This window comes from Balaenoptera acutorostrata, chromosome 9 (genome assembly GCF_949987535.1).
Source record: "Balaenoptera acutorostrata chromosome 9, mBalAcu1.1, whole genome shotgun sequence".
In the NCBI taxonomy this organism is placed as follows: domain Eukaryota; kingdom Metazoa; phylum Chordata; class Mammalia; order Artiodactyla; family Balaenopteridae; genus Balaenoptera; species Balaenoptera acutorostrata.
The window spans coordinates 99,133,276-99,416,451 of record NC_080072.1 but is presented as its reverse complement, the minus strand read 5'-3'; the positions used below and the strand labels follow the sequence as shown (position 1 = coordinate 99,416,451).

General features: G+C 47.3%; 12 protein-coding genes, 1 long non-coding RNA gene and 1 pseudogene across 33 annotated transcripts in view; 7 read left to right on the top strand and 7 right to left on the bottom strand.

Moving 5' to 3' along the window:
• The first annotated feature begins 12,825 nt into the window (after positions 1–12,825).
• LOC103000077 (60S ribosomal protein L26-like) lies at positions 12,826–13,262 on the top strand (annotated as a pseudogene).
• A 7,754-nt stretch (positions 13,263–21,016) lies between these two features.
• On the top strand, positions 21,017–25,957 carry THY1 (Thy-1 cell surface antigen). The gene is made up of 4 exons (XM_007196678.3): positions 21,017–21,156; positions 23,224–23,284; positions 23,781–24,116; positions 24,660–25,957. The coding sequence occupies exons 2-4, from the start codon at positions 23,248–23,250 to the stop codon at positions 24,770–24,772; spliced, it is 486 nt and encodes a 161-aa protein (XP_007196740.1). The 5' UTR covers positions 21,017–21,156; positions 23,224–23,247; the 3' UTR covers positions 24,773–25,957.
• A 289-nt stretch (positions 25,958–26,246) lies between these two features.
• Positions 26,247–46,497, bottom strand: LOC102999625 (uncharacterized). The gene is made up of 3 exons (XR_452372.2): positions 46,420–46,497; positions 27,595–27,720; positions 26,247–26,306 (listed from the first exon to the last, which is right to left on the bottom strand). It is a non-coding gene; the product is annotated as an uncharacterized LOC102999625 (long non-coding RNA).
• Positions 46,498–46,699: 202 nt separating this feature from the next.
• USP2 (ubiquitin specific peptidase 2) lies at positions 46,700–72,539 on the top strand. Of its 6 annotated transcripts, XM_007196673.2 has the most exons (14): positions 48,886–48,974; positions 53,517–53,741; positions 54,995–55,803; positions 67,814–67,864; positions 68,381–68,504; positions 68,713–68,824; positions 68,923–69,033; positions 69,192–69,256; positions 69,442–69,545; positions 69,634–69,714; positions 69,849–69,927; positions 70,153–70,260; positions 70,444–70,564; positions 70,784–72,539. In XM_007196673.2, exons 3-14 carry the CDS (start codon positions 55,036–55,038, stop codon positions 70,869–70,871), a joined length of 1,812 nt encoding a protein of 603 aa, XP_007196735.2. In that variant the 5' UTR covers positions 48,886–48,974; positions 53,517–53,741; positions 54,995–55,035; the 3' UTR covers positions 70,872–72,539. The 6 variants fall into 6 exon arrangements, with proteins under 6 accessions (XP_007196736.2, XP_007196735.2, XP_007196734.2 ...); XM_007196674.3 differs by lacking the exons at positions 48,886–48,974; positions 53,517–53,741 and adding an exon at positions 46,700–46,850; XM_007196672.2 differs by lacking the exon at positions 53,517–53,741.
• Positions 72,540–79,645: 7,106 nt separating this feature from the next.
• MFRP (membrane frizzled-related protein) lies at positions 79,646–84,453 on the top strand. Its single transcript, XM_007196671.2, has 13 exons — positions 79,646–79,802; positions 79,927–80,029; positions 80,144–80,257; positions 80,346–80,513; positions 80,647–80,860; positions 81,279–81,409; positions 81,537–81,662; positions 81,891–81,967; positions 82,341–82,489; positions 83,009–83,139; positions 83,285–83,416; positions 84,011–84,138; positions 84,229–84,453. The coding sequence occupies exons 1-13, from the start codon at positions 79,749–79,751 to the stop codon at positions 84,451–84,453; spliced, it is 1,752 nt and encodes a 583-aa protein (XP_007196733.2). The 5' UTR covers positions 79,646–79,748.
• Positions 84,454–85,093: 640 nt separating this feature from the next.
• C1QTNF5 (C1q and TNF related 5) lies at positions 85,094–87,181 on the top strand. 2 transcript variants are annotated; one of them, XM_028162459.2, is made up of 3 exons: positions 85,094–85,364; positions 85,652–85,942; positions 86,244–87,181. In XM_028162459.2, the coding sequence occupies exons 2-3, from the start codon at positions 85,702–85,704 to the stop codon at positions 86,759–86,761; spliced, it is 759 nt and encodes a 252-aa protein (XP_028018260.2). In that variant the 5' UTR covers positions 85,094–85,364; positions 85,652–85,701; the 3' UTR covers positions 86,762–87,181. The 2 variants fall into 2 exon arrangements, with proteins under 2 accessions (XP_028018260.2, XP_057409567.1); XM_057553584.1 differs by having other exon boundaries at positions 85,105–85,364; positions 85,652–85,915.
• A 1,630-nt stretch (positions 87,182–88,811) lies between these two features.
• RNF26 (ring finger protein 26) lies at positions 88,812–91,587 on the bottom strand. The gene has a single exon (XM_007196670.2). It carries the CDS (start codon positions 91,018–91,020, stop codon positions 89,719–89,721), a length of 1,302 nt encoding a protein of 433 aa, XP_007196732.1. The 5' UTR covers positions 91,021–91,587; the 3' UTR covers positions 88,812–89,718.
• A 19,397-nt stretch (positions 91,588–110,984) lies between these two features.
• On the top strand, positions 110,985–118,931 carry MCAM (melanoma cell adhesion molecule). Of its 2 annotated transcripts, XM_007196667.3 has the most exons (16): positions 110,985–111,110; positions 112,925–113,049; positions 113,147–113,354; positions 113,440–113,510; positions 113,606–113,693; positions 114,759–114,938; positions 115,027–115,148; positions 115,233–115,395; positions 115,491–115,609; positions 115,696–115,837; positions 116,004–116,125; positions 116,234–116,375; positions 116,472–116,543; positions 116,735–116,882; positions 117,207–117,324; positions 117,808–118,931. In XM_007196667.3, exons 1-16 carry the CDS (start codon positions 111,044–111,046, stop codon positions 117,835–117,837), a joined length of 1,917 nt encoding a protein of 638 aa, XP_007196729.1. In that variant the 5' UTR covers positions 110,985–111,043; the 3' UTR covers positions 117,838–118,931. The 2 variants fall into 2 exon arrangements, with proteins under 2 accessions (XP_007196729.1, XP_007196730.1); XM_007196668.3 differs by lacking the exon at positions 117,207–117,324.
• Positions 118,932–119,309: 378 nt separating this feature from the next.
• Positions 119,310–210,976, bottom strand: CBL (Cbl proto-oncogene). 2 transcript variants are annotated; one of them, XM_057552376.1, is made up of 16 exons: positions 210,559–210,976; positions 189,402–189,649; positions 155,407–155,553; positions 153,431–153,587; positions 152,477–152,598; positions 152,002–152,139; positions 150,597–150,684; positions 149,645–149,776; positions 149,229–149,432; positions 143,312–143,443; positions 142,845–143,225; positions 140,997–141,091; positions 130,081–130,221; positions 129,602–129,702; positions 128,701–128,883; positions 119,310–127,717 (listed from the first exon to the last, which is right to left on the bottom strand). In XM_057552376.1, the coding sequence occupies exons 1-16, from the start codon at positions 210,751–210,753 to the stop codon at positions 127,449–127,451; spliced, it is 2,733 nt and encodes a 910-aa protein (XP_057408359.1). In that variant the 5' UTR covers positions 210,754–210,976; the 3' UTR covers positions 119,310–127,448. The 2 variants fall into 2 exon arrangements, with proteins under 2 accessions (XP_057408359.1, XP_057408360.1); XM_057552377.1 differs by lacking the exons at positions 119,310–127,717; positions 128,701–128,883 and adding an exon at positions 128,938–129,394.
• Positions 210,929–219,237, top strand: CCDC153 (coiled-coil domain containing 153; the record flags this gene model as incomplete). Its single annotated transcript, XM_057553311.1, has 5 exons — positions 210,929–211,102; positions 216,032–216,113; positions 216,531–216,596; positions 217,133–217,252; positions 217,752–219,237. Coding segments are annotated over 5 exons (666 nt in total), but the record flags the coding sequence as incomplete, so codon positions are not given.
• Positions 219,238–220,625: 1,388 nt separating this feature from the next.
• NHERF4 (NHERF family PDZ scaffold protein 4) lies at positions 220,626–225,311 on the bottom strand. 3 transcript variants are annotated; one of them, XM_007196665.3, is made up of 11 exons: positions 225,112–225,311; positions 224,714–224,741; positions 224,491–224,564; positions 223,946–224,157; positions 223,487–223,676; positions 223,260–223,396; positions 222,795–222,999; positions 222,375–222,571; positions 222,056–222,274; positions 221,714–221,914; positions 220,626–221,459 (listed from the first exon to the last, which is right to left on the bottom strand). In XM_007196665.3, exons 1-11 carry the CDS (start codon positions 225,125–225,127, stop codon positions 221,430–221,432), a joined length of 1,509 nt encoding a protein of 502 aa, XP_007196727.2. In that variant the 5' UTR covers positions 225,128–225,311; the 3' UTR covers positions 220,626–221,429. The 3 variants fall into 3 exon arrangements, with proteins under 3 accessions (XP_007196727.2, XP_057408361.1, XP_007196728.2); XM_057552378.1 differs by lacking the exon at positions 225,112–225,311 and having other exon boundaries at positions 224,714–224,951; XM_007196666.3 differs by lacking the exons at positions 220,626–221,459; positions 225,112–225,311 and having other exon boundaries at positions 221,828–221,914; positions 222,375–222,660; positions 224,714–224,956.
• A 321-nt stretch (positions 225,312–225,632) lies between these two features.
• Positions 225,633–239,558, bottom strand: NLRX1 (NLR family member X1). 3 transcript variants are annotated; one of them, XM_007196662.3, is made up of 10 exons: positions 239,223–239,558; positions 237,533–237,660; positions 236,898–236,967; positions 236,339–236,427; positions 235,172–235,791; positions 233,594–234,409; positions 228,174–228,769; positions 227,845–227,931; positions 226,801–227,052; positions 225,633–226,488 (listed from the first exon to the last, which is right to left on the bottom strand). In XM_007196662.3, the coding sequence occupies exons 2-10, from the start codon at positions 237,600–237,602 to the stop codon at positions 226,167–226,169; spliced, it is 2,922 nt and encodes a 973-aa protein (XP_007196724.1). In that variant the 5' UTR covers positions 237,603–237,660; positions 239,223–239,558; the 3' UTR covers positions 225,633–226,166. The 3 variants fall into 3 exon arrangements, with proteins under 3 accessions (XP_007196724.1, XP_057409206.1, XP_007196726.1); XM_057553223.1 differs by lacking the exon at positions 237,533–237,660 and having other exon boundaries at positions 239,313–239,557; XM_007196664.3 differs by lacking the exons at positions 236,339–236,427; positions 236,898–236,967.
• Positions 239,559–243,362: 3,804 nt separating this feature from the next.
• On the bottom strand, positions 243,363–256,685 carry ABCG4 (ATP binding cassette subfamily G member 4). Of its 6 annotated transcripts, none has more exons than XM_057553950.1 (15): positions 256,617–256,685; positions 255,483–255,735; positions 251,187–251,304; positions 250,939–251,071; positions 250,755–250,805; positions 250,403–250,548; positions 249,121–249,244; positions 248,873–248,987; positions 248,536–248,678; positions 247,423–247,521; positions 247,029–247,197; positions 246,833–246,933; positions 245,581–245,739; positions 245,291–245,409; positions 243,363–245,140 (listed from the first exon to the last, which is right to left on the bottom strand). In XM_057553950.1, exons 2-15 carry the CDS (start codon positions 255,718–255,720, stop codon positions 244,915–244,917), a joined length of 1,941 nt encoding a protein of 646 aa, XP_057409933.1. In that variant the 5' UTR covers positions 255,721–255,735; positions 256,617–256,685; the 3' UTR covers positions 243,363–244,914. The 6 variants fall into 6 exon arrangements, with proteins under 6 accessions (XP_057409933.1, XP_057409930.1, XP_057409931.1 ...); XM_057553947.1 differs by having other exon boundaries at positions 256,357–256,682; XM_057553948.1 differs by having other exon boundaries at positions 256,439–256,682.
• A 16,792-nt stretch (positions 256,686–273,477) lies between these two features.
• HINFP (histone H4 transcription factor) overlaps positions 273,478–283,176 on the bottom strand; it is a 10,005-nt gene continuing 306 nt past the window's right edge. Inside the window, exons 1-10 of one of the 4 annotated variants that reach the window (XM_057553819.1) lie at positions 282,895–283,176; positions 278,474–278,667; positions 276,928–277,157; positions 276,560–276,671; positions 276,228–276,380; positions 275,624–275,701; positions 275,416–275,536; positions 275,191–275,329; positions 274,970–275,094; positions 273,478–274,447 (exon numbers count right to left, since the gene is read on the bottom strand). The exon at positions 282,895–283,176 is cut by the window's right edge and continues 306 nt beyond it. In XM_057553819.1, the coding sequence (XP_057409802.1) occupies positions 274,024–274,447; positions 274,970–275,094; positions 275,191–275,329; positions 275,416–275,536; positions 275,624–275,701; positions 276,228–276,380; positions 276,560–276,671; positions 276,928–277,157; positions 278,474–278,657 (1,566 nt within the window). In that variant the 5' untranslated portion in view covers positions 278,658–278,667; positions 282,895–283,176 and the 3' untranslated portion in view covers positions 273,478–274,023. The remainder of the gene's footprint in view (positions 274,448–274,969; positions 275,095–275,190; positions 275,330–275,415; positions 275,537–275,623; positions 275,702–276,227; positions 276,381–276,559; positions 276,672–276,927; positions 277,158–278,473; positions 278,668–282,894) is intronic. The other 3 variants (XM_007196654.2, XM_007196653.2, XM_007196655.2) reach the window with 3 other exon arrangements.

Here is a 283,176-nt window from a genome sequence, read left to right as displayed (position 1 = left end):
GGGCTTTTGGAGTTTTGGGAACTTCACTTTTGCCTTGCGCCATGCCACATAGGCCTTCCCATCCTAATCCATGGTTCCCACCCCATTTTGGTCAGCTCAGGCTGCTATAACAAACTATTACAGATTGGGGCGGGGGGTGCTTCAAAAATAGACACATTTCTCACAGTTCTAGAGGCTAGAAGTCCAAGATCAAGGCACCGGTAGATCCCATGTCTGGTGAGAGCCTCTCCCTGGTTCACAGACAGCTGTCTTCTCATTGTATCATCACATGGCAGAGAGAGCAAAGAGAGGAAGCAAGCTCTCACGTCTCTTCTTAAAAAGCACTATGAAAAGAAGGCTCCACCACACACCTATGGTCAATTAATCTTCAACAAAGGAGGCAAGAATATACAATGGAAAAATGACAGTCTCTTCAGCAAGTGGTGTTGGGAAAGCTGGACAGTCACATGTAAATCAATGAAGTTAGAACCCTCCTCACACCATATACAAAAATAAACTCAAAATGGCTTAAAGACTTAAATACAAGACATGACACCATATAACTCCTAGAAGAGAACATAGGTAAAACATTCTCTGACATAAATCATACCAATGTTTTCTTAGGTCAGTCTCCCAAGGCAATAGAAACAAAAGCAAAAAATGAGCAAATGGGACCTAATCAAACTTACAAGCTTTTGTACCGCAAAGGAAACAATAAACAAAACAAAAAGAAAACCTACAGACTGGGAGAAAATGCAAATGATGCAACCAACAAGGGTTTAATTCCCAAAATATACAAACAGCTCATACAATTCAAAAACAAAAAAACAAACAACTCAATCCAAAAATGGGCAGAAGACCTAAATAGACATTTCTCCAAAGAAGACATACAGATGGCCAATAGGCACCTGAAAAGATGCTCAACATCGCTAATTATTAGAGAAGTGCAAATCAAAACTACAATGAGGTACCACCTCACACCAGTCAGAATAGCCATCATTAAAAAGTCTACAAATAACAAATGCTGGAGAGGGTGTGGAGCAAAGGGAACCCTCCGACATTGTTGGTGGGAATGTAAATTGGTGCAGCCACTGTGGAAAACAGTATAGATGTTCCTCAAAAAACTATGATCCAACAATCCCACTCCTGGGCACATAACCAGACAAAACTATAATTCAAAAAGATACATGCACCCCTATGTTCATAGCAGCACTATTCACATTAGCCAAGACATGGAAATAACCTAAATGTCCATCGACAGATGAATGGATAAGATGTGGTACATATATACAACGGAATAATACTCAGCCATAAAAAAAAGAATGAAATAATGCCACTTGCAGCAACATGGATGGACCCAGAGATTATCATACTAAGTGAAGTAAGTCAGAAGGAGAGAGACAGGGATTTCCCTGGTGGCGCAGTGGTTAAGAATCTGCCTGGCAATACAGGGGACACGGGTTCGATCCCTGGTCTGGAAAGATCCCACATGCCTGGGAGCAACTAAGCCTGTGTGCCACAACTACTGAGCCTGCGCTCTAGAGCCCGCGAGCCACAACTACTGAGTCAGTGCACCACAACCACTGAGCCTGCGCACCACAACTACTGAGCCCACGTGCCACAACTACTGAAGACCATGTGCCTAGGGCCCGTGCTCCGCAACAAGAGAAGCCACCGCACCGCGCACTGCAACGAAGAGTAGCTCCCGCTCACCACAACTAGAGAAAGCCCGCACGCAGCAATGAAGACCCAAAGCAGCCAAAATAAATAAATAAATTTATTTAAAATATATATATATATATATATGTATACCAAGAGGACTAGGAGAATCACTACAAGACAAAAAAAAACAAAGTAAGAGACAAATATATGATATCACTTATATGTGGAACCTAAAATATGACACACATGAACTTATCTACGAAACAGAAACAGACTCACAGACATAGAGAACAGACCTGTGGTTGCCAAGGGGGTGTGGTGGAATGGATTGGGAGTTTGGGATTATCAGCTGCAAACTATTACATATAGAATGGATAAACAACAAGGTTCTACTGTGTGGCACAGGGAACTATATTCAATATCCTATGGTAAACCATAATGGAAAAGAATATGAAAAAGAATATAAATGTATGTATAACTGAATCACTTTGCTGTACAGCAGAAATTAACACAACATTGTAAATCAACTATACTTCAGTAAAATAAATAAAACATAAAAAATAAAAATTTTAAAAAGAAAAATTGATAATTTTGCAGTGGAGACACGCAGCAGACTCTACCCTAACCAAGTGATCAAAATTCACTTCACCAATAATGGCACAACCTGACATGAAGTGCCTCCTGAAGTGAGGGGCTGAGAGGGACACATCAATTCTGTAGTATTACTGCCTGAAGTGCATAAACCAAACCTAATTACGAGGAAACACCAGAAAACCCCAAATTGAATGACAGTCTACAAACTAATAGCCCTGTACTCTTAAAAAAAATGAATTGAATAATAGCAGTAGGGATGAAGAGAAAGTAAGCTAATTCATGAAATAATTAGAAAATAAATCTAATGAAGTGTTCTCCTGTATGTAGCATTTGCTACGAACTCTGTGGGGTGGGGGAGAAAGGTACACAATTAGAGACCTGTTTATGCCTAAAATTTCTCTCCATAAATGCTCGAGAAACTGGTAACATTGGTTATCTATGGAGAAGGGAGGTGGAGAATTGGATTTGGAGACAGCACTGCTTTTCACTATAACCTTTTCATCCTACTTGAATTTTTAAAATCTTTTAAGTATATTATTTGTTTAAAGTCTTATATTTTTAAGTTAATCTTAAAAGATAGCTCCCAAACATAATATTAAATGAAGGAAACAAACACAAAAGAGTACATATTATATGATTCCATCTATACAGATTATAAAACTAGGCAAAATTAATCCATGTAATAAAAGTCAGGCTAGGAGACTCACATTTCCCAATTTCAAATCGTACACAAAGCAACAGTAATCAAAACAGAGTGGTAGGGCTTCCCTGGTGGCACAGTGGTTGAGAGTCTGTCTGCCAATGCAGGGGACACGGGTTCGAGCCCTGGTCTGGGAAGATCCCACATGCCGCGGAGCAACTAGGCCCGTGAGCCACAGCTACTGAGCCTGAGCGTCTGGAGCCTGTGCTCCACCACAGAAGAGGCCGCGACAGTGAGAGGCCTGCGCACCACGATGAAGAGTGGCCCCCGCTCACCGCAACTAGAGGAAGCCCTCGCATAGAAAACGAAGACCCAACACAGCCAAAAATAAATAAACAAATAAATTAAAAAAAAAAAACAGAGTGGTACTGGCATAAGGACAGACATATAGACCAACAGAATAGAATTGAGAGTCCAGAAATAAACCCATATATCTATGGTTAATTGGGTTTTTTAAAATTTTTATTGGAGTATAGTTCATTTACAATATTGTGTTAGTTTCAGGTGTACAGCAAAGTGAATCAGTTATATATATTTAAATGTATCCACTATTTTTTAGATTCTTTTCCCATAGAAGCCATTACAGAGTATTGAGTAGAGTTGCCTGTGCTTGGCCAGTTGGTTTTTAACAAGGGTGCCCAGACTATTCAAAAGGGAAAAAATATTCTCTTCAATATATGGTGGGACAACTAGATATACATGCAGAAGAATGAAGTTGAACCCACATTCACGCCATATTCAAAAATTAACTCAAAATGAATCAACAACATATATGTAAGGGTTAAAACTATAAAACTTTTAGAAGAAAAGGTAAATCTTCATGAACCTTGGATTTAGCAATGGATTCTTAGGTATGATACCAAAAGTACATGCAACCAAAGGAAAATTAGGTAAATTAGAATTCATCAAAATTTAAAACTTTTGTGCATCAAATGACATCATCCAGAAAGCAAAAAGACAACCTAAAGAATGGGAGAAAACATTTGCAAATCATATATCTTTAAAATGTCTAGTATCCAGAATATATAGAGAACTCTTAGAATTCAACAACAGAAAGACAATCCAATTTTAAAATGAGCAAAGGAGGGCTTCCCTGGTGGCGCAGTGGTTGAGAATCTGCCTGCTAATGCAGGGGACACGGGTTCGAGCCCTGGTCTGGGAAGATCCCACATGCCACGGAGCAGCTGGGCCCGTGAGCCACAATTGCTGAGCCTGCGCGTCTGGAGCCTGTGCCCCGCGACGGGAGGGGCCGCGATAGAGAAAGGCCCGCGCACCGCGATGAAGAGCGGTCCCCGCACCGCGATGAAGAGTGGCCCCCGCTTGCCACAACTGGAGAAAGCCCTCGCACGAACCGAAGACCCAACACAGCCAAAAATAAAATAAATAAATAAATAAAAATCAAGTAAAACTTTAAAAAAAAAAAAAAAAAAAAAAAAATGAGCAAAGGATTTGAATAGACAGTTCTCAAAAGAAAATATACAATCAGTAAACACATAAAAGATATTCAACATCATTAGTTATTAGTGAAATGCAAATCAAAACCATGATAATATACCACTTCACACCCACTGTGATGGCTGTAATTTTTTTTTAAAGGTAAATGGTAGCGAAGACATGGAGAAACTGGACCTCTTGTGCATCATGGGTAGGAATGTAAAATGATGCAGCCACTGAGGAAAACAGTGTGATGTTCCTTCAAAAAGTGAAACATATAATCATCATATGACCCAGCAATTCTACTTCTAGGTATATATCCAAAAGAATTGAAAACAAGTATTCAAACAAATATTTATTAAAACAAATAGTGTGCACAGAAATGTTCACACTATTCGAAGCACTATTCACAGCAGCCAAAAGGTGGGAACAACTCGGATGTCTATCAATGGATGAGTGAATAAGTGAAATGTGGTCTATCCATACAATGGAATATTATTCACCCACAAAGTGAAATGAAGAAGAGATACCTGCTAAACAGGGATAAACCTTGAAAACATTACATTAAGTGAAAGAAGCCAGAAACAAAAGGTCATATATTATATGAGTTCTTTTATACAAAGTATCCAGAATAGGTAAATCCCTAAAGATAGAAAGCAAATTGGTGGTTGCCGGGGAGAGTGGGGAGGGGGAATCAGAAATGACTGCCTAACGAAGACAGAGCTTTCCTTTGGGGAGATGAAAATGTTTTAGAACTTGATAGAGGTGGTGGTCTCACAGCACTGTGAGTATATAAAATGCCACTGAATTATACACTTTAAAATGGTTAATTGTATGTTGTGTGAATTTCAACTCAAATTTCTTTTGAGGGGGGAAAAATGTCAGGCTAGGGGTTAACCTCATCCTGAGCTACTGTCTGGAAGGGGCACAAGGGTGGCTTCTGGGGGGCTAGTTGGTTTGCTTTCTTGGGCTGGGTTCTGGCTGCACTTGTGTGTGAATTTGTGAAAATTTTCAGCAAGCTCTATACAGGTGATGTGTGCTGTGTCTTCTATGTATTTTATACTCCAACAAAGGAAGTTTGTTTTGTACTTTTTTATTGTTTTTTGTTTGTTTGTTTGGCCGCACCTTGTGGCTTGCGGGATCTTAGTTCCCTGACAAGGGATTGAACCTGGGTCCCGGCAGTGAAAGCACAGAGCCCTAACCTGGAACTCTGGAACACTGGAACACCAGAGAATTCTCTGTTTTGTACTTTTTTAAAAAGGAAATTCTTCTTGCTACATTTAAGGTGCTGACAACAGCCCTTCTCTTGTGACAGGGCCAGGATAAGGGCGATGCAAGCAATGTGAATCGTGCAAGTGTTGACTCAGATCCAGTCTTTGTTTCAAAGGCTGCTATTTTGTTCATCATGGCTTTTTTTGCATTTGTTTTGGTTTTTGAAATATTGCCAATAAAATATTGTTTATCTCTGTCACTGAGGTTTTGGGCATCCTCTGAAATGTTGCACCCCAGACAGTGTCTTACTCACCTCACCCTAGTCCCCTCCCTAAATTTCAACCCAGCACCATTGGGAACTGAAGGAAATGCAGTCTGAAGAGTAGGGGGGAGCTCGCCCCAATCTACCTCTTCCTGTGAGAATAAGGGGCTTCCTGAAGTGCATCCCTCAGCCTCAGGTGGCACAAACAAGACCCCCGCCCTTCTTCCTGACATTCCCCCAAGCCTCCTGACCCCCACAGGTTCTAGGCCCCCAGAGTGAGGCCACATTGCTCAGGAGGCAGGGGCGTGAGGCCCCACGCTACCCAGTAAGGAGCTGGATAAAAGGTAGCTGCCAGAGTTTGTACTGGGGAAACCTCAGGGGGATCCTAATAAATGGGCATGCCCCATTCCCGTAATCCTTAGCAACATTCATTTCTGGAAATGTTGCTTTCCCTTCTGTTTTCTGAGTGGGCAAAAGTAAGTGCAGGCATCTTGAGTGTGTATTTAAGGAGATGAGTTGGAGGGCGTGGCCTGGCTTGTCCAGTTTGCTCTCTTTCTTACACTCCTGGGGGATTTGCTTATGAAATCAGATCCTCCCATCATGAAGAAAAAGTTTAACTGTGTCACTTTCCCTTGAATGAAATAGGAACTTTTTAAATAGATGTCTACAAAGCAGTATGTATTTTTTAAATGCAGCAAAGTAGAGATTTCTCAAAAAAATGTGGTGATCTTTAAATATTTAACAATTTAGAATATCCTCTCTAGTTAATAAAGGTACATTCTATAAAGAGAAAAAATATATTTTAAATACATATTATAAAAGACAACCTATACCACTTATAGATCTACATCTATATGAACATATATGTGATATATATACTTTATTTTTAAATGGGATCAAATTCTAGAACAATGCAGCCCAACAGACATTTCTGCAATGATGGCAATGTTTTATATTTGCACTGTCCAACATGGTAGCCACTAGCCACAGTTGCTACTGAGCACTTGAAATGGAGCTGGTGTGACTGAGGGTCAGAATTTCTAATTTTATTTTATTTTAGATAGTTTAAATGTAAATGTATTTAAATAGCCACATGTGTTACTGTACTGTATTAAGCAGCACAGAGCTGTATAGCATTTCGCAAACATTTAATTCACTTGACATTGATTGGCAAGGTCTTTCCAATTCAATAAATATGCTTCTCAAACATCAGTACCTATGTACATGATAACACTAATAGGTTAAAAAGTGTAATGTAAAACTAGATCCCAATCATAGCAGCACCAAAAATATATATATTAGGATAATTTTTTTTTAAGACCATACATGGCCCAAATAAAGAAACCTAGAAAATCTCATTAAGGTATTTTTTAAAAGGAAGAGGAAGAAGATTAGAAACAGTGGAAGACGAGGTGGGACAGGACTGAAATATCCAGGGACCAAAAGACAGTCAAGGGTGATGTTGGTGAAGAAGATGATGCTAGGTAAGGCAAAGAGAAATGCAGAGCCTACACATGCAGTCCCGTATAGGAATTTGAGTTTTGTTCTGAAAGAAAAGAGAAAATATTGAGTCATTGAAGAGTTTTATTTATTTATTTATTTTTAGCAAATGTGGGTTTTTTTCTAATATTTATTTTTTAACATCTTTATTGGAGTACAGTTGCTTTACAATGGTGTGTTAGTTTCTGCTTTATAACAAAGTGAATCAGCTATACATATACATATATCCCCATCTCTTCCCTTTAATATTTATTTGTTTGTTTTTTTGTTTATTTGTTTATTTACTTATTTGGTTGCACCAGGTCTTAGTTGCGGCAGGCGAGCTCCTTAGTTTCAGCTCGCAGCCCCCTTAGTTGTGGCATGTGAATGCCTAGTTGCAGCATGCATGTGGGATCTAGTTCCCTGACCAGGTGTTGAGCCCAGGCCCCCTGCATTGGGAGCACAGAGTCCTATCCACTGCGCCGCCAGGGAAGCCCCACTGAAGAGTTTTAAAGAGGAGCAGGACATGATCTGCTCCATGTCTAAAAAGAGCACTGATTTGGAAAATGGCCTGTAAGGGGCACAAGGAGGATTATTTAGGAAATTTAAGGAACAGTTGAAAATAGTATTCAAGAGCTCAGCCTCTTACCTGTTGATGAACTTCTCTGTACCTCAGTTCCTCATTTGTAAAATGGGGTTAAAAATGGTATACCTACCTTGAGGGTTACTTTGAGATTAAAAAGAACTAGTGTTTGTAATACACTTAGACAGTGCCCGGCACATAGCAAGTGCTTTATAAGCCATTTACTCTTATTATGACTGCATTAGTCCAGAGGAAAGATGATGTAAGCTTTGAGTGGTAGCGGTGAAATTATTTTGGCGGAAGACTGCAGCTGTAGGAGGCTGTGGAGTTAAAAGGTTTACTGAAGATGCAAAAGCTTGGAGAGAAGTGGGGAAAAGAGCGCTAAATGGGAGGTAGATGGGAGACATGAGTGGGCGGTATGGGAAATGAAGTAATCATAGATGACTTCAGAGTTTTTGGCTTAAGCAATTGTGCTGATGGGGGTCCCATTTATGCAAAGGAAAAGACTGGAGGTCAATTTAGGACATATCAGATTTGAGATCTCCACCTGGCTATACTAAGTAATAGTTGATCAATGGGTCAGAGCTCAGGGAAGAGTTTGGACTGAAGTTATAAACATGTTCTTCATTTTTGCGAGAGGGCAAATATTTAATAATATAATTTGAATTGGACATTTCGTAATAATATTTAAAGGCACTCAAATCCTAAGAAATTTGATAGATCAAACACATGTAAAATTATATTTGTATAAATCATTCATTGAAGCATTGTTTGTAATAGTACAGTTTGTAAATCACCTAAATAGCCACTGATAGGGGACTGGTTAAATAGCCTGTAATATGATCATAAATGGAATATTATACCACTGATAAGAGAATTAGTCAAATTCATATGTCCTGATATATCAGTTAAATGATGCTCAAGAGACATTGTTCAGTGAAAAACTAAGATGCACAGCAAAATGTATAAAAGACTACATTTGTGTGTGCTCCATACCTCTCCTCTAAAAAACAGATTTGCAATGTTATATTCATGGATTATTTCAGGAAGGATACCCAATTGCTAACAACTGTAGCAATGGCTAGAGGACAGGAGTTGATCAAGATTTACTTTTTACTCCATGTTCTTTGGTATCATTGAATTTAGAACCACATACATGCATTACAAACATTTTAAGTATGTAAAAAAAATTTTAAACATGGTTTCGGGGAAAAAAAATCACTCTGGTAGCAATGTGGAGCAATGTGCAACAAACTGGCATCAGGAGACCAATTAGCAGGCTACTGCAATACTCCAAGCGAGAGAAGATGAGTACTAGGGCTAGGGCTGTGTCAATGAGGGTGGAAAGAAGAGTTTGCTCCAAGAAGCATTTTACAGGTAGAATTCAAACTCAGATGAAAGGCTGGTTATGGGGGTGAAAGCAAGAGAGGATGACTCCCAGGATTTGGGCTAAGAAAGATTTTGTACTCGGAGTCACTCCCCCCAGGTCTACCCATTCCTCCAATAGCTCCTGGAAGGCTGGATGGACAGAGATCTTCCTGGGAAAGCTGAAGAGAGGGGGTGGGGGGAGCGTCTAGGTGAACAGAGAGCTCCAGCCACCACCACTGCCCCCCACCGCCCCCCTACACACAGCATCACACTGACTCCTGGACTGCACCTCATGCTCTCACCAGAGAATCTGAAACACATGCTTTCCTAATCAGTGCATTTGGAAAAAAGAATACCCATTGACATTCTCCTCCTTTCCTTCCTGCCAATGAGCAGCAGAAATGCCTCCAACATAAAGAAAAGATTTCTAATTTTTTTCATTTTGCCCGTCTAAGAGTTGAATTTCCCCTCTTAGAGGAAATTCCTCCTACTTTGGATTAGCCTGACCCAGAGTAGCTGCAGGATGCTGCATTTGCATGCCGCAATTCTATTGGCTGAAGCCAGCTGGCAAGGGGTGTGGAGTAATTGTCAGCCTCTTCAGAAGGAGTTAACATGTTATGAGCTTGCAAGTCAGGAGGTAACAGCTTGCTTACAAGGCAGCTTTGCCCAAGATGTGTCCTGGCTCTGGAAGGTTAAGGTGGAGGTGGCTTCAGACAGCTGTGGGACCTCTGCCCATATTTTTTTGTTTTCCCCAAAAGCCAGTAAAAAAAAAAAAAAAAGCTAACTCTGCTGACATTCCACAAGGATGAGTCTTGTTTATCCCTAGGCACAGCGGTACCCGCCAAAAAACTGCTAATCCGTTTTCCCTTTACTGGAGAGACTGAGTCAGGACTCAGGGGGGCTATTCTCACCTCTCAGACAGCCCTTTCTGGCCCTCCTCTGACTTTGTGCAGACTGAGAAGAGCTGAGCTCAGCCAAGCCAAAACCCTGAGGTTGAGCCTGAAAAAGCCCAGGCAGCCCCACAGGCCATGCTCTCGAGCATCTTTGCCAGGCGCTGCTGCCCAGGAGATGGGCAGGAGCAAGATCTCACCAGCGGGCAGGTCCTGACCTTCATGGGAGACTCCAGTCCTTTGCTTTGGACACCAGCAACCCCCCTCACCACCTCTAGCCACCCTCGAGAGAAGAGGAAACCACCAGCAGCCCCTCACATACAAGGTTCACATCCTCAGTCTTTTCCGACTCACTGCCCAACCCATGACTATATTAACCAGGTAGTTTATTTTCTGTACTCTGATGCTTTGACATCTGGGGTGACCGCCCCTCCCAGGGGCGGCCAATTCCTGGAAGTAGTAAACCACTCACCCACCAGTGCACCTTTCAAATGCAAACCAACCAATTCAATCAACCAAACTAATTAACCAATCTAATTCCATTAACCAATCGGATTTGAGGGTGCCCACACCCTCAACCATCTCCTTTATCAGGCGCTCACATTCCGGATCACTAGCCACCTGCCCTAATCATCCCACGGCCAGGTACCAGCCAACTGGAGACACCCTTGTGCCCCAGAGACCACTGAGATTATTCAAACTAGCCAATCCTAAACCTGTTTAACCTGCCTCATCTGTCCCTTCCCACAGAAACCACAATAATGGCTCTTGCCCACAATCTCCCCTTTGCCTCCGCCTCCAACACTAGTGCTTCCCAGTGCGGCCCACCCCCCCGCCACCCCCCATACAGTGGTGTGCATCCCTCTTGAGATCTATGAATATAACCAACTACCTTTTCAGTGGTAGTCATCTCCTCATCCGCTGGCCCTGCCATACCTAAATAATAATAAAACCTACATTTTTAAACAGTGACCTCAGACCTCAGCTCCCACCAGCTTCTGAAACTGTCCTCACCCGGTGACCACCTTGCTGCTAAATCTAATGAATGAGTTTTAGTCTTTACTTGACACCACTGACCACTTGCCCATTTCTGGGGTGTGGCTCTCTCCTGGCTCTCCTATCCCTCTGGCACTCTTTCTCACACTCCTTTGTGGCTTAAACACCAGTGCTCCTTCAGGTCCTGTCCTGGGTTTCGCTTTCTTCTAGGACTACAATGCCCTCTGGGCGCTCATTACCACCTATTTGCCGACACCTACTAGATATCTGCCCTCCACTCAGACCTTGCTCCTCAGCCCCAACCTGGACCTCTGCACTGCGTGTCCCACAGGACCTCAGACTCAACATGGCTGACATTGAACTCATGATCTTTTGCCCCAAAGCTGCCTCATCTCTTCTCTTCTTTCAGAGCAACCACACCAAAAACCTGGGAATTCCTGCAAGACCTCACCAAACACACCTATGAAGTGCCCGTGTGCTGTGAATTCTCCCATGTGGGTCTCCCTCATCTGTCCCACCTCCTCCATCTCCACTGCTCCTGCCCCATTTCAGGCCCTCACCCAGCCACATCTCAGGCACCATCCCTCCCCTCCCCCTGCCCACTCCATGTGTGAACCACACAGAACTTCAGAATGTGCTGTTCCCCAGACACAGTTCACGCTTCCATGCCTTTGTTTCTGAGACTCCCTCTGTTGGAAATGCCTTTCTTCTTCTTTCCAGAAAAACAATCACTACTTTCTCCCAAACTCTCCTTAGAATTTTCTCCCTTTTTTGCCTGACAAACAGCACCGACGATACTTGATTGCTCTTATTTCTTTATACGTTCATTCAAAAATATTTATTAAGAATCTACTTTGAGCTAGGACCTGGAGGCCCTAGAGATACAACAGTAAATAAGGCAGACACAGACCCTGACCTCAAGGAAGTGTCTATCACACCGCCCTGTTCCCCCAGAAGCTGCCTTCTGCCTCTCTACCTCTGCTCTGAACCCACTACAAGACGAAAGGACCAGCTGAGCAGGAGACGCTCCATGTGGCCCTCTGTTAATCCCCTACACTGCCCCAGAGTAATCTTTTGAAGGAATGCATCTCTCTGGCCATTCCGCACCCTTCCGATAAAACTTTGATGACCTCACGTTACCCACGTTCCTCAACTGGGTCTTCCCCGTTTCGCCAGTGACCCCTCTCAACATTCATTGCCACAGGCAACCCCAAACCACCTGTATTTTCCCACATCCGCTTTGCTTTGCTTTGTCTCTATGCCTTTGTTCATGCCCTCTCCTTCACCTTAAATGCCCTTCCTTCTCTTCACCTGGTTTATTTGTTATCTACTGCTGTGTAACAAACCACTTGGGCTAGTAACTAAAGGCAACAACCATTCTGTGAGTTAGCAGTTTGGCCAGGGGTCAGCTGGGACGGCTCATCAGTACTCCATATGGACTTACAGGGCTCACCCATGCATTTGTGGTCAGTTGACAGGTGGACAGGGGCTGGACGATCCTAGAACGTCTCACTCAATACCTGGCAATTCGGTGGGGCTGTTAACTGGAGCATTTCAGTTCAGGTCTCTCCATGCGGCTAGCTTGGGCTTCCTCAAGTGGCAGCTGGGTTCTAAGAAGCAAGCCCTCTTCCCTTTTATGGCCATCGCTGAAGTGCCAGCGGCCAAAATGAAGTTCAGTCCCTTTGTGACTTCTGACTGATGGAAAACTGGAAAAGGAATTTCAGTGCACCTTCCCACATTCACAAGAAGATTATGTCTTCCCCTCTTTCTAAAGAGCTGAGACAGAAGTACAATGTTCGATCCATGCCCATCCGAAAGGACGATGAAGTTCAGGTTGTACGAGGGCACTACAAAGGGCAGCAAATTGGCAGAGTAGTCCAGGTTTACAGGAAGAAATATGTCATCTGCAATGAACAAGTGCAGTGGGAGAAGGCTAATGGCACGACTGTCCGTGTGGGCATTCACTCCAGCAAGGTGGCTATCACCAGACTAAAACTGGACAAAGACCGCAAAAAGATCCTCAAATGTAAAGCCAAATCTTGCCAAGCAGGAAAGGAAAAGGGCAAATATAAGGAAGAAACAATTGAGAAGATGCAGGAATAAAGTAATCTTGTATACAACTTTCATTAAAAACTGTTAAAATGAAAACAAAAAAAAGCAGCAGCAGCAAGCCGTAATGCACAAGCATTTATGAAGTTTCTGCCTGATCACATTTGCTCAAATCCCATTGGCCAAAGTATGTCATATAGCTGAGCCCAGAATCAATATGGAAGAGGCGTGACTCCCTGGGGAGCCATTAAGGTAGCAATCTACCATAGTCTGCCCTCTACCCCTAATGATGCACAGCCTTCCCACATGTGAAATATACACCCCCTACCAAAACACCCAAAGTAGTATCCAATCATGACACCAGGCTCAAAGTCCTTGATCTCATAACATGCAGCAGGTCTGGATGTGGCTGAATCTCCTGGGGTACAACTCCTCGGGTGTGGCTCCTTTTGATCCAGAAGCCTGTGAGCTAACAAGACAAGAAATCTCCCCACGTGCCCAGCATACAATGGTATCACGTACAGGATAACCTCAATAGATGCTCCCCTTAAAAGGGAGAGAGGGGCTTCCCTGGTGGCGCAGTGGTTAAGAATCCGCCTGCCAATGCAGAAGACACGGGTTCGAGCCCTGGTCTGGGAAGATCCCACATGCCGCGGAGCAACTAGGCCCGTGAGCCACAATTACTGAGCCTGCGCGTCTGGAGCCTGTGCTCCACAACAAGAGAGGCCGCGATAGTGAGAGGCCCGCGCACCGCGATGAAGAGTGGCCCCCGCTTGCCGCAACTAGAGAAAAGCCGTCGCACAGAAACAAAGACCCAACACAGCCAAAAATAATTAATTAATTAAAAAATAAATAAATAAAATCAAGCAGAATAAATAAAATTGGTTACTTAAACCAGAAATAAACAAAAGCACAATTTAAAAAAAAAAAAAAAAAGGGAGAGAAACAGGAGGCACGTAGCAATCATGGAATTCAAAGCCATTCTGGAATCCAGCCAGGCACTATTATCAGGACCTCTACTCCAGAAGCAGGGAATGTTACTTGAATAGAGCTCAGTTCCCCTTGGCTTCTAGTTATATCCTCTGGGCTCTTGGTTCTGCCCTCCGAGAGGATTTTCTTTTCCATAAAAAAAGGCCTGTGTGAATATTGGCCAGCTTACTGCCCATAGACAGTTGGGGGGCCCAAGGCGTCTTTTCATTTTTAACTATGTCATTCCCTTTGAGTCCAAACTGATAGAGTTTTTGTTTGTTTGTTTGTTTTTTAAATTTTAATCAAGTCCAATTTATTTATTTATTTTTATTTTTATTTTTTTTTTGATAAAGTTTTTGCCAATACAATACTCTTTAAAACTTTATGGGTTTTCTGTGAGTATTATTGGGTTCACTTTGTGCACCAAAAGTCACATGCATAATTAGTTTCAAGGAGACTCTATTTCTGCTATGGGACAGCATCCTTAATTTTCTCAGAAACACTTTTGTTTAACTGAGAAGGTCTACTAAGCACCATCTTAAATCTTCCTGGGGTCTGAACAAAGTTTCTACAATCATATGCTTGATTTAATCTTTACCCTTAGGCTAGTTCTCACTTTGAGAATCTATTGCCTGCTGGAGAGACTGGAAATGAGACCAGTTTTCTTTTCCATCTCAGCAAACTGGACAGATCCTCATTTAGCTCATCTCTCTTATAATACCTTATCATGCCAGCTAGAAGCACCCAAATGACACTTTCAGCATTCTGTCTCTAGATCCCTTTAGCTAAATCCACAAATTCAGTAGGTGCATTTTCTGTTACCAAAAGCAACGTTTTTGCCAATTGTTTCTCCACCGTATAACATGAGTCACCCGTGGTCCAGCCTCCAAGCAGTTTCCTTACTGCTTTCCCAGCCTCTCCCACCAGTTCATTCACAGCCCCTCCAGCCTGCACCACAGCCTCCTTGCTGCTTATCATGCAAACCTTTGCCCACCACCCAGTTCCAAAGCCACTGCCCCATGTTTAGGTTTTTTTTTTTTTTTTAATAATCATTCTAGGAGCACAGGAGGTACTGAGCACTTCTTTTTTTTTTTTAATTTATTTTTGGCTGTGTTGGGTCTTCGTTTCTGTGCGAGGGCTTTCTCTAGTTGTGGCAAGCGGGGGCCACTCTTCATCGCGGTGCGCGGGCGTCTCACTATCACAGCCTCTCTTGTTGCGGAGCACAGGCTCCAGACGCACAGGCTCAGTAGTTGTGGCTCACGGGTCTAGTTGCTCCGCGGCATGTGGGATCTTCCCAGACCAGGGCGCGAACCCGTGTCCCCTGCATTAGCAGGCAGATTCTCAACCACTGCGCCACCAGGGAAGCCCCCATGTTTAGGTTTTTAAAGCATGTTTAGGTACCACACTTCTAGGTACCAATTTATGTATCAGGTACCTATCGCTACATAACAAATCATGTAAAACAACAGCTTCAAACAACCACCGTTTTATTAAGTTCATGGATTCTGTGGATCAGGAATTCAGACTTGTCTCTGTCCCGCAATATCTGGGGCCTCAGCTTGAAAACTCGAACAGTTAGGCGGACAACTCAAACAGCTTGGGGCTGGATTGTCTGCAAGCTTCTTTATCTGCATGACTGGAGCCTGGGCTGAAAAGACTCTGAAAGCTAGGTTCACCTGGGTCTAGAGTGTTTACATGATGCCTCTCCACAGGACGGGGGCTTCAACAGCATAGCCTCAGGGTCGTCAGACATCGCATATGGCGGTTCCAAGAGCAAGTGTCCCAGAAAACAAAGTAAAAGCTATATGGCCTTTCTAAGACCTCAATTCAAAAGTCTTTTAGCATCACTTCTGCCATATTCTATCAGTAGGAGCAGTCACAAATCCATTAAGACTCAGGTGGGACACAGACTTCACTTCTTGAGAAAGGAAGATCAAAGAATTTCTATCCAGGTTTTAAAACCACCTTAGTAGGCTTATTGGGGATGGTTCATTTCTGTTCTTGGTGGCATCAGTTAGGATTACACATGTGTTTGTGATCACGTGGCAGGTTAACTGGGGGCTAGCTGATCCCAAATGGTGGTTGATACAAACTGAGGCACCTCAGTTCTCTACGTGGTTGCTCAAACTTTCTCACGTGGCAACTGAATTCCAAGAAGGCAAGTCCCAACATACAAACACTTATCAAGCTTCTGCTTGCATCTCATTTGCTGACAGCCCATTGGCCAAAGCAAGGCACATGGCCAAGTCCAGAGTCAATGAAGATGGAGATCACATGAGGGCATGGATATCAGGATACATGATTCATTGGAGGTCAGTACTATAACAATCTACTACACCTGGGTAACTCCCATTTTTCTTTAAAGACTCAATTCATGCCTCCCCTCTTCCAACAAGGCCCCTCTTGACAGACTGGGTCATTAGTTGTCCCTTCTTTGAGCTGCCACAATACTTTACACACATCTCTACCTCTGCACTTACCCTATTGTTTTCTAACTATCTATTTACCATTTTCATCTCCCCCACTGGACAAGCCTTTGAAGGCAGACTGTGCTCTATTGATCTTTGTATTCCCAGGGTCTAGCCCTGTGTCTAGAACATTGTGCCTAACAATAATGTCTTTCAGGACTTCCCTGATGGCACAGTGGTTAAGAATCCGCCTGCCACTGCAAGGGACATGGGTTCGAGCCCTGGTCCGGGAAGATCCCACATGCTGTGGAGCAACTAAGCCCGTGTGCCACAACTACTGAGCCTGCGTGCCACAACTACTGAAGCTCACGCACCTAGAGCCTATGCTCCACAACGAGAGAAGCCACTGCAATGAGAAGCCCACGCACTACAACGAAGAGTAGCCCCTGCTCACCACAACTAGAGAAAGCCCACACGCAGCAACGAAGACCCAAAGCAGCCAAAAATAAATAAATAAATAGTTTTAAAAGTAAAAAATGTCTTTTAATTATTTGATTAGTTAAACATTCATGAATAAACCTTCTTAAATAAATGTTGGAAGTGTTATCTCCATTGGTGCTTTGACCTCTCACCCTCTGCCCTGCATTCTAAGAGAAACTTCTCTTTTTTGTCATACTCTCCAACCAAACATGCAGTTCTTCGGGGAGAGACCTCACTCAAGGAGTTGACCTCAACTAGAGATTAAGAGAGGCAGCAGAGGGTCAAGCAGTGGTTCCAAGATTTTTCAATTTCATAGACTACTCATATTTCCAAAGAAGTTTGAGGAGCAACAGAAAGTTACCACTTTTCTTTTTGTGCCTAGAAGGGACATTAAAAACACACCATCTACGACCATCAGTTCAAAAAAGTGGAAAGGTATAACCTTAGAATGAAAAAATAGACCATTGCAAGGAAGGGCCGGTATGTGGCCTCAATTCGCCCAAAATTAGGGCTCAACAGCTGTCTTAACATGTGATCCAATTGGGAGGGTCTCAAGTGGCCTAACCGCAAATTCTCCTTCCCAATTATCAGTTTCTGCTGATAAGTTCTTCTGGTCAATTAACCCTCCTTTTCACAGGGACCAGGCATAATCCCTGCTTATCCCTGAGAATCAGGCTTCCGTTCCCTGCCAGCCCACAGAATTATTCAGACAAGCCAATCATATCCTCCTGTGGGAAATGAGCATTCCACCCTTTGGATACAACAAAGCCTGCCTCTCACAGCTCCTGCTTTTTCACTGTTTCTGAGTGCAGCTCCTGAGTGGCAGTGCCTGGAATGTGGTGTCTTCCTCCGGGCTGTAAGTACAGGTGACTAATAAACTGCTGTCAATCACATCTGTCCAGTGTCAGGTGTCATGTGTTCAACCATCTCCAAAACCCTAGGGTGGGAATCTGGGAATCCTCCCTTATCAACAGAGTGAATAGGAGGTGATCAAAAGAAAGCAGCAACCTGACAGCTATGTTCAGAGTACCCCACGTTGTCCTTGTTTTTCTCATTTCACCATGCACCAGTGAAGTCAGTCTAGCAGAAGTCTGCAGACCCACCCTGGGAGCAGTGGAGAGCACTGTACATGGAGTCAGGAGATCTGGGATCTAGCTAGTCTTGCCTGTGCTCCAAAATATTTGTCTGACCTTTGACAAATCATTATCCTTTGTGGGCCTCATTTTCCAGCTATAAAATGATGAGATGGCTTCTGCCACCTCTGTGATTAAAAAGACAATCTGATGAAATAGGGAAATAAAAAGAGTGAATGGCTGGTAGTCCCTTGGTTATCCTAAAGGAATGTGCATTTTTATTACTTTTTGGTTTGCTTTTTATATTTATTTATTTATTTGGTTGTGCCGGGTCTTAGTTGTGGCAGGTGGGCTCCTTAGTTGTGGCACACGAACTCTTAGTTGCAGCATGCATGTGGGATCTAGTTCCCTGACCAGGGATCGGACCCGGGCCCCCTGCACTGGGAGCACAGAGTCTTAACCACTGCGCCACCAGGGAAGTCCCAGAATGTGCATTTTTAGAGGAGTATTTACTCCATGTGTCTCTAGATGGGGCAACTGGAGATGACGGGAGAGGAAAGATCTAAGGGACCAACAGGGCAGCCACAGCCTGCCAGTAAATCTTGCCTTGGGTGGATTCCTCTAAACCCTTCCTGCTTTCAGCACTCCTATCCTGTGCCATTAGCAAATGGGAGTTTTAAATCTCCTCCCCATCACCACCCTGTGTTCCATCCCAGCCCCTAAATGTTTCATTTGAGCCATTAACTCCATCCAGCCGGAGACCTTGTTCTAGCTGACACACAATTGCCACACCCTCTAGAGTCCACACTCCCCACCCCTTCCTGAAGTAAAGTGCTTGGGGACCCAGAAAATAGGCCAGGTCCTCATAAACTTATCAAAATAGCACAGCTAGGCCTTCCAACCAGCAACACTCAGAGACTGGGCCATAGAGTGGAAAACAGAGCATCCAGGGTCTTGTCCAGACAGAGCCCAGATATCTCCGGTAGTTAAGGGGCCTCTGGGTATCCTCATGTCTTGCCAAAAAAAGTAACCATCTCCAGCCCCATCTGTGTGTGTGTGTGTGTTCCGGTGTGGGGTGGGGGGAGCGGTTAGGCTGAAGCTAAAGCAACTAAAGCAACTAAAGCAACTGTGCTCTGATAGGAAAGATCCCTGGACTGAGAACCAGAAAGCTGTTAAGCAGGAAAGAAGACACTGCTTGGAGTGCCAAGGAGGAGGCTAGCACGTCTGGAATGCAGCAGGAAGATGAAAGGGAAAGATGAGGTGGTGGTGGAGGTCGGCCGCCAGGGGCCAGGACATCCAGGGCCTTAAGAATTACCCTCCAGACAATGAGAAGCCAGGTCACCTGATCTTTGAAGAGGGATGGTCCCAGGCCTGGGAGCTTGTGAAAAGTGCAGACTCAGGCAGCTCTACTAGACTAGGGAGATCCCAGGGGGGCAGGGGCAGCTGCATTTCTCATAAAGTGCCCCAGGAGCTTCTGTTTTTTTACCAGAGCCAAGGGCCCCTGGACTGGACCATCTGCAAGGCTTGTTCCAGTTAGAAAATTCCATCACTCTAAGCGTCGGGAGGCCACCTAACCTCCAAGGGAGGGAGAGGGAAGTAAATCTCCCACTTGCAAGCCCAGGGATGGCTTCCAACAGTGCCATTACACTAATGGAAACTGCAGTGAAGGAGCCAGGACCAATGTCTATGAAAAAATAGGAGAATGGGTAGTCAGGGGGGCAGGGCCAGCCCACAGGATGTCCCCACCAGAATTCACAAAGATGCCACAAGGATGCAAATTAATCAAATAAACCTTTGTTCAAAAAAAATTCACCTCACCCGTGGCTGGGAGAGACAAGTCATCAGCACTGGCTGTTAAAAAAAAAAAAAAATCCAAGGGCTTCTGATGACTTCAAATTAATGGGGCAAGGACAGGTGCCCCAGGGGATTAAAAGCGTGGTATTCCTTTCTAGTTGGTCCCGTCTCCTCCCCTTTCCCACAGTTCCGCAATTTCCCCTCCCACTGGTCTGGGATGCAGCCATGGAGTGGCTCAGCTCCGAGGACTTGGGGCTCCACACCCCAAGTCGACCGGCCAGCTCTCCCACATACTAATCATGAAGTGGGATGGAGAGTGGGCTGAGATGAACCCAGCAGATTGTGGCCATGGATGTAATGTGCCCAGCAGAACGCTTGATAGAGGGCGGCACCCTTTCCCTTGTCTGAAGACCAAGCAGACTGTACTCAAGGACTTGGGTGGGAGTGGGGGCAGGAGGAGTACATGAAGTTGAGAAGAACCTTCTAGCTGTCTGCACCAGGAGCTGAGGGAGACTTAGTGCCCAAGAGCAGAAAGCCTCTGAAGGGCTGGGTGCTCTAGGTTGGGTGAGGGGGTGGAGCAGGGCTGGGGACCAGGAAAGACCAGGTGCTGCCTTGCTTCTGAAGGGCTGCTCCAATGTGGAAAAACATCCTACCATCTTCCTTTGGAGAAAACCTGGAATATTCCAACACCAAAAACCTCTCACTGGCAGCTCCTGTGGAGATGGGCTCCAGCTGAAAAGGAAACGAGGAGGCATGGGCGCTGCCTAAGGGGGCCCGGTTGCTGGCCTCCATCATCCATCCCTTACCCCTTGGTTTCCCCACAGGCTTGTGAAGCCTAGGTCAGAAGAAAGGATTAAAGCCTTAAAAGGGAAGCGAAAAAAAAAGGGAAGCGATCTTGGCGGGGCTCTGGGAGGCGGCGAGCGGCCCCACCCTGATCTCCAGGGTTCTGAATCCCTCCATCCCTGGTCAGGTCCGCCAGCCACAGTATGAGGGCCCCCTTTTGCTGCGGACGGCCACTCTCCCACACCAATATCGGACCGCCTCCTCCTCCCTCTGCCACCCTTTTTCCGCTACCCACTCAGCCTCTGATTGGCCGAGCCCCCGGGCCCTCCCCGCTCCTCCTCTCCCACCCCTGGTGAAAACTGCGGGCGCCGAGCAGGGTGTAGCAACTGGAGGCGGCAGCGCATCTAGAGGAGGCTGCTGCGGCCGAGAACCGGAGCCCAGGTAGGAGCCAGAGGCAGGGCGGGACCCGGGGCGCAGGGATAGCAGGCCTCCTGGCGCTCAGGCAAGCCCTCCCGATCCGAGGCTTCGGAAAACGGTCGGAGGGCGCCCTGTGAAGGAGCCGCTCAGTGCTTGAGGGGCCTGCTTGCCAGGCAGGGGCAGGAGCCGGACGCAACTGCTGCAGGCCGGGGGCCGCGGCGAAACTTTCGCCAGCTGGGGAACGTTCGCCTGGGGCTGGGGTGCTGGAGGAGAACCGGGAGGAAGGGCGCCAAGGAAAGCCTTGTGTTCTGCTCCCCAGCCAGACGTCCCCAAAGCCAGCCTGCGAAGGCGGGACCGGGGGTGGGGGACGGTGAAACTGGGGGAACGGAGGACCGCAAACTGAAGGGTATCTCTGCCCTGCGACCTCGCTGCGGGCTGGGTGCGGGGCATCCAAAGAACGGGAAACCGCAGTGCCGCGGGCGGGGGCTGGGGCGGGGACTGGGAGGAAGGCAGGCAGACGGGGGAGGCGAGAACTGGAAAAGGATGAGAGAGGGGGAAGGAGGACCTCAACTGGGAAAGGAGAGGATTGGAATAGGGACACGGAATAAGGGTGGGGTTAGTCGAACGCAGGCTGGAGAGGAGGGAGCGCAAAGCTTCTCCGGGTTCTGAGCTGCGGGGACGCAAGGCCGAGGACAGGCAAACAGACTGCACCTCCCCTCCAGCTGTCTACCCCTCCCTTTGGCTCTACATCCCCTTGAGTCCCAGCCCCATTTCTTCCTTTCTAGTTCTAGCTGCTGCTTCCCCCGCTTCCTCTCCTAGATCCCAAGCTCGCCACCCCCTCTGTAACTCAGCGTCTGCTAATCTAAACCAGATGTCGGCCCCCCTTTCTTCCCCAACGGCACCTCCGGGTCCCTCTCAGCAGGGGTCTGAGAGGGAATCGACTGCAGCCGCAGGCACCCGGGAGCCCCAGTCTCGCCCCTTTCCCCCTCCCTCCCCCCACTGGGCTGCGCGCCGGGGACCCAGGACGCGGCTAGCGGCGCGCGCCCTGCGCACCAGGGCGCACACACCAGGGCACGGCCCCGCGCACTCGCAGGCACACGCCCCTGCTCTGGCCTCTCCCTGGCGAGCACTGCTGCGGACGGGCTAGGCTACTCGCTCTGTGTCGCCTCGCCAGGATATAGATTCAGCCTAGGCTGCAAAAAAAGGACAGGGCAGAGAGCCTAGGCAGGGAGGCTACCGAAGCTGGACTGGAAAGCTGCAGGCCCAGGAATCCTGCCCAGAGAGCTGGACAATTGGAAACATGTTGGTTCTGATGCAGAGAACCTATGCAATAGGATGGCACTGTCGCCTTCCCCACACACAGTCGGGAACACCCTTAGCGGTGTGCCAAGTATGGTCCTACCTGGGGCCCCCGCACATACCTGACCACGCTCGTCTAAGAGGCCGGAGACTAACGCCGTGGATCACTTACTCTCCAGCAGTGCCAGATGTTTGTCATTTTTCTTAATCCCCATCACAATCCTGTGGGTATCTAAAGCCCAGGTTCATTCAGTATCTTTCGGGCATCTGTTGTATGCCAGGAACTGTTTGGGCATTGGGGATTTTCTTCTGAACGAGAAATAGGTAGGCCCTGAATGAGGAGTGTTTGTTTCATGGTTAGAGAGTTCTGATTTTGCAAGATGAAAAGGGTTCTGGAGATTGGAGACTGTACACTTAAAAATGGTTAAGATAATAAATTATGTGTTCTGCAAATTTTACGATTAAAAAATTAGGAAGTCCCTGACTTCCTGAAGGAAGAGGAAACGGTCAAGTTAAAGACACTTACTCAAAGCCACCCAGCTAGTAAGTGTTCAGCACACATACACACCACCGAAGGGTGTGTCCTCCAACCCCCCTGCTTTCCCAGATGGGGAAGAGCTGAGTGGCAGTGTCACTTTCACTGAGAGGTGGGAGGGGAGAGGGCTGTAGAGAGGGGCTTGGATGCTCACCGTGGCCATTATGGCATGTCTCCCAGGGGCCCCCAGCCCTGGCAGTAAGTGCGGGCACACCTGCCCCACCTCTTGGCTGATTCCCATCCTGTTGCACCCCCAGATCCAGGACTGAGCTCTCGGCACCATGAACCCTACCATTGGCATCACTCTCTTGCTGACAGGTACCGGGCAAGGGGCAGGGCTGGGATTCCAAGCACCCTGGCTGCCTTCCTTTCAGAGAAGCTAGCTTCTTCCTCATGACCTCAGAAAGTAGAGGTGACTAAGGGAGAGAGAGGGCTCCTTTTATCCCTAAGTCAGCTGAGCAACCTAGTTGATCTTCTGACTACCTGGGATGGTTTTTGGAAACACAATTCACTGAGCCTGCCCCATACTGAGTTGGAATCTCCAAGTGTGAACCAGGATGTTGCATCAACTCCCCCAAGGTCTCCTGCCCCTGGAACATACTGGTGGGACCCACGACTACAGTAGAGGGAGGTAGGCTGGGGCCTGCAGTAGGGAAGGTAGACTGGCCCTCAGGGACCTCTGGGCGGGGAGAGGTGCTCAAAGAGCAGACCCTGTGCCCTTCCCTGGCCAGGCCTTTCTCTACTGTTAATGTGGATGGGAGGCCCCCTGCTCTACAGGTCCTCACCAACTTGGAGGGGGCACTGCTGGTGCCAGTCTTACAGGTGGCCCGTGGGCAGAAGGTGACCAGTCTGACAGCCTGCCTGGTGGACCAGAGCCTTCGTCTAGACTGCCGCCATGAGAATACCACCAACCTGCCCATTCAGTACGAGTTCAGCCTGACCCGTGAGACAAAGAAGCACGTGCTCTTTGGCACCATTGGGGTCCCTGAGCATGCATACCGCTCCCGAACCAACTTCTTCAGCAAGTACAATCTCAAGGTCCTCTACCTGTCCGACTTCACCACCAAGGATGAGGGAACCTACACATGCGCACTCCACCTCTCTGGCCAGACTCCCATCGTCTCCAACAGGAATGTCTCTGTGCTCAGAGGTGAGGCAAACCCCCAACAAGACCAAGGAAGCTGGGAGAGGCAGGCTGGGGAGGAACGGGCTGGCTGGGCCAGCTGGCAGTCCCCTTGGCTGGGCCACAATAGGGAGTGGCCCCAAAATTTCTCTCCCCTTCCCCCCACTGCTGCCTGTGCCCGGGGTGGGGGGCGGGAATCGCTACCTTCAGCATGAATGGGGGAAGGGCTAAGGGGACAGTCAGACAGGCAGAGTGGTGTGGCAGACGCTTCCCCCATGACTGCGGGCAAATCACTCGGCCTCCCCAAACCTCCTTCTCCCCACCTGGAAAACAGGATGGGCACTAGCCTCCTCACCCACAGTTTTCTTGTGATGATATTTGTCCAAGGGCTCAGGAACCGGCAAATGGGAAAGACGGTTGGTTCTGTCAGACCAGGTTGGCCCTGGTTCCAGCCAAGACAAGGCGCTAGCCTCCCCAAGGGAACGCGGCCTGGCTCTGGGCCTGGGCCTGCCCGAGTCCTGGTCGCTCTCCATTCCCGCCCTGCCTCTCTACCCCGTCCTCTCTCCACAGATAAACTGGTCAAGTGTGGCGGCACAAGCCTGCTGACCCAGAACACCTCGTGGCTGCTGCCGCTCCTGTTCTCCCTGCCGCTCCTGCAGGCCATGGATTTCATCTCCCTGTGACCGGCTGGGCCCACGGAGAACACGGGAAGCCACAGGGCCCAGTCCAGAGACCCTACTTCTCTGAGTCAGTTGACCCCCCCTCCCCGCAACCTCTCACACACCTTGGGGAGAAGTGGGGACCCCACCGCCCCTAAGGAATCCCAGTGCTGCATGCCATCATCTCCCACCCCCCACGGCCACCCCCTACCCTGTCCGCACGCCACTGCCTATTTGTATTCTTTGTTCCAGAGCTGCTTCTGTCTGGTTTATTTAGGGCTTATCCTACCTTTTCTTTGGCAGTTTGCGAAAAGGGAAGCCAGGGTTGGGGACCTGATGGAGAGCGAGGGGAAAGGAGGGGTAGAAGGAGGGGAGGGGTATCAGTCCCTGGGGCCGGTCAGCCTTGCCCACCGGGACTAGAGGCCTGGGAGAGACCTGGGCGAGGAGGGGGAGGGGTGTGTTTGGCCCTAGCACATCCCTCAGCAGTAGGGATGGCGCCTGAAGACCCCGGATGTGAGGGCACTGCCAAGCGTTTGTGGCCCATCCTGTGAGGAGAGAACCGAGCATCTCCACGAGCACTTTCTGTCACAGAAAAAAGCCGCCTTCTTACCCTGCAGAAGTCCCCAAGGGGCCTTGGGCCCGGGGTCTGGTCCAGTGAAAATGCAGATTCTGCCCGGGAAGCAGTGCTGATGGGTTGGCGAGGCAGGTGGAAGGCAGGGTCCATCATCCCTCCCCCAACCGAGGAAGCTAAAAATGGGAGCCTAGTGTCTCTCACTGGCTCGGCCGGCAGTTGGGAGGTGGCAGAGGAGGACAAGCCCCCTCCCAGGCTATCCCAAGCTCCTAGGAGCTTCCAGAACTCAGACCTGGAGGCAGTAAATCAGGCCTGGTGGAGCCCCTGGTTGAGCCACACAGAGTTCGGCCCACACGTTCCCCCAGGAGGCTCTTCTGTCTTCCCCCAGCAGCGCCCGAGCCTTCAGATAGACCCCCGTCCCAGAGGCCTGCCTTCTCAGGGACCTCTCGGGGGCCTGGGACTGGCCGTGGGGTGATACCCATAAGTGGACATGCCTCGAGGGGTGGCTTTTCCCAGCACCCAGCTCTCCGCCCGGCGGCTCTTCCCCGTCCTGTGACCATGTGTAGTGCCACCACAGCTTATGGCATCTCACTGAGGAAAAAGAATACTGTACAATAAAACCAAGCCTCTGGAATCTGTTCTCCTGTCTGTCTCTGCTTTGCTCCTCTCTCCCCAGGCCCGCCCCCCTCCCTTAGCCTTGAGGGCCAACCCACCACCTCCTCCTCTCCACCATCCCTGCCTTCTGCAGCCCTTCTTCTCCCCCCTGCCCCCCAGGGGTGGACCACCGCATGCCCAGCTTTTCAGAACCACTCTAACACGGCACGTTTGCCCAAATAAACAAATGTTCCCTCTCTGTGGACTCACCTGCCCCATGTGTGGGCCAAGCCACATGGCGCTGGTTCCAGAACATGCTAACAGGCACTAAGGCACGGAGTCTGCCTTCTCAGATCTGGATGTTCTCAGAAATGCCCCGTCAGCTTACATCAGCTATAGAGAGGGGCACAGAGAGGAGGCTCGGGAAGTGAGGCGGTCCGTGGGAGCTGCCTTCATCATCAAGGTGTAAGGACAAGCATCTCTTCTTAACTCCAACATGGCCACATAAAGCGCTGGGGGTGGGGAGAGAACACTGAGGCCTGTCCCCGGCTCCCTCCCCTAAAAGTCACTGAGTAGAAAGCGCCCCCTGGTAGTAGGGACTAGAACAGCATCACAGGGTGGTTCTGGGTCTCGGTTGCTGCCAGAGTGAGGCAGACCCCAGACGACCTTCCCTGCTTTGCCAGGGAATCTGGGGGAGGAGAGTGGTGACTCCCCAGAAGCTGACTCATTTGGTATTTAGCGCTGGTGTGGATGGTTTTTCTGAGCATTTACTTAAAGGCCCAGGATCTAAACTCACGCCACTGACTCCCACTCTTGCAACACCTCCCATTGATACCTGAGCTTTGCCAGTGACCCCCGTAGTGGCCAGGCCAGAAGAGGGCAAGGGAAGCCCTCAAGGAAGAGAGGGAGCTGCCCGTGTCACCGACCATGGGGACCCATCCATCCCCACGTGGGCTGTTGGCCACTCAGGACTGCAGCCAGCCTGGACACGGGGCCCTTTTGCTCCGCCCTGCTTGCAGCCAAAAAATGAAGAGTCTTTGTAGGGGAAGGGAGTTCAAATGCCACCCTCAGGGTTGTAAGAGCTAAAGCTGGAAGGTCTTTCTGGAAGGAACTGGGAAGCCAGGCGTGCAGCCTCAACTGTGAGAAGCTATGAGACCCCGGCACCTGTGTGAGCCTCCTGTGTGGTCTTTGTCACCCTCGCACTGTTTCCTTGAAGAGTTTAGCGGCCCCTCAACAAGGGCCCTTTGCAGCCGTGCCTGTGGGAGGAGAGCCCAAGGCCACCGCGAGTGGGCTCAGCTTCAGAAGACACAGAGGCCTCTGAGGCCCAGGGGCTATAGGAAGGCAGGGACGGAGAAAAAAGGAACAGGCCTGGGGCTGGGAAGGGGCTCGAGGACTTAAAGGCAGGGCCGTCGGGCCTCACAGCACAAGCCAACCCAGAAAGACTGCGGGCCGGGGCTGCGGTGGGCTCCCGGGGCCAGTCCACGACGGCAGCCAGTTCCTGCCCAGTCACGTCAGGAGAGCTGAAAGGGACTGCGGCACGTCTGCAGGGACTTGGCTAGCTACAAAGAGGGCTGGGGCCGGCCCTGGTTCCTGCACACATGCCCAGAGCCCACCCCACCCAGCCCCTTCCCATTCCTCCTCACCCCTCTCCCACATCCCCCTCGGCCATCTTGGTCCTTACCTTAGGGCGTGGAATCCTTGCTCCGTAGAAAGAGAAAGAAGCCCCTCTCCACACATCCGTCCACTGAGACAGAGGAACATCTGCACACGGCGCAGGGCGAGGGTCTTCCCAACACCTAGGGGCTCCCTCGGGAAGGACAAGGGGGGTCACCGTGGGGAGACGCAGGGACTTTCTCTGGCCAACCAATAAATGTACCCAGCGTCCAGGCGACCCGTGACACACATCCTCCAGCCCCTGTCCCCCCCAGCATGATGTCCCTGTCCTCACTGTGTCTGCAGCTCCCGTGTTGTGATGGGCAGGTTTGTCTTTACATGCGAAAGAAGCAAGTCCCAGGTTAGGAGTAAACCACTTCCTCATCTACCGCTGAGGAATCAGTGGGCCTGGAGTCCTTCAGAGTTCTGGCAAAGCGTGAGGGTCATCAGCTGCCTCCTGCTAACCCTGAAGCAGGGCTTCAGGACAAAGGTGGGATTGCCTCCTGCCCAGGGCTCTCAGGCCCCGAATGTCTCCCACCCCTCGGGAATATCATGTCATGTGAAGACTCCCGGGAGGCGTCTTTGCTGGGCAAAGGGAAGACCTGGGGGTAGGGAAGCTATGGAAGTGGGCACATGCTGTAGAGGGCAGCGTAGGACCAACGGGAGAGTTCTGCAGAGGCCAAGTGTGGCTCTACAGCGGAAGGGGCCTTTGATGGCTGGAGCTGCCCAGCTGCACAGGCAGGAGTATCTGGCAGTGGGCTTGGTCAGTGGAGGCCACCTGCCCAGCCTGCAGGAAAGCAACTTCCTGAATTCAGTGGGAACCTGGGCTAGATGACCCTAGTCACTTCACCCTTCAGTGCCTCATTTTTCTGATTTCTAAAATAAGATGGGGGAGAGGGGGCGCATCTGGTGCTGCAGTGGTTAAGAACCCGCCTGCCAATGCAGGGGACACGTATTCGATCCCTGGTCTGGGAAGATCCCACATGCTGCAGAGCAACTAAGCCCGTGCGCCACAACTACTGAGCCTGCGCTCTAGATCCCGTGAGCCACAACTACTGAGCCTGCACTCTAGAGCTTGTGCTCCGCAACAATAGACGGCACCGCAACGAGAAGCCCGCGCACCGCAACGAAGAGTAGCCCCCGCTCGCCACAACTAAAGAAAGCCCACATGCAACAACAAAGACCCAACGCAGCCAAAAATAAGATAAATAAATAAAAATAAGATGGGGGAATTCCCTGGCGGTCCAGTGGTTAGGACTCCACACCCCCACTGCAAGGAACTAAGATCCCGAAAGCCGTGCGGTGCAGACAAAAATAAAAATAAAAAATAAAATAAGATAGTAGCGCTGGAATGATTTATTTGTACAACAAACGTTAAGTACCTGGCTGTGCTAAGAGGTAAAAGATATAGTCCCTGGCTGAAGGAATCTACAGCCCAGTAAGAAATGAGGAATTGATTTCAGTGCAGTGATTGGTGCTAGGAGGCAGAGAAGCTGTGGCAGACACTGCTTGAGGGTTTTCCAACATGTATTCTCTCTTTCTTTCTCAGCAATAGGACCCACAAATTAGAACTAGATTATATGGTCCAGAATAAAGACTACATTTCCCAGCTCCCTTGCAGCAAGATGTGCACATGTGGCTAAATTCTGTCCAATGGAACAGTAGCACAAAATAATGTGTACAATTTTTATGAAGTGCTCTTAAAGGGAGAATGTGTGCTTTTCAACCCCTTTCACCTTCATGCTGGCTGGAATGTGGAGTCAATGGCTGGAACTGGAGCAGCCATCTTGGACTATGAGATAGAAGTTGTATGTTACACATCACAAAGTACAACAGCCTGGATTCCTAGTGATGTTAGAACTGTCAGAGCAGCCATGGAAAACCATGTTAGAGCTACTCTTATTTGGAGTTTCTGCACTCACAGTTGAATGTAAATGTACCTTAAAAAGAAGCTGTTATTTAACACAACTAAACCGTACACTTAAAAATGGTTAAGACAGTAAATGTATTTTTTACCACACACACACACACACACACACACAAAGCCAAAAGTCAAATTTAGAGCGACAGAAAGTAGAATGGTGGTTGCCAGGGGCTATGAGGAGGGGACATGGGGAGTTATTATTTAGTGGGTACAGAGTTTCAGTTTTGCAAGATGAAAAGAGTTCTGGAGATGGCTGGTGGTGGTAGTGGCACAACAATGTAAGTGTATTTAATGCCACCAAATGGTTATATGTATTTTACCACAATTTTTTTTTTTTAAAAAGGAAACAGCCAAGGCACAAGGGAACTTTTTGGTGTGCTTACGCGAACACTTACATTTGTCAAAACTCATCAAACTGTACACTTAAAATGGGTGAATTTCCTCAAATGTAAATTTTACCTCAGTAAAGTGCTATGAAAATACCTATGTAGGGCCCCTAGCCAGGCTAGAGGGCTTCCCAGAGGAGGGGTCATGGTAGGAGTTAGCACAAAAATCAGGCTCTACTATTTCATAAGCTGATTACAAAGAAAGAAATGTTATTTTATTTCTTCTATATCCTGAAAGACTTGGGGAGGGGGAGTAGAAGCCATTGTGGGTTTAGTCCGAGGACAGGCCTCAGCCCCTCTCTCAGGCAACACAACTGCTGGCTGAAACAACAGCCCTCAGAGCACGTGGGCCCTTCATCAGGGTCCCTGCCCCAGTCATATCCATTCAAACATTTACTAAGTGTGCACCCCGTGCCAGGGAGTGTAAGTATCTGTGCAGGGTAATGAGAACAGACCTGTGAATGGTACAGACAAGTTCCTTCCCCACAAAACTTTTTTTTTTTTTTTTTTTTTTTTTTTTTACAATTTTTATTTATTTATTTATTATTTATGGCTGTGTTGGGTCTTCGTTTCTGTGCGAGGGCTTTCTCTAGTTGCGGCAAGTGGGGGCCACTCTTCATCGCGGTGCGCGGGCCTTTCATTATTGCGGCCTCTCTTGTTGCGGAGCACAGGCTCCAGACGCGCAGGCTCAGTAATTGTGGCTCACGGGCCCAGCTGCTCCGTGGCATGTGGGATCTTCCCAGACCAGGGCTCGAACCCGTGTGCCCTGCATTGGCAGGCAGACTCTCAACCACTGCGCCACCAGGGAAGCCCCCCACAAAACTTATATTGTGGTACAGGAGATGGACCTGAAGCAAGTAAACCAATAAGTAAGTCATTGTATAGACTGGGATTGTTTACACATGGGAGGCAATAAGAGAATGACGGGCTCACTTTAATTGGGATGATCAGGGAGAGCCTAAGGAGGGGGCGTTGAGCTAAGACAGGAAGGGTGAGAAAAGGCCAGACATTTGAAGGGCTGCAGAAGCACAACCAGACAGAGGGAACACGAAGGGTTCAAGGTGTCCAGGCGAGGAGGGGTACAAGATGTCACTGAAGGGGAATTCTCTGGAGATCCAGTGGTTAGGACTTGGCGCTCTCACTGCGGGAGCCCTGGGTTCGATGGTCAGGGAACTAAGTTCCCACAAGCCACGCAGAGCAGCCAAAAAAAAAAAAGTCACTGAAGAGGTAGGCACAAGCCAGGTCCCACAGGGCCTTGGAGGTCATGGTGAAGAGTTCGAATTTTATTCTAAGAGCAATAGGGACCCAGACCAGGGCTCGAACCCATGTCCCCTGAATTGGCAGGTGGATTCTTAACCACTGCACCACCAGGGAAGCCCATCAATAATTTTTTTTTTACACTTAAAAACAAATCTTATTGAAGTATAGTTGATTTACAATGTTGTGTTAGTTTCAGGTGTACAGCAAAGTGATTCAGTTATACATATACATACATCCACTCTTTTTTAGATTCTTTTCCCATATAGGTCATTAGAGAGTATTGAGTAGAGTTCCCTGTGCTAGACAGTAGGTCCTCATTAGTTATCGATTTTCTACATAGTAGTGTGTATATGTCAATCAAGTTAATAAATTGTTTAAAGCCGCTAAATGTTGGAGCGGTTTGTGATGCAGCAATAGTCACTTTAACAAGAGCAGTTCAGTGGAGCAGGGGTAACAGAGGCCAGTTTGGAGGGGGTGAGCGAGTGAATGGGAGGGTGTAGACTTCTCTTCCAGGAAGCTGAGCTGTGACTGGTGTGGGAAGCAGAGTCAAGGGGAGTTGTTTATCTTTAAGACGGGAGAGACTAGAGCACGGTGTACATTGATGGCGATTACTTATGAAGACAGGGAAAGATTGATGAACAAAGGGGAGAAGAAAATGAGGAAGCAGAGTCCTTGGGGAGGTGAGAAAGGAGGAATCTAGATGAGAAATAAAGGCAAAGGAGATGGATGTGAAAGAGGGGAGGTTTGTGAACTTGAGGGTAGAAGTTCAGGGGTTTCCACACGAGTAGCAAGGCCATCAGCTAAATAAGAGGGTGAGGAGATGAAGGGAAGATGCAACAGGTTTGAAAAAAGTAGATAACAGAAAATAGGCATATCAAAAAGTAGGAGTGGTTCGATATTTTGTAATAACCTATAATGGAAAAGAATCTGAAAAAGAATAGATACAGACATAGATACGTGTGTAACTGAATCACTTTGCTGTACATCTGAAACTAACACAACATTGTGAATCAACTATACGTCAATAAAAATGTTTTTAATTTAAAAAACCCATATGAAAAGATGTAGACATAGAGAATGGACTTGAGGACACAGGGTGGGAGGGGGAAGCTGGGGCGAAGTGAGAGTGGCATCGACATATATACACTACCGAATGTAAAATAGTTGGCTAGTGGGAAGCAGCAGCATAGCACAGGGAGATCAGCTCAGTACTTTGCGATGACCTAGAAGGGTGGGATAGGGAGGATGGGAGGGAGGCTCAAGAGGGAGGGGATATGGGGACACATGTATGCAAATGGTTGATTCGCTTTGTTGTACAACAGAAACTAACATGGTATTGTGAAGCAATTATACTCTAATAAAGATCTATTAAAAAAAAAAGACTAGGGCTTCCCTGGTGGCGCAGTGGTTGAGAATCTGCCTGCCAATGCAGGGGACACGGGTTTGAGCCCTGGTCTGGGAGGTTTCCACATGCCACGGAGCAACTGGGCCCGTGAGCCACAACTACTGAGCCTGCGCGTCTGGAGCCTGTGCCCCGCAACAAGAGAGGCAGCGACAGTGAAAGGCCCGCGCACCGCGATGAAGAGTGGCCCCCGCTTGCCGCAACTAGAGAAAGCCCTCGCACAGAAACGAAGACCCAATACAGCTAAAAATAAATAAATAAATTTTTAAAAAGACTATAAGGGACCTGCAAAGACCAAAATATTTACTATCCATCTCTTTATAGAAAGAATTCGCCAACCCCATTTTTAGTGGATTCTTTTTCTTTCTTTTTATTTTTTATTTCTTTATTTTATTTATTATCATTTAGTTTTGGCTTCATTGGGTCTTCGTTGCTGTGCACAGGTTTTCTCTAGTTGCAGCGAGCGGGGGCTACTCTTTGTTGTGGTGCACAGGCTTCTCATTGCGGTGGCTTCTCTTGTTGTGGAGCACGGGCTCTAGGCACGTGGTTTCAGTAGTCGTGGCACACGGGCTCAGCAGTTGTAGCTCGTGGGATCTAGAGTGCAGGCTCAGTAGTTGTGGCACACGGGCTTAGTTGCTCCGCGGCATGTGGGATCTTCCCGGACCAGGGCTCAAACCCGTGTCTCCTGCATTGGCAGGCGGATTCTTAATCACCGTGCCACCAGGGAAGCCCCAGTGGATTCTTTTTAAAATGCAATATGCACATTTAACCTATCAAATTCTTAAATTAATCAAAACCTTTATCCTCTTTATGGATAAATCAAGGCCCTTAGGATATTATAACTCTACTCACCTCTTCCCACATACATGTTACTGTAGTCAGAAATTTTAATTTTATTTTTTTTAAAACTTTATTTTGAAAGCTACCATATGATCCAGCAATCCCACTCCCAGGCATATATCCAGAGAAAAACATGGTTTGAAAGGATACATGCACCCCAGTGTTCATTGCAGCGCTCTTTACAATAGCCAAGACATGGAAGCAACCTAAATGTCCAACAACAAAGGAATGGATAAAGACGTGGGGTACATATATACAATGGAATATTACTCAGCCATTAAAAAGAATGAAATAATGCCATTTACAGCAACATGGATGGACCTGGAGATTATCATACTAAGTGAAGTAAGTCAGACAGAGAAAGACAAATATCATACGATATCACTTCTATGTGGAATCTAAAAAAAAAAACTGATACAAATGAACTTATTTACAAAACAGAAACAGACTCACAGACTTAGAGAATGAACTTGTGGTTACCGGGCGGGGAAGGGTTGGGGGGAGGGATAGATGGGGAGTTTGGGATTGACATGTACACACTGCTATATTTAAAATAGATAACCAACAAGGAAAAAAAAATAATGTATTATGAATAACTTTATGACAATAAATTTGACCTTAAAAGAAAAAAAAAAAAAAACCCATATGAGATTCAGACTGAAAAAAAAAAAAGGTGGGAGTATAAGCAGAATTCTAAAAATAGTCTCCCAAGATTCTATACCCCTAATCCCTGGAATCTGTGACTGAGATGAGACGTCACCCCCATGACGGTGTTATGTTAAATGGCACAGTTGATCTTAAAAGAGGAATATTGTCCAGGTAGGCCTATGAAATCACGTGAGTCCTTAAAAGCAGAGAACTTTCTCTGGCTAGTGGCAGAAGAGGAAGACAGAGATTTGAAGCACAAGGGTGACTCATCGCGCCACCACTGGCCACGTGAGAAGGACTGTGGGCAGCCTCTAGGAGCAGAAAGCAGAGCCCAACCAGCAGCCAGCAAGGAAACAGGGACCTCACACCCGTAGCCATAAGGAACTGGACTCTGGCAACAACCAAATGAGCTTGGAAGTGGAATCTTGCCCCGAGCGTCCGCATAACAGCCAGCCTAGCCAGCACTTTGAGTTTGGCCTTGTAAGACCCTGACCAGAGAACCAGCTGAGCCCACCGGAACTTCTGGCCTACAGACTGTGAGATAATACATGGGTGTCTAAAGCCATTAGGTTTCTGGTAATGCGTTACACAGCAGTAGAAAACTAATATGGTGGGAAAATAAACATACCATGGAAACATAATAGAAGTGCTGAGCAGTGCTGAGTGTGACCCATCTGAGGTGTGTGGCCATGAATATAAAGGGGACTTAATTGGGTGAACTTCTGCAGGATCATTCACCTGCATGGGTGCAGGCATACCAAGGAAGGGCAGATGGCCTCAGGGAGGGTCCAGGTTTTTCCAGGCACGAGCAGCAGAGGGAAGGAGGGGCAAAGGAATAGAGGAAGTTAGCAAAGGAGTGATTAAAATGATCCATTTTACGGACTTCCCTGGTGGTCCAGTGGTTAAGACTCCGTGCTTCTAATGCAGGGGGCGTGGGTTCAATCCCTGGTCACAGAAGTAAGATCCCACAAGCCGCATGGGGCAGCCAAAAAATAAAAAAGAGTCTTAACTGGGTCAGGATGTGAAGAGGTCAGAGGGTGGGCAGATCACACATAGAGAGAGGGGGTAAAGGGGCCAAAAGCTGACAGGCCAGAGGGCTGCAAGGAGCATCCACATGGCTGTTGAAATCATGGAGGATGATGAAGGAGAAGGGGTAGAAAGGAAGACAGTGAGCCAGGAGACAAGTGACCTGCAGCCAGCACGTGACAGCAGTGAAGAAGGGTGGCAGTAGGGTAGCCAGATGCCTGGAGATCCAGCAGGGGTGCTTGAAGGAGAGAGCAAGGGAGGAAGGACACTTACCCGACCTGTTGTGGGTTGAATTGTAGCCCACCCCCCAAAACAAAGATACGTTCAAGTCCCAATCCCCGGTACCTAAGAATGTGACCTTATCTGGAAATAGGGTCTCTGCAGATGTAATCAAGCTAAAATGGAGTCATAGGACTAGAGTGGACCCTAAACAAAAGACTGGCATCCTCATAAGACAAGGGAAATTTGAACACAGAGACACAGGAGACACAGAGAGAAGACAGCCATGTCTTGGAGTGATGCTGTCACCAGCCAAGGATCACCTGGGGCCACCAGAAGCTGGAAGAAGCCAGGAAGGATCCTCCCCTAGAGGCTTCAGAGGGAGCCTGGCCCCAGCAACACCTTGATTTTGGACTTCTGGCCGAAAGTGTACGTGTAAGAAAACAAATTTCCGTTGCTTGAAGCCACCCAGTCATGGCAGCCCTAGGAAACCCAAACCCCACTTCCTGACCCTGAGGTGTGTGAGGGTCAGAGTAAAGGCAGACTCCACTGAAGGAGGCTTCAGGGGAAATGGTGTCCTCAGGGAACAGTGAGTTTCATTTAAGGCCGGAGCTCAAGAGAACCTCTGAAGAAGAGGCTGAGGATGAAGCAGAGCTTGCCCAACCCCGAGCAGTGTCTGGGCACAAGGGGGTTTATGGGGTGGGGCGGGACCTGGCCCAGGCGAGGAGATGCTACAGGAGAGGTGTGCTGATAATGGATGCGCTGGACTCTCTGGACCTCTGGGGACTGAGCCAGACAGGTAGGACTGGCCTGACACAGTCACTGGGGGACGGTAGGCAAACAGCTTAACTATGGCCTGATGCCCGGTCCCACCGTCCTGGGCTCCCGGTGTGTCAGCAGCAGGAGGGGCCCACTCTCGGGCAGCCTGAGCCCCGGCACATTCAGTACACTGCCCCCTCCTGCTGCGGGGCCTTCTGGGGCAGCTCCACCCCTCACACAGGGTGACACAGCCTCTTGGAGCCTCCGTGTCCTCTGACGACAACAGCCAGCGTCACAGCTCTGGGCTCAGGCTTCAGGCTTTACAGCTTCACGGTTTCCTGCCATCTAGACCCAAGCTGTCCAATATGGTAGCCACTAGCCACATGTGAGTATTTAGACTTAAACAAATTGCATTGAAGTAAACTAAAATTTCAGTTCCTCAGCCACGCCAGCCACATTTCAAGTGCTCAGTAGCACATGTGGCTGGTGGCGCTCCGTCCCCACAGAAAGTTCTACAGGACAGAGCTGGACCAGACCATGGGCGGGAACCATGGCTGTTCGAACCGCTGAGCTATCCCACCTCAGGCAAACTCATGAAGGGGAGGCAGGGCAAGGACAGGAGGGTCCTGAAAGGAACACTTCTCAGCCTCACTCCCTGAGGCAAGGGTCAGCTCCAGGAACGCTCTGAGCACCCCAACACCTCAGAGCCCAGAACACAGCGTCGGGAGGCCTGGAGAGGGGAAAGCCTCTCGCCGCGAGTCTAAGGCCCACCACCCCCCGTTCTTTACTTCCTGTCTCAGCACAACTGACAGTGGAAAGTCCACTTCCTTCAGAGGCACAGGCTGGGGTGCGCCTCTAACCCTAACAGCCACTCACCCAGACTCACAGCACACGCCAACTCATTTCATTCCCAAATGTCCATGTTAGCCAGCCGTGTGAGCCGTGAGTAGGCCTGTAGGACGTCCGCCATCCACCCCGCTCCCTCTCACCTTCCATCACCTCCAGCCCTCCGTGCCCCTGTCTCACACCTCGGCCCCTGTACACACCCGCTGGCCCCAGACCCAGCAAGAGCACTTGAAACTCAAAGCCAAGAAACGCTTTCTCCCCACTGCCTTCTAAAAAGCAAGAAGGGCAGAAGACAATTCCCATCCATCAGATCTAACATTCCTCTCAGCTCAGTGCTGGATACTTGCTCTACATCTAGGAAACTAGAAGCCCTTTGTGGTGATTTTCCCAAAGTAAAGAGTCAGCCACAAGGTGAAGTCTCTCCATCTCTAGAAACTGAAAACTTGCAACTTTTAAAGGATGGTTTTGGGCTTCCCTGGTGGCGCAGTGGTTAAGAATCCGCCTGCCAATGCAGGCGACACGGGTTCAAGCCCTGGTCCGGGAAGATCCCACATGCCGCAGAGCAACTAAGCCCGTGTGCCACAACTACTGAGCCCGTGCACGACAACTACTGAGCCTGCACCCTAGAGCCTGCGAGCCACAACTACTGAGCCCGTGCGCCTACAGCCTGTGCTCTGCAACAAGAGAAGCCACTGCAATGAGAAACCCACGTAACGCAACGAAGAGTAGCCCTCGCTCGCCGCAACAGAGAAAGCCTGTGCGCAGCAACGAAGAAAGCCTGTGCAGTACAGCCAAAAATAAATAAATTAAATAAATTAATTAAAAAGAAAAAATTACTATAGGATGGTTTTTCCTGCTCTCCTTATCAAGCTGTCAAAAATCATATGATCCAATCTCAGATAGGCACCCTTTATAGAGGGTTCCCCCAATTGGCTCGAAGACCATGATGGGACCAGTGGGGGCCATAGCATCTGGAAATCCCAAAGCTCAGAAGGCATCACTTGCCTGCAGAAGGTACCTGGCGTGAGAAGAACTAACTACACATCACCTGCATCAAAACAAACTAGATTTACCACTCTCTTGTTGAAACTGCAGGGAAATCCTAAAAAGATGAAATCATCCAGGGATGATAAGTAGAAATTACAATATACATATTACTGCTAACTTCAGATCTGTAAAATGTTACTGATATTTCCTTTACTACGCGTGCTAAATATTTACTGGGCATTAAATAGGTCACTCAGTCTTCCTAATCTTATTTTTTATCAGAGGTCTTCAACCGTAAAAACCTCCTACTGTTCCAGCAACTTGACCCTCGGGGTTGGGGAGAAAATTTTGCCAAACCAGGAGATTTATAAGAATGAAACTCTGAACTAAGACAGAAGCAATGGAGAGAGGAGAACCTTAGGGGAACAAAAGAAAGAAAATCAGAAAGCTATGATCCCCGGGGACTTCCCTGGTGGTCCAGTGGTAAAGAATCCGCCTTCCAATGCAGGGTAGGCAGGTTCCCACATGCCACGGGGCAACTAAGCCCACGCGCCACAACAACTGAGCTCGCACGCCTCAACTAGAGAAGCTGTGTGTTGCAACGAGGAGTCCACGCGCCGTGAAGCTGCGTGCCACAACTAGAGAGAGGCCCACACACCACAACGAAGAGCCCGAAGATCCCATGTGTGGCAACCAATACCCGACGCAGCCAAGATAAATAAATAAATAAATATTTTTTTTAATACAAGATATGATCCCCATGAGATGCAGTGAATACGGTGATACTTTTAAATATTATTTTTGTTGGCTTCCCTTTACGCCCATAGCCCCACTTTAACCAGCCAAGCTTTTGTGTTTATGCTTCAGTGGAAGGATGTGACAGCAAAAACCAGGGGAAAAAATGGGAAGCCACTTCTGGCTTTTACATCTCATTTGCCTAGACCCTTAATAAGACAGAAAGGAGACACAGCCTGGACAGAAGATGTGGAGAAAATATCTTGGGTAGAGCCAGGCCTCCCATTGGCATGCCTACCAGCAGACACAAGCCAGAGGGAAAGCACACAGACAGCAAAAAACCCAGAGAGGGTTTTGAGATCTGACCACTGTGGGTCCCCACCGCCCCATCCTGGGTAGGTCCTCAGATAGGGGACAGGTCCCCAGAAAGAGGAAATGACTGCAGAGTGCAGCCTATTTTGGACACAGCTGGAACCCTGGACAGCATCACATTTTCTCATGCTACTCTGGGGCCTGGAAGCCGCAGAATAATTCTCAAGTGTCCAAGAATGACCCAGAGGTAGCAGAGACACATCAACCCTAAAGAGGCCACACAAGCAGCTACCAGGAAGCAGACATCCCAGTGGACACTTGGATGGCCACTTAATAACAAGGGCCACTTCCTCCAGGGCTTTAGCAAATACGTATGGGACACCCCCTGGAGTTCAGGCAATCCCTGGAGAAAGGAGGGGCAATTCCATCAAGTGACTGAAACTCTGTGTCCACCACTGCAGTAGAATAGGGGCTGGCTCCAAACAGAAATGTAGTTATATTACAGAAAAACAATGTTATGTTTCCTGAGTTGGTAGACTAAGAGATTACCTCTGTTTGAGAATTATGGGAGGAGAGAAGTTGGAAACTAGCAAGTTTCTGGTAGCAAACTGGATAGATGATGCCGCCATTCATAGATGTGGGGATTAAAGGAAGAGGAACAAACGGTTGGAAAATGATAAGTTTAAGGTTTGGACGTGCTGAAATTGAGATACTGATGTGATGTCCAAGGGTATGTCAGGAGGCATTTGGATAATTATGACTGGTACTCAGGAGTGAGGTCCACCTGAAAGTACAGATTTGGGCATCGTCAGCCCATACAAGTAGTAGTTGATGGATGAGTAGCAGATCAGAGTGGTCTTAGGCACTCACTACATGCCAGGCACTACTGAGAGCTTTTCATGTATATGAACTCATTTTTTTTTTGGCCGCTCCACACAGCTTACAGGATCTTAATTCCTCGACCAGGGATTGAACCCGCACCCTCGCAGTGAAAGCACAGAGTCCTAACCAATGTGGACCGCCAGGGAATTAGCGAGATTTTCATGCTTTTAAGGGGAAGAATTGGGAGACTTATATGTCAAAGGGAAAGCTGGCAGAAAATGAAAGTTTTAAAGACAGGACTCTACCCAGGGACAGTGGCTGAATGTGAAGGGAAAGAATACTGAATGGAGACACTTCCAATCCACGATTTCTAACCTCGGATGGGCCCTTGATGCTGCCTGACAATCCCACTGCATGTCCACAATTCATTCACTCACTCTCCCACTCACTGGCACACGCGAGCTAGCTCTCAAAGGGCCGACCCCAGGCCAGCAGCCTCAGCATCACCCAGAAACGTGTTAGAAATGCACATTCTCAGGCCCACCTCAGACCTCCAGAATCAGAAACTCTGGACGGGGCTTTAACAGACTCTCTAGGTGATTCCGATACACACTCAAAGTTAAGTGCCCCGAGATGACTAGTTTATTAACTAGCCCCGCGCACACCTCTCTAAATTTCCAGCCCTTCCTCCATCCTCACTCTCAGCTGACCTTGCTTCCTAATTCACTAAGTGAAAAGAGGCCATCTAAGAGAATGTCCACTAGCTCCCACCACATCCATCCACCTCCCTACATCGGTGCCCAAATACTGTGCCTTCTCTCTTTTTATTCTGGATGCACGCTTTGTGCCCTGGCCAAAGCCAAGCCCTCACTTCTGTACTAGATCCCATCCACTCTCACCTCATCAAGGACGTTGCTCCACTGATCTCTCTCCCGCATCGTCTATTCTGACTCTACTGGCTTTTTCTCATCAACATACAAACATATAATCTCATCAACTTAAAAAATTTTCTTTGTAGCTGAGCAGGACCCTATGGGGCCCTCCCGGGACAGACCTTCCCATGTCCTCTGCCTGCCTCTTGTTTGTAGAAAAACTGTAGCCTCCTAGGGCTTCCCTGAGTTCCAAAGAACAAATTTAATCAGAGAAGTGAGAAAATGCAGAAACAAAGGAAAACAGTCAAACAAGACAAAATAATAAGAGTTTAGCCATTAAACCAAGTCAAGTACCTTTAGTTCCTCCTCAAGGGCTATAGATAATATTCTGAGCCATGTCCTTTGAGCTGTTTTGCAGATACTGAAACCCCCACCAGGTGGAAGAAGTTAACTGCATGCTGACCACAAACACTTAGACTCCAGACAGTTGGAACCAGAAGGTTGATGATAGTAACTCCTGATTATCTCACCACCAACCAATCAGAAGAATGTTTACCAGCTGATCACACACCCCCGCAACCCTCTCCCTCACCCCATCTTTAAATCCTTTTCCTTAAAGTCATCAGGGAGTTCGAGTTTTTTTAAGCATTAGCTGCCTATGCCCCTTGTTTGGTGTCTGCAATAAACATTGCACTTTCCTTCACTACAGCCCAGTGTCAGTAGATTGGCTTTGCTGTGCGCAGGAGAGGAGACCCCAGGTTGTTCGGGTAACATCTTACCCTCACTTCTCCTTTTAGCTCCCACCCAATCTCTCTCCTTCCTTTACCACAAAATTCCTCCAAAGAGTTGTCTAGGGGACTTCCCTGGTGGTCCAGTGGTTAAGACTCTGCGCTCCCAGTGCAGGGGGCCCAGGTTCGATCCCTGGTCAGGGAACTAGATCCTGCATGCTGCAACGAAGATCCCACACGTGGCAATGAAGATCCCATGTGCAGCAACTAAGACCCAGTGCAGCCAAATAAATAAATAAATATTTTTTAAAAAGAGTTGTCTATACCTTGTCCCTCTCTCTCCTCCCATTCTTTCTTGAACCACCCACAATCCAACTTTCACTCCACCACTACCAAAACCATTCTTGTCAAGGTCACCAACAACCTCATCTCACTTAACCCACATGCAGCATTTGACACAACTGATCTTTCCTCCTTGATAGGTTTTCTTCTCTTGGCTTTCAGCATACCATCACCTCCTGCGGTTTTTTCCCCTACTTCACTGGCCATTCCTTTCATGTCCTTTGATGGTTCCTACTCACTTCTAAAACCATTTAATGTTGGAGAGCTCCAGGATTCAGTCCTTGCACATCTTTTCTTTTCTATTTATATTTGCTCCCTTGGTGATCTCTTCTAATCTCATGACTTTAAATAACATCCATATGCTGATGACTCTCAGTTTTATATCTCCAACACAGACTTTGCCAAACGTGTATATCCAGCCTCTTTCTTGGCATCTTGACATGCCTAATAGACATCTCAAACTTAATATGTGTTAAATCAAGTTCCTGACCTCCCCGCCATTCCCAAATCTGCTCCTTCCACAGCCTATACATCCTCAGTTAATGTTCAGACCAAAAAATCCTTTTTTCTCACACCACCTAATCCATCAGGAAACTCTGTTGGCTCTACATTCAAAATACATCCAGAATCCAACCACTTCTCACTTCCTCTCCTGCTACCACATTAACCTGAGCCACCATCACCTCTTACCAGATGATTGCAGTGACCTCCTAAACAGTCTCCTCCTTCTACTCTGGCTCTCTTCAGGTCTGTCCTCCGTACAGTAGCTAAAGGGACTCTGTTAAAGCAAAAATGACATCCATGTCCCTCTTCTGCTCAAAATCCTCCAATGGCTCCTATCTCAGAGTAAAAGTTAAAGTCATTGAAATGGCCTAGGGCCCTGCAAGGCGAGGTCCCTCCCTTATCTCTTTGACTTCATCTTCCACTCTCTGCATTCCAGCCACACTGACCTTCTTGCTCTTCCTCGAAGGTGGCAAGCACATGCCTATCTCAGCACATTTGCGTTTACTGTTCCCTCTACTTAGAACATTCTTTGCCCAGATTTCTAGATGGCTCACTCCTTCACCTCTTTCAGGTCATTCAAATGTCACCTTCTCATTGAGACCTCTGATGACACGTTATACACTCTGTATCATCCCCCCTGCTTTATTTGCCTCCATAGCTCTTACTGCCATCCAATACTATATATTTTACTTATTTCCTTATTTGGTTACTGTCTTCTACTTCTACTAGAATGTAAGTCCCTTAACTTACTTTGCCTGTTTTATTCACTGTTATATCCTCAGTTCCTAGAAGACTACCTGGCGTGTCCAGTAGCTGTCCGTAAAATGCAATGGAATGAGGGTCTGAAGGTAAGCAGATGGGGTAGAAGGTCCCTGGAGAAAGAGAACTAGGCATGGCTTTCTTGATGGAAGAGAAGTCATTTTTGGCCTAAGCTATTTTGTGATCTAAGCCTGGCCACGATGCCAGCCTTTGAACAAGTCCCAGTAATTAATGAGATTAAGGGAAGGGAAGGAATGCAGAAACAAAGGAAAAGCAGTCAAGAAACAATAGTTCAAACAACGAAAAATCAAAAAGAGAAATTAAGGAAACACTCCCATTTACCATTGCAACAAAAAGAATAAAATACCTAGAAATAAACCTACCTAAGGAGGCAAAAGACCTATATGCAGAAAACTATAAGACACTGATGAAAGAAATCAAAGATGACACAAACAGATGGAGAGATATACCATGTTCTTGGATTGGAAGACTCAACATTGTGAAAATGACTATACTACACAAAGCAATCTACAGATTCAATGCAATCCCTATCAAATTACCAATGGCATTTTTCACAGAACTAGAACAAGAAATTTTACAATTTGTATGGAAACACAAAAGACCCCGAATAGCTAAAGCAACCTTGAGAGAGAAAAACGGAGCTGGAGGAATCAGGCTCCCTGACTTCAGACTATACTACAAAGCTACAGCAATCAAGACAGTATGGTACTGGCACAAAAACAGAAATATAGATCAATGGAACAAGACAGAAAGCCCAGAGATAAACCCACACACATGGTCACCTTATCTTTGACAAAGGAGGCAAGAATATACAATGGAGAAAAGACAGCCTCTTCAATAAGTGGTGCTGGGAAAACTGGACAGCTACATGTAAATGAATGAAATTAGAACACTCCCTAACACCATACACAAAAATAAACTTAAAATGGATTAAAGACCTAAATGTAAGGCCAGACACTATAAAACTCTTAGAGGAAAACATAGGCAGAACACTCTGTGACATAAATCACAGCAAGATCCTTTTTGACCCACCTCCTAGAGAAATGGAAATAAAAACACAAATAAACAAATGGGACCTAATGAAACTTCGAAGCTTTTGCACAGCAAAGGAAACCATAAACAAGACGAAAAGACAACGCTCAGAATGGGAGAAAATATTTGCAAATGAAGCAACTGACAAAGGATTAATCTTCAAAATATACGAGCAGCTCATGTAGCTCAATATCAAAAAAACAAACAACCCAATCCAAAAATGGGCGGAAGACCTAAAAGACATTTCTCCAAAGAAGACATACAGATTGCCAAGAACACATGAAAAGATGCTTAACATCACTAACCATTAGAGAAATGCAAATCAAAACCACAATGAGGTATCACCTCACACTGGTCAGAATGGCCATCATCAAAAAAATCTACAAACAATAAATGCTGGAGAGGGTGTGGAGAAAAGGGAACCCTCCTGCACTGTTGGTGGGAATGTAAATTGATACAGCCACTATGGAGAACAGTATGGAGGTTCCTTAAAAAACTAAAAATAGAACTACCATATGACTCAGCAATCCCCCTACTGGGCATATACCCTGAGAAAACCATAATTCAAAAAGATACATGTACCGCAATGTTCATTGCAGCACTATTTACAGTAGCCAGGACATGGAAGCAACCTAAATGACCATCGACAGATGAATGGATAAAGACGTGGCACATATATACAATGGAATATTGCTCAGCCATAAAAAGGAACGAAACTGAGTTATTTGTTGTGAGGTGGATGGACCTAGTCTGTCATACAGAGTGAAGTAAGTCAGAAAGAGAAAAACAAATACCGTATGTTAACGCATATATATGGAATCTAAAAAAAAATGGTACTGATGAACCTAGTGGCAGGACAGGAATAAAGACGCAGACATAGAGAATGACTTGAGGACATGGGGGAAAAAAAGAAACAATAGTCCAGTAAGCAATAGTGAACAATAGTTTAATAAAACAGAGTCCTAGTTCCTCCTCAAGGGATATACATAACAATCTGATGCAAGTCTTTGAGTTGCGCTGGAACTAAGGCCCCCAACCAGGTGGAAGATGGTAACTATCTGCTGAGACCCTAGACTGGTATGAACCTAAGGAATGATGTTGACCTTTTCTGACACTCTAAGTTCAATCAACTAAAGCTCTCTGTTAAACTTTGACCCAATTATTTTTTAATTTTTTTTTTAATTTTATTTATTTATTTTTGGCTGCGTTGGGTCTTTGTTGCTGCTTGCAGGCTTTCTCTAGTTGCAGCGAGCGGGGGCTACTCTTTGTTGCGGTGCGCAGCCTTCTCATTGTGGTGGCTTCTCTTGTTGTGGAGCATGGGCTCTAGGCACGCGGGTTTCAGTAGTTGCGGCACGTGGGCTCAGCAGTTGTGGCTCGCGGGCTCTAGAGCTCAGGTTCAGTAGTTGTGGCGCACGGGCTTAGTTGCTCCGCAGCATGTGGGATCTTCCCGGACCAGGGCTCGAACCCGTGTCCCCTGCATTGGCAGGCAGATTCTCAACCACTGCGCCACCAGGGAAGCCCAACTTTGACCCAATTCTATGCTGAATTCCGCTCAAGCTCCGTCACGAATACACAAGCACTCTTAGCTTAAAACTTCCCCAGTTTTGCTGTTCAGGGAGACACTGCTTTAGGAAAGATCCCTTGCATTCTCCGTACTTGCTGCAAGTAAAACATTCTTCCTTCACCTGATCTTTGGCCTGGTTGTGTCTTTTGGCTCAACACCTACCAAGAGGCGAACCCAGTTTTTGGGTAACATTAAGGAAACAAAAGAGTTGAGATCCAGAAGGGATTTGTCTTGGACAAGAAAGTGGGACACCTCTTTCACTGCCTCTGGAGCAGAGGTAAGAATGGATTCAGCTATGTTTGTACACAGAACTTTAAGTGTTTCCCTCCTGATTGCCTCTAGTTTCTCTAGGAAATAGAAGACTTGAGGGACTTGAGGAGGGTGGTGATGGACAGAAATAGCAGCCAAAGAGAAGAGAAGGAGCTAAGGACACTTGGAAGGACTGATGGTCCAGGTGAAATTGAAAACCTGGACTTGCCTTGGCACCAATCTACCTGGCTGTGTGGTTTTCTTCACCACTGTGGAGGATGGGGTAAAGGTTATACACAAAGAATGGGAACCGCAAAAATTTAAGTTTCCTTTCAGCTTTTTCTTGAAAGACAAAAGAGAATCTCTTCCACTGACTCAGTGCCACCGTTTACCCACTCAAGGAGGCACCATCAGTCACTGGTCTCGTGCGAGTAAAACGAGCAGAGAGTAGAGAAAGAGAAGCGAAAAAGAGAAGAGGCAGAAGAACTGGCCCTCTCCCAGCCCAGTGGGAAGGAGCGGGAACATTTAGCCTTCCCTAAAAGCTGAAAGCTGATACATACGCCCTGGGATTCAACTTCTGAGCCTTCTCCCCATGACCCTTCCTCTTTCCCAATACCTTGCAGCTGTCCCGTCGTGTCATATTCAGGTCCACTTCAGGTGCTCCACCCCCTCCAAACTCGCGTGCCTTTCCTCCACGTGGTTCTCTGCATATATCGGTCGCCTGAGAGATCCTGGCCGGGCGGGGCTCTAATGACGCCACAATAGGAACAGGCCAATAGCAGTGACGCGTCTCAGTGACGCGAGACGCGGGCTGTCGCTTTGCCCGCCCCGGCGCAATGAGGCGGCTGCCCGCTGGGTGGCGCCGATTTCCCAGGGAGGTCCTCCCTGGGCCCCCTGCGGAGGTGCGGGAGAGGCGGGCAGGAGCCGAGGCCAGGGAGCCCCCTGCGTCAGCTGCCGCTCACTGCGCTGCTCCGGTACCAGCCGGGACTCACCCGCAGCTCCATGCTTGTGCCCGGCTCGACTCGTCCGTCTTCGGAGAAGAGGCAGGTACGTGCCACCTGTCTGAGACTGAGGAGGGGGGATGCGGAGGGCAGTGCCCTTCGAGGCTCAGAAAGTGAGGTGTCAACGACAGCCTGGGCAGAATGGGCACTAGAAATGTAGGGCGAGCGCCAGCTGCGCTGAGGATCTCCAGCAGTGGGTACCAGTTGTATGGGGGCGGGGCCTGCCAGCTGACAGCCTAGGGTGCCGGGAAGAGCCATCTGTGTGCTGATCCGTGTGTTCTAAGGAAACGGTGCTTGGGCAGGACCGGGTCTCTGAGCCCTGTGTGGGATGTGGCTGAGAGTGACGCCTGGACCCTGACAACCCCCCCCGCCACGTGTGGGTGGCAGCTCATTTACTCCCTCCTCTCAAAGCTCCTGGGGGCTGTCTCTGGTCAGTTTGCCAAAGAGGGTGGGGTAGGGTAGCAGTCAAGTGGAAGAGGAGATTTTCCACCAATCCCAAACCAGAAAGAGGCATCTTTGAAATTCTCACCAATCCCAAACCAGCAGCAGGCACGCGCTGCTCCAAGGCAAGTAACTTATACTTAACAGTCTAAGGAAGCTCTGGCCAACCCACTCTAGCTAAGGTGTGAACATCTACCTCCTGATCTGGCTGCGCTTCGAATGGGCCTGAGCTGGATCCTGCTGATGCTCACCTCCCCAGGCACAGGCATGAGAAGCTCCCCAAGTCGGGGACGCATAAAGTGGAGGAAAGGAGAGCTGGTTGGGCTGGGGTTGGAGCAGCCACCACTCCTCTGATGCTGTAAATGACGCCAAACTGGAGTCGGAATGAGGACTAGAATGAGGGCCGGGTACGAGGGCGTCCTCTGAAGTGCATCATCATGACCTGAGCTGAGTCAGTAGCCTCTGCTGAGACAGGGTGGAGGCACCATCCCGGGTACTCCCAGTCCTCAGGGAGAGCCATCGAGAAACAGACTGGGAGCAGACAAGAGCACCAAGGCCCAAGAGGTTAAGAATCCAGCACCTTCCTCCTGTGACCCTGCCCAGCCAGCCCCGCTCCGTAGGCTCGGGATCCTGAGCACTCCTACAGGTAGAGTGGACACACCAGAGCAGCCAGCCTTGCTCCTGGTAGCCTGGGGGAATCTGCACTTGCTATATTTTTCTGGGTGGAGGAGGAAGGAGCCCAAGTGGGCCTGGCCCTTCTCTGATGGGTCGACTGGACGTCTGGGAATAGGGCAAGCCTCGTTTGCCTTGCCAGTTATGGGACATGGACCAGCTCAGAAAACCATGGCACTGTTCTCTGGCATTAGAACAGAGCACTCCCACAGGGTGGCCTGGAGGCCCTTTTCTCCCTAGCAAGCTTCACCCAGGAGGTACTACTACAAATACTACCACTAATTATAATAGTAAGTGGAAGTATTCAATATAGTAATAATTATCATTTATTGAACCCTTACTATGTGCCAGGAAATTTACAAATATTATTTAACCCTCACACCTGTGAGGTATAGCATTATTATTGCTCTTGCTTTATAGACTAAATAAGGTCCAGACAGCTTAAGTGACTTGCCCACTGTCTCAGAGCCAATAAAAGGGAAAGACCCAGAATACGAGCCCAGGCCTAGAAGTCCATTATAAAAGAGTTTGGACTGGAAACTGAGAGGGGTCCCTCCTGCCTCTCCCTACCTGTGTGCCCTTGAGCGAGCTGCTGTCTGCCTCTAGGTCTCCTCCATTTCAAAACTAAAGGAGGTGGACTGAGGCTTCCTCCTCTTCTCCAGTTCAGTGACTGACACCTCCTTCTCCATATTTTTGCCTAATCCCACCCCCCTCCCTCTACCCTCTTTCCAGTTGTTTCCCCTTGAATCCTCCTTCTGTTCCATTTCAAAATGCCTCCTTTCAAACAGTCTCGTAGGATCTCCTTGCCTGGCACCGGGCCACGTCGAGGGGAGGGCCTGCCACTGCCCCTTTAATTCTCCCCGGGCTTGGAATGCCAGCGAGTGGAGCTAGCCATCTCCGTGAGGTCAGATAAGATACTATATATATCGGAGTCGGTAACCTGAGCTCCGGATTACCCGGCCCAAGTCAGAGTCCTGCCTCTGGGCTGGCCACTGCACTCCCTGCCCTGCTGGGGAAGGAGAAGCCCCCAGATCCTCTCCAGTGTCCCCAGACACAGGTCAGTAACTGCCCCTTTGGTGTCCGAACTTCACAGGGCCGTTGTCCAGAGGGCCCCGGACTGTCTGTTTGGGGGAGCCCTGTCTGTCTGGGGGAGCATGTGAGACACCGCCCCACCGGGCCTGGTAGGTGCTACGGACAAGACCAAGGGCTCAGAGGCCAGGAGGAGGAACGATGAAGCCCTAGAGGAGAGGGAGGGAGCCTGGGGCTCTCCCCTGGGGTGGGTACCAGGAGAGTGCCTGGAAGGGAGGTGGTTGGAAAAGAGAATCTAAGGGTTCCAATACTGCCCGGGGGGCCCATATCTTTGCCTTTTCTTGGAAGTGTAGAGATGCCCACCCCCTCCCAACCCCAAATCAAGAAGCGTCAGATAGAGACACTGCCCTAAGCCCACCCACCTCTTCTCCTCCAGGCAGGATTCTGGCTCTAATCTCCAGTCTCTTTATCTTACCTCTTCACCCCCTCCCAGCCCTTGGGTAACTACTGGGATCTAGAGAGACTGAGGGGGACCCACTGCCCCTTGGATGACCCCCTGCCAAGGCATATTAGGCACTAAACTGGTGGGTCAGTGGGGTGGGTGCCGGCCCCTGGGAGGCAGAGCCGCTAGTGGCAGGCTGGAGGGAAGTGGGCCTGAGAGGAGTAAACAGAACTCCTGGACTATGAGAGCACAAATATCCCTCACCCTGACCTTCCACTGCACCTGCATCCTCTACTTCGGCCGGGACATTCCTCGCCCTAGGAACTGACGCTTGTGTGTAGGCAGTGCCCCAGCAGCTGGGCGTGCGGCTTGGAAAGCGTAGATGACAGGGCCCCTCTCTCAGCCCACTTTACCCTTCAAGGTCAGCTGTCTCACTGCCTCATTCCGATGTTGTTAGCAAGCGGCTTTGGGAAGCTCTGAGGTCACCACTGTGGAGGTTTCCAAGCACCTAGTGGAACTGGCTGGGATTCCCCACTCACCTGTCCCGGACACCTGAGTAGGAGGGAAGGGACTGAATCCGGCTGAGGCGCACCTCTGAAGCCCAGCTAGGGGCTCTCTATCCAGGCAGTGGCGAGGCCACAGAAGCTGGCACGCCTTCACCCCAGAAAGGAGAGCAGATCTGGGCAGAGAGGGGCCGTGAAGGCTGCTGGGATGTTGGGCATCACCCATCCCCCGAGTGCCTGGGATTCCTGGGGAGCAAGTCCCTCCGCGGGCTGGGCAGGTTAGGGAGCCCTTCACGTGAGCAACAGGAAATGACAGTGGCTGACGTAAAGGGCTGGTGGCCCCAAGAAGATAGGGTTCATTTAACCCCTAACTCACCTAGTCTGGGTACCTCGGGGGGTGGGCTGAGCTGCAGCAAGGGTAGGAGGCTGCGGGGCATGTCCATAACCCGGCCTTGGGCCAAGGGCCCTGGCTGGGGCCATATGCTGGTGCCAGGGGACATGCAGGAGCTTGGCATCATGGGTGAAATGGAGGCCTCCTGGACCATGTCTCGGCCGATCAGCATTGTACTGGGGCTCAGGTTGCACCTGGCTTCGCTTTCATTCGCCTGCAGTGGAAACTCGAAGGGCAGCTCCTGCGGGAGTCTGAACCTGCCATGCTGTTGCCTAGACAGTGGATGCCTGGATCCCCCTCAACCCCATGCTGCAGGCCCCCCCACCCTGTGCCAGCTCAGGGAGAGGCCAGGGAAGTGAGAAGGGAGGTGGGGGGTTGGCTTCAGGGTCGCTGTCAGCGGACAGAGCCCAGGTAGGTCCCAGTCCCGCTCCGCCACTGCTCCCAGTGTGACCTTGGGGAAATCCACATCACTTCCCCGAACCCTAGTTTCCTCATCTGCAAATAGGCATAATAATAGCACCTGTCGCTTAGGGCAGTCGTGAGGATTGAGTTAAGACGCAGAAGTCTTAGTGCAGTTTTAAGCTTTAATAACTTCAGAAATATGAATGCTAAATGCTTCATTTGAATGTTTCATTATTTAAACTTCTTGTCTGTTTTTTAAAAATTTTGAATGAAAATATTTTGAATTTCAATTTAACGTAAAAAAATTAAACCTTCAAATGATGTTGGTAAGCCAGGGGCGCAGGGAAGGCTGTATGAGTGTTGGACTTCGGGCTGCTGAGAAATGAGAGGCTGCCCGAGAAGCACTCAGGGTGATGCCTGGTCCAGGGGTGCTCAGTACCTGCTGGCGGGGCAGTGGCCAGCTAGCTCACTCATCCTTTCAGGAAAAGGGATGCCACCACACCTCCCAAGAGAGGGAAACTGAGCAAAGCGAGAGGGAAGCCTGGCAGAGCAGGGAAAAGCCGAGGGCCCCGGTGGGATGGCACGGAGGAGGAGGCTGGCAGCGGGGCTGCCCCTGCTGTCTGAGGTGGCGGGCACCTGGGGAGGCGCTGCCTGGAACCACATGCCTGTACTTGCCAGCTCTGGGTAAACAGTGAAAGGAGTCGGGCAGCAGGGGCCCCATGCTGGGCAGGGAGGGGGACGGGGGATCACAGCCAATCGGCTGGCCTCCCACTGCCCCATGAAAGGGCCATTCAGTTCAGGCCGTTCCTTTGGCAACAAGGAGACTCGTGGCCATGTGAGTGCCCGTCCTGTCCCTGTCTTGCGCAGCAAGGCTATAGCCAGGGCCCCAGCCCACTCTCTCACCCGGGGTGCGTTCTGCAGCCTCCAGGGACAGCCGTGCCAGGTAACGCAAGGGGCGCCAACCCAAGCTGTCTGCTCACCTGAAAGATGCTGGCACTGTTCTCAAGAGTGAAACTGGGGGTTGGGGGAGGGGATAGGCATGCTCAAGGCCTCAGCCCCTATAGGGACCCTCTCCCCAGACAGGGGAACTGTAAAGCAGCTGCCAGTGCTGAGAGGCACCTTCCAGGGGGCTGTTAGTGATGGCATGACCACCTGAGACTGCAGGGAGGGAGAGGCCTGTCAGTTGCCTGCTTCATTCAAGTAGACAGGAGAGAGGGACTTAGGAGCCCTCCTGCGATTCTGGGGACCGGAAGGTATGGCTCCACCTCCAGACCCCAGCCCTTCCCAGTGTTACTTGTGGGCCATCCCAGGGCCATCTGTCCCCGTCTGCTGCACCTTGTTTGGCCCCAGCACTTCTGCGTCAGCAGGGCCAGGAGAGGTCGCAAGTTTGGGGCACTGCCTGCAGAATACCAATTCCCTGGGAACCTCAGTGTGGGGAGGCGTAGAGAGGCCCGAGGGGAGGAGGTACGAGCTCCTGCCCTGGTGGGGGTGGGGTGGGGTGGGGTCATATCTGATTGGCTGCCAGGTGTCCCAGAGCCCAGCTCCTGAAACCTGGAGTCTCTTTGACTTTGAATTATTGATGGCGCTCTCCAAAGTGAAATCGAGCAGGACTGGTCCCACGCCCCCGCCACCCGTGCCTCTTTCTGTCTCTCCCCCTGGCCTCTCTCGGCCTTCATTCTCTTCCTTCTCTGGACCCCAGAAAGCTAAGCAGATGGGAGGGAAGCTTGTGGTTTCCCCTAGCCCTCCTCCAGTTCTCTTTTCCTAGAAAGGGGTGAAAGTCGTGCTGGAGGTGGGAACACAGTGGGGAGGGAGAATACATGAAGGGTAGGGGGCCTGCGGGCCAGGCGGGAAAAGGCTGGATGATAACTTATAAGCCAGGCCTTTCTGATGCCGGCCTAGACTGAAAATGGCTGGAGGTCTCCGGCAGGGCCTAGAAGTTCTGTTCTGGGGCCTACATGGAAGGTGCCACCTGCTCACCTCCCAGCCCTGCACCTGTCTCACGCCTTACATGGACTGAGTTTCTAGAGCTCTCTGCCTGGCCCTCAGCACTTGAGGCTTGGCACCAGCTCCTCTCTGCCCTAACAGGCTGGGCTGCGGCCTAGGGCAGGCTGTGGGCTGCCGCCGAACAGCTAGATTCTGCCCACTGCCCGCTCATCTCCCTGGGGGCTGCTGGGAGAAGCCTGGTGCCCAGGGCTGCGGTCAGAGGCCCGCCGGGCAGGAGACAGCCAGCCCTGACATTATTACAGGCCTACAAAGGGAGGAGCCGGGCTGCCTGGCGGGGGCTGGGGGAGGAGATAATAACCACTGTCATTGTTGAGAGCTTTCATGTTATTATCTCATTTATTCCTCGCAACAACCCTGTGAGGTAGGAATCATAATGATGATTATTATACTGATTTTGCAGGTGAGGAAGCTGGGGCTTGGGAGGTTAAATGACTAGGGCAAAATCACCCAGCTAGTCAGCCACGGGGCGCGTCAAAACCGGCCCCTAAGCGCGCTCCTCTGAGAGTCCTGGGTGACTCTGCACCCTCACCGCCCCAGGAGCCCCCCCAAGAGCCCCTGCCGACCCTCAAGGAAAGAGGCCCGATCCTACCTGCTCCTCCCTCCAAGCACCTTTGCCCTCCGGCTCCATTATAGATAAAGCCTGCATGTTCATGGTGATGGAGGGACTCTGGGGGCCCCCACATGAGCCTAAATGTGATGGGGGTGCCAAGTCGAGGTGAAGTGGGAAGAGCACAGGGCTGGAAATCTGAGAGACATGGACGCCAGCCCTGGGTCTGCTAGTGCGTGACCTTGGGCAAGTCAGCGGCGCTTTTCCCATTTGTACAACAGAGAACTTAAGATGGATGACCCCTTCATCGAGTGGACACTCTCAGATGCCCAGGAAGGGGTTGATGGTCCTAACCAGTCTTAACTGGCTGGAGCATGCACTGGACACAGCTGACTCCAAGCTCCTGAAAAACAACTTGGGCAAACATCGTACGGTTTAGTCTGAGTAAGATCTGGAGGATGTGCAAGTCTTTTGTAGCAACAACTAAAGCGACCTTAACAGTGAGGGTAGGTAATAGGTGCAATGCAACTAACTGATAATCACCCTTGTTTCAGTAGTGGGGAAATCTGGGATGGATTCCCAAATCTGATGTCTCTGCGGTGAGACTTGGTTCAGGCTGTTTCGCCTCTGTCTGCTTCAGTGTCCTCTATGTAAAGTGTGGTCATGGCTGCCCACTCCCTGGGACCTTGGGAAGATTCAATTGTATGATGGATGTGGAAATGTCTTCTTTTACTTGTGGTAAAATATATATGACATGAGACTTTAAAAAAAAGATGGATGACCCTTTAGGGATCTGAAAACTCCTCAATTCAGAGGTTCTGTGCTCCTTCAGCGGACCCACCCCAGCTGCAAGGACTGGGGGTAGGGACAGGAGTGCTGCCTGCAGTGCAGGATTTTAGCCTCTAGGGGGCCCCCTTTGCACAAGTCATTATCACCATGAGCAGTCTGTGATGGGTGCTGGTAGGGGAGAACCCCTGGGAGGCCACAGGGCCCTGACTCCACTTGAAACAGAAGTCTTAGATCAGTGAAGACGGTGGGCTGTACCACACGAGGATCCCCCACCGCAGCAGGTGACCATGTCCAGGGAAGAACTCTGGGGTTGGGTCGGGAGACCAAGGTCAGGCTCCTGCTCAGCCACTCGTCGCCGCCTCCCCAAAACCGCATGGGCCTCCTTTTCCTCATCAAGGATCTGGCCAAGTGATCCTCTCAGGTCATGCCAGCTCAGACAGTGTAAGATTCGCAGAAGACTCCCGCTCGTCCCATAGGTTAGAAAGCAGGGGAGCAGTCTTAACTCTTGGAACGTCCAGCGTTTCCAATCCAGGGGGTGAGGGCGGTGGCATCCCCCCATCTTGGGAGTATCTGCAGAAGCTGAGGAGAGGAAGCAGATGGGACCTGGGCTGGAATACTATTTGTTGCTTGAAGGGCTGCAGAGGTAGGGCAGTCCCTGCCTCACCCTGGGGTCTTTGAGGGGAGCAGTTGGAGTGGCCAGGACGTGCTGAGACTGATTGCCCCGTGTGGTTTATGAAAGCCAGCTCAGCTCTCATGCTTTCCCTGAGGTGTGAATGCATGGTGCGTGGAGACCTGCATGCCTGTGGGCGCACGCACATGCAGAGGTGTGTCTCAGCGGTGGGCCAGCCTCTCGTGGAATTAGACTGTGTGGTCCCTGGTTGAGGTCTGGCCAGCTGGGGATGGAGAGCAGGTACAGTGGGAGCCTGACCCCCCGCAGGGCCCTCTGACAACTGCTTTCCTTGTCTTTCAGCCCATGAGGCTCCCAGTTCCCACTGAGTGCCGCCCTGAAGGATGTCCCAGCTCTCCTCCACCCTGAAGCGCTACACAGAATCGGCCCGCTACACAGATGCCCCTTATGCCAAATCAGGCTATGGCATCTACACTCCCTCCTCCTACGGGGCCAACCTGGCTGCCTCCTTCCTGGAGAAGGAGAAGCTTGGTTTCAAGCCCGGCCCCCCCACCAGCTTCCTCACCCGTCCCCATACGTACGGCCCCCCCTCCATCCTGGACTATGATGGAGGCCGCCCCCTGCTGAGACCCGATGTCGTCGGGGGTGCTAAGCGTGCGGAGAGCCAGACTTGGGGCACCGAGCGGCCTTCAGGGAGTGGACTCAGCGGGGGCAGTGGATTCCCTTATGGAGTGACCACCAGCTCCCTCAGCTACCTGCCCATCAATGCCCGCGACCAGGGGGTAACCCTGACCCAGAAGAAGTTGAACAGTCAATCAGACCTGGCCCGGGATTTCTCCAGCCTCCGGACCTCAGATAGCTACCGGCTAGACCTGGGCCGCAGCCCCATGCTGGCCCGCACGCGCAAGGAGCTGTGTGCCCTGCAGGGGCTCTACCAAGCAGCCAGCCGCTCCGAGTACCTGGCCGACTACCTGGAGAACTACAGTCGCAAGGGCAGCGCACCGCAGGTGCCCACCCAGGCCCCTCACTCACGAGTCCCTGAAGTCCTCAGCCCCACCTACCGACCGAGTGGCCGTTACACTCTGTGGGAGAAGGGCAAGGGCCAGGCCCCTGTGTCTGGCTGCTCCAGCTCCCCAGGGCGAAACACCATGGTGAGTTTGCCCGAGGGACCCGGTGATGGGCTGGGGAGGCAGCCACTGATGAGGAAAGGACTCCCAACTTGACCCATGATCGAAGGCAGAGGTTTTCTTTCCCAGGCCTCACAGTGGCTTCTCCTGCAGCCCAGGTGGGGAGGAGCCAGGGAAGTTACCTCAGCACATCCGGTGCCCTCATGGTTTGATGCCTTGCCCAGGGACTTGCCCACTCTCCCCTGGAAACCCACTTCATGACCTGTGCACTCACGATGGCCCAGCAGTGATCTTGGAAATGCTCAGCTACCCTCACGTACACTGGGATTCTTATCCTCTACTTTCCCACCCAACATGCCAGGGTCCCCTGCATGCCCTGCCCCATCCTGGACTGACTGCTGAGGCCCCCAGACCACCAGTGTGCCCCGTGGTAAGAGAGGCCCCCTGGCCCTGATTGCATCTCTCCTCCTGCTCAGGCTTTTACCTCCCAGTCCAGAGACGTGGCTTAACATTGGGACATAAGACATCAGGAGAAGAGGGTCTCTCCTCTGATGGACCCTGCCTGGCTCAGGACAGGGTGTCTGGACAGGAGTTGTTCTCACGTGTCTTTGGAGAAAATGGTGCAGAACATTTTGTCTAGGGCTTTAGACGATCCAATCCCTCTCTACTCCAATAGTGCCTGGGCTTGAATAAGGGAAGAGGCTCTGCTGGAGACGGGAGTAAGGGCTGGCATGGCCCCACCCACATCTAATCCCTGAACACACCTCTCTTGGGGCACTGACTACAATTCTGCCTTTTCTGTAGTCATTAGTTTACCCATTAGATGGTGAGCTCTCATAGGATGAGAAAGAAATCAGATCTCTAGATCCCTCACCATGTGCCTAGCTCAGTGTAGAACTCAGCTGACGTGCTTATCATGTGGATGGAGGAATGGATGGATGGATTGGTGAGTGGGTGGGTGGATGGACGGCTGGGTGGATGGATGGATGGTTGGGTGGATGAGTAGGTGCATAGAAGGACAGGCAAGCATATGGGCAGAGAACTGGGTGTTGTGTTGCCTTCATTGCTCTATGTACCCTCCTCCTCCTCTTAGGACACGTGTCTTTTGGAAACAGTAGCTATGCCATAGCAAGAAATGCTGCATAGGGGGCTTGTCCAGAAAAATGGAGCAGGGGTGCAAGATAGGGGTGGAGCTTTGGGGCACGGATCTTGAAGCTTGTCGTAACTAAAGGTCTTGAGAGGACAACTCTGATACCGTTACTTAGAGAGTCTTGGCCTTGCTGGGCCGTCTGTGAGGTGCCATGGGAGATGCAAAGGCTGGTGCCTCCCAGAGCGTTCAGGCCCTGAGAGGGCAGGGCTGGCTGTGTCGGAGGGACGAGGAGTGGCACACGACAGAGCTGGCCCGGGAGAGAAAGACATGCTCTCAGGGCACGTGTGCTTGTGGTGGAGTGTGATTCACTTGAACAGGTCCAGTGTTGCTCATCTCAGGGACAGTCAGAAAGCAGCTCTCAGTGGAGGGGCTTGGGTGCTAGAGGCCTCTGAGGGGCGCCCTCCCTTTGCTCAAAAGAGAAGGGCTCTTTTATTTTATTATTTTTTTTAATTTATTTATTTTTGGCTGTGTTGGGTCTTTGTTGCTGCGCGCGGGCTTTCTCTAGTTGCAGCGAGCAGGGGCTACTCTTTGTTGCGGTGCGCAGGCTTCTCATTGTCGTGGCTTCTCTTGTTGTGGAGCACGGGCTCTAGGCATGCAGGCTTCAGTAGTTGTGGCACGTGGGCTCAGTAGTTGTGGCTTGCGGGCTCTAGAGCTCAGGCTCAGTAGTTGTGGCGCACGGGCTTAGTTGCTCCGCGGCATGTGGGATCTTCCCAGGCCAGGGCTCGAACCCGTGTCCCTTGCATTGGCAGGCGGATTCTTAACCACTGCGCCACCAGGGAAGCCTGAGAAGGGCTCTTTATGGGGCTCAGTGTTCCTCAAAGTGGGGTCTGCAGACTGCCTACCTCAGGATCACCTGCACAGCTTAACAATTCAGGGGTCCGGGCCCTAACCAGACCCCCCGAATCAAATTCTCTAGTGAGAGTGCCTGGAAATCTGCCCTTTTCACAAGACTTTCAGGTAATCTTCAAGCACACTGAGGTCCGAAAACCTCCCCTCCACAGACTAAACTGCAGAGCCACTCTCAGGCCCAATCCCAGGAGAGCAGGGCTTCCTCCTTCCCACACAGGCATATTCCAAACCTCCCTGGATCCTGCTGCCCTCCACCCCTTCCACAGGGACACCCCAGCCCCACCCCACCCCCAGGGCCAGGGTGAGGGGAATTCTGAGAGAGGACCTCAGAGGAGTGGCAGATTGACCCGGAGCAAACTCAGTCACCCTGACATCCCTCCTCCCATCCAGAAGCAACCCACAACACAGGGAAGTAGCCAGCAGCCCGACAACTGAGCTAGCGTTTCACTGTGAGCTCTCACTCGAGAAGATGCTATCAACTGGGAAAGGCCCCTTGTGGGCTCAGTGGTGTAAGACCTTGATTTAACCTCACCCTCTCTCTCCTCACCACCCTCACCACACCTCTGGAGCTGACTACATCTTGCTGGCGTGAGATCATCCTTGTTCGTGGGGCCTGGACCACTTCTTCCTAGAACCAGGTCCAGTTTCTTTTCCGATCTCCATCTGGGGATCTTACCGTCTCATTCATTCATTTACGGTGCTCGGCTTACTAGCAGCATAACCTCAGAGAAGTTCCTGAACTTCTGAACCTGTTTCCTCTGTAAAACGAGAGCAATCATAGTTCCCACTTCATAGATTGTCGTGAGGAATCAAAGGTTGGCGTGTGAAAGGGCCTGGCATGTAGTAGGTGCTCCATACATGTCCTCCTTGCCCCCTTCCAGGTGCTCCGGGAGGCAGGAGAGGTGTGAGCCATGGCCCCTGCCCTCGGGCATATGCACAACTAACTTGGGGAGATAAGTTCCCAAAACAGTTGCAGTAGGAGGCCTCCCTAGGTGTTTTGCAGTGTCATAGGTGATGGGGAAGGGAGAGGTCATCTGAGGCTGGGATGGCTGCTCTGACCGCTGGAAGAACAGTTTGCCTCTTTAACCTTGGACACCTCTCATCTGAGCTGTTTCCTCACCCATGAAAGGGAATGGTCATGCCTGCCCTGCCCACCTCCCAGCGATGTCATGAGGTTCAAAGCACATAATGGATGTGGAGGAATCTGAAACCAGTAACATGCGATGGGAGAGTCGGTTTAAACTTAAGGGGGGAAAGGAGATGATGGAAAAGAAGGGGCATTTGGCAGCTGACTAGAGTGGGAGAGGGGACCACCGTTGGGAGGAACAAAGGTGAGAAGAAAGTGCATACTGGGGCGGAGCCAGCATGATCTGACTCCTCTGGGGCAGCCGTGGCCCCAGGGCTCTCAGAGTAGCTGACCTGAACTACAGTGGAAGTACAGTAAAGGGAGGTCACAAGCAGGGCCACCCACCGGGGACTAGAACAGTTCTAACCAGACTCAGTCCCCTTGTTAATAGTAACAGCCCACATGAACTTGGACTGTCACAGACTCAGCTGAGCACGGGTGAAGAACTGGTGCAGGGGGACAAGAATTCTGAATACCCCCCCACCCCACCCCCAGCTTGCTTAAGTACCAACAAAATGCCACTCCACGGAGGGTGCAGCTCAGCCTAGGATAGTGAGGGCTGCCCCAGGCTCCACCTTATGACAGACTGAAGAGGAGGGAGGCATGTTGGTTCAGAACTGATTAAAAAAAACAAAACAAAACAAAAAACCTTTCACTACCCTCAGTGGGGACTCCAAGCCAGGAAGCCAGGCCAGGTGAGTTGGCCCTGCAGAGAGCCAGGGGCCCAAGCACCCAGCCTGGTCACATCCCCCCTCTGCCCCACCTCTCCTGTTCCCTTGGGCCTATGGAAGGACAAGCTGTTCCCACTGAGCCCTTCCAGGGCTGCGCTTTAACCCCTACAATCCATCCTAATCCTCCTCCGCTCCCCGCCCCCTCCAGCTGCTCCCTCCCCAGCCCTGGCATTCTGCCTGCTGGCCTCAGCCCTGCACTCACCCTGCCCAGCCCTGCCGAGGCCACCCTCTTCTTTCCCCAAGAAGAGCCAGGGTTGGCCTGGGGCCCTCCAGAGCACAAGCCACGGGCCGGGCACCTGCTGCTCAGATGCAGGGCCTGAGCCGGCCTGCCTCTTCCACACCCGTGCCCTCTGTTCTGGGACCTGTTGCTAGGAGCAAACGGCCTGGGCACCTGGAGTACCTGGGTCCTATTTGCCACTGGGGCTGCTGACTCATCGCGCAAAGCCTCGGGTTCCAGCTGTTCAGTGACAGGGAGATTATATAAGCCGAGGTCATGTGATTTTTCTCTCGGGTGGGACTTTGGACTTGACTGCTGCCAAGCAGTGGGGGGAAGGGAGGAGTTTTACTCCAAAGAGAACCACTTGAGGACAGCAGGGGCTGCCCTAGGGCTCCTGGGTGAGAGGTGTGACCTTCCTCTCTGTCCCCTGCCTCCTCACTGTTCACTCAGCCACGCTGAACTGCATGCCTGCCGTCTTATTTGTCCAGCTTGGCAGCCTGAGACCCTGGGGCTTGTCCTCACCCACTCGGCCACCCAGAGGAGGGTGAACTTCCTCAGGGCCTGAATCTGTGCTGACAGCATACGAAGGTCACACAGAGGAGCCCTTAAGCCAGAGGGGTCCCGCGGCCAGGACTAGTACTAGCTGCTGAGAAAGAAAGGGCAGTCGGTCTGTAGTCTGTGGTTAGAATCAGCCAGACACTGGTGTCTCCAGCCCTTGAAGACCGGCTGTGGGCTATGACCTGGCTGGTGGCCTTGGTGCTGCCTTACCCAGGCTCGTTCTCTCAATCAGTGCCCCGCACTGTGCTCCCTGCCTCCCCCTCCACCCCGCCTCGGGGATGTCTCCATGAGTTAATGTGGCGCAGGGGTGGGCTCAGCAAGGCCGAAGTTAATCCAAGCCTGGCAAAATGTTCCCTGCCCCTGGGAGAGCCGCTCCACTGACCATCGGCTACAGAAATGAACAGCATGTTCAGGGCCCAGAGCTGCACACGTGGCCCCCTGCACCCTCTCACCTCAATGGGTACGTAAAAACTGGTGCCCCACACAGAGGTATAAACGAGAGAGGGAAGTGTGTGGGCCTCTGGAATCCAGCTGGTTCAGGCCAGACTGCCCAGGGGCTCAAAGGAGTACAGAGCTCTTGGCCTCCTGGAGTCTGAGTGATGCAGGGAGGCGGAGCTTCCTACAGACCTAGGTACCGCTGGCTGGCCCTCCCTCCGCAAGGGCAATCGTGGGCTGAAAGCCAAACCTCCTAACAAGGACTCTGAGCCCCTACCCGTTCAGTCAATCAGGCCACCAGTCTGTCCCGTTTGTGGTGGTAACAGCAGGTGCGCGCAGGAGCAGGGCCTAAGCAGTGTTTCCAAATCCAGGACCAAGCTGCCCACTAAGATCTGAGGGAGCAAGGTATTCGCCGTCTTGCCTTCGTAGAGCTAACCCTGACTTTAATTTATTTAAACACTCCATCCGTGCCAGGAAGGATCTGAGGTGAGAAAGTACCTACGGGGGAGGCAGGCCAAGCACAGGGTCTGAGAAATGGCCATCTCGGGCTCCAGGAATGAGCCCTGCAGAGATCAGCTCAGTGTGTCTGAGGCAGAAAGTCACAGAGCCAGAGCCAGAGTCAGATCCCAGAAGACTATATGCTTTACCCACCCCACTTCACGAAATGGCACTGAGGAGAAAGGGTCTCACGGGGGCTTGGCTAGTTGAGAAATGACCACGGTTCTTCCTCGGCTGTGTCCTGCAGCCGTCAGACCTGCCTGACAAGACTGGACCCTGTGTGAATTCTTTCCGCCCCGGCTTCTCAAAGGGCTCCCATGCAGGAGCTTTCCCCAGCTGGGCCTCCCCTCTCCCAGCAATGACCCTAACCTCCCGCATCCCAGGAAAGATGGAGAGAGCTGGCAGAATATCATGATGTCCCGGGGTGGCTGGCCTACGTCATGGGGAGACAGGCCAGATGCTCCAGGGGGTGAGCACTGATAGCGCTTCCTGCAGCTCACTTACTCAACATGCAAACCCAGACTCGCCCCACCCTCTGAGGCTCAATGGGACTTCCAGGATGCCCAGCGGAGCCTGCTCTGGCCCCCTTTCATGATGAGCTCAACACCTTTATTAAGCACCCACTAAGAGAACCCACAACGCTGCCCTTCAGGAGGTATCAGTGTGATGGTACAATCAACACACAAGCTCAGACCACTTACAGAAGTCTTAGAGACACTTATAACACAAAGATAAACATATTAAGACAAATTCATACAGTGGAAACTGAAAGCTAGTAGACTGAGGGTATACAGGGATGGTGTTTAGAGCTGGGTGGAGTTCATTGGAGAAGGCTTTGTGGAAAACATGAGTTTTGAGCAGAATTTAAAGGTTGGTAACTGGCAGAGAACAGGAAGGGCATTCCAGAATCTCCTGGTAATTGTTACTAGCATGGGTTTTGCTGTAGGACGGGTCTGGGTTCAAAGCCCCACACTGCCATTTACCAGCTATGTGGTCCTGGGAAGTCATTTGACCTCTCAGGGCTTAAGGTCCTTTACCTAGAAAATAGAGGTAATAGTTGCTACGTCACTGTGTTATTATGCAAGTTAGCTGGGATAATATATATAAAGCACTTAGCAGTGCCTGGCATTTAGTAAGTACTTCATCGGTGGCAGTTTTGTTTTTTAAGCGAGAGAAGGCAAGTGCTAAAGCAGGTTGGTTGGCAGCGGGGATCAGAGAAGAGTGAGGGTGGTGACGGTGGTGTTGTCCGGCCTATGGATGACAGTCTCACAGACAGGGCTACCTGAGGTTTCCAGACTGGATAGAAGAGTCGGGTGTTTCAGGGCAGGGGAGGGATGTGATGAAATGCAAGCCTTGCTGCAGACAGTGTGGGACTGGCTCAAAAGGGTGTGGTTAGGAAGAAGGAAGCATGGAGGAAAAGGCTGTTGCATTTTGTCCAGGGTCCAGGTTTGGTCACCCGGCAAGGAGAGTGACGGTGGAGATACCTCTCCTAACATCAAGCCTCACTTATCACGCAGGAGAACGCCCTGCAGCTCCTGCCACCTGCGCACTCCTCCCACCACCGCTGCTGGAACACACGGGGCAACCGTCTGTGCTCCCCTCTCAATAGCACAAAATTGCTGTTCTGTGGGAGGCCTGGGGTACAAGCCATACATGCGTCCTGGACACACTCCCCATGTGGCTGTGGTCGTGTGTGCCGTGTGCGTGTACATGTGGGGATGACAGGCCAAGGGAAACAGAAGGAGGCCACAGATGAGTAACAGCACACACTGCTGCCTCCCAGAGTATTTTTAAATGCTAAAAATACTGGCTAAAAATAGCCATCAAGCTCCAAACAAGATACTTTCTCCAGGCAGATTCTGTGTGGGTGCCTGATAGGTGAGTGGGGTGGAGCCTCAGAAATCTTCAAGCACTGCTGCCCTTAGGGTCACAGGAGTACACTCACCCCACAGCAGCTGAGCACCTATTTCTCCACCGTGGTGGTACTTTCTCCCCATCTCCCAAAACCAAATCAAAATTTGAGATTCTAGGAGAGATGGAGTTGGGTAACTGGGTAGAAGAGGCCAGAAACGGTTCCTTCCTGGGGCCAAAAGGTACGGTGACATACTGTACCATATAAAAATATGGGCATTGCCTCTCTTGGCAGTGGGCCAAACTAGGGCTGGAGGGAGGAGGGGTGCTCAATGCCGAAGCCGTGGAAATCTACCTTCCTAACCTGGGCCCTGTGACCCTCACGGTCTGTGTCGATGTTGGGCTCCAAGAAAGCCCTGAATGCTGAATCCCCCCTGAATGCTGTGCAAAAGTTTGTGCGTGGGTGCATTTTTCCCTGAAAAAAATGAGTACAGAGCTTTCATCGGGTTCTCAAAATGATCTGCAGCCCCCAAAAAGTTAGGAATCGTTTGCCGCCTTGGGGGAAGCTCACCCGGCTGACACTCGACCTTGGAGACGTGTCCTCTGCGGGCCTCAAAGACAGTTTCTCGAGTCCCAACCCCGAGGTGGGTCCCGGACTCCGCGCTCCGGTCATGCCGGCCCCCGGGGGCTGCCAGGTCTCTGCGGCCCGCGGGCTCGGTCGGCGCCAGGGGGCTGGGGGCAGCCAGGCGGTGGGCGGACCCGCGGGAAGCGCGGGGTCTGGCGGGGGCTCAGCCTCGCTCGGGTCCGCGTGCTGGTGCCCGGGGGCGGGGCCCAGCAGGGGCGGAGCTGGAGCCCTGGTCCCGCCCCGGCGCTGACGTCGCGCGGCCAGCGGCGCCGGTGGGGCCGCCAGTCGGCCGGAGAGAGAGAGAGAGAGAGCCGGTGCAGGGGCGGTTGGTGGCGTGCGCCGCGGAGGTTGAGGCGGAGGAGCGCGCGTTCTGCCTGCCGTAGCGGTTGCCGCCGGGCGCCGCGGACGGTGTCCTGTGGCGGCCTCGCCGGCCTGGGCGTCCGGGCCGTGGCATCGCGCGGTACTACCCCGCGCCCCGTTGGCCAACGTTAGGCGAGGGGTCGAGCCCGCCGCCCGCCCGTCAGCATGCGCACCTCGTACACCGTGACCCTGCCCGAGGAGCCCCCCGCAGCCCCCTTTCCCGCCCTCGCCAAGGAGCTGCGGCCGCGCTCCCCTCTTTCCCCTTCCCTGCTGCTCTCCACCTTCGTGGGGCTCCTGCTCAACAAAGCCAAGGTACGCGGGGCCCTTTTCCGGGACCCCCAACGCCGAGGGCTGGGGTTCCGCCTCCTCCCCGGGATGCCCTCCCTCCCGCCCCCTGCTGCCGCGCGCCGGGCCCGGGCATGGAGGGTCCCCAGCCCCCACCCCTCCTTTCCCAGGATCTCCCGGCAAGGAACGCCCCTCCCCGGGTGATCTCACGCTTACTCGCGGCCCCCTCCCCTTGTTAAGGTCCCAGCCCCTGAGTCCTCCGAACCCCCCTTCCCCCTCCCTCTCGTCGACCCACCACCAGGTGGCTCTTGGACTCTTAATTCCTGGCACCTATCAGGACAGGTGCAGGAAAGCGTAACCTTGACTAGTTCTCGGTGTGTGAGGGAACGGGCAGCTCGCTGGACTCCGCGGGCGTGACTCCTCCAAGGCCAAACCCAGCAAGAAAGGCTAGTGGGAAAGGGGCCGCCTCCCCGACACTCAGTCCCAAAAGGCCCTTTCCCAGAGGGTCGGTAACAGGGGTCCTTTGACCCCGTGAAGGGCAGAGGAGTTGCAGACGGGGAAAGAGGTCAACGTCCCTTCCCTTCCCAGCCCTCCCCAGTTCAGCTAAGTGGGCACTGGATCCCTCAAATGACGTAGCCGCCCCACAGTGATGCTGGGGCTGAAGGCTGGGCCCTGCCTCCTCGGGGAAGAGAGAAGGGGGCAGAGCTTGACAGGTCTTATGTAGCAGCACCAGCTCCCGTGTTGGCAGTGTGTGCACTGCCCCGTGCCAGGGCCACACCAGGCTCCTCGGCTGCAGCCAGGACTCATGGCTGACCCTCATGGCACAGGTGAAGTAAGCCGGAAAGCCCTTTCCTGGGGTCTCGGGCGTGAAGACACAAACCTCCATCAGCCTTTCTTCTGCGGCCGGTGTTCCCAGATGTTTCCCCCGCGTTAACATAGAGCAGGCTCTTACGAGCCCCCTGCTCCTTCCCTGGGAGGGGAATGCTGTCTGTTTACTGGCCATGCAGGTGGCATCTACCTTCTAGAACAGTGGTTGCTACTGAGTCAAATTAGGTTTGCTGATGGCTAATTTTAAGGAAGTTCTTGACCCGAACTTTCTCCGCTCTTTGCACTTGAGTTCCAGCATCCCAACTGGAGTCGTTTCCTTGTCTCCTGGTGAGAGGCTGGCTGTGCAGGGTCTCTCCCAACTTCTCCAGTTTTGGCCTCTCCCTGTCGGCCCTGAGGTAGGATTGTTTTTTCCGTAAGAAAGGTCACTCCTGGGACATTTTGTTTCTCTCTGGAATGGAAACTGCTGACTTTCCCTGCAGCTCCTGATTTCCTATTCATGGCAGAAGAATATCTGGCCGGGCAAAGAACAGCCCTGCTCTCCCCTCCACTCCCACCCCCTGACTTCTGTCACCCAGCCGCCTTCTACACAGAGTGCTTAGAAATTGGCAAGTAGTGTTGAGCTCAGGAAATTTTAGACAAAGGCACAACCCAGAACTAAGAGGGTCCCAGCGATGCCTTGAAGGAGCCTCCCCCATCTCTCCACCCGCCAGGCCATAGGCAGGGGTAGATCCTCAAGAATAGTAACCGTGGATCGTGACCTGTTCTTCTTGACCTTCCCTCTGTTGGGTCACAGTTAAAAGTGTCAACACCACAGGAATGCTTCATTAGAGAGATGCCTCCAGTCTCCCACTGCCCCACCCACACTAGTGCTGCATGACTGCTGCCTCAGCCAAGGGCCCGCTTTGGTAGACAGTGACTGTCACCAGCGGTAGAATGCCTTGCTCCTGTGTCCTGTTTAGACAGATGTTGTCTGAGGCACAGGGGGTAAGAACTAATAAAGCACTGCCGGAAATAGGTGTAAGAGTGGGTGTTCTGGGGAAGAAAGAGCAGGTATTCGGTCGTGGGCAGACTTGAACGTTTAGTTCCAAATGGGCAACACGGAGACGTCAGTGTTTTTTTGGGCCCCATGTCTACTTCAAAATGCTGATAAGGTCTTTGTCCAGGGAATCAATTCTGTTGTGGCCCTCTGACTGGAGCGTCAGGGTTTAGATTGTCGTGAAGGTAAGATTTAAATTCTGTGTTTGGGGCCATACGCTGCTGTTCTTCAGCGGGTGCTTATACCCCACCTGCTGCCAATAGGCTTTTCTTTCTAGCTGCAGGTGGACAGCAGGTCTCTCTGCTGGTTTAGGTATTTCCTTCCCTACCTATTAGTGTTAGACCTAATAATTGGCAAGGAGGGATCTTCCCACTTGTGGGATCAGCAAGGCAGTACCTGAGAAAAGCCCTCCTTCAGCCTGCCTCTCCCCAGCCCACCCCCTTATGCTGACAGCCTCATGGGCTTTGAGCTGCTGACAGCACACGGCATGAGTAATTTTAGCTGAGTTATTTCAGGCTCCTGTTCTGATCAGGCTTGAGCTGGCCCCACGCATGCCCCAGCCAGTGTTGCTCCAGAGCTGCCTGCTCCCAGGTCCCCTCCCTGAGAGAGAGGGTGGAAGGCTCATCTGTAGGCCGATGCTTTAACCCTTTGAGCCTGAAGGTTTTCTCACTCCTTGGAGGTTGGGCCAGGATCAGCCAAGAGACCTGGACAGACAATGCGCAGAGTCCTCAACGGAGCACCTGTTCTCTCTCCCACCCCCTCACCGGCCTCCACAATAGGGACAAGAGCAAGAGTAGCGCCTTCAGCCAGGTGCTTACCTCTGCTTGGCCGCAACCTGCCATCAGAAGGATTCCCAGCCAGTGGCCAGTCAGGGTGTTGAAACCTGAACCAGGCGAGGAGGATTCTCCCAGGCTTTAATCAGCCCTCAGGAGCTGAGCTCAGCTGGAAGGAATTCCACCTGTCTCTGGCGATTCAGAATGGCAGGCCAACTAGAGTTTTTCCCCAGCTGAAGATCTAAACTCAGTTGAGATGTTTTGTCATTGAACTTTTCAAGACCTCCTTGAAGTGCTCATTATGACAGCTGCTTTAGATATCAGACATCTCAGGATACTAATGTAGGTCACTTGAGAGAGTGCCTGGATTTGGGACCTGGAATTTCTTGGAGCCAGGTATATGAACTCCTGGTCTCTGGCTCTAATCTCCAGTCTCCAATCTGGCAGAGAATGAAAAGTAACATAAAGATGGGGGAAAACACGTAGTCGATAAAAGAAAGCAAAGCCTTGAAGATTATTTTTGTTGTGTGTTGAAAATGACAGGCATTCCACACCCCTCTTTCCTACAACGTACGTAGACTGAAGTTGAAGAGAGAATAATGTGTGCGGCTTGATGCCAGTGGCTACAACTGGCAGAAGGTTGCAGAGACAACTTAACATAGGCCGGGCGTCTTCCTTCAGCCTGAATATGCCGCGTGTTCTTTGCTTACAGAATTCTAAGAGCACCCAGGGTCTGGCTGGTCTTCGAAACCTTGGGAACACGGTGAGTTCTTCCTAGCCCACTTCTTTCCTGAGGCCACTCCCTACCATCCCAACTGGGACCGTCTAACCAGAGTCCCCTCCTGGCTCTAGCTGACTCCCTACCCTCTAGGCCAGCTGGTACCTGCCCTTCCTGGATGGTGTTTTACAAAGTTGCCGGGCTCTTCCTCGCCCCCGCCCCCAGCAGGAAGCCCTGCTAAAGAGGAGTCGCCCTTTGAACTGGCAGCTTAGCTACTTTCCTGGATCCTTCTCCTCGAGGACAGCCATCACTTCCCACCCACTTCTGTCCAGCTCCCCCACTCCCTTTTGTACACCTCTGTAGTAAATAACCAGTTACATCACCTGTGCCAGCAGTGGGCATTTGCCTCACTTCACCGCTTTACTTACGAAAAGAGGCACTTGAGGCTGTGGGAGGATACATTTCTGGGCCAGATGGACCAGAGGGCTCTAGGTGGGAAGTAACTAGACGTGCCAGCCAGGGTCTTTGTTCCACGGCTGACGTGCAGGTGGTCTCTTGCAGTGCTTCATGAACTCCATTCTGCAGTGCCTGAGCAACACCCGGGAGCTGAGGGACTACTGCCTCCAGAGGCTCTACATGCGGGACCTCGGCCACAGCAGCAGTGCACACACAGCCCTTATGGAAGGTGAGGGGCGCGGCCCCGGACGCGGCCCTGCTCCCCCTCAGGACGCTTTTCCCACTCTGCTGTCGCTGCACTAGTAGTTGTGTGTCATGTGTTCCTCTCCTATTTCTCTTTCTTTGGCTTCTTTTAGTTGGGACTCTAGTTTAAGAATTTCTTAGAGAAAATGGCTCAGCTGTCCTCCACGCCCCTCTCTACCCTCTCCTTCCAACAGAGTTTGCAAAACTAATCCAGACCATATGGACCTCATCCCCCAATGATGTGGTGAGCCCCTCTGAGTTCAAGACCCAGATCCAGAGATACGCACCGCGCTTCGTCGGCTATAAGTAAGGGCCTTGGGGACATGACCTCCCCGGGGTGGGTGGCGGCAGCAGCAGGTTCTAGGGGCCAGAGGTGTCGCTCACTCCCTTTTCTTCGGATTCAGTCAGCAGGACGCTCAGGAGTTTCTTCGCTTCCTTCTGGACGGGCTCCACAATGAGGTGAACCGGGTCACAGCGAGGCCCAAGTCCAACCCCGAAAACCTCGACCATCTTCCGTAAGTAGGAGGAGAGTGCTTGGGGCAGAACTACACGAACTTCTTTGGGGGTAATGATTTGGGGAGAATTTTGGATATTAAGGATTTAGATCCCTAGGCCTTTAAACTTATCATGGTTTGAGCTCTGACCCAATTATCTTCCTCTCTCTGGGTCCTAGTGATGATGAGAAAGGGCGCCAGATGTGGAGGAAATATCTAGAACGGGAAGACAGTCGGATCGGGGGTAAGTGCGGGCACGGGGGGAAATGCCTGCCTTCCCTGCTAAGTGCTTTGCCTGAGCAGAGCATGAGAAGCCCATTCTCCCGGGGACCCCTCCTGCTACCCAGTGCCCAGCACCCAAAGGTCTGAGGCAGGAGCGGTGAGAAAGGAGACACAGTGTTTAAGCATCGCATGTCCGTCTCTCCCCAGATCTCTTTGTCGGGCAGCTGAAGAGCTCCCTGACGTGTACGGATTGTGGTTACTGTTCTACAGTCTTCGATCCCTTCTGGGACCTGTCTCTGCCCATTGCTAAGGTACGCACCCCTGTCCCCCTGCTTCTGAAACTCCCGCTCTTACCCTTTCATGTCAGCGACCTCTGACCTTCATTTTTCTCTCTCCCAGCGAGGTTATCCTGAGGTGACGTTAATGGACTGCATGAGGCTCTTCACCAAAGAGGACGTGCTTGATGGCGATGAAAAGCCAGTAAGTCACCCTCCGTGGCAGCGAGAGTGCATCTCCCTGAGCCCTCTCGGGGGCGGACCAGCCTAGGAGTTGCTGGATTCGCCTGTTGGCCTCTCTCGTGAGTCCTTCCCAGCTCTGTCTATCCTGTCTTTCAGACGTGCTGTCGCTGCCGAGCCAGAAAGCGGTGTATCAAGAAGTTCTCCATCCAGAGGTTCCCAAAGATCTTGGTGCTCCGTATCCTTCAGCTCGTCAGGGCAGGGACTTGACATTAGAGAGTGACTGATGACAAGGGCCCAGGTGAGGGCCAACAGAGTAGGAACCTCAGAAAGTCAGGTGGCTTTTCTTCTCCCGCGTGCCCTTCTGCTTCCTGAGAAGCGCAGTCGCCCTCAGGGGCTCTGTCTCCTGTTCTCTGACTCTGTTCCTGCCACCCTGTCTGTCCTTGACTCACACCAATACCAGATCTGAAGCGGTTCTCAGAATCCAGGGTACGAACCAGCAAGCTCACAACATTTGTGAATTTCCCACTAAGAGACCTGGACTTGAGAGAATTTGCCTCAGAAAACACCAGTAAGTATTTTTCGGCTGGAGGCGCAGAACCAAGGCACAAGTGTCTAAGATGCAGCGGGGAGGCCAAGAGGTGGAGGGACGCTGCTAAGCAGTGACACGTGGAAACTGGGAGTAGCGGCAGGAGGGGGGGGCCCGGGGGCAAGGGATGCCTCGGGGGCTTGACGCCTTGTGCTTCCTCCTCAGACCACGCTGTTTACAACCTGTATGCTGTGTCCAATCACTCCGGAACCACCATGGGCGGCCATTACACAGCCTACTGCCGGAGCCCGGTGACAGGCGAATGGCACGCGTTCAATGACTCCAGGTGAGACAGGCCTCGGGCGCGGCTCCCGGCTGCCAGGCACCTGTACCTCGCCGGAAAAGGTCAGGGCCAAAAGGGGTGTAGCTGTGCATTTGAAGACCCTCCAGAAGAGGGTGGCCTCGGGTGTCCAGTAGATCAGAGACGGGCCCTCGCGCTCCCCCGGCCGCTCTGCTGCGTCATGGGGCCCCGTGGCCGCCAGGCTGACCTGTCTTCTCTCCACAGCGTCTCCCCCATGTCCTCCAGCCAAGTGCGCACCAGCGACGCCTACTTGCTCTTCTACGAGTTGGCCAGTCCACCCTCCCGCATGTAGCAACGAGGAGCTACATCTCATCCTTCCCCGTGGTGGCCCTACACCCTAAGTTTTTTTAAAAAGGCAAAAAAAGGCAAAAAAAAAAACCACCTGACTAATAAGCGAAAAATAAAGGAAAGTGACGCTGCCGAGCAGGAGTTGCTGCAGCCTGGCCGGGGTCTGGAGTGGGGAGCCTGGTGTCCCCGAGCCCCGCCTGGCAGGGAAGATCGGCAGGACACAGACCGAGCCAGCACAGTGTCCCTCGGCTTCTCATGTTTGCATTTGTAAGCTTGTGGTTTCTTCCTGTGTGTGATAAACAACAGCCGCCTGTGGGGAGAAAAGATCCTCATCCACTGGCCCACTGGCCGAGGCTCCAGCCCTGGCCTCCCGGAAAGACAGCGCCCTCTGGAGCCTGCTGGGGAGGATCGCCGCCCGTCTTCACCTGGACCCTGTTCACCGGTCCAGGAGCAAGAAAAACACCCATGAGCCAAGAGCCCTCTTAACGCTGCTAACTCCAGGGGGACAGATGAGGGGGACGTCTTTGAAAAAAGCTGGTTTTGGTTTTTAAAAGCCCACCTTTTTTTTTTTTAATTTACCGTAACTAAAGTTTTCAGACTGGAGATGCTCTCTTTCACACCTCTTCACAGCTGGGACATTGTGCTGGTCATTTTTCTTTTTTTCCCTTAATTCTTCAAAATACAGCTTTTCTCGTGCCAGCCCCCAGTGGTGCTAGGTGGGAGTTGGCCAGGCCCCAAGCACAGCCACAGTAGACTGGGCTCTGACAGGTTTTTTGTTTGTTTTTTTAACATTTTGGATGGAATCTAGTTGCCTCCAAGAATTGTGCCTTATAGCATTTGGGGACCAGGGGGTAACTGCCCCTCCCTGAAATATCCCTCAGCCTCTTCCCTTTTCCCCAGTGCCATGTTCAGAACCGCGGGGGGAGCCTCAGGGTCGTGCCCGTAGCCCCTGGCTTGTTTTGCATTGCAGTGAGGTGAAGAGGAGAGCAGGTAAAAGGAGATTTCTTCTGATAGTGTTATCAAGTTCTTCCCGCCCGCTTCCTCTAACCCAGCCCCGGGCTACTCCCCAGCTGTTGGAAGGATAGCACGAGCCCCTTACCCTCGAGCTTCTCTCACCTTTAATTTATTCCTCCTTAACTAGCTTTTTCTCTCCGACCTTCCTGCCCCACCTCCCCTTCTCAGAGCCTCCTGACGTAGGCCCTTTGGACCGAGTTTCTCAGGGATGCCCATGCCGCCCCCAGCTCCTCTTGGCATCGGTCTACAGTCCAACCTGGGAGCTGGAGCCTGGGTGTTTGGGGACATCTTGCCTCGGTTGTATGGTTCTTTCCCATGGGCTTGATTCTGCCCTAAGTAGTTGGGCAAAACTCTGTGCTGTCCCCTAGAAAGAAGCTGTTCAGCACCAAGGCACGGAGGTCTGTGCTTGGAGCTCTCTGCACACCCACACAGCTGGGCCCCACTTGTGCCCCTCGGAGTCCAGAACTTTCCAGTGTTCCCAGGAGGCATCAGAAAAAGACACCCTGAGTCTAACTGGCCTGACACCCTTCTCCAGGGAAGACCTGTGAACCTGAGCCAAAGGGCTGGTGTACACTTGTTTACTGTGTAAGCAAGAGTAGAAGAATGTGTGATGTACAGTGGAACCTTGTACAGAATAAATAATAGCTTTGAGAAATAAGTTGGTAAGTGATGGAATCTTGATTTGGGAGAGGTCTGAACCCAGGAAGCGCTCCTAGCCTATCTGTGGAGATATTTTACTGCTTCAATCAGATTGTAGATTCCAAGTTCTGGAAAAAGTTAACTACCCACTTTTTAGCTTAAACTTTTCAATTCTGTAAAAAAAAAAAAAAAAAGCTGGACTAGTACACATTTTGAACACTCTATTCCTTATCTGGATTCACTGATATATTAACATTTTGCCACATTTGTTTACGTATACTTTATTCTTTGGGGCAAAACATTTAGGGGCAAGGTGTCCTGTCACCACTTCTAAATACCTCAGTGTGCGTCTCCCACGTAACCACAACCCTGGCTTCACACCTAAGGAAATCAGCATGTCTAACAGACATCACTTTAAATGGACTGTCTGCTTTTTAACTGCTAGTATGGGCACTCTGGTGGTTCTCTGTTGATACACTTGGGTGCCTGTATAGACCTGTGACGAGGTGAGACAGGTCTCTCCAGCAGAGACTGAATACAGCAACGTTTGCTCTTAGAGCAGAGTGGCTATGCCTGGGTGTGGAGTGATCAAGGCTTGGTCCTCAATAAATTAAATGAAAGATCTCAACTTGCCCCACTAATACCTGGAAACAGCAGCCTTTACATTAAAGGTGTTGTTCTCTAAAATGGTGTTTTCAAGACATCACCAGATTTAACTCCTTGAAGGGAGGGCCTCGTTGGGGTCCCCAGGGCCTTGGGTTTTCTCTCTTCTCAGAATTGTTCAGATTTTCCATTTCTTCCACCAATCCCAGAACTTGGGAAACTTAAGTCACCACCAGTTGAGCTTAAAGTGTTTTATGGGGAATTTTCCTAACTGCCATCCGTGCTCCACACACTGAGAAATCAAGGCCTATCTTTCCTTCCCTTGCTTGTCACTCTTCCTCCCAGTGGCACCTGCTGTCACACTCACCTCCTGGGCTGAGACTGGTGGCGGCAATTTTGGGGGGGGGGGCATTTCCCAGAAAGGATTGAAAATAACAGTGGCTGAAGCCTGAGGTTTCTCCCCGGCCTGCCCTGGAAGGGGCCCGATGCAAGAAAAATAATTTCCCCCAAACCACAAGTGAACAGGATCACCTTCAAGATGGAAACATTAGGCTTAGAGCAAAATGGATGGCTGAGCCCCAAATCAAAGTAAGGTGCTGTACCTCTCCTGTGACTAGTTTTTCACTGGAGGTAGAAGCCACCTGTGTGCTTTTGTTGTCTTCCACTGGGGAACAGACAGACTATAGCTAACATCGAGGGCGGGGGCTCAGCCCCCTCCACCCTTGCTCCCAGCCCTCCTTTCTGTACTTAACTTGTCGTGCTTTCTCATCCCCATGGCAACAGGTCCTAGTGCTGCACAGATCCCCAAACACAACCTGTCCCCGTGTTTCCTTACCCATCAGCTTTGCCTCCTAGCAACTGGGATTTCTTCCCCCATTCTCTGCTGGCATGCCAGCAGGACTCTCCCTAGGGGTGGAGCTCGCCCTGCACCTGTTCTTGTGTGACCTTGAGCAAGAACCTCCCTCCCTCTGGGCCTTAGTGTCTCATCTGTGAATTCAGGAGATTGGACTAGAGGATCTCCACGGTCTCAGCTCAAGTGTTATTCCAAGTCACTTTTTCCCTAAGTACAAGTCCTACGTTAGAGGACTTGCACACCTCTGGTTCCCTGATTCCACTTTAGAGCGTTTATACGTTTTAAAGTGATCAGTGCTCAGAAAATGCATACTACTTTCCGTAGGGGTCACCTTGTCCACGTTCTTATCTTGCCAGTGAGGACACAAGCTCTAAAGAAGCCTCGAGTCCACCAGCTCGTTGGTGGCAGGGGCAGAACAGAACCCAGGGATCTTGACTCCCCACCCAGACCTCTTTCCATCTGAATACTCTTCCTTTTGGTCGAATAATTGACAGCATTTTGCAGGACATTCTGCAGCAAATTTCCCAGCCCCGTGTCTATTGGCAACTAAGCTGAACGGCAATGTAACCAGGGAACTCCCTGATTCTACACATTCACACACCCAAGGGCAAAACCAGCACGATCTGTCGCATACCTGGGCCCACACACCTCTGAGGGTCCCTTCCTTCACTGTTCTAGGGGCACAAACAAGCACCTGTGCAGGAGGCAGGAGACAGCGGAGTCCAAGCATTCCTAGTCCAAGCAAATTACTTAATCTCTCTGAGCCTCAGTTTCCGCCTCTGTAATCTGAGCATAACAAGAGCTACTCAGAGTTGTGAGTGTTCGGCACATAGTAGGTACTCAACGAATGTCTATTTCCCCCACCTCACCTCTATTTCCAGTACTGCACCATCAATGCTCCACTAAGATTCTCTTAGTTGGGTGATCCTCAGCAAATGCTGAGTTCCCCTGGCCTCTCAGGGCGCCTACGACTTTTCAGGAATGCAAAGTAAGTACAGCATCGCCCAAACCACACAGAGTTAGTGAGGCAGAGCCACTGGTTGGGCATTCCAAAGCCAAGGGCTGAGCTTTTCTGATTTCCTGATACTCGGTGTGACCTGCCTCTTGGAGACGGCAGTGGGTTGGCTGGGATGGAGCTGCAGTCATCCGGGCTCCTAGAGATTAAAGATCCAGGAACCAGAGGGTGAGAGTCAAGGGTAGGGGTGGCAATGAACAAGGAGAGGAGAGAGTATTTGACGGATCTGGGGAGGGTGGCGGGGAGTCAAGTCCTAATGCACATCTATAACGCTGGCCCTGGGAGCCAGCAAAAGGAAAGCGTTCAGATCAGAGGACAGGCCTGGACAAAGACAGGGTGGGTACAGTGTGCCAGGGACAAGGAAGAGGCTGGTCCGGCTGGAGTGGAGGGTTGGAGCTGGAGGGCCAGCAGGAGGGAGAGCTAGTGAGCCAGAGTCTAGAAGGTGATAGCTAACCTCAAGCTGGCCTTGCCCCTCCTGGTTATAAAGGGGCCACAGAGGGCTTCCCTGGTGGCACAATGGTTAAGAACCCGCCTGCCAATGCAGGGGACACAGGTTCGATCCCTGGTCCGGGAAGATCCCACATGCCGCGGAGCAACTAAGCCTGTGCACCACAACTACTGAGCCTGCGCTCTAGAGCCCACGAGCCACAACTACTGAAGCCCACGTGCCACAACTACTGAAGCCCGCATGCCTACAGCCTGTGTTCTACAAGAGAAGCCACCACAGTGAGAAGCCCGCGCACCTCAATGAAGATCTAATGCAGCCAAAAATAAATAAATAAAACAAATAAATTTAAAAAAAGGGGGGGGGGGGCGCCACAGAGAGCCAGCCAGGCCGAGTTGCAGGGATCCAAGCTTGCAGGAACAAAAGCAAAAGCCCAGTGGAGATTCCGGGGGTCTAGAAATCACTTGAGCAAGAAAAGAGATAACTTACCTTTGCTTGTTAGTTTTATCCGTAGCCGTCAGCAGGAAAGTCCATGCAAACGTCCCCACGGCAGCAAGAAAAGGGAGGGCTGGAGACACAGTGTCCCTGCAGGCAGTGGGGGAGCTGGGGAGACCCCCGGAGAAGGAAGAGGCAAGAAGGCCAAGGCCCCGGGGCCTGCAAAGGAAGAAGAGGAAGCCCAAGAGGCAGCCAAGAATGAAGCAAGCAACCTGGAGCTCAATGGCCGCAGACCTGAAACCTCCCAGGGCTTCACAGCCCAGGTGTCCTCTGCACACCTAGCCTGCAGGAGTCCTTGCCCACAGGCCCTCTCGCCCCCACTATTCTACATGGTTTATAGAAAGAACATGGAAAATGTAAAAGAAAGGAAAGAAAAAAAAAAGGGAGGGCTTCCCTGGTGGCGCAGTGGTTAAGAATCCACCTGCCAATGCAGGGGACACGGGTTCGAGCCCTGGTCTGGGAAGATCCCACATGCCATGGAGCAAGTAAGCCCGTGCACCACAACTACTGAGCCTGCGCTCTAGAGCCCGCGAGCCACAACTACTGAGCTCGTGTGCCACAACTACTGAAGCCCACACACCTAGAGCCCATGCTCCACAGCAAGAGAAGCCACCACAATGAGAAGCCCACTCACCGCAACGAAGAGTAGCCCCCGCTCGTCACAACCAGAGAAAAGCCTGCATGCAGCAACAAAGACCCAACACAGCCAAAAATAAAATAAATAAAATGAAAGAAAGAAAGAAAGAAAAAGAAAGAAAAAGACCAAAAGCTGAGAATCAGGAACCCAACAGATCCAGCTCTGAAACCTAGCCTGGTAACTGGTGCCTCAGTTACATCTGGAAAATGGGAACAAACACACCTCCCTGACCTTGGCTCCCAGGGCTGTTATGAGGGTCAAATGAGCTGATGAGCTGAGGGGTGTCTGTTCTATTTCTCTCATTGTCCCTTTACTGGTGCCATTCTCCCACCCTGACCTGGCCCCTGGCCTGGCTGACCTCCCCTAGGAACACGTCCATGAAGCAGCCAGGCGCAAGGGCGCCTATGCCGGCAGAGCCAGGGGTGTCGTGGAGGATGGCCATGGGCAACGGCAAAGTCAGAGAGAAGCTTCCGGCCCTCCCAGCTTCCCCCTTGTCTCCTTTCCACCACCTACCCACAAACAGGGGCTGTTCTAAGACCCGGGTCTGACTAAGCCACTCCCTGCTTAAAATGGGTTACAACCCAGCCTCCTTAGGCCCATAGTGCTAAGTACCCCCTCCTTTCTGGAATCCCTACCCAACCCCCAAGTTCTACCTATTAAAATCTTTTTCAACTCTCTAACTTTAGACTAAATGCCCACCTCTTCCAAGAAGTCCCCCTGCCTGTTATAGCTATTAACATTTACCGTGTTAAAATCAGAATGGAAAGGAATTAAAATATTTTCTTATTAATTTTTTTTTAAATTATTCGGCCACACCACACAGCATGTGGAATCTTAGTTCCCTGACCAGGGATTGAACCCACACCCCCTGCACTGGGAGCACAGAATCTTAACCACTGGACCGCCAGGGAAGTCCCTTTTCTTATTAATTTTTAAATAAATTTTAAAATAACAGCAAACCTTTTACATGCTAATATAAATAACATTTTTTTTAATGTTTTTTTTTTTTTTAGGCCATGCCGCATGGCTTGGCTTGCAAGATCTTAGTTCCCCGACCAGGGATTGAACCAGTGCTCTCTGCAGTGGAAGCGTGGAGTCTTAACCACTGGACCACCAGGGAAGTCTTTTTTTTTTTTTAAACTACATTTTCCAAAACAAAAAGAACTTAGTAAGAAGGATAACTTTGTTTTACGTTTTTGCAAATCTCATTAACGCCTGGCTGGATTCTCACCTCCTTCACATCATGCAGCCTCTGGAAACCACGCTGTTCACTCAAGAACAAGGAAAGAAAGCGAGAAGGACAAATAACATCTACGTGTTATTATAGAAATACTTTTGACCTCTCAAACCCTCTAAAAGCAGTCCACATCTTAGGACCAAGGAAAGGCTTGTCCCCTAGACAAAAGCAGCCCCGGGCCCTCTAGGGGGTGAAAGGAGAGGATCTGCCTGTTGAGGGGGAATCTCCTGAGTGTGAAGAGAGCTGCCTCGGGGGATCGCAGAATCCGTGTCCTTTGTTTCTTCTCTCCCCACTGGGTTCTTCACTTAGTTCCCCTCTGTCACCAGCCTGCCTTAGGCCGGTGTAGAGTGAAAGCTGTGTGTCAGAGAAAACGTGCGCTTTGGATTTACCCAGTCCTGGGTTCAACTCTTGTCTCTGTATCTTGGGGAAGCTGATGTGACCTTGGGAAAGTTACTTAACCTCTTGGAGCCTTAGGCCATCATTTGTACAATGGCTATGCTCCCTCACAGAGTGATTCAAGGAGAGAAACTGCACGTAGGACCTCTGGCCCAGGGCCTAACACGTAACAGACATTCTGCAAACAGTAGCCAGAAATATTATGCTGCCTCCCCACCTCCTGCCCTGCCCGACTCAGCGTGAGCACGGCTAACACAAAACAGATTAACAGGGCTTCCCTGGTGGCGCAGTGGTTGAGAATCTGCCTGCCAATGCAGGGGACACGGGTTCGAGCCCTGGTCTGGGAAGATCCCGCATGCCACGGAGCAACTAAGCCCGTGAGCCACAACTACTGAGCCTGCGCGTCTGGAGTCTGTGCTCTGCAACAATAGAGGCCGCGATAGTGAGAGGCCCGCGCACCGCGATGAAGAGTGGCCCCCACTTGCCACAACTAGAGAAAGCCCTCGCACAGAAACGAAGACCCAACACAGCCATAAATAAATAAATAAATAAATAAATAATTTAAAAAAAAAAAAAAAAAAAACAGATTAACAATCCCTCTCCCTTCTCCCTGAGGACAGCTGCGCCAGGCTGGGATTTTCCAAGAGAACTTCGCTCGTGGAGAGAGAGAGTCACGGAGTGATGTAGTTTGCAGAGGGCAGGTTTTCTACCCTGCAACAGCAGATGGTACCACCTGCCGGATTCCACAGCCCATCTGAAGGGCCAGCCCTAACCGACCCGTCCAAGGCCTTGGGCACCTTCACCTCCTCCACTGCCCTTTCTCCTACGGGCTGAGGCAGCCAACCCCTCAAGCTCCCCGACTCACATCAGCACAGACACAAGCAGCCCAGAAAGACTTATCTCCTTGTCCCGGGCACCCAGGTGTTTTACGGGGACTTCCAAAGACCCTGCTTGGCTAATGCCTCAGTCGCCCTGATGGCAAGGAGCGGTGGGCTGCTGGTCTGTCCAGGACCTTTAGGACTCACAGGCCTTGAAGCTGCCAAACCGTCACACCCGGCTTCGAAGTCTCCCTCGTGCCTGCAAAACTGCCCCGCTGTCTCCCTTCCTCCCCAGCACCCCTCAGCCACTCACTCAGCACCTCAGTGAGGTTAGGAGAGGGGGTGGCCAGCTCCCAGGTCACACCCCCGACAGAGCGCCTAGCTTCCTCCACGGGGTGTTCTCAGCCTGCGCCTTTAAGGACTGCCGTTCTGTGCCAGGGTCTCGACCTCGGCATCCTCAGCTGAGTTGGATTAAGGGACCATTTCATGCCACTGCGAATTCCTTCTGGCTGCTGTCCCTTCCCCCACGCAGAGACAGAATAGCCAGTAGCTGGAACCAGCCTGGAGCCAGTCTGCCCAGGGCAGCGGGAGAGCTGGTCTAGCCTGGCAGCCCTCGTCCTCAGGGAGCAGAGGCTGCCCTTTTGAGAGGGGGTCTGGGGGCAGGGAGCGGGCCCTCTGGGGTCTTGGGCTGTCGCAGGGACTCGAGAAAGCCATGCAGAGCCTAGAGCCATGAAGGACTGCTCAGACATCATCCTCTGCGTGGAAGCGACAGAGCTGAGCAAGGTAAGGGTCATACAGGACCACTCCCGCAAGACCCAGATGCCCACCTAGGGCTGGCAGTGCCCAGTGAACACACCTGCCGGGCAGTGCTGCCACCGGCCCTCAGCCCTCAAGTCTCTCCCTTCAGACTGAATTCTGCAATCCTGCTTTTGAGCCTGAATCAGGGCCACCTTGCCCCCTACCCAGCCTCCAGGAGGACGCCAGCTGCAGCACCCGAGCTCCCTGGCATGGTAACCATCTCAGGGGGTGAGCTGGGGGTAGGACAGAAAGGCCCAGCGGCTAAGGGCTGTGTGAGAGATGCCCAAGGGAAAGGGCTCTCAAAATCCCACCCCACCTGCCCGCAGGTCGGCGTCCCCGAGGGCTGCAGCCTGACTGCCACTTCTCCTGGCTGTGTGTCCTCCTGCTGGCCAGCCTGCTGCTGCTGCTGCTTGGGCTGCTGGTGGCCATCATCCTGGCCCGTAAGTTCCCAAGGCCTCCATGAGTCTCCCATGCCCTGCAAGAGATCCAGCACCTCTGAATCCCATTCCCTCGTCTTCCCGCCTCCAGAATTGCAGGCTACACCTGCGTCCGGGGCCTCCCATTATCCACTGCCTTCCCAAGGCCTCACCACCATTGGCTCCAGCCCCACTCCCATCCCCACCACCTCTCAGGCAACTGGGACCCCTAAAGGGCAACCGGAGGCAGGCATGAGCATGAGCCCCGCACCCCAGTCGGGTGAGTACTAAGGGGCAGATCTTCCTGGAGAAGGGCCTAAGACGGCAGGGGGGAGGGGAGGCCGGGAAGTGGCATCTTGTAAAAACAAGTCTCTCTCCTTTTGACCTCTGAACTCTAACCTCCGTCGCTGCAGCCTGTGGGGGCCTCCTTCCTGGCCCAAGGGGCTTCTTCAGCAGCCCCGACTACCCAGACCCTTACCCACCCAACGCCCACTGCGTGTGGCATATCCAAGTGGCCACAGACCATGCAATACAGCTCAAGATCGAAGCTCTCAGCGTGGAGAGTGTGGCCTCCTGTCTTTTTGATCGCTTGGAAATCTCCCCCGAGCCTGAAGGCCCCCTCCTCAGGTGGGTCCCTCTGCCCCCAGGAGATCCCACCCGTCTCCTGAACCACTGTCTGGAGGGCAGAACCAGGGAACTGCAGTGGGAAATTCTTGACTGGGAGGAAACGGAGAGACTTGGCCTCTGGGCCCAGCTCTGCCACCATCTTGCTATATGACCTTGGGAAGGTCACGTCCCCTCTCTGACCTTGGTTTCCAAATCTGGAAATTGGAGCTCCCACACATCTTTCCCATGGATAAATGCCTCAAGGATGGACGTACAGGAGTCAGGGAGGTCAGAGCTCTGCTGAAAATGAAGGGAACCTTTTGGACACATCGTCCCCAGGATGGGGCTTGAGGAAAGAGGACCGCAGGGCCCAGGCAGGCTCCACTCTGGCTGGCCCTGAGCTCTGAGCCTCCATCACCCCCAATCTGGCTTCTTGCAGAGTGTGTGGGAGGGTGCCTCCCCCCACACTCAACACCAATGCCAGCCACCTCCGCGTGGCCTTCGTCTCTGACAGCAGCGTGGAAGGATCTGGCTTCCATGCCTGGTACCAGGCCGTGGCCCCCGGTCATGGTGAGTGCTTTCCCGCCAGGTCCCCAGCTACCTGTCGACTGTCCGCTTCCCCCCTCTCCAGCCACTCCCAGCCCTGCAAAAGGGGTAGAGATTCTAGGGGTTTCTGAATCCAGATGCCCACCCCCAGGGAGCTGTGCCCACGATGAGTTCCCCTGCGACCAGCTCGTCTGCCTGCTACCTGACTCGGTGTGCGACGGCTTTGCCAGTTGCGCCGATGGCAGTGACGAGGCCAACTGCAGCGCCAAGTTCTCGGGTATGGGCCCGGCCAGCCTCAGGGCGGGTACTGTCCTCAGGCATCTGATCCAGGTTCAGGCTGGCCTCCCCAGGCCTGGCCCAGCTCCAAACCTGCCTGGTCATTCTTCTGGCCCAGAACTTGTCTCCCCACGGGCACGGCCAAAACTCTTCTCTGCCATCCCTGCTGGCCCTACCGGGTGAAGGCACAGACCCTGGCAAACTCATGAGCCCCTCCTCCTCTCTACAGGGTGTGGGGGGGACCTGACTGGGCTCCAGGGCACTTTCTCTGCTCCCAGCTACCCGCAGCAGTACCCTCACCAACAGGTAAGCCGGCGCTCCATAGGGAGGGTGGTGCAGCCCACGTGGGCACACCTGAGCATCCGGGTTAGTGCGATTGAGAACAGCATGGCAGATACTGCCTTGTACCTGGGAAGGTCAGAGATCAAGCAGGCAGGAAGGGAACATTATTAAGTGCTTACTAGGTATCCATGTTCCCGTGCTGGGTAAGCTTATCTCTGAGACCAGATAAGTTAAAGGCCCTTCCGCCACCACCTGATGATGAGAGCAGTGTGGGCAGGGCCCACCCACTCCCTACCCCACTTGCAGCAGGGGGAAGCCCATCTGGAGCTCAGCCTGGAGGCCCCGATTGGGACAGAAGAAGGAACCCATAAATTACTCCACCTGTGCCCTCCCCCAGCTTTGCACCTGGCACATCTCGGTGCCCGCTGGACATGGCATTGAACTGCTGTTCCACAACTTCAGCCTGGAAGCTCAGGACGAGTGCAAGTTTGACTACGTGGAAGTGTATGAGACCCGCAACTCAGGGGCCCTCAGCCTCCTGGGCAGGTATTGGCAGAGCCAGTGGGAGGAGCTGAGGATAAACCCCACCCTCCAGAGTCCGCCGTCAAGGCTTTCTACAAATCGGCCCACGCACGCACTAGCTTCATTGTCTTCTCCTGCGCCAGGCTGGAGGTCTCCTCACTGTCACCCTAAAAAAGGCTTGTCCTTCCTCACCTTCGTACCTGTCCCTCTCACCTTTGCTCCTTACATCACCTCCTCCAGGAGGCTCTCCCCGTCCCAGTTCTCCTACCTGCCCGGTCTATTTATAGCTTCCCCCAGAACCCTCACTGATTTTCCCCAGGTCGAAGGGGCTCAAGTGCAAGCAGTTTGTTTCATTTGTTTAGTACTTTGTCTCCTGAACGTGTGTGTCTTCCTCACCAGTCCCATGAGTCAGTGACTATGCCTCCCATCCCCTCTGGCATCGCCCAGAGCACCCAGCTCCGTGCCGCGTCTGCGGGAAGCCTCGTGCACGCTCGATCAGCTGTGGGGGGGCCCCATGCCAGGACTGCTGTCTGCTTTGGGCAGGTTCTGTGGAGCAGAGCCGCCCCCACGCCTCATCTCCTCACACCACCAGCTGGCTGTGCTCTTTAGGACAGACCGTGGCATCAGCATCGGGGGCTTCTCGGCCACCTACCGGGCCCTCAATGCCACAGAGAGTAGGTAGCCCTGGGCGAGTGGGTGTGGGCAGCAGAGGCGCCTCCAGGAGAACAGGGAAGGGCTCTGGACCCTGGTCAGGGCACTGTGAAGGCAGTGGGGGTACAGGCATGTCCCAGGGCACTGCCATGCCCCCTGTGCCTGCAGACCCCTGTGGGCCCGGAGAGTTCTCCTGCCGGGATGGAGGGTGTACGAATCTGCAGTGGATGTGTGGCATGTGGAGAGACTGCGCAGAGAGCAGCGATGACAACTGCAGCAGCCCATTGCTCCCACCCCCCGGTGAGGAGCCTGCCCCAGGGCACCGCAGGCGGGGCTGGCAGGCCTGAGCGGGCTGGGTGCCCATCCCTAGAAACCCACTGGCACGCATCATAACAGCTATCCCTATCTTCCCTGATGGGGTGGGGGGCCCACTAGCCTGACTCTGGACCACTCCACCAAATACTGGAGGGATTCTCCCCCAGGGGTGGCAAGGGTACTTAGTGTCACCCCCGAGGGAAATGGGAATCTGGGAGTTGATGGTTGAGGCTTCAAGAGCCCCTCCGGCCTTGTCACACAGAGAGGCCCTCTCCAGGGCCCACCTCGGAGATGGGGGGAGAGCGGGGGAGCTCCTTCCAGATGCCCTGGCCCTGCCAATGTTGGTGCCCCTAGTTCCCTGAGATCATAGAGGTGCCTGCATGATGCCCAGGGCTGGCGAATGATGCTTGGAGTAGGCTCTCAAGGAAAACAGGAATCCTCGACATGGATAAAGCATCTCTCTGTGTTATCTCCTTCGATTCTCCCCGTCTGACCCATAGGGAACGCTTAGGTGACTTGTCCCGGGTCACACAGCCAGTGAGTATTTCCCAGAGTGACCCTCCCCTCCCACCCCTGCAGAGCTGGCCTGTGAGCCTGTCCAGGTGGAGATGTGCATCGGTCTGAGCTACAACACCACGGCCTTCCCTAACATCTGGGTGGGCATGGCCACCCAGGAGGAGGTGGTGGAGGTCCTCAGAGGTTACAAGGTGCTCCAGGGAGAGATAAGGAGGAACCCCCAGGAAGGGGAGGGAACTGGGGGAGCAGGGTGCCTGAAGGCTGGTCTCCTCCTTCCACAGAGCCTGACAAGCCTGCCCTGCTACCAGAATTTCCGGAGGCTCCTTTGCGGGCTACTTGTGCCCCACTGCACCCCACTAGGCAGTGTCCTTCCCCCTTGCCGCTCTGTCTGCCAGGAGGCAGAGCGCCAGTGCCAGTCTGGCCTGGCACTACTGGGCACCCCCTGGCCCTTTAACTGCAACAGGCTGCCTGAGGCAGCTGGCCTGGAGGCTTGTGCCCAGCCCTGACCCTGAGGCGGGCCCCTGCCCTCTGCTGCCCATCCTCCTTTGCCTATCAGGGTGGGCAGGCAGGGGAGCAAAGGAAAGGGGCCAGCATGGGACTCTGCCCATCCCCTCTGGGTCCTCCCAGGGAGGGGAAGAGGAGTCCTCAGCGGGGCTAATGGGACCCTCCCACCCTGCCAGATCCTTCCCTATCCTTTCATTTGCCCCAGCTGCTGCAAACAGCAGGCCTGACTCCACACTGTACCAGTGATAATCTAGATTGCTTCCCACCCAAGCCTCTGACCCCAATTTCCTACCTTCTACCTTCCTCATCTCCATCTGCTTTTTCAGGTTCTCTACCACCCACTTTCTGACTTTTTCATTTATTCAGAAAAAAAAAAATGTATCCAGTGCCTAGTCATGTGGCAGGCCCTATTCTGAGCCCTGGGGATCCAGTTGTCTACTGCTTCTAGAACCTTCCACCCTCGGTTCTCAGCTTCTATTTCTTCTGGACTAGAGTGTTGTCTTTGATCTCCGTCGTGGCACCATCTCTCCTTCCAGCTCCTTGGAGCTGTAGATGCCCTGAGCGTCTGTTTCTCATGGTTCTGCCTCTCTGTGCCCGCCTCAAATCTCTCCCTCCTTTCTCCACCAAACTTTGGCTGGCCGCCGGGCGACACCACGAGTTATTTCCCTGCTATTTCCCGGCCCGGGCTCTTGGCCCCCGAACAACTGGTTTCCTCTTGGAGTCTGGGAGGAGCAGAGCAGAGCCGGCAAAGAACGAACCGGGACCAGGGGGACGCCGAGGGCAGGGGGCGCCTGGCTAGAGAGAAGCGCAGGGAAGGAAGGTAGCAAGCAGGGGTCAACTGGAGGGTCCGGAGTCGCGAGAACCCCGAAGAAGGCCGCAGAGAGAGCGAGCAGCCCCGGGAGCCGGGAGGGGGGTGAGTCTGGTCGCGAGGGGGGGGCGGGGAAATGGGGATGGGGGAGGGGACTGTGGGAAAGTCTGGGCGCCGGCCCCGGGTGGTGGTGGGGGGAGGGCCGGCCTCTCCTTCCCCCTGAGCGGTGCTCTCGGGGTTCTTGGGTCTAGGGACGCCCCCTTCTTCGTCCCCTCGCGGCCACTCAGCCTCACTCAGGGACATGGCAGTGGGGTGGGGACCGAGCCGGCTGCGCCGGGGCGGAGACCGAGGCAGGTCCCAGGATTCTGGGTCCCGACTCCTGTCCTGCCCAGCCCACAGACGACGAGAGGCCCGCGGCGCCCGGACTCCGCGTGCCAGCGCCATGAGGCCGCTCCTCGCTCTGCTGCTCCTGGGCTTGGCGGCCGGCTCGCCCCCGCTGGACGACAACAAGATCCCCAGCCTGTGCCCGGGGCACCCCGGCCTTCCCGGCACGCCGGGCCACCATGGCAGCCAGGGCCTGCCCGGCCGCGACGGCCGCGACGGCCGCGACGGCGCGCCCGGGGCTCCGGGAGAGAAAGGCGAGGGCGGGAGGCCGGGTAAGAAGCGCCTCCGCTGGGAGGCGGGTAAGAGTGCGGCCCCGCTCCTGCTCCCGGGGGCCCGGGGCTCGGGGTTGCCGCTAGGGGGTGCCGCTCCCGTCCCCGTCCGACCCGGCCGGAGCCGGGAGAGGAGTGACTCAGCTGCGGGAGCCAGAACCCCTGGGACCCTCAGATCTGCCCCAAGCCCTGCAGGAAGCGTGGAGGGGGTCCTGGGGCGCAGGGCGGCCCCGGCCGGGAAGGGGCGGCTGGGAGGCTGAGGGAGGATGCTGGAGGCCCGCGGCGGGCGCGCCCTAACTGCTCCGCTTTCCCCCCACCCCCACCCCCGCAGGCCTCCCGGGGCCGCGTGGGGAGCCCGGGCCGCGAGGAGAAGCAGGCCCCGTGGGGGCGGCCGGGCCAGCAGGCGAGTGCTCGGTGCCTCCGCGCTCCGCCTTCAGCGCCAAGCGCTCAGAGAGCCGGGTGCCCCCGCCGTCGGACGCGCCCCTACCCTTCGACCGCGTGCTGGTGAATGAGCAGGGACATTACGACGCCGTCACCGGCAAGTTCACCTGCCAGGTGCCCGGGGTCTACTACTTCGCCGTCCACGCCACCGTCTACCGGGCTAGCCTGCAGTTCGATCTGGTCAAGAATGGAGAGTCCATCGCCTCTTTCTTCCAGTTCTTCGGGGGGTGGCCCAAGCCAGCCTCGCTCTCCGGGGGCGCCATGGTGAGGCTGGAGCCCAAAGACCAGGTGTGGGTACAGGTGGGCGTGGGTGATTATATTGGCATCTACGCCAGCATCAAGACAGACAGCACCTTCTCTGGATTTCTAGTGTATTCTGACTGGCACAACTCCCCTGTCTTCGCTTGATGCCCACTGGAAAGTGAGCGCATGCTCACTCGAAGGGCGGGAGGGCGTGACACTGACAGCCGCGTCATCCAGGAGGGCGGGCCCCCCTGGAATGTTGTGAATGACCGCGGAGGTGGGGTGGGGGCCTCTCCATCCTGCTGCCGGCAGGGGATGGGGACAGAGGCTGAGATCAGGGCTGGCAGCACGGGGCAGTGGCTGGATTTCTGCCCTAGACCAAAGGAGTGCTGGCAGGCAGCGTGCTGGCGGTGTGCTGGCAGGTGTGAGTCCCCGCAGTTGCTCTGGTCCAGGACCCCAAGGTGGGGTGCTCCCTTCCTTGTCCTCTGTTCCTCTGGGTCCTCCCTCATCCCTCCTGCTCCTGGGCTCTTTTCTCAGAGATCATTCAATAAATCTTACAACAACAACAATAAAAAAAAAAACCTCTTACTGGCTTCAGCCTTTCTTCTTTACTGGTGGGGATGCCCTGATTCTGAGAACGGGGAGAAGAGGGAGGAGGGTGTTGGGGAGGGTGCTCAGGCAGAAGGGAGGGCTCTTAGGCTGGATGGAGCTATGGGCCAGGAGATACAGGAAGCAGGCCCAGGTGAAGGAGAGGCCGCTCCACAGACCTGCTGCGTAAGCAGTGGAGGTTGTGAACAGGAGCCCCCTGCTGAGGAAGGTGCCCTGGTGTCAGACTTTGGCCACCCACAAGGAGGAGCCCTTTTTCTAACTCAAAGATGTCATATGAACTGGGTGGAACTTCACCACACACATCCCTGCCCTGAACAACAGAAGGGAAGCCAGGATTTTCATTCACGGCTGCTCTGGCTACTTGCCTGGTCTCTAGATGACTGGAAAGCTATTTCTCTGTCCCCCATGCCAGGGGAGTGGAGTGTCCCTGGGTGTCTAGAGATGTCATTTTGGAGATGGCCACGAGGGGGCACCCCAGTTCCAGAATGCAGCAATGACCCTAGGTAGCTGAGCTCCTGACTGCTAGGGTGGCTAGGGGGAGGAAGGGTATTGAGCTCTGCCAGTGGGATTCCAGATGGGGGTAGAGGAAAAGGGGGTCATTGGCTCCCAGCTCAGGAAGTTTATCTTCTCTAATAAAATGTTTATCCTCACATTAAACAGAGACTGGAAGGAACCAAGCCTCCCCTCGCCCAGCTCCCTCTCCAGGATTGGGGGAAGGGGAAAAAAGAGCCCTTCCTCAGGCCTCCCGACTCCAAGGTGGATGTGCGCAACACTCAGTCACTGAGCAGGGCCATACCACTCAGTCTGAGGCTAGCCGCAAAGCCCCTCCGAGGCGCCTCTCCTTGCCCCACCCCCGACCCGACCTGATGACTAGCAAACCGGGCCTGGCCCGCCCACATCAGCTCAGGCTGTCAACCAAAGAGAAAGTGGAGGGGCCTCTCCTCGGAGTTTCTTCCCATCTACCGCTTTCCCCTCCCCCGCCCCCTTCCAGAAGGCTGTCCCTGGCATCATGCTCCTAGATTTAACATACAATTATGGGGTAGTGTCCCCCCCTCTCTTGCAGGTCATGTGAGGATGGATATGACCAATGGGGACTGGACCCAGTGAGCTAGAGACAGGCCTCCCAGCTGTCCACCACGAGGCCCCACAGCCATACTCCAGCCCATCACAGCGCCACTCTATGCCAAGAGACACAACGACAAGCACCAACTCCTCCAGGGATCTGAGGGTAGGTTGGACTCCAGGCAGCAGGAACCCCAAGTTCCCTCCTGGGAAGAGTGGCACCAGAGGAAAAGCTGGGAGGGCTGACCCAAAGGGGGAGCAAGTTCACACTCCTCTCTCCTAGGGCTAATTCTGCAAAGACAGAAAAGATAAGGAGAGCTTTACCAAAAGCTGTGCACGTGAGAGGGCACAAATCAGACAGGGTGAAAGCGAAGCCAGCCACACCTGGCAGGGGCTCTCCCCAAGGCACCCTATCTTATCTCTCTGCCAGGTCCCCCACCAACCACATTTGTGACTCCGGCAGGACTGAAGGACCCTGCTGCAGCATCCGTCACCCTAACCGACGGCTCGCCCTTGCAAGGATGCACACAGAGGCCGTCAGAGCTGTAACAGAACTTCATTCATTGGATCCTGGGCCAGACAGACCCCTCAGGGAGATGCATGACTCTCGGCCCTGGCCCCTTCTGTATTTGGACCCTAGTGAAATGTGCACAGTCTGCCCTCCCCGATGCCAGGGAGAGACGAACAGAAGGGGAACGCCATTTCACTCTGCGATGTGGGGAGTGAAAGGGATAGGAGTAGAAATCTGGCTATCCCCCCTGCGGTTCCCAGTGGTGCTGGGGTGTCAGAGGGCACATGGTCCCAAAGCCAGGTGCAAACACACACACACCTGGGGGTTAATTCTTATCCCAGCTGTTGGCTCAGGTCAGAAGGGAGCCTCATAAGATCATGACTGGTAGAAGTAGCTCTAAGGGCACCTGAGAGATACTACCCCCAAAGCCTGCCAGAGCACAGGGGCTCCAGCTGAAAGCAAATGTTCAAGATCATTCCAAGGCCCTTGAGTTGCCAAAACACCCAAATGACACTGATGTGTGTGGCTGCAGAAGCGGGGGAGGCAGTGGGAAGGGAGCAGGGAGAGAACCTGCAAATCCCCAACAGAACAACCAGAAGCGGAGAGGGGGAGCCCCAGGCGCGGGCACCTGGGTGGGCCGGGGCAAGCTGGAGGGGAGTCCACAGAGAAGTCTCAGGGCCTCGCAGAGTGACACACTCACTACCCTCGGCATCACAGGCACCCACTGGGTAAGGATAAGCTGTTACCCTACCCCCAGCCAAGCCACAGTCTTCCAGAGTTTCCCATCTCCATGTCCTGGACGTATGGCTTCGAGGCTCGGCAGGATGGCCACAGGGGCAGGAGGGGCTTCAGGCTGGGACCCAGAGATCAGGTGTGAATGCTGTCCTAGTGCAGGTGGCTGCGTTGAGCGTGGAGGGGTGGGCAGGCGGGGAGGGAGTCTTCAGAGGTAGACGTTGAGGGTCTGCAGGATGCCCCGGCGGCACAGCGGGCAGTTGCGGTGGTGGACGGGGTGGCGCATCAGGATCTCAGTGCAGGCCTGGCAGAGGCACAGGTGCCGACAGGGCAGAAGCAGCACTGTCTTGCTCTGGTCCTGGCAGATGACGCACTTCTTCCGCTCCTCTTGCTCCTTCAGCAATTTCCATGGGTCTTGCCCAGTTACAGGCTCCTCCACATTGAGCCTCTCCCGGCCCCGGGCAGCTGTCACTCTGGCCATCCTGACCTCCTCTTCTTCTGCCTCTGATCTGGGCCCAGCTTCAGGAAGAGCGTCCTGTCGCCAGGTCCTGGCTGAGGGCACCCTCCTAGGGTCACCCTGGGGGGCCCCGGGGGCCCCTCCCCGGTTAGGCCAGCTCGCCAGCTGCAGGCTACGGCTCCAGACTCGGCGCCAGGCCTCCAAGCCCAGTGCTAGGCGAGAGAGCCGCACAACATCCTCTCTGAGCCGGTGGTAGGATGGCCGGGCATGGAGCTGACTGAGCGCCCGGGTGGCCAGCCTCAGGGTGAGGTCCGGGTGCAACAGAGTCACTGTCACTGCCAGCACGCAAGCCAGCAGCACCAGGCCAGTGAGATTGACAAGCACAAAGCTGGCCAGGAGGCGGGCAGCGGAGGCCAAGAGCTCCAGTACCAGTTGGCAGGGGGTCCAGAGGAGGATGGACATGGCCACAGCACTGCTGGAAATGTGGGCTAGGAAAGCAGCCACTACATCCGTCATCCTCCACAGCGGTCCCATCACTGCATCCCACAGGGCCAGCACCAGGGAGAAGAGGTTCTGAGTGCCAATGAGGCAGATGTTGACCAGGCTATTGATCACATAGGCCACCAGGCTCATGGTGATGGCACAGATGTCACAGACCTGGCGCAGCAAAGCATGGCCATTGGAGACCATATTGAGGACACCCCGGTGCAGGATCTCCCGGCTCCTAAGCGCCCCGTGGGAGGCCAGGTGCCCCAGGAGCTTTAAGCTCTCCAAGCCAGAACAGCAGCTGTATAGTACGGTACACAAGGCCTGAAAGCCCCCAAAGGTGAAGGGAACCACGGCTTCGATGAAGGCCAGCAGTGACAGCAAGACTCCACGGCCCAAGTGCAGAAGACTAGTCAGTACCGTATGTGGCAGGTTGTAGATGAAGGCCAGGAGCCAGGCCAGGGAAGCCAGGAGGGAGGACACCAGCAGGAAGTTGAGGTCCAACACCAAGGTCAGCACATCCAGCAACAGGCCCACCCCATTCACTACCAGGTACACAGCCTCCATGATAGGGCTATGGGGGTTCTAGCTCCCGGTTGAGGCGGGTGTCAGGGCTGTCAATATTTGGGGGAAGGAGGAGGTCGGGGATTAATTTGGAAGGGAAGTGAGCAGTCTCCAATACAGGGAGAATCTAAGGAAGAAGTGGGTTAGAAGGAAGTGGAGTCTCAGGGGAGGGAAAGGGGGCCAGATGCCGGTCCAGGAGTCCCGGTTTTGAAGGCGGGCTCTTTGGGAGGAAAGAGCCCAAACATCTCTAAAGTGGAGGTGATCCCGGGCTGGAGGAGAAACCTCAGCTTTGGAGGCCTGGTGGTGGCATACCACGGCCGGGCAATGGGTCAGACCGAGAGGAGACCGGCAACGGAAGGGATCGGGCCAGGCCGGGGCCGGGTGGGGGCGGCGCAGGCTGGGCGCGGGCTCGCGGTCCAGCTACGCAGGTGCCTCTGTCCCCGCCCGGCCCCCGTCCTCTGGGCTCGCGGCGCTTTGCGCCCAAGGGAGGAGCGGGGAAGGGAACGAGCCTCAGCAAACCCCAGGCGCGGCCTCTACTCCGCTGGGCGCCGCCATCTTGTGTGCTACAGGGTGAGGCCAAAGGCGTGACAAGGAGGGAGGGACGACGAACTCTGACCAATCGGTGAGGCCCAACCGCAGGAAACATCGAGCACTCATTGGTCCGTTTGAACGGCGCCCAAACATATTTAGTACTTTAAGGGGGGGGGGAGAAACAGATTGAAATCCCCGCCCCCTTGAGGCGGGGATTGGTCAATTGAAGGGCAGAGGTGAACTTGCCCCCAGCCCCGCCCCCTAAAGGAGCAGGACTTTGGACTGGGATAATGTGGGCGCTGTTCTTTCACTTGGCCTCCAGCCTTGATTTTTTTAGGTGCGGGTTGGCGGTCACTGCCTCTGAGCTGGGCTCTAAGATTGCACCGCCTCCGCAGCCTCAGACTCGGTCGTTCGTCCTCCTCCATTCATCCATTTATTCTATAGTTTATTGAGCCTGCTACAAATGCAAATGAGGATTTGTATTTGTACAAATGAGGATACAAAAAAATGTTTAAGACGTGCCTGCTCACAAGTAGTTCAAGGGGAAACAGATTGTGATAGGGGATTCCCAAGGTGCTATTTCCAAACTGTTTCCTCAAGCTCTATCACGTTTTCTCATCATCCTCAGGAGATTACCTCATTGTCAGTGAGAAAAGGAGGTCACATGCCGGAAATAGCTCACCCTCCTAGCCCAGGCCCTATTAATTTGTTTACTTGAACGCTCTAGTTAGATATCTGCCTGGGCACCCTTAGTAGGCTCCTCAAAAATTTACCCTTTTCTTTAATATTCAAATAATATTCAAAATATCTAAGATCCTATCCCAAGTATATTGAGAAGCCTGGTGTTCTCTACTAAGGCCAAGGATACTTGGAGGTCTTATCCTTCCCCTGGCCTCCATTGCTTTAATTTCCTGCTTGCATTTGTCGACTGGAAAAAAAAAAAAAAAAAAAGCAAAACATGAGAGTCGTGAGTTAAGATTTATTTGGAGTGAAATGAGGACTATAGCCCAGGAGAGAGCCTCTCAGATAGTTCTGAGGAACTACTCTGAAGAGGTAAGGGGGGAGGTGAATATATGTGTAATTTTGGTAAGGGGGGCATATGTGCAATTCAGCACACATTTTGGCAGAAGGTTGCTGCTGGTCACAAGGAGCAGATGTCTCCATTAATGATTTAAGTGCTTTTCTAGATATGAGAAGATGCAAGAATTTGGGCTCGTAGAATCTTCTCCTGAAAATAACTATCTGAAGGCCTGTTCTGCCAGTTTTTCCCAGAGCACAGAGTGCCTCATTCCTGATCTCTGCCCTGAACTCCTTTCAGGGGATGCTGAAGGTCAGTGTCTATGGTGGCTAGTGACAGTTTTTAGTTAGCACATTGAATTCTTCATCTCCACTCTGGCCTGGACTGCTGAAAGTGTCTGTCTCGGTCACCCCACCCTGAATACTGCCTGAATCCTTTCTTCCCCAAAGCACCACTGATGCATACGAAGGTGAGGGATGCAGCGCACCTTTACTGAAACAGGGGGCTCCCAGTAGGGGTTACACCATAGTGCAGGGCAAGGACTGCAATTTCTAAAACTCCACTGGTTTTTCCCCAGCCTCTCTCTCACATCTGTCAGGCCCCAACTTAATGTTTTCTCTGAGACATATTTTCCCTTTGTCTTCCTCTTCCTTTTGAGATTTCCCCTCCCTTTCTCTAGCCATCAGACTCCAACTTCCCACTGTTATTTTATATTACAGAACAGTCTATTTCTATCCCCAACCCCATCTATGCTTTAGCCACAAAATGCTAATTTCTCTAAACAAAGGAGAATAATATAAAGGTTTGTTTAACCTCCTGCCCAGATCACAGTCTGTTGTGGTTATTGTTGCTGGGGTTTTTATTTTGCATTTTTCCCCTCATTTCAAATCTTGGAGAAGATGCCCACCTCCTCTTCAAGATACTTGAACCCACCACGCATAACTTGTCCTCTTCAGAAACCTTACCTGTCCAGTGAACACTATTATGTTCTTAACTTACCGTCCTGCAGCACTTGACATCAGTGACCACTTCCTCCACCCTTGGCCTCTGGACCTTACCCTCTCCTGTATTCTGTCTGTCTCCATCATGGCCCCCTCTCCTCTCTACACAATGATTCCCAAATCTGTGTCTTCAGCCTGAATCTCTCTTGTAAAGTTCAGGTTCCACCTGCTTCCTGGACAGCTGCTGGATATCCCACTGGTGCTTCAAACTCAATGTGTCCAAAATCAAACTCAGCAAATTTGCTGTGCCTGCACTGTGTGTAATTAACGAGCCAGCTTTCCAGGCCGAGAAAGACCTTGAAGTTGGCAGGATCCTCTAAGACAGTATTTCCATTAGTCTGGGACCAAGGCCTCCCCTTTGAGTGATCTGAGACACACTTAGCCAAAACCAGATTAGTTTAGCTTAAACAAGCCACAACCTTTGACTCTGCGGGCGTTCTAGTTGTGGGCAGGCAGAGGTTACCTGTGGCCAAAATTCTTGTGACAAATGAATTACTGCAAGATGCTATCCATTCTTAAGCTAGAAATATAAGAAAGTACCATGTTACCACAAGGCAAAAGAAGTGCTCGGATGACCCCCGCCTTAGAGAAGCCAAGGCGCTTCCCAGTGCTGAGAGGTTGCTAACACTCCCCTTGAGGTGATCATTGTGGTTGGGTTGGATTTGGACTCAAGCAGGATCTCTACTGACTTGATAATGTTTCTTTCTCCTCTAGGACTGTGTTTCAGATAACAGCTGGTTCAAACCGACTGCTGCCAAAGCAGGGGTCATCCTCTATTTGGAGGCTGGAAGACTGGAGAGTGTTGGTCGAAAGAACTAACACCAACTGACTTTAGGGAGGAAGTTCAAATTGTTTACTAGTGTGAGTTGCAGTGGTTGAGAAGAAAATACGCCAGATCTGGAGAAAACTTAATGCCTGGAGGCGCTATCCCTGCAGAATTGTGTCACGGAAGATGATAGTGGTATGACCTAAAACTCTCAGGCATCTGGCCCAGGGGCCTCCCGGAAAAACAGCTGGTTTCTGCTGTTGTGCTAAGTGCAGGGCTTTTGTGTTGCTAGGTGAGAGATGCTAGCTGGGACAACAGAGGGGGTTTTTGGAGGTTGTTCAGGCTCGAGGATTAAGAGATGGGGTAAAACCGGAAAGAATGTCTAATTCAGGAGTTTTGTTTTGTGGTATTGTGTGTACTATAACCCTCGCCTTCATCTCCCCATCAAGCATTCAGTAAAATCCATATTACTGCCATGGTCTTAGAGTTGGATTTTTTCCTTTTTGATTTAATTTGGCTTTTTAATCATGCAAATCATTTACGGGGTCCCAAAGTCAACACTATATAAAAAGGTACATTCCTAAAAGGTTTGCTTTTGGGCTTCCCTGGTGGCGCAGTGGTTAAGAATCCGCCTGCCAATGCAGGGGACACGGGTTCAAGCCCTGGTCCAGGAAGATCCCACATGCTGCGGAGCAACTAAGCCCGTGCACCACAACTACGGAGCCTGAGCTCTGGAGCCTGCGATCCACAACTACTGAAGCCCGCGTGCCACAACTACTGAAGCCCGCGCACCTAGAGCCCATGCCCCGCAATAAGAGAAGCCACCACAGTGAGAAGCCCACCCACCGCAATGAAGAGTAGCCCCCGCTCGCCGCAACTAGAGAAAGCCCGCATGCAGCAACGATGACACAACGCAGCCAAAAAAAAAAAACTAAAAAGTTTGCTTTTATCCTGCCCCCTCCACCCTGTTCCCTCCCAGTACACCCCTAGCCCCACAAATCACAAACAGACCAAAAAATATTTTCCTCTTTCAATCAGGATCCGAGGCTTGGCACCGGTACAGGAGAACCCATAACCCAAAACATCAGCTCTGGTAATAACGCTGTTCTGGTCCAGAGAATCACTTCACGTCTCATAATCTGTGTCCTGGAAACATGAGGTGACTGTCCAAAATGCCACAGAGACCTGTGGTTTGTACCAGGGAGGATTTGAGCCATTGAAGCACTTAGGGAAGAAAAGAAATACATTAATTAACTAGTCAAATCCTCTTGCTTTTCTTCCTGTTCCAGTTTGTGGTTCCAGAAGTACTCAGAAATTAATGCGGTATTTGCCATAGTGGCTGAGGAACATTTGTAATATTAATTCATATTTTTAAAAATTTGTCTATATGTGAGTCTGGATGAAACACGTGTGCGTATTTAATTGGTTTTAGCCCTGTTCTGACTTGAGGGAAGGACTGGAAAAAAGCAACTTACAATTTTAGGCATTGATTTAAAAGGATGTTGAGAGCAAGTTCATGATAACGGGACTGACATGGTTTAGTAAAAATAAAGGTGAACAAGGTCATTTTTTTAACGAAAACTCCAGAAGCGTTTTTTGCGCCATATGCCCTGTATGGCACAGAGCTGAACTTGTTACTAGACCTTACCTTGACTGTGATCATGATGGCTTTCTTTGGAATGTTAAAAAGATTATATACAATACTTTCTGGATCTACCCAAAGTTGAAACATCTTAGGAACATACATATCACATTTGACCTTCCAACCGTTCTTGGAAGCATGATGAGAATTCATGGCTACATGCTGTTAAAACAAGTAGATATAATTAACACATGATGCTAAAAGAACTTGAAGAGTTAAGCAAAACAACAGAAGATTCTCAAATAAAGAGTAAATCATGGTCACAAGTAGAAAATGAAATTATTCTTGCATATGCACTATCCACAGATATTTGAGATGGACTGTTGCTTACTATTAATAATATTGGCAAAAGTTTAACAAGTCTAAATCTAAGCTTGACTATTTTAGTTTCTTTGGTTTTTTTACAATTGATGAGCCAATATTGATACATTATTATTACTAACTGAAGTCCATAGTTTATATTAGGGTGCACTTTTGGTGTTGTACATCCTATGGGTTTTGACAGATGTATAATGCCGTGTATCTACCATTACAGTATCATACAGAATATTTTCATTGCCCTAAAAATCCCCCGTTCTCCACCTATTCATCCCTTTTCTCCTTCACCCCCAGCCCCAACTCCTGGCCATCACTGATCTTTTTACTATCTCCATCGGTTTGCCTTTTCCAGAATGTCACATCATTGGAATCATGCAGTACATAGCCTTTTCAAATTAGCTTCTTTCGCTTAGCAATATGTATTTAGGGTTCCTCCATGTCTTTTTATGACTTGACAGCTCACTTTTTCTTTTTTTTTTTGCATATGGTCTTTTTTTTTTTCCCCCATTTAACATCTTTATTGGAGTATAATTGCTTTACAGTGGTGTGTTAGTTTCTGCTATATAACAAAATGAATTAGTTATAAATATACATATATCCCCATATGTCCTCCCTCTTGCGTCTCCCTCCCTCCCACCTCCCCCATCCCACCCCTCTAGGTGTCACAAAGCACTGAGCTGATCTCCCTGTGCTATGCGGCTGCTTCCCACTAGCTATCTATTTTACATTTGGTAGTGTATATATGTCCATGCCACTCTCTCACTTTGTCCCAACTTACCCTTCCGCCTCCCCATATCCTCAAGTCCATTCTCTAGTAGGTCTGCGTCTTTATTCCCGCCTTGCCCCTAGGTTCTTCATGACCATTTTTTTTTTTCTTAGATTCCAATATATGTGTTAGCATATGGTATTTGTTTTTCTCTTTCTGACTTACTTCGCTCTGTATGACAGACTCTAGGTCCATCCACCTCACTACAAATAACTCAATTTCTTTTCTTTTTATGGCTAGATAGCTCACTTTTTTCTAATCCCTGAATAATATTCCATTGTATGGATTACCTTCCAGTTTGTTTATCCATTCCCCTATTAAAGGACATGACGCGGTTGCCTCCAAGTTTTGACAATTAAGAATAAATCTGCTATAAACATCCGTGTGCAGGTTTTTATGTAGACCTAAGTTTTCAACTCATTTGGGTAAATACCAAGGAGCATGATTACTGGATCGTATGATAAGGGTATGTTTCACTTTATAAGAAATTTCCAAACTATTTTCCAAAGTGGCTGTACCATTTTGCACTCCCACCAGTAATGAATGAGAGTTCCTGTTGCTCCACATCCTCTCCAGCACTTGGTGTTGTCAGTGTTTTTGGACTTTAGCTATTCTAATAGGTGTGCCGTAGCATCTCCTTGTTGTTGGTGGGTTTTTTAAAATATTTATTTATTTATTTGGTTGTGCCAGGTCTTAGTTGTGGCCGGCAGGCTCCTTACTTGTGGCAGGTGTGCTCCTTAGTTGCAGCTCGCTGGCTCCTTAGTTGCGGCATGTGGGCTCCTTAGTTGTGGCATGCAAACTCTTAGTTGCAGCATGCATGTGGGATCTAGTTCCCTGACTTGGGATCAAACTCAGGCCCCCTGCATTGGGAGCCTGGAGTCTTAACCACTGTACCACCAGGGAAGTCCCTCTCCTTGTTTTGATTTGCAATTCCCCAATGACAAATGACACTGACATCTTTGGATATTTGCCATCTCTACATCTTCTTTGGTGAGGTGTCTGTTGAGGTCTTTAGCCCATTTTTTTAATTGGGTTTTTTTGTTTTCTTATTGTTGAGTTTAAAGAGCCCTTTATAAATATATTTGGGGATTACCAGTTATTTATCAGATATGTGTTTTGCAAATATTTTCTCCCAGTCTGTGGCTTGTCTTTTCAGTCTCAACAATGTCTTTCACAGAACTTAAGTTTGTTTTTTTTTTTAATTTTATTTATTTATTTATTTATTTATTTATGGCTGTGTTAGGTCTTCGTTTCTGTGCGAGGGCTTTCTCTAGTTGCGGCAAGTGGGGGCCACTCTTCATCACGGTGCGCGGGCCTCTCACTATCGCGGCCTCTCTTGTTGCGGAGCACAGGCTCCGGATGCGCAGGCTCAGTAATTGTGGCTCACGGGCCTAGTTGCTCCGCAGCATGTGGGATCTTCCCAGACCAGGGCTCGAACCCATGTCGCCTGCATTGGCAGGCAGATTCTCAACCACTGCGCCACCAGGGAAGCCCAGAACTTAAGTTTTAAATTTTAATGAAGCCCAATTTAACAATTTTTTCTTTCACAGAGTATGCCAAAAATTCACTGCCAAACCCAAGATCACTTAGATTTTATCCTGTTATCTAGAAGTTTTATAGTCTTGCATTGAACATTTAGGTCTATGAGACTGTTAATTTTTGTGAAACATGTAAGATCCGTGACTTTTGCATGTCCAGTAGTTGTTTTATTTTCAAAAGGATTAAATACTTTCTTTTAAATTTCAAAATATTATCTAAAGCTAAAGAGGCTGCATTCTAATAAACTATAAGGAAATGAAGCTTGACAGTACACTCTGTGGGCAAGGCTCTGGAGAAACAGGCACTCTCATACATTGCTGGTAGGAAAGTAAAATGTTACCACGCCGGTGGAGAGGAGTTTGGCAATATCTACACAAACATTATTACAAACCTGCCGTAATCAATACAGTGTGGTACTGGCATAAAGATAGACATTCATGGACTTCCCTGGTGGTCCAGTGGTTAAGACTCCACGCTTCCACTGCAGGGGGCGTGGGTTCAATCCCTGGCCCGGGAACTAAGATCCTGCAGGCCTCGTGGCACAAGAACAACAGCAAACAACAACAAAAAATAGACATTCATATAGACCAATGAATGGAATAGAGACCCAGAAATAAACTCTCACATATATAGTCAAATGATCTTCAACAAAGGTGCCAAGACCCCTCAATGGGGAAAGGACAGTCTCTTCAACAAATGGTGTTGGGAAAACTGGATAGCTACATGCAAAAGCATGAATTTAGACACTTAGCTTACACTATATAAACAAGGGAACTCTACTCAATACTCTGTAATGGGCTATATGGAAAAGAACCTAAAAAAGAGTGGATACATCTATATGTACAACTGATTCACTTTGCTGTACCCCTGAAACTAACACAACATTGTAAATCAACTATACTCCAATAAAAATTTTTTTAAAATGGAACAAAAACCCAAACATAAGACCCCCAAACTTTAAAATTCCCAGAAGAAAACATAGAGGGAAATCTTCATGACATTGGACTTGGCAATGATTTCTTGGATATTACACCAAAACGATAAGCACCAAAAGAAAAAATAGACAAATGGGACTACACCAAACTTGGAGGCTTTTGTGCATCAAGGAACACAATCAACAGAGTAGGGAGGACAACCTACAGAGCTGGGGAAAGTATTTGCAGATCGTGTATCTAATGAAGGTTGGTGTCTGGAATGTGGAAAGAGCTCCTACCACTCTACAACAGGAAATCAAATAGCTTGATTGGGGATGGGCGGAAGATCTGAATGGACATTTCTCCAAGGATGATGTGCATTTGGCCAGCAGGCATATGAGGGGATGCTGGGCACTTCTGGTTCTGACAGAGGTGCTGGTAAAGGATGCCACCTTGTGCCCAATGGGATGGCTGCTATCAAGGAAACAGAAAATAGCAGGTGTCTCCAAGGACATAGAGAGGATAAGCCCTTGTGCACTGTTGGTGGGATTGTGGAGTGGGACAGCTGCTATAGTAAACAGTATGGAGGGTCCTCAAAAAACTAAAAATAGAATTACCATATGAATTAGCAATCCCACTTCTGGGTATATATCCAAGAGAATTGAAAGCAGGGTCTTAAAAAGATATTTCCACACCCATGTTCATGGCAGCACTATCCACAATAGCCAAGAGGTGGAAGCAAGCCAAGTGTCCACTGACAGATAAATGAATAAACAAAATGTGATCTATTCATACAATGGAATATCATTCACCTGTAAAAGTGGTTGAAATTCCGACACATGCCACAACATGGATAAAACGTGAAAACATCATGCTAAGTGAGAAAAGCCAGTCACAAAAAGATGAATACTATACAATTCCACTTATATGAGGTATCTAAAGTAGTCAGATTCATAGAAACAGAAAGTAGAATGGTGGTTTCTGGGGGTCGGGGGGAAGGGGAAAAGAGGAGTTTTTATTTAATGGGCATAGAGCTTCAGTTTTGCAAGACAGAAAGGTTCTGGACATCTGTTTCACGATAATGTGAATATACTTACCACTACTGCACTGTATGCTTAAAAAGGGTGGAAAAGTTAAATTTTACTTTATGCGTTTTTTACCACAATTAACAAAACAAAAAAACCTACATATGCATTTACCTTTTGTCCCAGATATCCACTTCTAGGAATTTACTGTTAAGACACTTTCAACAAAATGAAAATTTATTGTAGCATTATTTATAATTGCAAAATATTGAAAATTATCTAAAAGTCTGAACAGGAGATTGGTTGACAAAACTCTGGTAGGTAAATCCAGTGGAGTACAATGCAGCTGTTAAAAAAGAAAAAAGGAATAAGGAAGAACTATTTAATATAGGGTAATTTCCAGTTTACACTTTTTTTGTTGTGGTTATATTTATTTTATTTATTTATTTTTGGCTGCGTTGGGTCTTTGTTGCTGTGCGAGAGCTTTCTCTAGTTGCAGCGAACAGGGGCTACTCTTTGTTGCGATGCATGGCTTCTCTTTGCAGTGGCTTCTCTTGTTGCAGAGCATGGGCTCTAGGAGCACGGGCTTCAGTAGTTGTGGCACGCAGGCACAGTAGTTGTGGCACACGGGCTCTAGAGCACAGGCTCAGTAGTTGTGGCGCATGGGCTTAGTTGCTCCACAGCATGTGGGATCTTCCCGGACCAGGGCTCGAAACTGTGTCCCTTGCATTGGCAGGCAAATGCTTAACTACTGCGCCACCAGGGAAGCCCCAGTTTACACTTTTAAGTGAAAAAAAGCAAAGTGCAAAATATTATATATCGTATGGTACCTTCTGTGTAAGAGAGACGGCGAAATAAGAAAACATAGGGGCTTCCCTGGTGCTCAGTGGTTAAGAATCCGCCTGCCAATGCAGGGGACACGCGCTTGAGCCCTGGTGTGGGAAGATCCCACATGCCGCGGAGCAACTAAGCCCGTGCACCACAACTACTGAGCCTGTGCTCTAGAGCCCGCGAGCCACAACTACTGAGCCCGTGCGCCTAGAGCCCGTGCTCCGCAACAAGAGAAGCCACTGCAATGAGAAGCCCGCGTACCGCAACAAAGAGTAGCCCCCGCTCGCCGCAACTAGAGAAAGCCCGCACACGGCAATGAAGACCCAACGCAGCCAAAAATTTTTTTAAAAATTAAATAGAATTTTAAAAATAAAATAAAATAAAACCATCATAGTGAAAACTGGTTCAGGCCAGAACCATTAAGGGATGCTAACGTATATATTACTTATGTAGTATTCCAGCCTGGGGTGCGTAACCCTAATTTAAGCACAAGATTACACCAGACAAATCCAAATTAACAAATATGAAGCAAAGTCTGAGGAACTGTTGCAGATTAAAGAAAAGTAATGAGACCTGAGGACTAAAGGCAATAGAGAATTCTGTACCAGAGGGGAAAGACAAATGCCACAGTGGACGTTATTGGGACTCTTGTCAAACTGGAATATGGATTATAGACTAGAAATGTTTTGTATCAGTTTAAATCTTCTAAATTTGGTAACTGTTTCATGGTTGTATGGGACAATATCCTTCTTCTCAGGAAATACTGAAGTTTTAAGGGACCTAGGAGCATGACGTACACAACCTACTTTCATGACTCATAAACACAAATTATACATATGTACACACATATCAAATAAAACTTTTTAGTTAAAATTTTTATTAAAAATTTTAATTTAGAGAGGATAAAAAAGCAAAATCTGGGGAATTCCCTGGCGGTCCAGTGGTTAGGACTCCTCGCTTTCACTGCCAAGGGCGTGGGTTCAATCCCTGGTCGGGGAACTAAGATCCCGCAAGCTGCAGGGCACAGCCAAAAAAAGCAAAATCTGTGGCAAAATGTTAATCATCTTTGACACTAGGTAAAGGGTATATACAAAGACTCTATACTATGTTTGCAACTTTTCTGAATGTTTGAAATTATTTCAAAATAGAGTTAAATACGTATACACAGAAACTAAGACAAGGAAATAAAAATGTTTGCATGGGCATAAAGGAAAAGAATCATATGCAAGTAATCCCCAAACTAATTTCTAGAGAGACTAACTTCTGGTCAAGTTCAAATTACAGTTTCAATTGCAGAGAGATTTGAAGAAATGTAGCAAAATACTACTCTTTGGGGGTTTTTTTAAATAATAGGTCAGCACTGAATAATTTGAAAAAAGTAAAACTTAAACACCAAATGGAGCTAGATATTGCTTTAAAATATGTTGAAAATTATAATGATAAAGCTTTATAAGATGAAAAATATTTTAATATTTATAATCTGTGACTCCTTTATAATGTTTGAATATGACATATAAAATTTATGATTCAATTCTGATCTAAGTATTGCTTTAAAAATATTAGTAATAATTTCAGTTTGGAGCAAAGTTTCTCTTTATTGAAATTAATTTTTTAAACATCTAAGAACAACAACTCAAGAAAAGTAAGTTAATTTGGCATTACTGGCAACAGAATATGCATTAGGGATTTTAGCAAAATGAAGGCAAGAAAATTTTATTTAATGGAACATTATATAATAACTATGAGTTGCATATGACTTTATTCTCCATCCAAACATTGCTGGCCCATCGTGAGGACACCCAGGCATGTGCAATGATAATTAAATTAAATTATCTTGGATATTTTGCTGACTTTGTCATACAAAAACTACAGCTTCACATATTTTTTAATTTTGTCATTAGAAAGGCTATTTGTCAAGGTAAGAGGACAGAGCATATTTAACAGAGTTGGTTAGCCTTCAAATAATTCAAATATTTCAACCTTCATTTGTATCTGACCTGGCCACACAAACATTGGTGGTTTGGGTCCTTTCATTGTTTCTATTTGAAAGTATAAATATAGATGTAGATCATATAAAATATTCATCCATTCTTACACAAAAGGTAGCATTCCACATGTAGCATTCTATATCAAGCTTTTTAACTTAAAACTATATTCTACATCAACTGTACCTCAATAAAAAATGTCAATGACCCCCAAATAAATAAATAAGTAAAATTACATTCTAGCGATCACTCCATATCAGCATATAGGGAGTGTCCGTATCCTTTTAACAGCTGCATATACTCCACTGAGTGTAGTTTATTCAAGGATTGTTTATAGGGGACTCAAAAGTGTTGTGTCCCACCTCAAGTTAGATGTGGTAAGGAGAAAAGGCTACCAAGAGGCTCTCAGTCATGGTGGATGACATAAGGGACAAGGTCCCTCCCATGCTTGTCTTTCATTCTAGTGTGGAGCGCTTATGATCAGAGGGATGGATTGGCTTGTTGAAATAAGGCCATAACCCAGGTGTAGCAGCAGCCTCCCCAGAAGCAGCTGGAAGTTTCCAACCTCAGTCACCCAAGGGAGAGGATGAACCTGGGAGGGGAAATGGGACCTTAGAAAGTGGGACCTTTGGTTCTGTCCCTCTGGGGCTGAACTCAGATGGATCTAAACCGATTGGCAGGTGTTCCCCTGCTCAAAACCATTTATACACACCCTGCTGTGCTAGATCATTTACCAGGGTTTACAAATCCTCTGTAATCTGGCCTCATCCCTCACTAAATTCATTCCTCCCTTGCAGGATACTAACCAACCGCTAGTCGTCTCCTGCACAGAGCATGCTGTCACACTCCATTTACCCAGGTGCCTACCATTATCCCTTAATATGAAGCTAGGTGTCAACTCTTCCAGGAAGCCTTCCCTGGTCACCTCAGGCTGATGTAAGTAACTGTTTCATGTGCATCTTTGCACTCTAGTACTTGGCACGTTGTATTCTAATTGTTTACTTGTCTGTCCCCCTCACTAGAGTACAGACCTCTCAAGCACATGGACCTTGTCTTAGTTATCATCCCATCCCCCGCCCCCAACTTAGTACCCTACACACGATATCCTAGTTCAGTTACAAGACAGAGAAGGGAGCCACCACAATGCCCTTTTCCTTCAAAGCAAACCCTATCTGTCCACATGTCACCTCTATTTGTACTGCAGTGCTGTCATCGCTCAGGACGAATTGAAATGAGGCCTAAGAGTTTGGTTTCTGCAATTCATCAATCCAGCTTTTCAGTACCCCATCCTCCCACCTACTCCGTAAGATGAGAGAACAATTCAAACTAGGGGCGCCAGGGGGCGCTCTCAGGCAGAGAAGAAATAAAGAAACCACTATAAATCTAAATTTCAATTTCACCACATCATCTTGCCATTGCTCAAGAACCTGCAGTGGCTCCCCATTGCCTACTCTATCTCAAGATCCAAGTTCCTCTCCCATGACCTAATTTCACCTCATCTGCCCAAGCTCTCACATAGATGCACCCTCTACCCTGTTGAATTTCTATTTAGCCATGTAACAGTTTATTTAGTACCAGCTGTCTGCATAAGGGTGGTACCAACAGGTGGTAGCAGTGGCTGAAGCTCTCCTTAAGACACTCCAAGTAAACATATAATGAAAGTGAAAGCAGCGGGCTTGCTATGCAAATAGCAAGCAAGGTCTCCCAGCCTCCCCCATCAGCCTGATCTTCTAGCCGTTGCCTATGCTGAAACTCTTCTTATACAGAAGAAGCAGTTTTCACTGTGCATGCCCCTTTCTTTCTTTCCCACCCCCTCTCATTGCTTGTGCCACTTGCCCTGCCTGGAATGATCTATCCTCACTCTTCCCCTATCTAAACTTGACTTATCACTGAAGCCGCCACACTTCCAGAAAGGCTTTCCTGGCTAGTGCAGGCAGAGTCCACATGGATTCTCCCTCTTCTGAACCCCTGTTGCATTTCCTGTTTATACCACATAATGCGGTGGCATTCCAATCTGCTGCTTTCATTTCCATGATATGTTTACTTAATTTGGCTATAAATTACGACAGGTATGGGGCCCGGGTTTTGGAGTTAGATCAACCTTGGTTCAAATTTTAGTTCCTTGGAGTGATCAAAAAGTTCTGGAACTAGACAGTGGTGATGGTTGCATAACATTGTGAGTGTACTTAACGCCACTGAATTGTACACTTAAAATGATTAAAAGGGTAAGTTTTATGTTATGGGTATTCTACCACAGTGAAGAAAATGTAGCTCCATTACTCACAGGCTGCCTGACTTTAGGTCACGTAACTCTTTTCACTTCAGTTTCGTCATTTTTTGTTGCAAAGATCAAGATAAACATTAGTGGTGAAAATGACCCTTAAGCGATGGGCTGAGTTGTAAAGCACTGTGCAAATATTAGCTATGAGTAGCTTCTTCTCTCATTCTGAGCACTGCCATGTCCCCTCTGAACAGTCACTGGTTTGGCCACTTGCCCAAGATTAGCTAATTAAATGGCAGGATTGTCTCAAAGCCACCAATTCCTTCATGGAGTTTACAGCCGGGTGTTGGAGACCAAAGTTGACCAGCACTTTCCAGTGTGATTGGGACACAAAGGGAAGGTGCCAGGGAGAGCACAGCCCCTGGGGCTATTCTCTGACTCAGAATCCTTCCACTTTTCAAGTCCCCTTGAAGCCCTGGGCCCTGGGGTATGGGTCAGGGAGGCAGGGTTCAGGTCCCCAACTTGCCACCCCTCTTCCCTCCCACCTCTCTCCCCACCTCCAACATCAGCTGTGGCAACTACAGAGGGGATCGCAGGCCCCTGCAGGGGTGCAGTGGAACAAGGCTCCCCTCCTCCAGGGCTCCTCCTGGGTTGTTCCAAGCTCTGTGTGGAAGGGAAAACGCAATGCAGAAGTGGCCTGTGGGGAGAGACACAGCAGAACCCGGGATCCCTAGGCTTCCTGTAGGCTCCTCTCTGGTAGACTACCTGGGCTTTCCTCAGGACAACTCAAAGTCAAATTTAAACAGCTCTCTGGAGACATTGCTCCTCCTGGGTGGTGGTATTTTGGGGAGCGGATGTGAACTTCCCTGAGGAGAGGTGTAGGCTCCCAGCATCCTGCCCTGTGCCCTCCCCCTGCCCCCAACTTGCTCCATTCTCCAAATTTAGGATGGCAGGAGGAAGTGGGAAGACGTTTAGGTCCTCCGAGGCCAGAGAGCAAGAGACCCAGCACTGGGAGCGAGAGGCTCCATTCTTACAGCTGACAGGAGTGGATCCAGCGGGGCTAGAGGGCGACCCACAAGCCCGCACCCCTGCCCTGATGCTGAAATCCTGGCTGCGCGGTCCTACTCTCTCCTCGATCAGAGGTCACTGCACCCCCGGGAGGCCGTCCGCAGGGACTCCCCATGCAGCCTGGTTCTCTCCCCAACACCCCAGCCCACCCCTACCCGCAACTCTGCCCCCGCCCCCCTCACTTCCCAAAGCGGAGGCTGAATCACCACTACCAGCCCGCGCTGAGAAAGGCCTGGAGACCGGATTCGGGGCTTCCGGAGAGCCCCAGGGTCCCCTGCCCGAGCCCCTCCCCGGCCCGCCACGGCCTGAGCATTTATGGTAATGTTTGGATTGGTGCGAGAGCGGCCGGATGCCCCGCCTCTCCGCGGCCTCCGCCGGTCAAGACCTGGGGAGCAGGGGCTCCTGGGATCCCCTGGGCTGAGGCCCTGGGTGCTGGAGGGCTGCCCACGCGGAGAGGCCCCTGGGGTCTGAGAGGACTCGAGGGACAATCCCGGTCTGAAGGATGGCTCAACAGGGCGGGGGCTAGGATGGCAAGGATGTGATCCCCCTCAGTATTCCCCACCCACTGCTACCCCTCCCTCTGGTTTATGGGTCCCTAGTCCCCAGGAAGAGTCCCCATGCACCCACATCCTCTTTCTCTTTCTCTCCCGCACTCCCTGGCAGAGAAGGGGCTGAGAGGAGAGGCCAGTAGCTCCCAGGGGAGTCGCTGGAATGCTGGGAGCCTGGGAACAGACCCCGCAGTCAGTCCCTGGGAAAGCCAGGCTGTGGGAATCCCACCCGCAGACCCCTCCCCAGGAGGCGACACCGGATGCCAGAGACAGACCCCACCTCCCCAAGAGGGGGGCTTTGTGAGAGTGGGAAACCCCCTGTCCAAGCCCCAGCCTGGCTCGACCCCGGAGTTCAGTAGGCCAGCTGTGACGGAGACGCCCCTCCCCCGCCCTCCTCTCCCCGGCCTGCTCCAGCAGCATAATCCCCGCCATTGTGCCACCACCTCCCTTCCCCCTCCCCTTCTCCGGACCCCTGTACAATAGGGCCTTTGCCTCCTCCAGCACTCAGGGTGGAGATGAACGCACTCACGGTTTTTCCAAGTTTAAAAATAGCCCCTCCCATCCCCCCCGCAAGTCCCCCTCCTCCTCTTCCATGGTGTTTCTGGGGCACACCTCAATCCAGGCCACACCTCCTTCTTCCTGCCCCCGGGTCAGGTGCGAAGGACGTGGGTGAGACTGCATCTGGCCAGGATGGGGGCTGCTTCCCCCCATTCAACCTCTTCCCCAGCATCTCCCACCCAGCCCTGCAGTATCCGGTTTCCTGGCCCGCTGATGTCCTCAGCAGCAGCTGCCCCCCAACCCTCCTCCTACCCAGTTTTTCACTCCCTCAGCGCAGTCTTCTCCCAGCTCAGATCCCCACTCTGGAAAAATTCTCCTTCCTCCCCTCCAAAGACTCAGACCGAACCCTGCTTTCCAGCCAGGCCGGGGCGGGGGACGCCCAGCCTTGGTCATGGCCGACCCGCCCCTCCACCCACAGCTCCTTCTCACTGCAGCTGTAAGCTTGTCTTTCTAAGCTTCCTTCCTCCGCCCAACCCGCCCTTCTCATATCCTCCCGGTTAAGGCCCCTCCACCAGAGGGGTGAGTGGGAGACCACTGTACCCACTATGAGAGAGCGAGAGAGGGCTCCTGGGTTTAATCTCACCCCAGCAAGCCCCCAGGGGCAGGCCCAGCCTTGTCTTTTGACCTCCAACTCCACTGGGGTGGGGGGCACAATGAAATGAAAGCCCCCGCTCACCCTGGAGACAGGAGCTAAGGGACCCAGACCGCGGCCACCACCCCACCCAGCCTCAGTTTCTCTACCTGTGGTCAGACCCATGCGCATGAGACACACCGAGGGCATTCTGCACCACGAATCCCCTCGTGTCTGAGTAGCCTGGGTCTACCATGGGGGTGGAGGAAGGCAGCCTTCCTACCCTTTCCTTCCGGAGAGAAATGAGGCAGGGCATTAGGACTCTGGCCTGGGGCTCTTCTGATCTTGGCCTGCATCTGGGCGAGGCTGCCTCTACCCCAGTCCAGGCGCAAGAGCATCTGCCGACGGAAGGCCCGCCGCGGCCTCCTTGATCTCCCCTTCTGCTGGACCTCCATCCTCTCTCACTGGAAGTTCTTCCCCTGCCGCCTTCTCTCTTTCCTGCGATTGCTGAAGCTCTGTCTTCTGGCCTCTTGGAGGAGTTGGAGGGTTGATCCCCTCCACCTCCTTCACCCTGTGCTGCCGTCACTCCCCTTTCTTCTGTCTCCAGTCCCCTCTGAGTCCTCTCCAAAGTCCTGACCTCCTTCTGGTTTGGAATCCTAGTGTGCCCCCCTGGTGAAGCCGTCCTGGAGTTGTCTGCCCCCTGAACTCTGGCAGCCCAGATCGCCCCAAGCTACTGGCTTACTTAAAAGACAGTCTTTGTGCTTCTTTGGTGGGGACGTGCAGGGCACGGATGTCACCCTGGGCTCTAACCTCATTTCCCCTTCACTGAAGAGGCAGCTTCTCCACCCCCACCTAGATTCACTCGCCTCAGGACAGAAGAAGAATTAAGAACTGACCGTCCTTGGTGGTTAGCTGGCTTTGTTTTCAGGCCAGGGAGAGGAGAATGATTAGTTAATGGTGTTAAGTGAAGGGAAGCGGGTGGGGGCAGGGAAGCAGAGCAGCATGCCCAGCTCTGAGCTCGCCAGGGCAAACAGCATCCTTCAGCCATTCCCACTCCTGCCCCTGCAGACAAACAAACGCATCCATTCCATTCTGGGCCCTGGGCCAGTCCATACCTTCACTCTGGGGGATGGGGAAGCACCATTCTCCTCTTGTTTCTCCCCCCCCCCACCCCCTCCCACTCCCCTGCCTCCCCCAGACTCCAGGCCTCTGGCCTGGCCGGCCTGGCATGGCCTCTGGCTGCAAACTAATGGAGGTGAGGAGGGGGTCAGCAAGGTTCTGAAAGAACAGGCTGATGTGGTTTGAGAGTCATTTCCGCGTCATCAAAACGCCATCCCAGAGCATCCTCCCAAGTCACCTGCCCATCTCTGGCATTTGCTGCCTCACCCTGCTCCTCCCCCAACCAGCATCAAGGCTGCCCTGCCTGGTGACAGGACTCTACCCCAAATCCAGGCCCCCTTTTGACCCTCCCTGTTGAAGGAGTCCCCGCTGATGTGGACCCCTTTCCCAGGGCCAGGGTGCTTGGGGTCTCTATGAGGCAAGTCTGTCTCACTTGCCAGGGCCTTAGTTCAAGAGGCCAGAAGACCCAGGGTTTGGGAATAAGAGGAGCTGCAGGGTCCCCCTCGCCTCACTGTGTGGCAGATCCCACTCAGGCAGGGCAGCCTGAAGTCAGTTCTGATTCCTCCTCCAAACCCCTACCCCCAGCTGCTGAGCCCTAAGCCATAGGTGAGCTTAGGGGGCTTGGTGGAGGGGGGCGGAGCCCTGCTGCAGGGGGTCCTTTCAACCCTCAGGAACAGCAACGGGTGCTGGGGGTCAAGCTGGAGACCTTGCACCCGTTAACTCTTTCTTCCCCCTCTTTTCTTCATTCAGGCAAGAGGAAAGTGAGTCCAAGCCGGGCTCAATGAGTGAAGAAGGCAGAAGCAGAATTCTCAAGATCTGGGCTTGGACAAGTGTGACAACCTTGGGCCTATGAATTCAGCCCCTCCCTCCTTCCTCTAGTCCAAGACGGACTTGCAGGAGCTGGGGTTGAAGGGGCAGTCCTTAGAACACCACCTCCACTCCCCAGTACAGGTACCTCTGGGTCTGTGGGCCCCGGCTCAGTGTTCTTCCCTCAAAGCTGCCAGGACTGCCAGGCTTGGGGGCAGTGCCAGGCCGGCGGCAGCTGCAGTGGTGCAATCGTTCTGGGAAGCCTGATTTTCTCTGTGGCAGGGGTCCGAAGGGGTGGAGGAGGAGGCGGGGAGAAGAGCCTAAATGGGAGGGAGGCCCCCATCAGGGACGCCAAGAACCTGCTCGGCGGCTGCCCCGCCAGGAGGTCCCCCAGGGCTACACGGGCTGGCTGGGGCTGAGCAGGAGTGAGCGCGGCGGGGGTCTGACCCGGCGGGACTCCGGGCATCCAGGCCAGCTTCTCCTCGCTGCCGCCTCGGCCAGGCAGTCCGGCCCGGAGACACCTGTCACCGCCCCCTCTCCGTTCCCCAGCTGGGGGCTGGGAGGAAGGCTCCAGCCTACCCCCCCGCGCCGCGCGGCTCCGCGGCGCAGCTCCGGGCATCTCGGCGCCGGGCCCGCCCCCTAGGGCTGCGGCGCGCGGGGCGGGGGGGGTGGGGGGGTGGGCTGCGCGGGGCGTGGCGGGCCGGCCTCGGCGCTCTGGCCCCCTCCCCCGCCCCCCTGACGTCAGCCCCCGGCAGCTGCGAGCTCCTTCACTTGGCTCTCGCTCTCCGGCCTGGAAGCATGGGACGGTCCGGGCTCATCTGCGCCTTCCTGATCGCCGCCTGCTGCTGCTGTCGCCGCGCCGCGGGTGAGTGAGCTCGCTGGGGGGGTGGGCCCGCGCCCCCAACGGCGCGGCCCGGCAGTCTTCGGCGGAGCGTGCCCGGGAGGAGAGCTGGCATAGCGGCGGGGGCCAGGGCTTTGCGCTGCGTCGTGCGCTCCTCTTCTCCGGGTCCCAGGCACCCGGCGCGTTGCGCGCGTGCAACTCTTCTTTGCAGCCAGTTTGCAGCCTCTATTCCAGACCAGCCCGGGAGCAGAACTGGGGAGGCGGGGAGGGGGCTGCTGCCTGGAGCGGGAAGGGGTGGAGCCGAGTCCCTTGGGCCGCTGGTGAGAGCTCTTCCTCAGGTGCTTTCTCTGAGGGGCCCGTGATTGGAGCCTTGGCGGGAGGCGCCTCTACAGCGCATCCCCAAATCCTGAATCCCGCGCCCGCCTGTTGCTGGGAAAGGGAGCTTTCTTAGCTGCAGGGGTGCGCCGACCCCTCCCTCTCCCGCCTGGGCTTCGAGCCAGGCTGGAGGTGAGCGAGATGGGGAGGAAGGGCGGCTCCCGCCCCGGCAGGGCGTTGGCAAAGACTGGAGGGCGGTGTGGGTCGCCTCGCGCCTACCCGGGTGACGGGATCACAGGTGGCAGGGACGAGGGATCGAGGGTTCCCAGAGTGGAAGCGCCCCAGACTTGTTACACCTCCTGGAATGGGACCACGTTCAGGTGGCAAATGCGCCCCTGCACCTCGGAGTTTTTCTCTGGAACTGCCTAGGAGCCTGGCGCTCCCGGGTTCACGCTGCCCTTGTATGGCCCGCAACGGTGTCGCTTGTTTCTCTTGGCTCCCTTTCCCGGGCTCCAGCCGCTGCCTGGCTGGCGAAGGGGAGGTCTAGGCAATACCCAACTCGATGGCCTCGTGCCCATGCCGACGGTGTCCCTGGGGTACCCTTGGCTGCTGCCTTCCAATCCCTTCTGGGGAAAGGGCTAAATCGGGCTCCACCCACTGCAGAAGGTCCAGCCCCACCCGGCCCTGCTCTTCTAGCTCTGGGGAAACGGAGTCAGGGATATGAAGCTTTTGCTGTGGGTTGAAGACCACTCCATCTGCCCTTGTTATCTGGGAGCCAGCCCAGGGCAACCACCAGGCACCCGAGTCCAGCCAGATGGTATGGAGTGACATCTCCCCCTCGCAGGGCGGGCAGCACACTAGCACCACTGACGTCACTCCTGCCCACTGCCTGGCCCTTGCCCTGACCCCTGCCCTCACCCCGGGGAGAGATTCTGGCCCCCTCCATGACTCTGACCCCTCCATACTCACAAGACTCCCAGGATGGGGTCCCCTGAGAGTGTGGGATGTTCACGGCGGTGCTGCTTAAGGAGTATGAAATAAGGGCCTCCTGGCCAGGGTTGCCCTTTGGGTTTTATGGGGGATTTGGGGAGGGGGGTTGGGGGGTCAAAGGGTAGAGATGTCTTCCTCTGGGTGTGGGGACAAAAAGGGCCTGTGTGCCCTGGCCTGGCACATGCCTTGCATTCCCACACTCTGAGCTCACCCGGAGAGGAGGGAGCCTGGAAGGAAAGGGGCCTTCCTCTTGGCCCACAGCCTGGGTTGCCCCTCTGCCAGCCTCATCTGGGAGGTTCCTGGTGCTCAGGGTCTCTGCTCCAGTGACCAGAAATGTCCATCCCCAACTCCCTTGAACCGGGAGAGGGCTGGCCCAGGGTTGGGGAGTAAAGAGTGGTTGAGGGGTAGGAGAGGACAGTGCCCTTCAGACCCTCGAAGTGGCAGGAAGAGCAGCTGCAGCGAGCGGGTGTGAGTGGAGGGCACGGAGAGCAGCTGGAGCTGACACTGCTCCTCCCCCACCCCCTCCCCGCCAGGTGTGCCTGGAGAGGCTGAGCGGCCCCAGCCGGAGCTGGTGGAGGTGGAAGTGGGCGGCACGGCCCTTCTGAAATGTGGCCCCTCCCACTCCCAGGGCAACTTCAGCCTCGCGGACTGGTTTTCTGTGAGTGCTTGGGCCCCAGAGAGGGCAGCAGGGGCGGGAGGCTCTGGCCTTCATGTAGCCCCAGGACGCTCACCTCCTCCCTGCCACCTCCCCTTAGGTCCACAAGGAGAAGCCAACACTCATCTTCCGCGTGAGTCAGGGCCAGGGCCAGAGCGAACCTGGGGAGTACCAGAATCGGCTCAGCCTCCAGGACAAAGGGACTACTCTGGCCCTAACAGGCATCACCCCCCACGACGAGCGCATCTTCCTGTGCCAGGGCAAGCGCCCTCGGTCCCAGGGCCACCGCATCCAGCTCCGTGTCTACAGTGAGTGCCCTGTCCGTGCCTTGTGGGCAGCGTGGGGCATTGGAAGTGGTGGTCCCATGCCCCTCCCCATTTCTCTCCCTTGTAGAAGCTCCGGAGGAGCCAGTCATCCAGGTCAATGCCTTGGGCATTTCTGTGAACAGTGAGGAGCCTGAGGAGGTGAGATCTGCCGGGGTGGCCAGCGGGTAGGCAGGAGCTAAGGGGGGCTTGGCGGGGTCGCAGAGGCAGGGAGACTCACACCCTGTCCTCCTTAGGTCGCCACCTGTGTGGGGAGGAATGGGTACCCCCTTCCTCAAGTCACCTGGTACAAGAACAGCCAGTCCCTGAAGGAGGAGAAGAACCGTAAGTCGTCCTCTCTGCCCTTAAAAGTCATGCTTGTGGCACAATATGGGGACCACCTTGCATTTTATTTTACTTTTTTTTTTTGGCCACACCATGCAGCACGCGGGACCTTAGTTCCCCGACCAGGGATCGAACCCGTGCCCCCTGCATTGGGAGCACAGAGTCTTAACCACTGGACCACCAGGGAAGTCCCTATTTTACTTTTTTTTTAAGTACACAAGTGATCCTTGAAAATATTCTCATAAGAATTCAAACTATGGAAAATCTAGAAGGAAAATTTCCTGCCTGCCCCAGACCCACTCCCAGAAATAGCTCTGCTATCAGTGTGTATGTATTCACACTGATACAAGCCTTGATTTCAAGCCAACTTCTAGGTACTTACTCACACATGTAAATATATCTAGGACTATATAGGCTTTTTTTTTTTTATTATCTAAATCAGTGGTTCTCAGCTAGGGGTGATTTTGCTCCCCTCCAGAACACTTGGCAGTGTCTGGAAATATTTTTGGTTGTCGCAAATGGATAGGTGCTACTGGCATCTAGGGGGTAGAGGCCAGGGATGCTGTAAACATCCTACAGGGCACAGGGCATATCCAGCCCCAAACATCAGTGGTGCTGAGGTCGAGAAACCCTGATCTGAATGGCACTGTGCGCTACACATTGTTACACAACCTTGTTTCCTTTTGACAACAAGTCTTGGAAATCTTTCCAGGTCACTCTATTTAGATCTACCTGATCGTTTACCTACTGCCGGCATTTCACACGGTGTATGTAATATAGTCTAGCTAACCATTCCTTCCCATTAGTGGATGTCCAGAGTGTTTTCTCATTTCCTTTTCTTAAAATCCCTGCAGCAGTATTTGCACACATCCTTGTATGTGTGCCTATGTGTGTTTGTCTAGGGTAGATTTCGAGCAGGAAACTGCTGGGTTGAAGGGCCGCAGCTGGCATTGGTACCTGGCCCTCTACAGGGGCTCCCCTGCCATTCCCCCGACCCAGGAGATCATAGGGTGGGGTTGGAGGCGGAGCTGAGGCCGAGCCCTTCGCCCCTTCCTCCCTGCCCAGGGGTCCACATCCAGTCATCCCAGATCGTGGAATCGAGTGGTCTGTACACCTTGAGGAGCGTTCTGAAGGCACAGCTGACCAAGGAGGACAAAGATGCCCAGTTTTACTGCGAGCTCAGCTATCGGCTGCCCAGTGGGAACCACATGAAGGAATCTAGGGAGGTCACTGTCCCTGTCTTCTGTGAGTACCGACCCCTCGCAGCGGGGCTGGGCCTGGCAGAAAGCCCTGCTGGCTCTTGGGCTGAGAGCTGCCCCCTTTGCCTGTGCAGACCCGGCAGAGAGAGTGTGGCTGGAAGTGGAGCCTGAGGGGATGCTGAAGGAGGGGGACCGCGTGGAAATCAGGTGTTTGGCTGATGGCAACCCCCCGCCCCACTTCAGCATCAGCAAGCAGGTGCGGGGGCCTCTGCTCTGGGTGCAGGTGGGCATGCAGGAGTGGCTGGAGGTGGACTCTCATCACGCCTTTGTCCTCTCCCAGAACCTCCGCACCAGGGAGATGGAGGAAGAGAGGACCGATGACAACGGGGTCCTGGTCTTGGAGCCCGCCCAGAAGGAGCATAGCGGCCTCTACGAATGTCAGGGCCTGGACTTGGAAACCACGGCATCGCTGCTGAGCGACCAACAGGAGCTGGTGGTGAACTGTGAGGGGCTGGGGGCCCAGGACAGGGGGACCAGGCTGGGGTGAGAGGGAATTTGCCCCGCCCTGTCCTGCCTGACACGATTGCTGCGTCCCCAGATGTGTCTGAAGTCCGGGTGAGCCCCGCAGCCCCCGAGAGCCAGGAGGGCAGCAGCCTCACCCTGACCTGTGAGGCAGAGAGTAACCAGGACCTTGAGTTCCAGTGGCTGAGAGAAAAGGTACCCAGGTGGGCTCAGGTCTCCGGGGCAAGGGGCTGTGGGATGGGCGGGCCTAGGAGTGACCTCTGACCCATCTCTCACCCCAGACAGGCAAGGTGTTGGCAAAGGGGCCTGTGCTCCAATTACGCAACCTGAAACGGGAGGCAGGGGGAGGCTACCGCTGCGTGGCATCTGTGCCCAGTGTTCCCGGCCTGAACCGCACCCAGCTCGTCAACGTGGCCATTTTCGGTGAGGCCCTAGGCAGAGATCAGGCGGCCCCTTGAAGCCACCTTGAGTTGGGTGGTTTCAAGCTCTTCGGGGACCGAAAGCGACCCACTGCCCTGGGGGGCTCTGGTGGGGAGGGGGTGGCAGGCTGGCAGAGTTTGCTGTCTCACCCTTCCCCGCCCTCCCACAGGGTCCCCGTGGATGGCGCTAAGGGAGAGGAAGATGTGGGTGAAGGAGAACTCAGTGCTGAATCTGTCCTGTGAAGCATCAGGGCATCCTCGGCCCAGCATCGTCTGGAGCGTCGACGGCACGGTGAGCAGGCACACGGCAGCCTCCCAGGCTCTCGTCCATCCCTGCGCGGGCTCTGCTGCCACGACCCGGCGTTCTCCCCACCCCTGAACCGCGTCTCCTTCCTTGTAGGCCAGTGAACAGGACCAAGATCCGCAGAGCGTCCTGAGCGTCCTGAATGTCCTTGTGACCCCAGAGCTGTTGGAGACAGGTGCTGAGTGCGTGGCCTCCAACTCCCTGGGCAGAAACACCACTGTCATTATCCTGGAGCTGGGTAAGGGCCTGGTCCTGCAGAGTGGGGCGGGGGCAAGCCCAAGCAGGGCACGCTCCTATCCCACCACCCCCATCCGTTTAACCTCTTTCACCCCAGATTCCAACAGAACCACTAGCCTCAGCACCTCCACCGTCAGTCCCTATGCCAGAGCCAACAGCACCTCCACAGGTGAGCCGGGCTGGACCGGGAGCAGGGCTGTGCCAGGGCAGCCTCATTCTGCCCTGACCGGGAGCCCAGGGCAGCCCTGTCAAGAAGAGCGATCAGCGGCCCATCTTCCATCAGCCCTGGGCTGGGCGGGGCCGCGATGGTAACATGGCAGCCTGGGGCAGGGAGTGACTCGGGGTGTCTTTTTGGGACAGAGAAAAAGCTGACAGAGCCCGAAAGCAAGGGTGTGGTCATCGTGGCCGTGACCGTGTGTGTCCTGGTCCTGGCTGTGCTGGGCGCTGTCCTCTATTTCTTCTACAAGAAGGGCAAGCTGCCGTGCGGACGGTCAGGCAAACAAGAGATGTAAGCACGGCACCTGGCACCCCACGCCCCACCCCATGTCACGCTGCCAGCTTGTTGCCTCCTCAGAGATGTTCCCCTGCTGGCCCCCTGTGCCCACTCAGCCGTTAGGAGCAGGAGGGGGACCCTGGGTCTGAGCGCTCCCCGCTTCACCGCCACTACCCAGCTTCCATCCACCACACCTCCTCCCTCTCACCCCTGTTGCCCTTCCCTGAGCCGGCCCAGAGCACCTAAGAGCCCTTCAGTACCCAGTCCCACGTCCCTGCCAACAGCCCCCCTTCCCTTGCCCCCGAGTTGCCAACCTCTTGCCTCCCTCCCTCCTCCCAGCACGCTGCCCCCGTCTCGTAAGGGCGAATTTGTAGTTGAAGTTAAGTCAGATAAGCTCCCAGAAGAGATGGGCCTCCTTCAGGGCAGCAACGGTGACAAGAGGGCTCCAGGAGACCAGGTAGGAGGCAGTTCCTGTGGCCAGAGCCTGACACATCTTCAGGCACTGGGAGCGGCAGGGGCTGGCGGTTGCTGAACACTAACTTTATCCTTCCTCCTTCCCTGTTGGGAGATGGGGAGCCGGCCCCATCTTCCCTTCCTAACACCACGCACAGACGGTAGGGCCAGGCAGGTGGCTGAGGGACCCTGAGAGAGGGTAGCTGCCAGGACTGAGAGCAAGACCCCATCCCATCACCATTTCCTGAACAGCGCTGGCGGCTCACGTCACTAGGTGTGAAGTGTGGCCCAGTGCGATTCGGGGGCCTCATCTCTTATTCCCCACCTTGCCATCCCCACCCCCTCCCCGGCTTCTTCCCTCCAGGCGGCTGCACCTAGTTCATCAGCTGTGGCTTCGGTCCCGCCTCTCTTTTAGCGCTCACAGCCTAAACCCTGGTCAGTGTCTCCGAACACCCCCCCCTCACTTCTGCTCTTCACCCATCTTTAGGGAGAGAAATACATCGATCTGAGGCACTAGCCCACCGAACCACACGGCGCTCCCTCCCCTGCCTGGAACATTTCCTGTTCCCTGCTCACCTTCCTCCCCAGCACTCAGGATGGTCACCAAAGCCTCTAAAGTGGACTACAGAGAAGATCCCCCCCCAGCTCACCTGCAGACCCCATTTCAGAGGGCACATGGGCTAGGACCAGAGCTTCCCTGAGAAGGACCTCACGTGGCCCTGGAGGCCCCCTCTTCAGGGACCTGTCCACCACTGTCTCAATTTGTTGAGTGATGCTCATGCCAAGGAGGGGGCCTCGGTATCCCAGAAGCGCATAGGAGAGTTTCGTGCAGAACTTGTTTTCTCTTTACACATATTATGGATGTAAATACCTGTCTTCTACCAGCAGCCGAATTAGGTAGCCTATTTATCTTGAGCTGATTTCCTGCTCCACTGCTCCAGGGCTGGCTTCATAATTCAGCTGCATCACTGAAGTAAGGATGCAGTGAGCCCAGGCCTCTCTCTGCTGGTGAAGTACATTGCTCACACCAGTTCTGGAGAGACCCCAGCAGTGTCTAGAAGCAGTTGCCTGCCTGCCTGCCTGCCTCTGGAGTCCCTCTTGCGACACTCTTTTCTTTCTCTGGGCAGAAGTCAGGACCTGGTGTCGTTCCTTAAAAGGTATCCTGGGTATATCTCATTGTCCCTGCAGTAAGGAAGCTGGACGCCGCTTTCCAGAGTTAAGGCGATTGGGCCCGAGCCCCCGCATTCATTTGGCTCCCCTACCCTCTCAAGGAATCACGTAAGACTGAATGCTGGGGGTAGGGGTTGGAGATGAGGTCCAGACTGTCCTTTACGAGGGTTAAGGCTATAAAGTTATATTAGCACCAGACTTCTACAGCCTGAGCTAATGGGCCTAGACCTTAGAAGAAAGGCCCTAATGGGAGAATGGTACTTGGAGATGAGAAACAGGCCTGGCTAGAGCTTTGGGGTATGCATGTGTCTCTGCGTGTGTCTGTGCGCACGTGTGTGTGTATATATATATATGGTTTTGTTAGGTTGTAAATTTGCAAATTGTTTCCTTTTTATATATGTGTATATATATATGAAAAATAAAGCTTAATTGTCCCAGAAATCTTACACTGTTTTTTATTCATCATGGGTACCACAGCAGCGTGGGGCCTCCAGAATTGGAACTGCACCAAAAGGAACACAAAACCCTTTGCAGTTGGGAGCAGGGACCAGGGGTTACCTCTGCTTCTGAGCAGAGGGCTCAAGCTCTAACTCGGGGGATCGTCAACCTACTCAGCAGCAAAGCTGCCCCGCTCTATATAGGCAGCTTGCAGAGCCTGGTGAGCTGTTGGCAAGGAGCTGTTGCCCCTCTCCTGTCACTGAGACTGCCCTCAAGGTAGCAAAACAGACTTCTGCTGATGAATTGGTACGACTAGGCATCTGGCCCTATAGATCCCCAATATATCACTCCCTAACCCACAAATGACCAAGAACTCGGGTCTGCTACAACAAAAGAAACTTTATTTAAAAATATTTTTTTACAGACATGGGTGCCTGAAAAAGCTCTTTAGTTAACTGTGTATGGAAATGAAAAAAATTAATAAATAACATTAGTATAACAGAACCTCTAAACATTAATACACTGGCAAAACAAAACGGACTTAAAATGAAAATGAATCTTAAAGCTCTGCTATTCTCTGTAAGAATATTTACCTTCTGTTTTATTCTTTACAGGTGAGAATGATTAAATACTGCTAATATAATTTTTTTATATTAATGACACATTTTTAAAATAGTCCACAAAAATCTCATCTAAGTTTTCATTTTGTTTTATTTTTAACACTGATATACAAATGGGACTCTTCACTCTGGAGAAAAGTATCAAGTTCTCTCCAGCCCCACCCAGGCCAAGAATGTCAAAATCCTGAATAAGGAGGACTTTGAAAAGAATTGTTTCTATCTCCCAATTCTCTATTAGTTAAAGGCAGGGAAGAACTGAGAAAAGGAAAAGAGATAAGTAAAATGTCATCATACAGAAAACTGTTTTTTTTTTTTTTTTTGGTCGAAACCTACAGTGGCCACAATACTGAGGACAGGCTTCTGTTCCGGTACGTGGTCCTTGCTGCCCTTCCCAGGGGAAAACTCGCCCCTGCAGAGGGCACTAGTGGCTTAATGCTCTATGTCTGAAGTTTTCAAATGAAAGGAAAGCCAAGTCGAAGGGAGAGGCAGGAGGTCTAGGCCAGTTCAGGACCCAGCAAAAAGGCAAGACAAAATGAACAACCAAACAACCTCCTCTTTTCGGGAGGGTCCACCCTACACTGTTCCATGAAGTTGGGTCATTAATAGGATCAGGAGGCTGGGTCACTTGAAATGGTCCAGAGTATGCCTGGAAATCGTGGAACGTTCTGTCTCTTCCTGCTGAACACAGAACATTCAACCTGATAACTAAGATTCTGACTGGAACCAACCAAATGATCCCGGGATACAACGCTCATTCCTTCCAACTAAGCACCGTGGCAGGGAGAAGGGACCGCGGACACGCTGCACCTGGGGGCCATCTCCCCAGCCGCACGGAGCACTTCCTCTCCCCTAGACCGGAGGGACTAATGACACTCAAGGTAGAGGAGCTAAGACTCTGGTATTTCCATATTAAGTCCTAAAATGCAGCCTGGGATACAGTGCTGCCTTAGAAAGGCACAAAATGTTTGGCTTTTTTTTTTTTTTTTCAGTGTGCTAAAAATTGTTTTGTTTTGAATAAAGGAAAAAAAAGATATATAAGGTTAAAAATCCCAAGTCACCACAGCCAGGAAGCAGATGTAGGAGGTACCTCATAGCTGCCACACCCCTACCACACGTTTCAGCAGGAGGTCAAGGCCGAGACGCTAAAACAATGCTGAGAAGGGCAGGTCAGGAGAGGAGACATCCACTCTCACGGGCACGGCTCACTCACCCAGGCAGCAGAAGGAAGAAGCCGAGGAAGAGAAAACACGTGGTCTACAGGTGCGTAAGCAGTTCTCTGCCTCTCCGGTTTCCAGACAGCCATAAGCATGGCCAGCCTCACCCAGGACAGGGTCAGAGGTAGACAGGGCGGAGGGAACTGACACAAAGGGTACATCAGCACCCATGTCAGAGTGCCGGGCGTGGGCACACTGCACACCCCACTTCAGGGCTCCAGCAGGAGGCAGCGCAAGGCCCGAGGAGGCTCAGAGAGCACGTACGGAGCAGTACTCCTCTGGCCTCCCGAACTGGCCCAGGGGTAGAAGGAGAACTGCGGGAGGGCGCCTCGCACATTCATTGTGGGGACTGAATGAGAACATGGGGCCGGGCACTCAGAACTCTGATTTGTTCCGCTGCCAAATCGGTAGGAGGCCTGAGGTTCACTTTCAGCCTCTGCTCTCTACAAACACAGCGAGTGGTCAGCCCCATTCTTCCCAAGCACTGAACAAGGGAAGGGGCAGCGAGATCTCCAAACAGTTGTTAGTCAACAGCCGGCCCCCCGGCACCATGCTCTCTAGCCAACTGCGAGGGAGCCTCCAGGCAGGCCTCGCTCTCCCCACCCCGATTTCCCCCGCTTACGCCCGGCTTACTTTCTGGAACCAAGAAAAACTGGTGCTCGCCTCTGAAACCAACCCAGATTTCCTGGAATTCTGTGAAGGCGAGTGGCGCTGCTGTCCCTCTGCCCCTTAATTCTGGCGCCTAGAAGGGAATTTCAAACACACAGGCCCCAGCCTTCATCACGGGCCTCAGTGTATATCTTTGGATTATTAGGTTACTTCTGTGTACATCAAATGACTCCAGTAGTTTAAAAAAGTTATAAGTAATTATGAAATGCCTTAATAACACAGGACAGGCTCCCGGATGAGATAAGAAAGATCAAAAGATTCAGGCAAGCGGAAGCACAGTTTTAAAAAACCAAAAAATAAAGGCTTTTACTATAGGACGACAAAGGAAGCAACTGGACAGGGAGGGCAAATGCATCCTGCCTAAAGAGCTCTCAGTAAAAAGTCTCTCCAAATTGGAATCTATACCTAATTTATATCCTGGCAACTGTCCCAACTTTGTAAATTCTTACTGGCAAAGTAGTTTCTGAGGTACCTCGGAAGGCCTGCCTAAGAATATTACTGTAGAGCTCCCCTCATAGAGGAAAGACCAGATAAAAGGGTGGGGAGGGGGGCATGGAGGGAGGCAGGCCACGGGCCCATAGAATGAGCATGTTCTCAGCACTAAAACCTGAAGAGAGCCCAGAAGTCCATGGGTAGGGGCTATAGTGGATTTGTGATCCGCTCTCTAAATGAAACCAAAGAAGGCTAGAAACCTGAGACTGAATGAAGGCTAAGAAATGTCACCTAAGGAAAGACTAGCTCCGGAACAGGAGAAACTGGTCCTAAAGAGGGAGGTAAGAAATCTTGGATGCCAAGACTCATAAAGGGAAGAAAAACAGGAAATAAAGAAACGAAGAAGACAGTAACCTAAATTAACTTTAACCTAAGCATTTCCTCCAAGTCCCAGACATAGTCCCATGCCTGCCTTTCCACTCTCAAAAAGCAGTATGGTAAGTTTTACTACTAGAGTAAAGTATTTTAGGGTATCTATCGCCTCCTCCCTGAGAACCTCCCCCTGCCCCACCTCCCATCTGAAGCAGCATGCCGCTGCTGCCCTGTGCGGCAAAGTCGGGGGTCGATACCTGATCAATGTGCTGGGCCGATTATAGTCTTTCTTGAGAATATGAACCAAGAGGCGCTGGGAATCTATTAAAACGGTGATCCCATTTAATGGTGAGCTGGGGGTCGTGAGGACTGGGGTGCCTATTTTGGGGCCATGCATACCGACAAACAGACCGACGAGCAGGAGAAAGGACTAGCTGCAAAGTTTCTCAGCTCCAAGCAGCATCAACTGTACCGCTTATCCTGGGTTGTGGGAAATACCCTGCATCCTTATGATTCCCTCCTTTCTTCTGCTTGAATACTTCTGTTTCTTGCATCCAAAGGACTGCTCAACAGGACGGTCAAAGATACAGCCCTGACCTTCTTCCACTATGCATCATCTCCATGCATTAAATGGCTACACGCATTTCTAAAGAGAGACTGCTAATGTAGACTGAGATCAAAGTAGTAATAGTAATGCTTTATGCCAACTGAGAATACTTTAGATAGAATTTCTAGGGCCTGAAAGTCTAGGAGGATAATAACGTGTTGACTTTCATACTAAGTTCTACGGTCTCTAAGCTCCGTACCCCTAGAGATACAGGCTGACATTTTTGAGAACTGACTGAGTTCAACCTATGTTACTGCCTGGCTCTTGGGAGACCAAACAACTGGTTGAAGATCAGGACCCAGAAACAGGTGCCCATCCCTCTCGCACACCTTCAGCCCTTCTAAGACACAGGATTAGCTGAAAGGTTGTTGAAGGATTGGAAAACAAGTTCCACATAGAATAGGAGATGGTGAGAGGTCCCAGAAGGGTGATAAGAAAACTTCCTTATAAAGGGGATCAGAGGTACAGGCAGCTCAATAAAAAGATCATGGAAGGCACTAGAGTGGAAAGGGGTCTGTAGGCAGATGCTTTACTTAAACATTTAACTGCCCTATTGTGCAACTCTGAGCCAACACACCAACCTACCACCAAACAGATTCTACTTAAACACATATAAATGGTGGGTATCCATGAGACTTACATGGAGGAATCTCCCAGACATTGTCAAAGCTATAGGAAGACAATAGGGGTTAATGGGAGTGTCTTGAACTGATTTTTAACCAGGACAGCTCTATAAGGAAATGTCTACATAAAAGAGCTGTGAATATAACCTGCACAATCTTATTGGGAACGGCTATTTTAGGGCCAAATACACATGCTAGACAGCCCAAGTACAACCGCTCAACATCAGTAAACCACCATGTGGTGGCAGGGGAGAACACAGAGCTGACGCTTCAGGCTCATGGTAATCACTCATAAACACTTGCTGAATGAACAAACACAACGTTAGAGCCAAGCCAATGGTCAGAACACCGTTATTCCATGGGCAGTGGTCACTGCAGAGTCAGAAAGGCCAACAGCAAGAAGGGGGACTTACAGTTTGGGAAGAGGGCCTATATCCCTCCGCCTTTCATGATGTGAGGTAGGAGAATATTCTGCGCTAACACCATGGCTGATCACACACAAAAAGGTCTACGTCTTGTTAAAGAGAACATATAGCTGGTCCCTATTTTGCAAGCAAATATACAAAAATTCATGTGTAAGATTGCTGATTGGACCATAAAATATATTTTACCTTTCTATAGAGGAAATAAATATTTTAAGTGTGAGGAATAGCAACCCCCCAATTTTTTTTTTTTAAATCCACAAAACAGCTAAATGATACTAATAGTACCATCCCACACCCTGGGTCCTGGTGTTGAGAGTCTGTATAGGAAGCAAAAGAACAGAAGAATGGCAGAATATGTAGAGTGGCACTGGGGGACAGAGAGAGCTAGCGGAAGAGAATGGCCATCCACAGGTATATATCAATATTTATATAAATATTAACACATAAATGCTGAGACGATAAACTGCCTAATCTATTATTTACCTAAAGGGAGGTATATCATTGAGCCCACAGGGTTTTTCCACTTTGATAACTCCTGACTTTAATGGAAGGAGTACAGCAGGTGCAGCTGATTAAGTACTGCAAAGCAGGCACCCAGCAACAAGGCAGGCTATGTAAAGCAACCCAGGGAGACATGGGGAAGCAGGAGACCAGGTTGAACAGAAAAGCCTAGTGCACTTGAGAAAAAGGAAAACATCAAAGTGGTTTTTACCTTACTTACCTGACAGGTAACAGAGGAGGAACCATTTGTAATTAAGAGCGGGAAAGGGGATGTGTTTGCCGAAAATGGCGAAATTCAAAGCCCACTTGTGAAAGGGCAATTTTAGTTAAAATCAGAGCAGAGCCAAAGAATTTAAAATTGCCATACAAATGGAGGACGAAGAATGGGTTATTGGTGCCTTAGTCAAAGGAAAATTTAAGAAATTAAAGTTTTGGAAATATCCTCAAAACAAAAGCCATGCAAAAACTTTCCTGAGCCTCACCTGGCAATCTCAGGCACGGACCCAGGCGTGACCTCAGAGCATCCAAAGAGAAAACCCCTCACAGAATGGTCTAAGACCCTGAACACCTGCAGATACATGGCTGACAAGCTAAGAACCAAGCCATGCAATGGTGCACACCTAGTTCAACCTAGATCCCCACGTTCAACACAGGGATCTGGCACCTAGTTTGGGGGCTGACCTGACAAACCTCAAGGGTATTCAGTTATGAAAAGAAAGGATGAACCTGCCTTTAGCCTATGTAAGTAAGGACATAATCTTCAAAGAAGATTTGGGATGCACTCTGAAAAGGCAAAAGATATGCAGAACCAGTGCTTTGTTCTCTCGATAGAGCTTCAGACTATGGGTAGTATCTACAGACAAGGAAAAATTCCAGTGTGGAGAGGTATGCAAACTGCTGCCATTTTCTCTAGTTCTCTGTCTAGGCCTTCAACATCTAAACAAAGTGCAAAACTGAATGCTACCACAAGTGAAACACTATGCTGGCTTTGAGAACGAGATGCTAGTTACTGTTTCCTACTCTCTGCCGCTTTCCTCTGCCCTCTCCATCGCGATTCAGGCCTTCCTGCACCCGTTGGGGGCTGTATCATTTTCTGCCACGTAGAGGAGACACTGGGTAACCACAGCAAGTCAGCAAAAAGCCCTGAACTATCTCCTCTGGGAATACACACATGGCTCTGAGGCAAGAGGAGAAAATCAAAAGACCTAGGAGTAGCTGAAAGCCAAGAGAAGAGTTAGATAAAGTTTTAGGTCCAAAGACGACAAGATGGGAAAGAAAACAGGCGTAAGGAGAGTCATTTCTCTTTGGATCTCATGACAAAACCATGATTCAGGTTGTGAGGAAGGTAGATTTATCAAAGAGGAGGCTTGCTTCTGACACGGAGGAAGGTTACACCCTGCTAGGGAAGTCAGTAAGAGGCTCTGGCCAGAGAACTAACTGAACTCAAGTGGTGCCTTGGCAGTATCTGCAGGAACGTACCAACGGTACCCCACACAAGACTCTGAGTCTTCTTTACAAACTGGCAATGGCACAAGCTGCAGGGCTTTTCACATGTTGTCTGCCTGCAGTAAAGTCATTTATTACACCCAGTGATGTCTAATTACTGTGGGGAATGCAGTCACTAAAGAGTACATAGGACCTAACGTGAAGAAGAAAGGGGAAGGAAAGGAAGAAGGAAATGCTACATTCCCAAAGCCATAGGCACAAGAGAAAAGCAAGGGTGGCACCAAGGTAGGGTTGGTGCTAATTATCAGCAGAATGCTGTGCTACCATGGGTGGTATTCCCCCCATTCCTTAAAGGGCAAAGAAAAAAATCATCTCTGAAAATACAACCTGGCTCATATTCAAAGGGAGACACCCATATAAGCTGAAATTCACTGGGAAGAAAAACTGAAGAGATAAATCTTTATTGTCTGTTTTGTGCATTTTATGTACAACAAGGTAAAGAGCATGTGAATGGAGCTTCCTAAGAGCTTCATGGTATTTGGGCCAGAAAGCCATGCTGGAAACAAATGTTTTCCCTTCCCATTAAGTAGAAAACCTCGTGACCTACATTAGAACACACACCTGGCACCAAGGCAACTGACTCCCACAGACTATTTTCTGGGGAGGGCGTGGAATGTATCTGAAGGCCTCTATCTCAAATCAGTCACTACGTAATTAGGATAATTAAAACACCTTTTTGAAAACAGACTCAATGTTCCTATAGAAACAGTGCTTTGGAGTGACCAGTGTTCGCTGCGAGTATCAAACAGGACCATAATGATAGAGCAACAGTACTTTTTTCCCACCTATCTACCAAACAAATCAACACCATCACACACAATAAAGAACATCCTATAGGCTGCTCGGCTTCAGTAAGGCTGGTCATAGCAAGCCCACTGCCAATGACAGACACCAAGGAGGAGGAGGGAGGAGGAGACTGAGGAAAGGACAGAGGGAGGGTGTTCTAAAAATACAAGACTTCAGCTATGCACATGATAATCCAAGCCAAAGGGGAGTGTTGGAGTTGTAATACACACTGGGGTTGGGTATAAAACCACAGTTGATGGAAGTCTTTAAGGTTCCTTCTTAAACCTCTTGTGCTAATTCCCTGCCTGGGATTAACACACACAGCAGGTAAATCTTATAATCACAGGACACACACAACCACAGACAGACAGACAGACAGACAGACAGGACGCACACGACCACATCCTTAACCTAAGAAAGTCTTAAGTCCTCAATTAGGATTTACAGCACAGTGCTCCTCCTACTGCTTTCTGGACCGTTCCCCAGGTAGGCTACCATTTAATAAAAATCCACACTCTCTCCAAGTGGGGAGGGACTGAAGGACACCTTCAAATGCACTCTCAAAACAAATAAAATAATAAAACATCCTAGCTGCTCCATTCTCATTCCACTGCTTTGAAATCTTGGAACCACAGATGTGATATCCCACACAGGGCAAGACCTCATTGTGAAGTCTCCAAAGGAACCTCTCTGCCCTTTTAGGTGCTACTCGAGCAAGAGCTCCCGGCTCCTCGGTCCTCTAAGCTGCGGCACGCACAGGGTGTGCTAGGTCGCTACATGGGCGGGAGAAGAAATAGAAACAAATTCCCGGAGGATGTTTTTGGCCATTTCAATATTGTTGTGGGCAATGACCAGGGCCTTCTGAATGTCCTGGTAGGAGTACCCCTGACTCATGAGGCTCTCAATCTCGCTGGAGAGCTGCGGTGCGGTGGCGGCGGTGCCTTGCTGACAGCTACCTGCTTTTCGTTCAGAGTTGATTCTCCGAGGGAACGGTTTGGGGGGCCTCTCAGGAACTTGGGAACCCTCAGTGAAGTCTGGAAGAAATAGGAAAGAATGTTTGCAAATCGGGGTGGGGCGGGAATCCTCATCTAAGAACAATGTGCTCATACGAGACATTATGGACCTACTGTCCGTCAGGTACACGTGCGGTCACAAGGCAGGGTTTTACAGTTTCAAGGGCTTCTGTCTACAGCCTCTTCCCCTCGCAGCACAACAACCTTCTAAAGACACAACGCGCCTGTCCTACCGACACGGACCACGCTGCCCTCCACACAGGACACCTGCACCTGCACCACGCTTTCCACTGAGCACCAAGTTTTCACACACATCATTGCCTGAATTAGTTAAAAAACACTTCTCAGGGTCCAGAGAAGACACTAAACTTCTCCCTATACAAATAAGGAAACAGAAATAAGCCTAGGTTGCAGCGAAGAAGCATTAAACAAGGTTGGGTGGGTGGGGATCACCGCCTGTTTGGGCAACTGGATGCCATGTATCTTTTTCACCAGCTGTCCTGAAGGCTGTCTTCCATTTCTAAAGTGACAGCAACTCTGGCTGCTGCCCTCCCAGGCGGCCACAGGTGCAAGAAGAACAGTCCTTAACAGTCAAGGCTCAAATGCGGGCTGGCTCCAGGCCTACTCAGTGTGCTTTCCAGAGCTGGCACACCTCCTTTCCAATGGGACAGGGACAGGGCCCAGAAGTGTGGTCTGAACCATCAAGATGAATTACTGCTGTCATCACGCACGCTCAAAAGAGCCAGAAATCCTATTAATACTTACCCCCAGCACAGGAAGAGCCAGGGTTTAAGGAACAACCTCATTTCTAAGTCTGGCAAAATCCTCAAGAGTCTGAACACAGTTTAACTTCCTAATTTGGGACCCAGGACCAGCTTTCCTCCCACTTTAGTCCACTCCTTCCAGCTACTGACTTACTGTCACCAGGCAGTCATCTCTGTTTCAGTATAAATAAGAAGCCATACAGCATTTCAGGACAAACCCAAGGTAGCCTGGAGACTCACTTGTTGTGGGATCACCTTCCAGAGACAGCCAGCCGAAGGAGGAGCTGGCGTTGGAGATGTCAGAGAGCGTGCGGCGGGCCAGCACCGCGGGCACAGGTGGCTTGGGAACATCGTACCCGTCGTCTTCATTTTCTGATTCCTCAGGGCCAGTGTTGGCATGGGCTGCAGCCAAATTCCCTTCACCTAGAGAACAGTTTGTGCAGTTATCTTCTTTTTCCAACGTACTTCACCTTCTAACATTTCAGTACGGGGGCATCCGTTCATTCAAGCATATACAGAGCCAAATGGTTGCCGAATAACCACTAGGGGCCAAACACCGTGTGGCCCTGTGCATCGAGATAAAAGAAACAGGGAGAATAAGATCTGCACCAATCCTGCAGCTCTACTTTTCTGAACATGTCAAAAGCTACCGTTGCCAAGGTTAACAGTCACTGATGTCCAAGACTCAAGCACCACTTTATAGCATTCATTCAACATTTTCATCTGCATTTCACCTTGGAAGACCAGCCAAAGGGCCCTGTTGTGTGTACTGCCTTCTTGAACTTTCCACTTGGTAAGCTAGTTAGTATGGGAATTGAGTATTCACCACCCACACACACAAGAATTTCATCAGTGTTGAAAAGCAATGGGAACAAGAGGGAGCTAGCCGTCAGCACTGCCGATCCAGGCCATATAACACAAAGGCCTCCAGGCCCTGGAAGGATGAAAAACACAAAAGGAACTAGCTGTGTAAATGGGAAATAAAACAGAGGAGGTGGTTTTACTGCCATAGATCAAAGATACTTTGCAAAGAAAATTATTTACAAATATTCCACTTAGGTCACGTTCTCATTGGCTAAACATTACAGGCTCATTCCTCCGGCACATCAATGATTGTTAAAGTAGCAGAACGACTACTCACCAAAGGTGCCGCTCTCTGTGACAGACGGTGCCGCCTGGGACTGAATATTATACATTGCTTCGTATGTACAGCTATCGATCTGCTGGTCACAATCACAGGCTCTGGACCAGAAGGAAAGTGGCATAATGATCTTCAGAAACAGAACTCTGTTATCTGCAAACTTATTAAGATATACCTAGTCACAACTTCTCTAGACCCTGATTCTATCAAGAATCTCCATTCTCCTCTTGCCAGTATCACTAGTAAATATCAAAAGATTGACTCTTGTTACTAGCAGTAGCTGTGTATGTTTTTGAAATTACTGTGAGGTTGAAGAAACATTAAGTGGAATTGCTTACAGCTGCAAGAAGCTTAAAACATTAGAGGTTACACACATCTTTCTGCTTCATTTCTGGCTGGGTAATGCTATGTGCAGGCAGCAAGCCAAGCAGGTGAGTTGGTGTCAACTGAATCCCCAAATAGGATTGTCGTGAACCTACCGTGAACTCTGGGTTGTCTCCAGAGGCCACTTCACTTCTGGCTTTTGAAGTCCCACAGGCCTGGAGGAAGGAGTCATATACTCTGTGTCCTCCTCACTTTCACCCCGCTCCCCAGCTGGCGGCTTTGGCACAGGAAGAGGTCTGGAAGATGAAGAATAAAAAACAGAAACAGAAAACAAAAAGAATGAACTGCTTTGCGATTATCTGAAATAATTTGAAAATCATTGTAGAAGAAATATATAACATCCTACGATGTTCAAGATACTCCTAGTGAAAAACAGCATGTACAGCATGATTCCATACACACAAGACTGGCAATGAGCATATTACATGTTGCTGATTACTGTCTGACTCTAGGTGGTAAGATTATGGATAACTTATTTCTTTAGCATCACTTATCTGTGTTTTCTAAATATTCTTATAATTAACACATACTATTTTCATAAAGGGAAAAGGATCATTAAAAGGGTAATCCAAAAATTTTAATTCTTTTGGTTGATGATGTTAATAAAAATATACAATTGCATCTCTTACTCATTAAGCATTTTGGCAATACATACTTTAAAACATTCACATTCTTTTGTCACAGTAATTCTACCTTGGCTGCATCTCTGGCTATGTAAAAATATGTTCACTGAAGCAAAGTTATTACAGTAAAAGCTTTTAAACAAAATAAATATACAACAACAGGGAATGATTAAATATATGATGTTACAGCCACATTACATAATAATATGCAATAATTAAATGTGAGGGGGCTTCCCTGGTGGCGCAGTGGTTGAGAATCTGCCTGCCAATGCAGGGAACACGGGTTCAAGCACTGGTCTGGGAAGATCCCACATGCCGCAGAGCAACTAGGCCCGTGAGCCACAACTACTGAGCCTGCGCGTCTGGAGCCTGTGCTCCGCAACAAGAGAGGCCGTGATAGTGAGAGGCCCGCCCACCGCGATGAAGAGTGGCCCCCGCTTGCCGCAACTAGAGAAAGCCCTCGCACAGAAACGAAGACACAGCACAGCCATAAATAAAAATAAATAAATAAATTTTTTAAAAAGTGAGGATTTTGGGGACTTCCCTGGTGGCACAGTGGATAAGACTCTGCACTCCCAACACAGGGGGCCCACGTTCGATCCCTGGTCAGAGAATTAGATCCCACATGTATGCCACAACTAAGAGTTCGCATGCCACAACTAAGGAGTCTGTGTGCCACCACTAAGGAGCCTGCGAGCCGCAACTAAGGAGCCCGCGAGCCGCAACTAAGGAGCCCGTGAGCGCCACTAAGGAGCCCACCTGCTGCAACTAAGACCCCATGCAACCAAATAAATAAATAAATATTAAAAATAAATAAATAAAGTGAGGATTTTGAAGAACTTTTTAACTGATAGGAAGAAATGCCCAAGATATAATGCTAAGTTTAAAAAAAGGGAAAACATAATACTACATCTTGATCTAAAACATATATACATTTTACATGTCTATAGCTATGGCCAAGTAACAAGCACTGTCTAACAGTCTGCCTAGAACAGCTAGCTATAAAAGCAGGAAAATATGCAAAAGAAAGAAGGCATTGGAGAGCAACCAGGCAGCCAAGATTTGAGAGGCCAAGATTCCAGAGGCAAGGAGAATACACTGCAATAAGCCCCATGTTAGGGGTTCTGAACTTGGGGTTTCAAGGTAGTTTCAAGAGACTGAGGAGAGAGGGATTGGAATTTGGGCCAAGGCACGAGGGGTCAAAAATCCTGGAGAAGGGAACAGTAGAGAAGTAGGTTTGAAATTCTGCCTGTAATTTTCCCCAGAGCTACTGCGAATCCTTAAACCACGTATGAGTGGGACTAGATTCTGAGAAACCAGGCAAAAAGTAGTAGTACTTTGGTTGTCTTGCCAAACTAGAGAGACAAAGTTGGAGGTAACAGACATGGCCTTTAAAATAATTATAATTTATATGTTCCATTAAAACAGAGGATGGAGAATTTTATTAGAAAACTACAGAATAATTTTTTTAAAAAATTCACATGGAAATTCTAGGACCTAAAAACACAGTATCTGTAAATACAATAGATGGATTCTGGGGCAGATTAGAAACTGCAAAACAGAAGATTAGGAAACTGAAATAGAGTAGAAACTATTCAGATTCAAGTAAAGAGAGGAAAAAGAATGGAAAACACGGAAATGAGCATAAGAGCTATATGAGGTGTGGTGAAAAGGTCGAACTTTCAGGTAACTGGAGTCACAGAGTGAGAGGAGAAAGAGACTGCACTACTCAGTGTATTTTAAGAAATAGTGTACCCCTGAAACTAACACAACATTGTAAATCAATTATACTCCAATAAAAAATTTTAAAAAAAGAAATAGTGGCTTAGATTTTCTATGCTGAATTTTTCTTTCTTTTTTCTTCCTTTTCTTTTTTTTGGCCGTGCTGCCCGGCTTGTGGGATTTTACTTCCCGACCAGGGATTGAACCTGGGCCCTCAGCAGTGAGGGCGCAGAGTCCTAGCTACTGGACCGCCATGGAATTCCCAGTGGCTGAGATTTTCTAAAACTGATTAAAAACATCGAATGACAAAATCCATAAACTCTACAAACCTTAGAAGGATAAATATAAAGAAAACTACACAGACGCATTATAGTGAAACTGCTGGGATCCAAAGACAAAAAGGTCTTATAAGTAGTCAGAAAAAGAATCATACCCTTAAAAGAGCAACATTACGCTAATTTTCCAACAGAAACAATGAAAGCCAGAGGGCAGTGGGATGATATTTTTAAAGTGCTGAAAGAAAATAACTCCAGTTCAGAATACAGTTGACCTCTGAACAACATGTGCTTGAACTGCACAGGTCCACTTTTACCCAGATTTTTCCCCATAAATACATACTACAGTACTACACAATCCACAGTTGGCTGAATCTGCAGATGCGAAACTGTGGATACAGAGGGCCCACTGTAGTTATATCTGGATATTCCACTGCAGGGAGGGTCAGCGTCCCTAATCCCCAAGTTGTTCAAGGGTCAAGTGTACTATGTTTAATGAAAATATCTTAGAAAAAAATGAAAGTGAAGTAAAAGATATTTTAAGTCAAGCAAAATTTGAGAGAATCCATTAATAGAAGATACACTAACACCCCCTCCTCTTTCTCTCTTCCCCACACCCCGTCTCTCTAAAGGAAGTTATTTGGGCAGAAGGAAAAAGATTCCAGGTGGAAGTGTGGTAAAGCAGGAAGAAATGAAGAGTGCTACAGTATAAATATGTGGGAAATTTAAATGTCCAGGAAGTGTTAAGAGGGGTTGATTCAAAGTAGACTCTAATGAGTCAAAGGTATATGTTGGAATCCCTAAGATAACTGTTAAAAGAGTATAAGGAGTGAAACAGTATAATAAAAAGTACTTTAATCCCAAAGAAAGAAAGTAGAAAAAAATGAACACAGAAAAGATGGGGAAAACTGAGAAAAAAGTAGGAACAAATATTCCAATTATTTTAAAACAAACAAACAAAAATGCTAGACTGGATTTAGGGGGGAAAAAAGCCAACAAGTATATACTACTTATGAGAAACATACCTTCAATGAGGACACAGAAAAGTTGAAAGTAAAAGGATGGAAAAAGATCATGCAAACACTACAAGAGAGCTGATGTGGCCATTTTAATATAAGTAAAAACAGACTAAGGCTGGTTAGAAGCAGAACTAGAGAGTAAATGGAATAATCAAAACAATTATCATTTAGTTGATAATTCTAAATTTCTATGTATCCTAATTACATATACTAAATACATATACAATACAAACGGATAGACCTAAAGGAAAAAAGAGAGACCCACAATTATAGGGGGAGACTTTAACGCACTCCTCTTGGTATTTGACAGAACATGTAGACTTAAAAAAAAAAAAATCAGCAGGATGATTGTATAGTTGAATACAATTAACAAACGACACATACAGAATGCTGTGCCCAACAACTGCAGAATATACATTTTTATAAAATGAAGGTAGTAATATGTATGGAATTTACCATAAACTAGTCAATAAAGGTCTCAACAAAGAGCACAAATTGAAATCACAGAGTATGGTTACTGACCACACTGGAATGAAACTAGGAAGCAGTAACAGAAGAGTAACCAGAAAATCTTCCAATGTTTGAAAATCAGGCAACACATAAATAACTGATGAGTCAAAGAAGAAATCACAAACGGAAAACCATATATTTTGAAGTGAATGATAATGAAAACAGGACATATCAAAATTTGTGGAATGCAGCTACAGCATCTGTCATGGACTGAATGTTTGTGTCCTCCCCAAAATTACTTTTGAGGCCCTAATCCCCAGTGTGGCTGTCTGTGGACATTGGGCCACATCTGAGGAAGTAATTAAGGTTGGATGAGGTGCTGAGGATGAGCCCCTGACTCAATAGGATTGGTGTCCTTATAAGAAGAGACACCAGAGAGCTTGCTGTCACTCTCTATACCTCTCTGTGTGTGCATGTATCAAGGAAAGGCCATGTGAGGACGTAGTGAGAAGGTTACGCAAGCATGTAAGCCAGTAAAGGATTCCTCACCAGAAACCAAATATGCTGACATCCCGATCTTGGACTTCCAGCCTCCAGAACTATGAGAAAATTAAATTCTGCTGCTTAAGCTGCCCAGTCTGTAGATAGTATTTTGTTATGGCAGCCTGAGCAGATTAATACAGCACGCATCTCATGGAGCTAGAAAAATAACAAATAAAACCTAAAGGAAGTTGGAAGAATAAAATAAAGAGGAGAAAGCAATGAAACAAAAAGCAGATACTCAACGAGGATTCTGGGAAGATGGTAGAGGTTGTCTGATGTAACTATTTTGGAACTCTATAGAGTCTGTTGAAGGCCTGTAACTTCCAGGTGAAGACTGGGAGGTTAAATTGCTGTTAATTTCAGCTCTTAGCATAGTAGCAGCTACCCATTCTCAACCCTGCCACATGGCAGGCAGCTGTGCAAATGTTCCTGGAGCAGCCTGCACACAGCTTGCAGGAGCCAGGGTGGCAAAAAGGACTCAGCCCTCCAAATATTGGGAATCTGTGTTCTGATCGCTGACTGCTGCTCCTGTTCACAGAAGGGCTGACAAAGGGGCAGCAACCACTGTTGTTGCACCTCCCAGCATTGTTGTAAGCCCCTCCTGCTCTGGCTGAAGTGACTTCCATGAGATTTTAAAGGAAGATGTGGAGAAAAATCAAGAAAATGATGTGTGAATAAAATGGAAGTATCAACAGAGACAGAAAACCTAAGAAGAAACAAAAAAGAAATCCTGGAACTGAAAAGTACAAGTGAAATGAAAAAAAAAAAATCACTAGAGGGGTTCAAAGGCAGATTTGAGTAGCGAGAAGAAAGAATCAATGAACTTGAAAGACAGAACAATGGAAGTTATCACGGCTGAGGAACAAACAGAAGGAAAAAGTACTGAAGAAAACTGAACAGAGCTGTGGGAGCTGTGGGACATAACACCACCAAAGGACCAACATATACATTGTGGGAGTCCCAGGAGAGAGAGAGAGAAAGGGGCAGAGAATATCTGAAGAAATAAGGGCTAAAAACTTCCCAAAATGATTAATATAAACATCCAAGAAGTTCAACAGACTCCAAGGAAAAGGAACTCAAAGAGACCCACATTTTCAAAAGACAAAGATAAAGAAAGAAGCAAAACATCACGTACGAGGGATACTCAATAAGATTATGAGCAGACTTCTCATCAGAAATTTTAGAGGCCTGAAGACAGTGGGCCGATATATTCAAAGCGCTAAAAGAAAAAAAAAAGCTGTCAACCAAGAATCCTACACAGGCATACCTTGTTTTACTGCACTTCACAGATGGCGTTTTTTACAAATTGAAGATCTGTGGCAACCCTGTATCAAGCAAGTCTGCTGGCACCATTTTTCCAACAGCATTTGCTCACTTCAAGTCTCTGTGTCGCACTTTGATAATTCTCAAAATATTTCAAGTTTTTTCATTATTATATTTGTTAGAGTGATCTGTGATCAGTGATCTCTGATTTTACTATTGTAAAAATATTATGACTTGCTGAAGGCTTGGGTGATGGTTAGCATTTTTTAGCAATAAAGTATTTTTAAATTAAGGTATGTACATATATATTTTTAGACATAATGCTACTGCACACTTAAAACCACAATATCTCTGAGGTATGCCTGTATCTGGTAAAACTGTCTTTCAAAAGTGAGGGAGAAATCAAGACATTCCCAGATAAACAAAAGCTGAGGGAGTACGTGACCACTAGACCTGCCCTGAAAGAAATGCTCAAGTGAGTCCTGCAGGGTGAAATGAAGACACTAGACAGTAATTTCAAGCTGTATGGAGAAATAAAGACTTTAATAAGGGTAAGTACATGGACAATTATAAAAGCTAGTACTACTGTAACAATGGTTTGTAACTGTACCTTCTGGTTTTTTCCAAATGATTTAAGACAGCAATACATTTAAAGGGAAAGTGTAAAAGCCACTATTACTGTAACTTTGGTTTGTAACTCCAAATCTCTTTTTTTCCCATAATTTAGGAAACTAATGCATTTAAAAGAACTAGTTCATGAACCCGTTTAAAAGAACTAGGGGCACACAATGTATAAAGATGTAATCTTGTGGGCTTCCCTGGTGGCGCAGTGGTTAAGAATCTGCCTGCCAATGCAGGGGACACGGGTTCGAGCCCCAGTCTGGGAAGATCCCACATGCCGCAGAGCAAGTAAGCCCGTGAGCCACAACTACTGAGCCTGCGCGTCTGGAGCCTGTGCTCCGCAACGGGAGAGGCCACGACAGTGAGAGGCCTGCGCACCGCGATGAAGAGTGGCCCCCACTCGCCGCAACTGGAGAAAGCCCTCGCACAGAAATGAAGACCCAACACAGCCATAAATAAATAAATAAATTAATTAATTAATTAAAAAAAAAAAAAGATGTAATCTTGTGACCAACAACCAAAATGGGTGTGGTGGAGCTGTAAAGGAGAAGAGTTTTTGTATGCTATTGAAGTTAAGCTGGTATAAATTCAAATTATAGTGTTACAACTTTGGGATGTTAAATGTAATCCCTATGGTTACCACAAGGAAAATATCTATAGAATATACACAAAAGGAAATGAGAAAGGAACTTAAACATTTCACCACAAAAACCCAACTAAACACAGAAGACAGTAATGCAGGAAATAAGCAACAAAAAACTACAGGGCATACAGAAACCAAATAGCACAATGACAGAAGTCTCTCCTTATCAGTAATTGCTTTAAATATAAATGAGTTAAGCTCTCCAATCAAAAGACAGAGACTGGCAGATTGGATTAAAACACACGATCCAATTATATGCTGCCTATAAGAGACTCTGATATTATACTAATATCAGACACAATAGACTTTAAATCAAAAAAGGTTACAAGAGACAAAGAACATTATATACACTAGAAGATTTAAAAATTATAAACATTTATGCACCGAATGACAGTAAAATATATGAAGTAAAACCTGACAGAATTAAAGGGAGAAACAGACAGCTCTACAATAACAGCTGGAGATTTCAATACGCCGCTCATAATAACGGACAGAACAAGAGGACAGAAGATAAGTAAAGAAACAGAGGACTTAAACAATACAATAAACCAATCAGATGTAACAGACAAATACAAAAAACTCTACCCAACAATAACAGCACACACACTCTTCTCAAGTACACACGGGACACTTTCCAGATAGACAATATGTTAGGCCACAAATTAACTCTCAATAGATCTTAAAATATAGGTATCATACGAAGTATCTTCTCTGATTACAACAGATGAAGTTAGAAAATCAGTAACAAAAGTGACACTGAAAATTCACAAAATTGTGGAAATTAAATGATACACTTCTGAATAACTGTGTGGCTGAAACCACACTGACTCCATATTGTGAGCTCCATCTTAGGTAGGCCTGCAGTCCCACCCCCTCCCCTCTGTGTGACTGATCTTTAGCCTACTCACAAGGAATACACCCAAGCCAGATAAGTTCCCTACAACTTTTACCTTTGCTTCATCTGATATGAAAACTGGAAGAATGCCTTTTGCTGACACAGATGGTTAATGGTCTGTGAGGGATAATGGCATGAGACCCCTGGGGGTGAGGAAAAAACCCCAGTTCCTATTGCTATGGACATGCTTCTCCTTTAGCACCAGATTCTATCTTTAGCTTTAGCCCCTCTAAATTCCCCTGTACCCGTTTCGGTGAAGTGTAGTACAGCTGCGAATGCCTCTGGCTGGCAGTCTGCCTGATACTGCCTGTATATAAGTTACCCACAATAAACTTCATGATTGTACTTTACGGAGTTGCTTGCTTTGTTTTTTGGTCTCCAAGTTTCTTCTCATTTTGGGGGATATTATTCAATATCCCCACCTTCAAACAGTAACCAATGGATCAAAGAAGAAATTACAAGAGATATTAGAAAATATTTAAAGGTGAATGAAAACAAAAACACAACATACCAAAACTTATGGGACACAGCAAAAAGCAGTGCTAAGGGGGGAAATTTATAGCTATAAATGCTTACATTAAAAAATAAGATCTCAAATCAATAATCTAACTTTACAACTTAAGGAACCAGAAAAACAAACCAACCAACCCTAGGCTAGAAAAGAAATAGGAAAGAAATAATATAGATCAGAACAGAGATAAATAAAATAGAGGACAGAAAAATACGAGAAAATGGTTCTTCAAAAAAATCAACAAAACTGACAAACTTTATCTAGATGGACTAAGAAAAAAGAGAGAAGACTCAAATTACTAAAATCGAAATGAAAGTGGGGACATTAATACTGATTATACATAAATAAAAAGGATAAGAGAGTGTTACAAATAATTGTACACCAAAAAATTACATAATCTAGATGAAATAGACAAATTCCTAGAGACACAGACTTACCAAGAATAAATCATGAAGAAATAGAAAATCTGAATAGGGACTTCCCTGGTGGCACAGTGGTTAAGAATCTGCCTGCCAATGCAGGGAACACGGGTTCGAGCCCTGGTCCGGGAAGATCCCACATGCCGCAGAGCAAATAAGCCTGTGCGCCACAACTACTGAGCCTGTGCTCTAGAGCCCGTGAGCCACAACTACTGAGCCCGTGAGCCACAACTACTGAGCCCATGTGCCACAACTACTGAAGCCCGTGCACCTAGAGCCCGTGCTCCACAGCAAGAGAAGCCACCGCAATGAGAAGCCCGTGCACTGCAATGAAGAGTAGCCCCCGCTCGCCGCAACTACAGAAAGCCCGCGTGCAGCAACGAAGACCCAACGCAGCCAAAAATAAATAAATAAATAAATAAATTGATTCCCAACCCACACTTTTAAAAAAAAAAAAAAAGAATCTGCCTGCCGGGCTTCCCTGGTGGCGCAGTGGTTGAGAATCTGCCTGCCAATGCAGGGGACACGGGTTCGAGCCCTGGTCTGGGAAGATCCCACATGCCGCGGAGCGACTAAGCCCGTGAGCCACAATTGCTGAGCCTGCGCGTCTGGAGCCTGTGCTCCGCAACGGGAGAGGCCGCGATAGTGAGAGGCCCACGCACCGCGATGAAGAGTGGCCCCCGCTCGCCGCAACTAGAGGAAGCCCTCGCACAGAAACGAAGACCCAACACAGCCATAAATAAATAAATAAATAAATAAATAAATAAATAAATAAATAAAGACTGCTTGCTATCTTTAAAAAAAAAAAAAAAAAAGAATCTGCCTGCCAATGCAGGGGACACGGGTTCGACCCCTGGTCTGAGAAGATCCCACATGCCACGGAGCAACTAAGCCCGTGCACCACAACTACTGAGCCTGCGCCCTAGAGCCCTTGCTCCGCAACAAGAGAAGCCACCACAATGAGAAGCCCGCACACTGCAACGAATAATAGCCCCCACTCGCCACAACTAGAGAAAGCCTGCACGCAGCAACGAAGACCCAACGCAATCAAAAATAAATAAATAAAATAAAATAAATTTTTTTAAAAAAAGAGTGTGGGGCTTCCCTGGTGGCGCAGTGGTTGAGAATCTGCCTGCCAATGCAGGGGACACGGGTTCGAGCCCTGGTCTGGGAAGATCCCACATGCCACGGAGCGGCTGGGCCCGTGAGCCACGGCTGCTGAGCCTGCGCATCTGGAGCCTGTGCCCCGCGACGGGAGGGGCCGCGATAGAGAAAGGCCCGCGCACCGCGATGAAGAGCGGTCCCCGCACCGCGATGAAGAGTGGCCCCCGCTTGCCGCAACTGGAGAAAGCCCTCGCACGAACCGAAGACCCAACACAGCCAAAAAAAAATAAAAAATAAATAAATAAATAAATAAGAAAATCCTTTTAAAAAAAAAAAAAAAAAGAGTGTGGTGTTGGCATAAAGACAGACATATAGACTGATGGAATAGAGTGGAAAGCCTAGAAGTATCAATAAATCCTCACATATATGGTCAAATGATTGTTGCCGACCTTTTTGTTGTTGTTTTTTGTTTTTGGCCACACCGCGAAAGTGCCCCGGTTGGCTTTTTAAAAAATTTCTTTTAGGGACTTCCCTGGTGGTCCAGTGGTTAAGACTCCATGCTCCCAATGCAGGGGGCCCGGGTTCAATCCCTGGTCAGGGAACTAGAACCCACATGCCTCAACTAAGACCCGGTGCAGCCAAATAAATAAATATTTAAAAAACAAAAAGCAAAACCCAACCAAAATTGCTTCTTTGAAAAGATTAATAAAATTGATGAGCCCCAGTAAGACTGATCTATGTACATATACACCGAGAAAATAATGGAAAGAAACAGGCCAAAACACGATAATTTTTATATAATGGAAATACAGGTCAATTTTAATTTTCTTCTTTATACTCTTCTGGGTTTTCTAAATTTTCTATAAATAAGTTGTTTAAAAGTATCAACTCTACTGTATGAAATATAGTTTTAGTAAACTTACCTGGCAGCCAGAGAATAAATGGCGTTGGCAGATGCAGAAGGTTTGATTTTGGGATGCTCACACTCTGGACCTGCTAATGGGCTGCTATTCATATTCTGGAAAGAAAAGTGTTAAAAAAGAACCTTCTTAATACAGCTAAGTATCTCCTCTTACTTACTTAATCTATTCAAAATAACAAGAACAATCACACAGACACAGACCTCACCCCCAATGCCATGCTTAAGGATTATTATATGTGACAAAAGTATAGTTGAAAGTTCAAATGTAAGGGTTAGGGAGACAGTACTAAAAAGAGCCAAGGAAATGGGGGTTTTTTTGTTTGTTCTAATTCTAGAAAGATTTGAGGAAACTGGCTGCCTGCACAAATACCATTCTAGCTTAAAACATCTATACATCTTTCTATACTGATGCCACCAGAAAGTCAAACCTAATCCACTCTCACTAATTAGACTGCCTATCACATAAACGCCACTTAAATGCTAAGTTACCCTCCCCTTTCCCTTTCAACCAAGAAATACATAGTTCATTTAAGGACCACAGCATTTCTCAACTTCACCCTCCAATTCCATCTTTTTCTTGGATTTCTAACTACCTACTGGACAATTCTTCCTTCAATGGCTCATCTCAAATTCAACAGGTCTGTCGCTAGTTAGCCAGGTTCAAAACCTCTGGGGTGTGTGCATGTGTATATGTGTGTGTATGCGATTTTTCATCCTTTTTTCCACCCACTGACTGCTTTCAAGCCTTTCGGGGTCTTTGTTTCATGCTCCCTAAAGTCTCGACCTAAACTGGCTCCCCCTCCTGCTCCTAGACCAGGGTTCTTCCCCTTGTTTACCCAGTACCAGCTATATGAGACCCCTTTGTTATTCCTCAGATAGACTCTCCCAAACTCACTTGCTTTTCCCTCATCCCGCGTTGCTCCAGGTCACTCCCCACACTACTCCAGGTCTTTGCTCAGAATTGTACCCCATCACTCCATGTACCTGCCCCATCCCAACTTTCCCTATACCCTGTTTTTACCCTATTTTTCTCCACAGCATTCATCGGCATCCACTATCTTACATGTTTTGTAACTTATCTTGTTTATTTTCCATCTTTCCTCCAGTGGAATGTTAACTTTGTGAGGGCAAACTTTTTTGCTGAGTGCATAAACAAAATAACAAAAGAAGGAATATACCTCTCCCACCACCCGTTCTGGACCCATTATCTCATGCTTATCCAATGGACTGCTAACCTCCCTTTTTTCAATCTATTCTCTTTCCAATCCATTCTGCATACTACTCCTAGATTCCTCTCTTTAAACCATCATTTTGGTCACGTCACTCCACTAATTTAATCTTCACGTACTCTTCATTTATACCAAATAAATTCCAATTCTTTTGGAAGGGGGTATACAAAGTGCTCTAATCTAGCAACAATGCTCCTTTCTAGCCCTTTTTCCTACTCTGATACACAAAATTTCTGTTTCTCTCAAATTAAACTACTTCTTATCCCACAATACATCTTGAGCATCTCGGTCATTGTAGGTCTATTTTAAAACTGTATCCACTTTGGAAAGAATACTTCAAATTCAGATGCCACTCTTTCCATAAGCCCTCATGATTGCTCTATCTAGAAATAATCTCTCCTTTCTTTAAAACTGAAGTGTTTTCTATTTATACTACTCATGGCATACACACACAGAAACACATTTATTGCATTAACAAACATATTAATATATACACTTCTTGAGGGTAGGGATTAATATTATCCCTGAATCCTGTACAAAACATACCACAAAACTGACCCATTCAATGTCATCCACGAATGTTTGTTATTAAGATAAATAATTTCAAAATCAGGACTCACCATGGAGGTATCCAGACTGAATGTGCTTCCGAGCCTAGACACATCGGTTCTGGGTTCCATTTGTGAGGGCAAGGAAAATGGAAGTGAGTGCCGGTTGGTTAATTCTCTCCCTGTCCAGGGGTCACTAGGGTTTGGGGCAACTACTGGTACTTTGGGGATTGCCCGAGGCAGCCATGATGCTTCTCCGGCGCGGCCAGAGGGGACAGGGGGCAGTTTGTCTCTGGACGGACAGTCGCCTGGTGTACAAGGCAAGGGGCGTCTCTGAGGCCGGGTTTCTGCTCCACCAGAATATGGCCGGTCTGGAGGGGGTGGTGGTGGAAGATCTCGAAGAGTGGGAGGTATTGGTAATGGTTTGTCCTTATGAAGGGACCCAGAAGGAGCCTGTGGAAGCATGATGGAAGCAATCAATCAAACCCCACTAATCCACAACAAAGAATCAGAAAACGTAGAAATGGATACTGCTTTACCTTAGAAGCACTTCCAAGACCAGAAGCACTTGAAGGAATAGATATTCGCTGTTGTAGAAGATCAAGCCGTGGTGGCACTGGGGGAAGGGAAGCTTGTGGGGCCATGGAGAATGGAGAAGGAGGTCGTTCCACCTAACACAAAAAAAATTTCCTAATAGGTTATTCTTGTCTGGAGGAGTGGCATCTCTCAACTCCTCCGAAAGATGTACACAACAAGTACTACATGAACACAGAATATACCAATGAGCCTGACTTTGGCTTAAGGTAGCGCTTCCTGAATTATTTCTATGTCACCAGAAGAGGGCGCTCTCAATCACAGAAATACCATGCAGATGCAAGCTACAGGCAAAATGTAATATCTAGAAAAGGCTGTGCTACATAAAAAGCTTCCTAGCTTATAATTTTAGAAAACATTACAATTTCCCATATTTTCCTCTTCAGAAAAAGAAAAAATATTTTCAAGATTAAAAACAGAAAACCATATTAAAAGAAAGGGGCATACATTAACCTCTCAACAAATCACCTAGGAAAATAATGATTAAGGGGCAGAATGAGGAAAGAAATCAAAGTTAATAAATTCTCCATGGGTTATTATGATTAAAAGAAAAAGAGAGATTTATAGGAGAAAATGATCAATGGTATTACTAAAAAGCATCTTTAGTTCTTCCAAAGAAATGTTATTTCAATTCAGTAATTAAAAGGGATAATTTTTTTTTGTCAATTTGTATTCTAAAAATTGAGGTGCCAAATCAAAAGAAACAAATAAATGTATAACCTTTTCCATTTCCCTGCCTACAGCAGGGTGATGAGTAGCTGATAAGCTTGTCCAAGTAAGCTGTCAAGAGATATACAAGAATTTATACAAAATACTAATTTACATTTGCATTCCCTAAAAGCAAAACAGATAGAAAATAGGCAAATATGTATTACAAGCACTTATGTAAGATGACAGAGAAACAACCATCCCCATACTGAGTCCTATCATTAATGCTGGGAGGTGAATGAGGAAAAAAAAAGGCTGCATCATCAGCTACTTGCTTTTACTCATGCTTAAGAAAACGGGCTCCATGTCAATGCAGCATGAGCAGCTAAACACCTCAAGGGTTAAGGAAGTGAAAAGTTATTAGTCAAACTAACTGTCACTTCATCATCAATATCTAGTCACTGTATCATGTCGATTTTTCCATAAAATAATCTCATGTCTGTATCTTCCTTTTCATTCTACTTACCAACCTCAGACCTGATTTATTAAAACCCCCTTCTAGTGATTCTCCCAACTTCTAGTTTCTTATCTCACCAAATCATTTTGCTCACCATTACCAGCTTAACCATCCTTAAATACTCACTAATGGTTCAAAAACTATCCATCAGTAACTTCCACTTTCCCATGTCACAAAAAGTCACTTTCCTGCCTGGCTTTCTCAGCTCTCTCTAATTTGGTCTCCCTAACCAACAGCATTTTCCATAATGCCCTGTGTTGGAATTCCTACCTCCTTAACTTTGTTCAAGCTGTTTCTCAATTTGGAAGGCCCTCTCTGCCTATTTTGACCCCTCCCACCATCCCTCCTCCTTCTCATTCCTAAAGGGCAGAGGACTGAGCTCATCATATTCTTCAATTCATGTTTCAATATCATAACCGACCCATGAGATGTTTTTTTATCTCAACATACAATAAAGTTCCAGAAAAGGATAAAAGCACATATGGGGAAGAAATTATCGAAGAAATAATACAAGAATATTTCTAAGACCTAAGGGACATAAATATCCATCTAGAAAGCGTTCACTGCATAGCTAGCCCGAAGAAGGAAAAGAAAACTAATAACCAATCAACCAACCAATAAGACACTTAAATTTTCAGGGAATCAAGGATAAGGAAAATATCCTAAAGGCTTCTGAGGATGGAGGGAAAGTGGGTACTAAAGAGCAAAAATACACTAGAAACTAGAAGTCACTGAGGCTGTAACAATTCATAGAGCTGAATTTTTTTTTCAACCTAGAATTCTGTACCTAGTCAGTCTGAGGGTTGAATAGAGACATTTTAAGATATCAAACGTCTCAAAAATTTCACCTCTCACCTTTTCACAGAAAGCTATTTTGAGGGCATACTCCACCCAAACAAGGAAGTTAAAACAAGAAACATAAAAACATGGGAGTTAAGAAACAGGCACTCCAACACAAAGGAGAGGCAATGAAGTCCCACGATGATGGTGAGGGGAGACACCTCAGGGTGACATGGAATGCAGCACACCCAGCGAAAAACCAGTCCAGACTGGAGCCAAAACATGGCAGACTCTCATATATTAGTATACTATATTACATAATATCTACTATATTAATATGTTAATAGAATTTACTCCACAGAAAATCATATCAAGAGGATGTTTGGTAAGACGTGGTAGTGACAGGTACAAACTGAACACTAAGGAAATAAAAGCAAATCAATTATTTCAGAAAAGCAGAAGGTTGTAAAAGAAAGCAAAAGTAATTATCAACACATTATAGTATATTACTTGATACAATAGGGAGCAAAAATCACTTAAACACTGAATACTGACAGAACCAAAAAACATTCAAATTAACTATAGTCGGAAGATAGGGAGTAGGAAGGAGGGAGATAAGACATTTAAATCCTTTTCTAAACAGATAACTAATATTGCAGAATCAAGAGAAAGCAGTATAGTATATGGTTAAGGAAAAGCTTTAAGAACCGAAAAATCTGAATGGGACACAGGAGTTAGAGGGGGTAGAAGCAGGGAACTGACATTTCTGTAAGCCTTTTAGCAATTCTTTTAAACTTAAAAAAAAAAAAAATCCAAGTGCACTGATCACATCGATTTTTTTTAAAAGTAGCTTCACTATTTTAAAAACAAATCAAAACGAAACAAACAGCACAAAGCAACAACAAGCTACTAGGATGTGATGAAACAGGCATTCTCATAGTCTCATATACCTTGGGAGTGACTTTAGGACAAAAAATTGGGAACAAATTTTAATGTCTATCCAAAAAAAGTTAAGATATTTTTATTCCAGTATTTTATTCATACAAAGTAGATAATGAACTATAAGGTACAAAGAATAATTAAAGATGAAACACCCACGTAGAACCTACCATTCAGCTAAGAAATGAAACACCATGGCTTTCTGAAATTCCCATGTGCCCCACCACTAATTATATCCCTCTCCTCTCTCAAAGAGTTTAAATGCACATACTCTAATCTAGCAATTCCACTATTAGAAATTTACCCTACAGAGAGACTTGCAAAAGAATGTCCATATGTGTAAGCCTGGAAACAACAGGAATGTCCATTAAGAAGAGACTAAATGAATTACAGAATAGCCAAGTGCAAAACAATAGATGAAGCTGTTTTTTTTTCTACTTGAATTTTTACAGTATGCATTTATTACTTTTATTTAAATCAGTAAATTTAATCTCATTTATATATATTAGCTACAGGAAAAACTGTTAATTTTCTTCTTTCCTCTAAAGTCCTAAAGCACTTAGACTGTGTACCCAACGATTTAGAATAATGTGCACTGCCTGGCTTGTATTAAATAGTGTTTCACCTGTATATATAGTCTCTTCCCAAATAAAACTACTATCTCCTTTTGGGCCTTTGTCTTAGGTTTCTTATCCCATATAGCACTCAAGAGAGCTACTTAACTAGCACAATAAACAGCTTGCAAAAGTAATATATGTTAACTGTGAAAAATTCAAACATACCATAAAATGAAAGTCCTCTGATCCTGTAGCCTCAGAAATAATAGTAATGTGATGTGTAGTCATCCAATTTTCCCCCCATGCATGTTAAAATAATTCTTTTGCAACTAAATAATTTTAACAGAAATAAGGTGATATTATATATAATATACAGTTGTTTTTTTAATTTAATACACATTGACAGCTTTCCACTTAAGTATATGTAAACTGAATTCATTCTGCAGAGCATTCTGTTATATGGACTGTAGTAGACAGAATAATGATCATGGTCCCCTCTCCCACAGGAAGATGTTCATGCCCTAAAACCTAGAATCTGCGAATCTGTTATCTTACTTGGCAAAAGGAACTTTGCTGATGTGATTAAGGGTATGTATCTTGAGATAGGGGAATTATCCTGGATTATCCAAGTGGGTCCAATCTAATCACATGAGTCCTTAAAAGTTGAGAACCTTTATGACTGAAGGAGGAGGAAAGGAGTCCAGGAGCCAAAGAATAGAGCTGGCCCCTAAAAAATACCGTTAGCTGACAACCAGCAAGGAAACGGGGATCTTAATTCTATGACTGGCAAGGAACTGAATTCTCCCAAACCCAAATGAGTAAGGAAGGCCGACTGTATTCATTGCACTGTGCCATTTTATATAAGGGACTTGGGTATCTGCAGATTTTTTTATCTGCTGGGATTCCAGGACCCAATCCCCTGCGGATACTTTTTTTTGTTTTTTTTTTGGCCACGCCACGTGGCATGCAGGATCTTAGTTCCCCAGCAAGGGATCGAACAGGTGCCCCCTGCAGCAGAAGCGTGGAGCCCTAACCACTGGACCGCCAGGGAATTCCCGGGAAATACTTTTAATATAATATTACAAGGTGATAAGTTCTATGGCAGACATATTCATAGCATCCCAGAAACACTTGGCCAGACCTAGATTACTTGTGGGTCTTGGGGGTGGGGGAAACAGGGTAGAGTATGGAAAGGTTTCCTAGGAAATGAAAACTAAGCTAAATTACATAGAAACTATCAAGACAAAAGCATGGAGAAATTTTTAGTGGTTCAGCCTTGCTGGATTACAAAATACAAAGTGGAAAGGATTACCAGGGCAAAATGCCTAGAAAAGAGAATGGACTTATTAATCCATTAAGTAATGAGAAGTCATTAAAGAGTGTGAGGCAAAGGAATGAGGTAGTCAAGGCATGTGCTGTAGATCAATGACTCTGGAAGCGGGGCGAACAAATGATTGTAAGAGCCTGAAATAAGGCCGTGGCATTGAGGACAGAAAGGAAAAGATACACTGGATACAATCATTTAAGAGATAGAATCCATCCTCTCAATATTTATTGAGCACCTACTATGTGCCAGGCAGTCAGGTGCTGATATAAAAGAAAGCTTCTTTTGTACAAAAAAATGCCTCCTATGAAGTTATAACAGTCCAAACTAGAGAACTGACAGCAAATTAGAACCTCCGTTTACCCTATATTTATTAAAATCTTCAATGACTGCCTTACTTCTAATTAGTGAATAAATCCCTGTTTTACCCTACCACTGACGTAACAGAACTTGGTCACATCCTTTCTTAGCCTTTATCTTTCCCATCTTTACTAGGACCTTTCTAGTTTGTTTAGTTTCTGTATGGTACCTCCTATCACCCTCCAATCACTGTAGTTGCCATTTATTTGGTTGTTAATGGTGCCTCATTTCTTCCGCCCAAACCTAACTTTCCAATGCCAAGACTCCGTTAGAAAAAAAGACAAGGAGAAAATATTCTATTCACAGTAGCAAAATGGGTCCAATTCTTTTACTCACCCTTCATTTTCTCCACCAAGCAATCTGAATAGAGCCCAGTTCTAGCATACAGACAATAAGAGCATGGGCCTTGAAGCCGGAATGTCTGGCCACGGATTCTGGTTCGACTTACTAGCTGTGTGACCTTCAGCAAATTCCTTAACCTCACTGTGCCTTGGTTTCTCCCACTGCTAAATGAGGATAACAGTAATATCTACTCAGAGGGTTACATGAATATGTATCAGTATAGGATTATGAGTTAAAATAAGTAAAGTACTTAGCATCATTTTTTCTCACACAGTAAATGTTCAATAAATATTAGCTATTGTTACTCCTTGTATTTTGGATGTCGTTAAGTGCTCTATTGCTTTAGGACACAACTGATAATGGATTTTGCCACAGTCTCTTAAACGGAAGCTTACCTTGGCACCAGCCAATTCCTTCATCATGAAGAGAGAATCATCAGCTCGTTCATCGTCATCATCATCATAATTTGGGGAGGGAGCTCCCTCTGCTCCTTGCCTCAACAGGCTGCCGCTTCCTCTAGGATCAAAGGGATCAACCACAATGGGCTCAGTACCTTTAATTTCACATCGGCAGAAGGGACAGCCCTGGCCTTCTGATTCCTGCAAAGGAAACAGGAGATGGTAACAGACACATCTGAAAGTTCTCAAAATATTCGTCTACTAAAAATACATTTCCTAGAAACGAAAAAAGAATCAAAAGTTTAGAACCTACCCCACAAACCAGGCCATTCTTTATATCCATATAGGATATATAATCCCCAATTCTTCATTGTCATTACTTAGCTGAGAAAAAGCATGGTTTGGATCCATACCTGCCAGGATGTTAGACAGGATGTGCACATGAGGTGTCCACAGGGTTCAATCTTTACATCTTTATCATTTTCAGCACATATTTTACACAGTTGGAATGTGGAGCCCATCTCACAGTATAATTCATATTGTTCCTTTGATTAAAAAGAAATTAAGAGATTATTCAGCCTATTGCAAATATTTGTTGAATGAATGACTGCAACTGTAAATGCTAAAAACAGGGAAATTGAAAACTGTTACTTTTAATACTAATTTTGCTTGTATAAATGTGTCACAACAGTGTTCAATTAAAACAGAAAGCACTTAGTCTTGGTCCTACTTTTTTTTTTTTTTTGGCCGCACCCTGCAGCATGTGGGATCTTAGTTCCCAGACCAGGGATCGAATCTGTGCCCCCTGCAATGGAAGCACGGAGTCTTAACCACTGGACCACCAGAGAAGTCCTTTGGTCCTATTTTAAGAAGCACAGTTTAAAAAGAAACCACACAGGATTTTCCTGGTCTCGCAGTGGTTAAGAATCTGCCTGCCAATGCAGGGGACACAGGTTCAAGCCCTGGTCTGGGAAAATCCCACATGCCGTGGAGCAACTAAGCCCGTGCGCCACAACTACTGAGCCTATGCTCTAGAGCCAGCAAGCCACAACTACTGAAGCCCACGTGCCTAGAGCCCGTGCTCTGCAACCAAGAGAAGCCACTGCAATGAGAAGCCCGCGCACAGCAATGAAGAGTAGCCCCCACTCGCTGCAACGAAGACCCAATGCAGCCAAAAAAAATTAAAATAAATAAATTTATTTAAAAAAAGGAAAAGAAACCACACACACTTAAATTCACTAATCTAGCCAATGGTTTAAAATTTAAGTGTTCCAATCACTTAATATAATTCTACTGTCAGTTCTGCAAAGTAATATACAAAAGCTTGGCTCTAGTAATATGGTTATAATTTAAAACAAAGTTCACCTGGGTCACTTTGATGTGGTCTTGGGGAGTTGGTTCACATAAGCCTGTCAGGTCTGGATTCTGATTCCGTCCATCAGGGAACAAATAGCTATAAAAAGAGTAACCAATCTTGGGGTTCTATTGAAGCCAATTTATCACTGCTTACTAATATAGACAAATGTTAATCTAGGAATTCTCTCATTCTAAAAGGGCAATTTTGCATAAGTGCAAAGATAAATTTTACTAGTACTTCAAAAAAATTAAATAACACAGATCAGTTCCAAGAAGATACTCTCCAAACACTGATATTCTTTCTCCAGGGCACAATGCCACAGGCTCTATTTTAATCAAGGGATTGACAAACTTTTTTGTAGAGGACCAGAGAGTAAATATTTCAGGCTGTGCAAGCCGCGTTAAGTCTATGTCACATATTCTTCTTTGGTTGTTTTTTTAACAACACCTTAAAAAGGAAAAACTATCTTAGATGCAGGCTGTACCAAAACACCGAGTCTGTGGGCCGCAGTTTACCAACTCCTATTTTAATCTGTGGATGGCCACAAAGTGTAAATTCTTAATTTAAACGACATTTGCTTTGACCAAAGACCTGAAATACCTTTGTTTACAGATTTAACACTGAGAGACACTAATTTAACCACTGGACCACCAGAGAAGTCTGTTAATTTAAAAGAAATGTAACAAGAAGCAAATTAAGCCACCAAGATCAACTACCAGGAAGCTACTAGCATCAAACTGCTCTGACATTTGGGGAAGTACCCCTTTCAGCTCCAATGTTACTGTAGAAGATGATGCATAATGGAAAATGGATTTTCCTAATCACTTTAAAACACAAGTAGTTTTCTGATACCTGGTCAACTGTTAGTATTTTTAGTGCTTACCAACTGATAATCAATTTGAATTCCAAAAGGAATAGCAATTCTGGAATAAATAAGAACTTAGTCATAAATATTAGCAGAGGTTACAAAAGCCCATAGCCTGAAGAAATGCTGCTGAATCAAAACGAAGTTAGGATGAAGGCAGATGAAGGCCACTCACTGAGCCTGCTGCCATCAGGAACATCTAATCATTCTAATGTTGGCTAGTCAAATAACAGGTAACGTTTTCTGCTAATTGGTATATTTTAAAATCTAGTATTGATGTGGAAATAAATTAACATTTAGAAAAAAAGAAAGATAAAATTTACTTAGGGTAACAAGTGAAGTAGTAGAGAAAAATAATTTCACTCAAGGAATCCTTTCAAAAGAAAAACAGAAGTCCTACTGAAGCTGAAAATCCAAACAATATAACCTGTCAATATGTGTACTGAATCTTTATCTGTAGAAGAAACCTGGAATAAAGTCATTAATGATGCAGTTTTACAGCCCCTAAGTTCCTAGACTCTAGCAGATGGAAAACAGTATGTACTCACAAGCCTTCCCTGAAGCCATCAATCAGCGCTTGGAAGAGAGGTTTATTGTGAGGGATTGTCTGGAGAATGTTCCCATCAGCAGTGACATACCCAATAGCCCACTGACCCAGACGAGTACAGCTCAGCCGGAAAATGTAACTGAGAACAGAGAGAGACAAAATCTTTAATATACACGCTTGCATTAGGGTGGAAAGACAAGACAGAGACAAAAATCAAAAGGACCATCAATAATAGATTCTTCAGTGGCTTCAGACCAAAACCAAAAGACATATAAGCTCAATTCTTAAGTGGCTTGAAAGCATTTATCAAATCATAGTATCTGAATAAGTCAATTCCTCTGATAAACAGACATCAATCCTGACACAGAAATGTGGTCACTGGGGAACTAGTAAAAGATCATATTTCCTCTATTTCAGCAAAGGTCACAGGAGAATAAAGTTCAAGTGAATAAACCTCTTTGCTTCATTGCACTGACCTGCCAGGTTTGTGAATGAATTTCTGGAGCCGAGCTTTCACTTCATCATATGTCAGGAAAGCCATGTAACCAGGATGAGTTACAGCAAGACTGTTCCAGTTCCTGAGCAAAGAAGACCAGGGCTAAGGAAACAAGAGATCAATCAGACCATTTGGCTCAAGACATACAACCAGCCTCAGAGCAATGAAGAACAAAAGGAAAAACAACCTGAATTCTCAATTATAAATTCTCCATTTAGTGTCACATATTTTCAATCATGTTGTTACTTTAAGGGAAGACAAACATGTTTGGGAAATAAGAACTCTGAAAAGCTAAGAAGAAAATTACACATGCTTATAGGGAGAAACTTAACTGTACAAAATGAAATTCAGAAAATTTCCAAGCAGCTCTAACCAACAGTAGTGAGGCTAAACAACAAACAAAAACAGAGAAACAGGGCAAGGCCTAGATGTGCAAGTAAGAAGTTTCAAGTAAAGGTTTATGCAAGGTGGCATATACACCCATTGTTTTTAGAAAAAGAAAGAAATGAGTTCTTTGTGAAGCATCAATACATCTCAATATTAACAATCAAGAATTTCAATAGCATAGGAGAAAAAGCTGGAAACATACATAAATGTTCAATAACAGAACTCATTAAATATATTATACCCATCTTTAGGATGTTCTACAACCGTTAAAATGATGCAAAGAAGAATATTTAATAATAGAGAAAGATTATACATGTGAGGGGAATAAAGCAGATTATATAGTTATTCTTTTTACAAAAAAAAATATGTATATATAAAATACAAAGTAGTTTTAACCTTTTTTTTTTTTTTTGGATATAGTTTCTAGAATGAATAAAAATATTTTCATAATAGGCAAAAATCCCAAATGTCCAAATGTTATTTTTTAAAAAGGTTTCTCTTCAGAAAAATAGCAATAACTAGTTTAGCCAACATTTTAGTATCCTACCTGAAAGAGTCGTGTAAAGATGTCAAATTCAAACACTGAAATATAATCATTGCAGGTCAGATCAATAGTGGATTTCAGAGCCATGGCCTCCAGCCCAGAACTGATGGGATGTACTTCATGAAGGGCCTGTCTGAAGCTCTTCCAAGGTACTATTGTCCTAGGATGGGAGTGGGGGTAGGAGAGAAGGCACAGAGTGAGATAACAGATAATTTCAGGCATTGCTACATTCAAGGAAAAGAGAGCCACATTAAGCTCTCAATATCAATTTCAATTTTCTTAAAGAAGCTCAACTATATTTTACATTGAGAACAGAAAGGGCATAAATGATACATTTCTTAACTTTCTAATGAATAAATTAATAATAGAGACATCTTTTTCTACTTTTCTTTGGCAGAATGCCACAAGTTCATTCCCTTTCTCATCTTTCTTCAGACATTTGTTCTATTAGAGAAGCACTGGAAAGAGAGATAAGATTATCCTTTTTGTATAACAGATGTAACCTGTGTCCAGATCTTTACTAACTGAAAGCTTGTGTTTAACTTCTTAAAAGCACATAAAACATTCTGTGTTCTTTTGAGGAACCCACACTATCAAGGACTTCACTAGAGGAATATAGGCTTAAGGTACAGGAAGAACAGAGTTCTGATAGAGATGAAGAAGAAATTATTTAACATAAGAATGATTAAACCCCAGATATGGCTAGCAAAAGATATTGTGGGATTTCTATTTCTCAAGATCTTAAAAAAAAAAAAAAACTCATTGCCTTTGAAAAGTTTATGTATTCACCTGCCTGAAAGTAAGAGAACAAGTGGCGTGTCAAGCTCTTTTCTAATGTAGCTAGTTATTAAGTTAAAGGAAAAAGTTAAACTCATTCCCATTCTCTTCAACTGTTTTTAAAAATCATTAATTATTCTATATTTAATGTTTAAACATGATTTTTTAAAATAAATCAAGCGTTTAACAAACGTCAAATCAATATGTAGTATATACCTGAAACTAACTTAATAGTGTGCGTCAACTATATTTCAATTAAAAAGAAAGAAAGAAAGCATTTAAAGGGAGATTTACAATAGGATCTGTATATTCAACTGAAAAATTTTATTGTTTTCTACCTTTTCAGTTCTTTGAACCAAAATTTCAGAGGATATTCAAGAATATTTATATTAATACTTAAAAACATAAACTTGTCTCATAAAACTGTCTATATAATGTAAGACTTCTGAATATCAGAAAGATGATATAACAAAGTGGAAAGACAAGCCGTAGACTAGGAGAAAATATCTCTAATGTAAATGACTAACAAAGAGTTAGTATCTTACAAGAGGAAAAAGACAAACAACTCAATAGGAAAATGGACAAGTCAGGAATAGGAATAGGAAGGTCAGAATAAGAATTTTGATTGGTGACAAATGTGAAAAGGTGCTCAAGCTCCCTTGTCATTTAGGAATATAACGCAAAATATGATACCAATACATATCATCAGTGTTAGTCAAATTGCAGAGCTACTGGAACATGTGTACACTACTTATAGGAATATAAACTGGTACAACCACCGTGGAAAGCAATTAGGCAATATTTGGCAAAGCAGAAGATGTGAAACCCCCTGACTCAGCAATTCCACTTCTAGGTATGTAACTATTGAGAAACTCTTGCATATGAAGACAAATACAATTTTGCTTTCTGCAGCACTGTTTTGCAATAGCAAATAGTTTGAAATGTAAATGTCCATTAACAGCATAATGGCTGAGCAAAGAAAGAGAAGAGCATTCAATCAAAGAGCGTGGGTTTCAACGGAACTGCAAAGGTTTCTTTCTTTTAAAAAAAATAATCAGAGCAAAAAAGGTTGGGAAGTAGGTACACACATATTATTTTTCTGTTTCCCATGTTTTAAATATTCCATCAATACAAAACTAAACAAAAACCCAAAACACAAGCTTTAGTTCTTCATAGTTCAAATTCATTATTTTGAGTCTTACTTTTCCCCAAAAGCTTTCCTCCAAAATTCTGCAGCATCTGCTTTAGTAATCCGAAATGTGTCTCCCTGAAAGAGTCCACTTGGAAAGATTCCTTTTAGTTCTGCCAGCATGTGGCTGAAGATCAGGGACAGTTTGGTTAGGTTTCGCCTACAAATGATCAGAAGTGCAATGATTAAATGAACACATAAAATTATTTTTATTTTAAATGTGCTGAAATCACTACACTAGGTGTGTAATTATAATGCAAGAAAGACTGCTGCATTCACTAGGTCCACTCCTTTCCCTCTGTTCAATGTTATATGGTAAATAAGAAAAATTAAACAGTAATCTATTTTAAGACTTTTAATCTTAAATTAATCAGACCTAATAACTGAGCATAAACTTACATGAACAAACTTACTTTTTTAGGATGACAGGTAAAGAGGACTCAACAAATAAGTGTAAGAAGTTGTACACTGCTATAACCATTCACTCACAAAAGAAATGTTAGAAAAGCAAAATATATTTTTTCCTGTTTTGCATGAACTAATCTGGATGTTTAAATTACCACAACTCATCTAAATTAAAAATAAAGGCTTCCCTGGTGGCTCAGTGGTTAAGAATCCGCCTGCCAATGCAGGGGTTCAAGCCCTGGTCTGGGAAGATCCCACATGCCGCAGAGCAACTAAGCCCATGTGCCACAACTACTGAGCCTACGTGCCACAACTACTGAAGCCCACGCACCTAGAGCCCGTGCTCTGCAACAAAGAGAAGGCACCGCAATGAGAAGCCCGTGCACCACAACGAAGAGTAGCCCCCGCTCACCGCAACTAGAAAAAGCTCGCGCGCGCAGCAGTGAAGACCCAACACAGCCAAAGATAAAATTAATTAATTTTTTAAAAAGTCAATTTTTGTCATACAAGTGGACTATGAAATTTCAAGTCAATTCATGATCAATTTTATGGCCTAAAAATTCTCTTTAATACAGATAGATTTTTCTCTTTTAATGCTATACTGGAGGGTCACCACTAGTCCCATCTTTGTCTTTCCTGGATAAAATGCTGCACTAAGTCTCTATAGCCCTAACTTTTCTGCAAAACACTGCTGAAATCTTTCTAATCAGCTTTTCAACAAATCAGCTTCAGCTTTTTGATATTTGTCTTCCTGCACTTGTATCAAGTTATATTCTTTCTAGTTTCCTATTTCTGAAAGTATCTACAAAAGTGATAAAATTAATATTCTTTGAAGACAGCCTAAAATAATTCATATGCTAAATAGCTCAAGTAAGATAAAAAATACAAGCACTTATCCAATCCCTAAACTCCATTAACTGTTTTCCTCCTGGTACTTTGAGAGCCTTCAATTATTGCTGGTTAGGACTTTTACTATTTTACCAAAGAGGAAACAAAAATAGAAACTATCGAGAATATATAACAGATAACATGATAGAAAATCTGCAAAGCACAAATTAGTCCCAATGACTTCCCAAAGACTTCTGCAGGACACCAGACTGCACTCAATATTTATATAACATTTTGCCAAATGTTAATCCTTAAAGATAAGCAGGAGAGAGTCCATGATTCCCTTAAGATATGCTAAGCTGTTGAGAACCTACTATGTGTAAAGAGCTATGCTAAACAGTATAGCAGGAAAACATGTATCAGAGAAAATACTGGGTGGGTCAAAAAGTGCCTTCGGTTTTTTAAGTAAAAATAAAAGACACATTTTTCATTTTCACCAAGAACTTTATTGAACAATGTATTCACCCTTTTGTTCCACTACCTTCTGCCATTTTTCAGGCAACTTCATAATTCCATCTTCCCAAAACTTTTTATCTTTTTGAGCAAAGAACTGTTCTAGGTGCCTTTTACAGTCTTTCAGGGAATTGAAATTTTTTCCATTAAGAGAATTTTGTAAAGACCGAAATAAATGGAAATCCGAAGGTGCAATGTCTGGTGAATACGGCGGATGAATCAGAACTTCCCAGCCAAGCTGTAACAGTTTTTGCCTGGTCATCAAAGAAACATGCGATCTTGCGTTATCCTGATGGAAGATTATGCACTTTCTGTTGACTAATTCTGGACACTTTTCGTCGAGTGCCACTTTCAGTTGGTCTAACTGAGAGCAGTACTTGTTGGAATTAATCGTTTGGTTTTCCAGAAGGAGCTCATAATAGAGGACTCCCTTCCAATCCCACCATATACACATCACCTTCTTTGGATGAAGACCAGCCTTTGGTGTGGTTGGTGGTGGTTCATTTCGCTTGCCCCACAATCTCTTCCGTTCCACACTATTGTACAGTATCCACTTTTCATCGCCCGTCACAATTTGTTTTAAAAATGGAATGTTTCATTATGTTTCAGTAGAGAATCGCATGCGGAAATATGGTCAAGAAGGTTTCTTTCGCTTAACTTATTTGGAACCCAAACATCAAAGCGATTCACATAACCAAGCTAGTGCAAATGATTTTCAACGCTTGATTTGGATATTTTGAGTATGTCGGCTATCTCCAGCGTGGTATAACGTTGATTGTTCTCAATTATTGTTTCGATTTGATAGCTATCAACTTCAACTGGTCTACCCGACTTTGAAGTATCATCCAGCGAGAAATCTCCAGCATGAAACTTCACAAACCACTTTTGACACGTTCGATCAGTCACAGCACCTTCTCCATACACTGCACAAATCTTTTTGTGCATTTCAGTTGCATTTTTACCTTTCTTGAAATAATAAAGCATAATATGCTGAAAATGTTGCTTTTTTTCTTCCATCTTCAATATTAAAATGACTACACAAAAATTCACCTATTTTGATAAGTCTTTTTTTAAATGCACACTGATATGACAGCTGTCACATACAATCTAACAAAATTGTTTCGAATGAAGTTAAAGACAACCAAGTTCTACTAGAGCCATCTTACAGAAAAAACTGAACGAACCTTTGGCCCACACAATACATATATCATACTCCCAAGGTTACAACAGAACTCTTTCTGCAAGAAATAGGTTTGAATCTTACTTCTTCCTGAAAATGTCTTTCCTTAGTTTCTCCAATGTCATCCTCTCTTGGTTCTCCTACTTGCTTTTGTTCTTCCTTTGGCTATTCTTTCTATTCTCCTAACATAACTATTTCCCAAGAATTTGCTCTCCATCATTTTCCTTTCTTTCCCCATGTACTCTCTTGACTCTTCCTTTGCAATCTCAAGGCTTCAGAAACTGCTTTGCAAAAGATTCCCAAATTTTAGGCCTTAGTAGCTTTCCAAATGCCTACTGCATTTCTCCATTCAAATGCTAGCAACACATTCAAAATTAAACTAACCTTCCTTGGGGATTGGGGGGGGGGGTGGTAATAACAGATTTTGGGAATTTGGGATTAACAGATACACACTACTACATACAAAATAGATAAACAACAAGGACCTACTGTATAGCACAGGAAACTATATTCATTATCTTGTAATAACCTATAATAGAAAAGAATAGGAAAAAGAATATATATATACAACTGAATCACTTTGCTATACACCTGAAACACTGTAAATCAACTATACTTCAATTAAAAAAAAGAAAAACAAATTTGTTAATTGGAATTAAATAAATCTTTATACCTCTAAAAAATAAATAAACTAACCTTCTTTCTCAAACCTGCTCTTTCTTCATGTTCTCTATTTTCTGTATTTAATGACAACACCATCTTACTTCCCACAAGTTCAGAACCTTAGAGTCAGTCATCTTAGCTGCCTCCATTTTCTTTATTCTCCATATCTGACTTGTCAATTTGCTAATCGTCTGTTGTCAATCCTACCTTTGAATTTGTATTATTATTCTAATATGCACTCCTTGCTACCTGCGTCTACCTACTCCATAATTCAAACTTCCGTCTTCAGTCTATCCCTATGCACGTTCAATCATACCACATATAACTGCCTTTCGGGGCAGGGGGGAACAATTTCTACAGTACCAGTGGGACAAAATCCAAACTCAACTTTGATTTTTAGACTTTCCACTAACCTGGGTCTAACCTACCTTTATAACTAATTTCACTAGTATATTCTACTCAAACTGAACATTTTACCTCTTCTTATACATACTACCCTTATTCACTTTTGCACCTCTGAACCACTGCTTATTTGTTCCTTAGTCTGCAAAAGACCCAGCTTAACTGTCATTTCCTAAGAAGCCAGCTAGAAGTAATAAACCTCTAAAATACCCCCAGTATTTTCACTGAAGTTCTCTTATGTCATCTGAACCCATCTTGAACTACAGTTATTTGTGTACATGAGGGCTGAATTGATTTCTGATATATATTTATATCCCTTTGGCATCTGGCATAATTTCTAACCTTTATTATACCTTTAGAAAACATCTGACTGTATACTGTGTGCTAGGCACTAGGGATGGATACAACAATGCAACAAAACAAAATTCCTAGTTTTATAGCATTCACATTCCCATGGCAGAGTATCAGGTAGTAGGAGAAAAAGGCTTTGAAGAAAAACAAAGCAGGGTATGAGAAGAGAGGCGTGTAAGATTGCCGTTTTAGAGGGGGTGGTCTTAGGAACCTCTCTTATTGTTGATTTTTAAGCCAATTCTGAAGTGAAGGCAGGAAGCGAGTCTTTGGATGACTGGGCCATGTCAGCATCTTTGACTCTTTAAATAATTTTCCACTGAGAATCTACCAGGTATCCAGTACTATGCTAGATCAGAGATAAAATATACATACCAAAATATAATGGAGAAAAAGCTTTTTTAATTTGTGAAGTCAGCCACAAAGAGGTGACAGTCATTGACCGCCAGGACGTAATGGCACCAGGTGCCTAAGAGCAATTTGAAGTGCTGACTGAAATGGTTACTGAAAATCAATTTAAGACACTTTCATACTCAAGGATGCATCCCCCAAAAAGCCAGCTTACATTTCTTAAAACCACCAGAGATGTGCACTGTAAGCATCACACTTCCTAAGACGAAAAACAAGAATCTACAAAAGCCCATGGGTCAGAGTATTCTGTAAGTGGTCTGAGTTTAAATTCTGTTTCAATAACATTTTAAGGCCTTAGGCTTATGGCTCAGTGTCTACAGTGTATAGGGCAGAATTTAATCAGCAAAATCTGTCTGAACACGTAAACTAAGAACAATGAGGCATGATGGATATTTGGGCTTATTACAAGTAAGCAATACATTTCAAAATTCTGTCAGCAGTTACTTCAATTCATACAATATGTTCTAACATTTCTCCAAATATCCACAAAGAAACACAACTGTTCTATTTTTTGTAAATGCCCTGAAGACAAAACTTTTCTTTCTTTGAGTAGCAGCAAGTAGGATCAATACAAGCTTTTCTTTAACTCAGTATTTGAAGAAAGTCATTTTTACTATCTTTCACGCTAACCATTTACATCTAAGCAACTGCAAATTCTACTCTATAGCTTCCATCTTTCCCTTCTCTTGTCCTCTCACAACTTCCCCATAATCAAATGCTGATTCAGTATGCAGTGTCAATTTTTAAAAAGGTTCAAGACTGGTGTGAGTTCTTTTCCCCCTACCTCAGGTCCTACTCTAAAAGCCAATGTACCTTTGTACCTCAGGCCTAAAGTAATGGTATACATTTTCTTGTGCATAATTTCAGCTAGTAAGGGACTAAGATTTATATGTCACTAATATTTAAGTATATAAAAATTAAATGCACAATTATAGCTCCTCTTTTAGCTTCAAAAGTAGAAAGATAAATACAACCTGATAGAAACCACAATCACCATTTCTATAGATCAAGCAAGACAGTATGGGAAAGTAGCCTTTATATGAATATGAGATAAACAGAAAACTCCTCAAATGATGCTAACCAATGCATTTTCTATTACACAAAATACTGAAAAACAAGCTGCCTTGTAACTCTTGGCCACAAAGTACGTTGCAGAGAAAGAGGAAATGGAAAAAAGAACATAGTATGGGGAGATATATTAACCCTCTATATTAAAATGTATTTATTAATGTTTAAGACAAGTACGGGGCTTCCCTGGTGGCGCAGCGGTTGAGAATCTGCCTGCCAATGCAGGGAACACGGGTTCGAGCCCTGGTCCGGGAAGATCCCACATGCCACGGAGCAACTAGGCCCGTGAGCCACAATTACTGAGCCTGCGCATCTGGAGCCTGTGCTCCGCAACAAGAGAGGCCGCGATAGTGAGAGGCCCGCGCACCGCGATGAAGAATGGCCCTAGCTTGCCGCAACTGGAGAAAGCCCTCGCACAGAAACGAAGACCCAACACAGCCATAAGTAAATAAATAAATAAATAAAATTTAAAAAAAAAACCCTCTATATTGAAATGTACTTATTAATGTTTAAGACAAGTATGGGGCTTCCCTGGTGGAGCAGTGGTTGAGAGTCTGACTGCCAATGAGGGGGACACGGGTTCGAGCCCTGGTCCGGGAAGATCCCACATGCCGCGGAGCAACTAAGCCCGTGCACCACAACTACTGAGCCTGTGCTCTGGAGCCCGCGAACCACCACTTCTGTGCCCACGTGCCACAACTACTGAAGCCCATGCACCTAGAGCCCGTGCTCCACAACGAGGGAAGCCACCGCAGTGAGAAGCCCGCGCACCGCGACGAAGAGTAGCCCCCGCTCGCCGCAACTGGAGAAAGCCCGTGCGCAGCAACGAAGACACAACGCAGCCAAAAACAAATAAATTAAATAAATTTAAAAAAAAAAAAAAAGACAAGTACGGAGAGTAGTACCACTCTTTTTTGTTTTAATGAGAATGTTCCATCCCTTAGAAGTACAATAAAAGTTTCAAGAAGAAAAAGACTGTTGAGAAATGAATATTAAGAGATTGAGATCTTCTTGGACTTCCTTGGTGGCGCAGTGGTTAAGAATCCGCCTGCCAATGCAGGGGACACGGGTTCAAGCCCTGGTCCGGGAATATCCCACATGCCGTGGAGCAACTAAGCCTGTGCACCACAACTACGCCCGTGCGCCACAACTACTGAGCTTGCGCTCTAGAGCCCACAAGCCACAACTACTGAGCCCACATGCCACAACTACTGAAGCTCGCATGCCTTAGAGCCCGTGCTCAGCAACAAGAGAAGCCACCGCAATGAAAAGCCTGCACACCCCACGAAGAGCACCCCCTGATCTCTACAATTAGAGAAAGCCTGCGTGCAGCAACGAAGACCAACGCAGCCAAAAATAAATAAATAAATAAATTTATTTATTTATTTAAAAAAAGAGAGAGGTTGAGATCTTCTAGAAAAAAATTAAATGATGACTTACAAAACGATCAGTCCAATGTATTCATAAAGATATTCTCACTTATGGTACTTTTTCTGAAACTCCATTTGGACAGAGATAAATTCTATAACTGACAAGCATGCTCTGTTTATTCTTTCTACAAAGGAGTACCTGAAAATATATATAATAGTCAAGACAACTAGAAATCTAAAATGTATTTCCTGGTCTCCCATTAATTTATTGTGTCCTGTGAGGTTATTTAACCTCTCTGGGCCTCCATTGATTCCAATGTAATATAAGGAAGCTGGAACCAATTACTCTTAAAGATATCTTTCCATTTATAAAAATGTATAAATTTATGCTATATCACTGATTTGAAACTGGAAAAGAAACCTTAACTTCAGCAGTTTAATTTCATAAGATTGAAGAAGAAAGACATGAGAGAAAGAAAGCTAGCACTTTATCCTTATGTGACAGAGGACTAGAAATTATGTCAAGAAATAATAATTTTTAGAAGTATATTTTATTTCTGCCTGCAAAGAATTTAAATGAACTTATATCTTATGGAATTTAAATGAACAGTTAATTGTATGAACCATATATGGGGATAAATTAAAATACTGTTATCTACTCGTAACATTAGGGATCTGGCTAAACTCCAGAATCTGTAGTGGATTATTTTACTCAAAGAATTTTATCATTTCTGAAGAAATAACATGGAAACATCAAAAATCATCTCAGCTATATGAAAATACTATCACATGTGAAAATGGTTCAAAGACTCAGAAGTCGTTTTGATTTTTAAAAAGAGAAGAAAGTGGAGCTTTCCTTTTGAAAACAATAATTTAGTTAATATGTATATAATTATTATAAAATTCTTCCAATTTCTGTTTGACTTTTATAATAAAAAAAATTTTATAATAAAACATTGGGGGGAAACCCCAATAATCTATTTTAATAATATCTGTAGACCCAATGATCCTGTACTTCCCAGCGGGTAAATTTCAGAATGATTAACACAATACAATGATTGACAAACAAACTGCACAACATTATACAATACCATTTTGGAGCTGTAAAATATTTCCCAAATGAGATCACAATATAACTCACTCTTTGCCATTCAGCCATGGTGTGGGCTGTAAAACCTATATAGATGATGATAAATAATTATACTGCTCAATAGTGAAGTGAACAATACTTTTAAGTATTTCATTTACTGGTACTATTTCAGTGATAACTGAGCTGCTTTTTCTATTCATTAACCTCCAAAACCTTATATGCAAACACTAGTGTCATCCAAAGAATGCTGAGTGAGAACCTACTGAGATGACATTTATAACTCAATAGCAGCATTCTCTGCTCACAGTAATCAGCTTTAAAAATAGATACAACGGAACTTCTTTTAACAAAGCTTCACAGGAAGTCAATGAAGTACTGTTTAACTCTTATCTGCTTAAGCTGCTAAAAAAAAAAGGGGGTGGGGCGAGGCAAAAAGCATCACCTATTCAAAAAAATTCTAAGCCAATATATCTAAAAATATCAATGGCCTTTTTCACTAAACATATTAAGTATATTTGATAATATACTAATGGTCCTGCTTCTGAGAACCCCAAGTTACATGGTAACAGATTACAACATTATCATTCAGAGCATTTTGAGCTGTTTCATAGAATTTTAAACCTAAAGAAACACTAATCTAATTCACCAGGTAAAAGGGAAGGCAGCAGCCCACATGAGAATCTCCAGCATGCCCCTCGTACTTCTATCAGATTAATCTTAAAACACAGACTCAACCTCCTTAATCCTTCTACATCAAAATCCTCAATGACTTCCCAATAACCACTAAAAAAGTTCAAGTTGCTATGCTTGTAAGTCAAAGCACTCACAATATGGTCCTGATTCACCTTTCTAGACATATACTATTAAATATTTCCCAAAACATTCTATACTTTCCAGGCCCCAGGCCTTCAGTGATGGTGTTACATCAGTAATATATGTCCTCTCCTTCTCTAATAGTTAACATTAAGAGCTTACTGTGTATCAGATACTTTGTTAAGCTACATGTATACCTCACTTAATTCTCATAATAATGCTTTGAAATAGAAATTACTAATCCTATTTTACAAGGAGAAACAAAGACTTAGTGACATCAAATAACCTGCCCAAGGTCACAGAGCAAATAAGTGGCAGAGCAGGTCTGTGACTCAAGAGCCCAGGCTTTCTGGTATGATACGTATTTCCTTTACAATGACTATGGTTACTTAAGTCCTGCCCATTCAAAATTCATTTTAAATGCTATCTTCTTGGTGTGGATGCTGGGGAGGGCGGGGGGGGGGGCGGGGGGGCGGGGAAGGATTCCCAGTCTTCATTCAATGTCTACTTTCAAACTGAGACACCCCACACCCACATGCCCCACAGCATCTTGCTCACACTCTGTACTGGCTTCATCATGTTCTACTTTGTATCAGTTGTCCTATTCCCCAGCTGGATGACAACTCCTTAAGGGCAGGGACAGTGAAGGTGCCTTACACACTCTATGCCCTGCAGTGGTGAGCACACTGCCTTGCACTTAAGAGACATTCAATACGCTTATAGACTTAAAAAATATTACTTACTTTTTAAATAAACTTTTTATTTTGGAATTTTAGATTTACAGAAAAGTTGCAAAGATAGTACAAAGCATTCCCATATACCCCTCATTCAGCTCTGGTTTCCCTTAATATTACTGTCGTACATTTGCCAAAACTAAGAAACCAACATCAGTACAGTGCTATTAACTATACCCTAGACCTTATTCAGGTTTCACCAGTTTTTTCCATTAATGTCCTTAACTATCCTGGGATCCAATCTAGGATACTACATTATATTTATTCGTCACATCTCCTTAGTCTCCCCTGGTCTGTAATAGCTTCTTAGTCTTTCCTTGTTTTTCATGACCTTAATAGTTTTGAGGAGTACTGGGGTTAGGTATTTTGTAGAACGTGTCTCAATATGTAAAGCCGATGTTTTTCTCATGCTCTGACTGGGGTTATGAGTTTATGGACACAATATCACAGAAGTGAAGTGCCTATCTCAACACATCATATTGGAGGGTACATGAAGTCCACATGACATCATTGGTGATGTTAACCTTGACCACCTGGTTAAGGCAGTGAGTATCTGCCATGCTTCTCCACTGTAGTCACTACTGGAAAAGATTTATTTTTTCACAGATACATTCCTTCTTTCCTAACTCATGTAAAACAGATCACTTACACCCAAGTTAGTATTTTTAAATGATTAATGTGATACATTCTCATTAAAGCACACACCATAGAGACATAATATTTATAAGTTAATACCTTTGGTTTTAGTGTGGTTGAAAAAAAAGAAAAATAGCTTAAAACTCATTGTGAACATTCAGCAAATGTTCACTAAGTTACATTAACTTATGGTACTCTCATCATTATTTCCTAAAGAGTTCAAGAATATAATCAGACTTCTCTATATTTCAAAACAACCTTTGAATTTACTCAACCCAAGTTCTGAAAGACAGCTATGTAAGTTACATACACTGGAGCATCTGTCTGCAGCTAAAAGCCTATTAACCCTGAGAACTGATTACTATTTCTCTATACCAGTTCCTTAAAGAACATACAAACACATCAGTAACATAATACAGAAATCTCCAAAACTTCTCATACCCTCCCCCCAACAAATGACAAAAACCACCAAGTACTTTTCAGAAGTTTTATCCTGTGAACTTAAAAAATAAACTTAAAAGTATATAGATACATAGACAGACAAAGCAAATTATATACCGAGCAAGAGACAGCTCTAATACAATCTAATCAAGTATATAGAAAGTATATCTAATTATCATTAATTATTTAACTCCTGAGTATATGACATATCAGACATCCATTTCCATTTAAATATATTGTTTCTCTGAACAAACACAGAGTAGCTACTAAACTTTGCTATTCTCAAAACTTGGGGAAAGATAATGAAATTTTCTATATCTATCTGCATCTCCTCTGTTTGGAGGCATCAATACCAGAAAAATCTTCATCACTGCCGTTTTCTTCAATATATTTTCCATGAAAAATAATCCTCCTCAAGTTCAAGATTCTATGTCTCTGTACAACTCTGGTATTAGCATTTTACTTATTTAGTTAGTAGTATTTAGTATTTAATTAGTAGTATTTTTATCAAATTCAACATACTTTTATTAAAAAGCTATAAATAAAGACAATGTCAGATAACACAGGAAAGAAGGTGTTCCTGGCCCTGACTAGTTATCAAAGCAGACTCACATTTAGGCAGACTTTGGTGAGTGCAAGAGTAAAGTATCAATAAAAACGAAGAGTCACAAGAGCATGGGTAGGAGAACCATTAATTAAAACTAGTGTAATTCAGGAGGCTTCTTGGATTTTAAAGAGTAGATGGGATTTCAACAGACAATATGGAAGGGAAAGGGATTCTAAGCCAAGAGAATGACCAAAGCAAAGGCTCAGTAGAAGAAAGTTCAGGGACTCGAAAATAAACGGACATGGCTAGAATGTAGAATCATGGTAGCATAGGATAAAACTGAATAACACAGGCAGGACTCAAAATGTACAGATTTAACTACCGGGGTGAGAGATATTACAAACGCAGCAGGAAGTCATTAAGGGTTTGGAACTGAGGAGTGACATCGAATCTGTTTCGAGGCCATAAATGACGGCAAGCAGTATGAAAGATGAAACAGTGAGGAAACGACAAAAGCAGCAAGCTCAATTAGGATGGCACTGCAGTAGAAAGGTAATGGGAGCCCAAACACGGGCAGTAAAATAAGACAGATTTGAGAGATACTGCAGAAGTAAAACCAAGAAGATGAGATGACTGAGTAGGAGGAGATGATGAACCTGAAACTGAGCCTGAGCAGCTGAGAGTAGGGTCTTAAAAAAATATATATATTAATAAAGCTGATACATTTAAAGGGCTTACTATGTGTCAGGCATTTTATATTTTTTATTATTTAATTAATTTTCATTCACAATCCTTTAAGATTGATTCTGCTATTACCCTCACTTTATAGATTAACAAACCTCAGCTGAAAGAAATTAATCCAAGACTCAATCTCAGTAACTCACACCTGTCACCACTACATAATATAACTGAGGGAACTCAGAAGAGGAAGTTGGTTTGCTAATGAAGAGGATACATTCAATGTTCAGACATGTCGAGTGTGAGATGTCTGAAAGATATTAATATGGCATGTCTAGCAGGCAACTTGGGAAAGAGGAGCAAGTAGGGAAACAGATTTGTGAAATCATGTATAAAACTGTTGACACAGTTGGGAATGACCTGTCTGTCTGCTAATTCCCTCACACAGGATAATCAAATGAAATAGAATTTTTATCAAATCAACATGTTGCACACCTTAACCTTAAATAATGCTGTAAGCCAATTATATCTCAATAAAATTTTAAAAATTAAAAAGAAGGACTTCCCTGGCGGTCCAGTGGTTAAGATTCCACTCTCCCAATGCAGGGGGCGCACGTTCGATCCCTGGTCAGGGAACTAAGATCCCGCATGCCACGCTGTGTGGCCAAGAAAAAAGAAAATTAAAAGGAAACTGAAGTACAGTTTTGAAAAGATTTGGAATTTCTCCCTTTGGGAGTAGTGGGGTAGGTAATATGATGGAGTCAGAAAAGGACAGGAGTGGCAGGCTTCTCTTATTTAAAACAAAAACAAAACCATGTGAAAAATATTTGGAAACACTGGGCAATCAATGTTCTAAGTGTGCTATATTCACCTTTATAAGAATATCGTGCTAATTTTTTTAGTTGTTCTCACATGAGGCAGAATTAATGCCATCTCTTTGAGACCCAATCTTTGTTTCTCCGTATCTTCTATGCAGATGAAACACACTGAGTTGATGAAAACGCATTGAGTTTCTTAACACTTCTTCATAGATTCTCAAATGTTAGGGCTTCTAACACCTATTCAGCGGTATTTATCATACTTCCCAGCAGGAAAACTTATATGGAACTTAAGCATTAGAGGCACTGTGCAAAAGTAAACAACATTTACTGTGTTTACTAAACTCAGTAAAGTAAAACTCGTGATAAAATTTCAATTATTGTCAAAGGAGCAGAGGTATAGTCATGAATGGGGGAAAATAAAGCATAAGAATACATAAAAAATGGAGAAAAATCATAAATGTATCTTGACTTGAATACAAGAAATTTAAAAGCTTCATAAGAGTGCCAAATTAAACCTCTCATGACAAATTGGTAAAAATCTTCAGAATGCACAAACTTTAAATCTAACAAAATTAGAGACATAACTAAAAATGTAAAAGGTAATTTAATAACAGAATACAATGAACTCTATTCCAGTAATTTTCACTATTTATTTCATAAACATTGAATGCTTACTATATGGTAAGCACCATACTTAAACTTATTTAGGGGAAATGGACTATTCCAAACCCTGAGTAAACCAAAAACCATTAAACAGAGTAGGTATCAAAATCCATTCCCGGGCTTCCCTGGTGGCGCAGTGGTTGAGAATCTGCCTGCCAATGCAGGGAACGCGGGTTCGAGCCCTGGTCTGGGAAAATCCCACATGCCGCGGAGCAACTGGGCCCGTGAGCCACAACTACTGAGCCTGCGCGTCTGGAGCCTGTGCTCCGCAACGGGAGAGGCCGCGACAGTGAGAGGCCCGCGCACCGCGATGAAGAGTGGCCCCCGCTCGCCACAACTAGAGAAAGCCCTCGCACAGAAACGAAGACCCAACACAGCCATACATACATACATACATACATACATAAAAAGAATGTAAGCAGACAAGAATAGCATTAAAAAAAATAAAATAAAATAAAAAAATTTTTAAAAAAATCCATTCCCTACTCTCACACATAGACACAGTCATACACACATGTGTGTACAAGCACGCATATTAGACCATGATGGTATTACGGAAGAATTTTTGCTATACGTTCCCCATAAAAGCTAACTCTTATTTCTACAAGCTGTTCAAAAATACAGAAAGAGAACTCATTCATTTTGATTACTTCCATAATCAAAGACCATGAGAAAAAAACTATATGCTAATTTCACTTACCAGAATAGATGGGAAAATCCTAAATGATTATTAAATAGAATCCAGTGAAGCATTATATATCACCCTAGATATCTGCCCCAAAGAAATTAAAATATATGCCCACACAAAGATTTGGACATGAATGTTCCTATTAGCTGTATTTGTAATAGCCAAAAACTGGACACAACTAAAATGTACATCAACAGGTGAACAGATAAACAAATTGTGGTACACCCATATAATAAAACTACTTAGCAAACAGAGGAATAAGCTATTCATATGCAATATATATATATGATTATTTCATAGAGCCAATGACTTTATTTCCACTATAGTTCAGTTACCGCCTTAGTCCAAACCACCATCATCCTACCTGGATTACTGCATTTGACTCCTGACTGGTCAGTCATTTTGTTCTTTCTGGATTGCTTGGCAACGAGCTAAATAGGACCAGGGGCTCCTCCTAACATCTTCCCAAGGGACCTCTGCAGTCTCTAGTTACCAGACAGCTGGTTCTTAGCAACTCCTGTAAATAGGTGGCACCCAAGACTCACACTTTTTACCTCACTTATCACATTGACCCCCATAAAAAGAGAGAGTGCAGGGGTGCATTGGGGTAGGTTGAGTTCCTTTCCTGGAGCCCAGTCTCATGATACAGCCAACTGTGCTCAACTCAAGCACTCCTCTCCACAGGACAGCAAGAGAATACGGCATCTCTATACAGGATCATCCTTCCACCTATGAATTCAAGCCTGATGTTCACGTGGAATGTACTGAGAGCAAGATCTCAAAAGTACTTGCTGAATGAATACTTGCATAAAGAAAACTTCAGTAGCCTGTGAACCATGACATTTCTTTTTTAAAAATTATGATAAAATATACATGACATAAAATTTATTACTTCAACTATTTTGAAGTGTATACAACATTTTTCTTAACAATTTGCTCCCTCCCATAATTTTTCAATGAGTATATATCTCTAATTTTTTTAAAAAAAATCAAATACTTTGGTCCTGCTTTTTGTGAACCAGGCATTATTCTAGGTGCTTTCTAACATTAACTTATTCATTATAATACTCACAACAATCCTACGAAAGCACTTTTAATGAGATATCTGAGGCAAAGAGAAGTAACTTGTCTAAGGTCATATACTGAGACAGTAAATGGCAGAGGAGTCCATCTGGCTGATCCAGCTCACACACTTAGCATCTAACGCTACGACTGCTTTAACCTCACTGAGCCATACTACATGTCTACTGACCTGTGTGTGCCACTAAGTGAAAGTCACACTGAGAAACTGTGCAATTAGGCAGTACCTTAATCACTCACCTAGTCTATAAAACCTTAATCCAGTGATAAAAAATAAAATAGATAATATTCAGTCATATGCAGGCCTAAAGAGCCCTTCACAAAAGTTCATGTCAAGAGAACTTAGCTCAAGCTCACTGTTAACAGCAATAATGATGAAAGATTTCCTTTCTTAAGTGGCTTTTTTATCATGCTCTTTGAAGTTAGAACAGAAGAATAGAAGAAAAGGGATCACTATAATCTGGTTCAACGTTACAGGGAAAATAAAACACTCAACTAATTATTTTAAATGTAAATAATATAAGAAAAATACCATAAGAATAAGAATCAAACAAGTTAAGAAATATTAACTCTGAATACTTAAATCATTTAGATATATTTTATTAGACACTAAGCAGGATGAGTGTTTTGCATGGAGGAGTGGGGGGAGGGTTTAAACAAAGAGGAAAGAAAAATGCTAACGAACGTTTTTTATTCCATTTCTTTAACAAATTTAATACACAGGATTTAAGCTTTCCGAAGAAAACATATATTTCAGGTTCAATACACAGTAAGTAAAAGTAAAAAAAATACATTGCCAGGATTCAAGTTCATAATGCTTCTAACATTTTCACACTACTAGGTACCTCTAGCAAGCATTTGCTGCTTTGTATAGTACAGCCTGGCAAAAAAAAAAATTCTTGTAGCCAGCTTTTGAGCTTGTTCTTTAAGATGTTCTAATTTAAATGCAGTTGTAGACTTCACAAGTATTATGGTTTTAGAGCAAGTCTTGGTTGGCTCTATTAGAGCAACGTGATTAGAAAAGGATTTTGCACATTCTACTTGACATTCACTGCCTACTTCTCTATACTGCTCTGGTTTTATAAAAGTCATCACTGATGCTTTGAGGGGAGGCAAGGGAGAGTACCTTCACATTCTCTCTCTCTCTTTATCTGCATAATCAAGCCTATGCTCTATTAGAAATATTTTCAGTGAAATTCTCTTGCTATGTGAATACCTAATGCTGTAGTAAATCACAGTATTGATATTTTTTGTGTTCAAATGACATGTCTATTAAAATGTTTTAACTTCCCCAAGTTTATGTAGTTTACCATTTCATATACTACTTGAAATATGGCCTCCATGGGATCATTTCTGCAATGTGAAATGAAATACACAATCATCATTCCTTTATATTCAAACAAAGAAAACCAAAGTAATTGGTAATAAACATGTGGGAGATTAGCTTAAAAAAAAAAAAAAAAAAAAAAAAAAGGCCCTGGCACTTACTAGCTGTATGTACTTGGGTAACCTATTCTAACTTTCCGAGCCTTGGTTTCCACATTTATAAAGTGTAAAATACATAAAGGCAAAGGCCATGTTCATTTTGTTCAACATAAAAGAGAGTGCCCAATTAATATGTGTGGCGAGGTAGGGAGCGAGTAAAGACTAGACCACATTTGAACTTTTCAGGCATATAGCAAGCACGTAATATTAATGGCATCTGAATTTGCAAAAATCCCGAATTAAATTTTAGACTGAGACTCCTGCTTTCAGCCAAGAGGGCACTGCAGGGACTGGATTTACCCTCCTTGAAAGAACTGAAAAATTGGACAAAACATATGAAATAATGGTTTCCAGACAGTAGACATCATGCAGCAGAGGACTGTGATCCCTAAGAGAGGGGAAACAAATGGAAGTGAACTCTATGACTGACTGAACTTACTGCCTGGAGTTTCTAGTCCTCAGCACTGGGAGGGGGAACTCAGGCAGAGCCTGATAGTCTCCTGAGTTGAGGAGACAGAATTGTGAGTCTGGGGAAACCATGGCAGTTGGAGTCCTCAGTACAGAATACAAGAGAGGAGAGAGCTGCATAGAGAGAGGAAGCTTAGGAGATCTGTAGCTGAGCACTGATGAACACAGGGAAAGAACCACCTGAAAGGAGTGCAGCAAGCACTCCCCAGTTCTCACAAAGGAGAAGGAGTGGGGTGGAAATCTGTAGATGGGTAGAGCACGGGTAGAATCTAGCATGTGGCTAGATTAAAAGCTATTCATATATCCAGAGAAAACTCTAATTTGAAAAGATACATGCACCCTAATATTCACAGCAGCACTATTCACAATAGCCAAGACATGAAAGCAACCTAAATGTCCATCAACAGATGTATGGATAAAGAAGATAAAGAAGATATGTATACACATACATATACACACATAATGGAATATTACTCAGCCATAAAAAAGAATGAAATAATGCCATTTGCACCAACATGATGGACCTAGAGATTATCATACTAAGTGAAGTAAGACAGAGAAAAACAAATACCATATGATATCACTTATATGTAGAATCTAAAAAAATGATACAAATGAATTTATTTACAAAACAGAAATAGACTCACAGACATACAAAAAAAACTCATGGTTACCAAAGGGGATAAGGGGCGGGGGGAGATAAATTAGAAGTTCGGGATTAACATATACACACTGTTATATATAAAATAAACAACAAGGACCTACTGTATAGCACAGGGAACTGTATTCAATATCTATAATGGAAAAGAATCTGATAAAGAATATATATACACACATACATATAGAGAGAGAATTACTGCTGTACACCTGAAAATAACATGACATTGTATTACAAAATTAACTATACTTCAATTAAAAAAAGGTTAATTAAAAAAAACAAAAGCTTTTCTGGCCTTGCCTAACAAAGTTTAAAAGGATCAAACTATTCAGCTGTATCCCAGAACACAGCTCAAGAATATTTATAAGAATACAAAGTATCCAGTACCTACCACAGTAAAATTAACAATGTCTAGCATCCAATCAAAAATTAGCAAACATGCAATGAAGCAAGAAAATATGACTTAGTGAAGATAAAAACAAATCAATAGAATTAAATCCATGAGTGACACAGATGACAGAATTAACAGACAAGGATATCAAAAGTTATTATAACTATATTCTATTTATACAAAAAGGTGGAGAAACTCTTGTACATGTTAAGACATGGAAAACATAAAAAAGATCTAAATCCAACTTCTAGAGATGAAAACTAAAATGAAAGGGACTCGCAGCAGATTAACTACTGCAGAAGAAAAGATTAACTGACTCAAAAACACAGTGATAGAAACTCCCCAAAATAAAACACTGGAAAAAAAGTGAGCAGAGCACCAGTGGCCTGTGGGACAATATCAAATGGCCAAATATATATATAAATGGAGTCCCCTGAAGGAGAGTAGAAGGAAGGGAACAGAAGAATTTTTTTCTGAAGAAATTATAAGATAAAAATTTTCCGGGCTTCCCTGGTGGCGCAGTGGTTGAGAATCTGCCTGCTAATGCAGGGGACACGGGTTCGAGCCCTGGTCTGGGAAGATCCCACATGCCACGGAGCAGCTGGGCCCGTGAGCCACAACTACTGAGCCTGCGCGTCTGGAGCCTGTGCCCCGCAACGGGAGGGGCCGCGATAGTGAAAGGCCCGCGCACCGCGATGAAGAGCGGTCCCCGCACCGCGATGAAGAGTGGCCCCCACTTGCCGCAACTAGAGAAAGCCCTCGCACGAACCGAAGACCCAACACAGCCAAAAATAAATAAATAAATAAATAAAGTAGCTATACAATTAAAAAAAAAAAAAAATTTTCCAAAACTATAAATTTTGGATTAAAATAGTACAAAGAGCAAATTATGACATTGTCATATCTCTTTCCCAAGTCCAAGGAAGACATTTCTATTCCACCCAGGAACCCTTATCCACTGAACCCCTCAAGACAACAATCTAAGCAGCTACAACCTATCCACAGCACCAGCAATTATTAAAATCTATTTACCAGTCTTGATATTCTGTTCCCTTGAAATGTACAATGGTTCAAACATAAAAAGGGGTAAGATTAGCCTGCCTTGCGCCAGAGTTATAAAGCAGTATTGGAACAGTATAACAAGTCTACTCTTTAAGAGATTAGAAGGAACTGTACCAAAATGACAGCAGCATTAATCACTTTCAAAAATGGCTATAGCATTTTTGAAATGTGGACATCAATATAGCAGTTCTTAAAGTGTGTTATGCAATCCCTAGGAGTCCTTGAGACCCTTTCAGAGGGTCTGCAATGTTAAAATTATTTCCATAATAATATTAAGACACCACATGATTCATCTTTTCCACTGTGTTGATACTTGCATTGAAGGCACAAAGTTGGGTTGAGTCTGCTGGTGCCTTAGCTGAATCAAGGCAGGAGCACTGAACTGTACATGTAGGCACTGTACTCTTCACCATGACTTGCAGTAAAAACGAAAACAAAATGCTAGTTGCACTTAAGAATGTCCTTGATGAAGCAGGAAAGACCATTAATTTTATTAAATTTTGAATATTGAGGACATTTTTAAAAACATTGTGTGTGACAAAATAAGAAGTACACGAAAAGCACTCCTGTTGTAATAACATTTGTCCTCAGGAAATGCATTTGTACAATGTCTTTTTTTTTTAACTATACTATTCCTTTTTTTTTTCTTTTTTTTAAATTAATTAATTAATTTATTTTTATTTTTGGCTATGTTGGGTCTTCGTTTCTGTGCGAGGGCTTTCTCTAGTTGTGGCAAGCGGGGGCCACTCTTCATCACGGTGCGCGGACCTCTCACTATCGCGGCCTCTCTTGTTGCGGAGCACAGGCTCCAGACGCGCAGGCTCAGTAGTTGTGGCTCACGAGCCTAGTTGCTCCGTGGCATGTGGGATCTTCCCAGACCAGGGCTCGAACCCGTGTCCCCTACATTAGCAGGCAGATTCTCAACCACTGTGCCACCAGGGAAGCCCCAATGTCTTTTTTTTCTTGTTGTTTTTAAAAAAAATTTTTATTGGAGCATAGTTGATTTACATGTGCAATGTTTAAATAGTTGAAGTAGTCGCTCTTTTGGTGGAATACCTTTTTTTGTAAACCACTTAAACCATTTTTTAGTGTACAATTCAGTAGCATTAAGTACATCCACACGTTGTATAATCATCACCTCTATCCATATCCAGAATTTTTCATCATACCAAACAGAAATGTTAGCAGTAACTACCTACTCTCTCCCGACCCAGCCTCCTGGTAACCTCATTTCTAACTTTCTGTCTCTATGAATTTGCCTAGATATCTCATATAAGTGTAATCATACAATATTTGTCTCTTTGTGTCTGATTTATTTCACTTAGCACAATGCTTTTAAGGTTCAGCCATGTTGTAGCATGTATCAGAACTTCATTTCTTTTTATAGCTGGATAATATTCCATTGTATGTATACATCACATATTGCTTGTCCATTCATCTATTGAGCGACACTTGGGTTGTTCCTACCTTTTGGCTACCATAAAATGCTGCTATGAACACGGGTGTACAAATATCTATTCAAGTCCCTACTTTTGATTCTTTGGGGGTAAATACCTAGAAGAATCACTGGATCATATGGTAATTCCATTTTCAACTTTTTGAGGAACCACTAAACTTTTTAAACAGTGGTTGCACTATTTTACATCTCCACTAGCAAAGGATGAGGGTTCCAGTGTCTCTTCGCCAACTTTTGTCAGTTTCCCTTTTTTCATAATAGACATTCTAATGGGTGTGATGTGGTATCTCGTGGTTTTGATTTGCATTTCCCTAATGACATTGAGCTTCATTTCATGCACTTATTGGCCAACTGTATAACTTCTTGGGAGAAGTGTCTATTCAAATCTTCTGCTCGTTTTTGAATTGGGTTTTTTTTTGTTGTTTGTTTTTAAGGAACCATTTTGAGATATGTCAGAGCACACGGTTCTTTTATTTTATTTTATTTTATTTATTTATGGCTGTGTTGGGTCTTTGTTTCTGTGCGAGGACTTTCTCTAGTTGTGGCAAGCGGGGGCCACTCTTCATCGCGGTGCGCGGGCCTCTCACTATCACGGCCTCTCTTGTTGCAGAGCACAGGCTCCAGACGCGCAGGCTCAGTAGTTGTGGCTCATGGTCCCAGTTGCTCCGCGGCATGTGGGATCTTCCCAGACCAGGGCTCGAACCCGTGTCCCCTGCATTGGCAGGCAGATTCTCAACCACTGCGCCACCAGGGAAGCCCTGAATTGGGTTTTTGTGTGTGTGTGTTTTTCTGTTGAGTTGTAAGAGTTCTTTACATACTCTGGATTTAAACCCCTTACCAAATATACGTTTTTCAAAAATTTTCTCCCAATTTGTGGGTTGTCTTTTCATTCTCTTGTTAGTGTCCTTTGATGGATAAAGTTTTAAATTTTGAAGAAGTTCAACTGATCAATTTTTTCTTTTATTGTCTATGCTTTTGGTGTCATAACTCAAGAAATCATTGCCCAATCCAAGATCATGAAGATTTTCTAAGGGTTTTTATTTAGCTCTTAAATTTAGGTCTTTGATCACTTAAACTTAATTTTTGTATATAAGGTAAAAGTCCAACTTCATCCTTTTGACTGTGGTTATCCAGTTTTCCCAGCACAATTTGTTGAAAAGACTTGGCATCCCTGTTGAAAATTAATTGACCATATGTGTGAAGGTGTATTTCTGGGCTATTTTATTCCATTGGTCTATATGTCTGTCCTTATGCCAGTACCACACCATCTTGATTACTGTAGCTTTGTAGTAAAGCTTTGAAATCAGGAAGTGTGAGTCTTCCAATTTTGTCGTTTTTCTAAATTGTTTTGTTTTTTTGAGGTCCCTTGAGATTTTTTTGGGGGGCTGCATTGGGTCTTTGTTGCTGCGTGCAGCCTTGCTCTAGTTGCGGCAAGTGGGGGCTACTCTTCATTGTGGTGCATGGGCTTCTTATTGCGGTGGCTTCTCTTGTTGTGGAGCACAGGCTCTAGGCGCGCGGGCTTCAGTAGTTGTGGCACATGGGCTCAGCAGTTGTGACTCGCGGGCTCTAGAGAGCCGGCTCAGTAGTTGTGGCACGCGGGCTTAGTTGCTCCGCAGCATGTGGGATCTTCCTGGACCAGGGATCGAACCCATGTCCCCTGCACTGGCAGGCAGATTCTTAACCACTGTGCCACCAGGGAAGTCCCAGTGAGATTCTTAATGAATTTTAAGATTAGCCTGTCAATTTCTACCAAAAGGGCAGCTAGAATTCTAATAGGAATTGCACTGGACCTCTAGATCAATGTGGGGAGTACTGCCATCTTAACAATACTAAATCTCCCCAATCTATGACATGGAATATCTTTCCATTTATTTGGTTCTTTTTTAACTTCTTTCAGCAGCATTTTATTGTTTTCAGTGTACAAGTCTTTAGCCTCTTTGGTTAAATTTATTCCTAAATATTTTATTCTCTTTGATGCTATTATAAATGGAATTGTTTTCTTAATTTCATTTTTGGATTGTTCATTGTTGGTATGTAGAAAGAATACAATTGAGTTTTGTAAAGTTTTGCATTTGATCTTGTATCCTGCAACTTTGCAGAACTCAACTACTGGTTCTAGTAGTAGTGGTTTTTTTAGTGGATTCCTTAGGATTTTCTACAAACAAGATCATGTCATGTACAAATAGAGATAGTTTTACTTCTTCCTTTTCCTTGTGGGTGCTTTTTACTTCTTTTTCTTGCCTAATCGCTCTGGCTAGAACCTCATATGTTGAATAGAACCTATGTTGAATAGAAGTGGTGAGAGCAGACACCCTTGTCTTATTCCTGACGATAGGTGGAAAGCTTTCAGTCTTTCACCATTGAGTATAATGTTAGCTGTGGGATTTTCATACACGGCATGGAATACCATTTCTACTTAAAAGAATGACTAATAGACAAAGTATGGTTACTCAGACTCGAATATCTGGCAGACAGTTTCTCCAAAATAAACAAAGTGACCTGTCACCTCAAGGAAAACAACTGATAGTTTTTGTTGTCAATAATAAAACTCAAGCTTTTAAGCAAAAATCAGAATTTTAAAAAAAGCCTATCCTCCACTATGAACTTAACAGTTTCCAAATAAAACTTTTCTAATGATATTTAATTAATGAATGTGATTGTAAAATGATGTGTCAACACTTGAAAATCTACATAACCTAGTGAACCAATATTTTCCAAGTGACCAAGGTATGATGCTACAAAATCGTGCATGGGTAAAAGATTCATTCCAAATGCAAGATAGACCAATGAATGTTAATGTAACAAGGTATAAAATGTTCATTGAGGCAGTTTAAGAGATTTACAAAAATGTAAAACTACTTATTTTTTAAAATATTTTCCAGGGAGTTCCCTAGTGGCCTAGTGGTTAGGATTCCAGGCTTTCATTGCCGTGGCCCGGGTTCAATCCCTCCTCGGGGAACTAAGATCCTGCAAGCTGTGCGGCGTGGCCAAAAGGAAAAAAAAAAAGAATTGAAAAAAAATTTTTTCCATTAAAATGTCTTCACTTTTAAAAAAATGTTTTTATGTCAACATGTAATGGACTTGTTACTGTTATTATTAAATGTTAATAGTTATTTTAAATATTTAAATATTTTTCAATTTCTCAGTTTTAATATTGAATATAGTAAATATTGATAGATATAACCCACATACATGAAAGTTCTTTGAGGTCCTCAATGATTTACAGAGTGTAAAAGGGTCCTGAAACCAAAAAGTTTGAGGAAAAAACTGTATTAATTAACAAAAGCTCTACACAGCAAAGTAGATATTTGGTTTAAAGCAAACAAACAGTACTTTAGGCACTCATTCAGCCAACCCCTACATTAGAATTTCAGCCAACACCTACATTAGAATTTCTTAAGATCTTATTATCACATATTAACAAACCATAGTAACTTATGATTGACTGGTTTGCAAGCACTGTCATATTAGAGTTGTACAGGATGGTTTTGAGAACTAAATGTGACTTCTTCACTGTCATGAAACTTCACCTTCTCCATTTTAGCCCAGTTTTCTAGCCTCTTAAGCTGGGAACTTAGGACTTTGTCTGACTAGGTTCACTGAACTTAATTGAATCTACCAACCATGTTACTACAAGAAATGGGAAGTTTTCCAGGATTGTCCTTGTGAATCCAAGCTGTCACCTAAGAGGTATCACATCTTTTTCTTCATTTAAAAAATAATTTGGGGCTTCCCTGGTGGCGCAGTGGTTGAGAATCTGCCTGCTAATGCAGGGGACACGGGTTCGAGCCCTGGCCTGGGAAGATCCCACATGCCGCGGAGCGGCTGGGCCCGTGAGCCACAACTGCTGAGCCTGCGCGTCTGGAGCCTGTGCTCCGCACCGAGAGAGGCCCGCGCATCGCGATGAAGAGTGGCCCCCGCTTGCCACAACTGGAGAAAGCCCTCGCACAGAAACGAAGACCCAACACAGCCAAAATCAATCAATCAATCAATCAATCAAACATACGCATCTGATTCAAGATCCTCATTAAAAAAAAAATAATAATAATAATAATAATTTGGTTGATTATATATTAATTATAGAAAATTTAGAAAATACATAAACAAAGAAAATTTAAATTACCTCTAATTCCAGTACCTAGAAATAAGTACTGTTGATATTTTGGTATCATTCCTTCCAGGTTTTTTCTATATTTCTTAAATACTTTTTATAAAAATGAGATCTTATTAGTTATACATACAATTCTGTGGTCTCTTTTCTTCTCCTTTATAGGAATATTATAGTCATCATGCTGTACATTATATCCCCAGGACTTACTCATCTTATAACTGGAAATTTGTACCTTTTGACACCTTCATCTATTTCTTTAATACATTGTTTGCCTATCATTAATCTTTATTGACAAAAAATTTTGTGTCTACATTGTACACCATATCTTCTCTTGTTTATGTAATTCATCTTATGTTGGACATTTAGGTTGTTTCTAGGTTTTGCCTTTCATATACAGCATCTAAATGAATGGCTTTGTAATTGTATTTTAACCCAAATCCCTTTTCTGTTCTTTCTGATAAATTTCTAAAAGTGGAACTATTGAGCAAAATTCTAAATCTTTCTATATAAATCACCCTCCAGACAGAAAGGCTAAACCAGTTTCATTCTACCACAACCAGGTATGAGAGTACTCACATTCCTATACCCTCCTTTTAAACACTAATTATAAGTAGATTTTTCCTTTTGTTGTATTTGATTTTTCCCTTTTTTTGCCAATTTTGCAGGTCAAAAGAAAATTATTTTATGACTAACAAATTGGACTGTTCTTTAATATTCATATTTGGTCTTTTACGCTTCTTCTTTCATGGATTATTTATTTCCTTTGCTAATTTTCTATTTAGACAGAATTTGGAGAGGGGGAAGGGAGGATACTTATTTATTTTTCTTTCCTTTTTTTTAAATTGAAGTGTAGTTGATGTACAATGTTGTGTTAATTTCTGCTGTACAGCAGAGATTCAGTTATACATATACATACATTCTTTTTTATATTCTTTTCCATTATGGTTTATCACAGGATATTGAATATAGTTCCCTGTGTTATACAGTAGGACCTTGTTGTTTATCCATTCTACATATACTAGTTTGCATCTGCTAACCTCAAATTCCCACTCCATCCCTCCTCCACCCCCCTTCCCTTTGGCAACCACAGGTATGTTCTTTAAGTCTGTGAGTCTGTTTCTGTTTTGTAAATAAGTTCATTTGTATCATTTTTCTTAGATTCCGCATATCAGTGATATCATATGATATTTGTCTTTCTCTGACTTACTTCACTTAGTATGATTATCTCTAGGTCCATCCATGTTGCTGCAAATGGCATTATTTCATTCTTTTTTTATGGCTGAGTACTATTCAATTGTATATATATACACACACACACACACACCACATCTTCTTTATCCATTCATATGTCAGTGGACATTTGGGTTGCTTCTATGTCTTGGCTTTTGTGAATAGTGCTGCTATGAACATAGGGGTGCGTGTATCTTTTTGAATTACAGTTTTGTCCAGATATATGCCCAGGAGTCGGATTGCTATTATCATATGGCAACTCTATTTTTAGTTTTTTGAGGAACCTCCATACTGTTTTCCATAGTGGCTGCACCAACTTACATTTCCACCAACAGTACAGGAGGGTTTCCCTTTTAGAGAGAATTTTTTGTTTTTGTTTTTTTATTCCTTGCCTACTACTTTAATCTATTCTCTCCTTTCTTCCTTTGTTGTGCCTCCTTTTAAATCTCCTTTGCTGACTTCTCTCCCCTGCCAGATGATTTTGCCCACTCTCATGGCTTTAAATACTATTCTTGAACATCACCAAATTTCTATCTCTATTCCAGATCTCTCCTTCTGAACTCCAAACTCTAATATAGCCAACCAATTGCCTGCTTGACATATCACCTTAGATGGCTCATGAGAATATCTCAAACTTAAAGTTGTCCAAAATGGAACTCTTAATTCCCCTCTCTCAATGTACTTCTCCCCACATTTGTACTCTGAATTCCCCATTTTAGTAACTGCCACCACCAACTGGCAGAGTTAATGACCACAAACCTACATCCTTGATTCTTCCCTGTCATCTTTTCTCACCCTTCTCTTGTCCAATCCACCACCAATTCTTATTGAGTCTAGCTCCAGTCCACCTCTTATTGGTCCATTTTTCTTCCTTTCAACTTTTTCATCCTTAGTCTATACTATCTCATCTCTTATCTGGTATACAGCAGTAACCTTTTAACCTGTCCCTCTACTTCCATCATTGCTACTTCCACAAGCCTAATCCATTTCCCACACAACAGCCAATACTATCACTGTAGAAGAAAAATCAGATCATGACTTTCCCCTGTTTTATACCTTTCCATGGCTTCCCATTACACCATCTATACACTGGCTCAAACCAGAAACCTATCCAATCCATTAGCAAATCATGTTATGCTAGCTTTAAAACACAGCAAGTTCTGTCCATTTCCTTCCATCTCTACTACCACCACTTTGTTTCAAGCCATCATCATCTCACTCCTGAACCAAAAAGATACAGGAGCATGGTGCTGCCCCCTTCCCAGTTGTAAGAAAGGCATTCCTAATGTAAGTGGGAATCTTTTCTCACCAAGCCCAAACTCCTCAACAAAAAGTTCTAAGCCACCATTATCTACCAATAGGATTTGGCACACTTGTTGAAACCTATTTTCAGGGTGCTAGGGAAAAACTATAGCAGTATGAATACTACTGTTAGCTTGTGAATCACTACTCTTCCACTGGAGGATAATCTGGAAACCAAAAGAATATTAGTTTAGTGGTTATAGCTTGGAAACTAATAGAAAACGAGAAAACATAAGGTTATAAGCATCATGAGAGCTGTTTACTGCTCTATCACTGTTCTTAGAGCAGTGCCTACCACAGAGAAAATACTCATTACTATTTTTTCTTTAATGAATGGTTAGCACATAAGCTTTTAGTTATTTCTGAATTATTCCTGGCTAAATACAACAAAACCAAATTTTGACAATTTCAGTTTATAACTACCTCTAAAAAGACAACATAGTTACAACAGAAAAGTTTAATCTTACTTCCAAAATGGATACAATAAGACAATGACAATTTAAAATTAACTGCACTGTATAACCCCATTCAGCTTCTACTATAACATCCTGCGCTCTAACGAAAACAGGCGCAAAAACGAGAGTTAAAGATAAAAGGCAAGAAAGCAGCTTATGGTTTTGCTGAATTAATTTTTTATAAAGTCTAAGAAGAATGAGGGCAAATATCTTTAGAGTAGTTAATTTACCTAATATCCTCTCTAAAACAAAAACAGGAAGCAACTATATTATATACTGATAGATACACTTATGTACACTCTTCTAGAGAATATTTAAGGGATTAGCTCCTCAACATCCAGTCTGGCAACAAATTCCCTCACGTACATGGCTTTGGGGGAACAGATATGTCCCCCAAGCCATAGCAGGTTTGTTTAGAGATGACACCTTGCCCACGCTGGACTAATCACAGCATTTAGCTTTTCTTTCCAGAGTTGATTGGTCCAGAGATAATCAATTGATCTATACCAAGCCTAAGTCAAAACTGGAACCAAGAGGTAGATGCTCTGTTACCGTAAGAAACCCGTAAGATGTAAATCTTGGGTGTAGCAGAGGCCAGATTTCCCCACAATTCAGACATTAATCTGCATTAAGCGAATGCAGATAGTGTCCTGGTAGCATTTTCAACCGTGGTTTCAGTTATTCCTGAGGCTTGCTTGCATTCTTGCCCTTAGTGCAACTCAAGATATTCACTTTTTCTAGAATATTACAAGTCTACAAATTTTCCTCTCCCAAGAAGAAAAAGCAGGAACAAAGCATAAAAGGCCTATAACATTCTTTTGTGATAAAAAACAAAAACAAAAACATTGAGTAAAAAAGAAATAGAAACTTTCTCAACCTGATAAAGGGCATCTATGAAAATCCCACAGTTAACATCATACTCAATGGTGAAAGACTGAAAGCTTTCCTCCTAACATCAGGAACAAGACAAGGATGTCTGCTCTCACTACTTCTTTTCAACATAGGTTCTATTCAACATATGAGGTTCTAGCCAGAGCGATTAGGCAAGAAAAAAAGCATCCACAAAGGAAAGGAAGAAGTAAAACTATCATCATTTGCATACAAATAGAGATCATGCAAGATCATGCAAACATGATCTTATTTACATAATATTCTAGGGAATCCACTAAAAAAACGACTACTACTAGAACCAATAGATGAGTTCTGCAAAGTTGCAGGATACAAGGTCAAATACAAAATTTCACAAAACTCAACTGTATTCTTCCCACACACCAGCAATGAACAATCCAAAAATGAAATTAAGAAAACAATTCCATTTATAATAGCATCAGAAAGAATAAAATATTCAGGAATAAATTTAACCAAAGAGGCGAAAGACTTATACACTGAAAACAATAAAATGCTGCTGAAAGAATTTTAAAAAGAACCAAATAAATGGAAAGATATTCCATGTCATAGATTGGGGAGATTTAGTATTGTTAAGATGGCAGTACTCCCCACATTGATCTAGAGGTGGATTGCAATTCCTATTAGAATTCCAGCTGCCCTTTTGGTAGAAATTTTCAGGCTAATCCTAAAATTCATTAAGAATCTCAAGGGACCTCAAAAAGCCAAAACAATTTAGAAAAAGGACAAAATTGGAAGACTCACACTTTCTGATTTCAAAGCTTTACTACAAACCTACAGTAATCAAGATGGTGTTGTACTGGCATAAGGACAGACATATAGACCAGTGGAATAAAATAGAGAGCCCAGAAATATACCTTTACACGTACGATCAATTAATTTTCAACATGGATGCCAACTCCATTCAATGAGGAAAGGACAGTCTTTTCAACAAATGGTGCTGGGAAAACTGGATGATCACAGTCAAAAGAATGAAGTTGGACCCTACCTTACACCATAAACAAAAACTAACTCAAAATGATCAGAAGTGTAATCTTCATGACCTTGGATTAGGCAATGGTTTCTTACCTATGAAATCAAAAGCACAAGTACCCAAAGAAAAAATACGGGACTTCATCAAAATTAAAAACTTTTGTGCTTCAAATGATACTATCAAGAAAGTGAAAAGACAACCCACAGAATGGGAATAAAGTTTTATGAATCATGTCTGATAAGAATCTAGTACCCAGAATATGTAAAGAACTCTTACAACTCAACAATAAAAAGACAAATAAGGACTCCCCTGGTGGCGCAGTGGTTAAGAATCTTCCTGCCAATGCAGGGGACACGGGTTCGGGCCCTGGTCCGGGAAGATCCTACATGCTGCAGAGCAACTAAGCCTGTGTGCCACAACTACTGAGACTGTGCTCTACAGCTCACGAGCCACAACTACTAAAGCCCGCGCACCTAGAGCCCGTGCTCCGTGGCAAGAGAAGCCACTGCAATGAGAAGCCCGCGCACCGCAACAAAGAGTAGCCCCCACTCACAACTAGAGCAAGCCCGCGTACAGCAACAAAGACCCAAAGCAGCCAAAAATAAAATAAATAAATTTATTTTAAAAAAAAGACAAGTAACCCAGTTCAAAAAATGAGCAGAGGATTCAAACAGACATTTCTCCAAAGAACATATACAAATGGACAATAAACATGTAAAAAAACTGCTCATTATGTTACTCATTAGGGAAATGAAAATCAAAACCACAAAGAGATATCTACTTCATACCCAGTAAGATGGCTATAACCAAAATAATAATAATAATAATAAGTATTGGTGAGAAGTTGCAACCCCCATACATTGCTCGGGGAATGTAAAATGGTGCAGCTGCAGTGGAAACAGTTTGGTGGTTCCTCAAAATGTTAAACATAGAATTACCATATGACTCAGTAATTCCACTCCTAGGTATATACCCAATAGAACTAAAAACATAGAGCTTCACAAAAAATTGTACATAAATGTTCATAGTAGCATTATTAATAATAGTCAAAAGTGGAAACAACCCAAATGTCCATAATCAAAATGTCAATACAATAAAATATTATTTAGCCATAAAAAAGAAAGAAGTACTATTCTATGCTACAACATGGATGAACGTGAAAACATGCTAAGTGAAAGAAGCCAGACAAAAAAGGCCACATGTTATATGATTCCACTTAAATGAAATGTCTAGAACAGGCAAATCCGCAGAGATGGAAAGTAAATATTAGTGATCACCAAAGGCTGCAGGGAAGCAGGAGTGGGGAAAGGGGAGTGACTGCTAATGAACATGGGGTTTCTTTTTGGGGTGACAGAAATGTTCTAGAATTATATAGTAGTGATGGTTGCACAACTTTGTGAACACACTAAAAACCACTGAATTATACACTTTACAAGGTAAATTTTATAGTATATGAATTATATCTCAATTTTTTAAACTGAATACAAAAAAAGCCTCCAAAGAACCAAAATACAGATCACAAAGATGGTACAGTAAAGCCATATATTTTCCTTTACTGGAAAAAAAAAATGTATTCTCACCTCAAATTTATTTATTCTCACTTTATGTATAATTTGTACAAACCTGGTTGTATGGTCAAAGCATATAGTGGATTAAAAGCTTCATATTAGGGGAAATGAAATTGATACGGACAGACATACTGACAGTAAGGTTTTGTTAAAAAGGTAAAAGAGGGGCTTCCCTGGTGGCACAGTGGTTGGGAGTCTGCCTGCCAACGCAGGGGACACGGGTTCGAGCCCTGGTCTGGGAGGATCCCACATGCCGCGGAGCAACTGGGCCCGTGAGCCACAACTACTGAGCCTGCGCGTCTGGAGCCTGTGCTCCGCAACAAGAGGGGCCGCGACAGAGAGGCCCGCGCACCGCGATGAAGAGTGGACCCCGCTTGCCACAACTAGAGGAAGCCCTCGCACAGAAACGAAGACCCAACACAGCCAAAAATAAAAATAAAAAAAAAAAAAAAAAAAAAAAAAAAAAAAAAAAGGTAAAAGAACTTACAAGCACTGTGTGAAGCCATTTAGTAAGGGCAAATTGGTCTACGCATTTCATTAGGTTCTGGCAGTACCAATGATAAACAGCCTGATACAACAATCTATACTTATAATAATGAAAATAATGAAGGTGATTAACATAATAAGAGCTAACCCACTTATCACTTTCAATGTGCCAATCACTGTTGTAAGTACCGAACATTTAGTTACTTATTAAACTCCCAACAATCCTACAAGGAAAGTAATACTATTATCTCATTTTACAGATGAAGAAACCGAAGAATCACACAGCTAAGTTAAGTGGAAAAGTTAAGATTCAAACTAAGGCAGTTGGCTTCAGAGTCCCTCCTCTTCTTAACCAGTAGACTATTCTGCCTCTCAGTGACGAACTGTCAGTCATTAAAAAAAAAAAAAAAAAAAAACAAAGTCAAACAATGTTCAGTGTGCTCTAAGAAGACTGAAAAATCTACAATTTTTATTCCACTATTTAAAAAAAAAAAAAAAAAAAACCTGTTCTATGGCAGCCTGTTATCTATAGGAGAAAGTCTTGAGGTCAAAAAACAGCTCTTTACAATCTGACTCCAACCCATATTTCCAGCTTATCTATCTCCCCTAATTCTAGCCAAACCAGACTGCTCACGTTCCTTAAACAAACAGAGCCTGCATTTTCATGCCACTGTGTTAAAGGCCTTTTCTTCACTTCTCTGCCTAGAAAATTCCTACTTACCCTTCAAAATCTAGCTCAAATAACACTTCCTCTGTGCCACCTTCCCCGATGCCACTAGGTAAAACTGTGTTCGTACAGCATTTTGTACACATCTCTATTAAAGTATTTATCACATGACATCAGAATTGAATACTTAACTCTTCTTTTCACCTCCTAGAATTAGAACCTAGTACACTGTGGATAATGAATAAAAATTTTCAGTTTTGGTACGTAATAAAGTCCAAAATTATTTTTTAATTCAGCAATACAAAATGACAGAAGTCATGAAATTTAAATAATTAAAATGGACAAAGTTCATTTTCACATAAATGAGATGTTACAAAGGTCCCTACAGATTGAATTCAGTTACCAGAAACCTTTTTAAGAAGAAAATACTAATACTCTGGACCAAACCTGAGTAATCTGTCACAGTAAAGGTAACACGAATAATGATGTGGGTAAAATTTTAAGTGAGAGATGAAGGTTCCCAGAATCTAAGCCAACAGAGTCAAACGCTACAAGGATACCATTTAGTAAGTTACTGCTCGGCATGCTAACTGAATGCCCTCAGAAATTACTGTCCCTCCCAATTCAAGTCACTTCTCAAGAGTAAGTTATTCCCTAAAAATTATAATAGAATTTACATTTATTACTTGTTCCAGATGAGTTAATATTTAATTCCAATTAGACAAAACCAAACACAACTATACCATGCATACAATCAACCTGTTTCTCTCCCAGTGCATAATATACGACAACCAAGCCAATAACATATGGGACAGTCAGTATAGTTTTTAGTATTTAATAAGTACAAAGGAATACCTATTGGTCCTTCAAATGTTTATTGAATTAACTGCATTTTGCCAATTCTATTTGAAAAGTATTCTATTCTATCCTATTTGAAAAGTTACTTTACTTATAAGGAAATGTCATTTTACTTGGCTTTATTAAAAAAAAAGTTATCCAAACTACTGGCTAATTTTTTTCCTATGATCCCATACTTATAACCTACCTAATATGCTACCAGCTTGGGCAAAATCCTCTTACTGTTTACTGCCAACCCCAACTTCTTTCTTTCAAACTCTCACCTATCCACAAACTTTCATGATCTTCAGGGCCTCTGAAAGACCTACTGCCTCCAACTCATCTTCATGACTGCAAGTCACTGACTTTTCAGAGGTAAACAAATAATCAGAGCTAGGGATGGATCAATACCCTCCAAGGTAACCTTTTATACAAAACACAGCTTTAAGTCAAATGTCAACTTTGCATTCTATTCTTATTGACATAAAATTAAAACCAACTCAACTATTTCTATGTGTTACCTATTCGGGCAGTCACAGACCTGAATAAATATTTGTGTAGTATTCTCCATTACCTAGGCTGAGAATTCTCCTCATACATTCTTTCTTTCCCCTCCTTGAAGAGGCTTATGGTCTGCTTAGTTTTCTTCATCAAATTCTCCATGAACACCCTAAAATACTCATTTTCTCCAAGGGTCTCCATCTTCCCCTCATATCTTGACAAGATAGTGCGGAGATGCTGGTAGGTGTCTGGCAGCAGGTCTAAGATATAAGGTGGGCTATTCTTTAGCGCCAGCTTTGGGTTCTGACACAACCGCACCACCTGCAACAAATGGAAAAGAAGGGCTATTACTTGGAGGATCTTAAGGGCAATTTCCTTTTTTAAGTTTAGAAAGTTATAAAATATGTCCTCTTTTGCGGAAATACGAAAAATGCACAAGAATATAAGAAATGATCCATAACCCACACACACACCCACAGGCAATCACTTTACATTTTTAGTAGTCTCCCTAGAGGGTGGGTTCTCAAAACCATATCTAACAGTTCAGACAACACATAGAAGACTAAACAGTTGGGGTGGGGAAGACATCCACATACATGCCTAAAAAATGCTAGATGAAGCATGGCGAATTCCTCTGAAATGCATGGCTCACGCCACAGCAGAATAAAGAAAATTTCCAGGGGCAGAAATAAAGAACGTGGCTGCCCTGGGAGGTAAAGCTGGTAACGTAGGAGCCTAGAGCTTTAACAACCACTAGGGGACAGGAGCACAGAGGCCTTGGACCCAGCAAAGAGTTGAACTGAGACACCATTCCTTCCCATATAAATGCAGAACTCTCAGAATTTGCCTGGTTAATTCATTTTACCTTCTTTTACTTTCAACTTTTCTCAGTTCTTAGTTTTAAGTAGGTCTCTTTTAAAGAACATATAGTTAGACTTTTTTAATCCAATGTAACAATCTTTGTTTTTAAACTGGTGAGTTTATATTTGTTGTAATGACTAATAATTTGTATTTATTCTTACCATCTTATTTAGTACTTTCCATTTATGTGGATTTTTGTGTGTCTGGAAGATACATAAATTAGTGGGACAGAAATAGACCCTTGACATCACAAAGGAGTGATCTTTCCCAAAAACAGTAGTGGAACAATCCATATAGGAAAAAAAGAAAATCAAACTAAACCCTTACCTTACACTATGCAAAAAACAAAACAAAACAAAAAACCTAGATGGGCTCTAGACCTAAATGTGAAAGGCAAATAAAGCTTTAGAAGATAAGAAAACTATCTTTCATTACTTCATGATGGAGAAAAAATTCTTAAACAGGACCATAAAAAACATTAATAAAGGAAAATATTAATTAAATTCTACTATACTCTGAAAGAACTTCTAAGATACCACAAAAGAGTAAAAACATATGTACAAAATCAGAGAAGATATTTACAATATGTATATATCCAGACATACATATCCAGAATATATAAAGAACATCTACAAATCAGTAGGATAGGGACGATCTTTTTTTGGCTACACCGCGCAGCGCACGGGATCTTAGTTCCCCGACCAGAGATCAAACCCATGCCCCCTGCAGTGGAAGCATGGAGTCCTAACCACTGGACCACCAGGGAATTCTCAAAAATGGACAAAAGACTTGAATAAAAACTTGACAAAAGAAGATATCCAAACAACCAATAAACATGAAATGGTGCTTAATCTCATTAATCATTTTAATTTCATTAAAATGACAATTGTAAGCTCTCAATTAGATACTATCACTACACACAACAAATTGGCAATGCCAACCACTGGCAAGGAGCAAGGACCTTCAAATACTGCTGGTGGGAATCTAAACTACTAAAACCACCTTGGAAGATAGTTCAGCACTGTATTGTCAGGCTAAAGACTTATATGCCCTACGAACCTGCAGATCTCCGCCTGGAAAGGTACACTGGGATACACATACAAAAATGTGTAACAACTAACAACTGCAAACAACCCAGATGTCTATCAACAGTAGAGTGGATAAACTGTAGTATATTTATTAGCAACAATACACTACCACATGGATGCTCCTCTCAAACAAAGTAGATCTAAAGAAACCAGAAACAAAATATATATATTACAATTACATGTATATGACTACATTACTATTACAAAGATATCCCTCTAAACTATATTGATGCAATATGCATACATAGGTGGTAAAAATATAAGTAACAGAAAGAAAATAATTTTACTTTACTTGTAGCTGATATAATTGTCCATGAATAAAATGAAAGAGAATTGACAAAACGTTAGAAACAAAACAGTTTAATAGGTTGCTGGATTCAAAATTGATATACCAAAACGGCATTCATAAAAATTTTATAGGGGCTTCCCTGGTGGCGCAGTGGTTGAGAATCTGCCTGCCAATGCAGGGGACACGGGTTCGAGCCCTGATCCGGGAAGATCCCACATGCCGCGGAGCAACTAGGCCTGTGAGCCACAATTGCTGAGCCTGCGCGTCTGGAGCCTGTGCTCCGCAACAAGAGCGGCCACGATAGTGAGAGGCCCGTGCACCGCGATGAAGAGTGGCCCCCGCTTGCCGCAACTAGAGAAAGCCCTCGCACAGGAAACGAAGACCCAACACAGCCATAAATAAATAAATAAATAATTTTAAAAGAAAATTTTATAAATAATTTTAAAATATAATTTTAATTGTTGCCATTTTGAATGGCATAAATAAAAATTTAAGGCTCCTAGGCATATATCTAACAAAAAATGTGTAAGACTCTTATGAAGAAAACTATAAAACTTCACTGAAGAACATAAAAATAGAAATTAATGAAGAACCCTATCATGTTTAAGGAGATGTCAGTTCTCCCCCAAATTAGTATATAAATGCAGTGCAATTCCTATCAAAATTCCAAAAAGCTTTTTCATGGAACTTAACAAGTTGATCCCAAAACCCACATGGAAGAAAAAGAGACCAAAACCAGCCAAGCCTATTTTGAAAAGTCACAAAGTAGGTGGTATTTACCCAATGAGTTATCAAGACTTTTTAAAATCTTATAATTAAAATAGTGTGATGTTGACCAAAGACAGATAAATGGCCAAATGGAAAAGAAGAGAGCCCAAACAGAGACACACATGTATGGAAATTCAGCATCAGAAGTGGCATTACAAATCAGTTCAAGAGGAATTCCCTGGAGGACCAGTGGTCAGGACTAGGTGGTTTCATTGCAGAGGGCACAGGTTCGATCCCTGGTAGAGGAACTAAGATCCCTCATGCCGTTCAGTGTGGCCAAAAAAAGAAAACACACACACACACACACACACACACACACACACAAATCAGTTCAAGAGAAAAACTACTGGAAAACTGGTTATCCATATGGGAAAAAAAATTACATCCCTTACACGTTACATGAAAAGTAAATTTCAGATGAATTAAAGATCTTGTGTGGAGAAAAAACTTTAAAGCTTTTAGAAAAAAATTTGGAAAATATTTGTTGAACTTTATGATCTCAGAGAGGAAGTATTTCTTAAGACACAAAAGCAAATCATAACCATAAACAAAACAAAATGACAACCCACAGAAGAGGAGAAAATATTTGCAAACAAAGCGACCGACAAGGGATTAATCTCCAAAATATACAAACAGCTCATACAGCTCAATATCAAAAAAACAAATGACCCAATCAAAAAATGAGCAGAAGATCTAAATAGACATTTCTCCAAAGACATATAAAAGGCCAAAAAGCACATGAAAAGATGCTCAACATCACTATTAGAGAAATGCAAATCAAAACTACAAAGAGGTATCACCTCACACTGGTCAGAATGGCCATCATCAAAAAATCTACAAATAATAAATGCTGGAGAGGGTGTGGAGAAAAGGGAATCTTTCCACACTGTTGGTGGGAATGTAAATTGGTACAACCATTATGGAGAACAGTATGGAGGTTCCTTAAAAAACTAAACACAGAACTACCATATGATCCAGCAATCCCACTCCTGGGCATATATCTGGAGAAAAACATAATTTGAAAAGATACATGCACCCCAATGTTCATGGCAGCACTATTTACAATAGCCAAGACATGGAAGCAACCTAAATGCCCATTGACAGAAGAGTGGATAAAGAAGATGTGGTACACATATACAATGGAATATTACTCAGCCATAAAAAAAGAACAAAATGATGCCATTTGCAGCAACATGGGTGAACCTAGAGATTGTCATACTGAGTGAAGTAAGTCAGACAGAGAAAGACAAATATCATATGATATCACTTTTATGTGGAATCTAAAAAAATGGTGCAAATGAACTTATTTACAAAACAGAAATAGAGTCACAGATGCAGAAAACAAACTTATGGTTACCAGTGGGGGAAAGGGGAGAGAGGGATAAATTGGGAGATTGGGATTGACATATACACACTACTATATATAAAATAGATAACTAACAAGGACCTATAGCACAGGGAACTCTACTCAATACTCTATAATGACCTATATGGGAAAAGAATCTAAAAAAGAGTGGATATATGTATACGTATAACTGATTCACTTTGCTGCACACCTGAAACTAACACAACATTGTAAATCAACTATACTCCAATAAAAAAAATTTTTTTTAATCATAAATGCAAAGACTGATTAGTTTGACAACACTAACATTTTAGTAATGATAAATCATAAGAACTACTGAACTTTTTCCTTTTTTCCATTTGTTCAAAAAAAATCAATGCAATTGTAATACTGTATTATTTTTTTCAACATCCTTTTTATTTTCTTCTTGGTAAACTGCACTTTCATCAACGAAATATCCTTCTTTAGAAACACTTCTTGCCTTAAAGTCCCCTTTAATGTATCTAATATAGCTAAACCAACTTTCCTGGGTTGGTGTTTGCATGGTGTATCTTTTTCCATTCTTCTACCTTCAAACTTTCTGTATTCTTAAATTCAATGCATGACTTTGTCATGCAGAATATAGCTGGTTTCCTTTTAATTCTGATAATCTTAGATTTTAACCAATTTGACCTGTTTACACTTCAACTATGAAACTGCTATTATTGTAGGTCAAATACTGGCAATTTCATATGGTTCACTTAATAAGTACTGATCCTATAATAAATAATATAATAATTTACTATTTGTTTCCTATGTATCTCTCCTGTTTCATCTTCCTTTACCTCCCCTTTCTTGCCCTCTTCCGGTTTAAGCATTTTTTTATTGTCCCAATTTTCTCCCCCATCAGCTTGCCAAATATATATTCTTTTACTACTCCTTAAATGAATACCTTAGTAATTATAAAATGCATCTCTGACTCATTAAATCTTATATAAAGTAGTACTTTTACTACTTCCCAGACAACGCAAGGAACTTGGGACACTAACTCCATTTACTCTTTTTTTTTTTTTTTTTTTAATTAATTTATTTATATTTATTTTTGGCTCTGTTGGATCTTCATTTCTGTGCGAGGGCTTTCTCCAGTTGCGGCGAGCGGGGGCCACTCTTCATCGCGGTGCGCGGGCCTCTCACCGTCGCGGCCTCTCCCGTTGCGGAGCACAGGCTCCAGACGCGCAGGCTCAGTAGTTGTGGCTCACGGGCTTAGTCGCTCCGCGGCATGTGGGATCTTCCCAGACCAGGGCTCGAACCCGTGTCCCCTGCATTGGCAGGCAGATTCTTAACCACTGCGCCACCAGGGAAGCCCTCCATTTACTCTTTTCAAGTTATGTGCTATTACTATCACACATTTTAATTCCATATATCATATAAAGTCCACAAGTCATTATTATTACTATTACTTCTGTTATTACTTTATACGGCCAATATTCATTCACATTTACCCACACAACCCCCCTTCCCAATGCTCTTCATTGCATCTGAAATCATTTTCCTTCAGCCTAAAGAACATCCTTTAGTATTTCCTTTAGGGAATGGGCTGCTGGCTACAAATTCTCCTCAGTTTTTGTTTATCTGAAAACATCTTTATTTTGTAACCACTTTTAAAGGCTATTTTCCCTGGATAAGGATTGGCAGTTATTTTCTGTCATCACTTTATAGCTACAGGCATACCTCGGAGATACAGCAGTTTCGGTACCAAACCACTGCAATAAAGGGAGTATGGCAATAAAGCAAGAATTGCAATAAAGCAACTCACACAAAATTTTTGGTTCCCCAGTGCATATAAAAGTTATGTTTACACTATACTATAGTCTATCAAGTGTGCAAGACATAGTATTATTAAAAAACAATGTACATATCTTAATTTAAAAATGCTTTATTACTAAAAAATGCTAATCATCAACTGACAACACAGGATTGCCACAAACCTTCAATTTATAAAAAAATGCATTATCTGTTAAGTGCAATAAAATGAAGTGCAATAAAATGAGGAATGCCTTCTAGATGCCACTGTCACTGTTGAAAAGTCAGGCTGTTAGTCTCACTGTTGCTCCTTTGAAGATAAAATGTCTTATTCTGTGGTTGCTTTTAAGATTTCTCTTTGCCTCGGGTTTTCAACAGTTTTACTACGATGTGCCTAGGTGTAGTTTACTCTGGATTTTTCCTGGTGTTTATAGAGCTTCTTTAATTTGGAACTTGATAATTTCTGTCAGTTTTGGAAAATTCTCAGCCAATTTCTCATCAAATATTGCTTTTGCCCCATTCTCTTTCCTCTCTCCTTCTGAACTTCAAGTACTTGTACATAAGACCTTTACTCAATATTCCATATGCCTCTCATACTCTTTTCTGTATTCTCCATCCTTTTGTCTCTCAATGCTTCAGTCTGGATTTTTTTTTTTCTGACTTACCTTCTGCCTCACTAATTTTTCCTTCAGCTTTATGCTATTAAACCCACCCACTGAGTTAACAATCAGTTCTTGTGTTTTTCAGTTCTAGAATTACTATTTCATTATTTACCACTTCAGATCTCTGACAAAATTATCTATTTTTCCAATGTTTTTTGCAATTATAAATAGCTGACAATTTCTGTATGATAAATTCTTAAAAGTAAAGAGTTCGGGCTTCCCTGGTGGCGCAGTGGTTGAGAATCTGCCTACCAATGCAGGGGACACGGGTTCGAGCCCTGGTCTGGGAGGATCCCACATGCCGCGTAGCGGCTGGGCCCGTGAGCCACAATTACTGAGCCTGCGCTTCTGGAGCCTGTGCTCTGCAACAAGAGAGGCCGCGATAGTGAGAGGCCCGCGCACTGTGATGAAGAGTGGCCCCCGCTTGCCGCAACTGGAGAAAGCCCTCGCACAGAAACGAAGACCCAACACAGCCATAAATAAATAAATTAAAAAAAAAAATACCCAAAAAAGTTTAAAAAAAAAAAAAAAGTAAGGAGTTCTCTTACACATTTTCAACAATTTCTCTGGGTAGCTCAGTGAGTCTATTGTTTCATTCTCCTGACAAACTCAGTTTTTTTTTTTGTTCTTGTTTTTGTTTTCACACACACACACACACACACACACTGTATTTTATTTTTACAAGAGATAAATAGACTGACACCAAGCATTGTACATGGATGACCACAACAAAAGCAACAATGATTGCAATTACCAAACATGAAACACACTCATACTATGTCATAATATTGACATTCAGTCCAGTAATCCTCCACTGTAACAGCTCCTTTACTTTGCAGTGAAAATTGATTTGTATATTCTTTGCCTCTGAGTCCTTGTGGGATTTTTTTTTTTAATTCAAACAAAAAACATTGGAAATTTATTTATTGCCCAACAGTAAGGGAATGCTTAAATAAATTTTGATATACTCAAAAAAAAATTATCTATTTTATCTTTAGTTCTTCTAACACATTAATCATAGATATAAGTCCATGACTGATATCTCAAATATCTGTATCCCCCGTAAGTATGTATCTTTTATCAATCTTTCCTGTTGGTTTTCAGTTGTAGTTTGTTTTTTCATAAGCCTAATTATTTTTCATTGAGTGCTGAACACTGTATATAAAAAATTATAGAGACCATCTGAGGCTACAGATGGTGTTATTCAGAAAGGATTTACTTTTGCTTCTAGCAGACAGATTTGGCTAGGGACACTAGGAATTCCAGGTCATCTTAATCTAACCCAAAATTGAGAAGATTAAAAAGCTGGGCTTCAGTCTTCAGTGCCCTGTAAAGACTGGTTTACTTCTGTTTCACCCTTACTCCTACAATTCAGGCCCTCAGGGACCCAACCCCAAAACCTAGAGTGTTTCCCAAGGCCCTCAACCTTGGCAGGCCCTAATTCCAATTTTTTGTCCTCCTTGACATGAGCATTTTGAAAACTCTATTCAGCCTCTCAGCTATCACTTCCAGAATCAGCAATGACCTCATGGAAAAGGCGGCCTCAAAAATAAGGCTTACCTCTCAGAGCTTTCCTTATCTTCCAGAACCTGGCCTCTAATTCCTCACTGCCTTTACAGCTCTTCAACATCTTCTAGCTTTTCTAGTTGCCAGCAGTATTATTTGGTTTGAAACAACCTACTCTAACAATGGTAGAAGCAGAAGTCTGACTTCTTACTCTTTATTTAATATTTTAAAATGCCTATTTTCTTGCATCACCAAAAGCTCATTATAAACTTTTTAAAGATGTCTAAATGGTTCCACTCTATAGACATACCATATCTTAAACCATCCCCTCCACTTTAACATTTATACTGTTTTTAAGTCTTCGCTATTACAAGTATCACTGTGATGAACATCTTTGGGCATTTTATTCTTCTAAACATCAGATTATTTCCTTAGGATAGATCTCCCAGAAGTGGGATCACTAGGTCCACCTGGAACAATTGCAAAATTCCAATTTAATTACTAATGTCTCTTCAAATGATGTAAGACAATATTAAAATTTTTAAACTAAATATTTTATCCTCTGTACATCATTTCCTGTACTCTTGAAAAAGAGCCCTATATAAGCCTGGCAAATAAAGACAAGCTGAATCAACAAAAATATCTGATTTATGAATATTTTAACAGTGTTTTAGGAAGCTGCTCATCCTATCAAGGGTTTCAAGCCAAAAGGGAACAACACAGCCAAGAAAAAAAGACTCTACCTCAGAAGACAGCTATATTCTAAATGCAACAGAGTTAAGAACTCATACTAATTAAAATAAATAGTACCCAATTTATAAGCATTACATTCCAAAACCTCATTTGGAACACAGGTATTTATGATTCAGAATATATTTTTACAGAATATATATTTATAATAAAAATATTAAAATGGTAGGTTCTTAAATTAGTCCATGGAGGGAGTTAGGGGAGACTGACATTGAGACTAAGATATCAAGATTCAGCAAAGACTACAAGAGGTATATGATCGAAGGTTTTTATCTTCAGAGAATACTGAGCATATTTTATATGGAGAAAGAACCAGAAGAGAAAAAGATAAATTAAAAGAAAATGGAAAACGGGATCTACAACACAGCTAGAACACTAAACACCCAATACCATTAAAAGAAGGGACACCTCCTTCCTTTAAAACAGGAAGAAAGGGAATGAGGACAGGTTTAGACAGACACAAATTCAGAGATATGAAGGCAGTACGTTTAAGAAGATTGCACCTGGTTTTGATTTTTCTCAACATATCCATTCAACAAATATATGTCAGGCACTGGGATACAGAAGTAAAAATACCATACCCCTGAATCTGAGAGGAATCAGGCAATAAACAACAAAAAGGAAATCAACAAGAAAAATATCAGGTTCTATGCAGACAATTAAAATAGAATAATAAGAAAATGCTGGATGACTACTTTAGCACAGTGAGTAGGGAAAGCTTCTCTGAGGTGAATTTAGGCTAAGAGTTAAAATTACAGGAAGGAGCCCATCATGTAGAATCAGCAGAAGAGTAGCCCAAACAGAGGGAACAACTAATCCAACAGCCCTAAAGTGAGAATAGGTTTGGATGTGAGGAATAGAAAGGTCAGTGAGACTACAGTGTAGAGAGCAAGGTGAAGAGGGTCATTAAGGGAGAGATGTGGAGTATCAGGGAATTAACAAGGAGACAGTATGATGAAGACTAAAATATAAGCTTTTATGTGTTGAATTAAAATTAAAGTGTTTTAGTATCTTGACAAGATTACACCAAATAGCCACATCAGAATGTCCTGTTTCAGTCATTTACCTTCAGTAAATTTCTTAACCTCTGAGCCTCAGTTCTTTTACCTTTAAGACAGCGGTAATACCCACCTCATAATAAATGTTTATGAAAGGACTGTACAGTTTCCAATAAAGTAGACATTCAATGCTAGTTCCCTCCCCATTTCCATACAACTCGACCAGGTTTATCTGCAGGTTAGGCAGGAATTATCTATTGAAGACAGAATGTTAGACCTCACATCACCCTTTGTTGACTCCCAGAAACTGACACCCTTATTCCTACCACCTGGCCATGACACAGCTACCCTTCCAAACCTGCACGGTCTCTGACTACTTGGTAACCAAGGAATAGAGAGAAAAGGCAGCAGGCCACCCAAGAACAGGGTGACCAACAATCTGCAAACACTACAGTAACCACTCCTTCAAAGGTCCAAACCAAGCAGAGCTCCCCCCAAATTATTTACATTTATATCCAGAGCTACACATGCCAACCCATAATATATTCTCCCTATTTAAAGGCAAATGCATTAACATTAAGAATTCAGGTTAAAATGCATTATTTGCCTAATACCTCTGGAAAAAAAGGTATACTTCCTTTCAACAACAACAAAACTAAACTAAAATTGCTCTGCCCAACCTATAGTAAGCAATTAATAAACGCTGATTAATGACAATGACCTGAAAAAACATATTACCCCTCATAACAGATTTAAAATATCATGAGTTTTTAAATGTCTCCCAAACACTTGATTAGTTCACATTTTCAAACTACTATCATGTACGTTCCACAAATGTTATCAGTCCCTCCGTAGAATGTGACCTTGTAAAGATCAATTGTAGATTAAATATCTGCTTTTCTCAAGATCTTTCAAAGATAAATCAATCACATGACCAGGGAAATCAGCACTCCTTAACACTAACACAGACCATAAAGTAGGTATATAGGTAGAGCAACTCTTTTGACATTAAAATCTTCTGTAAAGAAAAAAAAAAAAAATTCCCTAAATATTTATAACCTCTAGGGAAAAAGTTTCCAAAAGGCTTTGTGAATAAGTCAAGTCAATAGTTAACAAACATCAAAAGCCAAAAGAACCTGCCTTTATTAGTGAATATTAAATTGGCAGTTTTAGTTAACCTCTAAAGCACAAATGTGCATTCTGAGCTTAAAAAATTCACCAAAAAATTTCCGAAAGATATTTTCCTGCTTAGTCTGTTCTCAACTTTATTTTGCTTTCAAAGTCTTACAATAGCAAAAATGGCTTCCTTTTGTTTACTTCTGCCTGTACATTTACAGCATCACTCAGAACAATGTCAAAAAGAAACATGCTTAGCTCTGGGAAACCAACAGTATCCTTGTACAGCTGCCATATACTCCATTCATAATAGCTTCCTCACTGGCCTAGCTCCTCCCTTTGCTTCTGCCAAGGGCTCAATGGTCAATAGAAAAAATTTGGAAAGTGCTATGATTACAATAAAGGGGAATAAAATTATGTTTGGAAATTGCTAAATTTTTAAAAACAGAAAAGTTACAGAGAACAGTGCCTATGCCTAATTCTGTTCTGAACACAGAATCTTTCCTAACACTAAGGAACTGTATTTCTAACTAGGCAGAAAACTATAAGCATATATGATTATGAATGACTAAGTATTTTTATCTCTGTAGACCTTAACTTATCCATAGAAGCATTTTTCATTTCAAACTTTTTCATATGTTAAAAAGCATGATTAAAATAAGCACTAAGCTTCAAAAGCAAGTATTCAGTATGGTGAGCTATACATAAAACACATAAAATTTGATTACAGTTTTAAAAGAATCAGTTGCTCAAGAGAACAGGAGGTACAGCAGAAAGGACACCAGGGTAGGAGTCCAGAGACCTGGGTCTTAGTCTGGTGACTGACATTAACTGGCTATGTGACCCTGGGCAAGTTACTCATCTCTCTGGGTCTCTCTCCCTCTATAAATTAAGAGTTAGATCAATTAATTTCTTTTCTTAAAGCTTCAAGTTTTAGAAGCTAATCAACTCAGAAACTTGAAGAGATTTAACAGTTCTCCAAGTGTAACTACACAGTGAAGCTTTTAAATGAAAACTTATGACTGTTTTTCAAAGAGAAATCAGAAACCCATACTTTTTTTAAAAGAAACATATCACCACTAGATAATGGCCCCAAGAAAAAAAAGTCTTTTACTTCTAATTACTCTTCTCCATTACTGATTTATCAAAACCCATTCAGGGACTTGAACTGTAATTACTACCCAACACTTCTCAAATACCTCCCAACACTATTTATTAAAAGCACTATGTCACTTACAACTAATTACCAATCTCATTACTTTCATTTATCACATTAATTGCAGAAAAAAAAAAAATACAGCCAGTACAATGTAGGAAATTAAATAACCGACATGTGCTAACAGCTTAACCATGCAGTTTTTATACAGGGATTCTGTTTTTAAAAGGAAAATATAATTCTCTTCTCAGACTTATCAGTGCAACTTCAAACCAATACTTAGCATGAACTAGAGATTAAATGATTTTACCATCATTCTTGGATGTCAGACCCTAATTAAGGCACAACTGTGAATTAGGATATTGTGGAGTTCTCTGCTTGGTCTAGTCCCTCCCCAGTCCCAATCCTTTTTCTGGTCTCAAGGATTAAGTAAAGATTTGCCTAATGATTCCCACAGGGGGTTCCCTGATCCCTTTGAACACCTTCAGTTATATCCCCAGTTTGCAAGTATGAGGACTGAGTCATCCTTAACTCCCTAGCACCCAGCAAAAAGTTCATGTTCACTGAAAATGTGATGGTGGAAAAGGTGCCAATGTAATTTTCACCTGAAGTAACTAGGAATCAGCTACCATATTTAAAATCAACAAACTAGACAAGGATTGTGGATGAAAGCAGACTTTTTGGAAGGCAATGTGCCAATATATACTTTTCAAACTTTAATGTATGATTCCTTTGACCCAGTACATTTCATTTCTAGAAGTTTATTCTAAAGAATGTTTAGCAACTGCATAATAGATAGTCACTGCAGCATTGTTTCTAGTATTAAAAACCCGAAATAACCTAGAAGACGATCAATATGAATTTGTTAAATAAACATATATATCCATATTATAAAATCTTATACACCCCTTAAAAAAAGAATTCAGGACTTCCCTAGTGGCGCAGTGCTTAAGAATCCACCTGCCAATGCAGGGGACATGGGTTCCAGCCCTGGTCTGGGAAGATCCCACATGCCGCAGAGCAACTGAGCCCGTGCGCCACAACTACTGAGCCTGTGCTCTAGAGCCCGCGAGCCACAACTACTGAGCCTGCGTGCCACAACTACTGAAACCCGCCTGCCTAGAGCCCATGCTCCGCAACAAGAGAAGCCACCGCAATGAGAGAAGCCCACGCACCGCGACGAAGAGTAGCCCCGGCTCACTGCAACTACAGAAAGCCCGCGCACAGCAACAAAGACCCAATGCAGCCATAAATAAATAAATAAACAAACAAACAAACCTATAAAAAATAATTATTCAGGGAGACCTACATGTAGTATTAACATGGATAATCTCCATAATGTAGCAAAAAATTTTTTTAATTCTAGAAGCATTTTTGTTTAAAAATCCCACTTTTGCTTAAAAACGTGTAATTTTATAAGTATGTATTACTTTCCAAATTTAAGAACATAATAATTAATACCTTAAACATAAATAAGATACTCTACTGTCATTTCTTTTTTTTAAAATAAAATCTGTCACACTTATCTATAAAATAAAAGCAGCTGTGGTATGGGGCCTTGCTACCTGAAGTGTGATCCCTGTCAGCAACACAGGATCTCAGGCCCTACACCAGATCTACTCAGACTCTATGTTTTAACAAGATCCCCAGATGATCTGAATTCATGTTCAAGTCTGAGAGGCACTGGCTTATAAGAATCACTTAGAGGGACTTCCCTGGTGGCACAGTGGTTAAGAATCCACCTTCCAACGCAGGGGACACGGGTTCGGGCCCTGGTCCGGGGAGATCCCACATGCTGCGGAGCAACTAAGCCCGTGCGCCACAACTACTGAGGCTGCGCTCTAGAGCCCACGAGCCACAAGTACTGAGCCCGCGTGCCAAAACTACTGAAGCCCGCGCGACTAGAGCCCATGCTCCGCAACAAGAGAAGCCACCACAATGAGAAGCCTGCGCACTGCAAAGAAGAGTAGCCCCGCTCACCGCAACTAGAGAAAGCCCGCGTGCAGCAACGAAGACCCAAAGCAGCCCAAAATAAATAAATAAATAAATTTTTTAAAAAAGAAAAAAGAATCACTTAGAGTCTGAACAGCAGTTCAAGATCCACATAAAAAAACAAAAGTATTAGTTGGGTGGCTTAGGTTACTTAAACTCTCTGAATCTGTTTCTTTCTCATAAGACACATTATTTTGAAATTTTTGCTGTATCAGCAGATGTGAAATTGTAAACTGCTCAGCAATATAAGGAATTATTAGAACTCAGTTATCAGTCTTAGTGAGTAAATGCTAAAAAGGCAACAACTTGCTCAAGTCATAAATCTTTCAAGGGCAATGCTATCCACCTGGCCTTCTCAGAGCTGCTTAGAACAAGGGACTGGAGGGATGGACCCCAAACAGCAGACAGTGGTTACCTCTGGAGAGGGTAGTCATTTTGCAGTATGAGAGTAAAAGGAAACCTTTACATTTTGTTCTGCATATTTTATGGTTCATAAATTGTTTTTCACAAAGAGTGCTACACCTGTGTACTGCTATTCAAAGTAGCTCTAAGAAAGAAGGAGGCAGGAATTAGTATCCCATCCCCCTCAATGAAGTAGCAATGAGTTGGCCTCATTTTAAGATTTCTTGTGGTTGATCCCAGAGCAAGAGGGAAGGTCAGTGGTGGCTGTAAGAAGGCGCCCAAGGCAGAGGAGTCTGCTAAGCAAGACTCGCCATCCATCCCAAAAGTTGCAGAGGGGAGACCCAGGGTCATTGCTGATTTAGGAGTTTCTATGGCAGTGACATTCCATCTCCTAGGACTTGAATCCCCAGTGGGTGTGTACCACCAATACCATCACTGCACCCCTTTCCCCTCCTCCTTTTGGAAGCTGCTGCAGGAAGGAACATTGTGGGGACAGAGCTGAGGCTGGCTTCCAGTGCTCCTGGTTGACTACTCCCACCTATTTCCTTCCAGCACAAAATGTGCTAATCATGAAAACATTTCACAATGACTTGCTTGTTATAATCCCCCTCTTCCAACAAACCTAATGATCAGAATTAATTCTAAGATCAGAATTAACAACTTCATTGGAAAATGTGATTGAAATTTAGGCTCAGTTTTCAAACTAATGCTTAGTCCATTTTTCTTTTAATGCCCTAGGTTAGTCATTAGGGGGGTGATTTTCATAGTATAAACATTATCCGTATGTTTGACTATAACATGAACTCCACTGAAAGTGAAGACCTGGGGACCAATCTGCCCATGTGTATACAGCCAACAAACAACGTATTAAAAACGGGTTGTACTACAGCAAGGGTCACCAAAAACTTCAACCAAAGCCACGAAATGAACAGAGCAGATTATGTTCTTCCCTGGCCTAACCCTACTTTTATCCCATATACCCTTCAAAATTTCTATCATGAATCACATGAAATGCTCAGTGAGCTCACGATTCATACGGAACTAGGGAGAATTTTACATCCCTTGGGGGAATTCTTAATAGGCATGAAAACAACACAACTTTTTGTTTACAATGACTGTATATTACCCTTATAACCAAAAAAGGTAAAACTACTTTTAGTAAATGTTACTTTAATTCAACACTCAAAAAAAAAAAAAAGATTCCCTACCTGATCCTCCTAATTAATCACATAGAAAATGAGGGAACATGTTTTGATCCCATTTTACTTTGTTAAAATGTTTGCACTTCATTCAGCAAGTACTATGTGTTAGGCACAGGAACTGATGTTAAGACAAAGCCTTGGGACTTCCCTGGTGGCGCAGTGGTTAAGAATCCGCCTGCCAGTGCAGGGGACACGCGTTTGAGCCCTGGTCCAGGAAGATCCCACATGCCATGGAGCAACTAAGCCCGTGCGCCACAACTACTGAGTCTGCGCTCTACAGCCCACAAGCCACAACTGCTGAGCCCGCACGCCTAGAGTCCGTGCTCCGCAACAAAGAGAAGCCACCGCAACGAGAAGCCCGCGCACCACAACGAAGAGTAGCACCCGCTCACCACAACTAGAGAAAGCCAGTGCACAGCAACGAAGAACCAGTGCAGCCAAAAAGAAATTTTAAAAAAAGACAAAGCCTTGATCCTAAAGAGCTCTAGTGGAGGGAGAGACAGATGAAATAAAAAGTGGTAAATGCTATCACTTTTTTTTTTTAATGAATCCCAATACCTTTATTTTGAATCACAAATTCCTGGGTGACTAAAATTCCTAGAGTTAAAATTAAATTGGGAAGGGGCTGACTACCAGAAAATAAACACCTACTTTATTAATACAGTAGCAACAGAAAGGGTTTCCAATTTTTAGAAGAAAAATAACATGAACCAGCACCACCTGGTGGGTGCTACAAGATGAAATGCCCACATTTATTGTTTTGAGAGCCCCCCACCGCACTGCAGATGTTTCATCAAGGACAGCTGCCATCAGAGCTGAATGGCATGAATTAAGTGCAATGGGAGAATAATGTGTACAAACCTCCATGATAACCATGCAAAGTAACCAGTCCACATAATTTGAAGAGACACAAACCCTTAACTTAAAAGAAGATATTTCTTTTAATAGTACTAGCTAAACACCACATTAACATCATTCAAGAGAACATCTACTTTGCCTGCGTGTGTGAATGGCGGGTGTGAGAGTGTGTGTGTGCGTGTGTGAGAATTGCTGTCATATACCTACACAGGTCACTTTCCGAAAAATGACTTTTGTTATTGAGACTTTGTTGTATACCTGAGAAGTTACTGTATGGAGGAAATAACTAAGCCTTAGGAGTTGCGTAATCCTGGATTCCAAGTCAAGCTCCCTTATTAACTAAGTTACATAACCTCTCTGAGGCTAAGTATCCATAAAATAGGGATGATACCGCCAAAAAACTACTGAAAGAAATAAGTAAGTTTAATGTAATTAAAAATGATTCCCACCCCCATACCTTTTCCTTTCAGAATTCCTTTGGGGCACACAAAGCAGTTTAATTTAACAAATATTTACAACGCACTTACTATTGTGTAAGGCCTTGTGACTGGACACTGCAGGAGATAAAGAGATTATAGCTGCTGTCCTCGTGGAGTTTACAATCTTCAGAGGTTAAGATAGAGAAGAAATATGTACATGATGTTTAAACTTAAGAGATCCCATATCACTTTGAACATACAGTCACTTATTACTATAATGTAATCTCCTGGAATGTAAGAATTTACACCTAGCACTACTGTGCTCCTGATTTAGTGAGCATGCAAGCATAGGAAGAAAGGTAAGAAGAAAGGGAGAAAAGAGTTCAATGAAATATACTGATTCATAAATTCTATTAAGTGCATCTTACTTCCAAAATACAGGAAGTTACTTAAGGTGCTTTTTTGAGGGCAAGCAGGAGAAGGTAGGTAGCAGAAGGATTATCTTTTTTAAATGCTTTTTTAAACCCGTGCTTTAAAGGAAAGCATTTTTCCAATAAACTATAGCCCATTAAATAAATGAACACCTTAAGGTTTTACTAACATAAGCTAATTTAAAATAAAAACATAGCATGGACCTAAAATACTGCCAGCATGATGCTCTATTTCAGAGGTGGACAAACTACAGCCTGCAGCCTTTCTTGTACACCTGCAAGATAAGAATGGCTTTTACATTTTTAAAGAGTTGTAAAAACAACAATAGGAAGAATATAGTGGGCTTCCCTGGTGGCGCAGTGGTTAAGAATCCGCCTGCCAATGCAGGGGACAAGGGTTGGAGCCCTGGTCTGGGAAGATCCCACGTGCCGCGGAGCAACTAAGCCCGTGCGCCACAACTACTAAGCCTGTGCTCTAGAGCCCGTGAGCCACAACTACTGAGCCCGCGTGCCGCAACTATTGAAGCCCACGTGCCTAGAGCCCGTGCTCCACAACGAGAGAAGCCACCGCAATGAGAAGCCCGCGCACTGCAACAATGAGTAGCCCCTGCTCGCCGCAACTAGAGAAAGCCCACGTGCAGCAACGAAAACCCAACACAGCCAAAAATAAATAAATAAAATAAATTTATTAAAAAAAAAAATAAAAGAATATAGGACTGCATATGTGGCCAGTAATGCCTAAAGTATTTACTATCTGTCCTGTGACAGAAAGTTTGCCAACTCCCACTCTACTTCATAACAGAATTTTGAGTCTCTCACTAAATTAAGTACCTTGATACTTCTATATTTACATTCAAGGCAATTTATATGATTGCTCTCTCCACTCCCCTGCCCTGCTGTCTCTCTACTTACTAGCCACTTTCTTCACATACAAGTATCTTCACAAATATTAATTACAATATACCGGGGTGGCAAAAAAAAAACCTAGAGGCTGACCACGTCTTCTGTTTAATAACAAGCATTCTAGCACAAGCATTTTTCCAAGAATGAGTTTAGGTTCTGCAATGGAATAGTAAATTGGGCCTAGGTTGACCAGAACCCATGACTTATGCCAACTTCTCCATCCATATACATCCAATATTGGAGAAGAGGAGACAGTTCCCAGGGCTAAACCAATAAACTGATTAATAATAGGCTGGGATAATAATATTCACCTAGCTTCAACGACAAGGTTAAAACAGATATGAGATGGTGACTTAGAGCTAAATTCAATAAATGTGTGGGACATCTATAGATTTGACACTAAGTTCTTCTCCACTTATATCATATGGCATAAAGTCAAGAAGGGTTAGTGATACATTTAAGACTTTCAACAATAAAAATAAAGTGAAAAAAGAGAACATCTATGCTCTAAACAGCAAGAGTAAAATAGACAGTGCAATCTAACAACACTACAGAATTAGTCAGAAAATCTGGAAAGCAGTACGAACCTACTGGACTAATACATCAGAAAGAACTATTTTCATTTCAGCACAACCAGTAATATGTGATATGGGGCAAAAAGTACTAAAAATCATTTTCCAAAACAAGCAACACAAGAATAAAACATTCCTTTCCCAACGCTAGAACGGAAAAGCCAGAAGCCTACTTTCCTTGAAACTACCGAAACCTGAAAAGCATTGACTCAAAACTGAGAGGTCTTTATACTTCCCCAATAATTAAACATTCTGCAAAAGAAATCATAATTTAACACACACTCTTTAAAGAGATGAATGAGAAAGACTTAAGGGGAAATCTTATTTTAAGGACTACGTTACACAGACTCAAAAGTTTGATAAAAAGTTTATTATTTTTAAGGAGAGGTCTCTAATCAATACGATTTTGATACATCGCATGTTGATACAATGAGAAACTAACTAGAAATGCAAATGTTTTTTCATTCCAGGAGAAACTTTTTAAGTCATTAACTCTAACTCCCTAAAATGCAAACCTACAATCTTCGGATTTTGAATATATTCCATATATATTTTCAAGGTGTCAATACATTTAAAATTTCCTTTATGCCTAACTTTCTTTAATGGTTTTATTACAATTTCTAATAATGAAATTAGCATTATAACACCAATATAATCAACATACAAATACTTGTTTATTCATTACCATACCAATTACTTAACATGAGAAGAACCAGCAGTGAAAAAGTAGCTTCTGAAACCACTGGTATGCACTACAGGAGCGCTAACACACACACAGGACTTATTAAGCATTTATATAGCACATTTATATTTGCCAAGTGCTTCATAGTCACTTTTATTAGCTGTTTCTAGTCCAAAACAATCCATGAAGAACTTTACAGAAGAGGAACCTAGGCCCAGAGAGGAACCAAAGAAAATTTTACTCTGGAGGAAATAACACCATTCTCTTACAATACACGCCTGATCCTTCAAGTCACCTTCCATCTGCAGAATGAATTTTGCAAAAATAAGTTATTAATAAATGTGAAAAATAGCAAGAAATATTGAATTCTCTGGAACAAACCGTTGGACTGTTTAAACACTCTTAAATACTTGGGACTAACTACTATGTTTCATTATACAGACACAACTATAAGGAAGTAAAATTCTCTCCAATGCCAAACTTAAAGTGGGGTTATTTTTCATACTTGCTAAAAAAAAAAAAAAAAAAGTAACCAAAGCAGCTCATCTAACAAGTTTAAAGTCAGGTTCTGTAATAAGGAGTCAGGTTCTGTTACCAAAAAAAGTAGAACCCAACGAAAAGCAGTGTGTGTAAGGAGGAAGTTCTGGAAGAAGTCAGAATCTACTGCCTAACCCGCTCAGTCAATATATCTCTCCTAAAATAATGGTTATGACCAGAACTTGTGGTTTAATCAGTGCATATCTATCTCAGCACCAGCAATGGATCCCATTCAATGTTTTGGAGGAGAAAAACTTGAGCCAGAGCTAGATGTGGAGGAAAGTTCCTTCCTTGGCCCATTTAAACACCCCCCCCCATTTATTTTCTCTCGGTGTTGCATCTTAATGAGAAGAAAAAACAGAAACAAAAACTATACGCTCACCTAGAGCGCAGTTTGCCTGCGGAGTTGTCAGGACCCCAGGTCTCTCAATCAGAGCCCGTAAACCTAATTCCCTAGTCAGAGCTCATCCAGCTAACAGTCCCAGCCGGTAAATCAAGCGCTCTTCCTCACCCCCTCCCTCCTATCTCCCGGGGCCAACTCCGTGACCCACATCCCTACACCCTGCACAGAGCCGCAAACTCTGCACCCCCATTATACTTCCTCCCTGGTGGCTCCCCAGTTACCCTTCACCCCAGCCGCCACCCCATCTTTGTCTCGCAACCCCAAACACACACCTCAACGTTCCCTCACTCCCAACCGCAGCCCTTCCCCCACCGCCGACCCCCATCCTCCCGGTCTCCTCCCCACCCCCATATTCCCCACCCCTGCGCCCCGTCACCCCAGCTCCTCGCCTCCCCAGCCTCGCATGACCCGTCCCCTCCCCCAGCTTCCTCTGTCCCTTCCTTTCCGTCCCTCGGCCCCTCCGCCCACGCCCACCCCTGCTCCCGCGGGTCCTCTGCAGGCCTTTCACCTTGTCCATGAGCTTCCAGCACTTCTCCACCATCTTCTTGTCCACGGTCCCCGGAGGGTGGGGGCTGAGGTGGTGGTGGTGGTGGTGGTGCGGCTGGAAGGCGTCCTTCATGAGCCCGATCAGGCCGCCCGAGCCCGAACCCCCGGAGCCGCCGCCGCCCCCGGCCCCAGAGCTCTTTTTCACATTGCCGGCCATAGCCCGGGGAGGGTTAGGGGCCCAGCCGCGTCCGCCGGCTCCGCTTGGCTGCGAGTGAGGGAAAGAAGGAGGGCGTGAAGGAGGGGCCTCTCCCGGCCGCCGCCGTCACAGCCGCCGGCCGTCCGGGCGGAGGGAGGGGCGGTCGCGGGGAGGGGAGTGGGCGGCGCCGGGAGCGTGGGTCCGCGCGGGCGCGCCCCTTCAGAGAGCGCGATCCCGGGGGCGGAAGGAGCGCGCGGAGCGGGCGGCCGCGTCCGGACTGAGGAGCGACCCCTCCTGTGCCACCCCCTCCCGAGCCACAGCTCCCGGAAAGCTGCGGCCAAGTTTCCGCGCCGTCTCCCCCGCCCCTACCGTGAGTGGCGGGGTGGGGGGCGGCGGGGGGGGGAGAGTGCTGCCCAGGCGGAACCTTCGTGCTGCGCCCCCTGCTGGAGGAGCGGGGAAAGGGCGGGGCGGGGTCTAACGTGGAGCCTGCGCACTAGGCAGAAGCCGAGCCCTCTGTGTTCCTTGTGGGTTGTGGGATGACCCTCCTGGAGGCGGTCATTGGGCTATTTAAATTAAGACAGGTGGCCGTAGAAAGAATCTGAACTTCAAGTCTTTACCCCACACCTGACAAATGAGGAAATTGAACTTAAAGTTGTTTGCTTCTTAACACTGTGGGAGAAAAAGGGAAATTTTTTCCCCACTCCCTAGTGTTTTAAACTCCTAGTTAAGTCAGGACCAAGGACAGGAATGTGAATGCTGCAGATTGTTGCATCCTGATTAGATCCCAGAAAGGCTTGAGACACTTAGGCCTCGAGCTCTTCTTCTAGGCCCTTTGACCCTTCTGAAAACAAAACACTTCCCCCTTTTTTTGCTTTGAACACAAGTTACTTTTCTGGAAATTGAATATGTACTTAAGATTCCCCTGCTCAGCGCACTGCACCACAGGTGGGCACCACCAGCGTCGAGCCCTGACCACAGAAACCTTGAGCTTCAAGCCCTGGCCTGAGGAGTCCTCGCTCCTCCCAGGGAAGAGCAATGCAGTTCCCAGTCACTTCCACTTTTCTAGTCTCAAAGTTCCGCTGGAAGAACTTTGAAAAAAAGAACCTCTCTCCCAAAGAAGGAAGTGCCCTGCCCTAATTTGCTAATTCTGAGCCTCAGCTTTGGGAGCATGCAGGCCCTGGTGTCTCAATAAGTACTCACTTCCGCCTTATATACCCCACCTGGCTCTTCTCCAAACTCTTGACTGATTAGGGAATTAAGCTTATCAAACAGTCCTGTAAGAGGGGAAAAAATATCCTTGTCTGCAATTCAATGGCCTGTATCTAAGATTGATTGCGGAGTCAAAATTATCATTTCCTATCAGTAGAATTTCCATTCGTCAATTCCTACCTAGAAAGAGTTAAAATGTCTAAAGAAAACATATAGACAAAGCTCTTAGATAATTGTCAAAACTTCCCATCCCTAGTGCGTCCACCCTTAGTTGCAGGCTCTCCTTTCCTCTCCCTTGGTCTATTGAAACCTTTTCCTCACTGATTTCCCTGCCACCTCCAATCCATGCTGCCACCAGACCAGTGTTCCTAAAGCATAGGTCTGACAGCATAAAGCAAAACAAAACAAAACAAAAAACTTTAAACGCTCCCCATTGCCTCCTGAATGAAATTAACAGTTATGATCTAACTCCAAACTACCTTGCAGTTTTATACTATTCCAGTACATATATCCTATGCTGGGTGACTCACCAACTCACAAAATACCACAATTCTTTCTTTTTTCATCACTATTACTCAGAGCATTCCCTCTGCCTAAAGAGTGCTACTAAAGTCCAATCCATTTTTTTATACTCAACTCAAATATTGTCCTCCTTACCAGACAGTCCTCCTCTAAATTTCCGTAATCATCTATTTCTCACCTGCCACACATTAATTTATGCTATATTGTCTTATCGACTTTGGTCTTCCACAGTACTTAGCACACTGTAGACATGCAAGGGTACTTTTTCCCCTCGTAGTCAAATCCTAGATTTTATGGAGTATAGGTTAAGGAATTAACCCTTGGAGCTGTGTATGAACCTGTAGGTCATCTTCACAATGTACATCATCATTGTACATCTCTGGCTTGGTTTAAGGCTTCCAATTTGCATTATGTTCAGTATGGTCTGTATAGAATGGAATTGTAAAATTGGCACTCTGTTTCTGCTGCAGTAAGCCATATTTCTTTTTTTTATTATTTATTTATTTATTTACTTATTTACTTATTTTTGGCTGCGTTGGGTCTTTGTTGTTGCGCGCGGACTTTAGATGCGGCGAGCAGGGGCTACTCTTCGTTGTGGTGTGCGGGCTTCTCATTGCAGTGGCTTCTCTTGTTGCGGAGCACAGGCTCTAGGCGCGTAGGCTTCAGTAGTTGTGGCACGTGGGCTCAGTAGTTGTGACTCGCGGGCACTAGAGCGCAGGCTCAGTAGTTGTGGCACACGGACTTAGTTGCTCCGCGGCATGTGGGATCTTCCCGGACCAGGGCTTGAACCCGTGTCCCCTGCTTTGGCAGGCAGATTCTTAACCACTGCACCACCAGGGAAGTCCCCATATTTCTTTTAATATATGATGACCTATATTTGTCTCACATTTGAATGAAGTAGAGAGGGTGACACTTCTCTCCTCTGTATCTCTTTAAAACCCCCAGAAGGGATCCTATTCAAAGGAAGACAGAGTTCTGCTGAAATGATCGTTCCTGTCTTCATTTATGAACTGAGGTTAATGAAGAAAGAAAGATTGACCTTTCTTTCACAATTTTCACTTGGCTTGTTTTCAAAATGTGCTGGAGATTGAATTGTTGATCACAATGTCGTTCTCATTCCTGGATTATTCTAGAGCTGGCTCAGTTTGTATCACATCATGTGACCTGTGGCAATTTTCTTATTCCATTTCACCTTCGCCCCAAACCACATCCTCTCTGCACCTGAAAGTCGGTTGACTGAATATATTTGAAAAGTAAATGCTCTTCTGAGACACGATATGTTGTTTATACTCTGTAATTTCTGTCCTCAGTATGGGACTCCGTGCATCAGCACAACAGAGACACTAATTATTCTATTCAAAAGTCCTCAAACAGGCTTCTGGATGAAGGGAGGGACCAGGACAGGAACCTCTACTGCATTCCTTCTCAGGGAGAGAGGGTTCTGGGGGGAGGGGGAGGGGAATAAACGAAAAACATGCTTCAAGATTAGAAGAAAAATCTCCAATTTGGGAGATGTGCACAAGGTTATCTGACACTGAGGTACAAGAAGAGTAAGCAACGGGAAGGACAAGGCCAGTTCTTCTCTTTACTCTGTAAAATGTCCCCGGGGTCAGAGAGGTACCCTGCAGCCACGAAGGTGACAAATACATATCGTCAGCCTCTGCCTGAATCTGTCTGCTCCCTAGAGGAAGGATTTTTTCCCCCAGATCTCATGGCTATTTCTTCAGATCTGTTCCTGACAACAGGCAATTGACCAAAAATGACCAAAAAATGTTGAGGAAGACAGAGATAGAAATATCTAAAGAAAGAGTCAGCAGTTCCCTTAATCCGCAAGGGGAAAAGCCCTGAAGTTTCTGCTGTTTTCATTCTAGCCAGTATGGTGTCCAGAGATCCCAGTGACAGACAGACAACAAGGCTCCCAATAGCACAGGGCTGGAGAGAGGGGGTGGGGGACGAGGGCTGCTGACCAGGGCAAACCACTCGTCATTGTCCCTTCCCCAGATTTATTTTTCCAACTCTTCATGACTCCAGCAAGAAGCATCCCTAAGGGGGGGGGGGGGTACCCCCCCCCCCGCAACATTGCTCAGTAAATAATTTAAATAGAAAAATGCAGGACTCAGTAGAAGGTCAAGTAAGTCCGCTAGAGGGAGCCCCAACCAACTCAGTACGGCAGGGAGCCAAGCAAGGTATTTTCTCAGCACCTGTCTGCAAGTCAACCACAGACCGGAACACAGGAAAAGAGGCAACACATTAAGTCACAATGAGAGAAGACAGTCCTGTAAATACCCAGGGAAAATCCAGGCCTTTCAAGATTTACAAAATCAAAGATTTCTTTTTTATTTTTTGGCCGCACGCTGTGGCTTGCAGGATCTTATTTCCCCAACCAAGGATCGAACCCGTGCCCCTTGCAGTGGAAGCGCAGAGTCCTAACCACTGGACAGCCAGGGAATTCCCCAAAATCAAAGATTTAAAGACCAGGAAACTGAGGCTGAGCAAGTTTAAATGGCTTGCTCAAGTTTACATATCCGGACGGAGCGGATAAGAACTCACAGCTCCTATCTCTAACCAGTGCCCTTTCTTCTCCATTTGCATCTCTCTATGTCAACACCCTGGGGTCCTGGGTCTACCTCTCCTTTGCGTCTCATTTCTCTGAAAAGGGAAACTCTCTCAACCACCTTCTTCTGCACTTCTTTCCTTCATACACCACAGAGTGCCTTCCTGAAGGAGAGCTTCCATTTTAAACCTAATAATGTCATTTTGTTGATGAGACCTTGGGATGTGTAAATTGCCCAAAATGGCTACTGTCAGTCCTTTTCCTCTGTATCAGCACAACAGCATTATTTCAGATGTGTAAATCTGTAATTTGTAAGTCTCCAAATTGCAGGCTGTGCTACAGAGAAGTGAATCATAGATGATCGGCTCCAAAGCCCTTTCTCCTCAAACTACACTTAGGATTTGGGGATAAGGAGAGTATTGGCCCTCTGAGACCTTGGTATTTTTAAGCTTTGTATTTAGTCCCTTCTACCTTCCTATGAACACCATGTTTCCCAGTTGCCCGGACAACATGCAGCCTCCAGAAACCCAACCCTCCAGTTCTCAGTCCCGCCCCCGACGGAAATTTGCCACTCTGGATTGGTTCCCAGAACCCAGTCTCCTCCTCTGGCTCCTAGATCATTGGGCCTTTTCTCTGCCCCTCCTCGTGAGTGGGTCACACCACAGGGAGACACAACAGAGGCAAGAGAAGGTCTTGCAGGAAGGAAGAGGCAGGGTAAGGATGATGGGAAGAGGAAAGGGACCAGGTACTGAGCTTTGTTTTCTCTGAAAGAGGATTGAGAGGAATGATTTCTGTACTTAGAACCTGACCGGTAGAGAGAAACAACTCCATCCTTCCCAGTGGCCTCAGCCTTGCCTAAGTTTCCAAGGAAACCAAGAACAGAAGCTTCTGAAAAGTATAAGAAACAGAGTTGGAGACTAGAACACTAATTCTCCTGGGACTCCTGGTTCAGTGTAGGGATCAGGAAAGCAGCTCCATGTCCAGACCTAAATACGAGTCCCCTCTCTCCCCCAGGACAGCAAGGAAATACGACCTAAGACCAAAGAAAAAGGGACAAAAGCTGGGACACAGAAGAAGAAAAGGAATGCAGCTGTTGGTGAGTCAGGCTGGGTGGAGGTGAGTGCCCCCTGCCTCTCCACGTTCTGGCTCAGAGACCGAGCAGAGGTCCTCCAGAGAGAATTCAGCCCTCTGCATGATAAGACGGAGCTGTCTTGACCCTCCTCCTTCATATCTGCATCCAGGTTCCATGGAGCTGGGGAAGTGGGGAAATCAACACCCATGCCCATCTGAACCCCCTCTGGCTCTGTGCCTTCCTTATGTATTCATTACACATCTTTTGAGTACCTGCCATGTGCTGGGCAGTGAACTCATTAGACTTTGCCATCAGAGATCCCTCATTTAGTGGTCCTGAGATCTGCAAAAAAAAAAGTCCAGGGTGTGGGATGAGGATGGGAGGGGAGTAGGTAAGGCTGAGATCCTGACAAGCTGAGGCTCTGCCATCTTGCCAGGGCAGATGTGGAGACTGAATCCATGCACAGGCTGGCACTGCTGGAAAAGGAGCTGCTCCAAGACCACTTGGGTAAGAAGGGTGGAAGTTCTGGGGGCAATAGAGGTGGGACAATGGGCATTTCTGTATCCCTGGGAGCTTGAAGGGTTGGAGCTATGGTGGAGGGCTGAGCTGATCTCTAACCATCCCCTAGTGGAAAAAGATTGTCAAGAGTTGGGGTTGTGAGGAAACGGTGGGCAGTAAGGGTTGATAAAGGCAGCTATTTTTTTCTTAATTTTTTGTCCACACCACGCGGAATGACGGTTCCCTGACCAGGGATCGAACCCTCACCCCCTGCGGTAGAAGCACGGAGTTCCAATCACTGGACTGCCAGGGAAGTCCCAAGGCAGCTGTTTTTCATAGCCAGAACACAGAGGGAGTTTGCGCTTCTTAATAGCGAAGAGCCTGTAGGATTCTAGGGGGGAAAAAAAACAAACACCAGAATGACAATGAGAGGCTGGCAGCCTGCTGCCAGGTTTCCAAATGTGGGCAGAGTCCATCAAGGCCATGGGGGCTGATTTAGTGGGGTCCCCAGCCAGTCCTGAGGGCTGCTCTGGGACTGTTCACAGCTCTGTGGAGGGATGAGGCCCGCCGAGCCAAGGCTTCTGAAGACCAGCTGAAGCAGAGGATACAAGAACTGGAGGCTGAACTGGAGGAGGCCTGGAGTGAAGGGAAGGCCATATATGCAGGTGTGCAGTTGATGAAGCAGGTGGGCAGGAGACAGGGGCCTGGAAGAGGACACCCAAGGGGGCCAGAGGATGCTGGGTAGGGAGACAAGGAGGACTCCCATCTGCCATGCCTAGTCTCAGCCTTCCCAGCACACACAAGAATCCTGAAGGAACCAAACAAAGGCCTCTGGGATCTTGGGCAGCGACCTTCCACGATGGCCCGTGCCACACGCTTGATGCTGTGTGGGTTACAAAACGCAGCCACAGCCTTTATCTCATTCATCCCGTGGGACTGAGTGGGGAGAAGGGCCTGAATCCCCATCCTGAGTGGCAGGGGGAAGGGGACCTTGTTTCCTAGCTCCTTCCCCAGCTTCTCAGAATCACCACAAGAAGAACCAAAAGGCCTTTATGCACCTGCCCCACTGGACCAAGCAGAGCCCTCCCCACTCACAACTTCCCATCCTTTCTCCATCGCTCTGTCCCCACCTGGGTCCCTGGCCACCCACCGTCCCCACCACAGAGATGAGTCTTCAGTGCTGCACCCTGCAGGAGGCGATGGAGACCCACAGCAGGCAGCTGGCGGAGGAAGTGAGGGGCCTTTGGGAGCAGTTAGGTCGGCTTCCCCACCCTCGAAGCCCTTTCTCTCGGAGGATCACTGCTGCTGTCCAGACTGAAGAGGTGGATTTAGGATGGTTCTTCTCTAGAAGACTGCAATCTAAGCTCTCATACTGCTTTCCCCACTGACTTTCCCACCATTGAGAATTGCAGCAGACGGTTCAGGACGGCAAAAAAAAAAAAAAATCTTAAGTTATAAGAAGAAGACCTAAGTCTGTCACCCCATTTCCCTCTCTCAATGGTGTCTCCAAATCCAGTTCTAACTCCCCACCACCGCCATGTCTCCCATAATCAAAACATATTCCCGGGCTTCCCGGTGACACAGTGGTTGAGAATCTGCCTGCCAATGCAGGGGACACGGGTTCGAGCCCTGGTCTGGGAAGATCCCACATGCCGCGGAGCAACTGGGCCCGTGAGCCACAACTACTGAGCCTGCGTGTCTGGAGCCTGTGCTCCGCAACAAGAGAGGCCCGCACATCGCTATGAAGAGTGGCCCCCGCTTGCTGCAACTAGAGAAAGCCCTCGCACAGAAACAAAGACCCAACACAACCAAAAATAAAATAATAAATAAATAATAAATTAATTTTTTTAAAAAAACAGTACAAATAATTTTTTTTAAAAAACAAAACATATTCCCGCTTAGTTTGGCTGATTTTTATAATGAAACCAAACTTAAATGAAACTGTTTAACTTACTTATTTCCTTATCTTCAAGGCCTAATGCATGGTAGGTCCTAAATAACTATTTGCTAACAAATGAGTGAGCTTCTAAATAAGCATATACATGTATGTGTGTATATATATATATAAGCTTTTGCTCTCTTCCCTCTTGGTAACAGGATACAGTTGAAAAATTTTAGCATGGTGCACAGATTTTCCACAATTTTGGCCTCAAATTTTCTTATCCTAAAATATCTTTAGTTTAGCTATAGATATCCAAGAGCTGCTTATCTGCCATGCAGGCCCTGAGCCCCTTTCCTAATCTTTGCCTTATCTCAAATTTAAATGCAGTCAGCATTTATGAAGCACTTCCTGCATACTAGGTGCTTTCCCATACATTATCACATTTAACTCTCACGGCAAGCCTGTGAAGTATGGGTCATTTTCTCTATAAAGATGAAGAAACTGAGTCTCAGAGAGAGATATGTCAGACATTACACAAGCAGTAAATGACAACCAGATTTGGGACCCAGATCTCTTGTCCCAAGCCCACTCTCTCTACTCTACCTTAATATGGTATATTTCAGCTCTTTATAGGAACTATGGGAAAGTTGATGGCTCTGGGGAAGTCTGGAATGATCCCACTCAAGTTCTGCTCTTTGGGTACCTTTGGAGACTCTGTTCAAGGGTAGAGTGTCACCACCCTGTCCTCTTTCATCCTTCTGCCCCCGTCCCCAGAAATGTGCCACAGGGAGGCTGCGGCTACACAGAGAGAGGCCGTGCAGGCCCTTGGAGAGCGGGACTGAACTCTGGCTCAGCTTCGGGCCCACGTGGCAGACATGGAGGCCAAATATGAGGAAATCTTACATGTAAGCCCTACCCTCTGAAGGCCAGCCATCCCGATGCCCAGCACCCCCCCAAAATCCCAGCTAGTGTGACAATGACAGACCAGGGGGAAAGGAAAAGAAACATCTCCATAGGGGACTCTGCTCTATCTTAAGGGGATGCAACCATGCCTACCACTAAGAATAAGAGCTCTGAGAAAACACTGGCTAGGAAAGCTTACAGACCAACCTGGGACACCCCTCATCCAGCCCTCTACCGTCCTGAGATCTGAAGCTTGGTGTCTGCAGGACAGCCTGGACTGGCTCTCAGCCAAACTGAGAGCCGTCAAGCCTCAGTGGGATGGGGCTGTGCTGAGACTCCACGCCCGGCACAAGGAGCAGCTCCGCCAGTTTGGACTCAACCCCCTGGATCTTTGACTGTGAGCCTCTAGTCTCTGGGGCCCTCTGAGGCCCCAGCAATAAAGCTGTCTGGATGTAGAACTCAACAGGACTGTGGGCTGTGATTTTTGGCAGAGATGAGTGCCCCTCATGGGAACATCTCAGTTCTGGGCTGACCCATTACCCTGAAGACTGAATAAGAAGAGAGAAATTTGACAAGGTCTCAACTTCTCTCCTAGAGAAACTGGGTCCCACCCCTTGAGCCTGAGGCCCTTTTGGTCACCCTACCTCCACCAACACCAACAAAGGCAGCCAGATTTGTGGGGAAAGGCCATTTCTATAATAGGCCAACAGTGTGACCAGGCACCAGCTCCCACAATCCTAAGGTGCCCACAGAGGGAAGGTGCAGCCGGTCTCCAAATTCCTGCAATATACCCAACAGTCCTGGAGTCATGCTTAGGGCAAATTCCAGGTGGCTTCAATCCTAGCCGGCCCCACAGCCCACCGGGAAAGGGAAAACTCTCTGTTTCTCCTCTATTTTACTACAACGTTCTCAGTTCTACTTCATTTCTGGTGAAACATGGAGGAGGGAGGTTTCCCACACCAAGTAATTCTCCGTAGACACAATTTAACTTTTGTGTTACAATTTAACTCAATTCCGACACTTTCTACTTGGAGGTACCATCAGATCCCCGCAGGTTAAGGGCTCTGTCCCACAGACTGCCCTCGACCTCAAATACCAATCTCAAGTCCAGGTTGTCACTTGTGCCTCTGACCTACTAGCTATCACTCAGAGGTTCCCACAACCCCCTCCTTGGGTTCAAACATTTGCTAGAGCGATTGAACTCAGGGAAACAGTTTACTTACTAGATTACCAGTTTATTATAAAGAACACAACTCAGGAACAGCCAGAGGGAAGAGATACACCGGCGAGGTATGAGCATGGAAGCTGCATGCCCTCTCCAGGTGCGCCACCCTCCCAGCACCTCCACGTGTTCAGCAATGCGGAAAGCTCTCTGAAACTGTCCTTTTGGGTTTCTATGGAGGCTTCATTATGTAGGCATGATCCATCGATCCATTGAACACTGGTAATTAACTCAACCTCCAGCCCCTCTCCCCTCCCAGGAGGTTGAGGGTAGGGGTGGGGGGTGGGCACTGAAAGTTCCAACCCTCTAATCACATGACTGGTTGCCCTGGAAACCTGTGCCCCATTCTCAGGTGCTTGTCAAGAGTCATCTCATTAACAAAACTAGGTGTAGTTGAAAGGGGCTTATTGTCAAAAACAGAAGACAGCTTTATCTGTCTTACTACTTAGGAAATTCCAAGGGTTTTAGGAGCTCTGTGCCAGGAAAGGGTATGAAGGCCAAACATATATTTCTTGTTATAAATCACAAAATCATACCACTCATCTCAGGCAGATCATCATCCTTGGCGCACAGCTCCCAAAGATCCCACATGACTTCCTTTGGAATCAAAGGGGAGGCTCCCTCGTGGGCCCACCTGAGGCCTCTGGCCACACCCTCTTCCAGGAGGTGGGCCCATGGGAAGGGAGGGAGGCCGAGGACTATCCTGTGATTGGAGGTAACCGGAGTCCTAGAGCTGCAGCTTCTAGTTTAAAGAGAGCATCTCAGCTCCCACCACCTCAGGCTGGAGAGTGGAGACAGGAAAGCTTGGGCAGATCTGTGCCAGGCATAGGGGGTGCTACAGTAGATCTGAGGCTACAGCCCAGTCCTAAGCAGAGAAAGAAGGGAAGAGGTCATTCAGAGACGAGAAGAGTTCCCTTTCCCTGCGCCCTCCCCCCTCACTGGGATGCCCAGGAATGGGGCTTCTTCCCTGGGTCCTTCTGTCCCCACCTACCATGGCCTAAAGTCCCAACCTGAGTGGCCCACACTGCTCCACGCTGCAGCCTCCCGCTCTGCCCTCTTCTCTGGCTACCCTCTGTCCTCTTCTGGCAGCTCACAATCCATCCGCCTCTCCTTCCTCACCTCTCCAGACCCTGGGGGAATCCAGGCTTCCAAGCCCTGCTGAGATCTGGCCGCCAGCTTCAGGCATAGGGGTGGCTCTGCCTCAGCCAGCTGCTGAAGTCTTTCCAGGTCATTCTCTCCGCCCATGGGATACCCGTTCACCTCCAGAATCACATCTCCCATTTGCAGTCCTGCCCGGGCAGCTGAGCCTCCTAGGGTCACCTGGTGGAATGGGGGGATGTAGAGCTTGGAACACCACAGAAAAGTCTGCTGGGTGTACTGAGGCTCTGGGAGGGAAGCAGAGGAAGACTTGTCAAGAGGCAAATGATTGAGAAGATCCAAGGTCCCTGGGGCATCAGTCACCTGGGAGATGAAGAGATGAGGCCCACTGGCCACACAGCTGAGTCGGAAGCCATAGCCACCACCAGGCCCAGGGTACAGGAAGCACTGGCGGAAGCCGCAGGGGACGGTTGTGTCTTCAACTGGTGGGTCCTTGGTCTCAACCAGAGAGGCTGAGCCGGTATCCTGGGGAGAGTCGGGAGCCTCTGTGCTCTCCAAGAAGAGAAGTGGGGACAAGCGAACCTGGAAAAGAGGAAGATAGGACAAACCCTGCTGCTTCTCCCCCCACCCAAGCCCTGCTCTCTTCCTGCCCCCTCTCCAGCCCCCGCCCCTCAGCTCGCACCATGTTGAAGAAGCGGTCAGCCTCAGGGTCAACGACAATGAGCGAGACGCAGGAGCCCTGCGCCCGGATCTTGGACACTGTCTCTTCATGGCCCAGCCCTTCCACGCTCTCCCCAGCCACAGCCACCAGCCGGTCCCCAGCCTGCATCCCGGCCTTCTCCGCTGGCAGTCCTGGGTCCACCTCCCACAGGAACTGACCTGGGATGCAGACATCCTCACTGCTCCTTCCCACTGACCCCCAGTGCCGGCCCAGGCCACTGTATGCACACCGGGGGGCTGACCCGGGGCTGCACAGGAGGAGGAGGCCCGGGATGGGGTTCAGCCAGGGCCACCAGTTGTGTGCACTGAGAGGTGTATATATACACTTGTGTGCCCACCCCAAGGCCCACCTTCCAGCCCCGCCCCCAGGGCTCCCACTCACCGAGCCGACCGTCAAGGCCCTTCTCCTCTCGGAGCATGAACCCGAAGCCCTGGGGCCCTTTCTCTAGATGCAGATAGCGGGGCTTGGTGGGCAGTGCCCAGCCCTCTGCCAGGGGTGCAGCCAGGGGCATTCCCAGCTGGCGACACTGTTCCTCCACCTCTGGCCCTGCCACCAGCAGGGTCACCTGCTTGCCACTCTGCCAAAGCTGTGGGGACACAGCAGGGCATCGGCATCAACCTCCTGGGTAGGGAGGGCAGAGGCAGGCACCTCCTCACAGCCCCTCTTCCCAGGCCCAGGAATGAGGCACTAGGGAAGGGAGGGGAGGGCCTAGCACAGAGTGTAAAGGGAAGGATGGTGACAGAGGTACAAGATCGGATCAGGCGATTAGGCGCGTCGAGGAGTCGTCTGCTTCCCGAGGCAGGGACCAGGCCCAGAGGGGTGAGGACGGATGGGAAACAGTCGTACCTTCTTGCTGAGTTGGTTATGCGTGAACTTCTCCACGCTGACCCCATTCACTTCTAGCAGTCGGGCCCCAGGGGGCACTCCTGCCCGCTCAGCTGCTCCTCCAGTGCTCAGCACTAACCAGAAAGGACCCCGATGTCCTGGAAGCCCAAACAGCAAGATTCTGCCTGCTGCCTGCCCAGAACAGGGCTGAGATCCCCCTCCTGACCCCTCCCGAGCTCTAAGCTCACCTTGGGTGATACTGAAGCCAAAGCCACCCTCGTCTTTCACTACGTGGCACAGCCGAGGCCGGACCCCTCGGCCGAGAGTGGGACAGAGGTGGGCATCGTTCCCCCGCTGAGCTAGGGCCACCTCATGCACGTGCTGCGCCAAAACCGTCAGCAATACCCGAGGACCGCTGGCCCGGATGCGGCGTATCACCTGAACGGTGGGCACACGGAGCGGGCTTGGGCTGGCCCCTCTTGCCAGCTTCCCCTCCCTGGAAGCTACACTTTTCACCATGGGAACCAGCTCTCTGGAGGGTTTCACGCAACCATTTGGACCTGGGCATCCCTAAATTCTGGGAGATGGGGGAGGTTGAGGCTTGGGTCCTGCCCCCATATACCCAGGGAGGTGACCAACCGGCTTCTGTCTCCCTGAGGTGCTATAGAATGTTCTCCTGTAACACAGGGGTCCCAGCCCAACCTCACCACTGAATAGTCTTCATGTTCCACGACATGGTTGTTCACCCCCAGGATCCGATCTCCTTCCCGAAGACCCTGGCGCTGGGCAGAGGCGCCTGGCTCCACCCTGCACACCACATGCCCAGCCCTGCCCCGCTGCTGCTGCAAGTGGAAGCCAAAACTCCTGCCCTCCTCTCTGTTCAGCAGATAGAAGCGAGGTCGTTCCAGGCTCCAGAGATCTGGAAGGGGAGGTGGGCAGCAGAAAAGGGGGAGGAGAGGGGACATGACCCAAGTACCAGTCACCTTGTGTCTGGCAGACCCTGCCCCTGTGATAGAACACCAGACAGGCTTCTGCCCAGTTTGGTATTGGGGAGCGGGGCTGAACACGGCCCAGGCAGAGTGGGGGGGACAGAAGGAAATGCCTGGCCCCCTTCCACCTCCACGCGGTTACTCCCACCAAGGCTGTTATCAGAGGGAGACAGAGTGAGTGGTTACCAAGGAGACGGGAAGCTGTGTGGAGCCCTGGTGGCTCTGGGGAAAGGAAACGGTTGCCCCAAGTGGTGGGGGGTTACCAGAGGGCTCGTGGTCTTCAGCCAGGGAGAGCACAGGATTATCAATGCCCAGTTTGGGGTTAAACTCAAACTTCCTGCAAGGAAGCAAGTCAAGCAGGTAGGAGAAAACTGACATCCCGACTTGGGTCCCAGGCTCGCCTTGAGGTGCTAATGGCAGCTGAAGAGCTTCCCCACCTTCAATCCCTCCTCCCCTTGCCCCAATCCTTCACAGCACGGCACTTACGGGGCCAAGGAAGCTGTGTCCTGAAGATCTGCTGGGAAAAGAAGGGGTGAGGGGAGGAGAGGCATATTCTGCCCCCCGAGACTCCTCTTACACGGTCATTAACTGAAAGGACTTTGGGGAACCCCCAAATTCAGGACTCGCTCCAAAAGGGTCTTCCCTTCCCCTTCCTTCCCCTCCCCGGCCAAGGCCTGATATGCGCAGAAATCTGAGTGTTATCAGTACAGGGCGTGGACCAGGAAGGCAGACACATCCACCCACTCACCTCTCCCCTCCTGACTTCCAGTCTATTTGCCTCAGGGCTCCAAGCCCCAGTACCAAGTGTGTCCTGGTCCCAAAGCCTTCCAATCTGCCCTCTGCCCTAAATTCCCCCCCCCAGAGGATTTCTCCTGGCCTCTTACCTGCAGCTGCCTCCATGGTTGGATCAGCGAGCCAGGCTCAGTGTAGGGACAAGGTCCATCGAAACCAGCTGACCCTCCCACCTACCCCGCCACGTCCCGCCTCCTCCAAGACGCTGCCTAGGAAGCAGTCGGTAATGGTTAACGGGAGGAGAGTCTTGTCCTCTGGGGAAGTGTGTATGTCCCTCCTGCCCTATTCTTGAGCCCCGACTTCCTCAGGAGACTCTGCTGCCGTCCCAGTTCCCCCTCTGCACGGAGAAAGGTCACTGTAATTGCTGGGCACTGTAATTCCAAGCCTGGGATAAGTGTATGAGAAGGGTGACAGGAGCCCTATGGCCCAACATGGCCTACCCCCACGCTGACATCTTGTTCTTGCGCCACCCTCACCACAGCCCTCAGGGCCTCTGAAACTAGTGCCCAAGAAACATTTGCAACAGAACGTGGTCAGTGGTTTAACCAGAATGACCAAGAACAGTACCCTTTCTTGAAAGCAACAGTCAAAAAAGACTCCACAGTAGTTGGAAGACACAGCTCTTTAATAGCAGCAAGTCAGCACCCATGCCCCTAGGGGCCACCGAGGTTGGGTACCATTGTGGTGAAGGGGAAACAAGGGTGAGGACACAGCACCAGTGAGAGAGGAAAGTGGCTGCTGGCATCCTGGGGGTCCCAGGGTGTCCCAAGAAAGCATAAAGGCAGGACGCGGAGGCCCTCCAACACATCTGGATGGCAAAGCCCCTGGCAAGGCCGACGAAAGAAGTGTGCCCCCTGGTGGCACAATCCAAGAGGAGATTGGTGGTGGTGCTACAGGACAATGTGGCCACCAAAACGCCACATCTTTCAGTCCTTCTAGCCGAAGGGAGGGGAAGCATGTTCCGTGACCCTGAAAACTCCAGACTTGGAAGCACTGGTTGGACATGCCCCAGGAGAGCAACTGGCACAGCTGTGCCCATTCCTTTGCCTCCAGCCCTGAAGGGATCTTTCTGGAAGTGGTAGTGCAAGCTAGGAGGCCACAGACAGAAGCGGCTTGGGGCCAGGGGACACACACTGCTGCCACTGTCTCAGCTTCCAGGGCCTCCCAGCTGCTCCAGGAGGGCCCTGACCTCGCCCTCCACTCGAAGCAGCTGGGCTTTGCGCCAAGGATTAAGGGTGCCTCCTCGATTATCTTCCAGATCCCGCAGCAGAAGCTCCAGGTGGCGCCGGACCCGGCCCCGATCCCAGCTGTTGAGGTTCCGCTGGACTTCACCCAGGATCACTGACCAGTACTCAGACACTGCTGTCCCCTCTGTCAGTGACACCACGACCTGGGCACTGCCCTCAGTGGTGCTCCCCAGGTCCCGCAGGGCCTGGCGGCACTCTGAGCTCAGCTCGTTGAAGTAGAGGCTAGCAGGAGAGAGAAGAGTAGATGCCGTTCAGCTCTGAGAAGAAGGGGCAGAGGGTGGGTGCACAGAGAGTAAGGGGTCTCATAACTGTTCCCCTGGCTGTGAAATGCAATGGGGTAAGTGTTTGCAATAAGCCAGAGATGGAGGGTGGTGGCCACTGGGAGGCAGGGATGACGCTAGAATTCAGTGGGACCAGGGTCAATAGAAATGGGGCCACTAGGACCCTAGGAGAAATGGTGGTGGAGAATCAGGGCAGGGGAAGGGCCAATCACCAAGGGTGGGTGGGGAGATGGGAGTGGAGGGCAAGACTCACTGCAGCAGCTCCAGGGAAGGGTGCTCCCGGGCAGCCTTGGCTAAGGCCAGGGCCGCTGTGTCGCCAGCGCCGTTGTAGGCCACATTCAGCTCCTGTAGCTGCTGGTTACGGTCTAGCTGGGCAGCCAGCAGCTCCAGGCCCTCGTCCCCAAGGCCCGTGTGCAGCAGAGACAGGTGTTTCAGCGAGGTGTTTCCCGCCAGCCCCTCCACCAGCAGGGCCACACCCGCCGCCGTCAGCGGGTTGTTGGACAGCCTAGGGCCACAAGCACCCCAAGGTTATGAGGGCCCCTAGCAGATGCCCTGTGCTAAGCACTGGGACTTGGGCCAAAACGGTGCACCAGTTGGGGCAGAGACCAGCCTGGACGCAGAGAAATGCAGTCCCAGGAAAAGAGGATGGAGAAACGGTGGTGAGGCTCACTGTAGAGGAGGGAGAGTGGGGTGGAAGCCGGCTTCTCCCTCCCCTCCTCCCGCCTTCCATTCTCCTTTGAGATGCCCCTCTTCCCTCTCCCCTTCCTCGTTACCATGTTCCTTCTTGCTCCTTTTTTCACCCCCTTCCAGCCCCTGCTTCACCCTCCCTTCCTGTTTCCCCATCCCCCTCTCCCTCCCTCCTCATTCATCTCCCCTTACTCCAATCCAAAATCAGGAACCCAGGCGTCTGGGTTGCTAGTAAATCAGTCAACACTTTAGGAGCATCTATTGAGTGCCCAGCGTCAGGGTCATCCTTGTGAGGCGACAGGGAAAATCCTGGGAGGGAATCAGTGGCGTTGTTACCAGGTAACCAGCCTGGGTGTTATTCCACCCCCCACCCCCGGCTGATTTTAGCCACGCAAGAGGCTTTCTTAGCACCTATTTATTGCTGGTGGCATCTTTTCCTCTGCCTGGCTGCTTGTACTAGACGTCATGGGGTGGGGAGCCGGTCAAGGTCTACACTCCCGTCTTCTTTACTACAGCATGGGTGTGCCTGTTCCAGGCATGTTGGGAGGTGGGGAGCTCACTCTTGACCTTAGCTGGCCAGCAGGATGGAGCCCCCTCCCAGGGCACTCACCGCAGGGTGGTAACTTGGCACTGGTCATGCAGCAGCAGGTCTCGGAGGTCCCTGCAGGCCTCGGGGCCCAGGCTGTTGAGTTGCAAGCTGGAGCAGAAGGTGGGCAGAGAGCAGGTGAGAAACCAAGGAAGGAGTTTGGCATGGAGGCTGCCCACCCCCCGGGCCCCTCCCTCACCATCCTGCCTCTCGTAGTCCACAGCTGTGTCCCCTTCTGTAGCTCTTGTCACCTCCACCCGTACCAGATTTCACCCCACCCCCTGGTCCTTCCTCACTCCCTTTGCTTTCCCAAGCACCTTCTCTTCCACCCGTGCACGAGGACAGGGCCTCACCCCAGCTTCTGGGCACGCAGGAAGACAGGCCTGAGCGTGCGCAGCCCGGCAGGGTCCAGTTGGCAGGAGGCCAAGTTCACCTCGTCCAGGGCATGCCTTCCGCTGCCCAGTACAGCTGCCACCACCGTGCACTTGAGGGGCGTCATGCGCACGCCCGCCAGGTTGAGCTGGCGCAGGGAGCCGAGCACCTCGGCGGAGAAGCGCTGATTCTGGAACTCATAGTGGAAGAAGAGGTGGTCAAGGAGCTCCGAGGGGGGCAGCACCTGCCGGCCCAGCTTGCCCAGCTTCCTCTTGATGGCCTGGGCATTCTCCAGGGCATCCAGGGTCTTGATGGGGCAGCCGAGCTGAGCCAGCACTACCCGGTTATGGGCAGAGAGAAGGCCGCCCATGAATATGGGGAAAAGCTCAAAGACCTCATCCTCTGTGGGCTCGTCCGGGTGGCACCGCGGGCCCTCCACACCCAGGATACTGGCACCCATCTGGTCCAGGACGTCGTCGTTGTAGTAGTCCTCCTCTCGGAACATCTCCAGCACCATGGCCTGGGCCACTGCCTCGCGGCTCTTACCTACCACACGCCAGAACACACGTGGAACCACCTGGAAGGGAAGAAGGGAGAGGGCGCTGCAGCCTACTGTGTGCTGTTTAGCCTTCTGGCCTAAGCTTAAGGTGCAGTCTTCCTGACTGCTCCAGCCTGGTGATCTCCCTTAAACTCGAGCACGATTTGTCTGATCATACTACTCCCCCTGCTGCAGCACCTTCCGTGGCTCCCCACTGCCCATGTGGAATATAAAACTTTGCATAATTTGGCCCCAATTTGACCTTTCCGGAGTCACCTCTCAACACTCGTCTCATGTACTCCAGACACTGGGAAATTCTTTCTTTTTCCCAGACACCCCGTACATTCTCAAGCCCAAGCATGGTGGGAAGGAGTTAGCATATATTATGCATTCAGCTTGGTACCGGGCTAGGTGGTATAAATACATCATCATCTTCAACATCATCACCGTCATCCCAGCAGCGATGACGGATGTTGCTCCTACTGCTTCAGACCCTGCACGATTTGGCCTCGTGAAATAAAATTCATATTTTAAGGAAAGACAAGATAAATTTAAACATAAAATTTTTCTCTGCCCATTTAGGCCTCCTCCCTCCCCTCCAGTGTGCATTGTGCATCTGCATTATGCATTTAACTAGACCTCCCCAATGGCAGAAATACCCGCTCAATCATAAAGATCAATTTTTCTCCTTCTGGCGCCAGCCATGTAACTCCTTAGAAGATAACATTCCTTTCTCAATCCTGTAAGGGGTCACAATGACCCACCACTCGCCTTGTATATGCAGACATCTTTGGTGAACTTTATGTACAATGCCAATATATCATTTTCCTTAAAGACAGAGATTGGTGCAAAACAGACTGCTGAGAGACCTGAAGAGATACTGGGCCTCACCTTGTGGAAGATCTTAGTTTCAATACTTACTTATGATCCTATTAATACTACTAGCTATATTACTTGTATTTGCCTATTTTATAAGATTGTTGTTTCTTGCATCACCAAATGTGTGACTAAGCCTCAGATAAAATTAACGATGATTAGGTGACTTGAAACAATTGATCAAATATATAGTTCTGTAAGATGAACGATTGTAATAGTGTAACTCTGGATAAGGGAAGAAACAACAAGAGGGAACCGTTCCTTGGATCATAACGGACTAGTAAGACTGGGGGTCCAGAGGATTTTGGCTACTGTTAATAGGGTCTAGTCCACTAATAGCACATTGAGTGACCTATCAATGAAATCCTTGCCTGACCTGGGAATGAGCATTCCTAGTGCTGTGGAACAAATTGGTCACGAAATGCCTCCCAAACCTTGGCTGAAACTAAGACTGAAAGGGAAGGGATTGTAAAATAAAGAATGTTGCCCACCACCCAATTCTACAAAGTCAAGCCATTAGCCACTGCAGTCACTGGCTACAATAACCTCGAAAGGAATTCAGGGCAAAAATCAGGATAAGGCACTTTGTGCTTTGAGAAAACTGACAGAACTGGTCCTTAGATATTTCAGGAGAAATTTTTGTGAACCCAGATTCTTGCATCTTTCCATACTTAGAAAAGCACTAAAACCATTAACTGAGATGTCTGTCCCTCGTAACCGGGTGCAATCTTCTACTGCGACGTATGTTTGATTACACATACCCCCGTTGCCAAAATCACACATATTGAATACGTTGGCCTCCCTCTTTATCTCTTTGGAATAGTTATCAGAACTCTCTGAGAGACTGTCTCCTGGGTTATAATCCTCAGATTGGCTTGAATTAAAATTTCCATTTCTTTCTTAGATGTGTTAGGGAACCGTTGACTAAAACCACCCGCCTTGGCCAGGCACGATGATGACCACTTGCATGAGTTGTCTCATAACAGGAGGTCCCGATAAGGAACATGGTGCTGCCGTCAAAAACTAGAGAATTCAGGAGGGGCCAAAAAGAGGGAGGAGACGCCAGCCCCATAATATTGTCCTATCAACCTCCCAGAATCCTTGTTGCTGGAATCCATCTTGGCTGAGACATGCGTGCCACCAGGAAGTACCCTGAGTCAGACTAAATATGGGCCAAGCAAGATGACTGGCCAGAGACAGCCCAGAAACTAACCCCATTACCATAAAACCTGAGACTACAAGCCATGTGGCAGAGCAGTTCTCCTAGGTTCCCTTACCCCACTGTCCTCTGCTCGGGCGGCCCTTCCCAATAAAGTCTTTTGCTTTGTCAGTACGTGTGTCTCCTCAGACAATTGATTTCCGAGTGTTAGACAAGCGCTTGCTCTCAGGGACTTCCCTGGTGGTGCAGTGGTTAAGGATCCGCCTGCCAGTGCAGGGGACACGGGTTCGAGCCCTGGTCCAGGAAGATCCCACATGCTGCAGAGCAACTAAGCCCGTGCACCACAACTACTGAGCCCGCGTGCCACTACTACTGAGCCCATGTGCCACAACTACTGAAGCCTGTGCGCCTAGAGCCCGTGCTCTGCAACAAGAGAAGCCACTGCAATGAGAAGCCCACGCACCGCAATGAAGAGTAGCCCCTGCTCACTGCAACTAGAGAAAGCCTGCGCGCAGCAACAAAGACCCAACGCAGCCAAAATAAATAAATAAATAAATAAATAAATTTATTTATTTAAAAAAAAAAAAGAGCTCGCTCTCAGGCCCTGGAAGGGGTCCCCCTTCCAGGAACAGATGGACTATTGATCAATTTTTCACTGACAGGCCCCTGTCAACCATGGCGCCTTCATGACAGCCTCTCACCCTCGCTCGCTCTGCTCCTGTCCTCTCGGCTTCTCTCTCTCTCTTTTCCGTTTTTTGTTTTTTGACGGTGCCAAGATTGTTCCTCCTTCAAAGCTGTGCCCTCTTCCCGGAGTGTTCCCCCCCCCCCACACACACACCCAGTTCTTCTCCTGGCTAATCCTCCAGGGATCAGATTAAAAGCCCTTCCTGCAGAGAGGCTTTACTTATCCCCCCAAACCAGGTCCCCCCCCTCCCCCCTTACATACTTCCATAGCACCTGGAACTTTGCTTTCCAGGCACTTCCCAGAATTTTTAATCACATGGTTATGTTGACATGTTTATGTTGAGACCATATGATCAGAAAAGGCAGAAACCTGGGGTTCTGTTGCTTTTTCCTCCGAATCTAACACATTGCCTGGCACACAGCAGGCACTCAAATAGCTATTGAAGAACTGAATGTTTGGGAGGTTGGTGACATCAGCTGCCATCCTTGCAATGGTTCTGAAAGGAAAGGAGAGGTCCGTTCCTCTGCCACGAGCCACCAGGTTGTTTTGTGGCACCTCCTCTCATGTGTTTTCTTCACTTTTTACAGGCGAGGTTCCCACCATGGAGGGTATAGTGCCCCTCCCCCAACAAGCATCTGGAGACAAGACACAAAAACTGTCACTCTGGGAAAATGAATCAATAGGCTCATGAAGAAACAGATGGTACCCATCCTCTGCTAGGCAACCCTCCCTCCGAGAGGGCTTGTGGGTGTGGTGCCCCCTTAAGTAACTGAGTGGCTTTCTGAACCCTGTCAGGAGACCACAGCCTCTCCCTGCAATCCAGATGAGGCAAGCACATCCTCAAAGGGGTGGGGGGCCTCAGCAATGGCCATTACCTCTCTGCCTGAGGCAGTGGTGTAAGAAGGGATGGGCTGCCTGAGACTGTTTTTGTGTTTAACAAACAATTAAATAGCGCTTACTATGTGCCAGGTCCTGCAGATGAAGACATTTAATCATAATATTGGGCCAATTATATAGATTCTATTATTATCTATTATTATTCATTTAACAGATAAGCACCTTGGGGCACAGAGAGATTAAGTAACTTGTACAAGGTCACATAGCTAGTAAGTGGCAGAGCCTGGATGTGAACCAGGTAGCTGCGTTACAGAATCCCTGTTTTTAACCCTGAGGCTTTGCTGCCTATAAAAAGGAAAACTTGTTAAAATGTTGTCAGCTCACCAGGGCTCTGCTTCCCCAAGACCGATTACTGAAACATTGCTATAGCGGACCAGGGTTACCTAGCAAGGCGCCATAGCTTCCTAGAAATATCCATAGTACATCAATAAAGTTTGGCGGAAAGAGCACAGGATTCAGAACCACAAAACCTGCACTCAGACCCCAGTTATTCTCCTTACTATCTGAGTGACCTTAGTCAAGTTACTTAGCGTCTGTGAGCTCCAGTTTCCTCATCTATAAAAGGGATCATAATTATATTTCATTTACAAGGCACCCGGGCAGACATCAGCCGAGAGTGGCTACTTCTTCCCATCAAAAACTTAGTACATCCGCCCTGCTCACAGCACAGTCCTCAGGCCTGTAATTTGGTTTCCGGAGCAGACCTGCACCCAAGACGGACTGTCCTAAGCCAATTACCAATGCCATTTATCCTCCTGGTATAAATGAATAAAATGGCATCTGCTTTATAAACCTGTCTCTGGTGATTAAGTTAGGATGAGACATCACTCCCAGAGTCTAATCACCTCTGAGGAACAGATACAATTGGGTTTCTGGACCTGCAAAGCACAGGACAGACCCTGGACAGTAGTGACCCCTGCCACCCAGCAACAAAGACTAGGAGGAGAGAGGCAAAAAACAAAAAAAAACAAAAACAAACAAACAAACAAAAACCTATCATTAGAGTTATGGGATTGTTATGAAAGTCCCTGCACCCTCAGATTCCCCTCCAAGCCTTCCCCAGCCTGTGGCTTCTCTCTCCCCTTTCCTTATGCCCCATTCCCACTAAAAGCCAGATTGCCCAAATCTGAAACAGAGCCAAGAAGAGGATTCACAGTCATGCAGGAAGAAGCAGTTTCCTTCTGGGGAGGAGCAAGGGTGAACGAGGAGGATGGGGGCCGGCAGCCTGGGATCCTAGGGCTGTTACCTTGAGCAGGTTGAAGAGCAGGGGCAGGGCCCGCAGGGGCAGCAGTTTGGCCATGATGCCCAGGACCAGGCTGATGTCCTCCCCGACACGGCCCACGAGCTCGGCCACTTCCTTGCCCACTCGCTGCAGAGTCGTCTTCCGCAAACCCAGCACAATGTAGAGGGCAGCCAGGTATTCCTGCATGGCGGGCACAGTGAACACGAAGGTACCCAGGTGCCCTGGCTCCACGCATGGGGCCAGAAAAAACCTCAGGGCATCCCGGCGGAACACATGCAGCAGCTGAAACTCCTCTTCCGTCTGGATGCCAGCTTCCAGGCAGCCACGGACATCCTCTTCAGAGAAGTATGTCTTGCGGGAGGACACCCCCTCGTAGGCCAACTTGCCCATGGTTCGGGCTGCATAGGCCATGAGGGACAACTTGGAGGGGTCAGTGCTGTCCAGCATCTCCCCACTGAAGTTTAGATGCAGGAAGCTGGTGTAGATGCTCGTGAGGGTCTGGCCGGCTGGTGTGGGAGCGTGCAGGAAGTGCAGGGTGGCACAGACAAGCCAGCAATACGAGGGCAGGAAGCAGGCAGCAGCAATCTGGTGGTGCCCCTCCAGGTTCCGGGAGAGCATCTGCACCAGGTGGTCACGCTGAGCCGGCGTGGCTGAGACCCCCCCAGCTCCGTGCCTGCAGTCTGGCTGGTTGAGGCGGAGCTGGAAGTAGAGCTTCTGTAGGTTGGTATCAGAGAAGCCACAGATCTTGCCATAGCGGCCCACATACTTGCTGGGGATGCGGCCGATGGCAGAGGGCCGGGTGGTCACCAGAATGCTGGCCTGGGAAGAGCATGGTTGAGAGTTAAGAAAGACACTTGTGGGCTTCCCTGGTGGCGCAGTGGTTAAGAATCCGCTTGCCAATGCAGGGGACACGGGTTCGATCCCTGGTCTGGGAAGATCCCACATATCATGGAGCAAGTAAGCCTGTGAGTCACAACTACTGAACCTGCGCTCTAGAGCCCACGAGCCACAACTACTGAGCCTGCACGCCGCAACTACTGAATCCCATGCGCCTAGAGCCCGTGCTCCGCAACAAGAGAAGTCACCTCAATGAGAAGCCCGCGCACCGCAACGAAGAGTAGCCCCTGCTCGCCGCAACTTGAGAAACCCGTGCACAGCAACGAAGACCCAACACAGCCAAAAATAAATAAGATAAACAAATTTATAAAAAAATAAATAAAGACCCTTGTGTCCTGATTGGCTCACTTGCCAGGGAGTCCCTGAAGACTGAGTGTTCAAGGATGAAGATAATGATGACCACAGTAATATAACTCACACTTACTGAGCACCCACTATGATCCAGGACACTGTGCTAAGCACTTCATATGCAGTATCTCATTTGTTCAGTACAACTCAAGGAGAGAAGGAAACAGAAGCCTGGAGAAGTTACTGACTTGCTCAGTCCCACGGCTTGGAAGTGGAGGGGCAGGATTTGAACTAACCCAGAGCCTACGTTCCTACCCATTAAACATGCGGACTCAGGACACGAAAATCCTGAGGGGGCAAATTGGGGACAGTGGAGGCAGAGCAGGATGCACTCACCTCGGGCAACATGTATTTGCGTAGCAGGTTGACGATGATGGCAGCTGGCGCCTCTGACTCCTCCGGGTCACTGCAAAGCCCTGTGCCCACCAACCGGAAATCAAGGTTGAGGTGCTCCAAGCCGTGGAACACAAAGAGCAGGCGGGAACCGGCAGCGGCCATCAGAGGCAGAGTCTCCTTCAGGGCTGTGTAGCGCTGGGCCACAAGTTGGCACAAGGAGGCCGGCGCAGGGCCCAGGGATGACAGGTCCTCGCAGGAGAAGGGGATGAGCAGCTTGAAGGCTGGCAGCCGCCCGTGACACCAGTCCAGGACCATCTTGCGCACCAGCGTGCTCTTGCCTGTGCCCACTGTCCCGTAGAGCACCACCGTCTGCACCCGGCGCCCACTGGCATCTGGGTCAAAGAGCTGAGACAGGGCCAGTGGAGGGAGCCCAGCAGAGGGCGGCTGATGCTCCAGGGCCAGCTCAGCCAGTGGGCGAAGCAGCTCATCAGGGCTGCTCTCGCGGATCACAGGGTCTACATGCACCGTGTCTAGTGCAAAGGTTGGGCCGAACTGGCGCTCTTCCCTAGGCAGCCGGCTGAACCACTCGGCCAGGTTCTGGCGGTGCCGTTGGATAGCTTCTGGATGGGAAGGCAAAGGGAATGTGTCAGGGAGAGGGGCTGAGAAATGCAGGAGCTTAAGGAGGTGGTAGGGTCAGGCTGCGGAGTCAAGACACAACACCAGGAGATGCCAGGACCCAGAATGGTGCTGGACACACAGGACTCCCTCAGACTGTCCAGAAAGTTTGGACCCCTGTGGCAGAAAGTGGGAAGCCATGGAACGAGTGAGGGTGAGTCTGGGCTGACTGGCTGCATGATTATCTGTGTGTGATCTTCACCTGACAGCTAGAGGCAGTGTGTTGAAGGTAGGGATATTATATCCCTCCCAGTGCTTTGTACATCGTAAGTGTGCACTGCATGAATGTTGCAGGAAGGGATACATGGACAGATGGATAATGGGGCCAGGGAGAGTGGGTCCACTGATGGCTGATTGTAATGGGTCCTCTATACCTCCTTCCTGCTTGTTTCTCTCTCCAAGCCCTTCTTCCCCACGCTCCCTGAACCCACCCCCGCACTGGGAGCCCAGCAGCCCCTCTCCTCAGGCTGACTGAGGAGCCAGTCCCTTTACCAGCTGCAGCGATGCCCTGGAACAACTGCCCGTGTCTCCCTGATGGGGGACCACTGCCCGCTGAGCTTCCATGATGGCGTATAAAGGCCCTGTGAGCAAGGAAAAGGGATGAGCTGGGGCTTGGCTATTGGGCTCAGGCTCTGCACAGGCTCAGAGTCCAGGCCTGCCTGGACTGATGAACTTCTGGCTTCCTGAGATCCAGGCCTGACTCTGGACACCCAAGTCCAGAGCCTCATCTGACTCTCATACCCTTCCCAGGGCCTGAGGTCTTGCCCCTACCCCTCCAGCCCCCCACTGCTGACTGCCTGCCTGGAACTCAGACTGACCACTGCCAGACTCCACCCACTTCCCACCGGTCCTCCCTCTGGCTGACCACTGTGACTTGTACTATGGATGATATAAGCTAACTTCCTCTTAGGCCTGGTAGCTGAGTCTGTACCCTCTCCAGCCCCGGAAGACCAACTCTCCCCAGGAGATCAAGCTCTCTCCAAGTCCTGACCCTTCCCAGGCTACTCTGCTGTGCCCAGATGTGTCCTAAGGTATGACACTGAGGCCTCACCTAGGGGGCCCAAGGGGGCGCTCCCCTTTAAGGGGCCAACTCCAGTGGATCAGGAAGGGGATACGTTCATCTACAGAGAGAAAGCAGAAGGAAGAAACAGCATCCAGAATTCACCCACATTAGCTCAACAATACACAGATCCCACATCTACATCAAATCCCCATCATTTGCTCTCATAGCATCATGTACTGCCCCTTTGTAGCAGTTATTATGAAATTTTATATTTCATTATGTAATTATTTGATTAACATTCATTCACACACTCACCCCCATTCCTCCATGAGAGCAGGGATCACATCTGTTTTGGTTCACAAGTACCTACTTAGAACTTAGCACGGGGTCTGGCACATAGCAGGCACTCAATAAATATTCGCTGAATGCAAAATGAAATCAGACAATTGTTCCTGGACTTATGTAGCTACAGGGACACTCAAAGATCATCTAATCTGACTCCCTTAGTTTAGGATGGGAAAAAGGAAGCTCAGGGAGGTGCGGTGACTTGCCCAAGGCCAACAGCTAGTAAATCACAGAGCTGGGACTGGCACGCCTGGTGTCTGGATCCCTTCTCTCTTGGAGGTGCCATCTGGACTCTGGAAAGGGAGAAGTGGCAACAGAAACCCCTACTTCCTGCTCACCTGCTGGCTGGAGTACTCTTCCCAGACCAGGGCCCCAAGAGGCCCTGGGCAAATGGCAGCCCCACCTCATGGCAGGAGAGAAGGTCAGGGCCTGGGGGACTGAGCACACCACCTTCTATCCTGTTCCGCTGCAGGAAGAATGGTGTGAATGGACCCCACACACCCCCACTTTCCCACTCCACCTCTCACGCAGGCCAAGGGAGGCCCTTCCTCCTCAGGAGAACATCAGCCTTTCCTTAAATGCCAGCATCACCAAAGCCCTGGCTTGGCTTTCAGACCTCTCTCCTCTACATTCCCCACCTGAGTGATCCTACCACCCACTGGTTCTCCCCTGAGGCTTCACGATCCCCTTTCTCCCGAATTCCAGCCTAGTGAACTGTTTTATTTAGGTGTCCTTTTTTTTGCTTGGCTGCCAGCAAGCTCCTATGAGTCCTGTGTTCATTTTCAGTGGCTTTTCTGAGCCAACATTTTTCCAGTAACAATCATCCACTCTCCTCTGAAGTTTTTCCTTAGCTATCAGGTCCTTTTAGCTGAGTTTTAATGGTTTGATCATTTTATCTTCTCTGTGACTTTTATGTAACCTGCCTTTGAGGCTGGCATAAATAATAGATAAATGAATGAATGACTTCCTATTTGATATCTCCATATGGACATCCTGCCAATGCTTCGAGCCGCACGCTCGCAGAACTGAACTCAGCATCCCTCCTCCCCTTCCAGTTACTTTATTGCAAATCTTCCCCATCACATGATTTCTACTTGAAATCTGACCTCTTTGTCTTCAAATCCTTCCCCCCTCCTTCACACAGTGGAAACAGCCCTGCCGGTTCCTCAACCCAGTACTTTGCCAGCCTGTTCCTATTGCATAATCCCTACCACCGTGTGCTAATTTAGACCCTCCTCCTCCTTACTGGCCTCTGCCTTCAGTCTCATTCCATTCCCATCCCTCATCCCAGCCACCAATCGCCTCCCTAAAATCCTAGGTTATGTAGCGTCCAAACACCTGGCCCACACCAGCTATTTTCCTGAGTTTCCCCCTGACCCGTACCTCACCCGCCAGGCTCACTGAATTCTTGCTCCCACTTTCCTAACTTTGTTCATACTCTTTCATCAGCTTGGAATGACCTTTCTCCCCTGTCAGAAGTCCTACCCAATCTTTTAAGAACCTGCTCAAAGGTCCTCTCTCCTGGGAAGTCTTTCCTGATCCCTCTGAGCTCCCTTAAATGAAGCATACAGCTATCTGGCACCTGGTCTCCACTGAGATGTGACTCCTTAAGGGCAGGGCACCCTTAGGGAGAATTGGGTGCATTGGGCCCTATTGCCAGCAGGGCCAACCAGTGGAGGCGCAGCCTGGGGCTCAGACCAGGAGTCCCGGGGTCGGGGTCGGGGAAGAAGGGTTAAGAGACGGCCCTGGAAGGCTGGAAAAGCTTGGGGAAACTAGCTCAGTGGGATAAAATCAGTTGGAGGGCCTCTGACTCAAGGTGCGACTGGCGGTGGGGATAGGGGTAGGGAGGTCAATTGTCGGAAGATCACCGCTGGTCCCCAGGGAAGTGAGAAAAGGAGAGGGCACAGCAGGAAAGGTACGGGGCCTGTGCTCGCACAGGTCCAGAGCTCCTCCTCTTAAACTGGGTCCCAGCTTTCCTAGTTCTACTTGGTTTCAGAGCCCAAGAGTAAAGCCCGCCTGAATGCCCACCTCTCAGAGCACCGGCTGCGTCCCACGCGTCCCCAGCCGCTAGCTCCTAGTGGCACCAGCCCAGCACCGCCCCGCCCCTGCTACTTAGACCTTTACAGCCGCTGCCCGGGCCCGGGAGCCGATCGCCGCCAGAGTCTCCCGCTTGCTCCCAGAGGCCCCGGCGCGGCGCAACGCTTCCTGCACGCCCCGCCCGCCTGCGCGGAGCCCTGCCAGCCCTGGCATACGGCCCGGCAGCGGGCAAGCGCCAGCACGAGCCCAGGCGCTCCGGGCCGCCGGGTCCTGGGAGGAGGGAGATGGCGAGAGGGGCTAGTGTCCCGGAGAGCAGGCCCGGGGCGGGGACTTCTTCCCCATCTGTCTCTCCTCCCCCCACCCTCAGTGGTACAGCCCTCCATCCAGGCGGGCCCTGCCGCTGGGACTGCCCTCTGCAGGTCACTAAGCGCCAATTCCATCCCATTACTCACCACCTCCCAGGCAGGGCTTCTTGTTATGCCCATTTTACAGATGCAGGAACTGCAGCTCAGAAGGGTGAAATGACTTGCGCAGGTTGACCAACTAGGAAGGGGAAGAGCCAGAACAAGAATCCGGGGCCTGGGTCTTCCTACCTCACCCCTGGACCTTCCCGAGGCGACCCCCATCCCCCATCCCCCATCCCCAGGGCATTCTTCCCTCTGTGCCTCTTCACCGCTTCAGCCTGCCTCCTAACAGAGATCTGAGTCAAGGTCTTCTTGGGTCCTCCCTCTGTACCTGGCTCTCTTCAGACCCCAGACCCCTGTGTATGGCTTCTGGTCATTTGGGTCAAGGCAGGCACAAGAATGGGGCTGAGGGACAGCTCCCACCTCAACCTGCTCCTCTTGTCTGGCACCCAACCATAGCCTGGCCCTGGGGCTTCCTGGTCCTCAAAGCCCCCAGCCTCATCCCTGTGCTTCCATACCGGGCACACCCAGGACCCACGTAACCGATGGAGGAACCACCCACCACCCACAGCCAGGGCATGCCTCCACATGCAAACACAGCTTGCACTGAACGGAGGTGTGCAGTTGGGAACTGGTAGAGAGGCGCCTTGGGCAGGGCTGAGAAGAGGGCTTTATGATCTCTACCCTCCGTCCAGACTGAGGACAGTGTGGATATTTCACTTATACATGTAAACATCTGTTCTTTCACTGAACACGTGGTATTGGGCTAGTATCCAGCAACCAGAACAAGGTGAACAGGGACCAGACCATAGCAGTTCCCCTCCAGGGGGCCCAAATGATGGTACTTCAGAGGGAGACAGAAGCCTTAGGAAAGCCTGGGAGAGGAATTTACTAACTGCCTCTGGCACAGGAGGTGACATTTGAACTAGATCTTAAAAAATAAGCTGGGGGACTTCACTGGTGGTCCAGTGGTTGAGAATCTGCCTTCCAATGCAGGGGATGCGGGTTCGATCCCTGGTCAGGGAAATAAGATCCCACATGCCGCGGGGCAACTAAGCCCACGTGCCGCAACTACAGAGCCCATGCGCTCTAGACCCCCTGCACCGCAACTAGAAGCCCACGTGCAGCAACTAAGACCTGATGCAGCCAAAAACAAATAAATAAATAAACATTAAAAAAATAATAAGCTGGTACTCAGTCATAAAAAAGAATGAAATAATGCCATTTGCAGCAACATGGATGGACCTAGAGATTATCATACTAAGTGAAGTAAGACAAAATATCATATGATATCACTTATATTTGGAATCTAAAATAATGATACCAATGAACTTATTTACAAAACAGAAATAGAATCATAGACATAGAAAACAAACTTATGGTTACCAAAAAGGATATATTTGGAATTTGGCATTAACAGATATACACTACTACATATAAATTAGATAAACAACAAATAGCACAGGGAACTATATTCAATATCTTGTAGTAACCTATAATGGAAAAGAATCTGAAAAAGAATATATATGTGTATATATATACATACATGTATAACTGAATTACTCTGCTGTACACCTGAAACATCGTAAATCAACTATACTTCAATTAAAAAATTAAAATTAAAAAAAGCCAGAGAAGGGAAGGGCATTCCAGGCAGCAGGGAAAAGAGCACATTTGATTTTAACAAAGTTCTGAACGAGGAGTACGATGGGGTGAGGGGAGAGGAGGTAGAGTAACGCTGTGAATGTGATCTTAGGGGTGACATTTCAGGCCTGGAGGACTCCTCTAGCTTCACTCCACTTACCTAGCCACGCGAGACAGACAGGCCCCTAGCTGCGTTACTGGACACAGCTCAGAGCAAGACATTCCCCTGCCCCACCCCCCAGCGGGCATGACAGCCATATAGGTTTTATTAATAACATATAATTTGACTGGCCTCTTGCAGACAGAAGTACTGTGAGTCATACCGTGGGCATGTGCTCTGTCGTCGACCTCAGGATGGGGCAGCAGGTGCTACAAAGCCACAGCACAGAGAAGTGCTTTGGTCATCTCTGCCCTCCAGCACCTTGCACAGACCCTGTCACAGAAGGCAGCTGCGTTGAAGGAAATGATCTCTGGGTCCAGGAAGTTTGGCATTCAGGGAGAGTGGGCCCATTTCAAAACATGCTTAGATGCCCCCCCTCTGCAGGTTCCTGGGACTGGGGGGAGAAATCGCAGGTGGTTCTCAGGGACAAGAGCACAGCATCTTGAGAGGTTGCTCAAGTCGCTTCTCCAAGCCTTGGTTTCCTTCTCTGTAAAAGGGGGAAATGATCATACTCATCCTAGTAGCCTCATGGAGTTGCTCCAAGAATCAAAAGTGCTTTCTTCACAAATATGTGAGCCACTCTACGAAAGTTCTCTGTGAGCCGCTCTACGAATGTTTTCTGTGAGCCACTCTACGAATGTTCTCGGTGCCTGAATGGCCCTTGCTGGCTCTGGAATGGCTGTTCATTTCCTTTAGCTCCGAGGGGAACTTACAGATGTGTGAACTTATAAATTTTACTCTTTGGGGAGTATTTTAAATTTCATCTTAAAAGAGAAAGAATAAAAATGAAGAATCTTAAGAAAGACTATATAGTGGCAGAATTTTATGCCCTCTGACTTTTAGGAGCCACGTATTGGTATCATTCCAGGGAGAAGGTGGCACCCAGAGTGCCCCCTAAAGCTAGCTAGAATTCCAGGAGCTAGGACTCAGACTTCCCACTTCCCATTCCCATGCCCCACTTCCCACCCCCCACTCCCACCCCCATAAGAAACAAAGTTAGTCCATCTCCAGCCAATCAACCATCCGGTCATAGATTGGGCCCTACCCTAGCCCGGAGCATAGCACAACTAGGGTATTCCAGGCAGCCGGCAGGACTGATGGCAGCCCCTTCCTTCAGTCCCCAAGATCAGGATCAGGAGGGAAGAGGGAGAGACAATGTACTGCTTCTTGGGTCATCCTGCCACCAGCCCTCAAGGCCTTCTGGACAATTGCCTACTCCAAATCTCAGGCTACCAGAGCCATTTGTAGTCCTGGTGGTTGATGGCTTGGCCATGGGAGTGTGGCTCGGTAGGAAAGAAGCGAGGAAGAAATGAGGAAAGTTGTGCTGAGCCCAGTGGGGTTCCTGCCACTCTCATCCTGGGGCTTAGGTCCCTGGGGCTTTCTGCTTCTCACTGCCTTCACAGCCCCTAACCACCCCACTCCCCCATAGGCACAACCGGGGAACAAGGGCTCAGTGAGTTCTGAAAAGAGAGTCACGTATCACTCAGGCAAGAATGCACCTATGCAACAGACACAGAGCCCCTGCACGAAGCTTGCAGATCCACCAGTAACAAGCATCATGGGCCGAGGCCAAGGATGAGGAGTCCGGAGGCAGAAGACCTGGTTGCCAGAGCTGGTTCCCACTTCCATTAGCTAAGGGTCCTTGGGCAAGTTACTTAACCCAAGTCTCAGTTTGCTCATCTGCAAAATGGGTTGTCGTGAGAGATAATGCAGGGTTGACCTGACACTCCCTTGAGATAATGAACATAAGCATTTGTAAGATGTGAAGCTTGATACAAATATTTCATAAGATACACATTCACCTGCTTGACTTCCCATCCCCTGCCACAGCCTCCCTGAAGCTCATAGACTTCTTGCCAAGAGCTCTCACAGCCCATGGTACCAGGTGCCAGACACACACACATTTACACACTGCATACTGTATAAATATAGGTTTTATTAATAATGGGTGAACTCCCACAAATACAACCGGCATCTCTGTGTGATGGGGAGAATCCGTGGCAGGGTAAGGAAGGTAGAGAGGTGTGTGTACAGGACGAAGGGGGGACAAGAGCCCTAGGGGAAGGGGAAATCAGAAGTAGAATGAGCCTGGACCCGCACCCCCAGGAAAGCCAGACATGTTCTAGGTGTGTCTGTCGCTCTGGTGCCGTGGGCATGCTGCTCTGGTGCCCAGGGCCCACCTTGGCTGATAGAAAGCAGGTGGAGAGACGTGGACGAGAGTTTGAATGAGCAGCAAGTGGCCATGGAAGGAGAGGGGGAGTGAGATTGCCAGCTTGACACACAAAAGAAGAGCCATGGGGTGGCAGTGGCCAACTCATCTTATGCTCATGCTTGTGCTTGTGTGGGGTCCTGAACTCCAGGGAGCTGGTGCCCTGTGCCACCCCTGGCTTGGGACGGAGAGAGGGAGGGAAGACTGGGGGGTAGACACCTGCAGATCCTGGAGACGCCCCGGGCAGCACCAGCCTCATCCTTAGAATCAAAGCGGGGTCCCCGGGAGGAGGGTGACATGGCCCTTCCCACAGCACCCACCATCACCACCACCATCACTCTTCCTGTGAGCCACAGCGGGACAGCGAGTGTGTGTAGGGCCGAGATTGCCTGTTCGCATATTTGTGCCTGTAACTCAGGAGAGGTGAGGGAGCATTGCGGGACCACGCGAGCAGCGAGAAAGGAGGCTTGGGTCTTCTCCCACTCACCCCCCAGAATAAAGTGCATTCTCCAGTTCCAGTGGCGGATGGGAGAGAAACACAGACATTATTGCAGAGGTGCCATAGGCCCGGCCCCCCCAGAGGTGACGCGGAGGAGCCCAGGGGACAGCCCATGGCGCCAGGCCTCTCCAATCCCCAGGATTGGGAGGGACGATCCAGACAGAAAACCCAGCTTCTGTCCCAACAGATTGTCCAAATCAGCCAGGGTCTAGGGGCAGGGAGAGGTGAGGAGGAGGAAGAGACTTCCAGAGTCCGTCCCTGCTCCATTCCAACGTCCAAATGGGACATCCAGGGGACCCCACCAGGGCCCAGCCCTGGAACACCAACCTTATAACAGCCCAGTTTACAAACACTTGTGTGGTGGGGACCCCCGGGGGGGCCGCTTTGGTCAGTTGTCAGTGGGGGCCTGGAGAGCCTGGGGCTCCCAGACAGACAACAGAGGAGCGGGGGTGCGGGGGCAGAAGGCAGGTGGCAGCCTCCCCGTGGTCTTTGCATGCAGATGTTGGAAAGAGGAGGGAGGAAGCTACAGACCTACAGACCGCATCAACTCGGGAAGACTCCTGGGCGTGGCGGGGAGGCCTGGAGCCCCCAGCCCCAGGGCCACGGCTGGGAGCACAGTCCGACAGCCAGCCTGTGGAGGAGCTGAGAGAGGGGAGGGCGGCTGCACCAGCAGCCGGGGCCCAAGTCTACGAGGTTAAAACAGTCCCAAAGGGCCGGGGTCGGGGGCTTCCTGCTGCAGGGGCTGGGGTGCAGGCCAGGGCAAAGCTCTATCTCTCTGACTTGACCCGGTAACGGAGCACAAGGTATGCCAGCAGCCGCAGGGCCAGAAAGAAGATGCCCAAGACCAGGAAGTCCATGTAGAGCTTGGCGTCCTCTACATCCAGCGCTCGGAGGATGCTCTGTGGTTCCTGGAAAGGGCAGCGTTCCTCCAAGCAGGTCAGGTCTCCTCGCTCCATGCCATAGATGGTCAGAATCACCCCCTCAAAGCCATACCTAGGCAAGCAAGGGCATCAGAGCGGGACACAGGGCGCAGGGACCCTGCTCCCTGGGCAAACTGCCAGAGCCCAGGTGCAATCTCTCACCCTTGGGGCATGGCCTCCTACAGGGAGGAGCAGGGGCAGATGGTGAGGAAGGGGCACTGACCTGACATAGGAGAGGTAGGAGCTCCACTGCAGGTAGGTGGGGATGGTTTTGAAGCTGACAAAGAAACCGGAGAACAAGAGGACAGGGATGGCGGTAACTGGGCCCACAAATGTGGCCACCTGGAGGGGAGGGAAGGCGACCGGGCCGTCACAGGGGTGATCAGGACAGACCCAGGACTGGGGTGGACCCCAGGTTTCCCATAGATCCATCCCATTCCTTAGGCCAGCCCCTGATTCCTCCCACCAGACTCCGTCCCCCCTCTTGGGGGTCGCCACCTACCAGCCCCTCACCTGTAGGGAGTTGGAGGCAGCTCCGATCAGCAGCCCCAGAGACTGGGCCACCAAGGCCGTGGCAGTGGCCAGGGCTGAGAAGAGCAGGAAGCGGCTGGTCTCAGCTGGCTGGCCTGTCATCCAGTACACAATGCTGCAGTACACCACCGGGCACACCACCTGGGGAGTGGGCACAGGGCTGGGCAGAGGCCAAGACCCGCCACTCCACCCAGGCAGAACCTCCAGGACAGCAATTGCTAGAGCATCGTGGCTGCTCCTGCCTCTGCGCTCCCGTTCCTGCAGTCACGTGACCTTGACACGTCCCCTTCCTCCCCGGCTCGAAGAACTTCATTCATCCTCCAGTCTCACCTCTTCCGTCAGGCCCGCTCGGACCCGTTCAGGCACGGTGACTTCTCTGAAGGCCCTTCCCATCTGGACCAGCATATTCCTTATATTGTTAATTAATTAACTGTGTATATGAGAGCGTTTTGTCCCCCTGGATGCCATCAACTCCTGGAGGACAGGGACCGAGCCTACCATGTACAGTAGGGCAGGTCCTTCCTTGCACAAGGCGCCCAACCAAGAGGCAACCAGAGGTGGAGCCCCAGCCGAGCTCTTCTCACCCTAGCACAGTGCAGCCTCCACCCTGAGGAAGGGAGACATGTTTTCTAACTTGCTTAAAGGTGCCCTGCGGATTTTTGGTGGCCCTGGTGCTTGGAACAGGGTAGTGGTGGCAATAACAACAACCAAACCCAGCAAACATTATCGGGTACTTTAGTATGTGCTGAGCATTATTCTAAGTACTGTACGTGTTTTAACTCATTTCCTTCTCAGAAACAATCCCGAGGTAGATACTACCATCATTCCACTTTATAGATGGAGACACTAAAGCAAAGAGTGATTAGGTGACTTGCCCAATGTCTCACAGCTAACGAGGAGCAGTACGGCTCCAGAGCCCACGTTATTCTCTACTGCCTCGAATAAGATTCACAGAGTCATTTGTAGGGCTGTTATTTCCATCATTTTCTGTTTGTCCTCTCTTATTCTCACTGGAACATAAGTTCCACAAGGTCAAGACTACTTCCATCATGTTTGTTGCTATATCCCTAGTGCCTGGCATGGAGTCTGGTGCATGGCAGGTACTCACCACCTGTTGCTAAGCGAGAAGAAGTCAAGGAAAGGATGGCAGGTAACAAGGTTAAGGGAGGCAAGCAAGCAAGGATGGAAGGAGCAAGACAGGAGGGAGGCAGTGGAGGGGGAGGAAGAGGCTCACCTGGAAGGGCACATCGGCCATGGTCTTGGCCAGGTAATACGCTTTGAGGCTGTACCAGTAGTTGAGATGCTCCCTCATGAAGACGGCCATCTCTAAGGGGACTGAGGACACAGGCCGATCAGGCACAGCTGTCCAGCACCCTGGCCTTACCCCGTGCCCCCCACTCCCGCCCCACGCCCAGGGCAGCTCAGCTCACAGGTGAGCACAGTTGGCATCAGGGCAGCAAACATGAGGAAGAGCATGGAGAAGAAGAGGCAGCCCGTGTTGTTGAAGACCTTGCTGGCATCGTCACCGATGTGCAGGTAGAGGAGACCAATGAGCACGCCGATCACCACATGGGACACAAACCGCAGGTGGGTCAGGACCTGTGTGAGGGGTGATCACGAGGAGAGAGGATGGATCACAGGCTAGGGGTGGGCAGGCCACACTTGGGTAGGAATGTGGGTGTGCCCTCACAGGCACAGGGACCCACGGGGGCATTAGGGGGAGCTGTTGGGGGAGAGGCCCCATCACTATCCCAGCTGCTGGGATCCTACACCCCACAAGGCCAGGCTTATGCCAGCCTCCCCTCCCCCAACTTGATGTCTCACCGTGTCCCTGAGGATGGACATGAAGGTCCTCTTGAAGAGGATGCAGAACTGTGTGAGGGTGCTGGTGGCAAATGTGTGGCTTTCAATGGGATCCACTTCCTGGAGAGAGGAAACTGGATCAGGTGAGCCTACCCTACCCCCCACCACGAACCCAGCTCAGCTGGTGGGAAAACCCCTGAGCCCGTCCCTGGGGCAAGGGTCCTCCAGAATTCTCCACCATTGAGTTGGGTACCTGGAAGCTGGTCTTAGCAGTGTGAATCAGAGTGAGATTCAGAGAGAGACATAAAAAGGGAGAAAAAACTTGGGAGGGAGGAGATAGAAAGGAGTTAAGGACACCCATGGGGGCTACTAATAGATCAGTCACTTCTCTTTATTTATTTTATTCATTTGTTTATTTTTTTGGCCACGCTGCGCAGCTTACTGGCCGACCAGGGATCGAACCCACACCCTCGGCAGTGAAATCACAGAGTCCTAACCACTGGACCACCAGGGAATTCCCCAGTCACTACGCTTTAATCCATTGAAAACATTTACCCTAAGGGTGTAATACCTTTATGCCACCAGTTTCACAATATTATTAACGATGATAATAATGATGACAAAAAAAAAATAATGATGACAACAGCAACAATAACCCTCCCAGTCTTCCAGGGTTATAGTATCTCATTTAAGGAAGACAGCTGGCATGGAATGAACACCAACTGTACCAGCTACGGTGCGAAGAGCTTTGTGTGATGATCTAATTAGTCCTCCCAACAACCCTGTGAAGTAAGTATCGTCACCTCCAAGTTAGTGATGATAGTAAACCACACTGACCACGAGGCCAGAGACAGCTTCAGTCTTGTTTACCAGGTGGTACTAAGGACAACGTGCTACAGATGCTCAGTAAGAATTTGTTGAACAAATAAATGACTGAGAAAGTCGAAGCTCAGAGAGGTTAAGTAATGTGCCCAAGGTCACACAGCTAATAGCAGGTCTATTCCAAGTCCTGGGTTCTTCCTAAGTACCCAGTGGTTGTGATGCCTCTGGGGCATGTCCTCTTTGGCAGGGCCATGTCCATGGTCCTCTCTCTCCTCCCCCACTCTGCACTCTGCCCTCTCCACCCCTACTCACCGGAGGGCAAGGGGGACAGGGGGCAGGGATCTCATTCTTCTCAGGGCTGCTCTTCTTCTCTGCCATGGCACAGAGCCCATTCTGCACAGCCCTGAACAGCAGGGGATTCAGGTCTCCGTACTCGCCAGAGGCCACCTCGATGACTGGGGGACACAGAGGGGTGTGCTCAGCTAAGATCTATCCTTGCTTCCCAAGGGCAAGCCAGCCCTTCCTTGGGTGTGCGCGGAAGGCAGGCGACAGTGAGATCTCTGCCCCTGGGAGGCCGAAATGCATGATCTGAACCCCCAAGTTTGGCCCGCCACCATAACCCAGCCCCTACCAACAGGCCCCCACTCACTGAAGTCAGCTGGGTTGTGGTAGGTGGGGCAGTGCAGGCCGAGCCCCTTCAGATAGGGGATCAGGTTGGTGACCACGCCCTTGAAGATGCACTGACCCTGGCTCAGGATGTAGAGCTGAGGCAGAAAGAGAAGGACGAGGAAAACACCATGAGCGGGTCAGGCAGGTCCCACGACACCTCTACTGACCCCTTCCCTCTCCCCATCACAGGCCGGTCACCTTTGCATCCCAGAGAACCCTCACCCTCACCTTGTCAAACATCTCAAAGAGCTTGGCACTGGGCTGGTGGATGGTGCAGATGATAGTACGGCCCCCCTGGGCCAGGGACTTCATGAGGGACACCACTTGGAAACAGGAAGCGCTGTCCAGACCACTGTCCAGAGAGAGGCCACCAGGGGGCGGGGTGAGGTAGGCAGAGACAAGGGAAGGGACTGTTTGGATAGGGCAGCTGCTATGAGGGCGAGGGAGCTGGCAGGAAGGGGGTCACCCTGGCCATCCCTTTATCCCATCCACACTGTACGATTCAGGCATTTGGAGGTACCAAGAAGCCCAGAGTACTGTTAGGTGTAACAAGCAATTATTAAGCACCTGTTGAATGCCAGGCACTGGGATTACAAAGATGAATAAATAAGACATAGACTCTGGTTGGGAGGGAGAGAGAGAGAAATGCACAGATCATTTGAGATAATGTGGACCATGCTGTAGAAACATGGGGTGAAGTAGGGGGAGGGTTAAGCTCTGTTGTACAAAGGTGTTGGAGGGTAGTCAGAGAAGTTTCCTGAGTGAGTCTGGCAGAAGAAAGAGCTAAGCCAGGTGAGGGAGGGAGGAAGGGCAGGTGCGGTGGTGAAGGGCATTCCAGGCAGAAGACACAGCATGTGCAAAGCTCAGAGGCATGAAACACATGGCTTGACTAAGAGAATTATAAGTGATTCAGTATTATTAGAGCATGAAATACAAGACAGTGTGAAGCAAGATGTGAGGCCAGAGAAATAGGTTCAGACCAGGACCTTGTAAGTCCTCTGACTTCATTCTGAGGGCAAATGGGAATCACTGCATATTTTTAAGCAGCGGAGTGAGCATTGCCAGACTTTTCTTTTAGAAAGTTCGCTCTGGTTGCAGTTTGGAAGAAGGATGGGCTGGGAGAGACTGGAGATGAGGAGATAGGAGTCTTTTGAAGAAATGCAGGCAAGAGTTGATGATGTCCTGAATTTAAGCACTGGCACTAAGAATGGGGGTGGGGCGAATCTGAGAGATGGAAAAAGAACGTAGAATCAGCAGGACTTGGCGATTGATTGGCTGTGGGGGAGAGAAGGAGCAGGCGACATCCGTCAAGGAGGACATCGGGATTTCTGCTAGGGTGAAGGATGGGGCTGCTATGGCAACAGGATTGGCAAGGGTGGAGCCCTTCTCTGGCCCCAGGAGGCTGCGAACACATGCTCTTGTCTCCAGCAGTGGAGCAGATGCAGCCTCTAGCCCTGGCTCTGGGCTGAGGGGAGGAGGCATCCTGGTGGGAGAGGAGGGGGAGAGATACCTGGTGGGCTCATCAAAGAACATGACAGGTGGGTTGTTGACCAGCTCCAGGGCGATGGCCAGGCGCTTCCTCTGCCCTCCGGAGAGCAGGGCTGTCCTCGTGTGGGAGCAGGACATCAGGCCCAGTGCTGTCAGGATCTCTGTCACCTGGCCCGGCCGCCCACCCACCCCATGTCAGCTTCAGAGTCTCTGCTTCCCCCAGCACCACCCCAATTTAAGTAAGCATCTCCCTGAAGCGTGATGTCCCAGCCTTGGCCTCCCCTCTCTTACCACCCAACTTGGGGGCCCCAGAACTCAGCAGCACTGAAAAGGGCAGCTGACCCGTCCCCCTCCCCCCACCCTCCCCCACTCACCAGCTCCTTCTTCACCTCCTGCTTCTCACTTAGCTTCAGGTTAGCAGAGACCTGGGGCCCAGAGAGAAGGCGGATCAGATATGTGTGGGAGGGGGCACAGCCTTGACCCCTTAGCCAATGGGAAGGACGGGGACAGCGGATAAAGGGAAGGACTAGGAGGAGGGGATGGCCATCCAGCTCTCACCATCATGGCTTCCAACACTGTGAGGTGTGGCAGCAGCATGTCGTCCTGCATGATGTAACAGGACATCTTTCGGAAGGTCCTCAGTTCCCTCGGCCTCCCATTGACCAGGATCTGCCCCTTCATTCCAGACTCCCTGAAGGAACGTTGGTTGGGGATGGGGCTCAGGGTCACTTCAGAACAACTTCTGTGCTCCCCAGGGGACCCCTCTGCCTGGTCCTGCCCCCATTCTACCCCAGCCTTGTTCTCACCTGTATCCTGCCAAGATGTTCATGAACGTGGACTTGCCAGCCCCTGAGGGGCCCATGATGCCAATCAGCTCCCGGCGGCAGAATTTACCTGATAGGCACTTAAGGAGAGTCTTATAACCTGCAGTGAGGGAGGGAGGAACTTTTGATCAGGGCTACAATGAACAGAGACACCCCAAACTCTTAGGAGCCATGGCTGTCAGTGAAACAGGCAGTCCCTACTCACTGTGAATTGGTTAGGATGGAGGAACGACCCTCAGAGCCCCAACAATAACCTATACCCTCTCACCTCGTCCCCCTAGAAACGACCACCACTAATGTCAAAGTACCCGAGGTGACAATGCTCTTCCTTTTTTTTTTTTTTTAATTTATTTATTTATGTATTTATTTTTGGTTGCGTTGGGTCTTCGTTGCTGCGCGCGGGCTTTCTCTAGTTGCAGTGAGCGGGGGCTACTCTTCGTTGCGGTGCGTGGGCTTCTCATTGCGGTGGCTTCTCTTGTTGCGGAGCACGGGCTCTAGGCACGCGGGCTTCAGTAGTTGTGGCTCTCGGGCTTAGTTGCTCCGCGGCACGTGGGATCTTCCCGGACCAGGGCTCAAACCCGTGTCCCCTGCATTGGCAGGTGATTCTTAACCACTGCGCCACCAGGGAAGCCGGCAGTGCTTTTTCTGAAGGCCGTGGGAAAACCCCCACATCTGACGGATGGGCGTGGAGAGGAGATCAAAGTTACAGTAGACTCTACTCTTCTACAAACACAGCGGCCACTCTCTCATCCCCTCCAGGAAGACTTTCCCAACGATCCAGCCTGAGCTGGCTGACTGTCCTCTGTGCTCCCATAGCACTTCTCATATGCCAACACGTTTGTTACTTGATGTGCCTGCCCCTCATTCCCCTCCTCCAGCCTCTTAGTCAGTGAGCTCCTTGGGGGAAGGGTCTGTGTCTTACTCATCTTTGTAACCTTAGCAGACTGGCTGGCACATACTAGATGCTCAATAAGTGTTGGTTCTACCTTGGCCTCATTCTAAAAAGCCTTCTTCAGGGTGTTCCCTCTGCCCACCAGTCTCTGCAGACCCTAACATGTCCCAGTAAAATCTCACCTTTCATTCACTCACTGGGAGGCAGCATATGCATTAAGAGTACCAGTTTGGAGTCGGGTGGATCTACGTTCAAATTCTGGCTCCACACTTACCAGCTGTGTGACCTTGGGCAAGTTGCTTAACCTCTCTGAGCTCCAGGTCCCTCATCTGTAAAATGAGGATGATAGTACCTATCTCATAGGGTTGCTATAAAGATTCAATAAGATAATATATGTAAAGCATATGACACAGTGCTTGGCACATAGAGCCCATTAAAAACAAGTGATATTTTATAATTAATCCCATTTGGCAAGCGCTTATTGATATATACTACATTCCAAGCACTGTACCAGAGAGTGCACCAAAAAAATGAGGAAGACATAGTTCCTGCACTCAAGATGGTGATAGTCTAGGTTAAAAAGATGGACAAGAAACCATCTATGGATCTGAAGAAAGATAAAATAAGGGTTATAACAGAAGTACAAATCATGTGCAATGAGAATGCAGAAAATGGAATTGATGAGGGTGGAAGGGCAAGGGGAAAATCAGGAATGGCTTCATGGAAGAGGTGGCATGAGCAGCATTTCAAAATGGAAAAGGAAGGCAGAGGCTCTCCAGGCTTTGGGAGGAAAAGCTCTGCTATATAACAGCATATATGTAATACAATCCAGGGAACAAAGGGCAGAGACTCCACGGAGTCAACTGGTGAGACAAGTGGGTGGAGAGGAAAGATGAAGCCAAGGAGGCTGGCCTTGCCTGCTGGGCTTGCAGACCTGCCTCAGTGAGGCCGAAACACCAATCCCCTACCAGGTACTTTGCTCACTACCACCCTCCTCCCACCCATACGGAGCCCAATTCCCTCTCCATTCTACCTCCTTAGCAGAGGCAGTGAAGGGATGTGATCTTTCACCCTCCCTCCACAGCACCCAGCCGTCCCTCTGGACATATCCGGTCAGACAGGGGATCAGCTGCTGCCCACTCTGGCATTCTGATCACACCAACTGCCCGTATGGTGCTTTCCAGTTTACAAAGCTCAGTGCCTCAGTCACTGCTGTAGCAACATGGATGAGGCAACTGGGGCCCAGAGACATCCAGTGACTTACCCAAGGTCACACACACAGCAAGTTCTTTACTGGGAGAGGGGAAATCATGGATTCCAGCCCTCTGCCTCATTCATCATCGCCGTCAATTAGAAAGAAGTGTGGTTGTGCATGCCAGGGTATGCCTTTCAGAGCTACTCACAGGAAGCGATTTCTTTTGCAGGGGAAGAAATTGACAATGATGACCCCTCCCTTCATTTAATCCCCACCAAGCACTTGATTGAACACTATTGCTGAATTCAAATATCACCCTACGCTTGCCTTTCACAAAGCATTTTCACAGCTAACATCTCAGCTGAGCCGCACAACAAGCCTGTGTGGTGGGTATTCTTATCATCCCTGTTTACAGACGAGGAAAGTAAGGCCAAGAGAGGGTAAGCAGCCTGCCCAAGGTCACACAGCTTACAAGTGGCTAGGAACCCATGTCTTGGGACTCCTGCTGGACCACAACTGCTCAGCATGGGAGGGGCCTGCCATGCCTTCAGGATGGAGACCCACCACAGTTCTAGATCTGCCTCAGTCAGTAACTCTTCAGAATTTTATGAGGTCACTTAATCCTTCAGGGCCTCCATTTCCTCATCTATAAAATAAGGATAGTATATCTCCTCCCAAGGACATAATAAGGTTATTATGAATAATAAGTAAGATAATTAATAATAATTAATAGCAAAGGGTTTTAAAAATCAAGAAGTGTCCTGTGTAATTAGGAGAGGTGAGTGACAAATCCTTACGTGGGAAAGACAGAAATCTCCCTCTCTCCACGCCCCTTGCTCTTTTTCCTCTCTGCCTACCTCTAATTGCCTTCTGTCCTCCAGAGAAGGGGACAGGGATTCAAGTAAAAAGAGAAGGCAGAAAGAGGAGGACAGAGGGCAGAGAAAGGGGCAAGGGATGGACGAGACGGCAAAATGGCCAGTAAAGCAGAATGGGGCTGGCAAGGACAAAGGAGGGAAGGACTTGGTCAGGGGTGCCCATTTGCTGTGGCTGGTGGCTTGAAGCAGCCAGAGAGCTGGCCCATCTAGACACATTTCTTTTATATCTTCATTTCTCCTTAAAACTGTGAGGGCTAGGAAAATAACAACTACCTCCTCATTTGGCCCGGAGCTGGTCTCAGGGCCGAGAGGCTGCTTAGTGTTAAGGTGCTGAGCAGGGAGCCCGGATACCTCAGTTTCCAATGGCTCAGGCCCTGTGACCTTTTGGTCCCTCATGGGAGTGAAGGTAGGGAGTGCAGAGAGAGCTCAGGCTCAGCCCTGCTCTGAAGCACCCCAAACATTTCTTAAACCTCAGAGAACAATGTCCCAGCTCCACCCCTGATCCACACCCAGGCTCTGGGGAAAAACCCAGCTTCCCTATTCCCAGCTCAACCTGCCCAGGGCAGGGAGGGTGGGGTGGGGGGCAAAAGCTGCAGGGGATGCAGGAGATGGTCAGGGTTCAAAGGAACTCAGAGCCCCAGCCAGACCTTACCCCCTGTCCTAATGGGAGAAACAAGGAGGAGATGGGAATGCTTAACAGGGAAGTTAAGAGAGAGAAAGGAACGCTGCATGGAGAGCTGGAAAACCTGGCTTCTGGTCCCAAGTCTGCCACTTATTAGCTGTGTGACATTGGTCAAGTTACTCAACTTCTCTGGGCCTCAGTTTCCTTATTAATAATACAGGGATGTCATCTATCCTGTCAAGCCTTCACCTTCCGTGCCTCGGAGGACTTCGGCAAGAACGAAGTAAGAAGACAGGAATGAGAACATCTTTTAAAATTAGCAGAGCTCTGTAGGTCCAAGGATTTTTGCTAACCACTGAGGACAACCCCTGCAGCACAGCCCCTAATTTCTCATATCAGCCCTCAGAGGCAGGAGCTCTACCTGAAACAACAAAGGAAAACTCCTCATGGACCAGAGGTGATAGTGTCATCTTGGAAGAGGAAATAACCAATTGAATCTAGTGTCCCATGGTGCTTACAGGTGTAGGGGGAGTGCAGACCCCCGGCACCTCAGCTGTGTGCACAGTGAATGAGGGGCATAGATTTTGGTGGACCCGCTCCTGCCGGATTTGTAGAAGAGGGGACATCCAGGCCTCATGCTCCCAAAGGGGCAACTCATGGGGGCTCACAACTCCCCATCAGGCTGCTCCCTTACCCCGTTTGCGCCAGCAGGGTCCCTCCCTCACGGAATAGGACAGCTCCACAAACTCGATGTCCACGGCTGAGCGCTTGGGTAGGTGGGAGAAGCGCTGGGCTTCGGTGATGTGGTTCTCCACCTTCTTCAGGTGTGTGGTCAGCATAGGGGGCTCCGCCCCATCCTCCAGCGCCACGGCCATGGCCACAGCCCCAGGTCCTAGTCCACAGCCCACGGCCTCCAGCGCCTTCTCCGCCATCACGCCGCCGCCGGCCTGCAAGGAGAGGGCCTGCTCAGTTTGGGGCAGACCCCGATCCCTGGCTCAGAGCTCCCTTGCTTTCTAATGTGCCCTCGCCCCCACTCCCCGCCTCCTTCTCAGGGTAGACCGGCTACTGGGAGCAGCCCACATCCCACCGCCAGAGCATCTGCCCTCCCCCGACCACCACTCCCCGCGCAGCAACAATCAGTCCCGACCTCTCCTCGGTCCCGGGCAGCCCCAGCCCTAGTCTGGCCCCAGCTCGGCCCCTCGAAGCCCGCACCCCTCCCTCCTCCCCACGGAGGCTCTAATCTCCTTACCCCGCAGGCCAGCAGCCCCAGGGGACTGGATGGGAGGGGGGGAAGGGGCGGCTGGCAGAGGCTGCCGGCTAGGAGGTCAGGGTAGCAGGGTGAGCACAGGGTGGACCAGGCGAAGGCGGAGGAAGAGGAGGCTCTGGGCCTCCCGCTGCGTTCCCCTCCCCATCCCTGGGCGAGATGCCCTGGCTAGCCCCTCCCGCCTGCGCCCCTGGGTCCGCGCGCCACCCGGGATGGGCGCACCACCCGGACTCCAAATCCCCACTGCCAACTAAGCCCCCCATGGCGGGCTCATCCCCCTCCCATCTTCCGCAAGCCTGGTCACCTTGAGGCGCCCCCGGGCCGGTGCGGAGCCGAGATGCTTAGCGCTGCCGCGGGCCGAGGATGGAGACTCCAGGCCCTCTTACCTGCCTCCGGCTGCGGCACCGGCGTCCCGGCTCCCGGTCCCGGCGGCAGGGCCGGGGCGGGGCCGGGCCGGGCCGGGGCGGGCGACAGGGGAGGGCTCGGGCCTCAGGTCTGAAGAGAGATGACAGGTTTGGGGAGGGGCGACTGGGGCGCGCCCCTACTCAGCTTGGCCGCGCACACCTGGTTCCCTGAGCCCGACCCTCGGTGCCTTGTCCTCCCGAACCCGCCGGGCGACTGCGCTCTCCTCCAAGCTGCTGCTCGCCCTTCCCGCTGTTCTTAAAGAGCCCGCGCCGCCCCGCTGCCCGCGGGGGGCGAGGACTGCGAAGGGGAGCGACGCGTCGGCGACGTGGGGTGCCGCAGCGAGTGCAGTTGTGGACCCGGGACTGGGGAATTAGTGGCGAAGGGCCGACTTGGGGGCACTGAGGAAGGGAGAGCTGAAGTCACTCAGTGGGGACACGTCCCTGGATTACAGACTATACAACAGTGGCGGCGGAGGGGGAGGGGAATTGGGGGGTGCAGATTCCGTCACTCTCAAGGGATTGTGGAGCTGTCAGCCTGTCTGCACCACCACCACCCCAATTAATTTCCCTCAGTTCTGGCCCTTGAGCTCAGGCATCCCCTGGGAATCCCCAAACTAGATAAAAATGCTTTGAAAGCAAGAATCGTGGGACATCCTCCCCCCCCCCCGCCCCCTCCCCCGCCTACCTTTTCCCTCTCTAAAGGCGAGGAGACTAGTTAAAAAGAGACAGAGGGTGGCTGCTTTGGGAGAGCTTGCAGGCAGCTCCAAGGTTAAACTGGTACCCAGAGCTCAGCCTGCTCCAAGTGTAGAAATCTTTATTCTCCCAGGCAAATTCGGGCCTTTAAGACAGGCATTGCCTGATGCTGGAGGCACATGTGTGCCAGGGCGTGCACAGGGCTCACAGAACACTGTCTTTGGCGTCTTCTCACATACGTGTGCATTCTCTCCCTCACCCGACAAGCCTTCAAACGAAAGTGCCCAGAGCACTCTCGGGGTTTTTCCCTGCTCTGATCCTTCCTCAGGCAACTCCTCTTGGCCCCTGCCTGCCCCCGCCCCAGTCTTCAAGGGGTAAGTAGGTTAGCCAGCAGAGACACGTGACCTGAGCTTTTAAATTCCCACCTGTCCCACAGCAGAGATGGATGGGAGGGGAGGCTGCTGGTGTTGCTGCTGTGACTGAGGCTTCTCCTTGCTGCAGCAGATGAGAGGTTACTAGCAGTCAAACCTCTCCCCCGCTGGTCCCCCACTCTGCCAGCCTCTCTGAAGCCTGGAGGCTGGCGGCCCCTGCAGGATGTCTCCAGGCCCCCCCCCTGTGACTTAGAGTTTCATAAAGATTTTGGATCCAGCCCTCTCTACCTTCCCCTGACCCCATGCGCCACATCACCACTGTTCCTCAGGAACCCCCATTCTCCAAGTTAACCCCCAGTGCTCTACTGTAGATCCCCCCCAACAGTTGCATTATCTCATTTAATCCTCACAATATCCCTATGAGGCTGGTGTTACAACCTCTCTTTACAGATAAAGAAACTGAGGCATAGTGAGGCTAAGCCATGTGTCAAGAGGACACATTTAGTTGGTAACAGAACAGGGCTTAAACCCTAAAGTCCTCTCTGCTATGAAGCCTCTGGGAACCCTATTCCCAAATGGACTGTCTCCCTCCACTTCCTAGACAGGCTCTTCATTCTCTCAAGATAACCTCCATAGCTTAATGACACTCCCCCCCCCCCCATTCCCTGGCATACAACTTTCCAATTTTCAGGAAAATTTCCTCCCCTTCCTTAGGAATGCTCTGTCCCCATTCCTCAGGACAGCCTTCCCTATCTTCAGAGACCAACATTTCCAAGTCTTCTGCCAGCTTTCCGCCCTGTGCGGTTCACACCCCCTGCCCCAGGGCAGTAGTCCTCAGCCTTGGTTGAGAGCTTGGGGACTTTCAAAAAGATGTTTAGATAACACTCCAAAGCAGTTCATGCTAATCTCTAAGGTAGGATCCAGGCATTAGTATTTTAAAACGCTCTCCAACTGATCCCACTGAGCGGGCAAAGTCAAGAACCACTGCCCTGATGAAACTTCCATTCCCTGGGTTAGAACACCTGTCATGCACCCACTAAAAGCCCTTCTCTTCCCTGAAACAGGCCTCCCCATTCTCTAGGACACAGGACACCCTCTCCCTATTTTGTGAACACATCTTCCATGTCCTGAATTTGCAGTCGGAAGATTTGCATTCTACCCTTTGTGCTTTTACTAGTTTTGTACTCAAGCAAATTTCTCCACCTCTGTGTCTCATCCATGTCATGGGGATGATAAAAAAAATCCTGCATATCTGCCTCTCAGAAGAAAAGGTTCTTATGAGATTCAAGTGTTCAAGTGCTTAGCAATAGATGATGATTTTTAATTCTCAAGAACAGATCATACATCCTTACTCTCCAGGTCAGACTTACCATGGTTCAAGGTCATTTCATTTCATTTCCCGCAGAAGAATCTCCCATTTCCTTGGCAAAGGAGGGGAAACTACATTTGCTGAATAACTGCTATGTGCTAGGCTCTCAGCATAGAGATATGATCTCTGAAGAAAGAGCTAGGTCTGTCTCTTTCTCCCCTGAATTCCCAGAACTTGTGCACAGAAAACCCACTGTATAGCCATGTATTGACTAAACAGTCTAACCAGTCCTCACAACAAATTTATGAGGCCAGTATTATACCCCCATGTTTCAGATAAGGAAACTGAAGCTCAAAAATGTTAAGTACAAGTATGAGATCACACAGCTCATGTCGTGGATCCAGGGATCCAAAACCAAGACTACACATTCTAAACAATGACTTGATCTACTATGTCAAACTTCTTCATTCCCTAATAGTGTCACCTTCCCATTTTATGAAGCAGATCCATCTCCACTCCCCTGAACAGGCTTCTTCCCATTCTAGGATATAAAAGTTTTCCAACCTTCTAGAGGTTCACTAGGACAGACCCTTCCCATTCTGGGTGATACCCCCAACTCCTTCCACATACCTTCCAAGACAGAACTTTGATTCCGTAGAACGCACACCTCTAACTCCTGGAAGAGACCTTGTAACTCGAGAGCAGTAGTTCTCAAGCTTAGCACACATGAGTATCCCCTGGAGGGCTCCTTACAACACAGATCACGAGGCCCCCTTCCCAGAGTTTCTGAGTATCTGGGATGGAGCCAGAGAATTTGCATCTCTAATAAGTCCCCAGGTGATGCTGATGTTGCTAATCTGGGGGCATGCTTTGATTTCTCATCCTCCGAATAAATTTCCAGTCTCCTACCATGGTCTTTCCCTCAATGCCCAAAATGGATCCTCCCCCCCTTTCCTCAAATATACCTCCTCCACTCCATTGATCCTCTCCTATTTCTAGGATCCTCCCCAATTCCCATCCCATAGCCTCCCCTCCCACCACCAAGACAGCCTCCATCCAGGACAGGTTCCCTAGACCCAGATAGGTAAGGGTTGGTGATAACTGGCTTGTGAGGAGCAAGGCAGAAGCAGAAAATTCCTGTCTCAGCTTAGTGCTGGGAGCTAATCTAGCAGACACAGGGTGCTCTGGGCAGGGATTTGTGGGAGAAGCAGTTGGTAAAGAGCTTTATGGACTTATGGGAAAAGGGGGATAGCAGGATCCTATGGGAGCTGGAAAGGAATTGGGTTGTGGACTTTGGAACTGACCCAGTTCTGCTTTCACCACCCCAGGTTTCTGGTCTACCCCGACAGTCTCTCTCTCTCTCTCTCTCTCTTCTTTGGATAGAATGATTTTCAAGTGTATTTATCAGTGGAAGGACCCTCTGCTGGCCACTTGGGGAAATGCAGCCCAGGCCTGGGAGAGAGTGGTAAATAAAAGAGGGAGGCTGCTGGAGACAGTAAAGATGGGTATAGGCACCTGAGTCCGGGCAGTGGAGGGGTACCTACTAGGCAGAGTCCTGGCTGTTGCCTTTTAAAAACAATCCTTGTTGTTAAAAAATATGAGAATATAACATATATAACAAAATCAAGCAATACTGAAGTATATTTTAAAAGTGTGATATTTATCTATTTCTTACCTGTGATGTAGTTCCATTTCCTTTTCTTCAAATTTTTAAAAATAATTCCTTTTTTTTTTTGCTCCATTGGGTCTTCGTTGCTGCGCGGGGGCTATTCTTCGTTGCGGTGTGCAGGCTTCTCATTGTGGTGGTTTCTCTTGTTGTGAAGCACAGGTTATAGGTGCACGGGCTTCAGTAGTTGTGGCACGTGCGCTCAGTAGTTGTGGCTCGCGGGCTCTAGAGCGCAGGCTCAGTAGTTGTGACGCAGGGGCTTAGTTGCTCCGCGGCATGTGGGATCTTCCCGGACCAGGGCTCGAACCCGTGTCCCCTGCATTGGCAGGCGGATTCTCAACCACTGTGCCACCAGGGAAGCCCGCCATTTCCTTTTGATAAGAAGAAAATGAGGGGTTCTTCGAAGCTGCCAAGGTTCTTTGCCCGAGTCACTGTCTCTTTTTCTTTGAGAACCCACACACCTTCTGCCTCCCAGTCTCAGCTTGCCGTCTTCCTTCCCCTAGAACTTGAACTCCCACCACACCCCTTTGTACCCTTTGCATGGAACCAGCCTGAGACCAGCCTGTTTGCCCAGCTTTTCTCTGGGACTTGTTCCCCTGCTCCAAACACAAGGCCAACTCCCCTGGAGGGTGGGGAGAAAGGCCACTGCTGGTAGGTGTTCAAAATGCCTTATTTCCCTTGATCGCTGCTATTCCAATGACCCCTATCTCTACTCAGCAGCCTACTTCCTGTGGACATACTTGGCACTCCAACTAGCTCCATTTTATTTATTTATTTATTTATTTTTAGAAATTTATTTATTTATCTATTTATTTTTGGCTGTGTTGGGTCTTCGTTGCTGTGCGCGGGCTTTCTCTAGTTGCAGTGAGCATGGGCTACTCTTCGTTGCGGTGCGCGGGCTTTTCATTGTCATGGTTTCTCTTGTTGCAGAGCATGGGCTCCAGGCGCGCAAGCTTCAGTAGTTGTGACACGTGGGCTCAGCAGTTGTGGCCTGCGGGCTCTAGAGCTCAGGCTCAGTAGTTGTGGAGCATGGGCCCAGCTGCTCCGCGGCATGTGGGATCTTCCTGGGCCAAGGCTCAAACCTGTGTCCCTTGCACTGGCAGGCAGATTCCTAACCACTGCGCCACCACGGAAGCCCTAACTAGCTCCATTTTAAAATGTCCCTTTTCACAACAAAAAAACAAACAAACCAATCGAAAAATGGGCAGAAGACCTAAATAGACATTTCTCCAAAGAAGACATACAGATGGCCAATAGGCACATGAAAAGATGTTCAACATTACTAATTATTAGAGAAATGCAAGTCAAAACTACAATGAGGTACCACCTCACACTGGTCAAAATGGCCATCATTTAAAAGTCTACAAATAATGGGACTCCCCTGGTGGTCCAGTTGCTAAGGCTCCGTGTTCCTGATGCAGGGGGCCCGGGTTCCATCCCTGGTCGGGGAACTAGATCCCTCATGTCGCAACTAAGAGTTCGCATGCCACAACTAAAGTTCCCGTATGCCGCAACTAAGACCCGGCACAGCCAAATAAATAAATAAATAAATGTTTTAAAAATCTACAAAAAATCTATCTGGAGAGGGTGTGGAGAAAAGAGATCCCTCCTAGACTGTTGCTGGGAATGTAAATTGGTGTAGTCACTATGGAAAACAGTATGGAGGTTCCTCAAAAAACTAAAAATGGAGTTGCTATATGATCCAGCAATCCCACTCCTGGGCATATGTCCAGACAAACCTATAATTCAAAAAGATAGGACTTCCCTGGTGGCGCAGTGGTTAAGAATTCGCCTGCTAATGCAGGGGACACAGGTTCGAGCCCTGGTCCGGGAAGATCCCACATGCCACAGAGCAACTAAGCCCGTGCGCCACAACTACTGAGCCTGTGCTCTAGAGCCCTCGAGCCACAACTACTAAAGCCCGCGTGCTACAACTACTGAAGCCCACGTGCCTAGAGCCTGTTCTCCGCAACGAGAAGCCACCACAATGAGAAGCCTGCGCACTGAAACAAAGAGTAGCCCACGCTCACCGCAACTAGAGAAAGCCCGCACGCAGCAATGAAGACCCAACGCAGCCAAAATTGATTAATTTTTTAAAAAACTATACTTCAATTTAAAAAATACTTTAAAAATGTCCCTTTTCTGACCGCCTTTCCCTCCTGCCCTGATCTTCAGAGGCTCACTGTATTTGATTCTAACTAGTCTCCTAGGGCCTCCCTGCCCAGTTTTGACCTCAGGATCCTTCTCTGGCTGCTCTAATTACCCTGCTCCTTGACCCTAGGCAATTCATGTCCAAGCAGACAAGCCATGGCCGAGGATCAACCCAGTGGTCTGTCTTCTGCTTTTGCTCCGGGGCTGCTGGTATCTGCTACAAAAAAGTGTCTGGTTGTGTTGAAGTTGCCTGATCTTGGTCTTCAGCCTCTGCTGAGTTCTCAGGTGATCTATCTCACTCCTATATCTATAAATGGCATTTCTAAAACTTGACAGTTGTTATCAATCTCCTTAATCCAACAAATTATCCCTCAATAACATTAATCCCTACTCTATCAAGGAAATAGAGACCGCCAGGCATGAAATCCCTCTCACACCTTACATCTCCTACAAACTAAATTCACATCCCCTCCCATCCTGCCTTCCCTCTACTCAAAGGAAGGGATGTCTCCATTACTTTCCAAGCTTCGTCTATCTACTTGTCCTCCATATTCCTTGCTCAGTCAAGAAATTCAAGCTATTTAGCATGATATGAAAAGTTTTCACAACCTCCCCCTACCTTCCCTCTCAGCCTCAAACCCCTCTGCTACTGTACACGAAATGAGTATGCACCTCATTCGCAAAGTGCACCGTGGGATTCCTGATCTTGAGCAAATTCATTCATTCATTGGGAGCCTATATTCACTAGGTCACAGTCTGACAGAAATGACTTGATTCCCCATGACTACTCTTCCCTCTTCTCATCGAGAATCATTTCTCTTTTCTACCCACTCAGCTCTTCTGTGCTCTTGTGTGAGGTTATGGACTTGCCCTAAATAAGAAAAATGAAGCATCAGCTTCCACACTCCTGGGCCACCTGCCCTCTCTTCCTACCACCACCCCTCTGAGAAGAGTAAGACAGGGTATCTCCTTAATCTTCAGGCACCATGATGTCTGACTCTAGATGAACTTTTAAGGCAATCAAATTAGTACTGGCACCCTCCTCCCTCCAGGGATCTGCTGTCACCCACCCCCAGCCTCTATATTCTTCCACAGGCCTCTGGCTGCTTAAACTCAATAACCCCTTTCTCCGGTCCGGTGCTTTCTAACCCACGCACACAGAGCCCAGGATCCCCTCCTCCTGGAGAACTGGAATCACACGGTAGCAGGCCAAAATGTCTTCTGCACTCCCCATGGTCCAGACCGAGCAATGGGATTTGGTGGGGGCATCACTGGTATGACTGGTAGGGAAGCCCCTTTTCACAGGGTGCTGGCCTGATCCTGAAGGCACTGCTCAGCTGAGCAATGAATGCCATCAGTCATGCTGAAGAAATCCCTCAAGTGGCAGCCCCAGCCACTGCTTAGAACACCAGCAAACCAAGGGCACCAAAAAAATGAAAGAAAAAAATTGAGACCAGAATTTGATAGTTTATAAATATATATTTTTGAAAGTATAATCATGTTGTACTTACTTGTAGTTGCTTCCGGGTTTAATATTTTCATTTTGAATTATACACGGAGAATGGGGCACCACAGTCTTACCAGGGTTCAGAGCCTTTAGGCTTCATCTCATCTTGATTGGGAGAAAGGTCTCTAATGACTTGCCCTTGGGGTCTGCCTCTGGCCCTGTTCTGTTCAACCTTTTAACCCACCGCTTGGAGACAGTTGTCCATCGAGTCTCACAGGTCAAAATTTAATGAGGATAAACACGAGGGCTTGCTGTTGGGTCCAAGATAACCACTGCAAACATCTAAAGTGAAGGAGCACAGCTTGGGCAATAACAAAACATGTAAAGGCTTAGGGGCTCCAGAGGGCAGCGGCTTCATACTAAACTGAGAGCATGGTGTAACCACCAAAACTAGAGGCCCCAAGGACACGGGGATGGAGAGGGAACTCCAAACTACACGACACAGGAGGTTTAGAAGAAACTGAGGGTACTTAGCCCAAAGAAGCCTCCGTTGTCTTCAGTTATCTGAAGGCCTGATGGGGGAGCAGAATTATACTTGTTTAGTGGAAGGACAGGGTGTGGGTGGTGAAATTGATACAGGATCCTAGAGGAGTAAGCCTGGAGATGCAGTGGCTTTGCTTATGGAAGTCTTCACTTGCGTTTCCTCTCTCCTCTATGTTGCCATTTAAAAAAAAAAAGAAAAATCTTTCTCAATGCCTTTTTTTAATATATATATAATTATTTATTTATTTATTCATTTATTTATTTTTGGCTGCATTGGGTCTTCGTTGCTGTGCACAGGTTTTCTCTAGTTGCGGTGAGAGGGGGCTACTCTTCGTTGCGGTGTGTGGGCTTCTCACCGCGGTGGCTTCTCTTGTTCCGGAGCGCGGGCTCTAGGCGTGCGGGCTCAGTAGTCGTGGCTTGTGGGCTTTAGAGCGCAGGATCAGTAGTTGTGGCACACGGGCTTAGTTGCTCTACGGCATGTGAGATCTTCCCGGACCAGGGCTTGAACCCGTGTCCCCTGCATTGGCAGGCAGATTCTTAACCACTGTGCCACCAGGGAAGTCCTGCTTTCTTTTTAAAATTATTTATTTTTTATTGAAGTATAGTTGAAGTGCAATATTATATGTTACAGGTGTACAATATAGCGATTCACAATTTTTAAAGTTTATACTCCATTTAGTTATTATAAAATATTGGCTATATTCCCTGTGTTGTACAGTATATCCTTGTAGCTTATTTCATACATTATAGTTTGTACTTCTTAACCCCCTACCCCTATCTTGTCCCTCCCCCCTTCCCTCTCCCCACTAGTAACTGTTACTTTACTCTCTATATCTGTCTCTTTCTTTTCTGTTACATTCACTAGCTTGTTGTATTTTTTAGATTCCACAAATAAGTGATATCATACAGTATTTGTCTTTCTGTCTGACTTATTTCACTTAGCATAATATCCTTCAAGTCCATCCTTATTGTTGCAAATGGCAAAATTTCATTCTATTATACCGCTGAGTAGTATTCCACTGTATATATATACCACATCATCTTTATTCATTCATCTGTTGATGAGCACTTAGGTTGCTTCCATACTTGGCAATTGTAAATAATGCTATGAACATTGGGGTGCATGTATCTTTTCAAATTAATTTGTGTTTTTTTCAGATATATAGCCAGGGGTGGAATTGCTGGATGGTATGGTGGTTCTATTTTTAGGTTTTTGAGAAACCTCCATATTGTTTTCCACAGTGGCTACACTAACTTACATTCCCACCAACAGTGTACTGTTTTCTCCACATCCTCACCAACATGTTCTTTGTGTTCTTTTTGACGTCAGCCATTCTGACAGGCGTGAGGTGATATCTCATTGTGGTTTTGATTTGCATTTCCCTGATGATTAGCCATGTTGAGCGTATTTTCATATGCCTGTTGGCCATCTGCATGTCCTCTTTGGAAAAATGTCTGTTCAGTTCTTCTGCCCAATTTCTAGTCAGTTTGGTTTTTTGACGTTGAGTTGTATGAGCTGTTTATATATTTTGGATATTAACCCCCTATCGGTCATATCATTTGCAAATATTTTCTCCCATTCTGTAGGTTGTCTTTTCATTTTGTTTATGGTCTCCTTTTCTGTGCAGAAGCTTTTACGTTTAATTAGGTCCCATTTGTTTACTTCTGCTTTTATTTCCTATGCTTTAGGACAGATCCAAAAAAATATTGCTACAATTTATGTCAAAGAGTGTTCTGCCTATGTTTTCCTCTAGGAGTTTTATGGTTTCCAGTCTTACATTTAGGTCTTTTACCATTTTAAGTTTATTTTCGTATATGGTGTTAGAGAACATGTTGCTATTTCTTGAAGGGGCTCTTGCAGAGGCGAAGTGAATGTCTACATTGACTTGACCTTAAAGCCCTCATTATTTCTTGCCTGAATTCCTGCAGCAGCTCCCTAACTTGCATCTGCCTGCTCTCTCACTCCCCATCACGGGCAGAATCACCGTTCTAAAACTTGATGCAGTCCTTTTGGGCGGCTTTGCCTTCCTTCCCAGTCTTGTCTCTCTCCACAATCCACTGCCCTCTGTGCTGCAGACCACAAAGTACCCCTTTAGATTCGTTTACAGACCTAGTCTCCTCTGCTCGGAATAAACCGGCCACCCCTTTGTAGATGGTAGCTCTAGTTGTTTCCTTGACCAAGTCCTTCTCAATCCCTTGGCCAAGTAATACTGTCAGCTCCTGCTTTGAGCCTTCTCAACGAACCCTGACAGGCCTCTCACTCCACTCATTTAGGTCTTTCCTCGCCTCCGTACTGCAAGTCCCTCCGGGGCAGATCCTGCCTGGGTTTATCCATCTTTGTATCCTTAGCACCTGTCACAAAACCCAGACTATACGAAGAACTCAGTAAATGGCTGACGGAATTAATGAAGAGACTTCTCTTTCCTAATTCTTTCAGCAGTAGGCACACAGTTTTTGTAGTAAGAATTATTTAGTCCTGAGCCTCAACCACCAGAGGGCAGACAACAGAAGCAAGAAAAACTACAATCCTGCAGCCTGTGGACCAAAAACCACAGTTACAGAAAGACAGAGAAGATGAAAAGGCAGAGGGCTATGTACCAGATGAAGGAACAAGAAAAAACCCCAGAAAAACAACTAAATGAAGTGGAGATAGGCAACCTTCCAGAAAAAGAATTCAGAATAATGATAGTGAAGATGATCCAGGACCTCGGAATAAGAATGGAGGCAAAGATTGAGAAGATGCAAGAAATGATTAACAAAGACCTAGAAGAATTAAAGAACAAACAAACAGAGATGACCAATACAATAACTGAAATGAAAACTACACTAGAAGGAATCAATAGCAGAATAACTGAGGCAGAAGAACGGATAAGTGACCTGGAAGACAGAATGGTGGAATTCACTGCTGCGGAACAGACTAAAGAAAAAAGAATGAAAAGAAATGAAAACAGCCTAAGAGACCTCTGGGACAACATTAAACGCAACAACATTCGCATTATAGGGGTCCCAGAAGGAGAAGAGAGAGAGAAAGGACCAGAGAAAATATTTGAAGAGATTATAGTCGAAAACTTCCCTAACATGGGAAAGGAAATAGCCACCCAAGTCCAGGAAGCGCAGAGAGTCCCATACAGAATAAACCCAAGGAGAAACACGCCGAGACACATAGTAATCAAAGTGGCAAAAATTAAAGACAAAGAAAAATTACTGAAAGCAGCAAGGGAAAAACGACAAATAACATACAAGGGAACCCTCATAAGGTTAACAGCTGATTTCTCAGCAGAAACTCTGCAAGCCAGAAGGGAGTGGCATGATATACTTAAAGTGATGAAAGGGAAGAACCTACAACCAAGATTACTCTACCCAGCAAGGATCTCATTTAGATTTGATGGAGAAATCAACAGCTTTACAGACAAGCAAAAGCTAAGAGAATTCAGCACCACCAAACCAGCTCTACAACAAATGCTAAAGGAACTTCTCTAAGTGGGAAACACAAGAGAAGAAAAGGACCTACAAAAACAAACCCAAAACAATTAAGAAAATGGTCATAGGAACATACATATCGATAATTACCTTAAACGTGAATGGATTAAATGCCCCAACCAAAAGACATAGACTGGCTGAATGGATACAAAAACAAGACCCATATATATGCTGTCTACAAGAGACCCACTTCAGACCTAGGGACACATACAGACTGAAAGTGAGGGGATGGAAAAAGATATTCCATGCAAATGGAAATCAAAAGAAAGCTGGAGTAGCTATACTCATATCAGATAAAATAGACTTTAAAATAAAGAATGTTACAAGAGACAAGGAAGGACACTACATAATGATCCAGGGATCAATCCAAGAAGAAGATATAACAATTATAAATATATATGCACCCAACATAGGAGCACCTCAATACATAAGGCAACTGCTAACAGCTATAAAAGAGGAAATCGACAGTAACACAATAATAGTGGGGGACTTTAACACCTCACTTACGCCAATGGACAGATCATCCAAAATGAAAATAAATAAGGAAACAGAAGCTTTAAATGACACAATAGACCAGATAGATTTAATTGATATATATAGGACATTCCATCCAAAAACGGCAGATTACACGTTCTTCTCAAGTGCACACGGAACATTCTCCAGGATAGATCACATCTTGGGTCACAAATCAAGCCTCAGTAAATTTAAGAAAATTGAAATCATATCAAGCATCTTTTCTGACCACAACGCTATGAGATTAGAAATGAATTACAGGGAAAAAAACGTAAAAAAGACAAACACATGGAGGCTAAACAATACGTTACTAAATAACCAAGAGATCACTGAAGAAATCAAACAGGAAATAAAAAAATACCTAGAGACAAATGACAATGAAAACACGACGACCCAAAACCTATGGGATGCAGCAAAAGCGGTTCTAAGAGGGAAGTTTATAGCTATACAAGCCTACCTAAAGAAACAAGAAAAATCTCAAGTAAACAATCTAACCTTACACCTAAAGAAACTAGAGAAAGAAGAACAAACAAAACCCAAAGTTAGCAGAAGGAAAGAAATCATAAAGATCAGAGCAGAAATAAATGAAATAGAAACAAAGAAAACAATAGCAAAGATCAATAAAACTAAAAGTTGGTTCTTTGAGAAGATAAACGAAATTGATAAGCCATTAGCCAGACTCATCAAGAAAAAGAGGGAGAGGACTCAAATCAATAAAATCAGAAATGAAAAAGGAGAAGTTACAACAGACACCGCAGAAATACAAAACATCCTAAGAGACTACTACAAGCAACTTTATGCCAATAAAATGGACAACCTGGAAGAAATGGACAAATTCTTAGAAAGGTATAACCTTCCAAGACTGAATCAGGAAGAAACAGAAAATATCAACAGACCAATCACAAGTAATGAAATTGAAACTGTGATTAAAAATCTTCCAACAAACAAAAGTCCAGGACCAGATGGCTTCACAGGTGAATTCTATCAAACATTTAGAGAAGAGCTAACACCCATCCTTCTCAAACTCTTCCAAAAAATTGCAGAGGAAGGAACTCTCCCAAACTCATTCTATGAGGCCACCATCACCCTGATACCAAAACCAGACAAAGACACTACAAAAAAAGAAAATTACAGACCAATATCACTGATGAATATAGATGCAAAAATCCTCAACAAAATACTAGCAAACAGAATCCAACAACACATTAAAAGGATCATACACCACGATCAAGTGGGATTTATCCCAGGGATGCAAGGATTCTTCAATATACGCAAATCAATCAATGTGATACACCATATTAACAAATTGAAGAAGAAAAACCATATGATCATCTCAATAGATGCAGAAAAAGCTTTTGACAAAATTCAACACCCATTTCTGATAAAAACTCTCCAGAAAGTGGGCATAGAGGGAACCTACCTCAACATAATAAAGGCCATATATGACAAACCCACAGCAAACATCATTCTCAATGGTGAAAAACTGAAAGCATTTCCTCTAAGATCAGGAACGAGACAAGGATGTCCACTCTCACCACTATTATTCAACATAGTTCTGGAAGTCCTAGCCACGGCAATCAGAGAAGAAAAAGAAATAAAAGGAATACAAATTGGAAAAGAAGAAGTAAAACTGTCACTGTTTGCGGATGACATGATACTATACATAGAGAATCCTAAAACTGCCACCAGAAAACTGCTAGAGCTAATTAATGAATATGGTAAAGTTTCAGGTTACAAAATTAATGCACAGAAATCTCTTGCATTCCTATACACTAATGATGAAAAATCTGAAAGAGAAATTATGGAAACACTCCCATTTACCATTGCAACAAAAAGAATAAAATATCTAGGAATAAACCTACCTAGGGAGACAAAAGACCTGTATGCAGAAAACTATAAGACACTGATGAAAGAAATTAAAGATGATACCAACAGATGGAGAGATATACCATGTTCTTGGATTGGAAGAATCAACATTGTGAAAATGAGTATACTACCCAAAGCAATCTACAGATTCAATGCAATCCCTATCAAATTACCAATGGCATTTTTTACGGAGCTAGAACAAATCATCTTAAAATTTGTATGGAGACACAAAAGACCCCGAATAGCCAAAGCAGTCTTGAGGCAAAAAAATGGAGCTGGAGGAATCAGACTCCCTGACTTCAGACTATACTACAAAGCTACAGTCATCAAGACAATATGGTACTGGCACAAAAACAGAAACATAGATCAATGGAACAAGATAGAAAGCCCAGAGATTAACCCACGCACCTATGGTCAACTAATCTATGACAAAGGAGGCAAAGATATACAATGGAGAAAAGACAGTCTCTTCAATAAGTGGTGCTGGGAAAACTGGACAGCCACATGTAAAAGAATGAAATTAGAATACTCCCTAACACCATACACCAAAATAAACTCAAAATGGATTAGAGACCTAAATGTAAGACTGGACACTATAAAACTCTTAGAGGAAAACATAGGAAGAACACTCTTTGACATAAATCACAGCAAGATCTTTTTCGATCCACCTCCTAGAGTAATGGAAATAAAAACAAAAATAAACAAGTGGGACCTAATGAAACTTCAAAGCTTTTGCACAGCAAAGGAAACCATAAACAAGACGAAAAGACAACCCTCAGAATGGGAGAAAATATTTGCAAATGAATCAACGGACAAAGGATTAATCTCCAAAATATATAAACAGCTCATTCAGCTCAATATCAAAGAAACAAACACCCCAATCCAAAAATGGGCAGAAGACCTAAATAGACATTTCTCCAAAGAAGACATACAGACGGCCACGAAGCACATGAAAAGATGCTCAACATCACTAATTATTAGAGAAATGCAAATCAAAACTACAATGAGGTATCACCTCACTCCTGTTAGAATGGGCATCATCAGAAAATCTACAAACAACAAATGCTGGAGAGGGTGTGGAGAAAAGGGAACCCTCTTGCACTGTTGGTGGGAATGTAAATTGATACAGCCACTATGGAGAACAATATGGAGGTTCCTTAAAAAACTAAAAATAGAATTACCATATGACCCAGCAATCCCACTACTGGGCATATACCCAGAGAAAACCGTAATTCAAAAAGACACGTGCACCCGAATGTTCATTGCAGCACTATTTACAATAGCCAGGTCATGGAAGCAACCTAAATGCCCATCAACAGACGAATGGCTAAAGAAGATGTGGTACATATATACAATGGAATATTACTCAGCCATAAAAAGGAACGAAATTGAGCCATTTGTTGAGAAGTGGATGGATCTAGAGACTGTCATACAGAGTGAAGTAAGTCAGAAAGAGAAAAACAAATATCGTATATTAATGCATGTATGTGGAACCTAGAAAAATGGTACAGATGAGCCAGATTGCAGGGCAGAAGTTGAGACACAGATGTAGAGAATGGACATATGGACACCAAGGGGGGAAAACTGCGATGAGGTGGGGATGGTGGTGTGCTGAATTGGGCGATTGGGATTGACATGTATACACTGATGTGTATAAAACTGATGCCTAATAAGAACCTGCAGTATAAAAAAACAAACAAAACAACTAATACTAAACTTTCATTGGGTTATTTGTATGGAAATATGTTAATATAAATGTTTCAGACATTACATGAAATTTCTAAAAATCTTATATTTGTATTTGTATGGAAATATGTATGGAAATATGTTAATATAAATGTTTCAGACATTACAGGAAACGTAAAAAAAAAAAAAAAAGAATTATTTAGTCCTTTTTAAAAATGTCTTTTTTTTTTTTTTTTTAATTTTATCTTATTTTTGGCTGTGTTGGGTCTTCATTGCTGCGCGCAGGGTTTCTCTCTAGTTGCAGTGAGCAGGGGCTACTCTTTCTTGCGGTGCGCAGGCCTCTCATTGCGGTGGCTTCTCTTATTGTGGAGCACGGGCTCTAGGGTGTGCGGGCTTCAGTAGTTGTGGCACGCGGGCTCAGTAGTTGTGGCTTGCGGGCTCTAGAGCGCAGGCTCAGTAGTTGTGGTGCACAGGCTTAGTTGCTCCGCGGCATGTGGGATCTTCCTGGACCAGGGCTCAAACCCGTGTCCCCTGCGTTGGCAGGCGGATTCGTAACCACTGCGCCACCAGGGAAGGCCAAAAATGTCTTTTTAAAAGGCATTTAGTCCTTTTTAAAAAGTGTTAAAACAACACTTTTGGGGCAGCTTCCTGCCCATTCAAGACCCCTGAGAGTACTTCCTTGACCTCCTGAGAGTGGCAGAGACCCTAAGAATGGACACAGAGCACTAAGATGTGACTGGACAGGTCTAAAAAAATGGTTCTTGTTTAGGAGGGTTCCAACCCCTTTGAGAATCTACTGAAAAAACAGACCCCTTTCCTCAGGAAAATGCACATTCAGATACACAACTTTCTAACTTGGCTCCTGGACCCCAAGTACCTGCTATTCCCTAGGGCCTCCACATCCACCCTCCGCCCTAAGCCTCCTTCTTAGTCCCACAGCTCCACAGATAAAGAACCCCCAACCCAGAGGTGCTGGCTTCTAACCAGCACTCAAAGAGTGGGGCCGGCCTGGGTGCTCTGGCTTCCTGGCAAGCCCCACTCGTCCATCCTAGAGTGTTCTCCTGCCCACTCCTGGCCTATGCCTGGGACCTCTATAGAGATGGTAGATGTTCCAAGAAGAAATGGAGAAGTTTCACCAAAGGTGGGGAGCGGGGGAGGGGGGCAGGGAACAAGAGGACAGTGAAAACAAACCCTAGTCACTAAAAGGGGAACGAGCCTAATTATTCAGCTCCTCTTCTGGGCAGCAGTATCTCCTCGTTATCTAGTTAATACCACCAAACGTAAGGAAGAAGTGAGTAACGGCCCAAGCGTTTCTTTTATTACCAAAAACAATTGTTACGCACATACTCAGTGCCTTCAATCCCATCCCTGAGGATGACTATGAAAGTCCTTGGGGTTTACAGGAGGAACCATTTAGAGGGAAATGCCTTGGCTGGTTGTGAGGAAAGGGCCCTTGCAGGGATCAGTTACATGTCATCCCTGGGCCTAAGGACCCCTAAAGACAGGAATGGATGTGAGCTGACTATGGATTTTAATCACTCTTCCAGCACGTCTGGGGGTTAGGGTTAAGCCTGACACTAGCCCCCCCTACAAGAACACACACACAACCAGGGTGCCCCCCAAAGAATCCAAACTCCTCAGGATCCCCACAAAATGTGGTCTGGCAAAAAAGCGAAGTCCCTCAGTCTGCCGAATGATGCAAGCCGGGTCCAGAGTGGACCGCACTGCTCTCAGCACCACTCCTAAAGGCATCCATTGGCAAGGGCTGCCCACTAGGGGCACTGCCACCAGCCCGGTTCAAACCCTAGGGTCTGGGGTAGCAATGGTCAGGGTCTGCAGCCTTCACACCATCTGGACTTCTGGCTCCTCAGCTACTCCCTGAAGCTCTTCCATGACGCCCCCGGAGGGGGGCTCAGAGGCTGGGGGTGGCTCTCCCGGGGCTTCGGACAGCACATAGTAGACAATCTCTCGCTCACCTTGGGCGCTGGTCTGATTCACCACGTGGATGACAGGGCTAGAAGTGTCCTGAGAGGCCGAGAGGGCTGCCCCCTCACCACTCCCACCTTCCTCTTCCTCTTCAGCCTCTTCCTGGGGTCCTGGCTCCCCTGGCACTGTTTCTAGAATGATGCCCTGCAGGCTGCTCTCATTCAGTGATGCTCCCAGGCCCGATCCCTCTGGGGGCTGCCGCAGCAGTTGCTGTGTCAGCTCTACACTCTCATAGCGAACCAGCTGCAGACGCATGTAGCCGTCTTCATGCTCCTTGTACCTGGTGAAGGAGGAGCACAGAGGGCAGCAAACAAGGGCAGGGGGAGGCAGAAATGGCCTGGAGATTGGCGAGGTAAGGGACAAGTATGGGGGAAAGCAGCAGCCCTGGGATTCTAAGTGATGGAGGTTAAAGACAAAAACGGTCTTTATTGGAATATTTAGAAGAAAAGGCAAGAAGGATCATTACTCAAAAAGGAAAGGGAGGGGAGGAAAGGGGAGAGAGAGGAATTATCTGTACTGGACAGTAGTGTTGTCAAAGGATTTATGAAAAGGCCATGGAGCTACAGATTAGGACCCTTGGGCTCACACTCTGGTTCCGGCTGCAGGACTTTTGGCACCATTTACTGTTTTTGGCATCGTGCCTTGGATTCAAAAATCAGAAAAATAATCTTTGCCCCACCACTATTCTCTAGGTTCCTTGAGGCTAAATGGAGATGGTGGACATCAAAGTACCATCAAATTCAAGGTCTGTAAATAGTTGAAAGGTATGAAGAAAAAGTGTGGGAATCTGGGAGGAGCATACCGAAAACGGGGGTGCCCTGAGGGCCACTTGAACTGGTGTTTCTTGCGAAGGTGCACGGTGAGGTTGTTGCCCCTCGTGAAGCATTTGTCACACACGTGGCATCTATACCTCGGCTCTGAGTCTCCCTGGGGGGTAGGGGAGGGAGAGTGAGGCTAGCTTCCCCCCGACCCCGGGCTCCCCGACACTTCTGCTGGCCCTTCCCCACCATCAGCCCCACTCACTTCATGCACTTTTCGGTAATGGGACTTGATAGAGCAGAGCGACCGGGCACTGAAGGTGCAGTTCTCGAAATCACACCTGTAGGCTGGCTCCTTGCTATGGGTATCCAGGTGCTTCCGGAGGTCGATCAGATTCTTGCAGCTGCCGAGAGAGGTCAGGAGGGGTCAGAGGGCATGGAGGACCCTGGAACACGAGTTTTCTGATTTCCAGTCCCCGTTTCCCTTTACCTGTAGTCACAATAGTCACATTTAAAGGGCCGGTCCTCGCTGTGGCGAAAGCGCATGTGGTTTCGGAGAGAGGATGGCAGTGGGCAGGTCATGTCGCACAGAGGGCACTTGTAGTGGTTCACTGAGGAGCAGAGACGAGGCTGTGATCCGAGGGCTAGTGGAAGCTTGGAGGGCGGGCCGGGACGAGAGGGGGTGGCCGGCTACTCACCGTGGTTACGCATGTGGTCCCGCAGCAGCCGCTCCGTGGCAAATCTCTTGGAACAGTGAGAGCATTGGAAGTGTTGCTCTGTGGTGGGGCGGGCAGAAGAGAGGGTGGGTTGTGAGGGATGGTGGAGAGGCACAGAGAGGAGAGCAAGCTGGGAGAGGGGAACCATCCCAGGCAGAAGGGAACCACCAGAGGAGGAGCGGGGAGCTTAGGGAACTATGGACGGACATAGTATCACAGAAAGAGCATGGGACTTGGAGTCGAGAACATGAATTAGAATTCCGGCTTGACCACTTACTAGCTGTGTGATCTCAGGTAAGTGATTTAACCTCTCTGAGCCTCAGTTTCCTCATCTGCAAAAAGCGGGGATAAGAGGCCTACCTCATGGGGCTGCTGCTAGGATTCACTGAGATAAGAGCTGTGGCACACAGTAAGCATGGCATAACAACGTCTAATGAGTCTCTATCAGCAGACACTGTGGTAGGTGACTGAGCCCTCAAGGTAGATGTAGCCAACTTGCAGATACCTTCAGGGGTCCCCTCTCCTGGGAATGTGCCCCTGACTCCCACTCCAAGCCTGCACCCATGCCCCTTCTCCGACCGCTTACGATCCAATGAGGTCTGGCGACGAATGTGATCTAAGAACTTGGTGTTGTTGGCAAACATGCCCCCGCAGGTGGGGCAGGCCACCACCTTCTCCTGGGTATGGCTACGGAGGTGCTCTCGAAGCTTAAAGCGGTCCTTGAAGGTGCACGTACAGCCTGGGAAGGAAGGTCCAGTCAGGTCCAGCTACAAACCCTCAGAGTAGGCTCTGGTACCCCCAAGTCTCTCCAGCCAGCAGCCAACCTTGTGCTGTAGGACTGGTCCCACCCCTAGCAGCCCTGGCCCCTTAGCAACCCCAAGGTTTCTTTAGAGGTCAGAAATTAAAGAGTGGTCCTACCTTTCCAGCCACACAGCACCACGTGGTTGTCCTTGCCGACTGCCTGGTATTCACAGCACAGGCTGTGCGCTTCCACATGCCGATAGAACCACTCGGGATTGTCGAAGGAGCTCTGTGCCAGGAGCAACTTGGGGTAAGGACTGAGGGTGGGTGGAGGGACTCTTACCCCTAGGTGTCCAAAGGGGGCTTCTCGGCTCTCTCCTAAATTAACTTGGTGGGGATATGAAAGTTTGAGCAAGGGGGCTACCCAGAAACGTAGGAGGGCTACTAGCGGGAACCTCAAGAATACAGGGCCATCCCTGAAAGGGTCAAGGCATCTTGAGATCCCCAACTTCCCTCCACCCCTATGACTGGCTCTGCCTGCTGACCTCACAGTGCTCCCACAGACACAGGAAGTGGTCAGGGATGTCAGGGATGAGGTTGCGGCTCTGGAAGTCCAGGACGCAGGGGCTGAGGTCGGCCTGGCTCTGCAGGGCCTGCAGCCCGCACTGTTTCAGCTTGGTGTGGTAGCAGTGGAAGTAGACATGGCGCACGAGATCAGCCGAACTGTCCAGAGAACAAAAGCCGCACTCCTGCCACAAGCAGGAGAATTCTTCCTCTGCAAAAAGGGGTTTAGAAGGACGAGTCTGATACTTTCCACAGCTCTCCGTCCACTTAGCAGCAAGTGAGGACGCCGGACTGACCTGGTATGCTAGGAATTCATTCAGCAAATACTAGTATTTAATGACCACTGACTGTGTGCCAGGCACCAGGGATACAAGGACGAGTAAAAAAGAGTCCCAGTCTTTGTCCTCGTACAGCTTTCAGTCAGGGAGAAAAAAACATCCAATAATCACATGTATAAATACTAGACTGCAACCAGGTGGAGGGGAAGTGTGGTCTAGGTAGGGGGACAGTGTGTGCATGTCCCAGTGCCAGTGACTCAGAGACAGCAGGTGTGGCTGGCATTTGCTACAGTGGCTCGGAGTTTCTGCTGTTCCCGAGGAAACTGGGACACCTCCCACCCCTTCCTGTCAAACCGGAAGTCCTTCTTTCCCCCATATCCTGCCCAAGATCGGCCTTCCCTAGGAAGGACTATTCTCTAGAACTATTCAATTCCACTTCCTATCTCTCTAGCATCTGTCTAAGCACCAAATTTCCAATGCTTTATAGGGGTTTACTTGTTTTGAAAAGTAGATACTTTTAAAAATATAATAATCCCCTAATTTCTCCTCTGTATAAATATTACTTGACTTTTGAAGCTATTAGTCATAGTTCGCAGTCACTAGACTCAAAACAGAATTTGAGGTGGGGGAAGGAGAGGTGTCTCTATACCTTCTGTAGAACAGAGTTTTTCAAACTGTGTTGTGACCCATTAGTGGGTAGTGAAATCAGTTTAGGGGATTGCAAATCACACTTTTTTTTAATGAAAGAGAATAAGATAGAACAATTCAGAGAGAATTTAATAAAGGCAAGTATTATTTTTAGTATTTTTTAACTTTTGTGTACAGGGTTGTGATATAAGTTGTATTTCTAACTGGTGGTCACAGTAAAAAAAAAAAAAAAAAATTGAAAAACACTACCAGAGAGTGAAAAAAGCAGCTTGCCAACAGCTTGTACAATATGATCCTTTTTAAAAAAATAAAATCATATCTATCTAATTTATGTATACACATGCAGAGAGAGGTCAAAAAGAATGTTCACCAAAGTCAGTAATTGACTTTTGATGGCAGGATGGCAGGTTCATTCCATATATCCTTGTTGAATGAGTTTTCTATAATGAGTCTACAGTGTTTTTATAAACAAACCAAAAAAAGCACAATTAGGAAAATAAACCACCACTCTCGCTGGCTGCCTTCCCCCTTTGCGGCAAGGAAAATCAGATTTTCCACCATCCCTTGAGCTCTTCCCCCCTGCTGCGTCCTGCTTCCTTACCCAGCGGGTCCTCCTCCTCCTCCTCCTCCTCCTCCTCCTCCCCGGAGCCCTGCAGGTGCTGCTGCAGGTGCTGAGTGACGTGCTCGCAGAACTCCTCCATGGCAGAGCACACAAAGGAGCAGGACCCCCACTCACACTGTAGCCCCAGGTTCTCCTTTCGAGGAACTTTCCCAGGGGGCGGCATGGCCTTCACCCTAGAGGGGGAGGAAGAAATCAGCAGCTGCCAGGATTCCACCCAAGTGCTGTTGGGCATAAACACCTGGGCGGGCAGCCAGCCTAGACCCAGGAGACATTTTCCAGTGGCCCGTGACAAACTCCATGCTTTTTCAATAAGGACAGAGTAGCAGTTCCTTAAACCCCTGGAAGCTGTCTGCTGTTCTTGGGAAAGGAGAATACAAACTAACATTACTGAGCATGTGCCAGGCTCTGAGCTAAGAACTTCAACAGACATTTTTTCAAGGAGCTTCAGAGCAACCCGCCAGGAAGGAATTACTCCTACAGGAAGCAGAACAATGCTCAGGTTCAAAAAGAAGGCTTTGGGGAATGACCCAGGGTTCAAATCCAGATGCCTCTGTCCACCACCTACTTAGCTGTGCGACCCTGGCCAAGTAACTTAACCCTTCCACTCCTGAACATCCTCATCTGCAGAATGGAGATAACAAGCCCTTCTGCTTTTAATTTCACACTTACTATACGCCAAGCACCTACTAAGCACTTTATCTGCCTTGTGTCATTTAATTACCAACACCACCCTATGAGGTAAGCACTATTTTTAACTTCATTTGTAGATAAGGGCCTAAGGCTTGGAGAGGTTAACTGGTTTGACCAAGATCACACACTAGTGTGGTCGGGTCAGGTGAGGCTGACTCCAAAGTCCACATTCTTTCCTATGCACACAGATGACCCTAGAAGCTCCTTATTTCTTACTGTATCATGTCCCCCGCCAGACTTACAAAGTGCCGTACAAACTCCCTTTGCCTAACCTATCCAGTGCTTTACTCCACCACTGCCCTAATATCCTCTGAACAACAATGCAGATTCCATTTCACGTAAGAGGCGGTTACCTGTCCAGTTTATACTGGGTGTACACAGTGTTAGGCACACTTAGGCATGTAATAAATATTTATTGAAGAAAGCTGAATAAAAAAACTAAAGGTTCTCAACCTTTAATATGCACACAAATGCAGAGGTTTCCAGCCCCTCCCCTAAAGGTTCGGATTCGGGAAGGCTGGGTTAGGCCTAGAAATATGCTCTCTTAACTCAGCACTCCAGTTCTGGTGGGGCTTCCAGGAACAGAGTTTGAGGAGCAATCAAAGAACAGTTTCCCTCGTTAAAACAAAACACAGGGACTTCTCTGGTGGCGCAGTGGTTAAGAATCCGCCTGCCAATGCAGAGGACATGGGCTGGAGCCCTGATCCGGGAAGATCCCACATGCCGCAGAGCAACTAAGCCCCTGCACCACAACTACTGAGCCTGCGCTCTAGAGCCTGCGAGCCACAACTACTGAGCCCACGCACTGCAACTACTGAAGCCCGCACGCTCTAGGGCCCGTGCTCTGCAACAAGAGAAGCCACCGCAATGAGAAGCCCACGCACCACAAAGAAGGGTGTCCCCTCCCGCTCACTGCAACTAGAGAAAGCCCGTGAGCAGCAACGAAGACCCAACGCAGCCAAAAATTTAAAAAATAAAACAAAACAAAAAAACCCACAGAATGACAGATGATACTGCAAGCAAAATCTCTGGGGGAAGAAAAGACACTAAGAGGCCCTGACTCTGTCCCCTGAGTGTCACCTCTTCCTTGAGGAGTCTCACTGATTCCTGCTGTCCCCACTGTGGTACCCTGAGAGGGAGCGGAGGCATTGCTCCCGCTGGCCTTCCTGAAACAGGTGGGAACTCTGAAAAAGAACTTTACTACATACTGACGAAAAAAACCCAGAAAACACAAAATGCATAACATCTTTCATAGCTACAACTGTAAGAACCTACTATATCTAAATGCTTACCAGAGAAACCCCTTTTAAATCCACAGCCTTTGCCTCTTCTCTGAGAAAAAGCCAGCTACCTTTGACACTCTGGGGTGTGAGTACTTGGGGTTGCTGAGCTCTTGGTAGACTAATAGTGAAGCCCTATTAGGAGAAAATGTGGACTACTTTCACAATTTTGGGGTAGAAGAAGTAGGGAAAGCCTTCCTAGGTCAGACATAGCAGTCCAAACCTCCTATACTACCCTTCAGGATCAAGTCCACTTAGCACCGCATGCAAGGCTCTTCTCCAACTGGCCGCAACTTACTTCTCCAGGAGCTGGGTAAGGGAACTAACACATGAGGGCCTACCATGTGTCAGCCCTGTGGTGAGTCCTCTTCCAAACTTCAGTTCATTTGGTGTAAGAGTGCCTTGATTCTAATCCAAAGGTCGTGCCCTTCCCCCCACACCTATGCATTTATTCCCTCTTTCTCTCTGAGTCAGTAATCTTTGTCCCTAAGCATACTACATTCTCCTAAAACGCTCTGCCTGAGAAACCTCTACTCATTTGCTTCAAGCCCAAATGCCCTCTGCTTGATGACCCCTCTCCCAATTCATCCAGGTACAGCTGACATATCCCCCCTCCTGCCTCCACAGCACTCGGTACACACTTCCATCCAACTACCTGTTACAATGGAACAGAATGTGTGCCCCCTAGATGAGGAGCTTCTCAGGGCAGAGCCCATCTCTTCTTCACTTCTCATTCCCAGCATTAGCCCAGAGCTTTGTACTCCCGGGAAACTCAATAAATGTGGGGATATGACTATATCCCAGGAAGCACTCCTAAACTACCCCGCCCCTCAAATCACTCTCGCCTTTCGGTCTGATGGCTAGCGTAGTTGAAACCAGAAAAGCTCAACCCTATTTTTTCTGCTGCCCTTGGTCACTCATGGTTGTTTTGTGTTCCACTCTCATTTACCCAACTGGACAATATTAGCTGCTTCTGAGCAGATACCGTATCACGCCTGTGTCCCTCTACTGTGTCCAGCACAATGCTGAGCACAAATATTCTAAACACATACCTGTTGTTAGACTGTGAATAAGGCCCAGGAAGCAGGCTATCTAGATATCTAGAATGACTTGAAATTTAGGCAAAGCTCCCTGAATCCCTCTTTCACCATCCCCCAGCGTTCTTTACTTTCTTTTCCTGTACGCTGCTTGTTTCTACCCTGGGAAGCTGTAGGACAAAGTGACTATTTGGTCACCACTCCTCTTTCTGTAGGCAAGGGATGCAAATGAGGCAACCTGTATACGGAAAGGGTGCTGGACCAGCTGTCAGAAGACCTGGGTTCAAGCTTCCTGTCTCAATGAGTTTGCTCAGCCTAGAACAATATAACACCTATTAACTATCTCCTATATGCCAAGCACTGTTTTAAGTATCTTATATGTATAAAAACTCATTAACACAACAACCCTATTGAAGTAGGTACCATTATTAACCACTTCGCAGATGAGGAAATGGCCCAGATAGGTTAAGTAATTTACCTAAGATCAAAGCTAGAAAATGATGGAGACAGAATTCAAAGCCAGGGAGCTTGGCTCCGTTCTCCTCCTGCATCAGCCTGTCTTATCTCTTCATGTCTGATTCCTTCCTCCCCACAGACATCATATCCATATACACAATACCCAAAGCATGTTTTATTGAGTAGCTATTTTGTCAGTTTCCTCCAATAAGCTGTGAGCTCCTAGAAAGCCTGGTCTGTGCTGTGTTCAGTTCTAACTGCAGGGCCACCACGTACCTACTACAACCTCTTTTAATGTTTAGGTAAATCTGTTAACTTATTACTTTACTTTTAGACAAATCACATAGCTTCTTTGAACCTGTTTCCTTAAATGTAAAACAGGATATTAATATCACAGCAGTGGATGATGGATTCAACAGATCTGATTAGAAAGTTCCAACATTTACTAGCTATGTGACCTCAGGCAAGTTACTTAAGTCCGGGTTTCCCATGTAGCATGGGAATAATCATGCCTGTCTCATTGAACTGATTTATGGATTAAACCAGATAATGAATATTAAAATGCCTAGCATAACACACCGCCAGAACTCAACAAGTGTTGGCTCTTCGTATCCTTGCTTCTAAGGATGAGATGATCTAAGCACGAATTCTACAAAAAGATCAACAAAAGGAAAGCCCGAACCCTTCCTTTCATCGAGAGTCATAGTAGGAAGCAATCAACAAATACTTGAGTATAAATTGTAACGCAAAGCACCGAATGAACCCTGACTGGTGTTCAAGAAAGGAGGGACCCAGATCCGGAACCTCCTAAGGACTCACAATGTGGTCGAAGAGATAAGACTCTGACGTGTTAAGACAACGACCAAAACAAAGCGCCGAATGAGGGAAAGCTGGACAGGGAGAAATCCCAGTGGCAGGCGAAGCAGGGAAGACTTACCCTAAGCGGTGAGGATCGGGCCCCTGGAGCACAGGTAGAATTCGGAGAGAAGGAAGGAGACCGTTCCAGCGGGTAAACCTCTCCCTCTCAGCCCCGCAGGCTTCCCCCAAGGCGTGGCGGCGACCGTGTCTCAGCGGCAGCGAAGCCCCAGACGGGAGGTTCGAGTCGATGTTGGGGGCAAGGCGCTGCAGGCACCAGGCAAACCAGCGTGGCCGAACAGCAAGAGGGAGCCTCGCCTAAGCGACCGGGGAATAGCCTGGCCTCGGCAGCCAGCCCAAAGCC

Excerpts from the sequence above, each read along its gene's own strand:
- RNF26 (XM_007196670.2), bottom strand. The coding sequence starts at position 91,020 with ATGGAGGCTGTGTACCTGGTAGTGAATGGGGTGGGCCTGTTGCTGGAT.
- NLRX1 (XM_007196662.3), bottom strand. The coding sequence starts at position 237,602 with ATGAGGTGGGGCTGCCATTTGCCCAGGGCCTCTTGGGGCCCTGGTCTG. Across the intron at positions 236,428-236,897 it reads CGCCCCCTTGGGCCCCCTAG|GGCCTTTATACGCCATCATG; the intron begins GTGAGGCCTCAG and ends CCTTGCTCACAG. Across the intron at positions 228,770-233,593 it reads TGCTCTTCAACCTGCTCAAG|GTGGTTCCACGTGTGTTCTG; the intron begins GTAACAGCCCTA and ends CTTCCCTTCCAG.
- ABCG4 (XM_057553950.1), bottom strand. The coding sequence starts at position 255,720 with ATGGCGGAGAAGGCGCTGGAGGCCGTGGGCTGTGGACTAGGACCTGGG. Across the intron at positions 251,072-251,186 it reads AACATCTTGGCAGGATACAG|GGAGTCTGGAATGAAGGGGC; the intron begins GTGAGAACAAGG and ends ACGTTCCTTCAG. Across the intron at positions 248,679-248,872 it reads CCACAACCCAGCTGACTTCA|TCATCGAGGTGGCCTCTGGC; the intron begins GTGAGTGGGGGC and ends TGTGTCCCCCAG.
- THY1 (XM_007196678.3), top strand. The coding sequence starts at position 23,248 with ATGAACCCTACCATTGGCATCACTCTCTTGCTGACAG. Across the intron at positions 23,285-23,780 it reads CATCACTCTCTTGCTGACAG|TCTTACAGGTGGCCCGTGGG; the intron begins GTACCGGGCAAG and ends TGCTGGTGCCAG. Across the intron at positions 24,117-24,659 it reads GAATGTCTCTGTGCTCAGAG|ATAAACTGGTCAAGTGTGGC; the intron begins GTGAGGCAAACC and ends CTCTCTCCACAG.
- MCAM (XM_007196667.3), top strand. The coding sequence starts at position 111,044 with ATGGGACGGTCCGGGCTCATCTGCGCCTTCCTGATCGCCGCCTGCTGC. Across the intron at positions 113,694-114,758 it reads CCTGAAGGAGGAGAAGAACC|GGGTCCACATCCAGTCATCC; the intron begins GTAAGTCGTCCT and ends CTCCCTGCCCAG. Across the intron at positions 115,149-115,232 it reads ACTTCAGCATCAGCAAGCAG|AACCTCCGCACCAGGGAGAT; the intron begins GTGCGGGGGCCT and ends GTCCTCTCCCAG.
- MFRP (XM_007196671.2), top strand. The coding sequence starts at position 79,749 with ATGAAGGACTGCTCAGACATCATCCTCTGCGTGGAAGCGACAGAGCTG. Across the intron at positions 81,410-81,536 it reads GGCCGTGGCCCCCGGTCATG|GGAGCTGTGCCCACGATGAG; the intron begins GTGAGTGCTTTC and ends GCCCACCCCCAG. Across the intron at positions 82,490-83,008 it reads GCCCTCAGCCTCCTGGGCAG|GTTCTGTGGAGCAGAGCCGC; the intron begins GTATTGGCAGAG and ends TGCTTTGGGCAG.
- C1QTNF5 (XM_028162459.2), top strand. The coding sequence starts at position 85,702 with ATGAGGCCGCTCCTCGCTCTGCTGCTCCTGGGCTTGGCGGCCGGCTCG. Across the intron at positions 85,943-86,243 it reads GCGCCTCCGCTGGGAGGCGG|GCCTCCCGGGGCCGCGTGGG; the intron begins GTAAGAGTGCGG and ends CCACCCCCGCAG.
- USP2 (XM_007196674.3), top strand. The coding sequence starts at position 55,036 with ATGTCCCAGCTCTCCTCCACCCTGAAGCGCTACACAGAATCGGCCCGC. Across the intron at positions 55,804-67,813 it reads CCCCAGGGCGAAACACCATG|AATTCTAAGAGCACCCAGGG; the intron begins GTGAGTTTGCCC and ends CTTTGCTTACAG. Across the intron at positions 69,546-69,633 it reads TGTCTCTGCCCATTGCTAAG|CGAGGTTATCCTGAGGTGAC; the intron begins GTACGCACCCCT and ends TCTCTCTCCCAG.
- CBL (XM_057552376.1), bottom strand. The coding sequence starts at position 210,753 with ATGGCCGGCAATGTGAAAAAGAGCTCTGGGGCCGGGGGCGGCGGCGGC. Across the intron at positions 155,554-189,401 it reads GAGGAGAATTCTCAGCCTAG|GCGAAACCTAACCAAACTGT; the intron begins GTAATGGAGAAT and ends GATCATTTGTAG. Across the intron at positions 152,140-152,476 it reads TTCATTCACAAACCTGGCAG|TTACATTTTCCGGCTGAGCT; the intron begins GTCAGTGCAATG and ends CTCTGTTCTCAG.
- NHERF4 (XM_057552378.1), bottom strand. The coding sequence starts at position 224,778 with ATGCCTCTCCTCCCCTCACCCCTTCTTTTCCCAGCAGATCTTCAGGAC. Across the intron at positions 224,565-224,713 it reads GACACAGCTTCCTTGGCCCC|GAAGTTTGAGTTTAACCCCA; the intron begins GTAAGTGCCGTG and ends GCTTCCTTGCAG. Across the intron at positions 221,915-222,055 it reads CTCATCTCTTCATCTCCCAG|GTGACCCTAGGAGGCTCAGC; the intron begins GTGACTGATGCC and ends CCATTCCACCAG.